At 38.1% G+C, this 239,561-nt stretch overlaps 9 protein-coding genes and 1 long non-coding RNA gene across 17 annotated transcripts; 4 read left to right on the forward strand and 6 right to left on the reverse strand.

Annotated features, from left to right (window-relative positions):
* Positions 1–27,310: 27,310 nt before the first annotated feature.
* Positions 27,311–32,189, reverse strand: dmrt2a (doublesex and mab-3 related transcription factor 2a). The gene is made up of 4 exons (XM_038298289.1): positions 32,041–32,189; positions 30,963–31,383; positions 28,870–28,969; positions 27,311–28,646 (listed from the first exon to the last, which is right to left on the reverse strand). The coding sequence occupies exons 2-4, from the start codon at positions 31,335–31,337 to the stop codon at positions 27,556–27,558; spliced, it is 1,566 nt and encodes a 521-aa protein (XP_038154217.1). The 5' UTR covers positions 31,338–31,383; positions 32,041–32,189; the 3' UTR covers positions 27,311–27,555.
* An 11,199-nt stretch (positions 32,190–43,388) lies between these two features.
* dmrt3a (doublesex and mab-3 related transcription factor 3a) lies at positions 43,389–46,492 on the reverse strand. Of its 2 annotated transcripts, none has more exons than XM_038298255.1 (2): positions 45,838–46,492; positions 43,389–44,603 (listed from the first exon to the last, which is right to left on the reverse strand). In XM_038298255.1, exons 1-2 carry the CDS (start codon positions 46,427–46,429, stop codon positions 43,591–43,593), a joined length of 1,605 nt encoding a protein of 534 aa, XP_038154183.1. In that variant the 5' UTR covers positions 46,430–46,492; the 3' UTR covers positions 43,389–43,590. The 2 variants fall into 2 exon arrangements, with proteins under 2 accessions (XP_038154183.1, XP_038154184.1); XM_038298256.1 differs by having other exon boundaries at positions 45,847–46,491.
* Positions 46,493–60,066: 13,574 nt separating this feature from the next.
* Positions 60,067–97,142, reverse strand: dmrt1 (doublesex and mab-3 related transcription factor 1). Its single transcript, XM_038298257.1, has 5 exons — positions 96,927–97,142; positions 95,134–95,311; positions 88,690–88,847; positions 77,925–78,099; positions 60,067–60,669 (listed from the first exon to the last, which is right to left on the reverse strand). Exons 1-5 carry the CDS (start codon positions 97,134–97,136, stop codon positions 60,596–60,598), a joined length of 795 nt encoding a protein of 264 aa, XP_038154185.1. The 5' UTR covers positions 97,137–97,142; the 3' UTR covers positions 60,067–60,595.
* A 3,910-nt stretch (positions 97,143–101,052) lies between these two features.
* LOC119791908 (cilia- and flagella-associated protein 157-like) lies at positions 101,053–108,284 on the forward strand. Its single transcript, XM_038298286.1, has 9 exons — positions 101,053–101,267; positions 101,942–102,213; positions 102,529–102,688; positions 102,930–103,191; positions 103,270–103,391; positions 103,837–103,987; positions 104,580–104,725; positions 105,175–105,330; positions 105,522–108,284. The coding sequence occupies exons 1-9, from the start codon at positions 101,125–101,127 to the stop codon at positions 105,622–105,624; spliced, it is 1,515 nt and encodes a 504-aa protein (XP_038154214.1). The 5' UTR covers positions 101,053–101,124; the 3' UTR covers positions 105,625–108,284.
* Positions 105,896–183,569, reverse strand: kank1a (KN motif and ankyrin repeat domains 1a). 5 transcript variants are annotated; one of them, XM_038298280.1, is made up of 12 exons: positions 183,328–183,569; positions 138,014–138,060; positions 117,940–120,537; positions 115,280–115,417; positions 114,197–114,305; positions 113,754–113,972; positions 113,209–113,296; positions 111,954–112,173; positions 110,721–110,863; positions 108,818–109,018; positions 106,771–106,869; positions 105,896–106,691 (listed from the first exon to the last, which is right to left on the reverse strand). In XM_038298280.1, the coding sequence occupies exons 1-12, from the start codon at positions 183,552–183,554 to the stop codon at positions 106,629–106,631; spliced, it is 4,152 nt and encodes a 1,383-aa protein (XP_038154208.1). In that variant the 5' UTR covers positions 183,555–183,569; the 3' UTR covers positions 105,896–106,628. The 5 variants fall into 5 exon arrangements, with proteins under 5 accessions (XP_038154208.1, XP_038154209.1, XP_038154213.1 ...); XM_038298281.1 differs by lacking the exon at positions 138,014–138,060 and adding an exon at positions 136,738–136,868 and having other exon boundaries at positions 183,328–183,461; XM_038298285.1 differs by lacking the exon at positions 183,328–183,569 and adding an exon at positions 138,467–138,597.
* Positions 165,790–166,925, forward strand: LOC119791909. Its single transcript, XR_005281913.1, has 3 exons — positions 165,790–166,070; positions 166,596–166,744; positions 166,898–166,925. It is a non-coding gene; the product is annotated as an uncharacterized LOC119791909 (long non-coding RNA).
* Positions 183,570–189,914: 6,345 nt separating the features above from the next.
* LOC119791916 (fructose-1,6-bisphosphatase 1-like) lies at positions 189,915–198,305 on the forward strand. Its single transcript, XM_038298299.1, has 7 exons — positions 189,915–190,181; positions 191,189–191,351; positions 193,526–193,618; positions 194,655–194,795; positions 194,897–195,034; positions 195,107–195,226; positions 197,674–198,305. The coding sequence occupies exons 1-7, from the start codon at positions 190,012–190,014 to the stop codon at positions 197,863–197,865; spliced, it is 1,017 nt and encodes a 338-aa protein (XP_038154227.1). The 5' UTR covers positions 189,915–190,011; the 3' UTR covers positions 197,866–198,305.
* Positions 198,306–201,653: 3,348 nt separating this feature from the next.
* Positions 201,654–222,951, forward strand: fbp2 (fructose-1,6-bisphosphatase 2). The gene is made up of 7 exons (XM_038298293.1): positions 201,654–201,944; positions 208,623–208,785; positions 210,869–210,961; positions 211,548–211,688; positions 213,416–213,553; positions 219,399–219,518; positions 222,537–222,951. The coding sequence occupies exons 1-7, from the start codon at positions 201,772–201,774 to the stop codon at positions 222,720–222,722; spliced, it is 1,014 nt and encodes a 337-aa protein (XP_038154221.1). The 5' UTR covers positions 201,654–201,771; the 3' UTR covers positions 222,723–222,951.
* A 1,767-nt stretch (positions 222,952–224,718) lies between these two features.
* Positions 224,719–231,604, reverse strand: LOC119791915 (procathepsin L-like). Of its 3 annotated transcripts, XM_038298298.1 has the most exons (8): positions 231,540–231,604; positions 230,606–230,743; positions 229,852–229,974; positions 228,560–228,712; positions 226,294–226,518; positions 225,957–226,122; positions 225,320–225,437; positions 224,719–224,981 (listed from the first exon to the last, which is right to left on the reverse strand). In XM_038298298.1, exons 2-8 carry the CDS (start codon positions 230,723–230,725, stop codon positions 224,882–224,884), a joined length of 1,005 nt encoding a protein of 334 aa, XP_038154226.1. In that variant the 5' UTR covers positions 230,726–230,743; positions 231,540–231,604; the 3' UTR covers positions 224,719–224,881. The 3 variants fall into 3 exon arrangements, with proteins under 3 accessions (XP_038154226.1, XP_038154225.1, XP_038154224.1); XM_038298297.1 differs by lacking the exons at positions 230,606–230,743; positions 231,540–231,604 and having other exon boundaries at positions 225,987–226,122; positions 229,852–229,977; XM_038298296.1 differs by lacking the exons at positions 230,606–230,743; positions 231,540–231,604 and having other exon boundaries at positions 229,852–229,977.
* Positions 231,605–232,715: 1,111 nt separating this feature from the next.
* LOC119791914 (procathepsin L-like) lies at positions 232,716–237,721 on the reverse strand. The gene is made up of 8 exons (XM_038298294.1): positions 237,605–237,721; positions 236,252–236,386; positions 235,615–235,737; positions 235,094–235,246; positions 234,116–234,340; positions 233,853–234,018; positions 233,657–233,774; positions 232,716–232,899 (listed from the first exon to the last, which is right to left on the reverse strand). Exons 2-8 carry the CDS (start codon positions 236,372–236,374, stop codon positions 232,800–232,802), a joined length of 1,008 nt encoding a protein of 335 aa, XP_038154222.1. The 5' UTR covers positions 236,375–236,386; positions 237,605–237,721; the 3' UTR covers positions 232,716–232,799.
* Positions 237,722–239,561: the final 1,840 nt, after the last annotated feature.

A 239,561-nucleotide genomic window follows, 5' to 3' on the forward strand; every position in this document is an offset into this window, starting at 1 on the left:
AGCTGTACCTAAGGCCTTGCTTTTCTCATCATTTGGGTCAGTTTTTAGGAAGTGAATGGCTTTGCAATTCTCCCTGGCACAATATTTTAACTTTGCCCCCTTTTCCTAACAATACCACAAGATAGTCTGATGTAATGTAAAGAAACGCTCGAACTGGACCTTTAAAAAGCCCTAACCTCAGTGTAAACCTTCTGTCATTGTGGCTAATTCCTGAGGTGGTTACTTAGCAGTAACAATAAAAGAATGTGAGCAGACCCACTTTAAATGAAGCCATCAGTGATGCATGAAAAGAAGACGGAAGAGAAAGGGCTTTTATGATTTCCTTTGAAAAATTGATTCCAATTTATAAGGTCCTGTAAGGGTGTCGTATACAGTTCCCTCTCTTAATACTAAATCTTTCAGCCAGAAGCTTTTAAAACTTCAAATGCAGCTAAGATCATCTTACATGTGACATGCTATAGCCTATATAGCTTTCCTTTCTATTCTGGCAGGCATCTCAGACCTGTGTTTCATGGATGAGAGGTGTTTCTTTTTTAGGGTAGAAATCAGAGGAGCGGTTCTTAGTGAAAAATAAAAAAATAACTATCTGGCTTTTCCATCAGTCCTGGGACAACCCTCTGGAATAAACCTCATTTTCACTTTATTACGATTGTAACTCCACAAGATGAAAACCAAATGTGAAATAATTAGGCAGCTCTATTAATTAATAAGCTCTATGACCAACCTTGAGAATGTTAAATTTTATTTATAAAGAGGATATAAAATTGAATATGAGAGCGGAGGTTGGTTGAGGACACAAATGCAGAGATGAGGGAGGCAGATATGAGTTCTTGTAGGTTTCAATTTAATTCAGTTTATTTATATAGTGCCAGTTCACAACACACGTCATCTCAAGGCACTTTACAGTTTAATCAGATCATACAGTCGAATTGATTCAAAGTTTTCTATCTACTGTAAGGAAAACCAGTTGATTGCATCGACTCATTGACTCTTCAGCAATCCCTTACTTTAATGAAGTAAACGGCAACAGAAACAAAATCCAAGAATCGAACCCCAAAAAAGCAGGAGATGTCAGGAGAAAACACTCATGGGGAGCGAGGTAACAAAAAGGAACCAGCACTGAAGAACTGCACAGGGAGAGTATATATGGGACACAGAACAAAGACTGGGGTAATCAGATGATATGGAGCGACTCTGAGTGGAAGTGACTAGCAGGGAGCTAGGGGAAAGGAGACAGGCCAAGGGGACAACAGAGAGTAATTCAAGACTGCTTAAATATAACACAAACTGGAAAAAGAGCCAAAGATCAACAAAACAGAATTACTTTCATAACTGAAAACTCAAAGTCCAAAAGGGCAGAATCATAAAAATAAAGGCTTACCAATGTGTGGTAAGAATTTGCCTGGTTACCAATTAATTCAGTTTTTTCCTGTACTTGCACATTAAATGTGTCAGATCAACATCAACAATAATTGATCAGATATACACTGCAATTTTTTCAGTTATTACTTTATTAAGGGTTCATAATTTTCATTAATCTCTATCATTTTTCTACAAAACATACAGTTGAGGGATGGTGTAAACTGTAATTTTCAAAATGACCTTTTTATGCACCTTTTTTTACTTTACTTGCACAATTACATTGCTAATTACATTGATATTGATTTCAATTCAATTCAATTCAGTTTATTTATATAGCGCCAAATTCACAACACATGTCATCTCAAGGCACTTTACAGTTCAACCAGATCACACAGTCAAATTGATACTGTTTGTTATTGTTGATATTTAGTTGTTTTGTTTTGCTATCTATCTTAAAAATGTTTTAAGGGGCCTGTGAACAACACCCACTTTCTCAGATCAGGCCTCACATGAGGCAGAACGAGATGATTCCAGTTTAAAGTTCAGAGGAAGTGGCTTTTTTAGTAGTGAACACAGGGCTGCACATTTGGACATAATGTCTAAGTCATGAAAATCTTCTTTTGGTGTTAAGAGGTTTCTGTTAAGCCTTTAAAATGTGTTTGACACTTTATCATTACTACACTGGCTAACAGTAAAGAACAGGTAAAGAAAAGAGTTTTTATATATTTCATAACAAAGTAATACTTCATGGTGATAAAGGTATTACTTCATGATATATATGCCTACAGTTGAATTTGAAATGTCTTAAAAAGCATAATATTGGACATTTGAAATAGCATGTTTACAAATAATTACTGAAATAAAAACTAGTAATTTAAACTTACAAATCCTTATAAGTTTAGAGGGTTCTTTGTCCTGGCTACAAAAAACAGGCATGGGAAAAAACGTACTTTTTTTTTTACACTTTTAGATGGGAGACAGTTACAAAATTAGTATGTTTTGTATACTTGAAATTTTAAAGTGTTGAAAATTGTGAACTACTCCTAAGGGGAAAATGTTTTGAAGCCAAATTAAAGCAATGTGAAACCAGAGTTTTGCCTCATGCATATTTGGAGAATGATCAAGGATGTCTGGGATTTTACTCATTTGCATGAGCAGCAGGGAACAGTCAAATAGTTCTGTCAAGACTAAGACGGACGATTGCTTAGAATTTAGACAAAAATTTTAGGACATTATTTTTTGTACACTTAGAATAAAAGTTTTAACATCAAAGAGTGTTTTAAAAAAGTGATTTTTGAATAAGAAGTTCCAACATTTTTATTATTTTAGTATCACAAGCCCTAAATGAACTAATTCACTGTACTTGTAATCATTCTGAACTAAGGACATGTTTAGTAATAAGACAGGTGTGTACTCAGTAAGAGCAAGACTGCAGGAAAATATTTGCTTTTTTTTTTTTAAGCAATGGTTCAAAAGAAGCAATTATTAAAGAAGTGATGCATTGGTGAGGTAAAAAGTCTTAGCTTTTACATTTTAGATGTTATATAGTAGGTTTACTTAAACCTAAGACAAATTGTAAGATAAACTAATTGGAAGTAGGTCATATTAATTTAATACTGACACTCCAGCCATTAAATTGCAATTCTCTTCACAATGGAAGTATTGCATACATTGGTTTAGAAAAATTATTTTTATGTTAGCTGCTAATTGGAGCAGTGGGTAGCAACGTTACCTTGCTGCAAGAAAGTTCTGGATTTTATCTTCAGGTAACACAGAGTACATGTCAGACTTAATAATATTACTTTAGCGATAGTTTCAAGGTGTTGCTTTATTGTATGTCTTTCGGTTGTGCTGTTCTTTTTTCATCTCGTTACAGGTGATAAAGCAGACTGAAAATGTTTTGTCATTATCTCCTTTCTATCTCTTCTTACTTTCATCTTTTCTCTTTTTTTCTCTTTTCCTTTTTCTTCTTCTGTTTTTCTGCTCTATTTACATTGCAGTGTCCATATAAACTGTAAAACTCTGCATAATTATAATAAAGCAATTTATATGCATGAAACAAGTGGAGCAGTATGGCAATAGCCCTACTTCTCCACTTGTGAAAGTAAAATCTGTTGGGCTCTTTTTGGCATCAAGACAATTATTCTTATTGCTACATTGCCAGACAGGACACTGTAAAAAAAAAAGAAAAAAAAAAAGAAACTTCTGGATTTTATTCCTAGCCCTTTCTGCATGGAGTGTGCATGTTCTCCACATGCACGTGTGGGTTCTCTCTGGGTACTCCGGCTTCCTCCCACAGTCCAAAAACATTACTGCTAGTTTAATTGGCTTCTCTAAATTGTCCTTAGGTGTGAGTGTGTGCGTGAATGGTTGTTTTTCCTCTGTGTTTCCCTGCGAAAGACTGGCAACCGGTCCAAAGTGTACCGCACCTTATGCCCATTGACTACCAGAGATAGGCACCAGCCTCACCATGACCCTGATGGAATAATTGGGAGAAGATTGATGGAAGTTATATTGTCTAAACAGGAGTCAAAGGCAGAGAATAATCCCACTCTTGCCTTTGATATAAATAGTTCAGATGTAAAAAAAAAAAAAAAAAAAAAAAAAAACGTTTTTCAGGCTCAAAAGCTTGTCTTAAAATATCTTTTTGAATCAAGATGTTTAAACAGGAAGCAAAACGCAAAACTAACATATCCCAGTATCCAGTCCAAATGCTGTCAGAGTGATATGATATCCAGGCAATCACAGTGGATTTGTGTAGGGGCATCAACCTCAGAGGAGGACATTTAGGATTTCTCTTTAGTTTTACTTGGAGGTTTAGTTCACACGTCCATCTGATTGGAGGAGCTTCGTCAACGACTTTCCCGCTTCAGAATAAAACTCCTTCAAAATGTCAAAATTTTTCATCATGCATGTGGCACATTGCATCATTACATCAAAATGGATTCCCAGTTTGACTGTTTGAGAAAAAAAAAGCCTCATGATGTGAAAGCCACAATATTTGGTGAAAGTCACAATATTTGGTGAAAGTCACAATATTTGGTGGAAGTCACAATATTTGGGGGAAGCAAAGGTTCTCATACGCAACATCGTCACAGTGGCACTAAGTAAATCAAAAGGAAATGACAGACCATGTCAGAAATCAATGGTCAGAAAAATTAAGATAAGACTATGTCTATGATCGATGTTCCGTGAACACAGATGAACAGTGAGTTGCGACGGGGGGTGGCAGATATATGTCAGGAGAGTTGGTGCCATGTTAGTTTGCTGGTGACCATGACACCTAGCTGAGCTCTACCTTAAAGCATCTTCATGCCTAAGATTAGTCCAAAATCCTTATCTATGTCCAACAACAACAGACATGCAGTATTAGAAAAGATTGTGGGAGAAGAAACTGTTTCTCACAGACTTTATTATAGAACACATTGATGAAATCAAGCACATTTTAACACACGTTTAATCTAGTTTAATGACTACATTTGAACATTATTTTACCAAATATTTTAAGAAATTTACAGGGGAAGTTTAGCCTCCATATTATTTGAGAAATCATCACTGACAGACTATTAGGAAGAGGGAAGAGAGCCAAGAATGATGTTGCCAGATGATGTTGAGTGTGCCAGAAAGTGCACCACCGGGGCCGAGTGCAAGTGCAGAGATGAGGCAAAGCTGGAGTCAAGCGTGAGCACAACTGGCAGAAAAGAGTTTTTCATAGTTTATTGTGCACTAGGCGTGTATTGAACAATCAGATTAAGATGTAAACACTGCAAACCTGCCTTAATGCACAATCAAACTGGTAACTGTGCAATGCAGTTTGAGGCACAGCAAACATTGGGAGCACCTCTTAACGATGCAGCATATCCCCCCTTAGTAAAAGGTAATTCCTGTTTACTTTCATCCACTATGGCCTACAGTATTGTACCCCCTAAACACCAGACGTCACTTAGATGTTGGTTTTTAGGCAAAATCTGGTTGGTCCATCAGAGTCTTGATTTAGTCCAGAAATAGTTGTTGACTATGGGGCTTTGTTTTGGTTGGTCTGATTTTGTCCCACTTTAGTCCAATAATAAACATTGAAAAGAAGTTGAAAACTTCAATGAAATGTGGATGTCGTTTGTGTTGAAGATCAGAACAGAGGAGCCACTGACACCTATTCTGTTGGCTGTAAAGAAGATTTTTGGGGACCTCTGGAAGCCTTTCATTAATATTTTCAAAATATTAGCAGCAGGAACAAATAATTTTGCGGCATGGAACAGCAAAAACATAGCATGTGGTTTTTACACCATTTTTGTTTAAACTAGAAACATTTTTGGGGGAGGGTTTTACTCAGGTAGAATGTAGACATAGGTGTCTGAAACGTGTGTACTCAGCCCTGCTCACAGTCCCACTTAACACACAGTCTGCTCAATGTGGTTGTCCTAAGAGATGTGCACTTTTTAGGCATAACACGTTGCCTTCCCTCCAACAAATCAAATTATCTCAAAGAAAAAAAAGTAAAAAATAAGGAAACAAAACAATTAAAGCTATGCTTTCACTTGGGGTTACTGCTATAATTAATATTTAGTTATTTCACTGTATATTGAAGAATAGGGGAGCACAAGCCACACTCTCTGACTAATGAAATCTAAAAATAAATATTTTATCAGAAACATACCTAAAACTTTTTTTTTGTATATAACCATTTCAGAGAAATTCATCACACTTAGCACTGATAGTGCAAGACAGATATCTACATGACATGCACACAGTCTCCAGGGTTCAGTTGGAGCATTTCTGCAGAAAAGTGCATTTGACAGAGTCTTGGTGGAATGAGGTTAAGTTGTGGGCCACTTCAGAAAGAATCATGCTGGTCTCATTGTTATACGTGCAAGCAGCTATACTGTACATGAATTAGATTCAAGATATCCATGCTTCTGTAACTCAACACAAACAGAAAATGTGCTACTGCAAACAAATATCAATACCATTACTGCTCAGTCTTAATCCAGATAAATCTTTCTGGTTCCACAGCACGGCTCTTTATTCCATTGAAGGGGACTTCCCTGATGCTGGCCAGATCGGATTTGGTCATTTATTCATATAAACTCCTTGAAGCCTGCAGCTGTTCTAAGTATGCTGTAGAAGCGGAACATGGCGACAGAGCTCAGCTCACCTGGGGCTCAGGAACCTAGGGGAGCAGGCATTGGTAGGTAAGGCATATAACAAAGCAAATCTAAAGGAAGAAATCAGAGCTCCTACTTCTCATGGAGCCAAGATGCAAACGTTTATTAAACATTTCAGGTCTCGTATAACTTGAGGAACATTAAAAGTATTAAAACTACAACAGGTGCAAAGAAAACAGTCTACAGAACAGATCTGGGATTACTCAGGAACATTAAGTATCCAAACCTTTTGCAAATAATCCTTCATAAAGCAGATTTTCTCATGGGACAGCTTGGATTTTGTTTTTTGTGCCTCTGTGGTTTAAACAAAAACTGGATGAAGTGAATTCAGAGTGGAGTACTGCTTCTTTGAGCAAAAACTAGAAGCTAAACAATATATCCTTAAAATCCTTAAAACATTAGCTTGTCTTAGATGTTGAAATTTGCTTGCATGCACCATGCAGATTTGTGCATGCTTTTCAGCAGGCAGTTTGACAGGAATTCATAAAATATAAAATTGTATCGCAAATCACATGTCATTTGCTGGTTTGACCAGCAGGGCCAGACCTGATGTCTTATTTTCAAAAGGGTGGCAGGGCTCTATCTCAAGGACTAAAAAGAGCGGAGGAGGAATGAATAATTAGAGTAAGTAATTATATGAGTAAGAGGCACTCTGGACACTACCCCTATCTTCCCCTTTGTTTGTTTGGACTGGAAAGAAACCCTTGGGACAGAACAGGACTAGAGAAGGCTAAAAAAAAAAAGATTTTAAGAACGTAAAATGGTTGTGACTGCACATAATGATTACAAATTGTACCTTAACCAGATCAAGTGGAAGATTTATTTGCACCGGGAGCTAACCCTATAAAAGTATCTCCCTAAGATCCAACAGAAGGACAGTTTAAAATATGTTTCCAGTATGTTTGAAGAGTTTGATACGTATTTTTTCCAGGTAGCCTGGGCATTAACTCATTACTTTATGACTTAAATTTTACTTTCAGCCAAACGGACGTGAATTTGTTTCATCTGATATTATTTTTTTAACCTTTTTCCACCCATAAACTTTAAGGGCTTTGACAAGGTCTCACGCCAAGGTTATCAGTATCCTTGTTATTTCTAACACCCTGAATGGAACCAATAACCATTCCAGGAAATGTGGCATGAATACTGGGTTTTTTGTTCCCTTTTTAAGCAGGGCTGTAAATCTGCAAGTCAAAAACAAAGATTGGCCGAAATGTTCGCAGCTGAAGACCACATGTTCAAAAACATACTTCTGGGACCTAAGATAAAGGTGAAATAAAGGTATAAATCAAGGTGGAAAAAAAAGATCCTTCTGATAAAGTTATTTTATTCTTTTAAGTTAGGTAAATGTACTTAGATAAATGTAACGGTACGTTTGATTAATGTTTATCCAAATTTCAACAATTGTAAAATGTAGCTCTCAGTTGTAGCTCTCAGTTTAAGAGTGCTTCTACTCAAGAAAACCAGCACTGAATAGTAGGACTTTTATTTGTTCTGCTGTATGAATTTCCTCATTATACATTGTTAAAAGCAGGAAACAAAGTATCTTGTTTCTGCACTGTGATGATTAGTTGATGCATCAGTTAGATGATTTGTAGGTGCAGCATAAAGGTTAAACAACTTTTCTTTGGCTTTGTCTCATTGGGTTCACATGGAAGTGTAAGAAAAAACCAAGCTCTTTAACTCTAAAACGATGCACTGCCTCTTTCAACAGCTGTATCGCCTTGCGTTTCAGATGCTTGTCAAAAAAAAATCCCTGTTCGACCAAGTGACAAGGTAAGGTATAAACATGCATCCCCTGTCCCTTAAAAAAGAAGAATCAAATCAAAAAAAGTAATTTAACCTGCAGATTCTGACGCTCAGGCCTTGTTAATGAGGCTAGTTTTAGACAAAAAGAAGCTTTTGAATCAGGAGGTTTCACCTTCATGTCAGTGTAGAGAGTATGAAACTGTTTTGTCTTCAGGGTGGAACAGATCAACTACAAGTCTTTGCTACTCACCTTCAAGTCTATGTTTCTGAAGCGAATGAAGATTGTAGCAAGTCACTATCTCTGTAGAGTGAATGGTACACTGCACCTGCCCTTGGCCCTGATGGTGGCAGCAGCATTCCAAATGGTGACTGAGAATGTGTCACCATTTGGTAGAGTTGAGTAGAAGTGACTTTTTTCACTCCCTTTGGTAGGGTGAACTTTTTCAGCTGTCATAGGTATTGCATCATCTGCTATCCCTCCTTGGTGAGGGAAAAAATGCCCATCTAAGCTTGAGTTCCTGAGCAATGATGGTACCCAGGAAGCAGAATGCCATCTTGACAATAAGAGAGTCACACAGGATGATGGCGGTTGGTGTGTGGGGATGAGCTAATTATAAAGTTCATGACTATCTCCACTGATTTCAAAGCATTGACCGGTGCCAATTGCACACTCCCTCAAATCTTGTGACATCTGTGGCATTGTGCTGTGAGATAAAACTGTACTTTTGTGGCCTTTTATTGTGGGAACTCAAAGACACACCTATGCACTAATTATGATGTCTAATCAGCATCTTGATATGATTCCTTGATATGAGGTGGGATGAATTATCTCAACAAAGGATAACTGCACACTATCACAGATTTAGACTGGCATGTGAACAATATTTGAGGAAGATGGTTATATTTTGTATGTGGATCTTTGAGTTAACCTCATAAAAAATGGAAGCAAACCAAGTGTTGCATTTATATTTCTGTTGGGTGTAAGTCTATTAGTAAGTCTTTTAAACCAGATAACCATTAGAGCTAAAACATTGATTAAACATTTACTTAACCTTTGGTTGGCTAGTGCAGACTTCCAGTAGTTTTTTCCTTCAGTTTTTGGTGAAGTATGTCACAGCATTGACAGAATGGACTTTGTTTTTGTTCTTGCCACTTTGGGTAAACTTTGGTTCTCACAGAGTATGTGCATACTTTCACCATGTAGTGAAAACGCCAAGAAGAAAACTTTAAAATGGTGGCAGGTTCATCAGGTTATCCCAGTGGATAGTTGCTTAAGAGAGATCATTGAGTGAGAAATATCGACATTTTATTACTAAAAGATGTTCTTATACTACTACAAAAAGAGAGTTTAAAGTTTAGAGAGTTGAAGAGAGTTTAAGAGTTTAGGAATGGAGTTTCTATACATCCATCCATCCATTTTCGAACAAGCTTAATCTCAAGTGGGGTCGTGAGGGGTTCTGGGGCAGATCTCCAGCTGTCAATGGGTGAGAGGTGGGGTACACCCTGGACAGGTCGCCAGTCCATCACAGGAGTTTCTATACATTGTAAGAAAATGTCATGTAAACACTGTGATCTAGTAGGGAGATGAATACATCCACAGTGGCTGAGGTTGACCTTGTGAAAGCCCTGAGGAGTGTGAGATGCAAAATCTCGAAGGTGTTTTGCTTCTTGTCCTAGGGGGAGTTGAAGATGGCACTGGAGTTTTGGAGATTCAGGAAGGGAAGCAATAGCAGTGGTGCAAAGAAAGGTCCAAGTCCCAGATCCAAAGGGGACAAGCCACTAGATTTATCTGAGGGGACTGAAAGGTTAGGTCTCCAGAGAACTCAGGGAAATAATGAGGAAGAGCACTAGAAGAAAAACAAAAAAGGGGGGAAAAAATAAAGCCCCATTTACACTACCCTCTGAAAACCGATCTGTGATGAGTTCGGACCCAGCTTGGATCACCATGCTGAGCATGGTTCTTTCTGACCGTTTACACATCACGCTACTCTAGAGGGAAACAAGCAAATCAACATGGCAGCGCTCGTAAAATTCAGGAAGTTTGGTTGTACTGTAATTGAGATATTTTGTTGTTTGAATCAGGCAAAGAAGGCAGCCTTTGGTGAATTTACTTGACAGAGTCGGCTTTTGGAAAGTGGATACGACAAACGATAGTCTAATCAGGGCTTACAGCCACAGGAAACAACGACAGACGTTGAGGTTCATCACACTGCTCAGCAGAATCATCACTGGAAATCGTATCGCACAGTAGGTAAGTTAGTATTTTAATGAATGTCAAAAATTTCATGATCACAGAGGCTAACGGAGATGACGCGGTCTGCTCATGCGGTCTTTGTTATCTGAGAACCGGGCTAGAAATGATCCGCGTTGAGCCATACTGATGAACTAGTGCCAGTTTAGCGCAGTTCGGTTGTGTCTGGCACAGTCCTGTTCAGTTTTGCGTGCCATTTACACTGAAAAGTTATCTCGGTTACCGTGCTCGGACTGATTTCGGCACTGTATCAAAAAGATAGTGTAAATGGGGCTTAAGAGGATGCAAACTGGCCATGATGAAAGAAAAAGAAAGTCTGGCATTATAAGGGAATTCACTCCTCTTTCAACTCTTCTTGAAGAACTCCAGTTGCACCTGCTGGTCACACCTTGCAATCAGAAGAGGTGAGACACATAAATCTTAACATAGCCTTGTGGATATGACAAGATATTTTTCAGTTAGATCAAGAGATGATTACCTTCAACTATAAGGCTAACTAAGCACCTTGTGTAAAGGTTAACATATCAGATAGTTGTATAAAAAAAACAACACTTTTAAATCTTTCCTTTTTGTAAGCAGATTCTGCCTTATTTTAAAGTCAGATATAGAAAAGCCTAACAGCACCATGATGCGCAGGTTCATCAGATAAGATGGATTTTTGTAGCTGAAGTGTTAAAGTCAGACGTCCACAGCAGAAGCCTGTCTGCTCAGTTAGTTGACATAAAACCCACATGTCACAGCATAAAACAGCTTGTTCAAACACCTGTGCAGATAAGAAATGGATGCCGGTTTCTTCACACTGTATTGTGCAGGAAACAAAATGTGTTGATATGAAAACAGAGAGAATAGCACAGAGGTTGTTGACTAAACAGTCCCAAAGTGTCACAGTCGCAACAGGTTTTGCCAGACCAACTTCAAGGTTAAATCTTCAGGGGTCAGCATTGGTCATCATACTTAAACATTCAGTATAAAAAAAAATTGTTTGTCAGTTGCAGTAATTTCCATAGTAAATAAATTGTTTCCCTTCAAGCTAAACATATTCTATGCTTGGAAGGTCAAATCATAAACAAACTTTTGTTGCATATTACCAACTTTTTTGTTGATTAACCACAAAAAAGAAAAGAAATACAGTTTTTTAATAATCTACAACACCTGCTTGACATTTCATCAACTCAAGTTAATACCTTTATTGCTACCACATGGTGGTATTAAAGAAGGAAGGAGCTAGAACCATCCTTGATCACAAAATTGAATATGAAATCTCTCAGAAATCAATTTACTTGGAAAGTTGTTGAGAATGCAGTATTATATGTTTCACTGACACCTGGTTGCAAGACTACATCAACATCTCATTTGTAAGTCTTGTAAGTTTGTACGTCTCCTGGCTTCTAGATGGCATGAACAGACCACTACTGTGTGATTAAATAGCATATCTTGTCCACAATAAATATTAATGTAAATGTGTTTTGGTCTCTGGAGCCGATATATAAACATAATAGGTTTAGGTTTATGTCAATACCATTTCCAGAGGGATTTCCCCTTTTCTATCTCAGTAGTTTGAAACTCCCTCAATCAGCTGATGCTGTTTGTGTGAAGTTGTCAGCTCAAGTGGGATCTGGTGAACTTTAAGTGCCTTGAGATGACATGTGTTGTGAATTGGCACTATATAAATAAACTGAATTGAAATTGAAAGTTAGAGACGCAGCCCTCCAAATCAAATGTTTTGATATCGACAGATTTTAAACATTCATCCTTTCCTGTACTATTTTCATGTTTTAACAATCACTTAAGTGCTGCACCAAGAAAGTATAAACATTTTGGATATTTCTGTCTTGCTGCTCTGTATTTTTGGAAAGGCCGTCCAATTCTAACTTTTTTGCTGTGTGTATGAGCTTATTGTGTAAAGGCAACCTATGGTCCAAAGAACAAAAGATGCACTGTAAGCCATAATGGAAGATCAATAGCATCATCTTTGCCACCTAGGAATCTCAGTGATTTAGAGGCTAGTTAGCATTATCCTAACCATGTTCTTATGTATATAGTCTAATTGCTTTGAAAATTTTATTTAAACTTATCCAAAGAAATATTCAACAGCGACAAATAAAAAAAGGAAATGAAAACATTTCTAATTAGTTACAAAGCTAATATCAAGCAGGAAGCAGTGGCTGTACATTTAATGCTCTTGGTTTCAATTTTTGGTGAATTTAAGAAATTTAAAGCTACAGTGTGTAATTTTCAGTGACATCTAACGTCCAGACTGCAGACCGCAGCAACATGAACATCTCCCCCCCACCGCTTCTCCCCCCCAACAGTACGGCGAACGTTACGGGACAAAATGTCTGCATCACCTACCTTCTCAAGTGATGAGGTTTGTTTACATAGATAATTTTACAGATAGTATTTCATTAGTCTGTGTAGGGTATAGATTTCATGTAGACTTAAGATAATAAATATACCCGTTATTTTTTCTACATCGTTGTGACATTTTGGCGATCTCGCAATCGCTAGTTTGTTGGCTCTGCGCTGCCGTAGCGCAAAGATGTCTGCCTCCATGGCTGCGAGACCCGCTCCTATGTAATTATAAATAACGAATTCTAAGGCAACGCAAATATTAAGGTTAAGAGGCTGAGCTCGTAGATGATGATAAATAACATAGTTATGTATAATATATTACATTTCTCACTGTATATCCCTGTAATTATTACACACTGTAGCTTTAAAAACCAAGATGTTTATTGGAATTAAGTTTTTTTCATGAAAAGAAAGAGGGCGATATGACCCGTATAGAAACATATCAGAGTTGTGCACCAAAAAATTTATTTTTACAAGCCCTTCTTTATTTAAACAGAATACTTAATCATGTTTTGGGAACAAACATTTCCTAGCATGTACAATTTACACCAAAGCAGCTGCACAAACCAGTGACCTTTTAGCTTTTCTTTTACTTACTAAAATAAGTTTATACAGTCAATCCACTTTCTTTTTATTTTTTACAGTTTGGACAATTGCATTTGAATATAACAGACAGAAAAGCATCTAGAAAAATATCCTCTGGAAAGACGAGATTAGCCGTAATCCATTTTATCACGTTTGGGAATTGCTTGACAAAACATGTAGATACAAAGACCTCATACCAACCATCAAGCAGTAGTCAATATTAATATTGGTAGTTAATATTAGCATTAAGCAAATATTAAGCCATCTGCTGAAATGCTTGAGCTTTTCAGAACCAAAAGGTCATTAAAAGACAAGTGCCCAAAAAGGAAGCAAATCTACAGCAGAATAACAAAATAAGCTCTTCCTTCAACCTCGAAAAGCTGCCTTGTAATTTGATAAGGTTCTGCTCTTAATATTAATCCAAAAAAATATCTATTTCTGCTGCATTTGTTGTCTCCGTTAATTCTAAAACATGCTTTCTAAGTAAAATATCATACATTTTTGAATTACTGACATCTTTATTGACCTATCGTTTAGAAAACCAAAAGTACAAACCATACTCTAAACATAGAAATTTGGTTTGCTTGTGTGGTGGCCATTTATAGGGTATTTTTATTTGAGTACACTCTAAAAGGCTCATGCAAATCAAACGTTTTTAGTGTTAACCTTGGCATTTGCGGTGTTTACTCGAGTTACCATAAGCCAGGTGCAGTGGTCATTTATCACTGCAGGAATACACTGCACCATCTGCACTGTCCTCTACGCACTCTTTGAGTAACAACAGCCCCAACTGATCCCTTTCTCCATTCACACAGCAGTCACACTGTGATCCAAATAAAATCAGAAGAATGACAAAGGGGGCAAAGACAACAAACCTGATAGAAACAACATGTAATAGTACGTGTGCACAGTACAATGTGAATGCACATTGCAGAGGTTTGAGTTATTTTCTTTGAGCTAGAGAGCAGCACAAAGCATTTTTCCATAACATTTACATGAATGTTTAGACTAGCAAATTCTCTGCTGAAGCCAAGCAGGTGGAGAAGATGGAGGTTTTTGTTTAAGTGACAAACTAAAAAAAGTCTTCATACTTTTTAACTGATCAGTAAATAAAGAATGATGACAGGAAAGAAAGAAAGAAAGAAAGAAAGAAAGAAAGAAAGAAAGAAAGAAAGAAAGAAAGAAAGAAAGAAAGAAAGAAAGAAAGAAAGAAAGAAAGAAAGAAAGAAAGAAAGAAAGAAAGAAAGAAAGAAAGAAAGAAAGAAAGAAAGAAAGAAAGAAAGAAAGAAAGAAAGAAAGAAAGAAAGAAAGAATTAGGGGAATAGGGAACATAGCTGATTAAAAAACTACTCCACTGTCACAAGATTAAACAACTGGCAAATCAAAATTTTTGCAACTATTTGCATAGACTTGCAAATGCGGCTATCATCTGGATTTGAAGTGGCTGAATTTGCCTTCAGCCTGGATCCTTACGTGAATGTTTCAAAATTATTCCAGGGAAGACGAAGGAAGCTTTCAAGTATCTATGACTTGCAAATTGACTTCCTTGGAAACAAATAGTCCAAACAAAACAAAGGCCCAGTAGATGCCTAGTGAATGCAATAAGTCAACACACAGCTGTTAAAATGTCAGGTTTTTCTGGAACAGAAAACAAAACTAAGTAAAATCTCTCCCCACCTTTTTCTGCATTTAATTTTGCTACTATCCTGGATTATTTAATTGAAAAAACAAAAAAAACAATAGTCTGCCCATGTTCAGCATTCAGTCTGTTTATGAAAATTATTCTGCTCAGAGGCAGATTTTGATATGGCAGCAAATGATAAATGACAGCACTAGCACTGTAAGAAGGTACAGTTGTGAACAAATACATTGCTTTTTATTGTCATCACACTGTCACAAGTACAGAGCAACGAAATTCACTCTCTGCATTTAACCTATCCCCTTGGGAAGCAGTGGACAGCCATTGTGCAGCACCCTGGGAGCAGTGTGGGGTTGAGGGTATTGCTCAGGGATTTAACTCAGAACCTTTGGATTCGTAATGCTCTAACCACTAACAATCCCCTACTTGCTCAGTGCAAAGTAAGAATTGGCAGAAGGGATTTTTTTTTTTTTTTTTGAAAAAATGTCTGACCACATAAAGGCCTCATTATGTTTATACCATGATAGTTTATAAGGAAAACATAACCAGCAATAACTGATTAAATGTAAAGGGAGAATGGTATTGTAAAAATGGGGCATACTTTATAAATAGTGAAAAGAAAAAGACAGCAACTGATCAAGGCGGCAGCCAAGAATGTAAAACAACACCGAAGGGCTTTGATTTTCATGGTTATAACTGAAACATTTTTATGTTCTGCACTAAGGGCCAGAATTAAGGACAAAAATATTTTCTCTTAAAAAAAAGTTAGAATATCTTGACTTAATGAATTTTATATCTGAAACCAGTTTAAAGGGTGTTATTGTATTATGAAAAACAAGCCTCATAAGAAAATTTCAACATTTGGATAAAAACCATAACATGAAAGATTTTGGGAGGATAATATGTCAGGTAAAATTGTTGGATGATATTAAATAAATTAAGGGAGGTGGTGCCCTGGTGGGTTCAGCATTGCGCTTGGGTTCCAGAGGTTCTGAGTTCAAGCCCTAATCTCAAGGACTGCCACTCTGGCTCCCTAAGCAAGATCCTTAACCCCACACTGCTCCCCGGGTGCCACACAGTGGCAGCCCACTGCTACTCAAGGGGATGGGTTAAATGCAGAGAGTTAAATTCGTTGTTTTGTACTTGTGACAGTGTAATGGCAATAAAGATGAATTCCATTCTATTCTGTTCTTCTTCTAAAATACAGGTAAAATAAGACAGATTATAAATTGAAAATTAAACCTTGCTGCAACTTAAATCTGGAAGGTTCTCAACTGCAACCAGTCACGTCATCATGAGCCTCTGCCATAGCCTATCAGCACTGCTCCACACCTTTATATTAGCCAGTCACCATTTAAGATGTCCTTTCAACTGAACCGTGTCTCTCCTCCGGCTCTTCATCTCACTCCCTACCGCTGCCCTCATTCTCCAGCCTCCATTCCACCTTCAGTTTCAGACTCTGTGCATTCAGTAGCAGTATATTCTCTTTATTTGAGCGCCAAAGACTTATTTCCTTAATTTTGATTAAACTTCCTAATCTCTGTTTTTTTTTCAAAGTGTTTCTTTAGGTCTTTGCACACTTATTTAGTCAGGTTGTGGCATCTTTTTTTATTTTTTTCAGGTTTCTCACAAAGGATCTTTTTTTTTTTGTTAAACTGGATATAAAGAGGATATTTTTAAACCATTGTTACACTCTTCAAAATGCAATTCAAAAAGCCCTTGGGAGATGCCACCTGGGTGTATATTAGATTACATAAACATGTTTATGCTGCTGTGCAAGTTCAACAAACCATATTAATGAATCAGAATTAGATTTTTTCCCCTTGTGTTTCACTGTAGGTTTTGAAGCCCCAACATGTAAAAACTGCAACTATCTACATTTATACAAGTAAAAAAAAAAATCACAGAATTTTTTTTAAACTTCACATCCAAGGGTTAAATTATTTAATCCTTTTCTTTTTTGTTATAACATTTGAAAAATTATGCTGTAAAAAAGAGCTTTGAAGGATCAGTTTCTGCCCTTGCAGCAAAACCACAATTTTATTTGGTAATATTTCAAATTATACATTCGAAGTATTACTTTGAATGACTTTCCAGGATGTTCCCATCAACAGTGAACCACCAATGACCCGCCTTTTACTCCGAATGGCCCCACAACGCCTGTCAGCCCCTACAAAATGGTAATTAAGTGGGAGCTGCTTGTCAAAAAGCTGCAGTGGTACACATTTCTTATTGGATTACAAGGTGCTGAGAAGGAATGCAGGGACCGAGCGTTGCTCCGCTCCCTGCTGCTGGTAGAGGCTGAAAGAAACAACATTTGTGGTAAAAATGAATGGAGATTCTACCCGTCCCTTCACGGCCACTAACTGCCAATGCAAAATACAGCATGTGCCATTTATTTCCAGAGTCAAAACAACCCACCATGCGATTTTCTCCTGTGAATGTTTGTGTTTGACTTTGTGGTTCTTAATAGATTCTTAATGTGCAAAGGATTGTAGCGTATCAGACGAGCTGAAAGTTAGTGGCGTGACAACGGTAACAGTGGGATGGATGGCTTGGATTAACACCTGGAGAAGGGTTCGTAGGAGTGTGTTTTGGGTTGAGACAACTCTGGTGGTGATAAAGCAATAAACTAAACACATAGTCAGTGGAAGGGCAGCCAAATGCTATGTGGGCAGCAGGTCAGGAGAAGAATAGAGCTGTTGTATCAAAGCAGGGAAAGTCCACATCACGTCATTTTATCTTCATTTATCCCGATTTGTGTTTCATATATTTACAGCTCCATTGCCTGACTGAAAGGTCTCTGCATGTTTCCTTGACTGGACAATAAATTCAGGATCATTGTCGTTTCACGTAATAGTAGATTCCACTATTCGGTTTCCCTTTGGTTGGAAAAGGTAAGACACTACTGTACTAAACCAGAGGCTGGAACTTAAAGAAAATTAAAAAAGGGAATGAAAGAGTGGAAAAACTAAAATGTTTTGTGCATAGATAAAGAAATATAAAAAATCTATTCACTGCAGAAACTTAACTGATTAGTGAAACTGTCTGTTTAATCTATAGATTACATATGTGTGTCATGTAATCTAAGAAGAGTGTGTGTCATCAATTTTGTATTAAATACTTTAGACATATTACAAGCAGGTTAAGCATCCCTGAAAAAAAGATGAAAACATGCACATGGGGATGTGACATGATGTGTTACATAAGGTGCACCTTGCACTAGAATGGACTGTGTCGTGTCTAAGGGGGATTGCTTTTGCAAATATGGGAAATAGTGTTTTCTGGATTTAATTTTCCCAAACCATTTTCTAAATAGAAATTGGACAAATGATTCATTGCTTGTTTGGCTGGGATCTGTGGCAATGCATCTAGCCCTTTTCTCGACTCATGTAATATAAGTTGAAATAGATCACGCAGACGGCCAGTAGGGGAGCTAGACTTCCAGCTTCTTAACATTAAATACATATTAGTACATATTAGGCACAAAGGGGATACATTTTTGTGTTTTTAATTTGCCATTCATAAAAATTTAACAAAATAAACAGTTTTAATTTTCCTTTATGAAATGGAACAGGGTATTTTTTCTTTTGTGCTTATAAAAATGAACTTAGTAACCTTTACTTAAATTTTGGTTAGGTCATTTTACTTTTATTTGAGTAACAATTTGCACTGGTAACTTATCTTATATTTGAGTAGAATTTGTATCTAAGTCGCTATAGTTTTTTTTAAGTTACTGCATTTGAGAAAGGCCCTGCCCCTCTTCTAGCTCCGCCCCAGCAGACAGCATCAGTAATCAGCTGTACTGTCTTCCCCACCAGTCTATTTTTACATGCTCCCATACTACATTGTCAATTTAGCAGCTGAAGAAAGAGTTTAGATTGTGTGAACTTCCTGAGAATGAAGAAAGGCTGCTCGGCCTTCTTCACCAGGTGGGAGGTGCTCTCAGTCCAGGAGAGGCTGGAGGAGATGTGAATGTTCTGGATCTTTTCCACGACCATTACCCTCTGTATGCAAAAAGGAGTGAGTTCAGTCCATCTGGCCTTCCTGCAATCGACAATAACAAGCTCGGTCTTGTGGTGTTCAGGAGGAGGTTGTCCTGGAGCAACACTGTATCAGATAGTGAACCTTTCTCTCTATTGTCTAATCAATGTTTGAAATAATACATGTTTCTTCTCGCCATGTTTTTGTGTTGTGGTTGGGCGAGCATTCATGTGTAAAAAGGCTGGAAAGAACAGAGCTGAGAACACAACCCTGTGGTGTACCAGTGTTAAGATGAGGGTTTCCCTATCATCACCTGGGTGACAACTGGTGGCTTTGGTGACTTCCAATCCAGTAGCAAAGCAGTGTTGATCATCCAAGGTTTTGGAGCTTCAGAGCCTCCTAGTCAGGAAGGTCTTGTGTTGAACACTGAGGTGAAGGTGTTAGTATGCATAGCCTAAGCAAGGTGAAGCTATACCTTTTCATATTTGGGGTTCATGGTTAACAGGATGTTCGTGAAAGAAATCCTTAAAACCACTTTGAAAGTTACAGGAAGAGCAAACTCTCCTTAAATCGATTTCAGAGACTTGTAGATGGCCACAAGAAGCATTTCACTGTAGTTTGTTCAGCCAAAAATGGGAAATACAAACTATTTAAGAGGTAGGGCGTTTAAGCTATTCCTCAGAATACGTAATTAAATATTTTTGGTTTAATAGGTTAACATGGTCAAACTTTAATTTCTATATTGATATATGATTAAATAAGGACTATCAATATTCAATTCTATTTGGTCCACTTCTTTTCATGTTTGTATACTAATAGCCATGCTAGCAGTTGCTTTTAACATAGATAACATTGGTTATCTGTGCCATCTTCATCAACTGTTTACTCTTAGCATCATAACTTGGTTCACAGTTGAAGATAAAAGCCAAAAAAAGGAATTAAGGTACATGTTAGAAAACCTTTTCATAAGTTTAATGTGTTTAGTTTCAGTAAATAACTAAATTGTGTGTTGTAAAAACAAAACTGTACAGGGCTAATTGTTGTTAAACAGTGTTTACCTGCTGGTTCAGCGTTTGAACTCTGTTGTGCTGCGATATTGCATAAGAAAAAATGATTACAGATCCGGTAATAAGCAGCTGTGTAAAGACAAAATTAAGTCTTTTGAAAAATTGAACAAAACTCCTTCCTAAACAACAAAGAATGAAGACGTGCAAAAAAACAAACAAACCTTAAGACCATTATGAACCCAAAATTGAAAAAAGGTAACTCTCTCAGATATCAGACTATCAAATTTATAAACATGATGGTAATAAAACTAATTAACTATATGTATTCCTTTTTACCAACATTACAAAATAAAAATGAATAGAGTTAAATAGCATAGATAATATTCTATAAGACAACAGTTATGTTGACATGAAAACCTCTCATTGTATCTGACACATAAATGACGTTGCATTTTGCTGGAATCAACACACCAGATAATGGCATTGTTCTTTAAGTGCTGACAAAGTGACATTAAACACTTTTTAATGTGTACAAACAACAAACACAGTCAGTGACTTTGCTTTGTTGTCTGTCTTTGTCTTGAAACAGAAGCTACGTAAAACCTGAGACTGATTTCCCATACTGTGTGTGCTTGTGTGTTTTGTGAGTGCATGTTTATCTTTTCTTAACCTCACAGCATGAAGGTAAGTTACTCAAGTCTCTAAATGGCAAATAACACCTGCATGCCCTAAACAAATTGCTACTGTGTGAACTACAACTGTAGAAGAGAGAAAGGGGTGAGGAGAAGAGGTGAGTCAACAATCCAGTTCCCTCTGCTGACATGTTAAATCTCACACTTTGGGAATAAGGCAGGAGTAAGACCTTCAGCTGGTACTTATCAGTGGCAGTTAGTGGAGACAAACACTGTTACCTTCTGCTCTGCAGCCAACTGTTGTTGCAGGAGTCATAAACCTCCCAAGGTCATAATTTTGCTTCAGTGTATCTGAAGATTTGATACTTTAGGGCAGTAAATGTAACTTAGCTGATGCCCCTTCCTGCTTTTAATGGAAAGCTACAACTACAATCGACATTCAGTTACATTTTGTTAATTAAAAAGATGTTTAAGAGAAATAGATGATTTGATAATAAAGAAAAATAACTTGAAGAACTGCTCAATTGTATTTTGAATTCCTTAGGTGTTAAGGTTCTTTTGTATCTGTGTTTTCATAATTTCCTTGTGGTTTATATGAATCCGTGAGTTTTTGTGATATTTGTTAATTCCTTTAGGATTATATTTTACTTATTTCGTCTGTTTTTTCACTATGTATATTTAGTTCAGTGCTTTAAGTTAATATTTGCCTTTATTAACTGTTTCTTTGTGTCCCAGCATGAATTCACACCTGCCTTGTTAGATCCACATTTCCTTGCTTGGTCCAGATCTTTTGTGTGCATGTGATACATTCAGGTGGGCCCAGTCCAGACTAGTGGGACCAAGACCCATTTTTTGGGATGCTTTCAGGGTGCAAATCAGCCCTGCTAATTGACCTCTGATTTATTCGCTCAGGAGATTTGGCTTGTTTTGGTAGGTGTTAAAGCGCAATTGAATCCTTATGTAGACCAAAAGAGCTAACTGAGGTTTGCCTTACAATGTAGAACTCAGCTGTGCTAAAGTGAACTCTGGGTGGTTTGAAAGCACATGTGAATTCCACCAAATGAGGGGCTGCTCCAAAAGCAGAAAGCAGCAGAAAATAGTAAGATAACTGCAAAATTGCTACCAAGTCAAACTGCATTTACCAGATTATGAGATGTGAAAATGACTTCAGTCTGTTTCCAAATGGACTCTGGTGTTGTTTGCCCATGGTGATGATGATGTTTGTTCAAGCCATGATCGGAAAAGACTATACAAAACATGAACATCTTTTTGGGCTTAAAGGTATAGAGGATGATCTTTTGTTTCTGAGTGGATCATCTGAATAAGTGGTCCTCCTAATTAGCAATCGTTCTAGTGGTATGTTTACGTAAGAGCTATCTTTTTCTGCCCATGTGCACTTTCAGGCGTCGATATGTGGTGAACTATGGTTTCAACCAGTCATTGAAGCTCACCTTTATAACCTTTATAACCACGGTTCTATGAAAATGGCTGAGGGTTGTAAGAGAAAAAGTTTCTATGAAGAGCATCAGAAGAAAAGAAAGGCCTCAGAAGAGGCAGATATATCCCGGAATGCTTTGCACAAAGAGCTCTCCTCGCAAAGCATTATGGGATTATCTGTCACAGCGGCCCGCTGTCGCAGTGGAGGAGAAGTTATGTGACCAACAATGAGCAAACAATAGTGATCATCTGTCCAAATGGTCAGTTAACTGAATGCACTGTAAAGTCTACCATATAGTCCCCGCTCCACATAGTGATTGAGGGATTTAGGAGTTAGGGCGGAAATTCAGGCACAGAAAGTTTGGATAAGCTATGAGAACAGCAACTTTTAAACAGAGCGTGCATGAGCAGAAATGGGCTCCTGCATGCACGTTATATAGGCGTTGCCTCTCGGGAGCAGGTTTTTAAAAAATGTTTTAAAAAATCCTCCACTATACCTTTAACAAGCCAACATAGTGTAGAATGTAGAGAAAGTGAGGGCCACAAAATCTAGTTTGACTTGTTCAACACATTCGTAGACTTTATTAAAATAAATTGAAACAATGTCATAAAAATCTGTTTTGAATATATCACTTATAAGTAGGGTTGGGAATTGATAAGATTTTCACAATTCCGATTGCATTATCGATTCTGTGAAAGGATTTGATTCCTTATCCATTCTCTTATCGATTCTGTGAAGAAATTAACTTGGTAAGTGCACGGTGACATTCGTCTACCTTTGCCTGGGACATTCTATTCCTGCCTGCCTCTGTGAAAACAGAAGGTGTGAACGGGAGCTGCCAGCCTCTGAGCCAGCCAGGCTACCCGTCTCATCATAGTCATCTAAATCTAATGGAGAAGGCATCCGTTTAATGAAAAAGCATTAAGGTACAATTTCGGTAAAATAAACTAATCTCTCCCTGATTTGAATAAACGAGCATCACCTTTCTCTCGCTCCCTGAAGAGAGGTAGGAAATTGGTTTATTTCCAGAAGTGGCGTATAATTTAATAGGAACCACATTAAGCAGAGCCAGTGATATAAAACTAGCTACTTACTACCACTACTACTTCCATGCTGGTCGTAACTTTAGCTTCTGTCCGGAAGCATCAAAAACACGGCATTCGTTAAAATGTATGCCATGTTGTGTGCGCATGTTGGATGTATTTCCTACCGCGGATTTATTGCCACTTTGCAATGATTGCAATGCGCCTTGTTGCCATCTTTCTCTTCTTTAAAATGAAGCCAATCTTTTGATCACTTTGACCGCTTTTGTTTTGCTTTTCTAGACTTACTTCTGGTCCCGTTGTACTTGTTGTTGTACTTGTGACATAAGTCGTGCTGCCCAGCGCTAGGCTCTGGTCCTGCCTGGAACCATTAAGAGAATCGCTAAGCGAGCTGCCAAACGGTGCCATGGAATCGGAACACACAGAACCGGTTCTGAACAGGAACCGGTTATCGATTCCCATCCCTACTTATAAGACAATTAATAACAGATTTCTTCCATTTAAAGGTTCATGTTCTGTCATCCGCTGGTCACTTCTGTTGAATAGGAAAAGGATCTTAACCCTCCTGTTGTCCTCGGGTCAAAATGACCCACCACTGTGTTAAAATCCCCCCAAAAATCCACTAAATGTTATTTTTTTAACTTGAGATTTAAAGACTTTTCCTAGATTGGCCAAGACCATAGAAAAAGTTAATTGTTGCTTTTATTCACATTTCCATGTAAGCTGTACAAAAAAAGGTACAAAGATGGTCTTCGGGTCAAAATGACCCATGAGGCAAATAGAGTTGAAATCAAGGTCACAGAGTTATTTACAAACCACAGAATGTTACTAAGTTTTAGTTGTGTCTCAGACTCAGACTAATCAATAGCAGAAGTAAACAAGGCAAAAAAGGTGGTGTTCTCGCAGACTTCAGAAGACCACCTGTTATTTCCAGAGGTTAAAAAACAGGATAACAGCACCCTGAAGTGTGTCTGTGCCGAAGCCATGAGTGTGCATTACAACACTGAAGAGGCGATAGAGGTGATTTTCTTACATGTCCAGCAAGACCACTCTGATTCAGAAGAGGAAGTAGAGGATGTATCCGAAGAAGAAGATGGAGAGCAATAAAACCCAGAGCATAATGAATTATCTTCAGAAGACAAAAACCCTGAAGCTGAAAGTGAGACTTGGCAAAATAACATGGTCTTCAGCAGCATATGACCAACACGGCAGGCATGAAGAACAAAACATTGTAAAGATGACCCCAGGACCCACAAGGTATGCCGTTTCTCATGCCCATGATATTGTTTCTACATTCTACCTCCAAATCTGGAGGGTTTTCTCAAATATGGAGACAGCTAGAAAAAGATGGATGAGATTGATCTCCAGGCCTATTTAGGGCTGCTAATCCTAGCAGGTGTATACAGGTCCCGAGGTGAGGCTGCAGCTAGTCTATGGAATGCAGAGAGTGGAAGCCACAATGCCACTCAGACTTTTTCAGACAGCAGCTCCTGAAGAGGAAGATTTCCATGGTTGGTACAGTTCGAAAGAACAAGCCTGAGCTCCCACCTGCACTGCTTGTGTCAAAGGAGAGAGAGGTCTTCTCCTCAAAGTTTGCCTTTAGCCCACCACCATTCTAGTTTCCTACCTCCCAAGGAAAAACAAGAATGTAGTTCTTCTGAGCACACTGCACAAAGACGGCAACATTAGTGATCGTGAGGACAGGAAGCCAATCATCATCCTGGAATAGAACCGCAACAAAGGCGGTGTGGACAACCTAGATAAGGTTATTGGAACATATACCTGCAGAAGATTGACTGCGTTGGCCCCTAGTCATCTTCCACAACATTATCGATGTGTCCTCCTACAATGCCTTTGTGATTAGGAGAGAGATCAATCCAACCTGGATGTCTCGTAAGCACAACAAGAGGAGGGTGTTCCTGGAGCAGCTAGGAAAGGCACTTGTAACTCCACTTATTGAAAGAAGGAAGCATGTACCCCACACAGAAGCCTCAACAGCAGTTGTGAAAGCTATTCAGAGTGCAGCAGCTCATGATCAACCTGAGGATCCATCTACCACAGCCACTTCCCCAGCTAGGGCAAGTAAGAGGAAGAGATGTCAGTTCTGTCCTCAAAAGAAGGACTATAAAACATACTGGTGTAAGAAATAATATCTGCAGAGGCTGTGCACTTGCATACTGCCTTACATGTGCTAATTAGTTGAATGGGTGATGTTATTTTTCATATTTTAGCATTGTACATTCTTTTCAATTGTACAGTGGAAAAAAATAAAAGAAAATGAGTAATTGAGATGAATAAAAATGCATTCGAAACTCCTTTTTGCACATCTTTTTTCTTTTCTTAAAGTATAGAAAATACAAGTGGGGAGGGAAAACTAAAGTTTTCACACATTTTGTGGTGAATTACAATATACAAGATGAAATTTGGTGTTTAAAATTAAATTAAGCTGCTTATATTGGGGGTTTAGTGAAGACGGGTCATTTTGACCCGGAGGACACAGGGTGTATACAGAAAATGAGGACAACAGGAGTGGCTTTGTCAACAAAATATTGGTAACTAAAAAGGTAAAAGTGAAAGTGTACTGCACCAAACAAAGCAGTCCCCTTTTAGTCAAGAACAAATAATCAGACCAAATAACTTTCTTGATATAAATATGTTCTTAGTTCAGCTCTCTATAATTAGTCTTTTTTTTTTTTTTTTTTTTTTACTTATGTATCCCAATTGCTTTCAATATTTTTTTAGACTTACACCCTACTATGTGTACAGTACCACTGCTACCTCATGCTGATGTTAGTATATTAGCAAACATTTGCTATTATATGCAAAAATCCATAATCCAACGTTAGCAGATTAGCTATGGTTTGCAATTTGGGCTAAATGTCTACGTGTATAGGACTATTTCCCCATTTAGGAATTGGGAATATTTCTGTGTCTCTTTATGAGCCCACATTATGGCTGCAAAATAAAAAAAAGTGTCCATCTATGCAAAGAATCATCTTGTTGATATAGATATGAAAAGATGGCCTCCTATCCTTCACCAGTCAACACTTTAAATAGAATCAACTAAAACTGCTTTAAGTGACGTCACAATACTTCTGACACTAAAAGATGTTATCAGGAGGTAAAATCTTTAAAAAAGTCACTCATACCTAATCTCCCCTGTCATGGTTTCTCTCAGCTGGCTTAAGAGTTAACACAACAGAGAAAAAGCTGCAGAAAAACCCAGCTCTCATGAAAGAGTCACGCTGGTGAAATGCGAACATTCATGGCAGAAACAAGAGATTAGTGACGTTTTTTTTTTAAGCCTTCTGACTTGTTCATTGTTGCACGGATCAGTGTTCACCAGCTCAAGTGAAACCTGTGTTTGGAGCTGTCTTTCAACGAACTGAGAGGGAGAGGCCATAACTGAAGAAGGAATGAGCGCAGACACACATCTTGAGCAGATGAGGTGATGCTGCCCTGCAGATTTATGGCTCCGTGTCACATTTCAAACCCCTGAAGAGCGGTTAATCCACATCCACTCCATGTTGCCTTAATAATCTGCGTGTTGTTTGTGAATAAAAGCGATCCGTATAACACCCCATTAATGATTTCAGCATGGCTACATTATTAGCTGCTGGTGTTGTAGGATCTTAATTTCCTGTGACAACTTAATGAATCACATTTAAAACGCTTCTGCTTTTTGTTTCCTACATAAAGAAAGACGGTTCATTCTCTGCTGGGATTCTTTCAATAATCCTGTTGAAACTATATAATAAAATGCAAAATTCTTGATTTTAAAAATTAAAAGGTCTATAATCAGTCTACCTTTATTTCCAGTTAAGCAGGTCATCTGGACATTTTCAGACCAGTTCATTGAGTTTCACTTTTAATTCAATAATTTTATTCATCTTTATACTTAGTTTTACATCACATAGTTTATCTGAAGGACAATTATGTAGGAAACATTTATTTTGATTGAATAACTGTTGTAATTTTATTGTTTAACACTTGGTTTTATTCATATTGAATGCCCTTGGCAAAATTACGTTAGAGATCCTTAATATTCACACCAAACAAAAGGAAGTTAAAATCATTAGAAGGAAAATTCAAATTCAATCTTGAGATCTTTTTCACAGTATTATAGTTTATTGAAATTAGAAACTATACACATTGGATAATGCTTAAATACTCTACACAATAACATTAATAAAACATGCACATGTAAAATATAATATCCTGTACATTTATATTACAAGGAGAAACATATTTCACACTGATTGATTTTTATGTCTTTGTATTGCAGTGCCTGCGTTTTTTCATTTGAGCCTGAAAACATATCGTAGTGCAAGAAAAGGGATCCTGATCACAGTTAATGGAATGCTCGGCTCACGGCCGGTGTGGGTCGCTTCAGTATGGCTTCCACGGAAAAGGAAAGGGACTCGCGAGACGCCATCTTGTTCCCCACAGGTTTGGTCGAAAAGTCCTTTCCGTATCTCTCTGTGGCCTTTCCAGCCTGAATGTCTTTGTTATTCCCCTCCCTGAACTTTCGGGCAGCTTCTTCAAGGAGCTCCTTGCAGTACGGAGCTCTGATCTCCTGCCCAGATCCGCCGCTGCTTTTCTCAGCCAGCGAGTGCTGGATGAGGTTGTGGAAGGAGTCGAGTTTCATGGAAAGTTTAGCATTGTCCTTGCTCAGCTTTGAGTTGTGGGAATGATTGCTGTTGGGGAAGGAGTGTCCAAAGCTCCTCTTCGGAGGAGAGAAGGCTGAGCACTCCTTCGGCCCCGCTTGGGAGACACTAGGAGGTTTGGGATCTGGCCGATGGAGGACCAATGAGTCCTGCTGGGCAGCTGCTCGGGATCCCTCCAGTTTAGCAGCCAGTGCAGCCGCGGCCTCTTGCTCCGGCGGCTGGCTCTCAGCAGGCATCACTTTGGGCTCCCACACGGCGCCTGGCTTCATATTTTGCACCGTTGTGGCATTAAACAGGCACTGCTGGTAGAGTAAAGCGTCACCCAGGTTGGCTGCGCCACGGGGCCACATCATGAAGCTGCCTCTTGATGGGTGGAGTGGGTAATGGCGGTAGGTGGTGGCCACGCTGACGTTGGAGGAGATTAACTCGACGTTGGCCGAGCTGCTGGGATACTGCGCTGGCAAATCCAGACAGCTGGAGCCGAGGAAGCCACAGCGCTCTTTGGGCTGGTGCTCGACCTGAGCTGCTGGAGAAAAGGCCGTCTTGTAGGAGCTGTACTCGGCGGCATGGTGGACCATGCCGCCGGGGAAGAGGAGCGGGCCGGGGGCCGCCTGGCTGTTTTCCATCAACTCTCGCTCTTTGTACTCGCGCTCAAGCATGATGGTCTCCAGCTCTTTGTCGGCGAAAGCCCTCCTCTTCCTCATTCGGTCGCTCAGTGGTGGAGGAAGGGAGGCGTTGGCTGCCAAGAATGACTCAGGCTGTACTGGACGGTATCCTGTGGAAAAACAAAAAAGCATCAAACCACGTTAGCTTTTTAAAAGAAACTGAAACTGTTGATAGGTCAAATTATTAGACTGTAGAATAAAGCTGGGCTCATGTTGCAGCAGAGGAGAAACTTTACTAACAAGGGTCAGGCTGCTCAAGGAAAGGCCCCCCGAGAATAAAGAGGGACTCAGAAACAAACTGTGCAAAGAAAGCATTTCATTCTGATGCCTTACCTTCAAGGATGCTTTTGGCGAGCATGGTAGAGGGCCGAATGTGCCGCTGATAAATCCTTCTCTCCGCTGGAATTTGTTTCCCAGAAATCCCTTTCTTATCCTAACACACAGGGAAAAGAAAAGAAAACACCATGAAATCCTGCTGTCAGGATGTTTTTCTTTATTCTTAAGCAATAACTGATTAGTTGCAGATGACCTCAGATTGTGTGTTTGGACAATTTAAACCGAGCTCTACGATAACATAAAGGAAATATAAGATTTTAGCACATTTTTCTAAGGCTTTTAATAAGATCAGAAGGTAAATCAGACAGAACAAGACTAACCCTAAGGTGTATATTTTGCATTTTATTTGCTTTTAAAGATGATCCAACATTCTAATAATCACAATAAAAATATTTAAAAGACAGCTTTATTAATCTTTTATTTAAACATCTAAAGGTAAAAAAATCTAAATAAAATGAAAAAAACATCAAATAAAATTATACAATTTAAAGCAGCTTGAAGAATTTAAAGCAAATACAGACAAAATATATGTGTCACTGATATTAAAGAGGTTTCTAAGCGGCATAAGTGCATATTTAATGTGACAAATAAATAAAGGTGGGTAGTTTAATAGGAATTAAAATCAAGTGAATTAGGACCATTTCTTTGACTGATTTGACTGAATACCAGACTGAGATTAGCATCATTCTGACCCACGATTATCAGATAACCTCCAAAGCAAACCTACATTTAATTCTTGGAATTATGGGAGAAAATTAAACATGTTATTGATAAACTTATAAAAAGCATAACAATCCCTTGTTCTCAGATGTTCAATCTGTTCTAGAGTTAACAAGCACCCTTAAAATTCTCACCATCAGGGTTAATTTGCTTCAAGAGGATCTGAACTAATAGAACATTTTTGTGTACTTGTTTTCTTTTCAAATAAGGTGCAACTCTGAAATATTCTATAAGCTATTCAGATGTATTTAAGCAATTTCATGCCACTACCCTAAAACAATTAAAAGACAAGAAAAGCTAAAGCCTTAAACACAAAGGCAAATATATTTTTTAAATTAAATCAACAAAGATGGATTTTTTTAAGGCTAAGGAAACACTTCAAATGTCTTTGACAAATGAAAAAAGAATAATGAATGAGCTGATGTAATACCAAGGTAGGGGTGTGTAGGGCTTTACACACCTGCAGGAAGACAAATCGCTTTTCTAACTGATTTGTTGAGATTTTCACACAAGTTGGTTTCAGCAGAAAGTTTTGTTCTTTTTTTGGTTCTGTTTTTTTGCAGTGATGCAAAGACAGCACACATTTTAATACTTCACTATATTAATGTAATATTTCACCCCGTGAAAAAGTAACGGCTATGTAAACAAATTCATTAGGCAAATGCAATAAATTCATAGAAATGGTTGAAATTTAGAGTAACTGGAAATCAAAAGAACAGGAAAATGAGATAAAAGTGTCAAATATTTTAAGTAGGTTTTGTGCTATGATTAACTGAGCCGTTTCTTCTCTAGCATGCAGAATGCATGGAACATCAAATATAAACCAGGTATTGCATGCAAGCTGTCCTTTTTTATGTCATTGGTCTACTTGTTTTTGCTGCAGTCACATCAGAATTCACCCACAGTGGGACAATAAACTCTTTCAGAGTGTGACATGGTGCATAAGTTACCTGATTCCTAAATGAAAGCGAAAATCGAGATATTTGCAAGAGTTTTAAAGGTGGTTGGGTCAGATTGGTGGTGAAAAAACCAAATTCAAATGCAGGGTTTAAGCGAATATTATGACTATCCCTTAGTTTATTATACCTTAATTTTAAATGAAAATAATTGAAGTGAATACTTACAGGTTTTTCAGCTATTTTAGACGGAAGGAGCTCCAAAGCCACAGAAGTAGATTTTGTAGGTCTATTATGTGGAAAGCTTCTTTGTGAAGGACTGAGAATGTTTCCTTATGCAAACTCTGAGACTAGATTTGACTGTGTTTACTCAACCCTGAGTATCCCTGACTGAACTTATCTCCTTCCTTGAAATGCAATCAAAGGAAACAGGAGGATGTTAATAAAGCAGCTTTTGCTGATAATCTGGCCTACCTCGGTGGCCTGCTGCCTCCTCAGGGCTACCTGCGCCGCCATCACCCGCTGCCTCTCCACCACCAGCAGGCAGTTGGCGCACTGGCAGTCCCTCCACCGGCAGAAACGCTTGTGGCCTTTCAGGCAGGACACCACTCCGTGGTTGCGGCAGCGAGCGCATTTCGGAGTGCGGCTCAGCTTCCTCTGGTCGCCCGAGCTCAGGCCGCTGGGGCCGGGCTTCCCGTAGCTCTTCCCTCCGTCCCCGTCGTCCTCTGAGGCGGCAGCGCCGAGCGGCGCGGAGCCAGGCCGGCTGCAGCAGGAGGAGGAATCCTCCGGCAGGTCGTCGCTTTCAGCCTCCAGGCTCTCCACGTCGATTTCAAACTCGCAACCCGACATGTCTGCCTTTAGTCGTTTCCCACAGCTTTAAACGCAGGTTTTTGTTCTGTAAAATAAACAAAGTGATTCTTTAATATCTTTAGCCTACATCTCAAATTATGATAATCAATCTTTTTTTTTAATAGTAATATTCATCCAAGTCTAATGTAAATGCCATCTGGGTGACAATATTATTTTCTGTTAAAAATATAGAAATAGTAGCATTGTTATAACCATAAAAAAATTAAACATCAGTAGGATTCCAGATGGCATAAAGTTAATCCATTAGTGAGATTATTAATTTAATATAATTATGCAAAATTAATTTAACAAATTGGACAAACTGATATTTAATTCTGAGAATACAATTTCGTAAGCTACAGAATATTTTTTCTAAAACTGTTTTTTCTTTTTTTTTTTTCTTTTTTACTATTTATTACTAAGGACAGCTTTATTAATCTTTTAATTTATAACTTCCCGGTCAATTAATCCCTATAAGTTTCAAACCTTAAATAAACAGTTAGTAATACAAATAAAACCGCAACACACACCATATGTAAAGCTTATTAGCATTCTCAAAAAAAGAAAAAAACTACTCAGCCGAAAGTTTTATCATCCTTTCGTAACTAAAACATTATTCTTAAGGTCTACTTTGGACAAAAGTCAATGCGGTCGATATCTAGACTGTTTAAAACCCTGCTAAAAGAAAAGCGGTTGTGCTCACCTCCAGCGGTCCGGGGTTCTGATGAAGGCCACGCGCCGCCCAGGCTCCAGCTTTGAAGGCCAATTAGTCGTTAATTGAGCGGATAAATGAGGGTCGATGCAAGAACACGTCCAACTTTGCTCTGACGCAGGCACTCAGGATGGACGCTCATATGAACCGCTCGGGGCTGAGTTTCCTGCACTCTGATTGGCTGTTTCCAAACCCCTCTCGACCAATAGGATTGCGCATCAGCCTTTATTTGGGCGGGCAGTCCTACTAAAGGCTGGACACGGGAACAGCGAGCTGTAGTTTCAATTAAAGCAATGATTTAGAGTAAAAAGTAATCACAAGAAAAACATTTTTAAAAAGTGGATTTCTTCATTGTTTCACAGTGTTGCTATACAGAACACGAATTAATCATTGTTGCATATATTTTTTCCCCAATTTATTTTATAGAAAAAGAAGATATTTAAACAGGGGAAATATAATTTGGCTCTATATGTGTGTTAGCTGTCCTCTATTGTATAGGGGGTTGATTAAACATTGTCTTTTTAGCTTATTGTAGCTAATGAAATAGGAAAAATTGCATTTTGTGCTTTATAGTTATTCTACATTATTTTGACACTACATCAGTGATTTTATTTTTCCCTATAAAATGCTTTTTGTCACTCAGATTTGAAAGACAATATTCTGCTTAGATCACTTTTTGGATTGAAACTAAGGATGAAAATATGAATTAAAAAGTAATTATTAAAGTATAAAAGTGTTATTACTGAATTAGGAAAAAACAACTAGAAACTATAGAGGCAGATATAGTTTTATTGCAGCTCAATCAGTTACAATTTATTTAATGCTCAGTTTTGTGGGTTTTTCTGTATTATCCAAATATAGAAAACAAATTCTCTTCATGTTTCTCTTGATTTATAGCATGTCATTCTATATATTTAATTATAGCATGTTATAATTAACTGCTTTGATAAAGACCATAGACATTTGTTTTCATATTTATAAATTGACTGAACTTAGATAAGTGCTTTTCCTCCCCTGCTTTACACTAGGACCACACCGACCCATTTGCCTTTACACACGTGGATCAGTAGACTACTTGTGGGTTAAGTGCCTTGCCCATGGGCACATGTGACAGGGGAAAGCTGAAATTTAAATCATGAATTTCCTAGAGAAGCTGCTGTTTAATGGGAGCAGGATCACAGTCACTCTAAGTTTCAATATAGGGTGGATCTGCTGCCAACAAACCTTCAAAGAACATTTTTTTGTCACAATTAAAAACACGATTTCTTAAATCTGAAAATGGGTTTTAAAAGCTCTTTAATTTTTGATTAATCAATACATATTAGTCTGAATTAATGTGTTATCTTTCATTGAAAAAAAACAGTACAGTTCCATACTGATATAAAATATTTAAAATCTCGTTCATTGCCAGTTTAACTGTCCATAGGTCAACCCGAGGAGAAAAACAATAAAAACAAATAGAGGTAAAGTTGTATGTTGAAAGCCCTCATGTTAATATCCAGGATGTAAACTGGAGAACTCAAACCAAAACACCAGTTACAACACACTCTGCAAAACAAGCTTCATGTACAGTTTCCAAAACAATATTTTTGGTAATAACTGTGTTCTCAAAGGTCATTAAACAGTTAATTATTTCTAACCTCCTATCACCACCACTGTATGACAGTTTTCTTTTGTTTTTATGAAAATCAAACTCTTGTTCTCTAATTTATTGCATTATCCATATAAAAAACTTACATTACAGGTTAATAAAACTTATATAAAACTGATTTGTGATTTTTAGACATCACTAGCCGTGAACATTCTACTCACCTTGGCATTTATGCTAATTGAATAATAGTAATAATAAATTGCATTGAGTCATTTATTTTAGCATTGCTTCAAATGAGATTTTCATAGAAACAAAGAATGAGTTAAAACAAAAAAACATTCAGCTAAATCGATCAACATATGCGTGCAGATGTCTGCTATTTTGTTCTTGTGCAACAAAAGAAATACTGCAGACAAAGAGCTTTAACAAACAGATATATTAATCATTCAGAGGATAATATGTATGTGTTGAGTTTTCTAAGTGGGTCAGAACCGTCCTGTTTACCAAAAGATCTGCCCTAATTTACAGCTACAAATCCCCAATCCTCCCAGCTTTATTTCCCCTCTTACCTTTATTATAAGGTTTGGTCTTCATTTGCAACATACCCAAAATAATATCCCTCTCTCTTTGGTACTGATTTCTAAATCCACTTTTTTGATAAGTATTAATATTAAGGCTGAATATTCCTGCTATTTTTTCCCAGTAATATTGTTCTTTGATTCCCCAAAAGATGCATTTTGTGTTTTTAATTATTTCTTCACAGAAAACCCAAAGTAGGTGCAGGGAGGGATCTCAATGGGCGTTTCTTCTTAAAAAGAAAAACCCATGTTGGTGGATTATTAGATATATAATATAAGGGGCAATTTTTAATGCCTAAGATGATAAATTATGGAATTTTTGTATTATTTAAAGGGGAATAGGTGTTATAATTTCTATACTTTTTAGCCCTTATGTTTTGTGTGTTTAAATGATATATTAATTTTGAATTGTGCAGTAAGGTAGTTTCTGAGGCACTCTGCAGTGAGGAACACTGATTAGAAGGTATCCTGGTTGAAATGCTGGATCAGTCCAGTGACAGAGCAGGTAAAAAGGTGACCTGCGTCCTGCGAGTTGTTGAAGTTTGTCCTCCTGGTAGGCACTACAGAGGGCGATTATACTGTTTTCACAACAATCACACAAAGGATCTAAAAGAAAAAAAAGCCTACATCAGCAAAGAGAGGAGTTACTTACTGTAAATAATAGTGGAATAAAAGCCAACCTGTGACAGTCCCACCTTAAACTCCATTGGTTTCTATCTCAAACTCCCAAACGCATTATAATCAATCTAATCCAGACATATCAACATATTTAACTGAGAGCCACAAATGTTGGACAAATTGTCTTTAGCTCCTGTATCACCGGGTGTGACCTGAGACTCCTAAAGACAAAGGAATGTCTCTTTGTTTGCATTTTGCTGACTTTAAGTCAGACTCACTGACAGATAACAGAAGAGAAGCCGTATTTACCCAGAGTCGACTGACTACTGTGGGAACGGAGCGAAAGATGAAACATGACAGGGCCGCCAACCTTTTGTCCGCAATGGGAAATTAATGGCCGATGTGAAGTGAAAAAGGAGAACATGGAGGCATTTTGAGATTGGGTCACAGAGGAACTGCCATTTAAAAAATGAAAGTGTTTTCTGTTTTTTCTTCACCGTAAAGATTTCACTTTGGCCTCTTATATTTAGAAATTATAATGAATTAAATTTTTATATATAAATAATGTATGTCTTAATAAAAAATATTTTTATTGTATCATTTTGGAAATTATTTTCATATTTTACAGATATTAATTAAGTGCTTTTATAATGTGCTATTTCATTGTCTATCCCCTGGCTTCACTCTCTGGATGCCTGGGCTTGATGTTTAAAGGAAAAGCAATCTCCTCTCTCCTAAACAGCATTGCTTGTCATGTTTTCCTCCTTTTTTTTTATCTCCAGATGATGACTCCTAACTGATCCTCCATGTGCTGAAGGTGAAGACGTCAGGCTTGCAGGTGCAGCTTTATTTGCCTTTTCTCCTTAATTTACTGCAGAGGTTATGAGCGGCCCACCCTGCGCTGCCGTTTCCACACCAGGAATGCTTTGATGTTGAAGAGCAGGCTGGACGGTGGGAGAAGAAGATCCTAGCAGAGCTGGGGCGTCCAGGTGAAATGTGTTGTCTGTGTCAGACCCTGTAGGGCGTGTGGGGGTCTTTTTTTAAGGGTCTCTTTAAGGTATTCCAAACATCCGTTATATAGTTCCAGGTTTCAGACACTTATTCCAACAGGTTCCATTGGATCACATGGTCATTTCAGGTGTTTTTTTCATTTTTTTAGATGGGTCCAGGAGTCCTTCCATTAAAAGGAACATCTGCATTCCTGAAGACTTTTTTAGTGGGGATTGTAAAAGAAGCTAAGAAAAGGTTGCAGAAAAACTTAAAGTTGTGTTAGCTTTTTGTTGTTTGATATTCTAAGGAATTCAGTCTTATCGATTGTTATAATTAATGTTTAAATTTTGCTAGTATTTAATTTATTTATTTTTTTTTTTTAGATAGCATTTGGTTTTTAATAAAGGTGTTCCTCAAAGGGAAAATGTTCCATTGGTCCAACAAATATCAAATATCCAGTAGAAATATATATATATATATATTTGACTGAAATTCCATCATAGATTAATTTAAAATATATATTTTGTACACATCTTTTAAAGCACTAAAATCAAAATGGTTGGGGGAAAAAAATTTGAGTTTATTCTGTGGATTCCTGTGGAGCCCATTGAACATGGACGGCTCTACACAGGGGCCCAAGGGTGCCAGTGCCCCTGTAGAAATTCTACGTCTTGACCTGTTATGGCGCCTTTACTGAGGACAAAAAAATTGTACATTGCACAGAATCCATAACTTAAAAACATTTTTTGTTTTGTTTTTTATTAAAGGTTTACATTTTGCCCTCGTGACCGCAGCAGGGATATGCTTGACAGAAAATGGATGGATGCATGTTTTATATTTACAAAATAATTTACAATAAGTTAGAAACTAAGCTGTTGCACTTTTAGCTTCAGGTGTATTGGAATAGGATCACAATGAGATCTGCTTAATCAGGTTCTACAGAGCTCTGAGTGGCTTGTTGGCTCTCTTGATATATTAAACTATGATATATTGCCTTGTTTTGTTTTTATTCCTTTTCTATGTGGCCCAATGAAAAAACACTGGCCCCACCCTAACTCCCCCCCTGCAAAATTTGTCTAGCACAGCCACTTCCATAGAGTAAATTAACTGAAAGACTATAAACTTCTTATGACAGAGAATCTGCCCCGGCATTAAGCATGACCAGTAGGGGGCGGCCAAGAGCAATTTCATTCACCCATCTCATTAAAAAGCTTAAAGCTTCTCATTTGTGGATATGTTTATAAACAATGTGATAAACCTACAACACCCCAAAATTTATGAATATCACATTTTAGAATTTATTTTTTAAGTTAAAATTCTTTTGGGGGAGATTTTTTAGAGCTGAAGAATATTTTTATTGTTTTATAAACACATAGAAGAAAATACTTGTAGCTTAATGTTGTAATTTGATGTTTAATCATGTTTGCAGCCCGTGTCTGTGCTTTAGTCACATTTCATGAACAATCTATCTGCAAATCAATAAACAGATGATAACTGGACCCTCTATCCTAACTTCATTTATATATAAAAACAAATGTTTTAAAACTTATAGGTGCCCCAATTCACATTCTGCTTTAAATAGGGCTGAAACAATAAATCAGATTAATCGTGATTAATCAATTATTGAAATAATCGTCAAATAATTTAGTAATTTATTTATCTTCAACTGGAGTGTAGAGACTAAAACATAACAATAGCTGAGGGAGCAACCCACCATGAGTAGCAATTATACCAAAGTTATAAAAACAATGTGCAAAAATTTTCCATTTAAGCTAAATGTCTTTTTTTATCCGTCAATATGCTCTATCCAGAACTCCTCTTGTGGAAAAGTTTAGTTTCACCTGGTTTAATTTCACAAAAAGTCGTCTTTAAGAAACCTGTTGCTATCGGATAATTAATCAAAAAAATAATAAACAGATTATTCAGTTTGCAAAATAATCATTAGTTGCAGCCCTACTTTAGACTATAAATAATATTCCCTCAGCACAGAAGGCTTTTTTTGCTGAAACCTTTTACAGACACTTTATAGCATAAATTTACAAAGAACTATCAAGTAAAAGCATTTAGAGGTTTGATCGGAGAGGCTTTAAAGGCGATCCTCAAGTAGCTCTAATTAAATATCTGATTTTGTGACGTTTCTAAAGAGCCTTAGAGCTTGGAGGTAATTTTAGGAGTTTGGAGAAATGCTGGATGCTTCATGATAAAACTTTCTGTCTTGTTTTACTTAATTTGAATAAGATTTCTTTAGTCTACAGAGCTACATTTATTCTATGTTTGTCCAAAGGCTACTGTGAAGTTTTCAACAGTTTTTTTTTTTTTCTTATTTCAGTAATTGAGATAAGGAAGATGGATGAGTTTTAGGATATACACAGTAGCAAGACACTTCTGAGGGTTTGGGATTTTGTTCGGATTGATTGAATAGTTTACATGAAATGTACAAAGGTTGCTTTTTATATGCACTTTCTAATGTAATGTAAAGGCATATTCTATTCATTGTTGAAAAAAATATACAGAAAGAAGAACAGATTAAAGCTAAAACTAAAGGGTGTAGAAATATCTGAATTGATCCCAGACTTAAGTGAAGTTTTCTGGGTTCCTTGAACAAAATCCATGGTAGTTTCTGAAGACAGGGAACCATTGAGTAGTTTCCCGGGGTTCTGGGATGGATTCCAGATTCCCGGGGTTTCTGGCATGTAAGAACTTTAAAAGGAGTTGGCAGAAAAATTCTTTGAGGAATTCTTTGGGGATATTCCAGTCTGTGAATTTCCTTTTGGTTCAAAGTATTTTACTCTCAAACTCTTCTGTCTTGATCTCATTATTTTCCTAAAATGCAATTGTGAGCCCATCTGATATCCGCTTAAGTACATCCTATGCCAGTTTAGAATAAAGGCTTTATCTGCATCTATGAAACAAACGTCTTATTTTACTATTTCCTTTCATTCCTTCTCGATTTTTAGCTATAAGCATTTGTCTAAACAAATGAAAACCTAATTTAACAGTTTTTGTGTATTTGGAGTCTGTTTTTGAAAAGAGAGGGACCCGCTGATGACCAAATCATTAGAGAGCCTTTCTCACATGCTGCTTGTTGTCATTTTGGGTCCTGGTTGAAACAACAGCATCTTGTTGGAACTGTCCTGCTGAGCAGGCTGTAAACTGTAACAGGAGCTGTGGATAGACAGAGAGGCGGTGCAGGATCACTGTTATGTTAATTAGTCTCTGATGGACAGACAACACATGCAGTTGAATGAAAAACCAGGCGGGACAACTTTTGTCTCCGTTTCTAAAGGAGCTCTGACACCTCGACCTCTCCTGGCCAACGTGCAACAAACAGGAGGACGTGTCGTACAGCTGTCAGAAAACTCACACACAGGATCTGTTGAGGTGGTTTCCCAATCCAACATCTGTATTCTTAGAATAGGTTATTCTTTTAAGCATTTTTTAAACTTTAATGTTTTTCTTTTATCGAACCCAAGATTTCCTTTTAAATAGAATCGTTGTTTATCCACATGCATTTTTTTTTTGGTGCAGTTAATCTCTTCTCATTGGTTCTTCTCTCTTGGAAATCCCCAACATAGAGGATACATGAAAAGGTTAAAGGAAAAGTCCGCTCATACTTAGAATTAAAACATCTTAAAGTACTTTAAATATGAAATTATTAAATACTGTTCAATAAGTGATGAGTGTTTTTAATTAAGAGTAATTTTCATTTGAATGTGCTTTACCAGAGACAACCATGTTTGTCAAAGAACACTACTGCCACCTACCGGTCTGTGACGTCACGGTGCGGTATCGGCTGTTGATCAAGTCCCAGTGCTGCATCTGGTGTTTGTCACAATGCGCTATTATCCAAGTCATCTTGAAAACATTCTTCTTCGAAATGTTGACTAATTCACCGATGGGAAATCCTCTCTCTTCGAGTTTGCAATCCAATGACGAACCTGTCCTTGGAAGATGATGAATAGGGAAGGTGAAATAACACTTTTTTTTCACTTTTACCCGAATTATTACAACATCCAACTGCCCCATGCACATGGGAATTGTCAGTTTAACTATAGCTCTCACAAATTTCAATGGTGAAGTCCTCTCGAAATCTAAAATAATTGTTACTGATTGAGGATGTGTATAATAGTTCCCATTGATTTTGCTTGTAAAGCGAGGAGAATGGCCTTCGGCTTACCGCACCGTGACTTCACTGCTGGAAGATGTCAGGAATGAGGTGTTACCATATTTCGGCCAAAATGGCCATTCCTGGACTCAGTGATCGCAATGAAAATTTATATTTTTAGTTTTTACTGATTAATGCTAAATTCATTAAATCACCGCTAACTTATTAGTTTTAGGTATAGATAATGATTCATTGATCATTCCTTGCTGACTGGACTTTTCCTTTAACCTCTAAACATCCCCCTTGCCCATTTTGCATACCAAAATGGAAAAGCAAATTACTTAGGAACTGTAAGCCCAAATTACATGTGTGATACATTATTTGAGAGCTAATACCTTCTAGTTTCTCAATATATGAAGAGAATTAGGTGAGTAAAACACAGCCCAAGCTGCATCAATTCAAACATGACTTAAAGTTGTTTTTTTTTATTCTAGAAAATAATAGGTATTTTTTAACAGTAGTAATAAAGACATGCTTGAGAATATGCATGTGTCATTGTATTACATTTGTTCTACATCATGTCAACCACAAATGCACTAAATTGTGTGTTTGTACTACAGAAATTAGAGAGGAAATTTAAAGTCCACAGTTCCTCCACTAGATGGCAGTCACAGCAAGATGATTATAACTGATTCCATTAGAAGAGACATGTTTAAAATCAGAAAAGCTTTTCTTTCTTTCTTTCTTTCTTTCTTTCTTTCTTTCTTTCTTTCTTTCTTTCTTTCTTTCTTTCTTTCTTTCTTTCTTTCTTTCTTTCTTTCTTTCTTTCTTTCTTTCTTTCTTTCTTTCTGTCATCAGATATTGCTAAGCATGAGCATTAATAGATCAAGGTACTGATTTCAATCTTTAACTTTGATCTGTCCCCCCCTTAAAGACTTTCAGTCTCTAAATTAAGACTTGTTTTGTCTGGAGAACTATTCAAAAATCCAATTATACAGCCTGAGTAAACACAGAGGTTAGATTTAAAATGATGATTAAATCTATTTTCAGACATGGCTATCATTAACCTTTTCATGGAAAGATGACAAGCAAAAGAGGCCTGATCAGTGGGTAGGAATGATCTGCATCAGCCTCAGGGAAACCTGCTCCTCTCCTCCTGTTCAGCCTTGGCGATGCTGTTGAATGACTTACTGGTCACAGCCTGTAATGAAAGAGATGAATCAACACACACAACCTGCACACAGCTCTGTGGATATGTCCGTCCATGAAGTTGTTTCACATCTGCTCTTGAACTACCTCAGATTGGGGCATTATATGTTGCTTTTGAGATATTTTAAAATTACTTCATGTAGTCAGGCATGATGTAATTAGGTGAATTCTTCATGTATCTGACTGTAATCAAGTCTGAATAAATTAAACTCATCTGTCTTGGATAATTTAAATGAATCATTGATTTAAATTGTATTTTAAATATATATTTTAACCAGTCCCAGGTATCTGTGTTTACATTTTACCTCAATGAATGAAATCTTGTTTTACTTTTTGGTTTTATCTCAGCTTATCTTTGTCTGGTAATAATTCCTAAAAGAATCACTGATTTGGATCCAACTGAGTGTCACGAAAAACATCATAAATCCAGTAGGTTTTTGTTTTTTTTACTTGGTAGCCAAAATCATTTAAGATAATTTAAATTGTTTATATCTACTGAGTAAATATGAATATGTCCCCCTATTTTAGAAAGTATTGTTTCTTTAAATGAATTTTGAAATGTGTGGAAAAAGACATGAAAGATAAAGTTCATCTGTAGGAGCGACTAGAAGAGCATAATAGCCAAAGATTTTCAGTGTTTAGGAAAGTGTGTTTTAGATCTAAAGAAAAACATCTGCCTTAACCAGCAGCAAGTTGGAGTTTTCAATATAACCACTAGATGGCAGCATTGACAAGTTTAAAAAAACTCCAGGTAGACATTATTTACCAATGCACATTTACAAAATGTACACTAAGGTTAAAAATTAAACATAAAAAATCGGAAGTAAACTGGACAAACAGATCTATGACTCAAAATGAAGGTTTTATCATTATTAAGCATCACAATTGTTTCTGCAGAGGAAATAAATCCAGTGATTGAACTACACACTGTTAACACTCAGAACAAATGTCCTTGAATAAGTTTTTTTTTTTTTTTTTTCAGTTAAAAAAACTCAGAAGGATGCATATATAACAAATGTCGGTGTTCCATTTATTTCATTATAGGAACAGCCCTGAGGGAGGAAATGGATAAAGGGTTTATTAAACTGAAGACATACATGTAATATTTATAGAAATGTCAGATAAAATGGTAACGGACCTTTTTAAGGACGTGAAGGGAACTAGCAGGACACAGATTATCACCTGTAAAATAAATCTCCATCTGACTGCAGCAATTGGACCATTTTAGACTTAATTGGGAATCAACTATTTAAGAAAGTCTGCATCATTCCTTAACATCGACCTATGGAGATAAAGTTTAAAAATCTGACTCAGAACCTGCCTTCATTTACCTGCAATTAATAATCCAAGTAATAAACTGCTTCATGAATGCAGAGCATCATAACTTGCTGCAGTGAAAACTCCTAGAATCAGTTTTGCCGCCTTGCAGTAAGAAGGTTCTGGGTTAAATTCCCGGCCCGGGGTCTTTCTGCATGGAGTTTGCATGTTCTCCCTGAGCATGCGTGGGTTCTCTCCGGGTACTCCGGCTTCTTCCCACAGTCCAAAAACATGAATGTTAGGTTAATTGGCTTCTCTTAATTCTCCTTAGGTGTGAGTGTGTGCGTAAATGGTTGTTTGTCTCTGTGTTGCCCTGCGATGGACTGGCGACCTGTCCTGGGTGTACTCCGCCTCTCACCCAAAGACAGCTGGAGATAGGCACCAGCACCCCTCAGGACCCCAGCAGGGAGAAGAATGATGGAAACTATAATGTGTATTCAACAAAATAAAATAAAAAATGATGAATAGAAAAAGGAATTAGAAATGTTCAGGTCTATAACTGGCAGGGATTAAAAAATTTTTTTTAATGTTTAGCGAAGTTACACCCTTTTACTGGACAGACCTTATTTTTATTTGTTCTATTCGTGATGACTTTCCATACTAATTATAAAATAATACATTTTATTAGACAGAGATCCCAATGCTAATATGAATGTTCTCATATATTTAATCCATTAACAGACAATTTTGCTGTAACCCATTTGTGGGATAAATTCTCATACAGATTTAACAGTGCATTGAATAGCTAAATGTTACTTAGATTAAAGTGAAAATGAATTCAAACTTAATTAGGGGAAATTTCATCGTTGGATTTAAACTGCAGCAGTTCAGACGAATAAAAGCTGCATATTTTAGGAAACAATAAACACAACCAAAGGAGTCCCAACACAAATGCAGGGACTGTAATTCAGCGCTAGAGAAACCAAGCTATATTTGGGCAACAGGTTTATTTGGCATATTGGACATGCAGAGTTGATCCTTACATTAGATAAACATGCTCACAGAAAAAAGAAAAAAAGCCCAGTCTGGTACATTCATCCATTTTTGGCCAAGTCGCTGACATCTTGTCCACGTTGCTCAGTTTAAGCAACACAATATCTCCCATGTTGGTTGTGCAGCATCCAGCTCCTGTTTTAGGAGGATGAGTTCAGGATGCTGGAGTCTGCGGAGTCAGAGCGTTTTTCGTACTCCTCCTCCGGGGAGTAGAGGCCCGCTTTGGGTCCGAGCGCGCAGCTCTCCTCCTGGATGCTGATGCGCTGCTCCTCTGGGGCTCTGGAGGGGATGATCGGAGAGCTCCGGAACACCGAGGCCCCGGGGCCCGCGGGGGCCGCCGGGCCGAAGGGGGAGACGTACTGTGCGGCGGAGCGGAGCTGGTACTGCTGCTGCAGGGCCACGGTGTTCCACAGGGTCACGTCGTTGTGCATGAAGGGGCCGCTCTGGCTGCGCGTCAGCGAGCTGCGCAGCATGAGCGGGTAGCGCGCGGGCTGCGGGAAGGACGGATGCTGCAGGGGGACGCCCAGCGCGCCCGACGCGGAGTCCGAACCGAACCGAAGGGAGTCCGGGACTCGGAAGGCGGAACCGACCGACCACTTAGCGGAGGAGGACACCGGGTGGTAGGAGCCCAGCGTGTGCTCGAACAGGTGTCCGTTTGAAGGCAGAACCAGGCCCTCCGGAACCGGGTGAGGCTCTGTCTGGGGGGGCGCGCTTCCGTCCGGACTCCTGCTGGACAGCAGAACCTCGATGGCTCCCACCAGATCCCCCCCACAGCCCCGCAGGATCAGCTCCAGCACCGGGGGCTTGTGCGTGGGGAAGATCTTCTTGAGGACCTCCAGCGGAGGCCTGTTGGCCCTGAGGCTGAACGGCAGGCTGATGGAGCCGGAGAGGCCCTCAATCAGCAGGCTCTGGTCCCCGGAGCTGGAGGGCTGTCTCTCGGGACTCTCGGCTCTGACCTCCTTCTCAGCGCTGCCGGCTTTAGGGAGGCTGTAGCGGCTCTCCTCCTGCTGGGGGCCGATCTCTGCGGGCTCCGGGGTGTAGCAGGAGTTTGGTTTGGAGCCCTCAGGAGAGCTGACCGGTTCCTGCTCCTTCTCACTGGAGCTGCCTGTGTTCTCCCCTCCTGAAGCCTCATCTGGACCCTCATCTGCAGCTTCTGTCAAAAAAAAAAAACACACAAAAAAAAACATTCAAGACTCATAAAAACAGCAAAAATCCAGCTGGCCACTGATATGAGTGCGCATGTCCAAAAAAGAGAAAGGAAAAAAATCTTAGTATTGAGAACGATTTCATTTGCAACAGGTGATTTTACCCACAATGATATTTAATCACCAGTTTGTTCAATTTAATCTGTATATGAATATATAGATTTTTTATTTTAATATCAAATCTATTTTTATTTATAATGCATTTAATTCAAGCTGCTTATGATCCAATAAATTATTTTCTCAGATGTAAAAAAAAAAAATGCATTTTTTTATATCCAGAAAGTGTTTTATTTAGGGGGAAGCTGGTTCTGAGAGGAATCAGCTGAGAACAAAAGTGGTGAAAAGTCTGAATAAACAGAGAATGAAAATACCAGAGGAGGGAACGAATAAACTCTCTACAGCAGAGTTATTTTTAAATATTACAGTAATCAGATTGATCACAGCTCCAGGGTCACCATCAGATAAAATGTTACCAAGCAACATCAGATCTGAGTCAAAAGGCTGACAGCAGGTTTCCTCAGAGAGGCAAAGATTTGTCAGAAGATACAGAGATAGACCAGAACTAACTGCATCTGTTTCCTCCCGTTCTGCCTTTAAAAAAAATGAAAATGACAAAGTGAGGTTAGATCTGATTTGATCTGTTGCTTTTTCATTTATATGTTTATATTACCCACAATCTGAACTCATGCTTTTATTATTAAGAATATATTTCCTTGATGGCCTCTGTCAATTGCTGCATTTTAAATAAATTGTATAAGCTTTTAAAACTATAATTTTGAAGTAAATAAATGTTAAAATCCATTTTAAAAAACAGGATTTTATTTTATTTTTTAATTAGGGTGGAAAACGCTTCCACATGTTTGATATTTCATCACTTGGTAAAATGTTTTCTGGTGAAATAAACAGATTTTAACAGGTTTTTATTTTATTTTATTATTGGTCCAGGAAAAGTCTCATGCTTTCCCCTTGTTTTTAAATGTAAAGGCTTTCAAAATCTGTCAGGAAAAAAAAAGTAAAATCAACAATAATTGTAAATTGTCTAGAAGTGAAATAAATCTAATTAGTTTTATTATTATTATTATTATTATAGAGAAAGGTGATCATAGTGTTTTATGTTGTTGTTTTTCTTGTATAACATCAACATTATAAAGTAAACTCTTTGTCCAGCTTCTGTGCTCCTACCTCTCCTACCTGAGCGTGTTTGCTCCCCGGCCTGCAGAGGCTCTGAGCCGCTCCACCTCAGCTCCAGCTCCTCCGTCCTTGACGGGCCCCCCTGGTTCCCCTCGGCCGCTCCGCTCATGCCGATGCCCGGCAGCGCTCTGAGGGACTCCGGGATGAGGCTCTCCAGGCTCTCGTTCGCCTGCTGCCTCCGGAGCGCCACCTGCGCCGCCATGACGCGCTGCCTCTCGATGATAAGGATGCATTTCTCACAGGTGCAATCCTTGAAGCGACAGTAGCGCTTGTGTCCCTTGAGCCAAGACAGGACTCCGTGGTTTCGGCACCGGGCGCACTTGGGTGTCCTCTGCAGCGGGGCCCTCGGCTGGGACACCGGGGCCCCCATGTACAGATAGGGGGATCCGTAACCGTTCATTCTGTGCGACGCAGCGAGTTTTCCTGGACGCGCAAAAACATGTGCGGCGGGATGGTGGAGATGAGTGAAAGAGATGGAAGGAGCTGCTCTCCTGCACGCAAGACAGGATGAAGACAAGAGGTGTTGGCTTGTAGCGGTGGATCCACTTTTCCTGCGCCTGACAGCGCAGATATGCATCACCATGACATGCTCTTATGGAGACGAGTAACCAAACGCTGTCAGTCACGTCAAAGCGGCTGCACGCTGCAAAAAATATCCATGTGAGGCAGAAAGTGGAGCTTCCCTGTGAGATTTCCACGCCTTTAAACTCTGCCACATATTAACAGCAGGACTCCAAGTGTTTAGTCTGAGGGCTCCAACACTGAAGGATTTCACTCCCAACTACACTGGAAAAAAATGGAAATCTAAGTCATTTTTCTTAAAATAAGTGCATTTGTTCTTGGATTGAGGAGGTAAAAGAGACATTTTGCCAATGGAACAAGACATTCTACACTTAAAATAAGAAAACACAATTGCATCGTCTTATTTCAAGTGCATTTTATCCAATTATTCTCTTTTAATAGTAAAAATACTCATTCCATAGGCAAACTTTTTCATTTACCTACAAAAATTGAGGGTAAATATGCTTAATTTAGGAAATGTTCATGTTTTCCAGTTTATAAGACCTGATGGAAAAAATGACTGAAAGCATACTGTTCTTAATTTGTTTTAATTATTTTCCACATCCGTCTTAATTTTTACCCACTGTGTAACATGTTAATAACTAAAACACAACAGAACAAAAGTGCTTAAAATAAGAGCTGAATTGAAAGATTAAGGCTCTGTTTTAAACTTTATTTATAGACAATGCTGTTCCTCGTTTCATAATGGAACATCATTTATTTATTCAGATAATCATGCAAATTGTGGAAAAAAAACACTTAACTTTACCCTTTGATTGGTACCCAAGAGAAAATGTCAACAGCAAAATTATTTTTAGATTGTTCATTGTTTATTTTGCTACAATGAACAAATCAATTGGTGGAACTGAAGACTATACTCTCAAACATTGCAGATTGCAGAGCCATATTCCACATAAAAAAAAAAAAGGGTTTTTTAAGTCTATTTCACATTTTATTTATGATGAAATTAGAACTTTGACAAAAATACCACAACTATCAATAAGGATAATTAATATTCTACTGAGTTCTGCATTATTCTGGAAAAAAAAATGTTAGGAAACATATATGGAAGCTCTTTTATATATAAATAGTACTTCCTCTGTTGCCTGCAGGCTGGAATAAAAAAAAATGAATCCAAAGAAAAGTGAGAGTGCGCATGCGCCGCCATTCGCACCTTTTTACACAATCGTGCATAACTTAGATGATTAGCTCTCCTCATGTATAAAAGGCCCTTTGGGAACTATGTCGAGGACGCTGATATGTCCCCTCCGCCGGACTAATAGAGGGCATTGAAACATAACACCGGACAAAGCCGGGGCCCATTTCTGGCCATAAAAAAAGGTTTATTCAAGCAAATAATGGGATCCGAGCGGCGCTCCTGGTATAGAATAAGAGCCCGGTAAACTTCACCGCATGGAGCCCGTCTCCAGGGCTATTAAGCTTTTAATTGGAACATAGCAGAGGAAATTTCAAGGTGACTAGAGTGGCTTTGCAGTTTGTGCCGGCCGAGTAGATCTGTGGGAGTTAAAGTAGGCTGCGGGCCTAATAAAACTATTCATGTTGGGAAAACAAACCGGAATAAAAGTTTACATTGCATTGATGTGCTTCCTTTGTCTTAATTTGATGCACTGCGAGTTCTGCATGCATGAAGACTGTCCTCATGTTTTATGCTCTGTGCAATTATTCAAAAAGTGTAAGGGAGTTTTGATCCACTGCTGCACCTGAAAAAAACACAATGGGAATTAGATCAGATCCAATGGAAAGCATCATTTTCAATCCGTTCAGCTTTCAAAGCAAATAAAATATACATTTAGATATTATAATCAACAGAACATCACTTTGGAAAAGGCCTGTCTATATCTTTAGTGATGAGTTGATCAATAAACAATTGCAGTTCCCTACTTAAATCAAATAGACTTTCATAAATCATATAACACTAAAATGTATGTATCTAATAACTGATATGCACTTAAAAAAAAAAGTGAGTAATATCAGTTGCATTTTTTCTTAAGTGCAATTAGCACCCTTAACTTCTGCAGATGAAGGCCTAAAGTCTGATTAACAGTTTTTAGTGCAGCTTGTTTTTCTACACTGGTCTATTTGCTTAAACAAACTGATATATTAAGCAGGCCTAAGGTGTAAGCAAACCGAGTTGCAGCTGATTGGCCATAATAATCCTTAGGCAACTATAATTGCTCACATTCTAACACACATTAGATCTAATATTTGTGTTATCTATTAAAAAGAGAATACACCTACACCATTAAAGGATTTAAGTCCACATAGGTTAAAAGACTTAAATAGCTTATAATCAAACTACACTATATGATTGATGTGTTACCATAGTTACAGTCTGATGTCACAGGTTTTAAATCTTTTGTCTAAAATCAGTTTGTTCCCATTTCACCAAATAATGACAATTTATTAATGACTATTCTTAAGCTCAGATAAACAATTTTAGCCCATTTCCAGATTCCACCAAATCTATCTCAGAACAGTCATTGGATTAGAAAAAAATAGAACTTTTCTCATAAATCCATAACATAATGTTCACCTCTATTGCTGTTGGTTAGAAATAGAAACCTGTTTGTTTTTTTCCTGTGGCTTAAATCACCATGATATTTTATAATGCATCATTTAAGCTTTTAACAGTTATATTTTATGCACTGAATACTTAATTTCCATCCACAATCTGCTAAAGGTAGATTAATAACACTTTACTAAATATATTTATAATAGCATTTTCTCAGCATGGACCTTTATGCTCTGAAAAAAAAAATAACAGAAAGAGCTTAAAACCTGTTATCTTTATGGTTCAGAATGAATTAAACAAAATGCATTTTAAGTAAAAAAATCTTAATCCACATTTAAAACTTTTGTGCTCTAGAGGAATTTTGCTTTTATTTTAATATTTCCAGTTGAGATGGATAAGCAACAGCTAGTCAGTGTCAGAAGTAAATTATCTGTATATTGAGAGGCTTTCTTAGATAGAATAAAATAGAATAGAATTCAATTTTATTGTCATTACACTGTCACAAGTACCAAGCAACGAAATGTAGTTTGCATCTATTCAGAAGTGCTATAGAGGATGTGGTCATTATTCTGAAGCCAACATGCACAGATTGTTGTGAGCTATTAACATCCTATAATAAGTCAGCAGTGTTACTGGCTAGCTCATTTACTGCCTTCCATTCACTCCTCCCTACATGACATGAAAACCGTTAATAAGACCTGAGTCTCAGAGTAGGAGTCCAAATCATGTCTGATGTCTTTTATTTTTGCTACTTATTATGTGCAGCTAAAGTCGCCTTCTTTGTTTTGTATAAAAAACTCCACTGATAATAATGGTGATGTTCATTCATCATGGAGACAGGAACCAGTTCCCCCTTTTAATATTAAAGCACATGTTATGAAGACATGCAGAAAAAAACTCAACCCTGCTCTTCATTTTCCATCTTTCTGTAAACTTTGAACTAAGATAATTTACAGCACTGAGGGATGTCCCCCTATTATTTTGTTTACAGGCTTTATATTCCTTAAAACCTTTAATGTGGCTGAATAAAAACAAGCCTGTGGATCAGGACGTCTTTCTCTGGTATTAAAATTAGTTTGATGATCTAAAACGAAATTTACTGCACGTAAAAAAAAAAAAACAGTTTTAAATGAACGACACTTGCACAAGTCTTTCATAGAAAGAAGTATATTACAAAATTGGTTACTACTAAGAAGTATATCACTAAATTGGGTTCAAACTGGGGCGCCTTGTCGGTTTTCGCATGCAGCAGGTCCTGCACTCTCTGGTGATGTTTATTCCTGAAGAAGATGATGGAGCACCATAGATATTAGCCTCATTCCTGGACTATAACCTCATGGTGTTATTGCTAAATATATTGGTATGTGCACAGTGTTCAACTGCTTCACTTGTACAATTTGGATCTAACAGCACCAATAAGTATAGGTAGCCCTTGGATGAACTTTTGGACACAAAAATAGAAAGATTCCTTTGAACAGTCAGGTGTGCTCGATGATGGAGGAGAGAAAGCCTCAAAACCTGCATCCTCTGCTGCTGATAACATCAGATCAATTGTATATGTAACTACAGCAGCATCATCTGTAATCTTTAAATCTCACATTTAACCTTAGTAAATGTAATCAAGGGGGCAGGAGGTTGTCTTACATCATAAGGATCTCTTTTCCACATCGTATCATGAACTCTGAAATGTCAGAAAACCCAGTATGGAGGAAACTGCCAGCAAACTGTTTTGTTCTTTTTCCTTTAGCCTTTTTTTTTTGTCATTTTCCTTATTTGTTGACAGATAAAGCCCAGATGAACAGTTCACATTCAATATTATATAAGATAAGATAGAACAGGAAACCTTTTGTTTTGGAGTTATTCTTCTAATGCTCTGTTTCCCTTATCCAGTTTGTAGAGTTAATTTTTTATATTTCGTCACTGTCTTTGATTTTGAATAATGTCTATTTCTCCAACTTTTCTTCCACTTGTGTTTGCTGTAGTCTCATGCAATAGGTACATTTTTCCATTGTGCAGATTTTTCGATTATTCCAATCTACTGTTCATGGCAGTGGAGGTCCTCCTTTCCCCATTTCCTTCTAATAGCTGCCTTACTAGCAATATCAATGCCATCTTGATCAGATTCCTATCCTGCTCATAGGAATGTCACATCCTAATATTTTTTTAGTTTGATGCAGCTTCCCAAAACTGAAGTATTTTAGGATAGTTCCAAAATAAGTGTGGTGTGTGTTCACAATTTCAAAACAGCAAGTCAAGTCTCTCTCCTTATACTGATTCTATATACTGTAAGTTTATCATAGGATGTTTCAGCAGGGTTATGATTCTGAACATGAAGCCCAATCCACACAGAAATGCTTCAATGGATAAGCAATGGACCTTTTTGCTGTCTGATATTTCCATCTCCATCTAAGATTTCAGTCCTGAGATCTAACAGGGAAGGATCCACGTATCTGGAGAACCAGACTTTTACAAACAGGAACAGTCAGATAACTTTATCTTTATTTGGATGCTTAAAATAGAAGAAAAAAAAAACGCTGACTTATTGGCCTATGTTTGGTTATTAGACAGCAGAGGTGCAATTAAGAGTAGCTGGCTGATGGAGATTTAAAGGACAAAAGAAAATATCAATATATGTCAATGTTTGAGTTACTGAATAAAATAATATTTGCTCCTGCCACTTAAATGCACTTTATTAAGTATATTACTTAGAAATTGAACCCTAACCCTAAAACTATAACATAGATAAAAAATATAATTTCCTCAAAGGAATTTCAACTTTTTTTTTTTTTAGCTGCTTTCTTGGTTTGAAATGAAATGCATGTATTTACCTGACATATTTAACTTAAAGGAGATCGCTACCAATCCCCTCCCAGCCAGTAGGTGGCGCGCATGCTCTCGTTCTAAGCTTCAACTGTAACGTTTAACCAACCTGCCCAGAAGGAGAGCTGTTGCCTCCATGTGGCTTCTGGGCCCGTTTGCTCCAAAGCTGATGTTCACCCACATTTTCCTTTTTTTCTGCAGCTCGAACCAGAGAAATCAAACACAATGAAGAAGATATTTCTCTGCTCTATCATAACCGTAATGGCAGTGCTCGACCTCGGTTTCTCCTGCCTTCTACCAACCATTCCTGTTCTAGAATCGTTTCTGTTGACGCTGGCATCATAACCAGAAATAAATATTTATGCATTTTGGACCCGTCAAAATGTATAGAACAAAGATTAATTTTATTGAGCACATTTGTTTGATGATCATTTTAATGTCAAAACTTCTAGCTGTGACCTTTACAACCAAAATAGTTTAAAAGGATCCATCTACAGACTTCTGCTTCATCTTTATGCTACAAGAATAATTCTCTAATTTGTGCTTTGGCACCAGTATGAATACTAATTCACTGTTTTATTCTCTTTTAATGACTGGAGGTCAGCTCAGTAGCTGAATTATCTGGTGGCCCCTCATCCCGGACCTCCTCCAGAAGGGCCCCCTGAGCTGACCTCTGCTGAGCGTGCTCATTATGAGGTGCTGATTGGGGGCGTTGCTGCCCCTCTGAAGTCCTGTCCTAGAGGGGCTGATTTAAGCTTCCCCTGGGGAAGGAGGGACGCAGGGCTCATTCAGAGGAACTGGGTTGACATCTGAGTTAGAGGGAAATCAGTCAGCCATCACAGCTCAGGCTGCTATGCTATCTGTTCAGTTATCAGGATATAATTTCTGTTAAAAATGTTTAGGATTTATTTCTGTTTGGAGCAAACTTATCCTCATCTGGGACCTCCCACTTAACTTTGGTTTGTGCCTAAATTACAGCAAATCATGAAAAACTCTGAAGTTCAAGAAGACGACACTTTCTGTTCAGAAGAGAACTCTGAGGGGAAAAAAGTACAAAATAAACTATATTTGAATTATTAATTTTAAACTTCAGAAGACCCTTTGAAGAGATTGTGTGGCACTTTTAATAAAACAGCCCATTCAGAAATGGGAAAAGGTGAAATAATCCTGTTTGTTTAGAAAGTGCTGTGAGCACTAAATGAAGAAATCAGATCATTTAAGTGTTTTTTTAAAAACAGGAGTTGTGCAGATTTTAATGCAAATGTCTGTTTCTATCAGTGGAGAAACGGGAAAAAAAGAACACTAATATTTTTATTTAATGGTTTAAATATGAAGAATTACTTGTCTTTTCTTTATTAATATTAATACAGCAGAGAGGAAGAAAAGATTCATTCTGAAGGGAACTAAATCAACCCTTGATGCAAACAATTAAAACATTGTTTTTTATAAACATTTCTCTGGATGTTTTATTTTTCAAAGCAATCAACACCACTAGTTAATACATTAATTTCATTATTTAATAATAGTAAAAGAAAATACAATAAAATCAAAGTTTAAACAAAATAATTTTTGTACATACATCTATCTTTTTTCAAGTTATTCTTTGTTAAGCTTATATAGTTGTGCTTGAAAGTTTAAATACCCTTTCATTAAAGACAGAAAAAAATCAGTAAAATAAATTGAAATTGAAAAAAGTAATAATAAATAAAAATGATAAAAAATAAAAATCCTGAAAGTGTTTTTGATTTTTTTTTATACCTTAAAGTATAGCTCCTCAACTTAAAGCTATTGTGGAGGATTTTCACAATATTTTTTCAAAAACCCGCCCTCCCCACTTAAAAAGAAAAGCACATGCACAACCCTGTACTCGCTCCCAAGAGGAAACGCCTATTAAACACGTGCGAGAGCGTGCACAAGCCCATTTCTCCTCGTGCACGCTCTGTTTAAAAGTTGCTGTTCTCATAGTTCATACAAGCGTACTGTGCCCGAATGTCTGCCCTAACCCCTAAATCACTATATAGGGCGGGGACTATATGGTGAACTTTATAGTAAACTCAGTTAACTGACTGTTCGGACAGATGATCAGTGCTTTTTGCTACCTGTTCGTCACGTAACTCCCCCTCCACAGCGCGGTGGCTACGCCATCTTTGTTATAAGTCGCCGCTGGCGGGTAGCAACAGTAGGCTGCTGTGACAGCAAAGCCCATGATGCTTTGCACAGAGCGCTCACCGCACAAAGCATTCCAGGATAAATCTGCCTCTTCTGAGGCTTTTCCTTTCTTCTCACACACTTCGTAGACATTTTTTCTCTTACGACCCTCTGCTTTTTTCAAATAACCTCGTGAGAAAGGTGAGCTTCAATGACACTGAGTGTAGCTCACCACAGATATACGCCTGAGAGTGAGCATGCGCTGAAAAAGATATCTAATGGGATGGGCAGATAGGACAGCCTTATGTAACATGTCACCAGAATGACTGACAATTAGGAGGACCACTTATTCAGATGATCCACCCGGAAGTGAGCGACACTTTGAGGCAACAATCATTGAAATCAGGTGTTTTCTGTAGCGTTCAGGAAAGGTTCAGCACCTGTTGACAGGTATGTTGGTTCACTGTTCATGAGCAAGGCACTTTCATTTTTCCGGGACAGTTTGTTATTTAGACTTTTTTTTTTTTTTACATGATAACTAAAAATCAGTATTTTATTTTACTAAATTATCATTTAGTAAATTTGTATTTATTACTTTTTCAGTTTTGTGTTATTTAAATTACAGGTGTGAATTTGTCATTTTCTTTAATGGGGGTGTTTAATCTTTGAAGCACAACTGTATACGCTAACTTTGTTTTACTTTACAAGAAGCTAGAGGCAAGTTGAGTCCTTTTTAATAACCGAGTTACCTTTCTTTGGTACATTTTAAACACCCATAGATGTACATAATCTTTAATCCTTCCTGAAATAATCTCTTCTATCTCCATAACTAAATATTCTGGAGATAGTGTCCAGATAATAGAAATAATTATCCACCTTATCAGGTGATAAAAATGCAGCTCTGTAATCAAGAGGATCCACCTAAAATCAGTTCTTGTTAGCTTTTAGATTTAAATTTTACTTGATTTAATAAAATGTGATTGTTAACCATAAATCATAGCCATGTAAAATTGATTAACTTAAGTTGATTAAACTTAAAAAAAATATACAAAACTGGTAAGAGGAAACACAAAAAAACCGAAGCAGGGTTTGTTTACTTCTTCCCTTCCAAACAGTAACTCATCCTGATAAAATTATCTAGAGTCTGTGCATATTGACAGCATATTCTGGTGAGTGTCTTTAAAATCATGAGTGTCATACCTTAAAACAGAACCTTTAGGAACCACGTTGTTGGTCCTAAAAAAACTCGAAGAAGTACTGAAGGCTTAACTGTGTTCAAACATTTCCTGCAACTTGCAGGCAACACCTTTAAAACTACCTCTCGGTATTTCTACTTAACTTTCAAAAAAGCAGTGAGAAGAATCTTCAAAACAAAAAACATTTTTGTTATTTTATTTAAAACGAGTGAAAGCTCTGCCAAAGTTTGACATAATTAACACTAATGGATATATTGACATAATTTATTGCAAAAAAAACAAAAAACAATCCAACAAGATTTTACACCTGACTGTCCTCTAATGGAAAGTTCTGTGCATACATTAAACTTTCTATTTTCTAAATTTAGTGAGATTACAAACAACGGTTTACTCCTCACTGATCCATCCGAAGCTCCTTAAACATTTCCTCCTTCACCTCTGAGCTTTACAGACTTCCTGTCTGTTACGAGCCGCCATCACTCCACCCAGCACTGTCACTGCCGGATCTGAGGAGATTTTATCTATTATGGGAGGGCGTGATTCATGGAGGCCCAGGCAGCTCAAGGAAAAGCGACCCTGTGACACTTTCTTCCCGCCGCTGTACACGGGCCGGCAGCTACAGAAGGACAAGTCAGTGGCAGCCGTGATAAAATGGCCTTCCTTAACTAAACTCGTAAACCACGCGGCGATAAAACTCAATCTTCTGTAAAATCCAATTAAGTCATTATCTGACTGATTGTATCTTTAATTGAAAACAGAAGTGACAGTAAATTTCAGTGATATATCAGGATCAATCGATACTGCCGTGCAATCTCAAGAGGTGATTTATAATGTCAAAGCCTTATAGGTAACTCCACATTCTTCTCTCTAAAACCACTGGTGGATGAAATTAAGAGTAAGTGCGTTTCATAAAAAAACAAGACGGTCAGGTTATTGATTACAGCAGATGGGGCAGAATCCAATGAATGCTCCAACACCGAGCTGGAAAAGAAAATACAAGTAATTTTCTTTGTCTGTTTTATATTGTTCCCAGAACGACTTCACATTTACACTCCATCACTTTACAGCACTTTTATTCTACTAAAACTTGTAGCGACATAAACATCAAAAGCGTTTGTGGCTGCCTTATTCAAAGGGAAGCACCAGTAAACACTTTGGAAATGAATCCGAATAAATTTGGATTGGAAAAACAGAGATCCAGTCACATTAGTTTTTTAAAAGCAATACAACTGAACCATTTTTGAAAATTTGTTCTTCAACATTTACACAATTAAAAAGTTCAAGAGTCTTTTAATTAAATACCTTAATTCTGTTTCAATGTGCCTATTTTGCTCAGATAGGCGTTTTTTGGGGTTTTCCATTAAGGAACTATAGGACTTGGTACCAGCTCCTTTTGGTACCTCTTTAGCTTTGGTTCCAAACAAGCCAAGTCCTGCTGAGAATGTCAAATGAAAGCATATCTTTGATTGGCTTCAGGGTGATGTCACAGCAGCATCCTTACAATGATAAAACATTTTATACTTTCTGTTTAGTCTTGTCTCCTGCAGCCTTGTGCTTTACAAAAAGCCATGTATTTAGCAGTGGGTTAACCTTTCCACTTTTTCCAGGCCCTCCTAGCAGTGATGACCTCACCACCTTTGAAGTGGTACTCAACTGTGATACGAAACTATCTAAAACACTACCTGCATGCCATCTGTCCATTCTACATAAATATAGCATTCTCTGTCCTGCAATCAGAAATGTAAACCTATAGTTTGCTAAACTCTTCTGGACTTTATCTGGAACCAACTGATTTCATCAGATGAGACCAAGGGCCTGTTTACATAATGTTTTTTTTTTTTTTTTTTTAAGAAAATAGAATAATTTAGTTTTGTTTCTACTGTTGTTTACATGAAAACAGAGCATGCTTTCTTTAAGAATCTGAGTCTAAAGGTGTATTCAGACTGAACGCGGTGTCCGCAGTGATTTCTGCGATCCCCATGGGGAGGTCGCCGCTGTGCATTTTGGGTGCTCTGTTTTTTCCCTGTGGAACGTAACATAAAATAGGAGGAGCTTAAGCTGTGTGAAGCTGACACTCCAACAATGAAAACACTGAATGGTTAGTGTAGGTAATTTCAAAAAAAATGATAGGAATACATAAATAAACGATCATGCGTGTTACTTTCTTAAAGATTATTTTCAGGCCATCCAATGTGGTCTACTTTTTTCAGTGCTACTTTAGTACAGATGTGTGCAGGTAAAACTGTTTTTTGTGCTGCTTTGGTTTTTAGGATATAACCATTTCTAATTTCAATCTGCTCGTTTCCGAATATAAAGGTTTTGCATAACATAATATGGCCGTTCTGTGCTGGCACTGAATATAATGTGGGCAATATTCAGTAGTTCACCAGCCTTCCAGATCCGTCATTTTGGACCTACCGGTACCACTGGCAACTCAACAGCATTTCCTGTAAAGGTCTCACTTTAACTTTTGTTACAGGTGAAAAGTAACATTACAGAACGCTGCTTAAATATGAAACACTTTTGAATTGGCCTTGGGAAACCACCAATTTTTGGAAAAGCCTTAATCTCTGAAAAAGTAGATCCCTTGGGTTCTTCAAGAGCTGCGTATGGATGATGGTCAGATTTAGTTGTGGCAGAGGACAGCAGCTGTGTGTGAGCTGGAGGTCATGGCGCTGTCACACCTTGACGATTTAGCCAGCGTATGCAGACGTCCCGGAATCTTCTAAAACGCTGGCATATGTTGAACTTTCTATGTATTTTTTTGACATAAAAATGTCACCAGTCAGTGTCCTGAGGGGGCAGCAATGTGCCCGGAGGCACCCGAACTGCACAAAGAACACAAGAAGATTTCACTAAATTTAGCAGCCATAGCATTAAACTAGCTGCTGTATATCGGCTGCAAAAGAAAAAACAACAAATCTACTGATTCTGCTTGCAGTCGCAGCAGATTCAGCATCATGTCTGTATGTCTACTAGGAAGGTGGTTGGTTGTGGCCGTGGGCATGAACGCAGGTAGGATCCATCCCACTCTCCTTCACGCTCCGTATGATGGGGGAGATACAGGTTGGATAAGCTACACTACTTAACGTGTATCAACGATCACATAATTTACCTGTAACTTATTTCCCACATATGAGCATACATTTCTATGAGCAAAATTTCTTGACGTACTTGCAGTATGTCAACATGTGCCAGCGTTTTTGCCCAATTTTTCTACATCAAAATATGTTGGCTAAATCGTGTTACCGCGCCATAAGGGAGGACAACCAACAGTCAAGGCTAAAATAAAATGGATTTTTTAAAGCCACCTAAAAATCTCTTCAGACCATTCCTTATTTCCTCCTTTGTCAACATTATTTCCTCTGTATATAATTTTTAAGTAAAAAAAGCTTTGCCTCGGTTGTACTTCTTTAGTCTGCATCACAACCAGTCCCTGATTGGTTGCCTGCAATGCGATTTCCCCAGAAAAGTTACGATCTTTTAAGCAATTCGCTCTCCACGTGGTGCCGATGTTTGACAACACCTCATTTCTTTCATGTAGCACGCGGTGAGGGCAGGGCACGACTCTACCATCACTGTGAGGGATTTACTGCTGGCTGTTGCACCACTCTTGCCTGCGTGATTTGCATAGATTTACTATGTAAGTCCACCTCTCTTTCTGCGGACACCGCATTCAGTGTACATTTTATAGCATGAAGATGAAGAATTAAATCAATTACTGTACATGCGTTCAACATGATGGCTGCCCAATGGTTTAAATACCAGAGGACCCACATTTGAGTATAAGTGTCTGATTGCTAAGCAGTAACTAGTAACTAGTACTCTAGCAACAGTTCCCCAACATTTTCTGTTCATCTATCTAGAATGTGTTGCACATTTTGTTGAGTTCTAAATACCTACTGTGGCAAGGAAATTACTTTATCTTTATCCACCATGTCTGTGGGGAATGTAAATAAAACATTGTCCTTCACAGAAATGGGAACTAACGTCCTGTTTTAACGGCTTGTATAAAGAAAACAAATAAGGTTTTCACATATAAACACATCCAGGTCAGGCACATCATGGTCTTTGTTATGTAGAAGGGAGGATCTTTGGTACTGTGGGCACACTTCTCTTCCAAAGATACCTGGTGAGAGTATATGGCCTCATAAAGTCATTAAAATGGCAGAAAATTGTTGAATTTCAGCTGTAAAGCTAAAACTAACCAAAACAACTCCCAAAAAAGAAAGTGCTGGATAAATAAAATCCACCATATTCACGCTATCAGATCGACACCATCAAAATCCAGATATGTAATAGAGAGAGAATGTGAGCAGTCGGCTCCTCTCGTATACTTCAACCATTTTAAATTATATAGATCACTAAAAGCTGCGGTAGGAACTGATTTTTTTAATTATTTTTTTTTAAGTTTCAACATTAATTAACTTCCAAAGTAAAAGATTGTTCCAGAGTGTACATTTTATGCCTCTATATTATTAATAAAGTTGCAAATATTGTTCATTGATTTGTTTCTCCCTAAAAAAAATTATTTTCTGAAGAATTCAGCTTTCAGAGACTAAAATCCTGAAATGTTTCCCCATAAATGCCGTGTTGCTGAAGGATGCTTCTCCTCACCCAACAAGGTCGTCCCAAAGTGGGTAAAAAATTGTAAACAATAACCCGCGTGTGCAGAAAGCACGTCTGCTGTGAAGGGTTAAGTATACAATACACATGCAAATCCAGGGGAATAAACGACACCATAAATAAGAAGCTGGTGCTCATCATACGTCTAGGGAGGGAAGGGAAATGTGATTTATGTCTAACCTGCTTCCCTCTGCATTTTTTTTTTTTATCTCCCAGCAAACAATCTGCAATAAACTTTAACCCGCAGGCAAACACTTTCCAACAAAAAAACAAACAAAGACAGTGGTTGCAGTTTGTCACACTGCTGTTTTTATTAATGTTAAAATGATCAAAAGAAATTATAAAGATATCAGAAAATTAGATTAATTTGCATCACAGCATCGTTACTACATGTAATTATAAATGTATTAGTAAAAAACAGAATTTCAGAAATGAAGATTAAACAGGAAAATCAAAGGACTTTATCATTCAGATTCTGGGTTTAGGATGCAATATGGTACTCACTAACAGAGGAAGAGCGAGTTATTTCAGGGTTTATCTACAATATATTAAATGTGTTTTTAATTGTTTTAAACATACATTCCACCTTATGTTTGAGTATAATTTTGTAAGTGCAAGAGGGGCTGTGTAAACTTTCTAAGGTACTGTTCTCTGAGTATCTTTATTTTGTCTTGTTTAAATTCAGTAAAATTCAATACAAAAAACAGAAAGATGCAGCCATAGGACTAAAAGCAACTAAAACTACTTGTATAAACATGAACAGAAATGATGCCTGAACTGAAGCAGGAACAACAAAAGATCAGCAATAAGAACTGAACTGTTAAAACGGTTGCTCCAGAAGATGAAAGCTGACCACCTTCGTCTTTTAGTTGCTGGCGTCAACGTTGATGTTGGCCGTCTGGCTGCTGGTCTCACACTCGTAATTGGTGGGAGGAAAGGCTGCAGGGATGAAACATTTTTTTCTTAGATTTCCAGTCAGAATTTATTTATATAGCTTCCACATAAGTTTCATTTAACCATTTGTATTTATTACAGCCTTAGTATTTGTGATTATTGCAATAATTTCAGCCATTTAAAAGTATAAATTCAAGGATGGCTGTGTGGCATTTATTCACTTTTTTAAAAATGAACATCATAGAACATGCCATAATGTTCTTTAATGGCTTAAAGGTCAATTTTCAATTTTTTTTTATCTGTAGTCCCTAAGGATCCCCTATAGAATACATATAAAAACTAAAATGTGAAAACTGAACACATGGCTTCTTTGGGTTCAAAATCAAACACTCCATCATGATGTGCGTTCAGTCACAACACTTTAATACCAAAGAAGAACTCGAAATTTCCCTAAATCCAAAGAAGGTTTATATTTCTGCCACTGCAGAAAAAAAAAAAAAAAAAAAACAACAATCATGGAGGTACATTAGTTTTGACTGATCGGAGAGCCCAAAATGGACTGTCATTACTGCATGCATTACTGCTTTCCATAATTAAGCTGAAGAATCAGCAACTCATGCTGATGCTGTCACAACGGGGTGGAGATTTTTAAGGACCCAAATGCAGATATCAGGAGGTTTAATGAGTAACTGAGGCAAAATCCAAAAATGCAAATAAAGAATTTACCAGAAAAGATCAAGGGAAACTTTACGTGGGGAGTCAGAGATGAGGAAGCAACAAACAACAACAAGGAACCAGCACTAAGTGACTGCAGAGGTGGAGTATATAAGGGGAACAGAACAAAGGATGGACTAATGAGCTCAATAAGGAGCAGGTAAGCAAGCCAAGGGGAAAGGAAACAAGCACAAGGGGGCTACAGAGAGTAACTAAAGGCTGCTTGAATATAATGGAAAATAAACCAAAGATCAACAAAACAGAACAACTGATAACTGACAACTAAAAACTCAAGAGTCCCAAACCATAACAGATGCAGCTGTTCCCATTTTCCAGGATGAAAGGGGGAGAAAATCAACGAGCTGCCCAGCGCTGCTCCACCTCGACCACATCTACTGTAAACCTGATTGTTAAAAGTAATTAATTAAACTAAATAATTAGAGTAAAAACTCTTGATTGTTAAAAGTAATTCGTTAAACTAAATAATTAGAGTAAAAACTATGCTAACTTAAATGTGTATAGTTAATGAAACATATTCTTTCTTTCCGACTACATTTAACTCAATTCTATGGATTATTCTGAATCAGTTGTGTATTAATTTAACATAACTTAAATAACTCAGTAAGAAACTTAAATGAAATTTAATTCTAATTTTTGTGATCTACTGCATCGATTCTTGAAGGCAAGAATCGATTATTAAAAAAATAAAAAATTAACTAATAAAGTACATTAATGGTTGGCGCACATCAGCCAAACCAAGTGTAATACAACTTCCAGTCCAGCAGATGTCGCTGCGGATGAGTTGACGCCCGCTGCCTTTTGTCACAAGCATTTCCGGCCGTGGAATACTGCGACGAGTCATATGAAATAAAACATGGAGGACACTATGAAAATTCGCCCCGTGGCTCCACCACATTTCAAGTCAGATGCTTGGATGCATTTTGGCTTTAAAAACAAAGAAGGTAAAAACGAAATTGATATGATGCACGTAATTTGCAAAAGGGGAAATGTCATACATTTGAATATTTTCGTTTCATTGGTTTAAACGACCACTGAGGCCATGTAAACGGCACTGATTATCCTTATTTTGTTATTTTAAGTTTGATGAATCCTAAGATCTTTTTTGTCAGTGTGTCCACGCCAGTAATAGTAATATTTCTGTCCAGTATTTGTTTTCATTGCAACACCTCCAAAAGTCGTTTCAATAAATACAGCTATGTATGAATTCAGTTGCTTTCAGTTATGTATCAATTGAAGACACTATCCAGATCATACCCAGCCAGTCAGCCACTGGTAAGGGCTGTATCTTTTTTTTTACAGTGTTCAGTGAAAATATCGGAATGCATCGCAATATTTCAAGAATCATGATGCATCGCGATAGAATCGCATCGTGGTATGTGAATCGTGATTCGAATCGAATCGTGACTTCTTTGCCAATACCCACCCCTACTTCTATTCAAATCAGCCCTTTATTTCAAATATTTTTGCCGATGTATTCATAGCCACTGAGACAATTTGAGAGCAAAAAGGTTTTCAAAAAAGGATTAAACCGATTTCCAGATTCATTAAGACTTGAACTACTGAACAAATCCTTGTTGGTGAACATCAGAGACTCAGTACTGTCCTGTGTGCAGACTACACTAAATGCAAACAGGACTTAATAGGGATAAATAACGAGATATCAACTTTTTATGACCTGACATGTAATTTAAATTTTTATGTTGGTTACTTCAATCTACTTCAATCTTGCAAACCTGTATGATGCCTTTGATTTTTTTTTAGATTAAACCATCCTCTTCCCATTTTGATGTTCTCATTTAGAGAGAACTTTATATCTGTAAATAAATATACTCTATCAAAGTACATTTATATACATGTTTAAGCCAGAATGATTTGACATTTAAATATGATTTCCCAACGACCTTAACGCTACTTATTAATTTTGGTACTTATAAACGTTTTCGCAATGGTTCATTAAGTATGTTTTAGTGAAGCAGTAATGATCAGATCTTGCTCTCTTTTCCTTCTACATAACAATCCATTCTTCTAGCTTTTTTTATTTTTACTTTTGGAGTATAACTCCAAAGGTAAAACTTTTTAAGATGGCACCAGACAGAGGGTTTATCAATTTAGCAGACGCACACTCAGATACAGTACAAATGTAACTTCTTTTTTAACTTGGCATCGCCATCCGGTGGCTTCTCTGTCAACTGTCCAATTCTTTTAAAATATTTGTTAAGATTAAGGAGGGCATACACTGTACGATAATTTAAATAGTTGTACTCAGCTACAGCTCAAATTGTACGACGAAACCGAAGAGTTTAAAAGTTCACAGCTCATGATGTACTATGTACTTACACTGTACAGTACAATGCTTGAATTTCAACTGTGATTCCTAATCGGGAGGTGGTCGTGAGAGGCTGATTGCCCCTCGTTACCCCCTGTATACTACACAACGCACGACACATGATGAGGCTGAAACTCGGCCCGATCGAAAAAATTCTTTTATGACTGGCGCATTGGCCTGAAAAGGGCAAGAAATTGTACAGTGTATGCCCAGCTAAAGTCGAGTAATTGAAAATTTGTGGAAAGATTAGTTTTAGAAAATTAGTTGTTAGTGGCAGCGTTACAGTGTTTGTTAGTTTGTACAGTTTTTGTCACATTTTTGTTGGTAGTACTGTTAACCGTTTCTTTTTTAAATAATTGTCGTCATTACATGGGCTGCTTAGCGGCGCCGTGGTGCAGCAAGAAGGTTCCCAGCCTGGGGTCTGTTTGCATGTTCTGAGCATGGAAGGTTTCTCTCCGGGTACTCCGGCTTCTTCCCACAGTCCAAAAACATGACTGTTATGTTAATTGGATTCTCTAAATTCCCCTTAGGTGAGAGTGTGTGTGCATGGTTGTTTGTCATGTCATGTTCTCTGTGTTGCCCTGAGATAAACTGCCGACCTGTCCACGGTGTACCCCGCCTCTCGCCCGTAGACAGCTGGAGATAGGTGCCAGTGCCCCTCGCAACCCAGCTGACATGAGCGTGACGGAAAAGTGTATAGATGGATGTTGTCATTGCAAAGACAGCAGATGAAAGAGAACCTTGCAACAAAGAAAAATGTTTAGAACTTAATGTTTCTTAGCTTCCCTGTGTCACTGAATATTAAATCTAATCTTTTAGCTTTATTCTTTAAGAATACCTGCCAGAAGATACAGATTAAATTCATTCAAATGTAGAAGATGTTCAAGAGTCTCACCACCTCCCCTCACAGAAGTGGGAAGGAGAAGAGGAGTAATTTTTCTCCTCATTAAATTCCTGATTGGTTTTGGACTCCAATTTTTGCTCGTCTGCAGTTTGTCACCAGTTCAGAACTGACAGCTCGATCGTTAATACTAATGTCTGTGTAGCTTTCATTCCTCAGCGGTCTATTTGTACAGCAATAACAGCAGAGTGGCGAGGAGGGCGGCTGTGAATTAGCATGCTTGCTGTTAATTCTGCCTCTGTTCATCAGCAGGAAATCTACGACCTAATTAAAGGTTGAAACGAAGTGGACGTGTTAGTTTTAGCGGGATGTTAAATCACGACACATGTGCTTGCATCGTTTGGCTATCCTCTGATCTGCTGTGTAATTAGTGTCAGACCACTGAAACAGCAGAAATCCTTGTTCTTAATTAGCAGTTAAAGACCTGTTGTGTTATAAATGTACTAGTGGCTATCATTGTCAGCCCATCGTTAGTCATTGTAGCTGCATGTATAAATGTAACTCAACTTTGTCAGGGCTATACCTAACTTTTTCAGGTACAAAGATGCTGTAAAGCTGCATGACACTAATCATACCACCCCTTTTTCCCCGCCGGGGACATTTTTCTACCTAACCACAGATGATTAAAAGTCATTTTCTATAATTCATTGAGTCTATTGTAAATATGTGTTGTTATATGAGACAAATAATGTCTACCAACATGACATTTCTTATTTATTTTAGTGTTAATCAGTTTTAATCAGAGTTAAGATGTGTACAATTAAAATAAAACCCAAATGTTATGAGTTCTAAATCTCACAAAAGAATTCCGAAGACTATTTGTATCGAGGTAAAATGAACCTGAGAAAGTTTTGTTTCTTAAATGAACTTTTGCCCTTTTCACAGTCACTCAGCACAATATATATAAGATTTCTAAACTATTAAAATGTCTTTGTGTGACTAACAAAAGGAAGCTTTTTTAACCTCCCACTTGTCTTGCAGAGAAAAAGGAGGGAGGGTTTCAATAAAGGTGCAATCATTTCTGGCACTGCCATAAAAAGAGGAGGGGGAACAAAAGCCCAGATGTGAGAGGAGATGGTAATTCAGTTTGATCCAGTGAGGATAAGCTCTCCCTGTGGCTTCCATACTCCACTCTCATCACCCGCACTGATCTAAGGAGATAACTCTTAAGTAAACACTCACACACAGAAAGCACACATCAGAAAATCTGCCTCTGCACAATATTTTAGTTTGGTAAACATTAATTGATGCACGGTTTGAGTCTTTTCAAGTAGCCTTTATTTTAATGAAATTTGAGCTTTAAAACCATCTATGTGCATTAGAGTGAACATAATCTAGGTTAAGTTTTAGTTGCAAGATGCCTGCAGCAGATGTCTGACTGTAGGTGAGTGTTCTGAGCCAAAGAGCCCCTGTGGATGAGAGAAAAATTATACTAAATAATGAAAAATAAAAGGAATCATTCCCCTCTTGTTTCCAGCATCAAGGATTACCTGTCTGAATGTGTCAGAGGTGTTCAGGGCCAGCTGCATTTAGGGGGGCTGTTATGGAGAGGGGAAAAAATTCATAGAAGGAATGAAGAGTTGCCTGTCACATGACAAGGTTGCCCCGGGATTAAATGGCAACCGTTAAAATGATACGAGTTGTGTCTAAAAAAAAAAAAAAAGAAGGCCCTGGACCGTTTGACAGTCGGGCCCATGTGTGTCCAAGTGCGGACCACCCTTGTAAAGATGGAGGCTCTCTTCTTTGGGAACGTCACGGGTGTCTGGCTGCTGATCATCCGATTGGACCGGCAGCAGGACTTAATGGCCCAGAAAACTCAGCTGAGGAGCAGACAGGCGAGCAGACTTTAGGCACACACTGATGTTCACAGCGCTGACCTTCACCCTGCGGTTTGAAATCACTAATCAAACCTGACTTTTTCACATGACTTCAAGTTTAGCAGTATAAAGACAAACTGGTGCCTTCAGCCATTCCTCTGTGACCATGGAGCCAAGTTTATATAGCAAAAGTATTCAAAGTGCTAGAAAAGGAATCAGGGTTTTATATAAGATGAATTTTAACCTGAAAGAGCTTTATAGGCACCTGCCTCTCAATTTCCTCATAATAAGCCCCTTTAATCATTGTCGATTAAAAAAGCTGAATTTTTCCAGTGTTTGGGGTCTGTTAGGATTAAAACAATTATTTATGTTTTCTAAACGCAAACATAAAAGAAGTAATCTTTTCTATAATGTGTGCTTCTGGTTAAGGTTATGAACTGATTCTGCTTCAGGAGAGCAGAATTCATGGATTACAGATTCTGGTAGAGGGTCATTAAGCAGCCTCAGACCATCACAATCAGGGCCGTAACCAGGATTTTTGAAATATCAAGGTCAAATATTGTGATAAATCTTACTTGACAAAAAACATCCTAATATGGTGACTTTTTAAAATATATTTTGGAAATGTGAATGAAGAGAGTAAAATCACAAGCCCATCAAGGAGGTGAATAGGAACATGTTTTGTATAACAATTCCAAAACTCACAAAATTAGAGTGAGTGAGTGAGTGAGTGAGTGAGTGAGTGAGTGAGTGAGTGAGTGTTCATCAATAGTTTTGAAATGGCTTTAGCAGAAATCTTTATTCTTCATAATGCACCATGAGCAAGACATAACCTCAACAACAATGTTGTTAGCTGTACACGGGCTGTTTGATTATATTATTTTGTTCCGTTTTAAAATAGCCGAAGCAGAAATCTTTATTCTTCATAATGCACCATGAGGAACACAACTAACTAACCTCAAAAACAACGTTGTACATGGGCTGTTTAATTAGGCCTAGGCTACATTATTTTTCCCCATGTGCATCAATAGTTTTGAAATAGCCAAAGAAAAATGTTGTATTCTTCATAATGCAACTTCAGCAACACAACTAGGCTACCTCAAGAAAAATGAAGTACTATTTCATTCTATTATTTTTCCCCGTGTGCATCAATAGTTTTAAGTAGGCTCCAACTGTAAAATGAAATCCTAGTGAAAGTTGCTCGAAATGCTTGCTGAGGACGATGAGCATCCTATTCCTAGCCATTAGGGATGGGATGATTTATGAAAACCGTCCAAACCGTTCGGTTCGACTGTCTCGGTTCGATTCGCGTGTGTTCCGTTCGGTTCATGCGCTGCTCCTTTTTCTCATAGGCAAAGCGTTTACACTCCAGAGCAGAAGGTGGCGGTACTGCGACCAAAGCCAACCACCAGTAGTAAAGAAGAAGAAGAAGCGAAGCAGCTTAGCCGGGTGTAGCAGGGAAAAAAATCAGTTGTTGTGGAGAATTGTGTCGGACTGGTGAGTGGGAAAGAACAGGAGTTTGAAGACGCGCCAGCAGCACTTTATAGGTCTGCTGTATGGGACCACTTTGCATTTAGAGTGACCTACGATGACGGCGGAAAGAAAGTTGTGGATAAAAGTGCAACAGTGTGCAAGCATTGTGCAACACGTTTTGTTTATGCTAACAGCAACATGACCAACATGTCATGCTAACCCCGAAATCCCTCATACTCCGTCAGTAACCCCCGCTCCGCCCCGCTGTGCTCCAGACCGGCTGCTCAAAGCAAAGCCTACAGCCCCCACTGAGGCTCCCGTTCGCTCCCCTCTGAGTCCCTTGGAGATGGTAGAGAGCATGCGCAAGATCATTAAATTAAAAGCAGCAAAACATACAGAAATGATCCAGGGTTTCCGCGGATCATTTAAAATAATTATAATCCATTATTTTTTGGGGGATTTTTCATTAATTTCATAAATTTTTTATGGGATTTCGGTGTAACAATCAACATATACCGAATCGAACCAAACTGAAAACCGTGACCACGAAACCGTGAATCGAACCGAACCGTGGATTTTGTGAACCGTTCCACCCCTACTAGCCATGCTTTGAATGATATATGTACTGACGAAATGAACTGACCTCCTTTCTCTTTCTTTTCCCCTGATCGGTTTGGCTTTTCAAATCTGAGTTTAGTTTGTTTCAGCGTAGATTTCTTTATCTTGCCTACATTTCCAGATTCCACCACTAAAAACTAGTAGCTAGCCTATTCTATCTCGTGTTGTTCAGAGTGTCGGCGGCTGCGTTATATGATAGAATGCGATGTCGGATGCAATTTCTGCTCAATTTTAAAATAACGTCATTTTTTAAGGTGATTGTGGATTTTATTTCTTTTTTTTAAACAAATGAGAATGCATGCTGATCTTTACACCAATCAAAGTTAGAACAATTTTCATCATATAGTTTGACATTTCTCTGAATAAAAAAAAAGTAATAATAATAATAATAAAGGAAATTTTGCAAAAGGGAAAATACCGAGGACATGACCTCTGTGTTTTTCAATGCTGGTAACGGGGCTGAACACAATAACATCATGATTTCTGAAATGCTGCGTTAGCTTCACACCAGATAAAACGGCCTAAACGACTTCTGCAAAAGTTCAACTTTTTTCTCGTCAGTCCCCTGAATGTCCCAATTTTCCCTTTTTTCACTAAAGTGAGATGTTCTTTTTAATCAGCAGTTGTTAAGGAGTTAAAAGTAACTTTTTTTTGTCCCGTGTTTTCTTACTAGTCTTACTAGTCAAAACCTCTGACTAATGTTTTGTCTAATGTAGTCAGAAGTTACTGTGCTGTTTCTGCAGATGTGATGTCAAGCGCCTCCATGTTAATGCGTCTGAAGTGGCAAACAATCAAAGCTAGTGTTGCACCGATACCCGTATCGGACGGGGCACCGATCCAGCACTAAAATGGTGGTATCGGTATTGGCGAATACCACCAAATAGGGCACCAATACCATTTTGAGAGCCAAAAGTTTATTCAACTATTGTCACCCATTCTAGGTAGGCATAAAAAGTTCTACTGGATTCACTTTGTATTAGTCTTTTTCCTGCTTCACAAAGGTAGGCAGCAGCTTGACAAAGCCATGATGGAAATTATTTTAGATCCAAGTAATATGCAGTTCTTCATATATACACACACATATCATTTTCAAAAAGATGGTCAGGTATCCAGTATCGGGGCCAAAAAATGGCATTGGCACAACACTAATTAAAGCATTATATTAAAGGTGGATTTTGTGGATTTTCCGAAGCCAACGGCAACCAGCTCAACTCAGACACCAATGGCAACTCCAGGCGAGGTGAACTCGCTGTGAGGTGAACTTAATCCAAAATAAGGAAAACACATGTCCAGGGGTAACTAAGGTGTTTAAATAAATAGTCATCACAAACATGATTCTTTTTGCGGTAATTTAGGTGCCCTGGTGTCAATGTTTGGAATCGAACTCAAGAACTTTCTGGTACCACAATTTTTAATGGTAAATATTTGCTTTGATTTTTTTGTCATCAACTTACATATCAGAACTCTGTCAGCTAATGCATGAGCTACCTCTAATTTTAAGCCACATAAAACATTGTAATCAGTGAACTAAACAGAGCCAATAAAAGCGTTTACATTACCATTATCATGGACTATTCATTTTACTGGCCGTTGTTAAATCTTTCATAAATTTTTCCCTCTCATCTCGGAAACTGAAAGCCATTGAGACAATTGCTCAAAGGAATGGAGCCTTTTGAAGCAATTAAGATGTTTAAAGAAACACTTAAAGGCTCATTATTGGTTTGCTATAGAGCTGATGTTAGTGGAGTGCCAAAACAATTTGACAGAAGGCATTAAGCGTTAAGGTCAAAGGCTAATTAAGCAGAGAGGACCCTTTGCTCCTGTATTGTTAACCAATCTGTTCCTACAGAGGATGACCGTGAGAGGAGCCTGACACTGCCTTCGTCTCCCAGCTAAATCTCCATTTCGGCTACTGTGCCCCATCAGCTCGCAAAATGGCATGTCAGTCTATCGTGGGGCTTTCTGACGTGATCCATCGAAGAGTTATGGATATGCAATAACGAGCTGAGGCGGACGATCAATATTTGCGTGACTTTTCTATCATTGCATTTTAAACAAGAGATTAATTGTGAGTCGACAGCGTAAGAAAAATGCCAAAGTAAAGGACACAGGGAGAGTGAAATATATTGCTATGGAAAAGGAGGACACTTCTCGCTGGTGCTAAAACTGCCAAACATGTTTATCTAAGTCCTTCAACTGTTTCAGAGAGCTGCCACGGAAACATCATTCATCAATAGACACTGGACGGCTGCTCAGAGTGCATGAGCGCCCTTTGGTAAAACGTTACTAACTCTGCTTTATAAGAAAATACTGAGAAAACAAAATCTCCTGAGAAATAGATGTAAAATTTGTTTCACCTATGCTTAAACGTTAGCAGGCATGAACATAGAATTTTGTTTTTTTAAACAAAAGAAATCACTGGTAAATGTCTTTAAGTCTTTAACTCATGAAAAATATCTAAAGCTGTTTTTTGTTTTTTTTGTTTTCCAAAACAAAACAATTACTTTCCATATGTTTTTAAACTTAATATAGTTTATGTGTTTAACTTTAACCCAGAAAAGCTCAAAAAAAGAGAAAAAATTTCTGTAATAACATCATTACAACTCCCAGGAACAACGAAGGATCTGCTAATGGGAGATGATATCATCCCACAATTTTAAGGTAAAATGCTGATCAAAGATTTCCTTTCATTTAAATATTCAATACTCTTCCAAAAAACGTATTCAAAAACATTATTCTACCTTTTTTATCAATTATATCACCTTGTGTCAAGTAGGGCTGAAGCAATTAATCAGATTAATTGGGAATAATAGATTATTGAAATAATCGTCAACTAATCGATTAATCATTAACTGAAGTATAGAGACAATAAACCACGTCTTTTTGCATTTAAAATAAAACGTTTTTGCCTGTCAATATGCTCTATCCAGAACTCCTCAAGTGAAAAAGTTTTAGTTTCACCTGGTTTAATTTCGTAAAAAATCTTTTTTAAGTAACCTTTGGCTATCTGATTATTAATAAATTGATTGTAAAAATAATCGAAAGATTAATTGATTTGCAAAATAACTGTTAGTTACAGCCCTAATGTCAAGTATAATTGAAATTATATTATAGTATGTCAAAGAATGGTTAGATAAATTCAAGCAAATTTTAATTAAATTGCAAAACAAACTACAACATGCGGTTAAACTCTTATTACATAAAAGCTCATTAATAAAACTAAAGATAAAGAGGGGCAATTACGTAAATTTTTTTGCTGATGTCTCAGTTTTATTTTTTATTTCAGGAGATCCAAGTTTAAGGGACCCTAGTCCCGTCTTATGAAAAAAACTAAATATGGCTTATATCAGTCACTGGTCGCACATTCTTATCAAATAATGAGACAACTAAGGGAGAAGGAGGTGAAGATTCAACAGCAGTCGACAGCACCCCGTTTCATTTGATTTCATTTCAAGCCAGCAGGACAGTGTGTGTATATCTGTGTGTGAGAGAGGGTCAGCAAGAGAAATAGACAGTGAGGATAAGAGGACATAAACTACACAGCCCTGGCCATTTAATGTCTCCACAGCCCCAGGCTTGTGTTAATAGTGGTGTTGTACAGCACATTACTATAGTGCTTGTTCCCTAAGCAGACAATTATACTGGTATTTAGCCGATCCACAGCCCCAGAGGCTATCAGGGCACTTAGCAGCACAATCAGCAAGGGAGGAGGATTTGACAGGTCTCACAGGAGGTTTATTCTGTAATCAAGGACCAGGGGAGCCCTTAAATGGGAGCTACAAGGCCTCCAAGGGCTTTTAGTTAAAGCTTGCTCACTCATAGAATGGACTTAACTAAAGTTTCTACTACAAATTGATCGGCGATCAGACTGATATAGAAAGGAAATTATTTACTGTTGTTTTGAAGCAGTATTCTGTTAATAAGCTTAAGTCATTTTTTAAACAGCTAGCAACAGAGTAAATGTGATGTGTTCACTAAGTTTTATTATATAAATTTACATAAAACAGTATGAAACTAAGAGCACTTCATAATTAAAATACCCTTCTGCTTAAAGACGTCATTATTTATACAGGACGAGTATGAGCATCAATGTACTACTCACTGCTAGCTTGTATATTTATTCTATAAAGACAAGTTCAAGTCAAAAATCATTGTCCTTTTTGAGTTAAACAAATCTATCTAATTATATCATTTAACAGAGAGGATTCAAAATAAATTGGCTTTAATTGTTTTAACATACTGGTGGTATATTTGTTTTTTTTAAGGCTAGCATATCGGGCGCTCTCTGGACTGGGACTGACATGTCTTATTGACCACATCTGTGTCCACGCCACCCTACAGATCTAACATTCATAAAATACTGTATATTAGTGGACCTATAGGGACAGAGCCTTTTCTTCCAGCATTAGATATTATGAGAATGTTCATCCTCAACTTTTCTAATTGCTTTCTGGTGTCTCCTTTCTTCACCCTGTTTTTTAAAGATCATAGATTTTGGTGTTTGGGATCAGCTTTTATTATGCCTCTTAATTGTGAAGGTGAAGAAAACCTGCTGCCTCATAGTCATGCAGTCCTTTAAAAAAGTTATTATAAAACTTTTTCTGTAGTAGTCATTTTAGTTTCTCCTCTGGTAATAAATCAATAGTGTACATGTACTTTAAGTTTGTGATGTTTTGATTCATTCAGCAATGAAGGAAATGAACTCTGGCAACATGATAAGAAACAGCGCTTACTTTAAAAAAAAAAAAGGTCACCCCTTTGCTGTCAGCTACATATTAGATTGGTTTTAATAAATCTGAAAGAGTGAGGCCATTGCGGCATCTCAGAAATGAAGGCGGAGGTTTGTGGTACTAAATGATTGTGAGAGAGTGAATGAATGAAAAGTAATCTGATCTGAGGTAAAACCCATTTTAAACGCGAAACAAAGAAACCTACTGATGGCAGTTTTTCAGTTGTGGTCGTTTTTGTTTTTTTTCCTCCATACTTATTCTTCAGGGGAGGCTGACAACCTGAAACGACAGACTTTATACGCAGTAACTCACTTTGGTGTACAGTAGAATATAGATTGAAGTGAGAAAAATCAATAGAATATCATCTAGAAAGATAGTAATGGATTTCTAACTTAATGGGCTCACACAGGTCTATTGATTAGCAGGGTGAAAATCTGCAATACCTCAACAATCTGATTTGCATTTAAATTACAGTACGCAGTGTGCTGACACCAATATAACAACAGAGACAAACGTATAGTCTGAACAGCGGCGCTCAATCAAGAGGTCTGACTGTAGTGTAGTTTTTAAAAAGTAAGAAAGGAAAAGTTGCTGTGATGAGATCTTACAAACTTTTAAATTCTGCTGTCGGGACAAGGACAAAAAAAAGTCCCCAATAAGAGTGAAGCCATCATAACTCTTGTTGGGCAGCTCATCTGAGCCTCCCTGGTAGGATCCTGAGGAAGCGCAGCGGCTGTTTGTGGAGAAACACTGTGGATGTCTCTGTGTATGTGTATATTTGAACTGAGTGGGTGTGTGTAGGGGGGGGGGGGGGGGGGGCGATGTGAGATGAGATGTTGAGAGGGTGGGGAGGCAGGGAGTTTGATGGACTGCATTGTCACCTCCAGGCCGAAGATTTACAGTGGCGGGGCTGCTGACGAGCGCGGGGCAGTAAACAGGCCGGCCGGGGGCGTATTTCACAGCGAACTGGCTTTTATGAAGAACAGCGGGATGGCTCTACCCACAGCTCCGCCCGGACCGCCGTGACGGATGGAGAAAGACGCATGACAAGCTTCATCATTGTTTGTAAATCTTAACTGTTCCCGCTCACTAACTCCAGAAGGCAATTTTGCGGAGACAGCGAGGCCTGCAAGGGGGGGGAGGACGAGGAGTAGGTGAGGAGAGGAGGGGAAAGGACAGCGTGGCACTGTTGAAGGTTATTTGGATGTCTGTGTTTGGCCAAATGATTAGCCTCATCCTGGGAGGGAGATAAATCTGCCAGGGGGCTGTTGGAAGGAAGGAAGGAAGGAAGGAAGGAAGGAAGGAAGGAAGGAAGGAAGGAAGGAAGGAAGGAAGGAAGGAAGGAAGGAAGGAAGGAAGGAAGGAAGGAAGGAAGGAAGGAAGGAAGGAAGGAAGGAAGGAAGGAAGGAAGGAAGGAAGGAAGGAAGGAAGGAAGGAAATACCCAATCAATTCAGTTACCCTCATATAATCCAGCTTGTAGTTGGATTATTTTTCCCACTGGATTATCCCCCATTTAATCCTAGCTAACACATAAAGGTTACTTTATACAATAATAATTTATAGCTATTTTACAAAATATGTTAGTTCTGCTGATAGTAAAAAGTCAGTTTTAACAGATGCCAATTTTATTTGCACACAGAACATTGAAGTTTATAATATTCAGACATGTATTTTTTTTAATAAACAGCAAAATAATAATTTAGGTGAACAAAAATACAGTTTGGAACCAATCTGTTTAGAGTTGTGTAGGAAAAATCCAAACTAAAGGCATTGTTAAAGCACAAAAAAAAATAGTTTCCAGCTGAGCACAGAGAAGCTGTAACGTCTGGAGATGAATAAATGACAGATGGATGAACATTCGGGATCAAACAGTGATGATGAAGAAGCTTCAGTTTCATCAAGATTCAATAAATTAAGATGAAAGCAAACAAAATTACAAGAAGTTGAGGAGCTGAATGAAATATAACACTCTTATTTTAATTGCAGCTCTAATAGAGAATCTCAATGAGTGACACACCTGTGAACCTTTTCATTAATTTCTAACTGTTGTGGTTTTTACTGTTTCATTTTGTAAAAAGGAATGAAAATCAATAGACAGGTGCCAAAACAGACAACCATGAAACCGAGACCCAAAAGATGGAAAGAATCCTGCAACCTATGTTCATAAACTAGGAGGAAGCTCCTCATGTCAGCTCCAGCTCTACAGGGATGATGGCTGCTGCATGGTAGAACTTTAAAAAGAAGGTAATCCATGACTCCTTAACAGCAAACACTGACTCTTGTTAAATGAAATTAAAATAATTTCTGCTCTGCATTAACTATAAGTGGGACCACCCGCTGAGGTTGTTTTATTCTGGTAATGGGGCATGGCGATTCACGATGGGGGGCTGACGTGGGACCCTCACAGCAGAGGGACAGCTGAAGGTGATAAACAAACATCTCTACGAGGAAAGATGTGGGGGTCTCAAGCTTTGGGATGCTGGTGTTGTCATCACTTCCTTTCAGTGAGAATAAAAAGAACAAGAAAAAAGACCTCTAACGCTCTTTCTCTGTCCCTTTCATGTGAGAAACAATAAAGAATCTGTCTATAAACACTAGTTAAACAACTAAACTAGATTTTGATTTGTAGCATAAAACAGATGGGTGTGAAAAACTTTAGAAATTCACTAAGCAAAATCACCTACAGTGACATAAATGGGAACTAGAGGAACCAGTAATAATGGACATTAGGGAGCCAAATTTTAAAACACGACTTAAGACTTAATTTAATTCGCTGGGTTTTAACACTGGCAGGATTTAGCCTGTGACCTTGTTTTATTCCGCTTAAACAAATTCATATTATTGCCTTAATTTATATTTTTATGCTGTATTTTATTTCTTTATTGTGTTTTATTTATTTATTTTTTGTAGCTATGACAGCACTTTTTTTTTCAGTTGTAGCTATTTTAAAGTATAGATGAAGATGATGATGACTTTTGAGGAATTTAAATCAGGCTAAATATTCTCTATTCAGAGGGAGACCTCTGAAGCTATCATATAAAAAAAAGACGGGGTGCCAATTAGTTTTCAGCTTCCAGTGAACCCGTCCAGCCTTTTGCCTGCATGACAACCAGCAGGGAACAAGATAAGTTTCCTAGACAGCTTTAGATCGAAAAATCTTCTAAAAAGGCTTTTTTTTCCTTTAAATTAAGTTCAAGACTCGACTTTTATCTAAATAGATGAAAACAGAAACCTACTATTCAAGTTAAGAACAGTAAAAAAAAAACTGAGCAGAAAACTTTTTGGCATAAAACCAAAGCAGAGTTTGTTGGAGAAAACATACTGTAGGTATGCAGGGAAATGGGGTAAAACTACTTACTAATAAACAGTTTAAATAACAAAATAGTGTCTTTAAACTCTTGAAATGACTTCAGTAGCTCACTAAGAAAGTCAATTTCACATCCCCTAGAGGACACATTTTTAGTTCCTTATATTGTTGAATTAGAGTTGGATGAAGACCATTCTTCTGTTCTACTTGTTTCCTTACTTTGAAAAATCAACCTAAAGATGAAAAAACAAAGAAATGCAAAGTCTGTAGTATTACAAAAATAAAAGTTATGATAGATTTTTATAGAGAATTGGACAATCCATGTTTAAAACATGCCACTTCTTTAATAGGTACAGATGTGATTGAAAGCAACAATTGGAGAAAAAAAAAAAAAAATCACCACCAAACTTTTAAAAGGATAATGTTTGTTGGGTGAGTTATTATGTGCAGCTCCAGAAAGTCTGAGTGCAGGGAGCACACATTGCATTACCATGTGATATTACAGTTAACAGATAGAGGCTTCAAGAAGGAAGATCTGGGGTTTATAGCAGGTTATGTTTGGCTAGAGAGTTTGTGACCATAAGAGAATAAAGAGCAGCTTATGTAGATTTCTCAGTAACCTGTTAATGATAATCTTCCCCTTAAAGCACTAGTTAAACACATTTACTAAATACATTTATTTCACCAAACCTCCTTTTCTTAAACACACAAACAAACAAATCTTTAATATCAAATTCCCTTTTTGCTGCCACTTAGTTCTCCCTCATCACGGATCGTACTCTTATTACGTACTTATCTGCATTCTTTAGATATTTCTTTTTTTTTTAAACACACCCTTTACTGGACATGTTAAGCAAAGCACCTAATCTGATTCACCCACATTCTAAGGTAATAAAAAAATGAAGGCATAAACTCCAGGCAGGCAGCCGTGCTCTGACGGGCTTCGTAAAGGAAAGTGCCAGAAACCTACTGCTGCAGAAATAAGAGATCAAATCTACTTCATCTGTATACACGATGAAAAGAAATAAAGCAGCATTGTTTGGGATTTCTGAAACAGGCCTGCACTGGTTATAGTTTACTATAATTTCTAATTCCCAATTATTTAATTAAATCACCCACACAGATCAGTTTTTTTTTTTTTTTTTTACATTTCTTTTGTTTTTCAAGCTTTAAGACACCATTTAGCAGATTAAAAGCTCAGTCTTTGAGATTCTTTGATGAGATCCAGCCTACATAGAAAGTAGTGGATTTGCACTTAGGTTTAGTATAAGTGAAAAATAAATTTGATGGCACTCGTGAACCGAATGCAATCCTCCCTTGGATGTTCTGTTGATAAATTCTGGGTAAAAGTTTATGGGGCCTTATAAGAGTGTGTGTCAGAGTGTTACTCACAGGCTGCCGTGGTCTCAGAGCAGCTGTTGTTGTCCTCCACGCTGACGAAGGGAGGCACACAGGTGGTGGAGCCCAGACCCTGGGTCAGGTAGGGGGCTCCAGGGTAGTAGGAATGCATCCGGTACTGAGGGGACATACTGTGGCCAGGGAGGCGGCCGTCCCCATGAGGCATCTGCTTTACACAAAAAAAAAAGTAATTCAATGTAGAATTAGGGAAACTATTGCTTCGTTTATGTTCTAAGAGTTTTACATAGATATAATTACAGGTGCTGGTCATAAAATTAGAATATCATGAAAAAGTAGATTGATTTCAGTAATTCCATTTAAAAAGTGAAACTTGTATATTATATTCATACATTACATACAAACTCATATATTTCAGATGTTTATTTTGTTTAATTTTGATGATTACAAATGACAACAAATGAAAATCTCAAATTCATCATATCAGAAAATTAGAATATTGTGAAAAGGTTCAAAATTGATGGCCCCTGGTGCCACACTCTAATCAGCTAATTAACTCAAACCACCTGCAAAAGCCTTTAAATGGTCTTTCAGTCTAGTTCTATAGGCTACACAATCATGGGGAAGACTGCTGACTTGACAGTTGTCCAAAAGACGACCATCGACACCTTGCACAAGGAGGGCAAGACACAAAAGGTCATCGCTAAAGAGGCTGGCTGTTCACAGAGCTCAGTGTCCAAGCACATTAATAGAGAGGCGAAGGGAAGGAAAAGATGTGGTCGAAAAAAGTGTACAAGCAAGAGAGATAACCGCACCCTGGAGAGGATTGTGAAACAAAACCCATTCAAAAATGTGGGGGAGATTCACAAAGAGTGGACTGCAGCTGGAGTGAGTGCTTCAAGAACCACCACACACAGACGTATGAAAGACATGGGTTTCTGCTGTCGCATTCCTTGTGTCAAGCCACTCTTGAACCACAGACAGCGTCAGAAGCGTCTTGCCTGGGCTAAAGAGAAACAGGACTGGACTGCTGGTGAGTGGTCCAAAGTCATGTTCTCTGATGAAAGTAAATTTTGCATTTCCTTTGGAAATCAAGGTCCCAGAGTCTGGAGGAAAAGAAGAGAGGCACTTCATCCACGTTGCTTGAAGTCCAGTGTAAAGTTTCCACAGTCAGCGATGGTTTGGGGTGCCATGTCATCTGCTGGTGTTGGTCCATTGTGTTTTCTGAGGTCCAGGGTCAACGCAGCCACATACCAGGAAGTTTTAGAGCACTTCATGCTTCCTGCAGCTGACCAACTTTTTGGAGATGCAGATTTCATTTTCCAACAGGACTTGGCACCTGCACACAGTGCCAAAGCTACCAGTACCTGGTTGAAGGACCATGGTATCCCTGTTCTTAATTGGCCAGCAAACTCTCCTGACCTTAACCCCATAGAAAATCTATGGGGTATTGTGAAGAAGAAGATGCAATACACCAGACCCAACAATTCAGAAGAGCTAAAAGCCACTATTAGAGCAACCTGGGCTATCATAACACCTGAGCAGTGCCACAGACTGATCGACTCCATGCCACGCCGCATTGCTGCAGTAATACAGGCCAAATGAGGCCCAACTAAATACTGAGTGCTGTACATGCTCATACTTTTCATGTTCATACTTTTCAGTTGGCCAACATTTCTATAAATCCTTTGTTTTTATTGGTCTTCAGTAATATTCTAATTTTCTGATATGATGAATTCGAGATTTTCATTTGTTGTCATTTGTAATCATCAAAATTAAACAAAATAAACATCTGAAATATATGAGTTTGTATGTAATGTATGAATATAATATACAAGTTTCACTTTTTAAATGGAATTACTGACATCAATCTACTTTTTCATGATATTCTAATTTTATGACCAGCACCTGTAGATATGCTGTTTATTTTGCTCTATATTTGGAAACTTGCTAAGTTTTTCTTCCAAGTGCAGTGCTTTTCGAAGCAATACTATTATAGTACTGTTGTACTATAACATCACCAAAAGTGTCAGTTTTTTTTAGTTCATCAAAAAGCATAAAAAAGGAAAATATTCTCCATTTGAAGGTGAAAAAACATACTTTATAGGAAATAATCATGGCTCCTTATTGAGGAAAATAAAGGTGATAGAAAACTACTATTTTATTACAGCTCTTTAAAGTAAATCGGGACTAGCTAAGGCTAGCGAGGCAAAGATACTCAAAATGTACAAAATAATGAATCTTAAACTTTGGTGTACGACCAGCGGAGACAAGGGTTTTCCTGAATAGGAATGTTTGAAACAAACTTTTTACATAATAAATAAAAAGAATAAAATACAAAGTGACCTTAATGAAGAGGAGATGAGCCCAGAATAGCTAAAGGTACCTCAAGCTTAATAATCTTTACTTCCAGCTGGCTAACACACAAGAACAGTGAAGAATAATTTAGAAAAATAAAGAAAAACTGAAATGAGAACAAGTGCAGTTTTCTACTGTTTCTGTTTTTATCACATCTAATATAGTCAGATTCAAAGTAACTGCAATCAGTGTTAGCAACACAAGCTAATAGAAGTCTGATTTTTAAGCATTTTGACACTAAAGAACAAATAAAAGGAGCAAATAAACTTTTTAAATGCAGTGCAGCCATGTTAGAACACACAAAACTGAAAATGTTTAGCTATTATTTTAGTATTGGTTTTAAATGACAGTTTTACTGTAATATACTGTAGTATTTAGAAAATGTATAGTTTATGTTTTGTAATGAGGTACTTCTAAAGAAAATAAGGGACAAGTTAACTTAAAAAAGCTTATTATTTATCTATTAAAAAACACAAAATAGAAACAAAAAAAAACAAGATTTAAACATACCAACATATTAAGAAAATCTGATAACTTTCATTTTGAAGATGTCTGTGGCTACATGAACAATTTTGATCAGGAAGAAATTCCTTTCTGTTATAAAGGAGAACATTTTTTTCTCTCTGTCTGTCCGTCCCCACACAAATTATGCTGTTGCTTACCAAAAGGTTCTGTTGGTCAGAAGAAGAAAAACGCAACTAAAATGTTACAAAACACAGATAGCACCAAAAAAAAGTTGAACAAACGTTTTTATGTAAAAAGTTGCAGCAGAAAGCTGCATTCCTTTCAGGAACTGCCACAGGTCAAACACAGATAACATGTATTACAACAATTATTAAATGAAAGAAAAAAAAATTAAAGCCAGTTTTATTCCTACAGGACATCTACATGCATACCAAGTCATTTATCCCAGGAATAATATTACTGCACAACCCAGAAATGTAAGGACATCAGAAAGAAAACAAAACAGATGATGATTAATTCTAGGAATGATGTGCAACATATGCTGGATTTCTCCAGTCGCTCAGAAACTTTAAAACAAGCTGTCTTCTCAGCAGCAAGGCCGTCTCACTCCGGGTTTTCAATTTCATTTTTATGGAATTTGATTTCTGTCAGTCTGTAATATGTCACCCGTATTGTCCACCTCATCAGTTCTCCGACAGCTTTATAAACTGTTATTTAAACGACACTCTGCTCTCGTATTGGGCTGTGAAAAATACAACAGAGATTGGAATGGAGTCTTCAAACTGCACCAAGCTTATCGCTCTCAGGACGCCCAACAAAACTCTTAACAAAACCTGACCACAAAAATCTTTTGTATTTTTCTGGATCCAACCCAGTGTCTGATGCAGATCCACATGGATGAAACTTCCTCCAGGACCTATATGCTATATTGGTGCTGATGTAATAACAAGTCATTTATGTTCAATCCCACACAAAACATCCTTAGATTAACAGGATTAATTGAGCAGGTTGTTTTAATGAAAAAACCTCCTATCCTACGCTGTATCTCTACAATTATCACAATCCCAAACAAATACTACTAATATACGACCAGTTATTGGAGCAAAACAGATTTGCAAAAAAAGATAAACACCATCTGATACGGAGGTTAATAATATGTAATGCATTCCTGTATAAAATATTTAATATATTACATAATTAGGATGTTTTATTCTTGTTTAATTAGGTCTATGTTCTTTGGCTGCGGGATTAGAGATCAGACAGGATCTTCACCTGCTGGTTTCTGATGCTCATCTTCGGAAATTAGAGCAGATAAAGGAGCGATAAGTTAAATGTCATTATTTTAGATAAAAAGAACCTAAAACATAGTTAAGTGAAGAACTAAAGGTATCTTTTCAGATGAACTATGCTGATATGTCTCACATTATATCCGTGTATTGTCCTCCAGCCTCTTGTTTTCATAGATGAAAGATTTTCACCTGAAGATGATCAGGACTCATCATTGCTACAGAAAAAAACTTCTTTAAAAAAAGAATATTTGGATTTCTTACTTCATATATGTTATTTTTTTAAATATATCTAAATGAAAATCGATTAGATTTTTAAAAACACACAAGCAAAGCTAAAAAGGCTGCGATTTAGTGATCTAGCCCTAAAGCAGCATGCAGATCAGTCATCAGCAAAACACTTCCTACTTTATTGCATGTTTTCCATGTTCCTATAAAATGCTTAGAGAAAGCTTGGTTGATCAGAGTTATTAAAATGTTTGAATTATTGCACACATTTAAATTCTCATGATAAAATTAATTCATTTGTCTCACTGGCATGAGGACAGAAAGCAATGTGCAGCGCATGTTCCCACCAATAAAGGTTTCCATACACATAAAACCCTTCTTATAAACTAATTGTTGACTTGGGGGGGGATTTCCTACCACCTTGAAAGTGCCTGTCTTCTTATCTGGCACCATCTTCTGTCTGGAAGCTCTGTCCCACCCTTATTTTACATCATCCACCTGCATGACAACCAGGCACCGAGAGCACGGAGTGCAGTAGTTAGATGGCCTTACAGTGATAACAAGCACATGGTTTCCTCTGGGGCTGGGTGTTAGAAAGGGATAAGCTCAGAGCTCAAGTTTACTTCCTAAATAAAACTACAAAGACTGGATTATCTATATAGATTTTAATTTACAGATCTACTCAATGTAGTGCATAACTGAAGCAGATGGGAAATTATTCATGGCTTTAACAGTTACTATTACATAAAAAGCTGATAAGTGTGACATTGTATCTTTTTCTACAGATAACATTTTTCTTTCCATCATAGTTCAGGCTCAGCTTGACAACAGGGAGAATATATCTGGATATCATTCATAATTTTAATAATTAAGCATTATCATTTTATTTACTGCAGTTAAGGTCTGGACTAGGGCTGCAACTAACGATTATTTTAAAAATCGATGAATCGGACGATTATTTTTTCGATTAATCGATGAATCGGACAAAAAATATTTTTTATATTAACCTCTTTATTCCAAAATAAACATTATAGACAGAACAAACAAGCACACAAGTACAGGTTGCTCATTAACTGTACTGGTGCAATATGAAAAATAAATGTTTGTGTTAAAACTACGCAAACTTACATGAGAAATGTAGCTGTACATCCACAAAATATAGGGTACTTTGTTTCATAAAGCGCAAAAAAAGACATTTTTGTTTTTAAAAGCCTCTAAGGGGTTCAAACAATAGGCCCCCCCATTTCAACAAATGAGTTTTTTTTAGACTAGAAGAGGGCTGCCTTTTAAGACAGGAAAGTATAGCAGTTAAAGGTGGTACTTGAGAAAATACTGAACCATAGAGATAAAAATAGCCCTGTGATTCAAATTATAAATTGTATTTGGAATAAAAATGAGAGAACTAGGGGTGCTAAAAAACACATCCTCCAAAGACAGATATTTACATGGGAATGTGGCAAATATAATTAATTGACATATTACTGATCTTGCTGGATTTTATTCTGCTTTACTTCCATAAATTGCAGGATCATCTTTACTTTATCTTTGCCAGAAGATTTAAACTTTAAAAGTCTTGCCCTCATAATTCGCAAGTTAATTTATTTATAAAGTAAATATAAACGCTGCTTAAGCTAATTCAAATGAAATTAAAAGTAAAATAAGTAGCCAACCTTATCACTGTCTGTAACCTACTAACACGGTAAGGAAAGCATCAGATGAGCTACCTGAGAAACTAACGTTACGTTTCCCCTCTTTAAAACCAAACAAACATGGTGGTTCCGTGCCATGTTAATTTCTTTTGAAAAAAGTTGCATGTTATCACTTTTTTCGCTTTACAAAGCGCAGGCTATTTTAATTATTGTGATCAATTTGCGCCGTCAATCCCGGTGCATGCGCGCTTCATTTGCAGTCTGGACGCTGAGGCTCTGACTGAGAGGGACTCCTGCGGGAAAACGCGGTTGGGGTGGGGGAGGCGCCCCACGGCAGAGTAGGAACGATGCATGCTTTCACGTAAGAGTCTCCAAAAGCCGCCAGTGACACCGAAAAAAGTCGCCAGATTTGTCGCTAGTCGCTTTTTTGAAAAATAGTCGCTGGGGAGGTCTGAAAAGTCGCGGAGTTGGCAACACTGCACCTGCGGCGCTGACTCGCTCTGCCGTATTTTTTTTTCTTCCTCTTTCAGTCAAGAGGCAGTGATGACGGCGCGGCAGATGACGCAATAATCGCGCGACACAACTAATCGATGATGAAATTCGTTGCCAACGCTTTTAAAAGTCGATTTTTATCGATTTTATCGATTCGTTGTTGCAGCCCTAGTCTGGACATAAGCTCCATCCATCTTCCAACTTCAAATCTGACCTAGTTACCGATGACTTTTGAAGATAATCATCCCGATAGCAGAATAGTGCCACCACCAAGTTTCGAAAATGGTGTATTTAGGGTGCAGTATATATTCCTATGGGAATCAGAGTGGTAGAAGGAAATGTTTTGGTAGTTCTGCATCATATTTTGATTATTTAGGTGTTCTGTGTGGTATATTTAAAGCTTAGGACACCTATTTCTAACTTTACCCGTCTTAACACTTTTTCCTAACTTTATTCCCGACCTATCTGGTGTATCTGGGTCTTCATGATGCAGTTTCTTCAAAATCTAAAACACTTCTGAGAACCTAAAGCAGGCAGATTACACCTAGATTAAAATCAGACAAAGGTAGATCCCAATTTAAAGATGTGCTAATTCAACCAGGCCCTTAATTCACCTTAGCCTCCTGGGTGTCCTATTAGATCATTGAGGGACATTGCCTCTCATTCAATTTCATGCACTACACTGGGTTTGTCCGTTCAGGTCCACAGATGATCAAATACAATTAATTAATAGGGAAAAAAATAGTAATTCTTGAGTTTATTTAGCCTTTTAAAGAGTTTTTACAGCCAAGCTGCCTGTAGATTAGTATCCCACACAAACTGAAGAATCATATTGTAGAGGTCAGAATTGGAACGACATCCAGCTGTGATGTTACATTTTTAAGACTGATTTTTTGCTGAGAAATGTCCTATTAACGTGTTTTTAAGGTAAGTTGAAAACAATAACTAATAACTAAACTAACTAATTTAGAACTTATGTTTAGGCTAGAAGACAGTTTTAGATACCAGACCACTAGTTGGTGCAGGAAACAGCAGTGAACGCCACGTCCACTCAGCCTTCTGTGTCTCGCTCGCTGACTTAAAGCTGTTAGCTCGCAATGAAAGCATCAGCGTTGTGTTTGCATTTATTATGCAAACTCTTGTGTTCAAATTTTTTTTTTAAACGAACTAAACACCGGTGAAAAAATCTCAGTAAGTTCAAGATGTATGAATACGTTTGTAATTACATAACAATTAAAGTAATTAAACAGACGTATCTAGCAATGCAGCTCCTGAATGGATGAAATGTAGATAATACGTGTTTTTTTTTTGTTTTGTTTTATGTCCTCAAAAAACTGAAACTTTATAAATTTAGAGAAGATATAAATGTCTAACAGCATTGTATGCTCTGCACAAGAAACTGTTTTCTCCAAATAAAAAGATAAACTCTTAACTACTCTGTCAGGGATAACACCTGAGGTATGATTTACTAAAGCTGAAATATAGTGAAATAAATTGTCTCTTTTTAGACAAGTAAAAAAAAAAAAAGAAGTGTTAAAGTAAATGTCCATCTTTTTCCTGCCTGCTGTGTGTTTACGGTACTAATATAATGCAAAAATAATAAAAACTGAAATTACTAGTGGCCCCTATATTTAGAGAATCGTGGCCCGTAACCCCTTCAAACTGACAAAAAAAAATCATAAATCACAAAGGAGGATGGCTAAATTATGCTAAAGTGTGCTAACTGATTAGCATTAATGTGCTCACTTTCTTCCCTAAGCGCTGAGGCATGGCGGTTTGTTCTTCTGCCGACAGACAATACCATTAACCTTTGCAATTCAGCCTCTGCAGGGTGGCAGAGGCACTGACCCCTAAACTAGATGTTGCTACTGAGGGAAACTGAAGGGAGTTGAGGAGAGTCTGAAAAAATGATCTTCATAAAAATAAAACAAAATGCAAACCACGTCATCAGGGATTGGGGGAAGAGTTATAGTTAGAATCTAGTTCATGCATAATATCATCTCCTTTGACACAATAGAGATACATTTCAGCATAAATCAAGAGGATGCGCAGACGGGTAAAGGAGGGAGGGAGCCATAGTGTTCGCTATAAGATGCTCTTTCTGAGGACAGGTTCAAATAAATACCTCACAGCAAATATGTTAACCAGAAACTTGGAAAACCGATTTAAAATTCAGGTTTCTAAGCTTTAAAATCAAGTATGAACAATATTTTTTAAATACTTTTCCTATAACTGTGTGATTTAGGTTTGCTCTTATTTATACTATTATTTATTGGCCTATTCTTTATTATCAATCTGCTAAAAAAAAACTTTAATTTTTTAACCCTTGAAATTCTGCAGTTTTTTTGTTGTCTAAAAAGAGGCATCAGACAACACACAAGCACTCTAAGAGGTCGTTGTTCACCATACTGACCCAGCTTGTTAAAAAAATGAAGCAACAAGCTACAGCCAAAAAATAAATAAATAAATAATACTTTTAACAGTCTAAAAGATTTAAGGTTTACTCTGCTGTGACATGCATAAAGCAGCACATTTATGCTGGCAATGCTAAATATCTAATTTTGTCAAAAAATGTATTCTAAAATGAAACCCTCCTTAATTTTGTGTTTATGGTTCAGGCAAGCTATGCAATAATGTTTTGTTTCATCACTGTTTTTTTATTCTATGTAGCGTGTATAATAAAGGTTCTACTATATGAAATGTATTCATTTATTTATTGATACTACAAAGCATGGAAAAAAACAAAACATTTAAAGAAAAATAAAGATACGCATTTTTCTGGTTTCTCTGGTTCCATTTAAAGTCAATAACAGGATAACCAGCTCTGGGGATACAGATGAAATGGGCCCTGAAAGCTGCGTACGCTGACCTCCACAGAAAGGTTGTGATTTATATAAAAAAAAATAAAAAAACATTTCCTTACCATCACATTCCTCTTTCTTGATGATTAACGGGTTCAATCATAACACAGATCAATATATAAATGCAACAAAGTGTGAGGAATTAACATAAACTGCAGTAAACGCAGAAAAACGTCCAAACCACCTGTTCGTGAGGTTGGGCGATGGATGATAACTATGACTTTGGAAATAGGAGGATAAGAAGGTGAACACATTTTCTAGGGATTGTGGAACGGTGCTGACAAAACACAGTTAAATATAACCCTTAAAATAAGTAGTTGTAAATTCAATTTAACTAGATTGAAAAGATTTAAATTGTTTTTAAAGTTCATCTCCTGAACAGAATAAACTAGCTTCACATCTCCAGTTCTCATTTATAGATTTTTAGTTTTTCTGAGAAACAATTTGAAAATGTAAAGAAATAACCAATATATCTGTTTTTTAGCAGGGATAGCTTAGTTATAGTGAAGCATGAAAAGTGAACAGAGGGACTATTTTTGCCTTTGAATACTTTATTTTAAAGAAGAGGTTTTTTGGATTCATTTCTTCACAAGAAGTCGAGGGAAGCTTATCGGAGTCCGGTGGGTCAGAGCTGAATCAGCTTGAGCCGTTTGGCTTAAGAGGCAGCAGAGGACAGGAAGAGAACCTGAACGCTACACTGGAAAAAATCTAAATCTAGATAAGTCATTTTTTCTTAAAATAAGTGTATTTTTTCTTAGATTGAGGAGGTAAAAGATACATCTTACCAATGGAACAAGTCTTATTTCAAGTGCAGAGTAAAAATCCTCATTCCATTGGCAAACTATCTCCTTTACCTTCTCAAATTAAGGGTAAATACACTTAATTTAAGAAATCTGTACTTAATTCTAGATAATTTTTCCAGTGCAAGCTATGCTGATTAACAGCTGTGCCTGCGACACAGGCATGTACCAGCATGTAGCATTTAAACCACCCAACTAGAAATATCTTACATGAAATAAAACCCAGTAACATGAAAAATAGCACCATATAAGCCCAGTTTATAAGGTATAAATACAAAGAATAAGTTAATTTTGGAGTCAGATACACTCTAAATAACTTCAGATCAGAGAATAAGACCATTATACCCCTCCACACCCCCAAATTAGCCCTCCTAAGGTCTTCAGATCAAGTTCTTTTTCTTTTGTCTTCATATTTGTTCTTCTCTTGTTAATACTGGATACACATCTCTAATATTCATATACACTCATGGTTAGAGGTTCCAATGAAGGTTAAAGGACTCTACTTTACACATGAGAATCCTCTTCTGGCTCCAGATCACCAATAGTGACCATGTAATACTGAGGTACCCAGCTGTGACTGTGTGGGGCTAAATATCCCCCTACTAAGCCTTTAATGATGGGTTAGGTCTTAGAGTCAAGCTGGAGGGGTTACTATGGGTTACCTGGTACTGTTGATAGTTGTAAAGATTGCCATAATATGTGGGGAAGCGCGAAGGCTGGTAGACGTTGTAGTAAGGAGTTTCCAGAAGGAGGTCAGGCGCTCCGTCGGTATGAGGCCGAACAGCAGCTGAGGAGCTGGAAGGTGGTGAAGAGACACCTCCTGGAAAAAGAAACAACAAATAAACTGTATTGTTCGAGGCCATTCTTTCTATATAAAATATTGCTTCGCTTTAAGTGAACTTATTAGGATCCATCTAAAAAATCCTCAAAGGTTAAATAAATGTTTGTGCATTTATGTGCAGAGCTTCTGCTCATCCTGTCCAATTTAAAATTAAACGGCGCCATCTTCTGGTGGCCGTCATGTTTAGTTTTATATCTGAAAAAACAAGAAAACTTAAAATTGAGTTGCATCGTTTTTTATGCCACTCAGTTTTACATTCATATGCAAAGAAACAGCAATCTGTGAACAGCTAGTTTATTAAGTATTTCATCTGCAAAGTCTCCCTTCCTCTGTGGAGGACACCTGTCATACCAGCTATCTGAAACTGAATTTCATTAATAATAAAGTTTATTCATCAAAATTACAATACACAGCTGAACTACATCCCTCTCTTTTTCACATGAATGACTTCTCAATTATATTCCAATGTATCTATATGGACCTGTATGATAAAAAATGGATACTTATTCTAGGATGAAAAGTACAAGATAATTACTGGCTATCTGGTGTACTCTGCTTATCAGCAAGGCCACATTCTTCCCAGGAAGACCCTGTTCTTCTGGTTTTTACACAAGAGACAAAGTGCATCACTGTGTCCAAAGATATGACATCTTTTGTCCCAGCATGTCTTTTCATCACTGAGTGCTTGACTCCTTTCCCAGCATAAATTCTCACTGTTTTGAGGACAGAAAAGGGAGGAATTGAATGGCCTTGACAGTGATGATCAGCCCATATCACAAGTTACCACACTAATGATCAAAAACGGCTTTCTGTTTTACCTTAATAAATAAATTTTTAAATATTTATAGATCTTAATTTGTTTTACAACTTTTACACTGTTTTCTAGGCACAGTTAGGGATGTGGATCGAAACCCGGTTCCATCAAGGACCCGGTTCCACTTTTTTCAAAACCCGAAAATCAATAACGTTTGGGCTTATCGATACCACTATCGAGTCTGGTCGTTTTTTTTTTTTTCTCCCGGAGGTCCTGTAACATAATTGTGTGTCCCTCGAGTCGCGTCACAGCATTTAAATCTAATCAATCCAATCACTGCAGCATGTCCACCAATGTTTTGGAATTAAATTGTAAGCAAACAGATATTAAAAGTAAAACAAGTGAAGTCTGGCACTTAACTTTGCTCGCGACTTGAGAATGGCTGAACGGAAAAGACTCCTCCTCCTCCTGCTGCTGCCGCCGCACCATCATCATTCACTCAGAGTACCACTGGTAAGCGCGCACACAGACTTTGTAGCCTGTCCGGTCAGTTAAAAACAGTAATTGTGAAATCCGTCTTGTAATCGGAAGCATACAAGCTAGTTAGCTTGAAAAGTAAATAAAGTTTCAGACGCGCTGCGTGATGATGTGTTCAGATTGGCTCAGTAAAACGACAATTAGGTTATCATGATGCGTTCAAGTGTAACGTAAAGAAAACGGGAAATTTAGTTTTTGGCGAGAAACATGAGTAATACAGTTGTATATTGCTCTAATTATTTTAGAATATATAATTAAACTACTGATGCCAACATTTATTAAAAATTACATTTAATTTAAAATACAATTATTTATTTGTTAAATATTTTCCTAATCACTAAAAACATGATGAAAAGTGACAGTAGACAATACATCAACCAACAATTGTGAAAATATATTCTAGTTAGTTTTATGTCATTTCGAAGTGGCCTATTACATTAGCCATGTTTACTGAAGGCTAGAAACGTTTTTGTTATGCTCACTTGTTAAGCAATAAAAGCAATACCAGTTCTGTTAAAAACATTTTGTTGCATCGTCTTTCCACCAAATAACAGAAAAGTATCGATAGTGGTATCGATAAAGACTCGGATCGATAAGGAGTATCGATAAAGGTATCGATATCAATAAATATTAACGATCCCCATCCCTAGGTACAGTGCACAGTCCTCCTGCACAAATATGTTAGTGAATCAAACTGAAAATTAACTAAGTGATGTTTGCTTTTAAATTACACATGTGTTGAATTGTAGTTCTTCATTGTAGTTTATTTTTTAAAGTAGGCTAATCAGGCTTTTAGCTAGGAATATTTCATAACGTTTACACCTTGGTGAATCACATCTTCAGGCTTTGTGCAGCATATTCTTCCCTGGAAGATGTTGAAATTTAGACTACCTGAAACGCTATTTCCTGCATTTTGAAGTGGAATGCAGCTAACTTTTTGTCTTTGCTACAAAACTACATTTGTCCTGGTTAATGGAAGTGTTTGACCAGAGGTGGAAATTTCATACGGAAGACATGAGATCATTTTTAGGTACAATATTATGTTTCATTAGTGAATTTCTCCGCTGTGAGAGCAATAAAGCTCATCTAATTCATACGTTAACACAATCACAAAGTGTAATGTTCTGCTCACACTGCGATTTGAGCTGCAAAAAAACGTCTGATGCTTTATTTTTTATGCTTGTCCATATTAAGGTCAGATAAGCCTCAAATGCATCTTTGATGCTCCTGAAGCGCGTCCCGTAAAGTGCATACAGATGCATCTAATGCTTCTGCTGCTCCTGCGTTCAATAATAATAATAATAATAATACATTTTATTTGAAAGCGCCTTATCAAAACACCCAAGGACACTGTACAGGCAGATAAAATATTAAAAACAGGCAGCTAAAAAGTACAAGCATAAGGATGCCACAGAAAACAAAACAGCAGGAAGTAAAATAAAGCCAAAGGAGGAAAACAATATTGGAGTGATGCATATGAACTAGATGGGATAAGACTGTCTGAACAGGAAAGTTCTGAGTCTGGATTTGAAAAGAGGGAAGGAGTCCAGAGTACGGAGATCCGGAGGGAGGGAGTTCCAGAGGTGGGGAGCAGAGCGACTAAATGCCCGGTTTCCCAATGTGACAAGACGGGCCGAGGGAACGGAGAGCTGGAAGGTGTGGGAGGATCGTAGGGAGCGGGTGGGGGTTTTAACGTGAAGGAGATCTGAGATGTAAGATGGAGCCAAGCTGTGGAGGGCCTTGAATGTAGTTAGCACAGAGCGGCTTTGCTATATTTGCTGTGATAAGTGGGTAAAAAGTAGTTCTGATACAGGGTTTCTACAACATAAGACAATTTAATTTCAAGACTTTCTAAGACTTTTTTCATCCCTTGAAATAAAACTTTAAAACCAACTTCAGAATAAACACAAGAAAACCTGGTTGCGACAAATTTAACCTGAGGCTTATTTTAACATAAACCATTACTTTCTGGCCCAGTATGAATGTTTACAATTTTGAAAAACTTTCCATATAGGAACAAAGCAAAAAAAAACCCCACTATTAACAGATACATTTTTAATGACTAATGAATGGAATTCACAAACTTTGTTTTGATCCCTACTCAAAGTCCATAATAGCTCTGTTTTCCAAAGTCCATAATAGCTCTGTTTTCATTGTAGGCGAACCACCAAACATTATCTGGAGATTTGGTGCTACTGGTGCTCTTTCTGACGTCGGAAATGCTGTAGAGGCCTTGCAGAGACAAGGGTGCAACAGAACTGAGAAATACCTGCTGCTTCTCTGTAACTTGATTTTGGTGCTTTTTTTTCGCCATTCCACGTTGAATTTACACTTCCCCACATTGTCCAGATAAAAAGTTATTGGCGCATCACCCCAAGGTCTGCAACATTGTTTTTATTGGTTCTGCAGTCAGGATGGAAATAATAATGGTTAAAGCTAAGCCGTTCAGTAAATGTCAAAAAATTATTGTGAATTATTAAAATTTTTGATATGAATTACAAAAATAAAATCCTATTTATGACTTGGTGACAATTTTTAGACCTATGAAAGACTGATTTAAGTACCAATTAAGGCCTTATTTTTATACTGAACAATTCAATGCCCTTTAAGACTTTTTAATGATCCGCAGGAACCCTGTTATATGTTTTTTGATGTGAGAAAGTCAACCTCAAAACATTATCTGTGCAGTCTGTTCATCAAGACTCCGATCCTGCCTAAAAATATTTAGCTGTGGGTTGAGCGCCGGTCCCCACATACCGGCTGTGCGCTGTCACTGGGAATCTAGCAACAGCTGCCTCAGGTAGGATCACGTGTACTACTACCTGTTCTACTTTTTTGGGATGACTATGACCTGGATGACTAGGAATCTTTATCAGCATAAAATTAAACATATTTTGCCAGCAGGTTAACATTTTAAGTTAATTTAGACATTAATAAACAGTTTCAGTGAAGTGATTTTAACTCTGCATCAGCAGTGCTGTGTCTGTCTTCCTGCAGTTTACAGATCAGCTTCTCTGATTGGTTGATGTTGCACGTCAAGCAGCAAAAAATCTAATTTTCCAACTCCAGCATCTGCTGCTTGTGAATTTTTGAACATTTGAGCAAAGTTTAGCTAAAAGCCTAATGAGGAAGAATTTGACAGTGAAGGATAATAGAGCATGATATACATTAGGGATGGAACGGTTCACAAAATCCACGGTTAGGTTCACGGTTTCGTGGTCACGGTTTTTGGTTCGGTATATGTTGATTGTTACATTGAAATCCCATAAAAAATTAATGAAATTAATGAAAAAAAAAATTAAAAAAAATTAATGAATTGTAATTATTTTTAATGATCCGCGGAAACCCTGGATCATTTCCGTATGTTTTGCTGCTTTGAATTTAATCATCTCGCGCATGCTCTCTACCATCTCCAAGGAACTCAGAGGGGAGCGAACGGGAGCCTCAGTGGAGGCTGTAGGCTTTGCTTTGTGCAGGCGGTCTGGAGCGTAGCGGGGCGGAGCGCTGACGGAGTATGTGGGATTTCGGGGTTAGCATGACATGTTGGTCATGTTGCTGTTAGCGTAAACAAAACATGTTGCACAATGTTGCACATTTATCCACAACTTTCTTTCCGCCGTCATCGTAGGTCACTCTAAATGCAAAGCGGTCTCATACAGCAGACCTATGAAGTGCTGCTGGCGCGTCTTCAAACTCCTGTTCTTTCCCACTCAATTCTCCACAACAATTTTTTTCTGCTACACCCGGCTACGCTGCTTCGCTTCTTCCTCTTCTTGTTTACTACTGGTGGTTGGCTTTGGTCGCAGTACCGCCACCTTCTGCTCTGGAGTGTAAACGCTTCGCCTATGAGAAAAAGGAGCAGCGCATGAACAAAACGAAACACACGCGAACTGAACCGAGACAGTCGAACCAAACGGTTCGGACGATTTTCATAAACCGTTCCATCCCTAATATACATACTACTAGGGCTGCAACTAACGATTATTTTGCAAATCGATTAATCTCTGGATTATTTTTTCAATTAATGGATTAATAATCAGATAGCCAAAGATATTTTAAAGAAGATTTTTTTACAAAATAAAACCAGGTGAAACTACACCTTTTCCACTTGAGGAGTTCTGGATAGAGCATATTGACAGACAGAAATGTTTTAGTTTTTTTTATCTGAAATGTAAAATGTTTAGACATTTTTTTATAAGTTTGATATAATTACTGCTCTATTTAGGTCACTCTGTCAGCTAAAGTTATATTTTACAGTCTCTGTACTTCAGTTAACAATTAATTGATTACTAAATTAGTTGACGATTATTTCAATAATCAATTAATCTTGATTAATCCGATTAATTGTTTCAGCCCTAGATACTAGATATTTCCCATTAGAGAGAGAAAAAAACGAATGCTTTTCAAGACATTTCAGCCTTGTATAAATAACCGCTATTAGTCATTTTTGCACAAACATATTAAAGACAGAGCTTTTTTGAGGGATATTATTCTAATTAAAGTGCTTTGAATGTTTCTATGATTTAAAATAACTTGAGAGAATTAAGACAATATAAGGAAACTGACAAAGGTCACCTTTCAGATCGGTTTAAGAACCTATTATTGATCTGAAGACGTTACAGTTCTCACTCTACACTCCAATCTTATGAAATATTACAGGAGAAACCCAAATTATGTCCTACAGTCACAAAAAAATCCAGTTTAAACGTTTTCCCCCAATGAATACATTTACTAAGTGTGAGGTTTTGCAAAATCTCAGGCCTCCTACATGCTTCCTATGGGCTGCAGGAAGTTTGCTGGGAACAGCAGGTGATAAAAGATTTGCATTTGCAATGAAGTGCCCACAAATCTTTTACCTTTTTTTGTAAAATATAGGCTACTTTCCATTTCTCACATAAGTGGTTAACAATTTGAGTGGCCTTTATATTAAAGAAGCTACAGGAAGGGATCCTTTTTGGGACAGCAGCGATTCACCTGACACAGCCAGAGGGGAGGGGCCGATGTTGAAGGGGGAGCTGGAGGATCGGCCTTCCACAGAGAACAGACAATCGGCAGCCGCTTCGTTTTTCATCATAACATCAGAGCCATATAAAGCCACAGGAATGCTTATTCCCATTTCCTCTTCTTGGGCCTGTTGTCTCCTTAGTGCGACCTTTAGGGAGAGGAAAACTTTATTATAATGGGTCTGGATTAAAACAAATATCCCCTTTATTACATTTACAAAATTAAAAAATACAAAATGATATTTTGGGACCGTGATTAAGACTAACTAGTTTTTAATGCTCCCTTCTAATAAGTTAGCAAACAGTACTTTGTAATCGATTGAGATTTATTTTCCCCTAAATAATTTCATACACTGATCACCTTCAATCTAAAGATGTAGCACACGTTTTTTATGTTTATAAAGGTGTTATCTTTTACAACAGTTTTACAAACAGAAAAATCCATAATATCAGTTTTCAACTCCAAATCTGTTTTTTTGTGTCATTAAAAAAAAGTCCACTTCAGAGAACAGAAACCAACCAACTATTAAAAACTGCAAATAGTTATCTCAGCTCATTTTTTAAATTTTTTTAATACTATTTGTTTAAAACAACAGAATTTACAGATTAAAACTGTCAGAAACATTTGTCCTCAATTGTTTTTCTCGGATACATAAAAATGTTTCGAAATGTAAGAATAAAATCAGCATTATTGTGAAAAATACAAACTAATGCAGAACTAAATTCATTACTATATTACAATAAAATAACGTCATATCTACCCTTTTTTACCAAGTAGTAAACGAACTGTTAAACTATAAAGGCTAAATAGAGTCATATCTGTTCCCAGTGGACACTGCAGCTGTTGATTTCAGTAGCTGATCAAATTCTAGGAGTTTGTCTTATTAAAAAGGAAAAAAAAAAAAAACATAATCCAGTGTTTTTTGCTTTTTTTTGTTTTGTTTTCTAAGTCGGGGATGGTTTATCTGTTTTATGTAATTGTATTTCTTGGTTTTAAAATTGATTAAAAATGAACAGAGCTGGATTATAATCATTCATGAAAGTTTTCTTGTGTTATTTTCATATAATAATATCTGAGGAAAATTCATGAATAAATAAACTTTAACAAGATAAATAATTACCAACATATCTGTAAGGAAAGTTTTCAGTCAATTATTCAATAATTTGCACTTTTCCCCTGACAAAGTACCTTATGTGCTAATTAAACAGTTTGATTAAAAACAACATTTATTGTGACTTTAGAAGTTATGTTTTAGATTATTTTAACTACAAGAAACTGAATTGAATCACTTTAAACGTTTGGCTCTGTCAAAATATCTGATATTTCATTTTTATTTTGAAAATATCAATGCAGAATAGCGAAAGTAACAATTTAAACATAGCCACGAATTACAGAAAAGACTGGATAAGCATGTTACAAAGTTTCCAGATAAGTTCTTTGAGAATACACAAAATAAATGTTTTATTATTAGTTTTAATCACTTTCAGCTTTTGTTTTCTGGGTATAATGTAGCAGAAATTCAAATTTAGCTCTATAGAAACTTAGCTAGCTTAGCATTTTCTTTTATCTTCGTTTTTCGTTTTTTTTTTTTCGTTTTTTTGGTGGCGGGACATTTTTGTTTAATATAAAAAAATGATACAAGTTAGAGTAACTTCTTTTAGGAGATTATATCATTCATTCATTTTTTTTCTCTGCTGAGTTTCCATGCCTGCAGGGCGGGAGTTAGGTGTTTTAGGGGCTGTTAGGGTGAAGGTGAAGCTTACCTGGGCCGCCATGACACGCTGCCTCTCAGCAATCAGTTTGCATTTGGGACACTGGCAGTCCTTCCAGTCGCAGAAGCGTTTGTGTCCTTTTAGAGCAGAGAAGAAACCGTGATTTCTGCAGCGAGAACATTTCGGCTTCCTGGGAGATTTGTGGCCTCTAGGCGGAGATGTGGGGTTTGGTCCCTCCTTGGTCTGCCTCTCCTTCCCCATGGCTGCCTGCTGATGGTGGCAGAAGATGGAGTCACTTTTATACTCTGAGGCCAGCCCCTCCCAGACACCGCATCCTTATCAGGAGAGAAGCTGTGAGGCATCCCTCCCTGAACTCAGCTAGAAATTAAAAAGGTTTTGTTTCAAAAACTTAAAATGTCATGAACAGGGGCGGACCTAGATGGGTGGCCATGCCCCCCCCCCACCACCACCACCACCATTTTTTCACCCCCATAATACTGACAGTGGCAGCAGTAATACTCTCAATATTCAAAACATTTTAATTTTTCATAAATTAACAATTACTTGACAACAAAAACGCTGTGGTTAATTATGAACATACTGTAAATCCTCTAATATAGGACAGGGCCTTTATTACTCTCAGGTACATCTAGGTCCAGGCCATTATTGGAAGGAGGCCAGAATTAGAGGCAGGCCTCTATTTCTATTTGACCAAAACAGACTACCAGTGGAATGAATAAAAACAAGATTTTATGTCTCTTTGAACCTATAAAATACTAGGTTAATTTATTGAAAAAGTATAGTTACCATAACGGTATACAGAACATTATTCAGACATCTTCCAGCAGCTTCAATTTTTCTGCACGGCAATAGAAAAAAAAAACAATAATAAGGGAAACTGTTGCAGGCTAAGTGGAGGTAGGCTACCAGTATCATATATTTCAAGGGAAATTCAGAACAACGTAGGCCAGCGAAAATCTGTCATTTTAACGCTTCCTGGTTAACGCCAGACCTACCGGTAATCACATGTGTCTGTCAGAAGATTGTGTGGCTGCTTATACTCCTGCAGCAGTGTGTCGCAGTGACCTTGACGCAGACATTTTTGATTTATGTTTAATATTGAATCATGGTCCGCGCTTTAGATTGTGGGTGTAGATACGGCCGGGGCGGTGAGGAAGTGGGGGCGAGTAGTCCGACAGCTGAGGGACATGACAGCGAAAAAGAACGGATATCCAGGTGGAAAAACGGTCCCAGAGTTCTAGTGCACCTCGCTCTTCTAGCTGGTCAACCTTCACGAGTTGTTTTCCGCAATTTCGGTCATAAAAACAAAACAAGCCTACCTCCTGTCTGCTGCACTGTCTGCGCTAAGGATGGGACTTCCCATGCTAATGGCTTGAATCCATTAACAAACATTGACCCCGCCCGGTGGTACTTGCCCAGGAACATTGTTGGTTCTAATTATAGCCCCGGCTTGTATAAGAGTCCGGCCACTATTTACCTCCATTGTCTTATTTTAAGTGCATGTTATTTAATTATCTTATTCTAAGAGTAGAAATACTAATTCCATTGGCAAAACATCTTATTTACAGATTCAAATTAAATTTAAGACATGATTTACTTATTTCCTGATCATTTTTTACAGTGTAATTGGAGATTTAAAAAAATAAATCAGAAATTCCTTATCAAGCATTTTAAAAAATAATAAAATTATCTTACCTTGTATTTTCACTCATATTTAACTCAAAACTTTTGTGGAAACTGTGAAAGCAATTTTCTAAAAAAATCTCTATTATGAGATAAGATACTATCTCATTATTATGAGATACATAAGTAATAATGTACTTACAAGTTTTACATCATAATGTAAATGCCGTAAAAAATCTAAGTACTTCAAACTTAAATATTCAAACTTACTCACAAACTTTGAGTTAATCGGTTTCCACAAATGTTGCGTGTATTCTGAACTTATTTGGGTTTACAGTAGGGTCCCAGAAATGCTAAATAGAGAGGGTAAAGCAAAACAGAAAATGCAAAAACAAAAGGGATTTGAATTTTTTATCTAAAAAGGACATGGAAGTGGACAAAGGTAAATGTTTGATATATATTTATAATCAGATCTGTGGTTTGTGTATCCATTTGGAAATAGAGTTTAAAATACATTTTCAAATCACAGTATTTAATAATCAATTAATCCACACAATTTACAATTCCTCTGAATCATGTGATTTAAAAAGTGCAATTACAAAACACCTGTCCCATTGTCTGATTTAATGACTTCAACATTTGTACTGAAAAATATCTATAAAATAGCCTTTTTATTTCACGCTTCACGACTTAAACATAGTTTGGTGAGCATCCACGTTACAAGGACCGAACCTAGGAAACAGCTGAATTGTTATACTGAAGATGGATTTTGTGGATACTTAGAAGCAAACAGCATCTAGCCCAACCCAAACACAATGGCAACTCCACCTAAAAAAAATAAAACTTTGTCAAGTATAAGCACGAGCTACAAGAATGAGCAAAAGAAAGCTGCACTCCTGTGTTTTGGCAACAGGTTGAAGTATCGTTAGAAAACTCCGTAATGCATGTTTTAATGTTACATTTGAAATGTCTTGTTTTTTTTTTGTTTTTTTCTTTTTCAGTGACTCTTCTGGTTTTCCATAGAAAGGTGTTTTTTTCTCTCTCTCTCTTATCTGAAACACTTGTCACATATGTCACAAAACGCATATATGGAAACTGTATACACAGGCCCTAATAACATGACAATAAATGACTATTTTGAGCAAGGATGTACAATAAAAGGAAAAAGGAAATACCTATCTGAGAGCAAAACTGTATGGTTATTAATAATAAGTCAACCTGGAGAGACCTGGAGGTTGAATTAAGGTTTTTATTGACATGGAGCCCCAAAGAACAATTATTTGACTTTCTTTTGCATTTATAATGATTTCTATATAGATTTAGTTGCAAAACACAATTTAATGTTAAAATTGTGCATTTCTACATTAATATATCTTTAACCATGTAGAAATCATTACTTATACATGAAAGAGATATTGATCTCTAGGCCAGATTGACACAGACGAGGAAGGTGCAGTCAAAATTTCTAAGATAAAATTATCTCTAGATATTTTTCAAAAAAAGTTGATATTTTACAATTTCTTTGACTTAATTGTGTCTGTTTTTCTAAAATTGAATCAATTATTTTTACTTATTAAAGCTTTGTATTTGTTTCTTATTGTTCTTGCAGTACAGCAGTGGTGGCAGCAGGGGGTGGTATACATACCCCTGGTAAAATCATACTGTAGCACCCCCAGGAAAAAATTTGATTAATATCATTTTCATCAGCTCATATTGTTGAACAAGTGACTGTTATAATATTCTTCTCACAAACACAACCAGTTCCAATTAAACTTGTTAATGTATATGAACAAAAAATAAACTTTAATGCATAAAGCTATGCCATACAAGTGAATCTGATACCTTTTCCATAGCTGCTCTCATTGTGAATTTTTAAGAAAACATAAGTTATTTTGTAATCTGTTTCTCTCACTGAAAAGATTTTCAATCCAATGACTTTAATAAACAATTACCTTTCTTTCTATAAGGTATTGTAGCAAAAGTCTTTTTTTTTCTCATTATGATCTGGAGGCTCTACATTTGGAAGTTAACTAAAATACGGGATGGGAATCTTTGGTCCAGATTGGGTTGTTTTTAGACAGGTGCCAACAGGAAACCAGTGCGCCTGTAAAATGGCCACTGTGCTGAAGATATGACACTAAAACTGTTTTATGTTATGCACTAAAATTGTAACCGATTTCTCCCTTGGACTGATTGGGTTTGTTATTAATATTCATTTTTTATTATTATTAAAAATGTTTATATACTTTTTTTATATACATTTTTATTTCTTATTTTTCTTTTTACAGGTTTACAATTCTAACGACGGAATATTAGGGCCAGGCTAAAGATTTTTATCGAGAATAAAGTCGTAATATTATGAGAATAAAGCTGAAAAATAACGAGAATGACGTCATTACACCACAACCCGTTTCGGAAAGAAAGCTTCGATAACAATAAGAAATTGTCAGACAAAAAATTATTCTCAAACCCCTCTTTTCTTCCTAAATATGTCTACCATGTCTGGGAGAACGCTAAATTTACGAGGGGTCCCGGAAGGCAGCGTTGCCAAGGCGACGCTGGAGTTTGGGAGCCCAGCCGAGGGATTCGAGTAAAACTAATCACGATGCCTAGAAAGAAAGAGAGAAAAAGCGACAAAAACAAGAAAAAACTGAACCTCGCGAGTCCTTTAACCAAAGCTGTCATCGACGATAAAGAAAAGAGTTTATATCAGAAGCAAATTGGATTTTTGAACGAGAAACTAGAAAGGTAACGTCCATGTTTTCTTACTTGAAGGTGAAATGGTAGCCATTTTTTAAATCAGTACATAAAGAAGTTTTCCTTGTAGATGGATTTTACGCCTTGACATTTTATTTGAGTTTGGCATATTTAAAAAAGGAACTTTCAAGTGGTTTCAACAAATTTCCCTTTTAATTCAAAGCTCCTTTTTTTAAATTAAATCAAAGCTCATAAATCTATAACCATGCTTCTATTATTTCTTTATATTAATCATCCATTGCAGGTCACTTGTTTAAACCTTTATCACCCTTCAAACATTTTGTTTTTCCTGCCTGAGATGTAAAGTTAATCAGTAGTTTTGTAAATAAGATGTGCTGCTGTAAACAAAAAAGGGCAAACTCTATAAAAACACAGTGAACAAAGTATATATAATGGCCTCACCTTTTTATTTCATTTTTAAATTTTCTAAAGTAAAACCGATTGTTTGATACCTGTATAAATAGCTGATTCCATCTCTTAAATATGGTGGAAAATAAAAACAATGCGTAAACATTAAAGAACAGGGTAGATGTTTGCTGTAAAAAAGCAGATATAACTAAAAGATGTTAAAATGTGTTAAATAAAAGCAAATAAATCTGATAATGAGGCCTAAAATCTCTGCAGTCTCCTATAAGTTCACTTTTCTCCCCATCTTTGTCCTCCAGGTTTCAGATCAAATGTGCTGAACTGGAGAAGCAGAACAAATTGCTAATTTCTCAGTACAGCTCACTGGACACGGAGAAGAAGGATGTTACAGAGTACCTGAAACGCACACTTTCTGAAAATCAGGACGAGGCTGATGATCTCCTGCAGCGTCTGGAGGCTCAACGTCAGGCTGCTGTCCAGGAGAAACAGTCCTTGCAGCTGAAACACGACAAACTGAGGCAGGAACTAGACGCCCAAATTAATGAACTTAATGAAAAAAACGCAGTGCTCGGTGAGACATTTTACTTCAAGATTACAAAATATCTTTGTAGTGTGGGCAGGAAGAATAACCCGTTCTTCTATAATTCCCCCTCCATGTCTACAAGATAATTCAGGGTCAGGATCTGTTCGGATGTTGAAACTGTTGCAACATCTGTTGTAGGTCTCTAGAGAACTTTTAATATTAGAGCTGAGGGCAAAAATGGCATTGAAATGATATAGATTAAAATGTCTCTCTCTCAAAAAGCAAAGGATCGTCAACGAATTGTTAGAATAGGAACCAATATCTGACACAAGGTCCTAACTCTTCCTCTTCCTTTCCTGACAGTAAAGAAACTTGTTGATCTGGAAGAGTTTCAGAGGCAAAAGGATGAACTGATGACAAAGCTTCAAAATCTAGAGAAGCAGCTGGAATGCCAACAAGAAAAACACAAGGATGAGATCCACAGCCTGGAGATGAAGGATCTGCTGGAAAAGAGGAAGTTAAGGTCATGATAGAGGGGGTTATTTCTCAATCTCTAAAGCCTCAAAGTCCTTTAGAGTAACATGGTTGTGTCTCGTAGTGGTTTTGACAACATATCCATCTTTTACTTTAGAATCATATGCTACTTTTGGTTAAATAATCACATAAAACAAGAACATAGGATTTATGATTATATTAAAGATTTTAGAGGGATTTTATCATCTGACATGTTTTTCCTTTTCTGGTTCTTTATTTCCTGAAAAAAGGTTGGAGATGGAAAGTGAAGTAGCAGCTATGTCATCCAAGGTCCAGCATCTAGTGGAACAGAAGCTTCCGGAGAAGATCAGGTCTGTGCTTCAGGAGAACACTGAGCTGAAGACTCGTCTCAGCAAGCTGTCAGAGGCGACCGAGTCCCTGCTGGAGGAGAACACGTCTCTGAGGGAACGCCGCAGACTGCTCAGCGTCGACAACGACATCCTGGAGCAAACTGTCCGTGAGACGTCTCGGATCAGCTGCGTCTGCAGGAAGGTGAGAGGCTTTCCTGCAGTGTCCCATCGTCTGGTTTCAAAATAAAATCCTGAGCAGACCCGGTGATCTCTCCATCAGGAGGTGCAGCAGCTTAGGGAAAAGTTTCAGCAGCTTCAGGAGGATGTCAGTGAAAAGCAGCAGCAACTGGAGCAGCTTCAAACTGAGCACACACGAGTCCTGGCCGACATGGAGGCACTCAGGTCCTGATTTAGCTTATTTGTGGAGTAAATTTTAGCCAACAATGGAAGAAGTGTTTTTCTTTGGATTTGACTCTATTAAATTTCTTTATGGAAAAAAAAAGCTTAGGCATTTCCTAATTAAAGCCCTTTATGGCAGAGAGATCATAAATGATTTGATCTTTAATGTAACCTTCAGATAAAAGTAGCAAACGAGGTGAAATAAAAAAGCAAATGAAAAAAACAGACATCAGAACTGATTAACCGGTCAGAAGGGAGCTGCATATCTAAGCAACATAACTCACAATAGTCTGTTATAGAGAAATCATTAGCCCAAAGAAATAAAAATATAGATTCAAATATCATTAGTTTGATCACTTTATGATTAGACTGTAAACTGATCATTACACTGATTAAAAATAGCAAAAGGTTCTGCTGTAACAGAACCTAAATCATGGTGTGTTTCCAGACTGGACCGGGCCTCTCTGTCCGCAGAGTGGAGCAGTAGCCGGATGGAAAGAAATCAGCTGGAGGTGAAGCTGAAAGACGAGAGGAGGAGGAAGAACAGGATGAGGAGCATCATGCAGGACGCAGCAAACAGTCTCCTACAGGTGCTGAAGGTAAAACTAGAAAAATAAAAACTCACTCTAAATTTACAGATTTCCTTCTCCAACACCCAGGAATATTCATCAAACCTCCTGCTGAGGTTAAAAACTATAACAAAAGTTTCATAGAAGAAAGTTCAAAATGATTATAAATAAATTATGATGGAACCCAGATATAAAGGATTGAAGTCAGACAATTAGTATATTAAATGAGAACATTAATAGTGAAATTTATTCCGATCAGTATTCATTTATGGGAAGTGCTTTTATTAGGAAATGGGAACCAAGAAACTGATTTTGTCTTTATCTAAAATCTAAATGTTGATCTTCATTTTATGTATTAAATGATCAAACTGAATAATAGCTTCTTTGTGATCCTCTAAGTAATCTCTTCTACACCAACCAGGTCCTCAAGGACCACAGTTCTTAATTTAGGCGTTTTCCTGCATCAACCTGAGTTAAATGCATCTTTGGACAACTTCCTGGTCAAATCTAAATCCACCAGCAGTATGAATTATTTAGGGCTTAAGTGTCCAGGTGCCTGCAAACATCCGGTTTGACGTTCCTTCACAGCATGAGGTTCTGATGAAGGGTTTGTTCCCATCAGGAGGCTCCAACACAACAGCAGGACGTGGACGCTGTCCCCCCGTGGAAGAGGACACTGCAGAACCTGCAGGAGCTGCTGAACCGACAATCAATCAGAGCTCTGTCTGCACAGAGAGAGCTGCAGAAATCTGACCCAGATTCAACACGGTAACAGTTCCCCTCTTTATGCTGCTCAGCATTCATGCTACGGTCTGAAACCTCCGGTGAGGGAGCAGAGATTGTTTTAGTTCCGAAACCATGCAGGGATACTAAAGGAGCTAAAGCATTGCAATGCGAGTCAAAATCCATAGGAGCATGTCTAGTATAGAGTGGTATCTCTATGGGGGACCAAACACCAAGATTTCTTGACATAAGACATTCTCCGTCCAAAACCAGCTTCAAGAAGCGGTTTCTTCTCCCCCTAGTTGCTTCTTTATCTCTTAAAATGCATGAAAACTAGATTTAATCTCATAGTGAAACTATGGATGGACTCGTGGCAGAAAACATTAAATTTTGCTTTATGTGGGAGTGGCTTTTAATACAGAACAGTAGAATGGCTGAAAGTTATTTCAAGTGAACCATGTCCATCTTGATCATCCCCATTTGTATCTGAACAGAGCAGAGCGCCTGGATCCAGGTCGGAGTTTTCTGTCCCAGCCGTCCCGTCAGAAAGCTCGTGATTCCCGCCTCCTTCCTCAACCCGCAGTGAAACCCAGAGACTCCCTCTGTAGGACAGGAGCCGCATCGAGCAGCAGCCTCTCATCTCTGCCCAGGTTGGTTAAAATTTAAGAAAAGGAGTCAGATTGTTGCAAGGAAAACCGCTTTGTTTCCTTTTTTTTTTTTTTTTTTTTGGAATTTACTTTGATGTTTTAAGGCTTTATCGCCACTTCTATCACATCTTTAAAGAGGACTGATAAGATATTGTGAAAATGATGCAGACCTTTAATTTTCCTCTCTGACTCAGGAAACCCATGATTCTGAGGAGCTCCAGATCGGCCACCATTTCTCTTTCATCTTTGGGATCTCTGACCTACAGCCTTTCACCAAATCCAACTTTCTTCAAATGAATCCCGAGAACACCAGCAAAGAATGGATAATAGGAGAAAAATACATTTAGGAAGCGAGGCGAATCCTTTGCAGAGGGACACACTGTTAATTGCCATCATAACATTCAAACACAGAAAACTATTTAAAGCTGCTGATATTGCTGATCATATAATAGCTGATCATCTCCTTGCTCTGTCTCATCATGACCATCTCTTCCTAAAAACAGTTTCCACCCTGTTACAACTCAGTAACAGGGTCAGCCCCTAATAATCCAATAATTCAAACAAAACATACAGATTTCAACACTTTAATTATCAATAATCATAGTTAAAGGCAACGTTTCAGGCACTTCAATTTCCATGTGAAGATGAAAGTCAGCACCTTGACGAACACTAGAGGGCACAGCTTATATTAAACCAGACAGACAGAAACCGGACACACCTAGACTCTATGACCACTGTATGTACAATGAAATACATATATCTGTATTAAAAACTATACTCTGATAAATATATAACTTCATGGATTGTTGAGGAGTAATAGAAGGTATTCAAAATACTGTAGTTTTTTTCTTTTTTAAATAGTTAGAGACTTTAAAAAAAGTAAAATTTGTCCAGTCCAGGTTACATTGGAATACTAAAGGATTCACCAATGTGAGTTTATGGGGGTTATTTGGGACTGGGGTGGTGAGGTGAGCTCTATATACAGGAAATAGTCCCCCTCTTATAAGGCAGGGTGGATTTGATGATTATCTGCGAGCTTATATAAGAAATAAAAATGAAGCCAAAAAGAGGCTGATGATAAATGAGACATTTCAGGCACAATCTGATGGATCTGAGGCACCTGATGGTTACATTCATATTCAAAGGGCACTTTGGGCTCATCAAGGCGGATAAGAAGATGCATACATAAAAAAAAAAAAAATCCAGGAATATCATTGGTTGGTTGTCAACATTGAGGAAGGACGCGTCGTTCTTGTGTGAGCCAATAGCAGCGCAGCGTTGGTGGGATCAGGAGGGAGTCTCTAGTCCAACATTCCCCTCCGAGTCGGACTTGGTGAAGTTTTCCTTCCAAGTCTAGGCGTTCCCTGCGAGAGTCATGAACATAAAACGTGAGGCATGAATAAACCTACGCTGCATTGCTGAACGGTGGAGACAGAGACTTACAGGAGACTGGGCTTTGGAGAAGTTAACATGTGCATAAAGCAACACAGCGATGTCCTTGTGTCCTGCTTCCAGGGCGATGGAGAGAGCGTTACTGCCATCCTAAAGGTGAAGGAAGTCAGTGAGACATAGATTATAACCAAGCAAAAGAGAAGTCTGTATAAATCAGTTGGCTATTCTACAGGCTGATGAAAATATCAACTAAGAAATAAAAATGTAGATTAACTACAATGAAGAACTGGACAAACACAGTGTTATAACCCTGGTAGATAACTACTTCGTGCATTGAGAATTCAAGAGTAGTGCACCCAGGGCCCAATAGGAATGATAAATTCTCATTTTTTGGGTTTTGGTTATTTATTTATATGATCCAATGGCTGTGAAGAACCCAACAGAGCTCCTGGAACCATTGACCACAATGTGGGATCTTGGTTTATCTCTAACTGTTGCCTTATAATATATATAAAGATTTTTTTTTCTTCCCACAGAAAGTCTTATTTTTTCCTTTAGAATCATCAGAACATAAATACAGAAGGAAGTCTAAAAATGGAAGCATTACCATGCTTTCTTTTTTCCAATTTTTCATCCATGATAATAAATTATAAAAGTCAACTTTGCGTTAGCTGTAAGCTAATTAGCATATTTATCATAGCCAAGTCAGATCCTGTCAGAGGATTAAAAACAGATCAGAAGGTCCCTCTTGGAAATGACAACTCATGTCTCAATTAAACATTTATCAGTTAAGTTTTAATAATAACTTCAAGTTTTATTGTATAATGAATAAATGAATAATTGAGGTAACATCTTCCATTAATGTACAGTTCCACTCCTGAATAACTTTGAAAATAAACTTCCCGTTTTAACGCCTAAAGTTTTTTTCCATTAGATCTTATTTTAAATAAAATGTTTCCAGATTTGGGGTTTTGGGTCATTTAAGAGAAACCCAAGTCAGGAAATGTAAGCTTATTTAAAATCTTAAGCTGCAGGCCTGTTTCACAGGCTTAAAGAGACATTTTGTACATTTTTACTGAAAAATACCTTCGAAACAGTCTTTTTATTTGATCCTTTACAACTAAAAAATTGTTCGATGAGCAGACTGACACCTCATTAGTTCAGCGCCAGCCTTCAGCCCATTTTCCTGAATTAACTTTGGGTTGGACAGACGCCGTTTCTGCGAATGTTCAGCCACCAAGTCATCCATTTGTTCTGGCCAGTCACTGAACCAGGTGATTCCAATCTAGACAGTGAGTTAACTAGTGCAGATAAGACTCATGGAGATGACTTTTTGACTCCACATCTCCCACCTCTGAGATTTACTGCTAGAACACTTCATTACTACAAAGAAATTAACAATCAAGCACAAATTCACTTCCTTTGTGCATAAATTCCATTTCTGGATCTGCAGTTTGGTGATATTTAAATTACCACTTTTGGTTGTAATCAATAAACCAAAGCGGTTGTCGTTATGTAACGTTTTCCAGTCCAAGGACCCCCAAACTAATGGCGATATGGAGCGGGGACCCCCTAATTATATATATTGTGTTATATCAAACTGGTCCTATAGTCACTCTATTACAGATGGAGTAATGTAACGAAAGTAATTTCTTCCTGGGATTATTAAAGTATTTCTGATTCTGATTCCTGGTTGATGGGACAGGTGTTGTGAATTAATTGGTGCCCAGCTTGAAAGAGCTCCTGTGTGTCTCTGAATGTGTGCATTGATGACTGAAATACATCTTCTGCCTCCATTTATCTGTTTACTAAAGTGTGTTGAATTCATGTTAATGCAGATTTAAAGATATTTCAATTAGTGGAAAAAATTGCAGGGGGAGTTTAAAAAACAAATTCTAATCAAAACTTTTGCGACCCCCGTGCAGTACCTCCGTGGACCCCCTAGGGGTTGCGGACCCGCTATTGAAGACCTCTGCTCTAAAGCCTCCCAAACAAAATCAATGGATCACTAGTTTTCAGCTCATCCTCTGCCTTACAGCTCTGTATCAGATCAGGTTATTTAAAAAGTATTTATTTTAATATGTGATGTTAAACTCACGCTGTCGCTGAGAGTGGCATCACAGCCCGTTTGGCCCAGCAGCAGTTTGAGGATCTCAACATGGCCATGTTCGCTGGCGCACATCAGTGCCGTGGAGCCCTCGTCGTCCTGGATGTTAACGTCGGCTCCGTGGGCCAGCAAGGCCCGAACCATGTCCATCCTGCCATGACTGACGGCCAGCATCAGCCCCGTCTGACCCGCCTGGAGGAGACCAAGCAGGTTTTATGACTTCCCTGCCGATACTACAGGCTAACCCCCACCCAAAAAAGATTTTAAAACTTTTGAGCAAATTATTGAAAATAACACCCTCACTTAAAAATGCTCTTAATATAGAAAAAAACTTTTAGAACAGAAATAAAAGTGGAGGAGGTCGTTTAGTGATGCTAGCTGCTAGTGTATCCAAGAGGTTTAGGGGATTGGTAGTCTGGGTGTTGAAGGGGGATCACAAGAGGCATTTAGATCAGGAGTGAATTTTGTTCCATTATTGTTGCAAGTAAAAACATGTTTTACTAGTGGTAATAAAATAAAGAAAAAGGAATCCAGACATGTAACTTTAAAAAAACGTCTTAATGAAAAAAGATTGAGAGCAACTCTGCTGTTTTCTTAGATTTTATTTTTTCAATATTTATTTTTACAAATTTCTTTTTACAAATTTTACATTTTCAAATTGTATTTTTTATTTATTCTTTTCAAATTAACCCTTTTCATATAGGGTTTAAAAAATGTCATTCTATCCAAAATGTGTTTAACAGATCATTTTTATTACAAGCTGAAAACAAATGTTTCATTGTGGCCAATAAAAGTATTCTTGACCCATGCAGATGAACAGAAATACACCTGTTCTCCTCACTCTGGAGGAATAGCTGAAAAAAGCTGATTATTTTAAAATTTCAATTTACAAAGCATGTTCTTTGCTTGCCACAGTAATGGAACAAAATTCACTCTATAGTTAGATCAGGGGAACAAAAGATGACGTTAATCTCCTGGAAGAAGTCTATCGACGGACAGGTATGGTGAACGGCACAAAGGAAGACCGTCAATCAGAGATGTCTGCAAAATATCTCCATATCACTGCCAGCCTGAAGCTGAACTGCTCCCCAAAAACTGAGTCGTTCAAAACCTTCCAGGAGGGATCTACTCATTATGTCAGCAATGCCTGAACCCATCAGAACCATCCAGGCAAGTGTTTTTATATCAGAATAATTAAAACATTTTCAGCTCTCCAGTATGTAGGTTGCTCCAGTTCAAGGTCTAAACGTGTCACACTAAAGGAGAAGTGAGCTTCTGATGACATTTGTCATTTTTAAAGCCCTTTCCTTGCAGATGCATTCTGGTGGGCTTTGACCAGTAGTCAGCACATGCTTCAATCTGAGTAGGTCAGTTTTCTTCATTTATTGAATTTTCAAAACATGCTGAGAGAAAGCTTGTATGTAGCTCACCAATCCTTCCACATTCAATGTCAGTGAGCTGTTTGGATTTAGCAATCAGGTGGTTTGACAGGACTTGTCTGATATCATAAAAAGGTATCCACATTTTTGTTTTTTCGAGGCACCAATCTTAAACCTATCAGCTTAAGAGCAGCTCATGTAAGTTAAGCTGTTTTTTAAAATAAAATTCCTACAAAATAAAAAAAATAAAAAATCATGAAGCTCTGCTTAGAACCAGCTGAGGATCCAAATGTGCAGAATGCCATTTCTTGTCTTTTTTAAAATTCCCTAAACTTTTGATCATGCAAACAGTGTAAAGACCACTAGGGGTCACTATAGTACAAACGTTCCCAGAACACATGAAGAAAACAGAAAAAACATAAAGATGCTGAAGAGGAACAAGACCAATTTTAAACCAAGCTATGTTACTCCACATTAACTTTCCCCATCATGCTCTGCAGGCCACTGTGACCCACCTGACTGGCACGGGCGTTCACGTCTCCCTTGCTGAAAAGCTCCTCCACGATGCACATGTCCTTTGGCGTCTCCACGGCAGCCAGCGCGGCGAGCATGATGGGCGTGTACCCGGCCTTATTCTGCTGGTTCACGTTGCAAACGTCTGAAACACAAACACAGAGTTTAAATCTCACTGTGGGAGCTAAGCCCCCCCCCCCCCCCCCCCTCCTGCTCCACGCTGATTGGGCTCCTTCCTGTAACTGACTCCTCCGCAATAACAGTCCAGATTTATCAGGCTTCAGGCAGTCTCTTCCTTAAGCTGCCTGTAAGACGCCTGTAAACACGATTCATTATCTTGATAGCTGGTATCACAAGGACCAAAACAGCAGTGACTGCGAGGGCAGGGTGGGGTGGATGTGCTGTCAGAGACTCAGTCCAAAAAAAGGACGAGGAGATAGAAGTCGATTAGAGAAGAAAGTGTCTGAGACCTTATCCCAGTCCATTAGAGCTTTAAAAACGCTGCAGCACTGGAACAGGTCGAGTGTAAACAGTTCAAGTTCTTTCTAGATTTACGTTTTGAACACATGCTAAGAAAAAGCAGCTTTTTATCGTTTTATCGCGTTTAATGTTTCAGATGAGAACCAAACTTTTAATATCAAAGATAAACCAGATGCAAAACACATCATTTAAATTATGATGAATCTATTTAAAGAATAATGCATGATAAGCTGGGGCCGTCCTTAGCGACACCAGCTGGTTATCAGCAGCTTTGTGTATCTGCCAGAAAGCATGAGTAGCCTGTTTAAGATCATGGCACAGCATCTGATTTTAGTCCAGACTTTGACTAGGCCACTCCAAAGTGTTAATTTTTCGCTTTTCTGAGCCATTCAGAGGTGAACTTACTGGTGTGTCTTTTTGTTGTTTTCCAGACGCTGGAGTTCAAGCTTTTAAACAGATGGCTGAATGTTCTGGAATTTCTTATAAAGAGTAAAATCAATGTTTTGATCACTTATAGGTGATGGGTTCTTTTCTTATCTGGACAAGTCAACTTGGAGAGTTTCACTGTTTAAACACTATTTCTTAAGGTACTGAGTTATCAGTGATGTTTCTGATTTAAGTTGTTGAAGGCCAGCTTCATGTGGTCTGGTCCTACTAAGAGGATTTCTTGACTCTAAGGCTCTGGCAGCAATCAGACCTGGCTTTGGCGGGTCAAACTGAACACAGAACAAAAAAAGTGTGTTTTTAGCCCTCACCTGCATCTAGCAGCTTCTTCACCACCTGGAAGTTGGAATGAGACACGCTATAGTGCAGCGCCGTGTTGCCATTGCCGTCGGCCATGTTGACGATGTGGCGCAGCACGTCTGGTGAGACTGCTTCAAAAGCCCGCAGGTAGTCCTCCACCATCCCGGCAACCGCTGCCTTCTGGCTGGATGCTCTGAACCACTCGTGCTGCACAGTGTTCAGGCTGGCTCTCTATGGAGGCAGGCCAGAGTCATTAACCAGCTTAGACTCACATCAACAAACAAGCAGACCTATCAGTGATATCAAGGCAGTGGGGTCTGCAAAAACAGTGGGGTCTGCAAAAACAACAACAATCAACTCAGGGAGTACATGCCACAACTAATTACCATAAAAAACAAAACAAAGCAAGGCTTTTTTCTCCCCAAACACCCTGCTGCTGTTTGGGGAGCACCTGGCTGTAATTGAGACTTGATGACCCCAAGATGACACTCTTTGCTGCAGCTGAACTTTTTCACCTCCCTTCCTGTCCTGCTCACTTTGCAAAGTGGTTAAATAAACATGGGTCCTCATCTAGCCTAGTGGCTGAAATGTAGACTCATAAATAACTAATATAAAGTTCCAAGATCAATAACAACAGAAGTAAGAAACTAAAAATATACCAGGGAACATCTATAAAAATGGTGTTTCCGTTAAAAATAGCATTTCTAAGCAGAGAAGGTTGTTTTCCCTCCTCTTAAATGAAAATGCAGATTACTAAATGTTTTAATGAGGGAGTTTGTTTAGAAAAGCATTTCAATGAGGTTCTAATAAATTTAGAAGATGGACAAATATTCACATATGGACAAAGAGGGGGCAACAATAAATATCCATTAATTAAGGTCAAAATAGTGTAAAAATATATGGATAAAGACCCGACAGCCACACAGAGTAGATGGATTTTATACTTTAGAACAGGATCTAATAATGTGTAACATGTAAACATCCCACAGTGCATCCTTTATAAGTGATAAATATTAAACTAGTTTTACAGTTGCTACTTTTCTTTAGGATATTTCTGTATATCTATGATATTTAAACCAGTTAAAATATTAATGTTTTTAACATTTATCTTTGAAGCAAATTTTAGTTTTGGCTTTTTTATCTTGAGATTCTGTTAAGATATAATAAAACATTATTTTTCCCTCTAAAGGTGTATACAGCCAATGAAAAAAAAAGTAAAAAGTGATTCATTTACTGATTAAAAGCCGATAAAATGGATCTCCTCACCAGATCTTTGCTGCTCACAGCCTTCGAGTCGTTTAGGTGAGTGTTGAGAACGTCACACGCAGCCAACATCTTCTCACTCAGCTCATACCTTTACATTAAAAAACAAACAAAATATATTAGTTAAAAATACCTAAATACCTATCCATGCATGTACATTTACCGTATAATTATGACAGCATTCCTATAACACAGCACAGATCCAAACCTGATGGCAAAATTATTATAGTTTGACTTCACCAGTACGAAAGCAGAGCATGTTTTCATGAAACATCTGATATGTAGGAACCTATAATCCCAAACAGCTTAAGTCTAACATATCTGCAATAAGTCTGTTGTAGAAAGTAAAGGACATAAACCTTGAAAAATTGTTAAACTGTATCAAACCACGAAATAAAAAAAGAAATTTGCACATTTGATCACAAATATTGGCTGATTTCAGGCTCTGGCGACTTTCAAAGTATGTTAAACTAGAAAACTTTTCTAGACTCTCTTTAGGAAGGTCTGTATCATCTCCTCTAGGATTCACAAGTCTCTTTATGACTAACCTCTCCCTCTTCTCGTTCTCTGAACCTTCCTCCTCCTCCTTATCCACATCCTCGGCCCCCTTATTTTGAAACTCCTCCCCGATTCTTCTTCCTCTCACTTCCTTGTACTCATCCTTCTTTCCTCCGTAGTCCTTCTCCTCGTCCTCATCTTCCTCATCCTCCGACCCAGAGGAGCTGCTGTCCTCTGAGCTGGACTCGTCGCTTGATGTAGTTTCATATCTAAACCACAAGGGGGCGAAAACAGGGTAAGAAGGCAGCAGACCTTCAGAAGCTGCAGCTCAGATTTCCTCAGTACATTTTGCATGCGAGTGGTCGGGTGGGTGTTAACAAGGCTCTAAGAGGGGAGAGCATCAGAGCAGCAGCTGAGTAAACCTAAAATCGGCAGCATCTTTACCCCCATGTGGGAACAATCAAAACAAAAACAATTCAAACGTTACGCTTACCCTCCGTTTACGCCAACAAACTGCAGGTTCTTCTTGGTACCGTTGGCGTCAGCTCGGCCATCTTTCTTCTTCATGATGGATTTCAGGTTATTCTGGCTGCATGGCTGACCTGCAGGGAAAACACGCGACGAGGACACAATCCTTTAAAAACCAAATATCCATTCATTTTATCTCAAACTGAAATGCATTGTTTTTGCTTTGATAACTTTCTTATTTTTCATATGTCTTTTAAAAACCTCGGCTGCTATTTAAAAAAAAAAAACTAACAGGTGCCATTTTTCTTAAGAGGGTTTGAGAGCCATGAAGTGTCCAGAGAGACTTGGAGACTCCTCAAAGCCAGAAGCATCTCAGTCATTTTAGGCGCAGGCCTGAGGAAAACCAAAATACCAGCAGAGAGCCAGAACACTCCGCACATCTGCCAGGACCCGCCGCCATGAAGGGGCCTCTTTACTGCTGCAGGGGACGGCAAAGAAGCTGCAAGTGTGTGTGGAGCGTCAAGTCGCAACATGTATGCAGTGGGTGTGTGTGTGTGGGGGGGGGTTCAATAGCAACAGAGTCATACAACATGTTTCCCATGTTTTGACAGGTGGGAGTGTGAGCGGAGCTCCTCGGGTGATATTTTCTTCCTCCCACCTTCTGCCACTTGGTGAGGGATTCTAGATCTGTTCCTAATCAGGCGATCATAGGATACCGTGCTACCAGATAAGATCATAGTTGTTTCCAGGCTTTCCACTGTTTTTTTTCTTCTTCCCCAGACTGTGTGGAAGGATGGATATTCAGATGACTGGCTGGTTAAGGTTAGTCTAAGTGTCCTTCCTAATTCTAAAGGAGCCTGAATTATAAATGCAAAAACTAAAAAGAAAATAAAAATAGACTCCTCTCTAATGACAGGGATAAAGATTCTATAAAACAACCACCTAAAACCATCAGGTTCCAACTGTAACCTGAAACCATACTATGGTCTCATTTATTTTCACACACACAGTCATTTTGCTGTTTGAATCTTCATCAAAAATGTGTGCCATGCTAATTACTGTATAACAAGTCATGATTAAACACTCAGAAACATAAAGGCTTCAGTACCATGCAGTGCCGTAGACATCTGCAGATCCATGCGGCTCTTCTGCTCTGCTGCACTGATCTGCTGCTGTGCATGCATGTTCTCTGGATGATCTGCAGTTTCCATCGCGACGTCTGGTGAGGTGAGCTGCAGAGAGCTCTCTGAACAACAGAGAAACAGTAACTGTTAACAGAATGAAGGTTCCTCTTGAGTGGGCAGAGAGTCTTCAACTGGTTTGCAGGAGGTTTATATAAATATCTGAAGAAATACAGTTTTGTGTTCGTTTTATAACATAAATCAATGTAGAAAACATCTAACAGCTGTTTAAAAAAAGGAAACATTAAAAAAAAAATTTAATTGTCAAGAAAACTGCTGTGAATAGAGCCCGGATAGTAAAACCATTTTAACAAACTGTTACGTGTCCAGTGCTGTTAATCCTACTGAGTTGCTTTAGAGGGAGCTGCTTAGTCATTGAGTGCTCCACAAAAGGCCAGAAACACCAGACAATGGGCCCACATTCATTTGCTGGTCAGCATGAATGCTTGTTACATAATTCACAAGGAGCAGGGAATCCTCATCAACAGGGAGGTGTTAGCCAAGGTAGCACAGCTCATAAAAAACTAAACAAAATCACCAACAACAATTTAGAGCGGGATTGGAGCGAAGCTGCAGCTCTGGACAGAAATGAGCTCACTGCTGGTTCCTGTCCAGACAGCATTTCTTCTTGGGTCAGGGATAACTTTGTTCTGTCTGATCCTATCAGGATTATCTTTAGACTGCGTTTGAACGCTAAAGTATACGACCCAGCCTCCACCAGCTGAGCAGAAAGATGGAGGCTTCAGATAATACTAGCTCATAGCTTGGGAGAATGTTTCCTGGTGCATTTATTAACCTAGAGCTGTTCTAAAAAATGTAAAGATGGACGAGCTAAAGCAAACACCCAGAGTCCAACATCCTCGGCTGAAGGCAGACCTTGTACCATAGTTTTAGGGTCAACCTTAAACACCACTGGGCCTTGGAAAAACTGCAATCTTTTTCTTCAGTTCCTTTAGTGATGGATCAACACAAAGCTTTGCAAAAATGGCAGGCATCCATATTGAGCTCCAATGAGGCAACATTTCGCTGCAGGTTGTTGGGTGTTTGTACTAAACCAGCTGTGCACATCTGGACATAGGCGTTCATGCTATTTTTTTTGTGCAAAAAAAAAATAAAAAGCAACAGCTATGTCATCCTGGTGTTCCTTTCCGTTTCAACAGGGTCAAAGGTTTTCATCCAAACCAGAGGTTCTGAACTGGTTTAGAGCCTTTAAATGCAACAACTTAAGCCTGTTAAGCATGTTCCTGATACATTGGCTGTTGATGTAGATTCTGTTGAGTTACAGCATGGATTTTCCACCCATAGCTGGAGGTCACTGGCCTGAAGTGATCCATCACACCCCTGGCTGTATGAAGGTGAACCTCAGACTCTGTCTGAAGCCGGGTTAACACTCTACTCTGTCCCCAATCCTATCCGTCCTCCCATCAGCTTCATTGCACCTGCTAAAGAGAAGATTTCCCTTAGCATGATGCTGCCACCACCATGTAGTGATGTGGCTTTTCACCACATGGTGTTTTGCATGCAGTCCAGAAGGTTTTGTTTTGGTCCCATCTGACCAGAAAACCTTTGTCCACATGTTTGCTTCCTTTCCTTAAGTTTCCTTAAGATATAAAAGTCCAACATATTTATCCCTTTGACAGGTTCTCTACCCGAGCCGGGGGACTAAACAGCTCTTCCAGAATTAAAATGGCTGCTTTTCTTAAAGTCCATTAGTTCAGGTTAACAGATGCGTTCTAATTTTGCAGTGATTCTGTTTTACCACCAATTGCTGTAAACTTCTCTGGCTGCTGTGTCTGTTGGTCGTTATGTTGCTGCCGTTTATTCTCCAACATTCTCAAACAAACCTCAGAAGCTGTCAGAGAACAGCTGCAGTTATTCTGGGAACCAATTACACACAGCTGGACTTCTGTAGGAAATAATTTGTACTAGACTTTATTCTGGTGTTCTGGTAAGTGGGGAAGGAATGAAAATATGCGGGCCACACTTTTCAGATTTCTGTTTGTAAACATTTTGAAATCATGGATCTGTCTCCTACTTTTTGTTGATGAATTACTAAAGATCCCAATAAGATACTAAAGAGGTTAAATGAGTTAAGCTGTAAAAAGTTTAAAGCGTGTGAATATTTTCCATCTGCTTCCATATTGTGTTAGCTCAATGTTTATCATAGATATGTGAAGGTTTTAGGGTTAGAGTTTTAAATAACTGAAGTTAAAACAAAGCGATCCTGTAACGTTTAAGACTCAGATTTGTTTAGGTATAACCTTAGCCAAAGCTTTTTTTATTGGTTCCTGGTGGACATTTATGGAATTGAAATACTAATAGAGAAGGCTTGTAAAAGTTTTATTGTTCTGAGACACACGAGAATGTATTTAGATCTTCATCAGGCCGGTTTTTCAGCCCTTTTCTTCTTTAGTAACATTTTGGGTGTGTGTGTGTGTGTGTGTTTTCAGTTGTCTGCCCTTGAAACTATGCTTTAATTGCCTGGCATGACTCTGAGCCAATCATCACTCAAACCACATGTTGCTGAAGCTCACCCAGAGGGACAGGAATGTTATGTTTGCATATTGGAAGCGAGGAACATGCTCACCTGTGCTGGAGTTTGAGTGCAGCCTCAGGATGTTCTCGCCGCTCCCGTACTTCATCACAGAGTTGATGGACGAAAGCGTGCTGACCAGTTGGCTGTTGATGGATCCGAACTGGGACTGGGGCTGGCCGAAAGCATCCGCCAGCTCACTGTAGTTCTCTGCCAGCAGCATCTGCTGCTCCTGCAGCAGCTTCTGGACCCTTTCTATGTAATGGTCCAGACCGACGCCACCCTGTGGCTCTGGTGTTGCAGCCTCTGTCTTCCCTGCTTTGCTTGCGGAAGAGTCGGGGGGCTGAGAAGGACCAACTGCAATGTTTCGGGTTTTTAGGCCAATTAGGAAATTGTCGTGGATGCTGACCGGGCCCACCCCACATTCTTTGGTTTTAGTTGGGTTTGGTTTACTGGGAAGTGACCCCACGTCGTTGCCAGTTCCAACAGCCACTGAACGTGTTTTAGCTGTGGTCAGAACATCTCGGACGAGTCCCTCCCCCGCAGCTACAGTCCTGGTTTCCGCTGCTGCCGTGTTGGTGTGCTTATCACAGGTGGTCAGCTCCATCCCGGTGAAGGAGTCTATCACCTCGGCTGTTTTCGTGTTTGTGGACTTACTCTCATACTCCGCATCGGTACCAGTCTGTTGACACGTAGATTCTGGACACGCCATAACGGCAGAGTCCACCTTACCAACGAGATCTGGGTCGGTTCCTTGAGAGACCAACGTCTTCACAGGAGTGATGCTGACATCCACAGAACAATCGCCGCAGCCGATCGATCTGGACTGTTTGGTTGGTTCTGTCGTGGTTCTATAGCGGTCTGGTCTCTCCACCGACTCCTCTGTGTTTACTCCTACCTCACAAACACTCTGCTCCGCCCCCACCAGCTGATGACATGTTTCTACCCGCCTCCCAACGCACTGGTCACTCACCTCCACCCGCTGGTGCACCACCCACTGGTCCATGGGTGTTTCCGGTCCTGTGGCAATGCTCTGCATGCTGGGCTGACAGGACACCCCCACTGTGTGGGTCTGCAGAACCTTATCTGCAGCTGTTTGGTCTGATTCCAGATGTTCACCCACTGCCTGACTGCGCATCTGGACTTTGGCTTCCACGCCTGCATTGTACATCTCTGGCTTCACCATTAACCCTTTATCTGCCTTCTTCTTGTTTGACCCTCCGGCTGCCTGGAGCTCAAGTTTCAGCTTCCCCATCTCCATTTGGTGAGTCGTTTCTTTAAGCTGGACCTCCAGGCGGTAGATCTTTTCCTTCAGAGCTTCGATGGTTTGCTGCTGGAGCTCGATTTCTCTGTCAGCTTCACTGGTCACGCCCAGCATGGCCTCAGTCACAACAATTCCGGTGCTCCGCATCTCCAGCCGCTCCGTCACCATCCCCGCATCACGGAAACAACTCTCTGTTTGCAGTTTTCTCAGAGGGAAGGAAAGATTGTTCATGTTTTCATCTGTAACCACCCCAATGGACTTTTGGCAGACCTGGTTTGGAGGTTGAACTTCCGCCACATGATGCTCCTTGGTCGTCTTCTCCAGAGCTTGAACCTCAGCAGCCAGACGCCTGAACTCCTCCAGCCGCTGGGTGTTCTGCTCCTGGACCTCTGGCTCTACGATCTGCAGCTCAGTTTCCTTTTGAACAGATCCAGAGCTCTCCATTTGGTCGGCGCTGCCCACACTGTAGGAACGCTTGCGGAAGCCACAGAGACCTTGGTTTTTTGTCTGAGCGGCTAGTTGTCTTTTCTCCTCCTGCAGAACAGCGATCTTCACCTGTAGGATAGGAATGGTTTTCACTTGCTCCTCCAGCTCTTTCAGCCTCTTCAGGGCCACGACCATCTGCTCTCTGATCTGCTGCAGGTGTAACGGGCTGACGTTGGTCACCGGTGTGGCCACGCCTGAGCTCATGGGACTGTGGCGAATGGAACTGCCTCTGGACTGTGAGTAATAAGGGTTATATTCTCCATTAGACAGGCCATTAATGGGTAGAGGCTGGTGGGTACTGGGGGAGATCTGGCTCGGGGCGACTGAACTGGAGTAAGATGACAGCGAGCTGCTGGAGCCCATGCCTCCAAAGCTGGCCAGTCGACGGCGAGGAATCAGAGGCTCATTGTGGATGAGCAGCCGCTCCTGTTCGAGCCGCCGCCGGGTCTCCATGAGCGTCTTTTCCACTAGGGGGTTGTGACGAGGAGCAAACCTGGGTGAAGGTGGTGGAAGGAGCTGCTTCTGTTCTGCCAAGACTGAGTACGACTGGCCCACAGGGGCTTCAACGGTCGCCCTGGGGAGGGGGGGGTTCAACAGCGTGGCGTCCTGGTGCCTTGAGGGAAAAAAGACCGGGGACTGTTTCCCATCGCTGTTGGAGGAGGACAGGGAATCTGTGGAGGTCCATTCAGGCCGAGTGCCGACCCCGGCAGTGCTGCCCCGAGGCGTTGCCAGAGGTTTGGCAACTTTGGGTTTCCTCTGGATGCTCAGCTTCTTGATGGTGTGCCCCCGCTCAATGTCGTCGACATATTTGAGGAAATCCAGGTCTAACTGGTAACCGTAAGGAGTTTCAACGTAGTAAGGGTCCTTCTCATCTCCAGTGCTCGGGCATGTTTGTGCTCTTTCTGAAAGAGATGACGACACAGAAAACATTTATCCATCTGGATTTGAAACAAAAAAAAAAAAACATTTATGTTTTAACAGCTGACTTAGCTTACTCCCCCGGTTTATTACTTTGCATGTTTGGCATTTTGTGACAGACTTTTTTCAGGATAAATAAGAGTGGTCTGCTACAAGTCTTTTTACACTAAGCAGTATTTATTTCTTACCAATAAGATGACATTTTATTCTCACCTGACATGAAATGAGCAACTTTCAAAATATTTTGCTCTGAATAAGTTTCACACAAAAAAGATTTTAAAATGCTAATACATAAAACAGGAGGGATGAGTCAGAGTTCATTTGGTTTTAGTTTGGGGTCTTAATGTGCTACAGCTCATCTGCATCAATTTGCAGAAATCTAAATTAGAGCCAAAACAAATATAAATGAGGTGTTATACAAAGTTTGACCTGCGATAGACTGGCGACCTGTCCAGGGTGTAGTCCGCTTCTCGCCCATTGACAGCTGGAGATAGACACCAGCACCCCTCATGACCTCAGCAAGGATAAGTGTGATAGAAAATGGATGGATGGAAGCTATACAAAGTTTTCCCAAAATATATAATGATAAACCAACCTTCACATTCAGTGTAAGCACTTTTATGGTCATTAAATAAAAAACAAACAAACATATCAACATGGTTTAGGTGCAAAGTGAGAAACTGTTTAAAGGTATAAAAGCCCAAAACAGCCATGTGTTGTTACCTTTGATGTTTGCAAAGGGAATATTTATTGAATCTCTACCTAAAAAACAGCAAATAAGCAAAGGTTGTTCAATCGTTTACATTTTCTGAGATGCACAGATTGTTTTGGGTGTAAAAGAAAATTATCTGGCTGGTAACACTCATAATCTGACAGCAAGTACAAACATGCCTCCTACATCTGCTGGGAAAGCATAAGTGATCAGTTTAGCAGACAACGCTTAACCTCAGCTCAAAACACCGCTGAAATCTCCACAGATAACAGTTAATGCGCTTGTTTACAACGCACACAAAAAGGCACAGTGTCAACATTTTCTGGTTCAAAATCCACCCTGCTGTCAACAGTTCAGTTTTTTTCTGGACAAGATGACCTACACTGAGCACACTCACTGAGGAGCTAAGAACAAGCTGCAGATCAATCAGAGCAGGTCAAATCAAAGTCCAAACTCCAACACAGCCAGCTAAAAAATGCCTCCTTTGACATGTGAGTCAAGCAGCTTTCCTGGCTGCTGTATACTGACTGAACACAGCGTCTTGTTCTTGGTATGCCTGGAACTCTCCCCAACTAAAGAAAACACAGGCTGGAAATAAACAGCCCTGCTCTTTCTCCCAGTACACCCAGGTCCAACACCTTCTCCTCAATCTTTTCCCTACGGCTAAAACAGAGGAGGAGAGATTACAGGATTTAATCCTGCTGCTGGGCTGTTAAAGGCTTCGCTCACCTCAGGCCAACACCGCTCTATTCTTCTGGTTTAATCAACAGACAGAGCTCAGATCAGGCAGTTTCTCTTCACTGTTCACGTTCTCAATCCGTTCTCCACAAGAGAAGGAAAAAAAGTTGGTGTAAAGTCAGTGCAGTGTGGCTCTGCAGCACCATTGGACGGCTGTTTCCTCCAATCCTGCGAGGCTCTGAGCTGGCGGCTTCCCTTCCCAAATAAGAGTCCAGTCCTTCAGTGGAGGGGAGGGGACCTCTCCACAATAACAGTCTGTTCTCTACACAAACAGTTCCACTAATGTATATGTCAAGCCTTATACTCTAACTAATGCTCTTATTTACCAAACAACATTGCTCTAATTCATGTTGGGGTGTACAAACACTTTAATTCGGGTCACATGATTAGCCTTTTTCTATACATTATAATTTGATCTCAGCGTATCCGATTAACGAAGATCTTTTAATGTCTAGTTGTAACGAAGTGAACCGCAAACATCTGTTTTGTACAGAAAACAGACAAAGCTTTTTGCTTCAAAACAGCAGAAAATTCACTTTTAAAAATTAAATTATTGTCTTGATTATTGGATCCTGTTGAGGTTTAAACGAGAATATAACAGCTTGTCAGAGTGTAAGGATCCGATCAGGTTTCCTTAATTAGGGGTAACTGGACAAAAAGCAGCCACTGTCAATGCTCTAAACTTTTTATGTATTACAGAAAGCTCTACCTCATGTTCATTAACACACATTTGTATTGTTTTACATGTCTTATTTATCAACAACATAAGATTGGGACATTAAAAGGGTGTATTTTGGCTTTATGGCACTTGGCAGTTATATATATATATATATATATATATACATACACACACACACATTAAAAGTACATTCAGTGATTGGCCAGAAAAGGATTATTTGAGTCATGAAACAGCACTATGATGAAATCGGGTTCTGAACTTTGGACTGTGGTGCAGGACCATAGCTTCCGTGCTTCTGAAGCAGTACTTTTTAGAATCTATGACTCTTGGAAAACTTCTATACCTTAAAACACACAGAAGCAGTCATTCTAGGATTTCTATTTAATCCCTAATAATGACTCAGACGTCCCACCCCCTGGGAAGGTCGCCCCACTCAAGCGTTCAAAGCAGTCCCCTGTCTAGGTGGAAACGCTCGAACCCTGACCATGGTCAGGCCGTGGCCCAGGGTTCGAAACACATTTTTTGACTCACCGGCCAAGTGGACCTAAGATAAATTTTTTTACTGACCAAGCATATTTTTAAAATAAAGAAATATAACTCTATTACATAAAGTTATAATTTAGAATTTCATTAAAATTTATTCAAAAAAGTGCAAATGCAAAATACTTTTACTAGATAAAGTGGTCATGCAGTGAGAAAAATAAGTGTTTGAACACTCTGCTGCTTTGCTTGTTCTCCCACTTAAAAATCAAAGACATTTTATCCCAGCGCTGCGTGTTCCGAGCCTGTACCATCATCAATGACATAACGTAACATTATCAATGACCCCTCACACCCCCAACATGGACCCTGCTGCCCTCTGGGAAGAGGCTTCACAGCTTTTGATGCAGGTCCAGCAGATTCTGCAACAGTTTCTTCCCCACTACCATCAGACTACTAAACTGTTGAAAAACTCTAAAATCATGTCACAGACTCTGCATCACACTGATAACACCAAACTTAAAATACTGCATATTTTCACCATATATATTAATACTGTGAACTTCCATATCAATGCATTTTTCGCACCATGGTTTTTCCTCCCACACTCTTTACACTTGATCACTGCTGCACTTTATGGAATGGAAATGTTCATTTACTGTCTGGAAAGCTGTACTAAACGGAATTTCTTGTATACACTCTGTGTATACAAAATTACAATAAAGGTTGTCCAAGTCTAAATCAGGCATCCCCAAAGTCGGTCCTCGAGGGCCGCTGTCCTGCAGGTTTTAGAGGTTTCTCTGCTTTAGCACAGCTGATTCTGATGATTGCAGTTCAGCAAAAGCCTCTTAATCAATTATCAATGTAAATCAACTGTGCTGGAGCAGGGAAACCTCTAAAACCCGCAGGACAGCGGCCCTCGAGGGCCGACTTTGGGGGTGCCTGGTCTAAATCATGGAGGGGTCTAAAATTGCCATAGGAATCCAGAAATCACTTTTTTTTTTCTTTTTTTTCTTTTAAGAATTATGATTCTGGATTTTTTTTTTTATCCATCTATTAAACCTTTATAACTAAAAACAAAAACAGGAGGACCCCCTTATAATTTTCCCAATACTTCCTAAACACACTATGAACCAAACAAAATTAAAAGAAAACCCACAGAGGTTTGTGGTTGTAACGCTGTCAGACCCACAAAAGCTAAGTGTGTAAAAATACTTCTGCCAGGGACTGTGGTTGGGCTTTTCCAGACATTTTAGTTTCATGACAAATAAAACAATAGAACAAACTCATAGGTTGTTGGTCATTTCATATTTGTTTGTTTCACACTGACCATCCATCATGTTGTACAAACCCTGCAGACATTTTATACCCACCTTTGACAACAGATAACCTAAAACAACTTGATTTATAATTAACTAAAATCAGAAGGAGCCCAAATTATTTTGCTTTGAATAGAAGAATAACTTCTAACATCTAACTGGATTTTACTGAACAAAGCAGAGGCCTAACAATAACAAACAGGAAATAAGCCATTCAGATCTTCAGAGAATAATACACCTTAAGTTAATAAAATATCCATGAATAGATTTAGTTTGCAGTCTTTAATATTACAACTTCTTGTTTAAAGTTCTAAGAGAAAGCCCTTTTTTGCTGCCTGGCCCTTTAAAGGCAGAAACCATGGTCTGTTTGTTTTGCTGAATCAATGATCCCCTGTGAGGCTGCAGGCACTTTTTACTGTTGACTGCTCTGGAGGACTCCCCTCACTGCAGTGTGGAGGGGGGGGGGGCTCTCATTTTTCAGTCTCAGAGGAGCGAAGGGCAGCTAACATGGTACCAAGAGAGACCTCGAACAGCTGAGCGATGACCTCATCACCAGGGGACAACTGGCGATCCTCGTGCAGAGACTGAGGAGACCTCTGGACTCTGCTGCAGTCATAAACAGCTGTTCTGTTGTCCGCTTACCAGGGATGGACTGCAGCAGGACAATTTTCTCACCATTTCCATGTTCTCATTTAAAGAACTGCACTTTGAAAGTGAAAACTAACATTATCGGATACAAATAAAGCAAAAATATTTTCACCATTTCCAGAACTTCGAATGGCTCAGTCTAAAACTAGACTGTTTGCTCAAGGCATCAGGCTTCCTGAAACTGCTCGCAATAAACTATTCCCAAACCGAGCTCCACCAGTGTGACTAAACACTGGAAGTATTTAAGGAACTCCAAAACAACACCCCCACCTAAATCTAGCATCAACTCTGCAGAACTTTACAGCATACATACCAAGAGGGTTAAGATTTCCTATTTTACTGATTTTCTTCTGAATGTCTGTGAACTTTAACTGAAAATAAAATAATTGAACTGTAGAACCCCCATCCCACCACCACCAAATAAAGAACAACCTTCAGTCTATTTAGCTCTGGGTTATTCTGGGTTTGAAGTTGTGGGATTAAAACATGCCTTTGACAGATGATTGGCAGCCCAGAACCAATCAGAAACCACATGCTAACTGGTCACAGTTATTTTATTGCCCGGTTTTTCCCCCTTTGTCACCAAACAGCCCCACATATGCCTGTATTTGAGCTATTTCATTTCCCTACATGTGATGAACATTAAACTCCTGTAAAACGTCCAAGCTTTTCCAGGATGTGGCAACCAGAATCATTTCTTAGCAGTAGTTGTTTAAAAAACTGTTTTAAGTCAGATGTTTCTCCTTTCTCCTGTTTGGTAACTTGTAGCTGAAACTCAGCCCTTCTGAGTGGGTTTCAGGTTGATCTTAAGGTAAAAATATACAAGCAGGCCTCTGTTTACTTTGCGGTACTTAATGTTTAAGTTTAGAACTAACAAAAGCTTTTTAACATCCAAGCCACCCAGGGACAGGGAAAAAAATATGCTACTGCTCCAAACCTTTCCTTTCTTGTTTCACTGGAGAAGAATTGTAGCTGTCTGTAGTCTAAATCCCCTTTGATTCTTTTAAACTATGTCTCCATATCATTGTAACAGGAATCTGTATGAGACTTTTACTGTATGATACCATTGGGGAAAATGACCACAGATTCAACATATTTCAAAACGTTGAGCTTCTCCATTGATGTCAAACATTCAAAGCCCTTTACCCAAGAACAGTAGCGCCCAAAGAGAGACTGATATTGGTTGGACTCCTACCACTATTAAATTATGGTACAGATATGGTACTGTTTTAGTTTAATAAATGCTCCATTGTTGTAGTTCTTTAAGCAAATAAAATGTTTTAAAGTCTACATACTCCGTTAAAGATTATATGCATTCTAAAATAGTTGACAATTATCAATAATCATGAGTAATCAACAAAACAAAGAGTTGTTCTGATCTTGCACAGCATTGTGTAACTTTGGGGCGCTAGACCTGCAAATTCAAGATTTATCACCCCTGAAGGCCACTGCTAACATTGCACTGACACAAAATTAAACAGTCTCCATTCATGTTTTGAAATCAGGTAGACAAGTTTGGAACAACAGATTGAGAACTCAACATGTAATTTGTAAACATAGGGCCACATTCAACCCTCTAGATTTAAACCCTACATCAGAGAATCAAAAATATCTCTAAACAGGTAAGGTTCATAAGGGTCATCCGTTTTGTTGGCCAACATCCATTTGTAGCTTTGTGATCTCTCATGTTTAGAGGGAGCCTAGACTGCCTAAAAGTGGCTCTGGGTCACATGACTCATTAAATGACATATATACATTAACCTCTAGTGAAGATAATACTCAGGTCAAAAGTTATGCAGCGTTGATCTAAGGGAAGATTGTGCTAAGTCAATGTTTTGTGGGGTGTTGTAGGGGAGGCTGCAAACTAATGTATGTCTTTGACCCCTGAGTCAGAACAGAAACTAAAGAAGTGGAACCTCCTGAACAACCATTAAGGGTGCAGGAATTTTTTTTTGAAAAAATTTGAAAGCTGAGTTATAAGTTTATTTATGTAGCACCTTTTTAATAAATTTGACATGTTCGTTAGTTATATGCAAATTAAATGAATGAAGTGCGCCATCTTTGTTATTGGTCGCCGCTGTCCGGTAGTAATAGCGCTGACCTGTCAGCGGCAATCTGTTGCTTTGACAGCACATCCTATAATGCTTTGCGAGGAGAGCTCTCTTCGCAAGGCATTCCGGGATATATGGGATCATCTAGTGACAAGGGATGATCACTATTTTTCAAGGTGCATTGCGGGAAATTTCGAGTTCACTACTTTTTCCATCCACTAGATGTTCGGACTCTAATGTAAAATGGCATAGCTACTATATAGTGCCCTATATAGTGATTAGGGCGTACACTCGGACCCAGCCTTTGTTTGATCAGACACAAAGTGTTAAAGTTCAGATTGCTGATCATGTAGCATAACTGGGGGTTCATCCAGGATACTGTAAGTGGTTCAAGGCTTAAGCTGCTATTTATAGTAATCTTTTCTTTTTGCATGGTGCAGTTTGACCTTAAACGGTTCCATAAATGTCTCTGTATGAATCAACAATAAAAGTACAGTGAAGATGGCCAAAGTAAGATTAATGGTGATCTCTCCAATTCTTATCCAGAGCAGTCTATTAGAAATAAACTAAAGGATCTGGATTGTGTTGATGCTGGATGTTATTGTGTTCTCCTTAAATTCTAGGATTTCCATTGCAGTTGTCTGCTTTGTCTCCCTGTGATTTGCTGCCAAGTCTTGGCCTTTTCGTCTCTAAAGGAGAAAAGCTAAATGTTTTCCTTCAGAACCAGTATATTTATTCACTCCTTGTGTTGCCTAGCTGAGTCCGTTTGTTACATAAATGCAGCACAAAGGGAGTGAGGTCAAGACTGTCAATCATTTAGATTCTAGTTTAGACTGAACATACTTGATTGACATCCGTTTAGACTTCAGGAATGTGATGGCCGTTTCTAATTGCTCTCCTTTACTGCAAACACAGAAATAGCCTTTGCTTCCGTACTTAGAATAACTCCAGATATTAAGCTGTGTAATAAACACCCTGGTAAATTAACAGATTACGCCAGTTTAGTCATACCTCTTAACATATCAATACAGTTAGTGATTTTTCTTTTGCGTACGGAAAAATGTAGCTTTTATTACAAAGCATAGAAGTGATCTTTCATATTTGCAACAATAATATCCCCAAGAACCAACCCCTTAAATCTCCTACCTTTAACTCAGTAAAACCATGACTTCTTTACTTCAGTGGGATCTTAAGACACCGCCAGGCTGGTATTTCCTGCCTATGCCTCTAAGCCTAATTACTTACAAAATAAAGAGTGAGTGTTTGATCAACGACTCTTGCTGCAGAATGTCAAACAGGACACATCAGTCCTCATTTGAAATCAGGAAACAACTGGATAGTTTTAAATGCAGCACAAAGAATTGCTTTAAAGCTGGAACAAACAGCTGCGATCTTGTAGGAAGTCACTGGTCTGAGCCAAAAGCCACAGCCAAATTCAAAAACTTAATGCTGTACGTGATGAAGCAGACTGGGAGGAAATTTCTGGGCTTCCTCTTGACACAGCCATGCAGCTATTGAACAGCTCTTATTTTCTCATACTGTAGATAGTCAAGAAAAAGAGACTCTGGGCTCCTTGTGGAGTAGTCTTTGATCTAATAAAGCAGCTTGTATTTATACAGTTTGTTGTAAGTCATTAAATAAAAGCCAAGAGTAAATTAAGTGAAAACAACATTTGTTTTAAACATATTTTGCCCCTTTATCTGTACAGTGTTGCCATAAACAATTAGGTGAATCAGTCAGACTTTATGTCAGCTTTCAAATGTTACCAAGAGTTCTTTCTTGATTCTGGAAATCCAGCTGTTTCAGGTTTGTGGCATCCATCACTCTCACAGAGTCTGCTGGTATTTCTTCTGGTTCTAGAGAGGATTCTGTGATTATGACTAACAAGTCGTTGGAATGTGATGGGGTGCATTTGGCTACCCTGTGTTCTTCTTAAGTTGGCACCAATGACAACAGAAGTGAAAAAAAGCAGACCTGCATTTCTATTTCCATTTAAACCTTATTAAGTGAAAAGCAAGGGTTTTCATCCATCCCTCAATGAGTTTCTGCCTAGAACTTCCCACTGCTCAAGGGGGAATCCAAAAAAATTCTCAGCTGCAGTAGGAAGCCTGGTTCTACCCAGGGGCGGATCTAGAAAAATATTTATGGGGTGGCAAGAGGGGGACAGGAATTTTTTAGGGGTGGCAACATATGGCATTTGTTTACACTGAATTTTATCACAGTTTGGTGAGAATAGTATGTACAGTACTAGTGTTTCATGTGAAACAGTTCATATTAATAATACATCGTACAATGTGATCTCACTTAATAGGAGATAGAAGAATGATAACACTACTTCTAGAGGGGCCTTATGACAGGAAAGGTATTAAGGTAAGACACAGGTGCTGAGTCGCAGATGTGCGAGATTGACTGTCAGAGAGGCAGCTTTGCAGCATTTGCACAAGAAGAAACGATAGAAAAAGTTACCTATCAGAGATCTATGGACTGAGCTGTACTAAAGTGAGCATACTGTAACTACACAGTAAAAATAAAAGGGTCAAGGCACCCGAACAAGGTACCAGACATCTATGTAATGTTTACTCTGAACACACATTTACCCCATTTGTTCCTCAGTAACTTGACATACAGCAGTTAAGGCAACATGAAAGGGACATTTCATGCATGTAAATATGCTGTAGATAGAGCTGCATATGGAGGACCAACTCCACCATATTTAAATATAAATACAGAAATAAATAAATGCTCAATAAATAAATAAGCATACAAATTGCCACCAAAAATACAATCAACAAATAAATGTAATTAGAAATTATATTATAATTGGCAGGCAGAAATGTTAAAAGGGCAGGCAGAAAGAAATAGCGGCAAAGAAATAACTAGGGTAAAAAAATACAAAGGAAGAATAAAACAGACAAAATTATGATAACATGCACATAAATAAATACTTAAAAATATAAGCAATTAAAAAATGAAGTTGAAGATAATAAATGACAAAAAAATAAAAAAGGTAAATATTAAAAAGGCAAAGAAATAAAGAAGCCAATTAAAAGAGTTATATACCTTTATGACTAGCTGTATAATTTAATTTCTACTTACATGTATTTGTTGTTTGTATTTTTGGTTGCAATTAATTGTATGCTTATTTATTTATTAAGCATTTATTTATTTCTGTATTTATTTTTAAATATGGCAGAGTTGGTCCTCCATACTGCTGTATCAACAAATCAACAAAAATGCGGGTTCTGTATGTTACATCAAAATCTCCACAAATCTGAAAAGAAGCAACATAAAAATACATTTTGCTTGTGAGTAGGTTCATACAGGTCATTTCTGGATAGTTTCATATTATATATACAAAAAAAGAAACAACAACACTGCTTCATATTAAGCAGGATTCACACCAGTATCACATTTTTAACTTTTAACACTTTTGGTTTTATTAAAGGAAATATCAGATTTTCTCAGGTGCCAAAACAAAATGTAGCAGCTCTGTAAAGGCTCACCAGAGAGCATAACATAAAGTTAACATGACTATAACAGCTGAATGCGGCGATTTCCATGTTGCTCAGCAAAACTTTTCACAACTTTATTTAGATCCAATGCCTTTGTGCGTTTTGATTTGAGTAAAATCAAACTTGATAGTCTCTTTTCTGTCATAGTTGACCGCAAATATGTCTTTATGAGGCTGAGACGTCAGGCCTAACTAACGTCATAGATAGAGAAATAACTTTCTGCAACCTGATTTTTATCATCTCAAAATCAGCATTGCAGCTATGCTAGCAACATTGTGCTTTCATTATGATTTCATTTCTCGATAGATAGTTAATCAGTTTTTACCTGTTTCATCCTGTGTCTCCTCTCCCCATCACCCCTGGCTCCCTCGCTTTGCCCCATTCGGTTTTCAAAACAATCAGTCTCAGTCGCTCTCGCGTCATCTCGTGCTGCATTCACTGCAGTCCGACATTGGAAATTAGCGGTCGTAATTCTCAAATGATTCATAATTTATAAGCCTCGCCACCCCTACCGTCAACTGGGGTGGCAGCAGGGGTGGCAAGGCTGTCATTTAGGGTGGCATTTGCCACCCTATGCCACCCCAGTAGATCCGCCTATGGTTCTACCAGAGGGTTTCAGGTCTTTTCCCAGCTATAATACACACCTGGAAGAAAGCGCAAATGTGAGGCCGCAAAAGGATCCTTCTAAAATTTAAATTAGATGCATCCTGTCATCTATTGAGTAACAGCAGCTTTACTCAGAGCCTAGTTCAGGACAAAGCCATTTTAGTCTTGGACCAAATGTCAAGCTGCGTTCACAGCTAAAGTGTTTTGGACGTCAAAAATGCTAAAATGACAAAATTTGGATTCTGGGTTAAACGCTGGTCAAGTTGCTTTGAGGCTTGGCGCTCTGGCTGTTCGGTGCCCTGGTTTTTTATCTGCTCTGTTCTGTACCTTCAAGCTATAGAGCAGCTTGGCTTTATTTACTTTAATGATTTGGAAAAATAGTTTTAGCCTACATAACAATTCATTCTACCAGCTTTTTTTTAAGCCTTTGGAGTTTAAATGCTTGATATTTAGTAATTTCATTTTTCATATAACAGCTTGCAGTTAGTGTCTGTGTCTGAACTCAAGTGTGGAACGCCAGGACACACGGACGCCAGAAAACTCGGATACTCCGCTCCTGGTATTTAGATGTGCTGCTGGACCTCTCAACGCGATTTGCATGTAAATCAGATGTGTTGACGCCAAAAAGATGTCTGAAAGTACCTTTACTTTCAGAGGAAAGGGTTGGAAGGCTATTGACCATTAAATGGTGAACTTTTATTTTTCAATTCAGGTCCCTTGGAGCCATATGCATGCCTAAGAGGTTTTAAGTAACTTAAATGGAGGTAAATTAACTGTAACTCATCTTCCTGAAGAATTGAAACCTTTCATTAACAACCTGGGTAAAGATACACCTTCAAATTTAGTAAATGTAACTGGAGCAGTGAGCCACGAAGCCTTTGAAATGAGCCAATCAGAGGAGGGCATTTATTTTATAAAGGGGAGCTAATTCATTAGCTTTGGAGATACAGTGGCACTTAGCCTGATGTCTAATGGCAATTTCCAACTATGGAAACCAGATCTTCATCTTTGCTTATCGTTATCTGGTGAAGTTCTCAGTTTTATTGTAGATGTCTGCTTTAGACCCAAACAATGAAGTGATTAAAACACAGATAGACACAGCCACACTTGAAACAACCTCCAGCTTTGTCCATTCATCAGCTCTGCGGGATAAAGAGATCTGTCAACAACAGTAAATAAAACAATTACCCTGTTTAGTTAAAGCACACAGAGCACGGCACCCTTTGGCACACATTATTATAACCGCACAGCAGTAACATAAATGCACAAGAGGAAAAAGGCTGAATGGTGCGGTGGGGGAGTTGGTAAGTGGCAGCTGGGTCTTTTATAGCTACAGAAATAAAACTGCTTCACTGAGTTTAAATGAGCTGCAGGACGTCACCCTGCCGGCCCAACAGAAATGACATCCTCAGGATCCAGCTCTTCATGGTCTCTCATTAAACCACCATACAAAAAAAAAAAAAAAAAAATCCAAGAAAACCTATAGTGTCTCTATTGATCATCTAAAGTACAATATATTTTTATTTCTTTCAGATTAAGAGAGAAATGAAACATTACTGTAAGTTAGGAGCTGTTTTCACCTGGATCACCTTATTTTGTAGCAGAGAAAAAAGTTATGAGAGCTTCTGAAAGGTCACACACTACACTATATAATATTATACAAAAATGCTTCAGACTCTGTTTAATTGGATTTCGTTTTATTGCTTTTCTGCATGTGCAGTCAATGGGGAGTTGGGGCGCCCTGCTTGGTGCTGAGAATAGGAAGAATGCCAAGAATGGCATCCAAGTAGTCCTTAACAATCGCTATGTTGCAATGATGACTGGGAATAAATACGGTATATTGTTGAGCTCAGTTTAAAACCTGGGTAATTAGGCCAGAATAACTTTGACTACATCTCAAGCTAAGTTTATCATACTGACCTGTTCCACAGATGAAAAAGAAATAATGTAAACTTAAACAAATAACTGTACAGAAGACATTTTTCAGATTACTGGATTATTGCTGCAACTGCTATTGTTTACTAACGGATGTGTTATCTGTTGGCTTTAGTTTAATTGAGTAATAATAAGGAATAAGGTTTCAATAAGAAACCTTTTTTATTTCATACATCATTTGAACCAGGTGAGAGTTCTGGATAGAGGATATTTACAGAAAAAGAAGAAGTTTTTTAGTAGCTAATTCTCAGATTGGAATTTTCTCGCAGCATCTTTTGCAGTCGCACTTTAAGTCATTAAAAATGCTAAATAAGTAACTCAATAACTGATTAAATTAAATCTGATTGTTTGAACATTTATCTGGACCTTTACCTCTTTTACAAAAGCATCTTCACAAAGACGCCATTTTCACCCGCAGCAGGTGACCACCGAAAGCCTTTTTCTACTGATATAAGGTTGGTAGTGTAAAAGCATAGCTTAGCCTTTCCCTCTTGCTTTGTAGAAAGGCTACTAATAAAACTAGATTTTTTTGTTTTTTCTTTTGATAAAATCAGCATGATTTCGACTCCTGAGGGTACAACTGTGCACACACCGACACGGAGGATGGAGTTAAAAGTTTCCTGAAAGGATCGGTCCAGCGTGTTGCACATTCCTGCAGAGATTTAGAAGCAAGGCTCGCCTCTTTATCTCCCTGGCTTGGGTCAGCAGGAATGTGAGCCATCTGCAGGTGTGTGTGTTCAGAGCAGAACCTTGGCTGACAGCAGTTATTTCACAGTAAGGTGGAGGAATCTGCTCTTCATCCCACACACAGTCAAGAACGACTTTGGTTTGCTGATATTTAACATTCCTGTCAATATGTGAGACATTCTTCATAAAGCTAGAATATACAAACTATACTGGTTAAATAATTTGACTTGTATATATTAAGCAAGTATTAAACAAGTATTAATTGCCTAGTGTTACTGTAACACTTCCTTTTACTTTTCTGAAAAATCTTTCAGTAAAAATTCTAGTTGCCCTACACATACAGTATTCAAATGCTAAAAACATTATCAGCTGATTCTTCTGCCTTTAAGAAGACAAATATCTAATTTGTAAATATCTACAGTAGATAAAAAAAATGAAGTTGGATGATGTTAATTTCCTCTGTAGTTAATGGCAAGTAAAAAAGGTAAAAAAAAAAAAAAGAAAAAAAAGCATGTTAACTTCATGGTATGAATTTAGAATGAAAGAAAAAAAAAAGAAATAAAGTTTGCTTGAAAATCTGTTATTTTCTGATGGAGATTAGGGTATGAATCATGTCTGACTAACCCTAAAAGGTAAGTAGAGAGCTGAGTAGGTAGAAATGTAGAGTAAAGATGCACCAATTACACAGTTATTTGGGCAAATTAGGTCTGTAGTGAATCAATGTGTATCCTTCTGCTTATCAACCTCTGCAAAGCCTTTTGTTTTACATCTTCCTGTAAAGAGGTGCTTTACATTCTATAATTCAATCTCTACAACTGCAGTTTGATTGACTGAATTTACCAGCTGCTAAAATATTAAAGGGATTCCAATAACAATTTAACCAAATCCTCTTGGTCCATCTCCATCACACAGAATATTCAGAGAGCCAAAAAAATTAGGGCCAATATATTTGAATATTACGCAAAACCAAGAGCGTAATGGTGCCTCCTAATAGAGGGTAAATCACACAAAAAAAAATCACTGCTATAAAAGCTGGATATTCATGACTTGTGGAATGCAACTGGAGACAGAACTTCAATAAACGTCACACAGGACAAGAGCCTCTGCATTCCCTTTGAGAAATTGGTCTTGGTCCTGGACTGGCTGAACAGGGGCCTAATTGCAAGTTATCTTTTCAAGTGAGTATTTGCTGCATTTATTCCTTATCAAGGTCTCAGAGCCTGAAGAGGAGAGACCCATAGAATCTAAGCTTTTTGACGCCTGGTGTAAAATTTCCCACTCGCAGTGGATTTGCAGAGCCATGCATCTTCTGGTGTTGGTCCAAAGTTACTGCAACCATCTACTGATGTATTTCAGAGCCCTTCAATGTTTTCGTCTGCTGACAACAAGCTTCATGGAGAGGACTGCGTACCTTCAGCAATCGTGAAAGCATTGATTGGCCAGGAACAGGTGTGACCCTAAACGCCACAGAGTAGTGCAAACCGTGCCCAATCGCACTAAGGCAGTAATTCATGCAGAAAGCCACAGTCAAGTAGAAAGTGCATAAACTCTACATACTTTCTGTAAAAAGTGGAATAAATGTAGGGTTTTAATTCGCTCCAAAACCTTTCAGCATCACTATCAGAAAGAAATACTTAAAAATTTTACTCTTTACGTAGTTATTCGACATAAGCTTCACCTTATTAAACTGAATTTCTGACATAAGTGAAATTCCCACAACTTTCTGAAGCACCTGTACCACCAAGAGACTGAAGTTGGAGTCTCTATCTAACAGTGATGATTTTTATTTTTTCACTAAAGCATCTTTCCCACTAAAAATAGCAGCTTAATGCGTGTTTTCCAAACATGGGTCGACCCACTTACAACTGGGTAAAAGCTGGGTCTAACCCCTAGCTGTCTGGTGATACAATCAAGCTGGGTGAGCTTGATTTCTGTCGCACCAATGTGACAGAAATCATGAAAGTAAACAATGGAGAGCAACATGTAAGCCAGGGCGCAGTAAATGGGCTTTTTGTTTCGCTCTGTTTTCCGTCGAGTCTCTCTAACTAGTGCTGCACCATCTTTATTGAAAGCAAACAGTTGTTTTAGAATGTTAGATCAGGCATGGCTGGCGCAATATATTGACGTCCGTACTTTGTGGGCACAAATTAATGGGTCAACCCACAGCTTGCTTATCAGAGCCGAGGCAAGGTTAGTGCGGGTCGTTCGCCAAGTCGTTTGATCCGGGTAGACACGCGTCAGTGAGCTGTTGCCACTGCCACTAAAAGCTGATTGTTTCTTGGTTTAAACTGTTTTTTTCAGCCAGTGGGAAAGGGTATAAGAGGGAGCATATCTCATACCTGTGATTCATCTAACAGCGCCTGCCCCCACATGGCTCACTGGGAGCTACAGCTCTTTTGGGGGCTTGTTGTCGAGACTAAAGCAAAACTAATGCTGATGTATTATTTTTATTTGTGACTGCTTCAGCTGGGATTAGGGGTGAAAGCTCATACTTGCAGTGATGTGGAAACACAGAAGTCTAATTAGTAGCTATGAACTACAACCTTCCTGCAGCTGCACGCCTTCAGTTCTTTTAAGAGGTTCTTTTAAAGCACATTTTTTTTCTTGTTAACAAATGTGGCCACAGTTGTGTCCTAATATAGGTCCCCCTCCTCGGTTTGCTTTGTGTTATCATATTAACCCTGTCATAAAAGGATATCAGCACAGGTTATGCATGCATCAGTTTAAAATAGGGAACTTCTTCCACACCGTGGATACCGTTTGTAATATGAAAAAAAAAAAAAGACAAACCGATGTAAGAAATAAAAGCTGGTTTACCTGGACCATTGCCGTTTAAGTGCACCGTTTGCGCCATGGCTGCAGCTGTGTGCTCTCAGTCCCACAACAAAGACCCTCTGCAGTCATGCAATGGGCATGCATCAAGTCCAGACAACCATGCAACCTGCAAACTGAGACAAAAACACACATTAAGTTACTTGTAGAGATAAGGAAGCAGAGAAGCTGGCAGCATATTTCTAGGGTTTGATAAAGTTTTATTTTATTTTGGGATCACCTCCAGGTTATATTCAGTTTGGTTCAATAGCAGTGAGGACTGTATCAAAGGTCTTCTGCAAAGCTTCTCTGGTCATCTTTTGGGTTTAAGGTTTTCAGAAAAAACACAATATTTAAAAACTCGTCATGCTAGCAGGCATGTTTATAACACAAACAAAGCTAATATAAGATAGTGTTAACGTGTCTGTAACCAGCGTTTAGCAGGTTTTGTCAACCTTTGGTATCATGTGCACATCAACACTGATGGACATGAGAATTCCTGAATCCTGAATGCTTTAGGTGTAAAATATGATGGAATATCAGTGGGTGTCAGTAGTTATGATGATCTATCAGATTGAAGCTGTGTGAAAATAAAGTGGCTCTTTCAGTCACTTTGAATGTAAACCTGCCCACCGCTGCAGGTCAAGTTTCCTTGTTTACAGTAGGCATCCAAATAAAGCAGTCCCACTCCGTGGACGGGCCAAGTCTGTAGGTCACTCAATAATAGATCCGATGCAGACACATAAACCCACCATTACAGAGTGCACCAACCGGGTCCAACACCCAAATAGACTGAAGTCGTATTCCTGACCTGCTGCTTTGTCGCTCACATTACAAATAGAAAACTCTAAATTATAATAAGAAAACTAGTTCAATCCTCTTAATGTTACTTTGTTCTGAAAGAACAGGCAAAGAGCAAAGCTTATTGCATCAAATAAAAAGAAAATCTGAAGAACCTTAATCACATGGTCGTATTTGACCAAGTTTTGACTTCGTAAACATAAACGGGACGCCTCATGTCTTTGTAGAGCTGATTATGACTCTAACCCAAGCTGTTAGAAGCTGGAACACACCAGAATGGAAAGCGGGGCTTCAGATCTCGTAGATAGGAGTCAATATTGGCAAAAATATGAATATAAAAAGTGCTAAAAGCGAGATTTACACCAGGATTGCTTATCATTTGTAAAATTTGCTCAGGACTAAAATGAGAGGTCCATCAGAAAGACACAATCCTACAGATTCCATGCTGGTGTAAAGCACACACAAACAGGTTGACACTGACCAAACATCTCCCCCGTGTCCTGTTCCATGAGCTGCCAGAATGCAAACCTGAAAAAAGGACGAAGGAAATCCTCAGATTCAGGGTGGATAAAATTGTTTGGTTTTTTTTTTACAAAAAACATCAATACACGGAGACACACTGTTAAGAGTTTGTAGACTAACCAAACTATTATATTGTCATTAATAAGCTGCAAACAAATCCCACTTTTAGTTAGAGATAGTCAGGAGAACCTCAAAAAACTGAATAAAAGCAATGAAATTTACCACAAGCATTAATAAGATGCCGTTAGGATTAGAGTTCTAATTTCCCGTGGGTGGACTGCAACACTGCAGTTTTAAAGGATGCAAAGCACAGAGTAGGAAATGTGGAACAGGCCCTTAGCTTTGATACGATCCAGTTAATATCAACCAACACTGAGATCTGCTGTTCTAACAACCAGCTGAAGCCCCTTACCTTTAAGTCTCATCCTAACTTCCTGCCAGGGCACGCAGGTAGCAAACACCGCTGAGGCTGCAGCCGTCTGCTTGTGGCCAGCAGCCCTCTGAGACGGACGGATAGATTTCACAGCTAAGATTAGAAAACTTCCTCAGATGACAGCCAAACGATCTGCCTCCTATAAGAGGAAGCATTTTAGTGCTAGTGAATCCCCCCCACAAAAAAAAAAAAATTGTCAAACACTATATTTACTTATAAGTATACTTGTATATAACTACAATAATTTTGAGTAGGGTTGCATGATTTTGCCAAACATGTTTCTTTGCAGTAAGCGCAAGCATGTAGATGTTTCACTTGATGGTTTCAGTTTCTCGTGACCTTCAAAGCTTGCTTTCCCACAGTCAATTGTTGCAGGATTACACTGTAACCTTTGTGTAAAAAAAAAGGTTTAAATTTTACTATCATGTATGGATCTGCATGCTAGCTGCAACTGGCTCCTCCATTCTGTCGTGGCAAACCCACTTTAAGCGTATCACCACCAACCAACTCAAATGTAGTGCGACTAAAATTGAGCTCGTCTGCGATTAGAAAATTGTGTTGTTACATGAAAGAGATCTTACTGAACAGCAGCAACAATATCACAACAAGAGGCCTTAATATTACAGCCATAGGAGAGACCCCTGAAGCAGTGCTGAATGATTGCAGACATCACTGTTTTTAGGAAAAAAATAACATAAAAAATAACTGTGCTATCTGGCTTTATACTTTGAGATTGGAATAATTCAGAAGGTCTTAAATTGATAAAAGCATGAAACAAATAGTTGCACTTCCCTTTAAAAATAAATAGCAACCCAAAAACAGGGGAAAGTAAAGAGTAGTACTGGTCCTAAGCTTTGAAAGCACAGTAAAATCAGTCCTTAGGATTAAATGTCTGCAGTTTTAAAGTTAAAGGCATAAAATGAGGAGCTAAAGCCTTAAAATTAAAATAACTGCATCCAAAACTCAAAAAGTTTGAGGTGAAAGAAAAAAAGATTTGGCCGATTATCCAAATGGACCATTGTGTAGATTTTTGCTCTTTAACTGGTCCAAGCTCGTGTGGCTCCCTGTTGCTCCATATTTTCTGTAACTGTTACTAAAAAGCAAAGCCTTTATGCTGATCTAAAGCATTAAGAGGGTATGAGACCTTTGAGACAAGGAAAAACAAGGAAGAACAACAGATCTAGGGCGTGCAGGTGGGGCAGTGTTTAGTGCGTACAACCCATGTACGAAGGCCTTAGTCTTCGATGCGGCCAACCCAGGTTCGAATCCTTTGCGGCATGTTTCTCCCCCTCTCTCATACCCCCTTTCCTGTCAGCCTACTGTCAGAAAAACGAGCCACTAGTGCCATAAAAACTCAAAAAAGAACAACAGATCTAAATTATTCCAAGAATTTAAGACCAACCTGAGCAGTGACACCAGCTGAAACAAACCAGAACAACTGGTTTCACTGGCCGTCAGCTGCTATACAAAAAGGAAACAAGAACATTAAATCCAGCTTGCGAAGATATGACGGGCGTGTTCTTCTGAGGCTATGGTTCCTCTTCCCTCAGAGGCGGCTCCTCGCTTCAAAAACACCTGGTTTGATGATTTAATGAGCTATGAGATGACAGGCAAGAAAAACAAGCAGAGCTAGTATGATATGTGGTAGTTTCTCCTCCACAACTAAAAAACTTTGGCTTTACTAAACCTTTTTGTGCGATTTAAATTCAATCCGGACAGTCAACATTTAGATAAAAAAAACAATCACAAACTGAGCAAACACCATACGGACCACTGAATTTTTTCCACTGAGGAAAAGAGGGCAGTTTTGTATGCAGTAAAAACTAATGAAGCCAACACCCAGTGATGAATATTCAGCAGGACTGTTTTTCCCTAATAAAATCTGAAGCTGTAGCTATAATGAAGGGAAAAAGCTCAAATTAAAACCGGTTCAGTTTAGGCTGTTTAACAATGCTAAAAAAAAAAAAGGGAACACTCACATAACACGTCCTATATCTGAATCAATAAAAATATTCTCACTGAATACTTTGTTCTCTACAAAGTTGAATTTGCTGACAATAAGAATCGCACAAAAACATCAAGAGAAATCCCATTTATTAACCAATGAAGGCCTGGATTTGGAGTCGCACACAAAAATAAGTGGAAAAACACTACAGGATGATCCAACTTTGAGGTTATGTCCCTTTATAGGGCAAGTTACGGTTTTTGATCACTTGCATATCCTTACTAATGGAGTCCCTCAGGTCCCTCTGTGAGGTCTAGAAGCACAAAATCTATATCCAGCCATTTTAACCCAAATTAAGTTTGTAAAAAAAGTTAACAAGTCAAGAATAAAGGTAAAAAGCTAATCGAAAAGTTAAAAAGTAAAGTTAAAAATGTAATAATCCTAGTTAACAATTATATTTAGGTTTATAACCTAAAAAATGTAAGTACCAGTATCAGCATTAATGCCACTAAGGTTATGTTGCACCAAAAAAAATGTGTTTCTTTCTCTGAGTGTTTTTCATGAATGTCTTATAGAGGCACTTTTGTTATTGTTCTTAATATATTCAGGCAAGTTGCTGTTTCTTGTTATTATATTGACAATTTTTGCCATAAAAATATCCATAATTTTTTAATGTTACAAAGGTAATAAGGTCTTGTCCTGATTCTAATAACACTATTGGCTTGAAATATTGATTTGTTTTATTATAGAGTATTTCACTGAGTGCCAAAATGAGGACTGAAACATCCTCTAACTCCTGGACAGTCTGTAGCACAACCTGAAGTTGGTGGATGGATCGAGACATGATGTCCCAGATGTGCTCCATCGCATTCAGGTCTGGGGTCTGGAGAACGGGCGGGCCAGTCCATAACTTAATGCCTTCATCTTGCAGGCCCTTCTATGGCCTCCTCCATGTTTTCTGGTGTACTGGCCCTGTCTCCTGGTATTGCTTCCAGCCTCTGGGAGATACGCTAACAGACACAGCATTTATATTGTGGAAAGAACCGAGAACTGGTCAGGAGGTCAGACACCTCTGCTATGTTTTCCACCGACCCCAGCTTGTCCTGCATCAGTGACCATATTCCCTCCTTCTAGCTGGTGTCAGTCAGGGTCAAAGAATCCACCTGGGCGCTCTTATCTTCAAAGCAGTCTTCTTTCTATCAGCAGCTGATGTTGATACTCTAGTTTCAGGGCTAGTACTACAGCCTTACATCCAAATCTAAACAGATGCAAAAGCAGAGATAATTTCCATTCAATTATCTAGATGCGTAACAAATTAAAACGTCATAAAATGTCTCAGATTTTCATCTTATCCTTAACATTTGTGCAGCATTCTTGATTCTTGTAAACTCTGCTAAATTCTTGAGAATATTTGAAAGAATCAAGCAAAATCTGAGCATTCAGATTCAGCATGCAGATCCAGCATTCATCTTTCCTATCCATGACAATAAATCGATACTTGATCATAAAAAGAAAAGGACACAACAAAAAGAAAATTTGGAAAACTTTCCTGAATCAGAAAACTGTTAAATTCTTGGCATTTCATATAATTTATTTTCTGTGTGGAAAAGCAGAATAAAAGGTATGAAATTTGCTCTTAGAAAGGATATTTTTATTCATACTAACTACCAGGTTGCTGATAGGGTGCATTTTGATTTAAAACCTTTCCTCTGAACAGAGGAACAGAACCAGAGGTGCCTTCCTCTTTTCTGCAGTCCATACTAGGCTGTTATATTCATTCCCTACCTTTAGACTAACAACATGCGAATCCTTGCAAAGATACTCATAAAACCTTTACTCTGGATTCTACATCAGATCTTATGATAGAATCATGCATAGTAGTTAGGTCACAGGTGTCAAAGTCGTTCCAGAAAGGGCTGTGTGGCTGCTGGTTTTCTTTCCACCCAAGCAGTAGCACACCAGACTCCATTCATCCCATCAAGTCATCAGGTTATGCCCGTCCACACGAAGTCAAAACGAACACGAAACGCTGATATTTTCCAAAACGTTTGCCGTAAAGACGGAGACGTAAAATAAATGTGAGCGTCCACACGAATGCATGAAAACGCTGCAAAATGTATGCAAGGCCTGTAAGTGGCGCTGTGGTGCCAAAGCAAAAATAAGCGACGAAATGTTGGGCATGGCACTAATATTTATACATGGTTGCCCTGCGGGTCCATTTTCGTGGTTAAGTCAAATTCAGGTGCTGAACTATGTCGTCGATATTGCTCTGTTCTTCCTGGAGATATTCCAGAAGAAGAAGATTCTGTTGTAAGCCCGACAGCAGGGTGAGTAGCATTAGCAGCAACGGCGCCATTGTTGTTGTGATGTGTCGCGCATGCGTGTTTAGAGGCGACGCTATGACGCATGCGTGTAAAAAAAAATATGCGGTTAGAGCGTAAAGATGGAAACGCGAAAACGGCATTTCGAAATCTTCCCACTCTGAAGGCTGAATAAAAAAAAGATCGTTTACAGACCCCCGAAACGCCGGCTTCGTGTGGATGAGAGGCTGGTTTGGTGAAAAATGTGTGCGTTTAGGCCAGGGTTCGTCTTCGTGTGGACGGGGCCTAAGACTAGACTCACCTTGATGAGATGAATGGAGTCTGGTGTGCTACTGCTTGGGTGGAAAGAAAACCAGCAGCCACACGGCCCTTTCTGGAACGACTTTGACACCCCTGAGTTAGGTGGACGGATACATTTTGGGGTCTCTAACAGTTCACAGACCGTCTAATAGAAAACTCTGGACCGACTGGACTTTGATTGGACCACTCCAGCATCAATATGCTCTGAACTTTGACAAACTTTAAATTCAGGATTACTCTGTGCCCTTCATTTCTGCTATAACAGAGTGCCCACAGCATAATACTGCCACCATCATGTTTCTACAGTAGGTAATCTGCTCAAAGTAACACATGCCATATAGTGTTTTACCAGAGGTTTTACATTTAAACATAGAAATTCCAGTTTTCCATTTTGCCAAGTCTGCGGAAGACCAACATTTACTTCACCTTAGACTCAGGTGCCATAGAAACATCCAAACAGATGATATGCATTTCGTGAAGTTTTTCATCCAGCTCTTCTTCTTGTACCATTTTCAACACTAGGCTGTTTTTGACTGCTCAAAAAATAGATCTGATATTAGATTTTGAAATAAGCAGTTCCCCAACTGTACTCACCCATCAAGGTAGCATAAAGCCAGTTGCTTCTTTCTTTCAAATCAACTTTTACGCAGCACATTCCACTGCAGCAATTATTGAAAGACGCCAGAAATGTATACACTTTGAGAAACCGCTTCACCTTGCGTACGAAAACAAATGAAAACCATACCTTCACTGCAATGAGCCTCATACCAAAACACTTCAGAGCTCTTGAAAGTGCTTTGAAAAACAGTTTGGCAGTTCATACAGTCAGAAGATGAGTCAGCCTTCAGCCGTGCTTCAGCTGTGTAATCACAGATCAAGTTATTCTGGTGCTTTCACTTTGAGCTTCCTGCTATTCTCTCTCTGCTGCAGCCACAGGCCTCGTGCAACATCATATTAAAGTCCAAGAAAACTAGAGGACAACTTTAAATATGGAAATCTACCACAGCATCTCTGTCATCATGTCTTCAACTCATATTCTTTATCTGTGCTCCAATGAGTTACAGAAAGTCTAAACAAAGGCAGAGTGTTTGTATCAGCATGAAAATATTGGAGATTTTAGATGCCGGCCGAAATAACCCAATATTCCTTTTTTAGTCTGTATAGAACAGATATCAGGACACCCCTAATTAAGTGATAAGTACTTAACTGAAAGAGGGGACAATGGCTAGATATAAGCTCTTAAATGTGATTCTTAGAGTTATCTTTGTTACTATTTTCATCAAAAACAACTTTATGTTTAGCTGTGCTCGACATAAATAAACAATCAACCAGACAAGTAGGCCTGACCCTCCATCAAGCCGTTTTCTCCAGGCGTCTACTACAAGAGGGGCTAACCCGGAACTACATCAGCCAACCATCTAAAGCTACTATAGCCCCATTTACACTACCCTTGAAAAACCGATCCAGGCCGAGACCGGTCCGAGCTTGGATCGGTAACCAGGCCAAGCTCAGTTTTGACGACCGTTCACACGTCACACTTATCTCGGTTATCTCGACTCCTTGACTCCTCGCCTCCTAGTGACGATGTGAGGTATTACTGCTAGGATTGAAGAAGGGACTCAAGCAGCTGGTGGCGGTAATGCACCAAACGCTGTTTGTCAACCGCCGTAAAACCCAAGAAGAAGAAGACGAAGGAGGAGGGAATCAAGCAAATCAAAATGGCGGCGCCCGTCACATTCAGAAAGTTATGCTTGATTATTATTGCTGTACTTCCGTGTTTGCGGTGGGTCAGGCGAAGACAGCAACCTTGCGCGGATGTACTTGAGAAAGTCGGCTTTTGGGAAGCCGACTTTCTGGAATGGAGTGTGAATCGGCATGTTCAGCCAGTCGGCGATGACGCGTTCTGCTCATGCGCTCTTGTCATCAGAGAACCGAGCCAGGAAAAAACCGAGCCGAACCCACCTCGGGAACTGGTCTGCAGTTAGCGCGGTCCGGTTATGTCTATCTCGGTTCAGTTCAGGTTGTTTCCGTTCACACACGACAAGTTATCTCAGTTACTGAGCTCGGACCGGTCTCGGCTCAGTTTTTTAAGGGTAGTGTAAACGGGGTATATGACACCCCCCCCCCCCAGCTGACAAAAAAACATTAACATGGATTCTGCTGCTAAAGTTAGACTTTCAGCAAATAAAATGAAACCTTCACGTTTAACTGTGGAGTGTAGAGACAGTCGAACAGTAATAACAACCTGCTGACATTTAAACCGGCTTTCCATAAGTAAGCCCAGGGTGGGAGAATAGATTTCAGATAGGTGTCTTTGATTTGTGTCCCACTATTTAAAGAATGTTCTTTATCTGGTTCTGTGTTTTATCCTGACAGCTGCTCCCCACAGGCTTGTTGTCACCGAAAAGAATTTGGAGCAAGATTTATGAACGGGAACAAAACGGCATCAACAACTTGCTCTCTCTGCACAGAGAAAACTTATAAATCGATTTTATTTACATTTTATGAAACAAAAACACTAGAAAAGCAACACATTTTTTTTTATCAAAACTGCTTCATTAAAAGAGGAACACCTTAATCAGTTGTTCTCTTTAGCTACTTAGAAATATTCAAACTGTAACAAAGGTAAAAAATAGGTGAATAACTTGCACACTTTTTGAGGGAGACTTGAATCAATCCAAGATGTAAATAACAAAACATTTAATGCCATTTGCTTCTTCTTTAGGCGATGATCAGTTCTTGGGAATGTTTTAAAATCCCCACCATTATTAAATGGGTAGTTAACTACAGCACAAATCTACTGAACAGGACCGTCCTGAGGCCAGATTTAAGAGGTTGTTCTCTCAGAGAAATACATAACTCTTTCCAACCGTTCCCTGTCTGATGTTTCCTCCTATTGAAGAACAGTGCCCTCTGGAGGATATAGATTGTTTTATTCAACCAAAAATTAAAAATATGGATGCGATTAATATTTTATAAACCCTGAGAATGTGTTTTGGACCTCTAGAACATAGCCTGCTTCTGATCAACATGGTTTCTTAAAGTGTAGGAACAAGGTGTGTCTGAAATGTGGACTGATTTAACCAGTAATATGCTGGGAAAGCATAATATGCATTTAATTAAAAACTGATTTCTTTCTGAACTAACTCATTTAATACAACAGCTACCCTCTGTTTTCTTTTTCCCTCTTTCATAGAGGGACTCTCATGTCCACCCCCCCCAACCTCTTCTGCATGCTCCCGTCTGTGCGACCCCGCACTCGACCAAAGACAGGCTGGAGCCAATTATTTGTTTAGCTCTTGAGTGGAGTCACAAAGGCGTACAGGAGCTATGGGCTGGTGAACACCAACTACTCCACCTGACGGGGGTGTGTGGATGGGGGGGTTCTTCTCAGTGGGAACTCAGATTAAAAGGACCTCAGAAGGTTGTTATAATGAATAGTCTGCAACCAAAAGAGGATTGTGTTGGTTAATTTAAAAGTTGCATGGCCTTTGAAATATTGACTAAAATGTGCTCTTGATCCACAAATGTGTTTGTTGCATGTAGTATTCCTGCTTAATGTCCAGCAGCATTGTAGGAAAACAATCATGAAGTGAAAAGACTGTCAAAAACCGGGTTTCTGAGTTAATCAGAACCACTTTACCATCCTGCTGTCAGAAAGCACAGTAGCTATAATGTAGTTCTATGTTGTCAGAGTGCCAGGACTAAAAGTTTATCATTTCTATACGTTCATTAAAAGCGTGCACAGATGTGAGGTGGAACCATCTCTCAATCATTTCACCGGGATGGGTAATGCATTTTTTCAGACTTCATGCAGCATTAAGGGGACCTGTTGACCTAACAATTACAGTAACTATATGTCAAATGTGTTTGGGACTGAATTGTTATGAAAACATTAAACCTATGCATTGTAATAACAGGAAGACAACACAAAGTAAGACCATTTGTTTAAGTGAATGACAGCATAACCCAACTTATCCATCACTCACATTAGGGAATCCATAGTACAGTTAATTTATCAATATACACTGATTTTAAATGGTTTCTCTGCTCCACTTCAGATTAATTAACTGAATTGAACAAGGGTCAGTCCATTTCCAGAGAAACAATCCAAACATCCAGCAGATCAAACTTTAAAAACCTTTTAAAAACACTGGTATTCTTGGACAGGAAACACTGAGCTTCCATTGATCGGTCTGTATCAACAGCATGACCCGGACCCTCCTAAAGTTTCCTGTTGTCTACCCAAAAGAAGTATTGTAGGACAGCCCCCTCCCTTTCTGAGGTGGTCCCATGTTTGCTTTTGTGCCAAGTGAGCTGACCTAAAACACAGGGGCCGATAAGATCCACCGCTCCGTCCTCCCCTACCTTTCTCCAGCAGCATGACAAAAAAGGACAAGCTAATTAAACTGACAGCTGCATGAAAACCTGAGGAAAAACATTCACTGAAAACATGTTTCATTAAAAACTTTGAAATTTTATCTGTGTCCCACACAAACATCCCGTTACCGGATGATAGGTATTCCAGGAATGTTATGGGGAACCCGCAAACCTTGTCTGAATTGATGAGACTTTTGTTGTTGTTCAGCCCACCCCCAAACATTCGCACTGCTGGTTCATTTATGTTGGTAATGAGTCACAGAGTGTTGGATTACAGCCAGGGAGAGCCGGACATGCTGTGGGAATGGTGGCGGGTTTCACGAACATGTATAGACTCTGCTCACGGCGCCCTCTGAGAACCATAATGACCAAAACACACGGAAGACATTGTTCTGCAGCAGCTCATCACGCAAGCCTGTAACCTAATAATTCAATCATGACGTTAACACCTGAGGTTAACCCAAAAAAAAAACAACCTGAAAAAGTAAAAGGTTTAAAGATAAAATGATAGCATATATTTATACTTAACATGCTAAAAGATATACTGTATATTAGGGTGACCAAACGTCCGTATTTCACGTCCTGTCCCGGGCGTCCCGGGTTTTTTTTAGAAAGTGAGGAAATGTCCTGATTTTTCAAATTACCTTAATTGGACCATTAAATTTACAGGCACTAGGGCACTGCGCACGACGCTGCGTGTGACGTAATCCCTGAGCCGCTTCAGTGCGGGCAGCCCTGTTCATAATAAGAGGCTCTGTTCGAAAACCTGGGCTGCATCCTCCAAGGACGCGGTCTACCTAGACTGGATCCTTCGAAGTCCTTGAAAATAAGGAGGCCGGAAGAGTTTTGGCTGTAAATTCGAACAGGTCCACCCTTCGGCGGGTTTTACCGCCGTATGCTCTGTTGCTTAGCAACCGTGAAAGTTGACACACAAAGCAGGAAAAGAATGAATACCGAGGTTTTCAAAACTGTTTATTTATTTATTTTTTAAAAAGGTAAAGTGAACAAAGACTACACTCACAAGAATCCAGAGTGGAATAAAGATTCCAACCACCGGGAGCAGGAACAAATAAAATCAAATGTAATGATAGAAACCTTAGTCAGTTAAATAACCTGCTGCTGTCATTCTGCACATCTCTAATGTTGCTGCTATTTTCAAATATCCATCACTGTAAAAATGTCCATAGCTGCATATTGGTTATTAATTCTCCAGTTTTATATTGATAAAACACTTTACAGAATTGTATTTTTTATATTTTAACTCTTCCCTATTATGTTATTCTTATACATTTTTTCTAATGGTCCACATTTGTGTGACCATTTTTAATAATCTTTCTGCTGCTGTAAATTTGCCCATTGTGGAACAATAAAGGGATTTTCTATTCTATAAAAGGGTTAGAAATATATAAGTAAATCTAAACAATGTATGTAAAAAATATATCTACAAAATCTCTAATATTCAACAACAAAAAATACTTAGTTAAGCATATTGTGCAAAACAGCAATAAAAAAATTAAATAGTTCCCACTCTGTAGATCTATTAGAATCTGTCCTTAAATTACAGCCAAACCCATTTACACAGTAACAGATTAAAAGCTTTAGATAAACCAAACATTACCGCCACATATCTGCCTCTATAACCATTAAAACCACTATTTTCATTCATTTCAGACGCAACTATTCACAGAGTTGTATTATATTAAACTGAACTTCCAATTTTCACCACTGTTCGGCGCAAAGTAACATTTCCTCTGATCACGGAGCAAATCCTGATGATGATACATTATTTCTTTCATTGTGCTATTTATTCATTACAGGAATTGTTAAGCATTTTTAATGAATACATTTTGAATAAAATTATCGTTTGTTATTGGAGTTATTGCTGTTGAATCTTACTGAAAAGCATTTTTAATAAATCAACTGTAAATATAATGTTATTGTAGGATTACGTAGGCCTATGTTAAGTGAGTGCATGGGAACAAAGATCCCAAACCCGTACTAACCCCCTTTCCCGCCCCCGCTCCAAGGTGTCCTGGTTTTCCGAAATGAAAATATGGTCACCCTAGTCACTAATAAATACAGTACAAAGAACATATGACATTTAGCGTTAACATTCAATATTTAATATTGAACATGTAAAAGAAGATAAGATAAATATAGAGTATAGACATTACAATACAAGCAATAAAAACAGCAGCAATAGTATATTCCAGGCTGAGGTAGTGCAGGTAACCCCTTGCTCACACTGGCTCCGGTGCGGTTACCGAGCCGACGGAGACCGCAACTCCCGCACACCCCCTCTCACACCGCCCTTTTGACTATGGTGCGGTGCGGCTCTGGCAACAGGTCCGGAGATTTAATTCACGAGAACAGAAGTTCACTTGAGTTCACGTAACTTCACGCGATAACACGGCCCAAATAAGGATATTTGCGAGAGCTTGTTGCGGAGGGCTCCGGCACGCCGCAAGGATAGCTTACTTGCTGAATTTTCTGCAGCGCCGGAGTGTCTCGGTAACCGCAGCCGGACAGCTCAGCAGGCGGTGAGAGAGGTTTACATCTTTTTAATGACTTGGAATCACTGCAGCGCCGCACCCACCGCACCGGTAAGACCGGAGTCGGTGTGAGCCTGGGGTCAGGTGCAGTCTCTGGTACAGTCTGTGTGTGTGTAATGTGTGGCCATGTCTTTAATACCTGGTGGGGACAATTTCCTAGGAATATGCTACATTTTGGGGACTCATAGGTACTTGTGGGGACCAACAACTGGTACCCATAAGGAAAGTTTCTCTTCTTGGGGTGGGGGTTAGGTTTAGGACTAAGGTGTGAATTGAGTTTAGGTTAGGTTTAGGGATAGGTATGTGTCGGTAATGGTTAGGGTTAGGGCAAGGGTCATGGTTAGGCCATATAAATTAGTGGGAAATTAATGGAAGTCAATGGAAGGTCCCCACAAGGATATTATGACACAACGTGTGTGTGTGTGTGTGTGTGTGTGTGTGTGTGTGTGTGTGTGTGTCTGTGGGTGGGTGGGTGTGAACCTAATTAAAATGCGGAATTGTATGATGTCATCAGGGTAGAATGGCAGAATTCTTTAGAAGCCAGTCAGAATAGGTCATTGTATCACAACAGCTTTGCAGTTCCATGGTACAGACCTTTTCACGTGCAGATTTTTTTCGCAGCTTAAAGCAACTTTCAGCTTTGTTTTAAAACACTGTTGAACATTTACATCAAGTTCTGAGTTCAGTTCTTATTGCTTTGCGAAAAAAGTGCTTATCTTAGTATTTAAACAATTGTACAATGACATCCAACCAGACTATGGAGATCCAGAAGGAGAATCTTTCAGCAAGTCAAACCTCAGAAAGCATCAAAGAATTTACTTTTCCTGCTTCTGAGCCACAAACCCCGAGTGATCAAATGGTTTCACAGCAGGTCACCGATAAACAAGGGGAGCAAAAGCCATCTATTAGGCGCAACAAAAAGAAAAAAGTACCATTCAAAGTTTGGATAGAAACATACGAACTTAAAGTACAAAGTCTTTGTGGGGAAAAAGTTGAAAAGGAAGATGTTTCAACGTTGGGAAAAACTCAAGTGGAGGCTTCAACAAAAGAAAATATGAACACCTCTCCTCCACCTGTCACCGAAAAAGAAGCCAGCGAGATGTTCAACATTAATCTTGAGCTAAGTAAGAAACTCAAACACCAGGAGCAGCCTGTCTCAGAACAAAGACACCTGCAGAAGCAAATGGTTTCCAACGAAACTCAGACAGATTTACAGGAAAGCCCAAAGCTGAAATCAGTCCATGCTCAAGATGTTTTAACACAAAGTGAGACAGATGTACTGGAAATCAGTTTTGAATCACCTGTCCATCAGATGATTTCAACACAAACAGGAACAGATGTATTGGTAAATTGTGAAAAGGAAGAGGTCTCGGAAACACAACACAGTAGGGATCAGCAATGGACCAGTCTATCTAAACAGTCTGAAAGTGAGATCAGAAAAGAAGCATTATTTGAAGGGGAAAACGTACAAGAAACCTCCTCTGACCAAAAAACCAATGACAGTCAAAAAGCGACTGAGGAAAATGTTGAACAGCAACAAGTTTTAACACTGCAAATAGTTGAGGTCCAGACAGATTCCTCAAGAAATGATAATTCTATAAATGAAACCATGATTTCTGAACCACAGCTGGTCACTCAAGAAAAAGGAGTCTCTAAAACACAAAAAAATCAGGTCCGAAAGAGGGACAAGAAAAAGCAACCTAAGATAGCCAAACGTAAGTACAGGAAAAAAGCAGCAATGCTGAGAAAGGCAGCCGCCCAGCAAGAAACCGTCAATGACCAAAAGGTTTCTGAAGAACGTGTTGAACAGCAGGAAGTTTCAAAACCTGAAATGGTTGAGGATCAGACATCCTCCTCAACAAATGAGAGTCATACAAATGAAACATTGGTGTCTCTACCACAGATGGTTGCTGAGCACGAAAAGATCTCTGAAGCACAAGAAATAAATGAGCAGCATGTGGAGCCAAAACTATCAAAGAAAGCCAAACGTAAGAACAGGATAAGGGCAGCATTGCTGAGAAAGGCAGCCGCCCAGCAAGAAACCGTCAATGACCAAAAGGTTTCTGAAGAACGTGTTGAACAGCAGGAAGTTTCAAAACCTGAAATGGTTGAGGATCAGACAGCCTCCTCAACAAATGAGAGTCATACAAATAAAACTGTGATGTTTCCACCAACAATGGTCCCCCAAGAGGAAAAGATCCCTGAAACACAAGAAAATGACGTCCAACAGGACAAGACTCTGACACAGAACATTCTGGCAGTAACAGAAACAGAGTTATCTCAGACAGCTTTCGAGCATAACGAGACAAAACTTTGCCATGTTTCAGAAACAAAAAATGATACGGAGCAGGCAAATTCTGCTGAAAGTGAGAGCTGTCAAAAGGAGAATCAAATCCAAAAAGCTAAGACACCACCACCCAAATCACCAAGAATCCATACATACCAACCAACATCCATCAAGAAATGTGAGGCATTGGAATCAGAAGAATCTATGGATGAGAAGCCAGAAACGAAGACTGCTCTTGAGCTTCAAACTGTCAACGATGTAACAGTTCCTAGAGAAGTGGTGGTAGATAAAAGTAAAGCTGTCTCAGTATCAAACCCAGCAACATCCCTTCCAGCTAATATACCACCACCCAAACCACCAAGAATCTTTACAAACCAACCAACATCCATCAAGAAATGTGAGGGATTGGAATCAGAAGAATCTTTGGATGAGAAGCCAGAAACAAAGACTGCTCTTGAGCTTCAAACTGTCAACAATGTAACAGTTCCTAGAGAAGTGGTGGTAGATGAAAGTAAAGCTGTCGCAATATCAAACCGAGCAACATCGCTTCCAGCTAATATACCATCACCCAAACCACCAAGAATCTTTACATACCAACCAATCATCATCCCCGAACCACCTCAGGGATTAGATACAGAGGCAGAAAATGAGTTGCCATTGCAGGACAGTAGTTCTGAAGAATTAGAGGTCCCAATCAAAAAGGTTTCATTGTGGAGGCGATTTAAAAAAGCTCTTACTCCATCACATAAGCGCCTATACAAAGATGGCAGGAGGAAAAAACAGACTGGATGGACCATTAGCGCGGACTCTGATGATTTAGAGTACCAGTGGTGGTGGGCTTGCATCACGTGGGGTTAGGAAGATAGTCGGCGGTGGAGGGGGACGTGGGGGTTTAATGGTGGGTGGTGGTGGGGGGTTTCAGAAAAATAGGATTTTTTTTTTCAGTTGAATTTAAAAAGCAAGGGCTGCACGGGGGGAAATGTCTTCCCGTGTATGCGTGGGTTCACTCCGGGTGCCCCGGCTTCCCCCACATAGTAAAAAAAAAAGACATGTTTGACAATGGTAAACATGTTAATTGGCCTCTCTGAACTCCCCTTGGGTCTAAGGACTTGGAGAGGTTTCTGAATCCAAATATCCCTTATTATAAACTAAACCAAGACAGTTCATTTAGTTCCTCTGTGAGAAGCTAGAGGTGTTTCAGCACCAACAAAGTGATGTAGTCCTCCTTGGCTCCTCTGCAGGGTGTTCAAGACACGACACCCTGATGAGGAAGCAATTCCTCCTTGAACTGCCACCTTAACATGGTGGAGGGGTTTCAGTGCTGGAATGATCCCAGTGGCTATGTTAGCGTCTCTGGGTGACAGGCCAGACTAAGAGCGGTTTAAAACTAGAGCTGAAAATATTTTTTCAACCAATATAGATCAATATGTTATGCCAGCTTTCCAGAAGATTATGAATATATAAAATAAATAGAACTGGGAGTTATAGTTAATTAATAGGCCATTCAAATCAAGGGTAAAACTCATTATTTATTATGAGTTGAATGATTATAACTGTAATTTGCTTACTTACGAGGGTTTTAGCCCCTTTCCAAGAAGTTTGGACTACTGTATCCGGCTGTTAAAAATACAGTTATCTTTCACCAATTTAGTAATTTAGGCTACGGCTCTTAGCAAATGTATGAACCACCAACTAAATAAATGTGTTTCTGTTCATTTGGATGCTACTGAAAGAAGAGGGAATCCAGCCTGCGTGATAAACTGGGTTAAAATACAATGGAACCTTTATTAGCTACAATCACACAGTATTATACCGAATAATTACACTGTAAAGTTTTATAAGTTGACCTTACTTAAAAAACATATGCAAACTTTCTGCCTCAAAAAATGTAATTAAAGTCAACTTAGATGAATTACATTGGATTGATTTAATTACTGTGAGTTTGCAGGACTTAAATTATCTTATATGATAAGATTATAGTAACTTGTTTATTTTGAGTTTGCAGTACTCAAATTATCTTATATGATTAGATTATAGTAACTTGTTTATTTGGAGTCTGAAGTACTTAAATTATCTCAAATGACTGGATTATAACTTAATTATTTTAAGTTTATAGTTCTCAAATGATCTTAAATTGATTAGAGTAACTTGTTTATTTTGAGGATGGAGTACTCAGTTTAACCTGAATGAATTAGATTACAGCAGCTGTGAGTTTTCAGAACTGATAGCTTAATTCACTTTAGTGTTGTTCACCCATAATATCCAGGTCAACCTTATGTAATCTAACTTTGTGAAACACACTTAGCCATTGCACTCAAAGAGCAGGGGAAGGATTATTGTAGAAAGTAAACACATGGGACAGATTTTGGTGTTGATGAAGCTAGTTTAGCTGGCTGAGGTCATAATAAAATAAAGCATATTGGGGACCACGTGATGCACGCTGCAGAATAGTCATGTGTTTTTTGTCTCCTGTCTGGGTCGAAGTAAATCTACAATTTAAGACAACAACCCACCGTGTGAACTGAAACAATAGTTGTGGTAAACGCCAACATGTCTCTAGATGATTTTTTTGTGCCTGCTGCATCGAGTAAAAAGAAGAAAGGAGGTCGGAAAGTTGGGGCTAATGCTAGCATACAGTATTACGTCCTACATCTTTATTGGATTATTTTCCAGTTATGCTCTGTTGCTTAGCAACCGTGAAAGTTGACACACAAACCAGGAAAAGAATGAATACTGAGGTTTTCAAAACTGTTTGTTTATTTATTTATTTTTTAAAAAGTTAAAGTGAACAAAGACTACACTCACAAGAATCCAGAGTGGAATAAAGATTCCAACCACCGGGAGCAGGAACAAATAAAATCAAATGTAATGATAGAAACCTTAGTCAGTTAAATAACCTGCTGCTGTCATTCTGCACATCTCTGATGTTGCTGCTATTTTCAAATATCCATCACTGTAAAAATGTCCATAGCTGCATATTGGTTATTAATTCTCCAGTTTTACATTGATAAAACACTTTACAGAATTGTATTTTTTATATTTTAACTCTTCCCTATTATGTTATTCTTATACATTTTCTTATGTCCTCATTTGTGTGACCATTTTTAATAACCTTTCTGCTGCTGTAAATTTGCCCATTGTGGAACAATAAAGGGATTTTCTATTCTATAAAAGGGTTAGAAATATATAAGTAAATCTAAACAATGTATGTACAAAATATATCTACAAAATCTCTAATATTCAACAACAAAAAATAGTTAAGCATATTGTGCAAAACAGCAATAAAAAAATTAAATAGTTCCCACTCTGCAGATCTATTAGAATCTGTCCTTAAATTACAGCCAAACCCATTTACACAGTAACAGATTAAAAGCTTTAGATAAACAAAACATTACCACCACATATCTGCCTCTATAACTATTAAAACCACTATTTTCATTCATTTCAGACGGAACTATTCACAGAGTTGTATTATATTAAACTGAACTTCCAATTTTCACCACTGTTCGGCGCAAAGTAACATTTCCTCTGATCACGGAGCAAATCCCGATGATGAGACATTATTTCTTTCATTCTGCTATTTATTCATTACAGGAATTGTTAAGCATTTTTAATGAATACATTTTGAATAAAATTATCGTTTGTTATTGGAGTTATTGCTGTTGACTTTTACTGAAAAGCATTTTTAATAAATCAACTGTAAATATAATGTTATTGTAGGATTACGTAGGCCTATGTTAAGTGAGTGCATGGGAACAAAGATCCCAAACCCGTACTAACCACCCCACCCAAACCCCCCGCCCCGCCATCCCCGCCCCCGCTCCAAGGTGTCCTGGTTTTCCGAAATGAAAATATGGTCACCCTACTGTATAAACCATCAGAGAATGCAACCTCAGAGTAAATGTTATAATTAAGGTGACTTAAAGGGACCCTGCAATCTACCATTTCACTAATTTCTATGTCAGTAGCTCACTTTCGTTGCAAACAAAGACTTTCACTTGCAAACAAGACCTTAATAAGACCATGTGACCGGAGATACAATATTGTGCATGTGCGCCATGAGTAAACAAGGAAGAAAGGGAAAAAGCAAGTCAGCATTTCTCCAGCCGAGGTTAGGAAAGAGGAAAATCCCAAGAACAAAAGTTAAAAAAAGAGCAAATATAACCAACAACTTTGATCCCGAAAGTCATAAAAAGTACTTCTCAGTTGATGAATGGAAATGTAAAGAGTTACCAGCAGATGGCAACAGCCAACAACGATGTTCATGTCATTTTCATGTCCACTGGGTGCAAAGAGTATTAGGTAAACATCATTAGAAGGGAAGGTTTGATATGAATTTATTTGAAGGGAATACATATTTTATACCCGTTTTGTTTTTGTTTTTTTGTTTTTTTAAATAGACAGTTTTGACTAGGCCCCTTTAAGAGCTGTTATGCTCCACATTTGGAGGAGGGATGGGGCTGGAGGGGTAGGCCTTGTGTCCCAGGTTTGTCATGGTCCATGTCCAGGAAACAAAACGACACCTGCTAGACCCAGAGGCTCCCAACCAAAAGGAGAGTATAAAACACGCTTTAAATGATGACATGTTTACCGTTGACAATGCTATCGGAGTCCCATCACCGTTCGGCTTCTTGGTGCAGGTGTGTGTTTGCTTGTTTTTTGTTCTTTGTTGTTTTAAAATTATCTCAAAGCTAAGGTGACAAATGACTGAAATTATAAAAATTATAAAGAAAAAGACTTATAAATTGTAAAAGATTAAAAAAAACAAAAAAACAACTACACTCACCGGCCACTTTATTAGGTACCCCATGCTAGTAACGGGTTGGACCCCCTTTTGCCTTCAGAACTGCCTCAATTCTTCGTGGCATAGATTCAACAAGGTGCTGGAAGTATTCCTCAGGGAGTTTGGTCCATATTGACATGATGGCATCACACAGTTGCCGCAGATTTGTCGGCTGCACATCCATGATGCGAATCTCCCGTTCCACCACATCCCAAGGATGCTCTATTGGATTGAGATCTGGTGACTGTGGAGGCCATTTGAGTACAGTGAACTCATTGTCATGTTCAAGAAACCAGTCTGAGATGATTCCAGCTTTATGACATGGCGCATTATCCTGCTGAAAGTAGCCATCAGAAGTTGGGTACATTGTGGTCATAAAGGGATGGACATGGTCAGCAACAATACTCAGGTAGGCTGTGGCGTTGCAACGATGTTCAATTGGTACCAAGGGGCCCAAAGAGTGCCAAGAAAATATTCCCCACACCATGACACCACCACCACCAGCCTGAACCGTTGATACAAGGCAGGATGGATCCATGCTTTCATGTTGTAGACGCCAAATTCTGACCCTACCATCCGAATGTCAGCAGAAATCGAGACTCATCAGACCAGGCAACGTTTTTCCAATCTTCTATTGTCCAATTTCGATGAGCTTGTGCAAATTGTAGCCTCAGTTTCCTGTTCTTAGCTGAAAGGAGTGGCACCCGGTGTGGTCTTCTGCTGCTGTAGCCCATCTGCCTCAAAGTTCGACGTACTGTGCGTTCAGAGATGCTCTTCTGCCCACCTTGGTTGTAACGGGTGGTTATTTGAGTCACTTTTGCCCTTCTATCAGCTCGAACCAGTCTGGCCATTCTCCTCTGACCTCTGGCATCAACAAGGCATTTCCGCCCACAGAACTGCCGCTCACTGGATGTTTTTTCTTTTTCGGACCATTCTCTGTAAACCCTAGAGATGGTTGTGTGTGAAAATCCCAGTAGATCAGCAGTTTCTGAAATACTCAGACCAGCCCTTCTGGCACCAACAATCATGCCACGTTCAAAGTCACTCAAATCACCTTTCTCCCCCATACTGATGCTCGGTTTGAACTGCAGGAGATTGTCTTGACCATGTCTACATGCCTAAATGCACTGAGTTGCCGCCATGTGATTGGCTGCTTAGAAATTAAGTGTTAACGAGCAGTTGGACAGGTGTACCTAATAAAGTGGCCGGTGAGTGTAAAAAAACTTAGGTATAGTGGAGAATCTTCTTTTGGAAAGTAAGCTTGTATAAGTGAAGCAAAGAGCAACTTTTAAACAGAGCGTGCACAAGGAGAAATGGGCTTGTGCACGGTTTTGCACACGCTTAATAGCCGTTCCCTCCTGAGAGGGTTGTGCATGTGCATTTTTTTTATTTTTTCAAAGTGGAGAGGGCTGGTCTTTCCAAAAGTTTGCGAAAATCCGTCAATACAGCTTTAAGTCATACGTGCGACCTCTACAGTAGAGTTCAGAGATTATAAAGTGTAAGTTTGTCTGCAGTCATTAGTGGTAAAAGCATGTGATTAAGGCCCCGTCCACACGAAGTCAAAACGAACACGAAACGCTAATATTTTCCAAAACGTTTGCCGTAAAGACGGAGACGTAAAATAAATGTGAGCGTCCACACGAATGCATGAAAACGCTGCAAAATGTATGCCAGGCCTGTAAGTGGCGCTGTGGTGCCAAAGCAAAAATAAGCGACGAAATGTAGGGCATGCGCACTAATATTTATACATGGTTGCCCTGCGGGTCTATTTTCGTGGTTAAGTCAAATTCAGGTGCTGAACTATGTCGTCGATATTGCTCTATTCTTCCTGGAGATATTCCAGAAGAAGAAGATTCTGTTGTAAGCCCGACCAGCCCGACAGCAGGGTGAGTAGCATTAGCAGCAACGGCGCCATTGTTGTTGTGATGTGTCGCGCTTGCGTGTTTAGAGGCGACGCTATGACGCATGCGTGTAAAAAAAAAAATGCGGTTAGGGTGTAAAGATGGAAACACGAAAACGGCGTTTCAGAATCTTCCCACTCTGAAGGGTGAATAAAAAAAAGATCGTTTACAGACCCCCGAAACGCCGGCTTCGTGTGGATGAGAGGCTGGTTTGGTGAAAAATTTGTGCGTTTAGGCCAGGGTTCGTCTTCGTGTGGACGGGGCCTAAAAGTAAAGTTATTTTGACAGTATTTGTGTGTAGGTGGATGCATGTGTGTGAGAACAACTTAGTATGTTAGCACAAAGGTCAAAGTGTGTGAGAAAAATGGTGCCTCCTTGGAAGTCTTTTAGAACCAACGTATTTTAAGTGTGAGGTGTGTGTAGTGTAAACACTCTTTGTATGGTTTATTAATATATGTGTAAACTGGTTCATTTTCCTCATATATTTACATGATAAACAGGTCTGATTAACAACCTGTCAAGAGAATACAGATGGAAATTTGTATGTTTATCTTATAACCTGGTGCCCCCCTGCATATTTCCAGTTTTTTAGGTCCATATAATGTTGCATACTGCTCATGTACAAATACAATCATCATCATCATCATTATACCTTTTTCCCGTAAAAATTCTGGAGAGGTGGCGAAACGTCTTCAAATCCTGGAAACCAAGTCCAGTGGATATTGTTTGAATTTTTACGGAATGACTATGACCTGGATGACTGAGGACCTTCAATCAGCATCATCATTATACTGCCTCTCCAAGGAAAAATCAAATAGAATTTTCAGACTTCCTTTTCCATTTTGATTTTCACAGCATAAATATAACAGGGACGGATTAAACCGAATTAAAGGGGAATTTAGAGGTAGACATAGCGAGGTAATTAGATATTAAAATATTATATAATTACAATGTACCTAGTTCTGCAATACGGCGTAGAGACCTCGCAATATAAACTGAACTGAGACATAATAAGATATAATATTTATAAAAAATTATCTTTGAGCCAAAATAATTACAACTTTTTTTCCACCACTTGATTTGGATCAACTCTTATTAAGCCAGGCTATAAAACCTTCTTTCTACTTTTGAAAAATTGGACTTTTAGGTTTGGTTCAACATTTTCTACAATCTCCTCTCCTTCTAACCAAAAACAGAACAAAGGTTTTATTGTTTAAATATATAAAAGATTTCCACATCAGACCCACCACAGATGGAACAATGTCACATTCCCCCTCCTTTCCACCACAAGCCTGACCAATTTTTTTGCCAATAAAACCAACTTCTCTTTATTGCCACTTTATTTGCTACTGCTCCGCATTAAAAACGTACATTTGAATGTAATTTAAAATATATTCATGTCCATCTGCCGAGCACTACATGCCCAGCTGGCCTAGAGATGGCCCTCTTTTGTGATGCCCTCAGCTGGCCTCATTGTTTATCAAGCCCAGGTCAGGACCGTCCCGCTTACAAGTGGTGACATCATTGATTCAGCCTGATTAACAGGCTTCAGCGTCACTTATCATCAGGGGTATCAAGCTCTGTAATCTAGGAGAACTGTGTCATCCCTTCAGTTCCTGGGTTCTCTGCGATAACAATTTACAGAGATTGAGTTTGTTTAGCCATGACTGCTTCTGAAAAAGGAAAGATTTTAAAAAGAACTCCCATGAAAGGCCAGGAGAGCTGAATGAAGCTCTCAAATCCTCAATTTAGTCCTCGTTAATTCAGTTTCCCTCTAACTCTTTCCATTGAATTAAACCACTTGGTTTTTATCCAGGAGGAAAAAAAAAAAAGAGTAACTCAAGAATGATCTTCAGAAAAGAAAGAAGACAAGCGAGGAAGGAAGGGAGGGAGGCAGAGTGGGGACTAATCCCATTTACCAAATGATTTGTTCCACCCCGAGAGGGGGAGATAAAAAGTGTGCAGGGGGAGGAAAGGGAGGCTTTTTTTTTTGACAGAATGAGGCCCAAACCTCCCAAAAATCATCCTTTTTTTTTTCCTCTCCATTTTTCATCCCACTGTTTGCTCCCAAGGATCTTCAACTTTCTACTTGATAACATTTCTGAACCTATAATTCTCGTTTAATTAAATAAAAACAATTAGCACTAAACCACAAAGCTAAAAAGGGCTATATAAACACTCCAATGGGAGGGGTATCTCAATGTCACTTCGTTTTTTTTTTTTCTTTTATTAATAGCTAATCAGTGTCATCTTATGATTTTATCAATTTGTTTTAAACTGCTAACAAAAGCAAGCATGATATAGATGTCATATAGTTACAAATTAAAATCAGCTCCAGTGCATTTTGGCTTCACGTTTAGGAGAAAGTAGATGTGCAATTATTACTGGAGAGGAAGCAATGATAACGGTGGGGCCGAGTAACGACTTCCGTGTTATCCTCCCCATTGTCTTGGCCTGGGATCTCAGCCTCAGGGTCATAGGCTATGGAAACAGTAGCATGCCTTCAAAGGTAGAATTCAACACATTGTACTGTTCTGTCAGTGCGGGGGTGAAGGGAGGAGCAGTCTTGCTGGTGGGAGTCATCTAGTTCTACAATAGCCGCAGCATTCCACTGGAAACACTGTGGCATTATGGCTGGCCTCGGTTCGCCGGGAGAATCTCCACTTCCACCAAAACAAGGGATTAGCTCCCGCGGTATTCTGGGTATTTTCTGCATCATCTTTTGAAAATGACTCGATGCGGGAAGGAAAAAGAAAAACTATTTTTACAGTCTTGTCAGGATGAATCATCATTGTTATTCCTACGTGTGGAGAGTCATGTTTAGTCAGATAAAAGTGTTAATTGGAATTGCTGAGCCAAATTCTCCTTAGAAATCATATTTTGCTTCATAGCAAATGCAGATTAAAAGAAGTTAAAGTTGTAAGAGACAAATAAATTATAGAGTTGATACATAAGTTGAAGATCAGCTCTCAGTGTTCTTGTTTTAAATTAATGAAGAATTTCATTTGACAGTGATAAAACTAAAAGTGTACCATGATGAAAAATGTATTCCCATTTTTACAGATTTATTTATTTATTTTTTTTGCTTTTATATAAATTTTAATGCTTCACTAATTTGGACAGACAAAAATAATTATGGTAAATACAAAAGCCTTAATCATTTGTTAATCCATCCAGAGAGATCAGGACGTATGTGCAATAAAATCTTGGAAATTACGTTTTTTTTTCCTCCCCTGACTAGGCCACTCTTAATTTTTAAAGCTATTTAGAGAATACTTTGGTTTTGTTGTTTGGATCATCATCATGCTTGATAAACCCAGTGTGCTGAAGCTTTATCTAATGAACTCATGGCTGGATGGGCTTTACATTTGCTGTGGAAAAATGGAGCAGTGCTCCCCTCTGCTCTGACTGCAGGGCTGGGCTCAATGATATGTCCAAAGCTTAAATCACAATATATTTCTTAATTTTTTTCCCATGTGACAGAATTCTGATATTGATATAAACAATAGGAAAAAACTGCAAAGAAAGCCCAAAACAGAATCCTGTTTAAACATTTGAACCTTATTATGCAAAGCTCCTCCAATATAAAATTTTAGAAATTAGTATTGGAGCCAAATGCTTGATTTATGATTGAATATTTATTTCTAGTTTACTATTTTTGTCTGGTTTTGGTATGATACATATGAACATGAAATATTTTGGTTTGAAGTATAAGTTGACTGACTTAATTATGAAATTATGAACTTGTTTAGTTGTGTTTTGCTGCCGTTTCATAATTTACGCTGTTTCTCGCCTCCGCCCCTTCATTATGGACAGGTGACTGCAGCACCTGGATTATATTGGAGTTGGCTATTGGGGCCAGGTGACCTCTTGAATTCAGTCAGCAAAGCCATACAGTTTTTGAACGCTTTTGATTATTGTTGTTGTTTTTTTTTTGAGTGGCAAAAAAGGAACGAAATGAGATGATATGATCTGCCTGTCACGTCATGTTGCGGTAGAAAATCTAAGTTTGTTTTGATTTTGAAAAATAAAGCGTCTTGATCAAGAGGAAAGAAAGTTTGCTGATTGCATGGTCACATTAAACAACATCTGGCAGATCTGAAGTGAGTCTAACTTGGATGCTTCTGAACCAAGAGCCAAACGCATCTTTATTGGAAAGATTGTGCTATTAATTAGTGTTTGGAAAAAATGGCTTCTTGCCTCTTTCTCCATAATCTCCTTTATTTTTTCATTACCGACTTTCTTATGTTCAAGAAGACAAACTCACCCAAGCATGAAAAACTGTGTTCACAATAAGTTATAATAAATTAGCAAAATAACTCGCTCTAAAAATACAAACTAATGGTCCACAATTAATTAAAAAAAAATTTACGATTTCTCCCCCATTCCCCCAGTCATACTTCTTTGCTCTAATCTTGACTTACATTTGTGTTTTCTTATCCATCTTTTTTTTTTTTTTTTTTCTAAAAAGGCTTTTTTTTTGCACTTCTCATCTTAACTGAAAACCAAACAGATTCCCTCTTTTTAATTTTTTAAAACCTGGCCAAAGCTAGCATTTGCCCCATTTACATTATCCCTCTGAAACCAATCCATGCAGTCCTGACCGAGCTTGGATCAGTTAACCGTGCCAAGCTTGGTTCCTTACGATCATTTATACATCACATCAGCACGGATCGTCGCCTCCTAGTGATGATCTACGGTAATACTGCTACGATTGAAGGAGGGAATCAAGCAAATCCAAATGGCAGCTCCTGTAACATTCAGGAAGTGATGTTTGGTTATACTTCTGATATTTTATTGTTTGCGGAGAGCCAGTTGAAGAAGGCAGCCTTTGGTGAATTTACTTGACAGAGTCGGCTTTTGGGAAGTATGTAGAGTTGAGAAGATTTCGATTGTTGTTTACACTTGTTCTTTTTTATGGCGTTTGGCAAGCAACATACTGATGTGCATCACTGCCAACTATTGAAAGCTGACTGTAAGGAGATGACGCAGCCTGCTCATGCGCACGTTATCAGAGAACCAAGCTACAACTGAACCGTGTCGAGCCCTACTGTTGAACTAGTACTAGATTTGGCATATTTGGTTGCGTCTGGCATGGTTCGGTTCCATTCACACTCAACAGTTATGTCGGTTACCATGCTCAGACCGCTCTTTGCACGGTTTCAAAAGGGTAGTGCAAATGGGGCTTTTGACAGCACTAACGTTTGAACCGCACCTTTAGTTCAGCAGGGACTCAAAGCATCAATTCCCATAATTTCACAGGATGTCTCCCTGTCGGTGGGGAAACACTCGCAGTCTCGACTTCTTTAAAAGCTGTGCCGAGCTGTTCTCCCGACTGCAACTTTAAGCTGTACAACCAGCTGTTGCTTTGTGAACCACATGATTTCTACACCGTCTAGCAGCTACAATAGTTTTCTCATGCATCAAATGCTAAAATGGGAGATATGTGCGGGGATGGTGTCCGCCAAGTACAATTAGTTCAAAACAAAACAACCTGCATTGAAGCATCAGCTGACCGTCTATAGCTGCAGAGCCAAAGCGTTGTCCGTGGTGTCGCTCATCAATTTGCTGTGGTTCCTGCTGAGTGGCTCGAACTGCCTGAGCACAGAACGTCAGTCAGTGACAAACCCTGTAACCGCAAACTGAAGAGTACATTGAAATAGTGAAATTGTGTTCAAATGTATCATGATATATATTGATATTTAATTTAATTATTGTCCCACCCTAATGCAGGACTACCAGTTAGCTTTATTCACTATCAAGCTGTGCAACAAGACAAACGGGAGCCATAGGTGTTGCTTTTTCAAAACACATTTTAAAAGAATTTTAACACTTTATGATATGTAAATATATTTTGAACTAGGGCTGGGCGATATAGAAAAAAAGCTTATCGATAAAAAAAAAAAAAAAATGCATATTGATCGATATCGATAATTATTGAAAAGATTTGAAACCATATTTTATGTGCAGCTCTGCCTGGACATTTTATGATATTGCTAAATGATTTAATTATAATAAAGAACACAAAAGCAGACTTCGAGTTAAATCTTTATTTAACCAACTTTTTTAACCATAACAGAATTGTTTTAAAGAAAAATAACTTAAGAGACCTGAGTTATGTTATTAAATAATGACAAAGAATAAACTAAAGTGACCAGAAAAGTGACCAAAATAAATATAACAAATGAACCTGGTTCAGCTTAGTTTCCTGCTTTAACCCGAGTTATTACTTTGAAGTTTCTGTATGAAGGTAAATATGTGCCAAAATGAACGAACTTGTGAATTTAATGTGAAAACTTGAGAATGCAATGTGAGAATTTGTACCACAAAAATCTGAACTTGTATGCCAAAATGTTCTGCTGTAAAGAAAAACCGCACACACACAAACTGAATTTGAAGTTGCACTAAAAGACATATCAGGCAAGAACATGTAAAAAAAAATTACACTTGTCAGTCCAATCTTCACCTGAAGAGGATTTTCACTCAAATCTGATTTAAATGTGAATGCACAAAAAAACTATTTACTGGTGTGTTCATATAGTTTTACACAAATAAAATTACAGCTGACAAATGATTATTGATAGTTTATTTGTAATTATTATTTTTTTGCATATGTTAATCTTGCATTACAACCTCAATTTAGCCATTACAGCTTCTTGAATCTGCTGCTTCAAGAACACAAACGCGCTCTCGCGAGACACAGCACGTTGACTCCGCGCTTTGACTTTTGTCACATTCCTTGCGAGATATTTGTGCCAAAACGAACTTGTGTTTGAAGATGTGAGAGCAAATGTGGGGGGGAAGGGGGGTGGGGGGGTGTTCTATAGGCCAACCAATCACAGGCTGCGTCTCAATTCGCAGGCTGCGTACTTGGCAGGACGCCTTTGGAGCACTTCCTGGTTACGACACGACGTCATCACGTTTACCCCAAAAACAGCGCCAAACAAAATCCGACAGTTCGAGAAATACGGAAAGAAACAACAAAAACAAAAAAATATATATGGAATTTTTTTTAAATTTTCTTGTTATTGGAGGAGGAGAGTCGCTTTGACGGCTTCGGCGGCAGCAAAACCTGCGACGGATTTTTCTCAGGCTGGCAGTGCGCAGTGGAGAGGTAAGATCTACCTGCTATTATTCTAACCCACAGGGGAGTGCTAATGATCAGAATATACCAGTTATTAAATAAACGCTTGTCAGCAGATTGATGAATATGTTTAAATATCAAATTTTATATTTATTTTTAAGTTTGTAATTTATTTGTTTGTAACTTTAGTAATTTGAATTGAATACTTAAATGTGTACAAACCCTGTAAATAACTGACTTGAATAACTACTTTCACCATTACTAATGTTTTGTTGAGAAGCCAAACTGTTGAGAAATAAATCATTTTTTGTCTAAATTGTTATCCCCTTACTGCCTGATTTTATTTGCAATTACTGTATATATATATATATATATATATATATATATATATATATATATAAATAAACATAATACAGGAAAAAAATAAAAATATAAAAACGAAAAAATAAGTTAAATAGTGGATCTAGATTAAGTAAAATTTAATTTCTAATAAATCATGTAATAAAGATAGATGACTGAATAAAAATAAATATTTTTGTCTATTTTTTTCTACAGGTCAAAACGGCATGTGCTGACATGCACAACATCTGCCTGGGAGCTGGTGATATCACGGCCCCAGAGGACGACATGCCAGTGGATGAGGAGGGGAGAACGTGTTGGAGGCAGTCAGTGGTGCTCCATGGAGGGACCAGCTGTCTGCCAAGGTGTCTGCCCCTGGAGGAGGGTCTACCCGACCACCATTACATTTAGATTGTCACATTTTAGCACATTTTAATCACATTTTAGCTGTTATTTCAGGGTAATGAAAACAGTTTTAGTAAAGTCATTATTTTCTTCGTCATTTTAAACTTTTTTAGTAACATGGCAGCCGTCAATTGGGGCAGCGATTGTGATTGGTTGGGAGGAAGTAGTGAGGAAGTAGTGACTAGCATAAACCTAGATGATAGGCTACAATGAGAAGGAAGGAAAACTGTGTTTATTTATCGAACTTTTATCGACTCTCTTTTTTTCTATTGTGCCACACGTCTATCGATCGATATATATCGTTATTGAATTATCGCCCAGCCCTATTTTGAACTCATATGATTGGAATAAGTCTGTACATTAAACATACAGTATAGAAAGTACACGATATGCTATATCATGGTTTTAAATTTTTTTATTCAGTCTAAAGGTGTGCAGCTTTTATTTTGCTGGGGTGGTGTACAACAATCTAAATGTAATCACTGAGGTATAATAAAGTTCAGATCTGACATTTCTTCATACCTTACTCTGAAATGACCATAGTCTTAATGCTAAAGAAGCAAAAAAAAAAAAAACTGGAGAAAAGGCTACAGTAGATGTTTTAACAGTTTAAGAGATTTGAAAACAGTTAAACAACAAATTACTATTTAAAATTAAATCCCCATTAAAACATACTTCTTTAGAACAACAGCCATTTTATGAGTGTCCAAATGTTAATTGGATGAAAAAGTAGTGGACTCAAAATTTCCCACAATGCACCTTGAAAAGTAGTGTGCATCCAAGATCACGAGATGAGCGGATATATTCCAGAATGCTCTGCAGCAGCTCTCCTCCCAAAGCATCATGGGATCTGCTTTGGGGATGAGAAACAACAAAGAAGGTGCAGGCACCATGTGGGGAGATGGAGTCATATGACCAACGGGGAGAAAAAAGTAATAGTCATCTGTCCGAACGGCCAGTTAACCGAGTTCACTATAGAGATCATTATATAGTCCTCGCTCTATATAGTGATTTAGGGGGCAGACTTTCGGATACAGCCTATGTCTGGCCCCTGAAGGTAAAACCAGCCTATACCATTCATGGTCCATGTATAAAATTTTGTTCTGCCTTGTAAACCGTTTTCAGACTAAATTAATTACAAAATCACAAAGCTTCAATAAAACAGTCGGCTCCCTCACTGCAGGCGCTGTCCTTAAACAAATATTGACTTGAGTGGTGGCCTGAGCTCTGCTATTATTTCAGCTTCACTGGAGGGATGGGAACAATCAGAGTCTGCCAGTGGAGAGCTCTGGTGGCAGATGTCACTGAATATGCAAGGTATCTGAACAGACCAGGAAGAGAGGAAGGTTGTACCAACAATGAGGCGATAAACTGCTACCAGTGGTTCGCCAAGAAATCAGCTGGTGACCAATTTCACGCCTGGCTGAGATGGAAAACGATAATTCAAACTCTTCCCCAAACTGAATTTGCAGTTCAGAAATAAGAGCGGTGCATTAATAGATAGTAGAGCTATCAAAAAAACTACAAGTCAGTGTGAAGTTTGGAAACGACAGAAAGACTCAAACTCAGCCATGTTTAGTAAGGGTAGGAAGTTTTAAGGGCAGAAGCATGAAAGGATTTTCATAAAGGGAAGACATTTCCACGGAGACTAGGGGTGTAAATCACATCCATCATGGCGATTCGATTCAGTATCGATTTCCTGACCCAACGATTCGATTATTTTCGATACTTAAGAATACACCACGATTCGATTCGATTCTAATCGATTAATCGGTTAATTTTTTTTTTAATTATTATTATTATTATTTTTTTTTTTTTTACACCTTACAGGCTAAACACAGTTTCAAGTTTGAAATAAATCAATGAAAGCTGTAATATCATTATGCATTTTCTTTAGAAACAACAGCAAATAACAGAAGTAGAAAAGTTGCATTAAAAAATACTGCACAATATCAGTGTAATGAGTTCAATGCAATACCTCGGCTCCAGAGAAACTGTCCAACATATTTTTTTAGAATGTAATAAATATATTCAGGAAAGAGAGATGTTGTGTAGAGAGTTAGACAGGAATAAAAATAAACTAGATATAAGGGAATTGTTTCAAAGGTCATCTGGGGATGTAGTTTTTGGTAGTATTTTAATTTTCTAAGAAGAGCGGGTATTTTAGGGAGAATATAATAGTTTGTCTGGTCCATACTCCATTCTGGAAGGTGGCGGTAATGCACCTATAAGTTGTTTTCCAACCGCCATTAAAAAAAAGAAGAAGAAGAAGGCTCCAGAGTGTTGACGTCACCGCCCCTTGAGAGACGCTCCGCTGCTCCTCTCCCAGATTGTAGCTGACCGCAAACAGTGCACCAGACAGGAGGCCGGCTTGTTTTGTTTTTATGACCGAAATTGCGGAAAACAACTCGTGAAGTTTGACCCGCTAGAAGAGCGAGGTGCGCGAGAACGCTGGGAGCCTTTTTCCAGCTGAATCTCCGCTCTTTTTGCCCCATTGTCCCTCCGTCGTCGGACAAAACTCGCCCCCTCATCGCCTCGGCCATATCTAGATCCACAGCGTGTAGCCCAGACCACGCTTCAATACTGAGCATAATTTAAAAATGTCTGTGTGAAGCTTGCTGCAACAAACTGCTGTAAGAGTATAACCAGGAAGTGCGGTAGGAGGGCAAAATAGGTTTAGCTGCACCGCAGCACGGGAGGGAGAATTACGCCCAGGAGCAAATGGATAAAAATAGACCGGAGGGAAAAAAAAAAACATTAATCGATTATCTTGCGGACGTGTCGATGCATCGGATCGTCGGCTTTTGGATCGATGCATCGATACAAAACGATTATTATTTACACCCCTAACGGAGACGTGTCCCCCTTTTGATTCAGAAATCTATGACAGGAATTTAGACTTCAGTAAGTGAATATAATACATCATGTGTTTTCTAACCTCAGTAAAACATTGAAACACTCATTTAAAAAGGCAGAGAAAATCTAAAATTCAAACTTTGCAACCACTTTATTTTATTTCATAAATATCAACGTTTTACTACAGAGGTTTGTAACGCCTAGGGGTGGGTATTGCCAAAGAAGTCACGATTCGATTCGAATCACGATTCACAGGCCACGATGCGATTCTATCACGATGCATCGCGATACTTGAATTATTGCGATGCATTGCAATATTTTCTCCTCCATGTTTTGTTTTTTAATGACTCGGCACAGTATCCCACGGCCGGAAATGCTTGTGACACAAGGCAGCGTGCGTCAACACATTTCCAGCGACATCTACTGGACTGGAAGTGGTATTGCACTTGTTTTTGGCTGATGTTCGCCAACCATTCATGCAATTTTATTTATTCATTTTTTTAAATTAATAATCGATTCTTGACATCAAGAATCGATGCAGTAGATCACGAAAATTAGAATCACGATGCATCATCATCACGATTATTTTACATACCCCTAGTAACGCCTACCATCCGATTTTTCACCAACACGGCTAAGGCTGCTTAAAAATTAATGGTTTATAAAACAAATCACTCAATTATACAATCAAATAAGTAAAAACTTATTTTGAAGTGATCATGTAGTTAACCTTATGCTGCACTGAAAACCGGTCGAGCATGAATCCCAACTCTCTAAAGGAAGGAAGGAGGAAGGAAGGAAGCAATAGTTTGACTTTTAATTCCATCTCTTGTTCCTATAGAGCCAGCCTTCTTCAGTAGTTTGTTAAGCTACTTTAAGTCATTTTTTCTGATGCTGCGACCCCAGAAGATGATGGAGGAAGAGATCAGACTCTGAACAACAGACTGATAGAAGATATAAAGCATCTTGCTGCAAAAACAAAAGGCCTATGCTATATAAAGTATAATCTGGTCTGTCTGTTCTCGCTGAGGACCTCACAGTTGCATTTATGGTCAATTTAAGGGTTTATACTCCATCACATTCACTTATTCTCTCATCATCTCAACAGTTTAACTTGTTTCTGTGTCTTCTAAAATCTACAATTGTATTTATGTTTAACCATATTGAAAAGATTGTGTTTTTACGGTTTGAAAAGACCGATAGACGCACGCCGGCACTACCATCCATGTTTAATTCCGGGGGAAAAAGGAGCACGCTGGCCTGTGACGTCATCACGTCCTCTACTGCGCATGCTGGACACTTGCGTTGTAAGACTGCAGTTCACACAGGAGATCGCATACAAGTCGCATATATTTGGAAATGTGAACGGCAATGCAAAAAAAAATCGGATTTCGCAAAAAAATCGGAATGGAGCATCTAGGCCTGCAGTGTGAACGTAGCCTTATTCACAGGACTAGGGCCCCAAGATACTTAAACTTCTCCACTTGATGAAGGAACTCCCCCAAACAGGAAAGGGACAAGCCACCTTTTTCTGGTTGAGAACCATGGCCTCAGACTTGGAGGGGCTAATCATCATCCTGGCCACTTCACTCTTGGCTACAAAGTGCCACAGTGCATGCTATAGGTCTTTACGGGAGAGAATAAGAACCACATCATCTGCCAGTCCCAAATCAGGCCCCCTCCTTTGGTCATGAAATCTGGATCATGATTAAAACAACCGCTGAAATAAGCTTTCTTGCCAGGTGGCTGGGCACTCCCTTAGAGGTGGGCGAGGATCTCGTAATCCGGGAGAGGCTCAGAGTCGAGCCTCTTGTCCTCCACATTGAGAGGAGTCAGCTGAGGAGTCTTGTACATCTTTGTATGATGCCCCCGTAGGCCTCCCTCCGCAGGTGTTCCAGGCATGTCCTACCAGGTAGAGGCAGAGGGGACGACCAACAACACGCTGGAGGGACTATGTCTCTCAGCTGGTGCTGGGGACGTCTTGGGCTTCCCCCAGGCAGAGCTGAAGCAGATGTCTGCAGAGAGGGAAGTCTGGAAGTCTCTGCTGATGCTGCCCAGATGAAGCAGAAGATGATTGTTTCCACATTGTTATAAAATGGTCCACCAGCTCCTAAAACTATGCATAAAGTGATGACTCAGTAACTCAGATTTTCTAAAATTGTTTTATTTAATGTAAATATCTTACTCTTAAACCTATTACGTTTTTAGTTAACATGCTTTTTAAACTTAACCCTGACTACCTCCTGGATCAATCCTTCGTAACAGAACACAGGCTGGTTTAGGGGACCTGTGGACAGAGTTACCATGACGATCCGTCTTTCACTTTGTGGAAACTGAAACCGGAGAGGACGCCGGGCCATTACCAGTCCACAACAGCTCTCTGATGATGGCCGCTGTCATAGAGCCAGACACTACAGATAGTGAACATCAGCCCAAAAGGTCTTCACACCTCACAAACAAAACCAAGAAGAAGTTTCCACCCATTAAGACTTTGATCACTCCATATACAATCCGTCATCTGTGGGCTGATGACATTTCCCAAGAGTATTTTTTCCACCATAATTAGTGTGTGATGATGAACTGCAGCCTCTCCATGTGGTGTGCAGACAGCAGGGCTTCATGCAAACAGAAGCTTTTACCAGAGCAGACAAGATCAATGGTGTCACCAGGGAGTCAATCTCTGTGGTAAACAAATCTCCCCTAACCACAGGAGGAAATAATTTACTGCTGCAGTTCAATGAGGAACGCCTGGACCTCTTTGGGACAATGCTTGCTGGGAGAGTCAAAAACACCTTAGTGCCCAAACCATTTTCCTTCTCAATGCTTGATAACCTCTAAATTCATCAGGAGCGGCTTTTGGCCGTTAAATTAAAAACCAACAAACTAAGGCAAAAGTGTGAATTCTCAAATTTAACCAGAAGTCCAGTGTTGTACCATAAGGTTTGGCTGTGGATCAGACTCCCATTCCTTTTCTTGTCAGCTCTGTAGTGGCATGTGGCTTTTGGAAAGGATTGCTGCCATCTGTTGAAGACATCAAAGTCTGTGGTTCCAGAGTTTCAGCTAATTACTTCCAAGAGAATGTTAAATGTGTGCAGAATGACTTCCTCACTCAGCAGCTTCCAGATTAAAGTAACAGACCGCGCCAAAAAGAGGCAGGACAGTCTCTATTAGACAGTGTGTGGATGGTCTATGTTTGTCAGTTTGAGTTTTCTATAGAAAACACAAATTATTCATTGCCACAAAAAACAAAATAAATAAATAAAACACTTGATTTGGAATGATTTTGGGTGTTAGAGCCAAGTTCATGTTCTTGATTACATTAAATCAATCAAAGAACCTTAAGGAACCTTTACAGATTTCTGAAAGTGATTTGATTTGCAAAACATGGTCTAAAACATAATAAAGTACAAAGTTATAAATTGATTGGAGATGTAGTTTGGGTTCATTGACCCATAATAATCATAAACTTAAGTTTAGTATAGATAGGACTATAAAATAATATAACCTTTTGAAGAATACATTTTTGAAGTCTTAATTTCTTAAAAATAAAACATTTAAGAATAAAACCCTGTTTAATAATAATAATAAAAAAACAACTGAATCATCTTTATTAATCCTGAGACATCTGCATACATCTGTCAATCTAGATGTTATGAAAATACAGTATCTAACTACATAAGAAAAGAGCTGCATTTTCTTTGACATCAGTTATCTTCTATTGATAAGGTTTGTTGGAGAAATATCTTATCTGCAGCCAAAACAGGATAGAAAAACTCATCAGGAGAGCTAGCTCTGACCTTGGATTCCCTGTAGAAATAATACAGGTGTACAGATTGAGGCCTCTAGCAAATATAGCATCACTATCAGTCTTTGTCTTTCATTTCATTCAGATGTTGCTAAGCTGAATAGCTTCTTTAGTGACAGACCAGTGCACCCTATATGTGCAAATGAGTGTTACTGTAGATCCTTCCTCCCCACAGCTTTCATACTTTATAACAATCACTTCCTCAAACAAGCGTAATGTTTTTACATCCATGCTTTTATTTGCACAATTTCTAGTTCAGTTTGTCCTCAACAGTCAGGGGTTTTTTTCCCCCTCAAACACAGTTAAAGAGGCGCATTTTGTGGATTCACATCATTGGATTTATTTCACACTTAAAATAATTTGACAAGTCTTTCTTTACAAGCTTTTCCTTTATTTTACATTCTAATTTTTGATTAAGATTTTCCATTAATTTCCTCAATACAGTGGAGTTATGCAGAGCATTAATCCAAAAATAAGTCTTCATATCAGACCAGAAATTACGTCCATATAGTCCTTAGCGACAGTGTGATGTCACACACAGATATTGTGATGACACTACTGCAGCAGTTAAGTTAGTCGGCAATAAAGTTCTCAGTAGGATGATTAAAAGGTATTCATGATTAAAATATTGAGTCAAAACTAGATTACTAGTATAGATCTAACTGCTATCACTGATAAACTATCTAGAACATCAAGTTCAATCTACATTGAGTGATTGTATATCTTCCTGTTATTTCAAGTGATAACAGTTCAATGCAAGATTGTGATTAAACCTAAACACTTAGACCAAGAAGTTGTCTTTGGTAAACACCGCCCCTCCCTAAAACCCAACACAGTTCAAACTCACCTCCCTCGGATCTAAAAAGTCCCAAAGCTTTCCGAAAGCATCCAACTCTGCAGCAACCTTTGAAAGCCGACCAATATCCTGGGAGGAATGAGGGATTAACGAGGGGGACGTCACCGAGCGTTTCCTGACACGCCGGGGCTGCAGTCAAAACTCACAAAAACGCACACAGTAACCTGACAATACCAGCGTGTGAGAGAGGGAGGCAGTAACATGAGGAGACTGGTAACTATGGGCCGCATGGCTCAGAGGTTTTCTGTGCTGTAAACAGTCGCTTCCATGTCCAGAGGATAGATAAAACAGCCCTGATATAACAAGGAGGAGGGTTCTGATTAAGCTGAACTGTGCAGAAAAGTAAGCAATAGGGACTACATATAGAAGCTTAACCCACAGTTAACCAACCGAGATAAAAAAAAAAAAAAAAAAACATACAGATTAAAACAAACTTATCTTAATGAAAACTGTGAGTTAAAGAAAAAAAAAAGGAAAGAAATAAAAACACACACACACACGCAAAGCAAAGTTTTTAATTTTGGTAACCTGGCATAAGTCAGATGGACATTGCATAGAATTGAAATTGAACTACAGGTATCAATCTGGAAAGCGTCCTGTAGAACATGTTCGCAAAAGGGGGGAAATTCAGTACAATTCTTCCAGATGATTTGGCATCTGCCTCCAATGTCAAGCTTTCAACCAATCACAACAGCAGTAGCGGCTGTGAAATGTCACATTCTTTATTTGTTTGCCTGGTAACAGAGTTAACCGATAAAATCGAACTCTTGCCAAATCCGGTCAGGAGAAACACACGCACAATAATTTTTCCAAACAAAAAAATTGAGGGTGTTCTAGCTAAAACCGATGGAGCCATGTTAGTTTTGCTTCAGTCTTCCACCATTGGTTGAAGTGTCATCCACGTCACTTCATTTCATTGGTCGAAAACATTTATGTATCAAGGCTAATGCATCTGTTGGTTTCTGGTAGGATGCATTTTTGGAGTTTGTTCATTCACAGATCTCATGTTGATTCATCTTGCTTGCAAGGTAAGTAGTTTTGCATAAAAAAATAAACAAAATTTTTCTTTGATTGTTTTTTTATAACTTCAATCATTTGCAGATCAAGGGAAACCAACTACATTTTTATTTCTTTAATCCAATCCTTGAAAAGTCAGTTAAGGGAAAAACCCTCATGAACTGTGCTTGGATATTTTCATCACAACAAAACACAATCAACGTAAAGAATATTCTTCGTTTTGCTTATCGAATTACAGCTGGATTCCCCCCAGAACTGCAATTTTCTATTTTTTCTTTAGCTGTTAACATCCAAACATCACTAATGAAAAGGAAACAGTTAGCAAATGAGAGAAAAGATAAAGAGCAGCTAAATTTACAGCTCTCATTTGTCACATTTTCTCACTAAGTTGGAAACTGCTGGTTGAAGAGTCTGGTAGAACTCTCATTTGTTGGGAGGTGTGGCCATACTGTGTTGGTCCACGGAAGCCCTTTACTCCATCTAAACTGGCTTTAAAATCTCCTCTTTAAAGAAAAGAGAAATAAATAGAAGTACCATCAGTCTTTACTTCAAAACCACTCCTAGCACGATGAATATGATGGTAGCCTAGATGTGCAATATCTCTTGAATATAGCACATCAGTTTTACAAGAAAAAGTATCAGATCCGATATAGATGTTACCTTTTTAGGCTGTGCTCACTTACTGCATTATTGGTGCTGTCAAGGACCCACATCAGAAAAAATATATTATAATAATATTCTGAAAATACCTTCGATTTTAGGAGTTTCCAACATCATCCCTGCATCAGAAATAAACTGGACCAAAACATTAAAAATGACCAGCACTGGCATTTAGACTAGAGACAGACCGACACATTAGCCGGCGCACATTTTGGGATATAAGCATTTTCCTTCTATCTGTATTGGCTGATAAAATCATGTATTCACTGATTCCTGCATTTAGCAGTCATGACCTGAGATCATGTGAAGGGCAATAATTACTTCTCCCACTATTTTCTATCCATTATGGTTTAAATTAAGACTTCTGTAATTTTTGGTGTCTTCATATCCTTCTATCATGTAAATAGAGAAAGAAAAAGCAATATCTGCTTTATAAATTGACCGTAAATTCAACAAAGTAAAAAACTCAGCAGCATGTATCGGTGCTAGGATAAACTGAATATCCAGACTTTAAATAACATGTATTTTTCTATCTCCATCATTGGGATGAAAGGGACCAAAAACATTATTCTGTTCATTCCCTTAAGGATGATTTATAGAAATAACTTATACTGTGATTAAAGTATGTTAAACAGTCAATGAGTATGTATGTGTGTGGTCTGTAACCACGTGCACACACTCATCAGCATCTTAGAGACATCACTGCATCTACTACTACTGATAGACGTTTATATTTTGTTGTGAAAAAATTTCCCAATTTAAGATTTTTTTATTGATTTAACAATAAATTTAAATAAATTATGTCCAAAAGTCCTTAAACTGACAAGATTGTTGGGATTGTTAATTCTACTATTCGCTCCAATGTTGATTCCATGAAAAAAAAAGTGATTATTAATATCAATACATTGAAGAACGTGATTAAATACAGTTACTCTGTGCGGTTTAGCAAAGATCTTTTTTAATAGCACTGGTGTGCTGAAGAAGACTGCTACTGAACATGAAAATCTAAACATGCACGGAGAGTTATGCAAAATTCAAGTAAGGAGGAGAGGATTTAGATCCAGAAACATATCAGGGAAATGTTATAGTTCAGAGCAATATTGGCTTAAACTAACAAAAACAGAGGGTAGAGTTCAAGGTCCACAGGTGTGAAAGCAACCTGTCAGAAAGAAACTGTTAAAGATATCTGTTGTTGAGCAGTTTGTACAACCATCAGCAGTCACCAAAAACTATTTGGTTTGAAAGTCAAACAGACCCTGTGTTTACAGAGCTCCATAGGATACAGAATTACAAGTAGATTGCAAATAAATCAGTCAGAAATTATCACACATAGAGCAAGATATGGTTGAAGGCTTTGAAATGGGCAACCTTAGAGTCAAAAGTCAGACACTTCTAGAAATCCCCTCCATAATCCATCATAAACATGCCAGCTGTCTGGAGCTGCTTAGCTCTCCCAAAGCAGAAAAAGTTGGGCCTACAATGAAAGCTGGGGAAAAAAGGTGCCTTTCTAAGGAATGCTTAAACATGACAAGCAGCAAAGTCTGAGCATGCCTGCATACCTGGAGGATTATCACTGTAGCACTTCGGCTCTAGATTGTCTCCACATCAACCCTGTTCTGTTTAACATGTATAAGAAACAAGCTGGATTTTTCTGAAAGCAGTGACATTTCAGGCGCCACGTCTGTCACTCACATCATGATGAGTGAGATATTTCCAATAACTGACATCCTCTGACCAGACAACTGCTGCACATAAACAGGGGGACTGTTTTGCTGGGTCTTATTGGTTTGTTTCAACCATATTTTGGTGTATTTTCTGGCTGAAGGCTGTCCAACACCTCTCTAAACCCACAAAAAACAACAACAACAAAAGTAACTTTAAGGCACAGCCTAACCACAGGCTTCAGATTAGTTCATTCATACCAGTTAGTGATGCATGATGTATCGGCATTAAAGTCAGCATCAGCTCATCTTGAAAGGGTAGGAAAAATACATAAAAGATCAACAACAAAAAAAATCCAAACAGCCTAATTTTTTAGTAGGGATGCACATATTTAAAAAGCCTGACATACCGATTCAGATTTTGACCAATGCCATGTTTTTTTGTTTTCATAATAGACACCATTAATTGCTAAGATCACAATCTGATATTTCGCAAAAATGTATTACTAAATTATTTGATGAACATTTCAATAATCTATTAAGCATGATTAGTCCGATTAATTGTTTCATTCCTGAAACCAATTACAGTTTGGACAGCAACTGACTTTTTAAACCTTTACAGAGGTATACAAGCAGGGTTGGGTGTGTTTTCATTCCTTCAACCTCAATCTCTGTATAAATGTTACCATAAATTATTGCATTATTTTCAACCAGTAAATAAATATAAAACCTATGAACTCTAATATGATCTTATGATTTTTTTACTATGGAGTTGCTTGTAGATTTATTGTTTAAAACTTCATTAATACACATATACGCTCATCTGTTTGAGGCTGCAGGTACTTATGCTGTATAAAATAATTGCATCATATTATGTACCCGAATCTGGCTGTGGTGCGGTTCTAGGCTCACTGAGGTGGAGGGAAAAGCAGTGTGGCAGGAAAACAGAGTTTATATCCTCAGCATCATTTACTGCACCCTAGATCCGCTCGACTAGACATGGAAGTAATGATGTTTTACTTTGGTGAACAGAGAAACAGACAGATTTCATACTCCACTGCTCAGTTAATGGGTTTTATTATATTAAACAGATACAAATTAACTAAAATAAACAATCAATGAACCTACACGAAAAATAATGTATAACTTTGGCAGCTCTACATTAAAGGGCTTCTCCTTCTATCCTGAATGTGTAGGAAATGAGGCGGGTATCTGAGGAAGAAGAAGAGGAAGAAAATATTTTTTAAAAAGGCTCTGCTCTCCCTGCAGAAGGTGCGCTATGAATTAAGGAAAAAAAATTAAATTCCCTTAGGGAGCTTACTTCTCAACACCGGTGCAGCAGGTCGAGGATGAGGATCTCATCCTGAGTCCTGCAGTTTTTAAAATAATGTGGACCATGCACCTTACTTTGCATAATAAGATCCCATTGCCTGTGTTGTACGTAGCCAATTGGTCATTTATTTAAAGCTAAGCCTCACTTTCAAAAGCTGCAGCACAAACAGAAGGCTGTGCACAGACTGCGGCGATTCCTCTTCTCTGATATCAGCCCGCTTCTACCTCTGGTTGGTGGACTGGGCATTGAAACTACAAATTGAAAAGAAAAATTTTTAATTATTCTGGGAGAACTGAAAGGTTAGAACCAGTTCCGATTTATTATCGATGCTCTGTCCTATATATAAGATATGTGGATAAGATCAGTTTCACATCCAAGTATCGGCCGATCACTAATAGATAACAGACAGACGGTCAAGATTTATAGAGAAAGTTTGGCCTTTATGGCAGAGCAGAGAGAAGGTGAGAAGAAACTAGCTTTTTACCTCATTTTATACACCAACCTCATATTGAAACAATGTGGTGGGAGGGTTATCCTGGGGAGATCGATTTCTTCAGCAGGGATGCAGCAATCGGTCAAAGTTGATGGGAAGATTTTACTGAAAACAAGGTGAATCTGATGGAAAACCTTTAAGAGACAGAAGTTCACCTTCCATCAAGACAGCAACCCTAAATGTACACGCAGATCTGGAATGGGCTGGATAGAACCAGATATTCTCATGTTTTAAAACAGCTTAATCAAAGTTACAGCCTAAATTTAAAAGAACAACCTTCACCGTTAACAGACATCTCATCAGTCAGACTAAAGTTAAAATAAAACTGATCACAAAGATTATGTGCAAATTTGGTGGAGATGGATGCATAAAACACAGCAGTTGCACTTAAAGAATGAAAAGGTGAAAAAATGTGGAGCATCCTTTGTATTTTTGCACTGCAGGGAAATTGAAAAAATTACCAAGTTTCTTTAGAAAGGTTCCAAAAAGTCTAAGGAGGGATTCACCTTCTTCAGTAATCACTCTGTTGGATAACTGAGTACCTTGAAGTTTACTGTTTGACCACACAGTCCTCTCTGCCACTCCCCCTACTCTGCTGAAGTGTCAAAACAATCCCTCCCAGTCATCCTCATCAAGCAGTGTCTCTTTATGTTCTCATCCTAGTGTGTAATTACCTTCATTCACAGATATCATCCCATTATATCCAACTCAAGTCATGAAAGCACAGCCTCTGCTACGCATGGTCTCTTTGACACTTAAAATCATAAATAAATAGTAAGAGCTGCTAAAATGACTCATGACTCTACAGGAATATCACTCAACCGTTATAATCGTCCTCATTATATAGAAATAAAGAAAACACAATCAGCTAGAGAACGCATTAATGAGAGAAAGAGATTAACATACCAGCAAACAAAACATCTTTGTGAAACCTACTTGAAGGTTTAAGCAGGGTTAATCCGAGCACCTACCTTCAACTCGTTCATGTTCACCGCAACAGTTTTCCTCTTCGCACAAGCTGCAGCACGCAGGAATGAATCAGACAGCAGCTCGAATCACACAGAGGTAAGAATGACCTTCCTGGTCACAAATAACACAAATTTACTCTTCCTTATTTTAGAAGGCCAAGGATGATATGTTTAACATTAACAACCTGCCAGCTTCTGTAGAGTAAATAACCAGCATTAAAGTTAAAGAAAAAAATTAAATAAAAATGAGAAAATGGTTGTGCACCCAGCTGCTGGTTGGCCAGTCACGTCTGTTCACCGCACAAGATTAAATAGTCCACATTATATTTGTAATAAAAGACAAATCCACTTAACAGATTGCTCTAATTTGTACCTCGGCCCGCTGTGACTCCTGTAAGCTTGTAAGTCCAGAAGAAAAACTGACTCAACAGATTTTCTACACAGTTTCTGCCAGAGCTTTGATCACTCCAGTAATGACTTCCTCTCACATTTTGCAAACTGTGTGGTGCCTTACTGGCAGCTATCCCAGGTTACAGGAAATCTCTTAGGAGGATTCCCAGAGGCTTGACTTCTCCTTTTTTTTTTTTGCTTTTGTTTCATCCAGAAAGTTCTCCATTTTACATCTACTTTCTCCAGAATTTAATATTTCAGGTTTTTAAAGTTCAATTTAGGAGGCTACTTTTGGCCATTTCCCAGTCAGCATTATATACTCTGTAGAGGATCCCTACATCACAAAATAACAGGGCAGTCCCTGAGACTAATGTAGGCTTTTCGTCCCACACTTTCAAACCCCAAACAGCTGTAACAACTCCCTTCACCTCCATTCTAACCAGTACGAGTGCTTCCGTAGGTTACACTGCTGTGAAACTCTAAAAGAAAAAGACACAAGGACATTTGGTTGAAAGAAATACATGCTTAAGTTGCAAGAAATAGCAAAAGCAGGATTATTTATGGCACAGAAATGCACAAAAAAAGGAAAAAAAATACATCAGAGGAATGTGCAGATGTTTGAAAAAAAACGGAATCAGAGACTTGTGTAAAATAAGAAATTAGTCCACTGTGCGGATTCTTTAAAAACCAAACACCCACGCAATGAAAAGCAGAGTAACAAAGAGCTGTGTGGAATGGAAGTCTTTTCGTCTAAACCACAAACTGGAGGAATGGGAGACTAATCACAGGGAGATGATGGGGGGTGGTGGCAGGGTCACATCTGAGTGGGAAGATCCCGCTTTGATGTCGTGGACCAGAGGGTCGTCTCACTGAAGTGTTAAATGAAAGACCCAATGAGACACGTGTCCAAAGAGGCTTAGAGCGACCCGAAGATTTGGACTGGAGACGGCGCCAAGCCTGATGTACTAACCGGCACCTGGCTGTGGACCAGAAAAGGGCCAAAGAGAAATGCTATGCGTTCTTACATTTGGCTGCTTATCAACTTAATGTGTCAGAAATCTCAGAGCGTTTTAGCTCTTTGAGCATGAAACCCTACAAATTCTCAAATATTTAAGAGTAGATCCGTCACCATGAGTAGATTTAACCTCAGACAGCAGGTCAATTTAACACAAAAATAAGTGGGTGATAATGAATAAAATGTGACCGCCCCAACTAAAGCTCCTTTTATGTTGAGGGAATGCTTTGTTTGGCCTCTGAGATAAAGGCATTGCTGTAGATCTGGGCTTCATGTTCCCTGGTGTAGAGAAATGTGTTTGGGAAGATATCAAAAGTGCCACATGGGAAGCTGGGGAATCCCTTTATCCTGCTTTCAAAACATTTATACTCTTCACCGTAACAATTCAGAGATCATCCCTGAAGAAAAAGTGGAAAGGCCTCAGAGCTGGACAGAAAGCGAGTAGCCCTTTGGTTGACCCCGGTCGTCCACCAGAACAATAGGGACCACCATCAAGGTCTGCAGTGCATCACAACCACTCAGTCAGAGAGAGAGAGACCCAGCAGTAAGTAGGATAACCAGATATGAACAGCAGCAGCTTCATTTACACCCATAAGCAACATTTTAAAGTCGATGACAGTCCCTTTCAGCGTCCCATAAAGGGGCTTTTGTAAGAGGGTCAATCCCTGCACTGTATAAAAGAATGTGAGGAGGAGGCAGAGAAAATGAGCACGTCGAAAGAAAAATGACATTTTGGCATTCTCAGGCTTCAGGTGAGAATTGATTTCTGCCCAAAAAACGTACACAATAAAAAAAAAATAAGTGAGAAGCATAAAAAATTAGGATTAAAGATTACACAATTACATTACTGAGTGCCATTTGTATTCTAGGAGCAGAAATACAGATAACTAACTTCTATTTAAAAATCTAATAAATATAAGCTGGTTTGTTGCAGAAGCACATAAATTGCATATATATTGAAAATGATTTACCCATTGTTTCTTTTGAAAATATGCAAACAACACAATGCAGATTATTCTTTTTTTATTTCTGCTACCTTTTTGAAAATGGTAATATAAATTGGCAACTTCCAGCTTTCATTTCATAGTAGCCTAATTTGGAAAATAATCAAAAAGCAGGAAAAAAAAATCGGTCATGATCTGTATTGGCAGGACAGGAAATCAGAAGAAAAAAATAAAAACGCCATTCTCGAGTTCAAAGCCCAGCCCGTCCTGTAGTGGAAAAAACTAAGAAAAATATTTGCATGACACCTGCAGAGAAGACTGTCTAATCGGACATGAGCAAGTGCGACAAACGCCATCTGACTTTAACCATAATCCTGCTGAACCAGCAGCGCTTCATTAGATCGGCTCATCCTGTCTGCTCATTGCACCACTTTGACCATAAAACAACTTAAAAGTTACTAAACCGAACAACCCACAGACTAAAGCAGGGAAATCTTGCTGCTTAGTTATTGTGCAGTCTAAAATTACAATCGCCTGAAACTCACCAGACGCCAAGTGCCTCCCAGTCTGCAGCTCCTCTTCTTCTTTGGACTTGATTAAACTCCTCTTCCCTGCTGTCCTCGAGGCGCAGCTCTACAAATGATGAACTTTCAGGGTGACACGGTAACTTCCCACCAACCCGAGCAGGGTTAAAGTTTACCTCTGTCGCATAGAGCACGTCCCGTCTGCAGCACCGCGAGCAGCTTCTTTGTACTGTGCGCTCTGCGCTCATGCGCACTGGCTGCGCGCGCGGAGTGAAGGTCAGTCAGTCAGTAACGCAGGTGTAGCTTACCTTCAGAACGCTTGGCCTACTTTACTGACTGGGCTTTAAATATCTTGGTGCATTGGAGTTGGCTTAAACATTACCTGTTACCTAAACGCATCACTGAATATAGGCCTGTGCTGTATTAACAATTAAAGGTAAAAATTTTTTTAAAATGAAACAATTAAAGGTACAAAAATGATGTCTAATTAACTCTTTTTTAAGTAGCTGAATAAAAATAAAAACTAAAGACAGAAAGGTGTTTGCCTACTTTGGTTAAGAGCATAGTCTATACATTGGCTTACCTGTCAATGTGTCTCCTCCGCATCTTAATATAGTTTTTATGATATTAAACTTGTTGCGATTTTTGGCGGATTGATATCAGTGTTTCTTTTTATTTCCCAGACAGAAACGTCACTTTGCACTACTGTACATATCTTTCTTCCATCACTCCTGAAAAAAAGTGAAAAAGACTACGCACATATAAACATACTTGAAGAAGATTTGAAAATATACATCTTTAATCCAAACTATTGAATCAACAGATAGGCCAGCTGGAGCAGTCAGCGTCCTGAGGTAAACTGGATCTAGAACGCCATCTTGTGTTGATTTTATATATTTTTTCTGTTAATAAAGTTAAACCGTTTGAAAACCAAATTAACTAAATCTTGTGTTATAATTATACTATTTATCAACTTATTTCCCCAAGAGTTTACGTTTTAAGTTATTATGAATTACCATGTTTAAAAGCAAAGCAAAAACAACAGAAAAAAAAAAATTATTTTCTCGTGCTTACTTTCAGAACAGATACTTTCTTCAATTCATTGAATATGGAGTTTGTAGGATTAAACTGAAATGGAAACAGTTGATATAATTGTGTTTTAACAGACATGATTTTGGATTGTGGCCTTAGAAGTACCCTAAGAGAGCTCAGGCATGCAGAGATATCCAAGACCGCAACACAAACCAAGGACCTTCATGCTGCAAGGATGCATTGCCACTGCCACTGCTCATATACCAAAATTATGTTTTCTAAAACTTCAAAAAATTATCAACAGTTTTCAATGGTTTGTAAATGTTTGCTAGATGACTCCATCCATCCTGTCTCTGACAAGCTTTATCCTGAGTGGGGTCGTGAGGGGTCTCCAGCTGTCTATGGGCGAGAGGTGGGGTCCACCTTGGACAGGTCGCCAGTCCATTGCACGGCAACACAGAGACAAACAGGACAAACAACCATTCACACACACACACACTCACACCTAAGGAGAATTTAGAGAAGCCATTTAACCTAACAGTCATGTTTTTGGACTGTGAGAGGAAGCCAGAGTACATGGAGAGAACCCACGCATGTTCAGGGAGAACATGCAAACTCCATGCAGAAAGAGTGCTAGATGACTCAATTTGCTGAATAATATTTTCCGCTTAAAGAAGTTATACATCTAATTCATCTTAAAAAATCAGTTAGAAATCAACCTTTCTCAGGGTCCACAGACGACAACAATGAGTTTGTTCCTCAGCCACAATTGCAATTTGGGCTTCTAAAATATATTTAAGTATGTTCTGCACAAAGCAGATACCATTCTTGTATTTTGTAATTAATGTCTTAAAAATAAAAGAACATTTAAAACACAACTTCTATATGTGTCTGAATGTGTTTATAAATGGTTGAATGACAGATCATTGGATGAAGCTCTTTTGAGTCATTGGACTTGGTAAAGCCCTTAACCATTTTACGATATATATCTTAATTTAATTCAGTTCATTTATAATGTGGCAATTCACAACAAATGTCAACTTAAGTCACTTTACAGAGACAATTCAACCAGATCATACAGTCAGATTGATTCAATGTTTCCTATCTAAGGAAAACCAGCTCATTGCATCGACTCATTGACTTGAAGGAAATCCCTCACACTAAGCATGCTTGCAACGACATTGGAGAGGAAAACTCCATTTTACCAGGAAACAACCTCCTGCATAACCAGGCTCAGTGTGAGCGGCCATCTGCAGAGACCAACTGGGGTTCAAGGAGACAGAGGCAGAGATACAAAAGGCAACTGTCAATCAGCTCTTCAGATTGCCCCGACCAGGACTACACAGAAACAGGACTACACTGAAAAACAGGCCAAGCTCCATCATCTACAAACAAAGGTGCAGCAGCACAGCTGATATTTCTCTATGGGATGGCCTCACAGCCAAACAGGAACAGACCAGAGGAAGCTATTATGATGAGAAAAACAAACATTACAAAATGGGAGAATAGGGATAGAATTTAGCAGAATGATGAGAAGAGGTAAGTATTTCCTCATGCAGCCTAAGCCTTTAGCAGCATAACTATAGAGATACGGTCATTTTGAATGGCTGCTACTGTATCATTAAAATAAACAAACTGAAATCCGACAGATAAATAAGATTTAAACAAGCCGTGTTCTGGTTCCTTGATAAAATAAAATGTTAAAATCTTTCTAAAAGGATATTATAATCAACTGTATCAAATGCAGCACTGAGATCTAACAGGACAAGTACAGATAAAAGTCCATTATCTGAGGCCATGAAAATATCATTAGTGACTTTCACCAGAGCTGTTTCAGTGCTATGATGAGCTCTAAAGCCAGACTGAAACTCTTCAAAATGTTCATCATGGTGTAAGTGATCGCAAACTTGTTTGGCAACTACTTTCTCAAGAATTTTTCGATAAGAAAGGAAGATTGGATATAGGTCTATAATTGACCCAGTCATCTGGGTCAAGAGACAGTGTCTTAAGTAAAAGTTTCATAACAGCTACTAAAAGCCTGATGTACATATTCCTCTAACAGATAGATTGAGGTGGAAATCAGAGGGAATAATTCCTTAAATAACTTGATCTGAGCTGGGTCTAGCATACAAGTTAAAGACTTAGATAAAGATAAAAGTTTTGCTAACTCTAAAAATTCAACTGGATCGTAACAGTTTAAACGTGGTTCAGATTTTATAGTCACCTCGGATGTTGCCTCACCTTCTGGAAATGAACCAATCATATTTAGATGGTGCCAATGGCCTTATTTTTAATGGAATATATCTTATTTAAGAATCCCACATAGAATCCCACACATCGAAAAGAAATCTAGGATTATTCCTATTCTCCTCTATCAATAAAGTAAAATATGCTGCTCTTGTTTAAAAAAGTTTTTTTTTATACGGTATTAAACTTTTTCCAGTAGGCACATAGTGCGCCAAAAGTATGCACTTCTGAATTAGTTTCCTTCCTTAGTTAAATGAAATTTTTTCAAGTCACTACATTGCCTAACGCAGCACACAGCGAGCTAGTGACCACATCAACATAATCTTACATTTGTGAAGGGGAATATATTAAATGGTTGCCCTTAGCAGTATTGTTTAGAATAGATAAAAGTGGAAAAGATTATTTTAAATTTCTTACTGTATTATCTGATAATGATCTGCTAAAGTGAAACCTCCTTTTTGGGGAGGAGAACTCTGTTCTATTAAGCTTTCCTCCTTTTTGTTCCTTTTCCTGCTGTCTTTTTGATGTAATTTTTTTCTTGATCTTCTTCCATCTCATATTTTCTGCCATTCTTTCTCCACTTTTGGATTGATACCCCTTATCTATGGTTTAAATATATATACTCTAAAGTTCTTCCATTAGTTTGGGGGAATTGCAAACCTTTTTGTTACAAAGCACCAGGAGAGAAAAGTAATTAGTTACATTTACTCATGTAACTATAACTGAATACAATTTGTCTGTACTTTGAACTTTTTTCTAGCAGTTTGCCAAAGCTGAATTTCACTTTAGTAGGTTTTAAGCATTTTACTCAGATATGCAATATGTCTATTACTAAATGTAAATTAAAAACTAAGTGAAATATTAAAAAAGAAACACCAAAAGCAGAAGCAGTGATCCATCTGCTGGGTTAGTAATCACAACATCTGGTTGTGCTGACAACAACCTTTCTTGTAGTTCAAGCTAAACTGGTTCCTTTTGTTTTTATGTGGTGTAAACCCAGTTTGAATAAAGAGATTAAACTATCTGGATTTAAAAACTCAATATCAATCAAGAAAGTGGAGGTAGCTCCTCTTAGGGCACTTTACAGATTCAATTCAATCAAATCATACAGACAGATTGGTTAAATGTTTTCTCTCTAAGGAAAAGCAGCTGATTGCATCAAGTCATCGACTTTGTGGAATTTTCCCTCCTCAATGAGCATGTAGTGATGGTGGACAGTCAGCCACGTTGTGTTGGTGACTTTGCAATACTCCCTTACACTAAGCAGCATGCATGGATACAGCATCAGAGGAGAGGGAAAAACTCCCTTTTAACAGACAGAAATCTCCAGTAGAACCAGAGTCCGTGTGAGCGACCTTAAACTGAGGCCGACTTGGGTTGAAGGAGACAGAAACAGACATACAAGAAGAACATGGAAGCTCTGATCCATAAATAATTTCAGTTCTAGAGAAGATTGTGATAAACCAGCTCCAGGTCTAAGGCAGTTTTCATGTCAAAAGGATGATAGAGAGCAGATACAGTCAGTCACAGTAATAGCTGAACCCATACTGTAGCTATGGCTCAGTCTGAATACCTCAAATCGGTAAGTGCACTTAAGCAAAAGCGGAAGTGCCTCCACGGTTCACATAATAGGGGTGTCCCAATGGTGCTGGCAGTTAGGAAAGAGGTAGGGTCAGGAAGCAGGATGGTCTCTAGGCAAGGCAACATAAGGCAAGGCAAGGCAAGGCAAAGAACGTTTATTCATATAGCACAATTCAGTACAAAGACATTTCAAAGTGCTTTACATAAATTGTGCTTTACATTTTAGTACCAATGCAGATCACAAAGTGACCACATAATGTCCATAGCCACTAGGAGCTATATGTTTCCCCACAATTCTTTGCATAACAGATCATATAGGCACAGCCACCCTGTGCCAGATACATCTTTTATTCACATGTACTTGGTGTAAAACAGGCTAACGTACACACCTTCATATGTTTTGGGTTTATTACTAGAGAGTTTAATCTTTTAGCCACATCTGTGTAACTTTTCTTTTCCGTAGTTATTTTCCTGAAGGCTATAGCTAAATTTTGACCAGTATCATCCACATGCTTGTCTGCTTGAACTCTACAAGGTTTAATGCTATCTGGATTCAACACAGCACTCTGGAGCGCCTTTTCTACTCTGGATAGGGTTCTTAATGTTTACCTGATTAAAGGAGAAAGAATAGCAGCTAGGAACAGGTGTTATGAGCTACAATTTAAGGTGTTGAGATGGAGCCTTTCTCTGGGAGAGAAACAGTACATTAAAAACAAACAAACAAACAAAAAGGCCCAACTTTATCATCTATGGTTAAAGTTGTTGATTGCATTAGCCCAGCTACCTTCCTCCAGGGTGGCACCCCAGCTAAACAGAAAAACCCAATGATGACCCATTACTTAATGGTTTTATTTCTTCATTTTGCAGATGTTGAAATCTTTTGAATTCAAAACTCCTGGGTACTGCATAGAGTTTAGAATGTGTCTGTCTTGCCTTGGTTGAACAATCTACTGATTTAACAGTAGAGCCCCTTTGTAGTTGTGCTGACAAAAAAACAACATAATCCTATGTTACATTAGTACAAATTGAAAACATTTCCATCTGGGGTAACACACACAACATAATGGAAACAGAACGTCACACTAACAATAAAACACAGTGGTGTGGGTGTGATGGTGGGGGACCACGTTCTTGCTTCAATACCTGAACAATGGTCCAAAGCCAATCAACAAGGGGTTTGCAAAACAAATGACTGAACAAAGGTTATGTTATTGCATATTCATGGTCTAGGCTTAAGATCAAGTGGGCAATCACAGTCAAAGATCCCTTTGTGTGGATGAACTAAAACAGTTTTGCAAATAGGAATGGGTTGAAAGTCTTTTAACCCAAGACTTATTGACATTTAAGGCAAACGTTTTGCAGCATGTAGTGGTTTGGGGTTAAAGGACAGTTTGTTTGGATATCCTATTGTATATTCTATATGAAATCATCATTTAAAACCTACATTTTATATTTACTTCGATTTTTCATGGCTGATTTTGCATTTTGTTGGATATGTCTCATGCAGGAGTGACAGAAAAGCAGACATTTGAGGGGAAAACCATTTCCATGCATGTGTTTTAGATAAACCTGCTGCACAACTTGTCTTGCGAAAAGTTTCTTGCCAAAGAACTTGATCAGTTTCTATTGTTGTAGTCACAGCCTTGCATTGATAGTATTATCGGTTCTTTCTTTACTTCCAAAACGGTTGCACAATGCAGGCTTGTGTTTCCACCGGGGCCACACCTCTCATGCAGCCCTGGATTGGCCCCTCATCTGCAGAGTTCCGCCTCGCTGCGCCTTTATTAATCCTGCCGCGTTTCCTCCAACTTCTACTCCCAGACAACAGAAAGATATTGTGGCATCATGTCTGACCGGGGAACCTTCGACACCAACGTGGTCACCATGACCCGCTTCGTGATGCAGGAGGGCAGGAAGGCGAAGGGCACGGGAGAGATGACCACGCTGCTGAACTCGCTGTGCACGGCGGTGAAGGCCATCTCCAGCGCTGTGCGCAAAGCTGGGATCGCCCATCTGTGAGTTATCAACCCATCATCGAGGGGAATATAACATTTTTAAGCTGTTGTGTCCTCTTGTTTGATACATAAATATCAACATTTTATCTCCATGCACATGCTGAGCAGGATGTTCAGGTTTTTTTGCGCAACAATCAGGAAGCGCATACCTGATAACCCCCCAAAACACTCTAAAGTTTTGTTTTTGTTTAGAAAGTTTCCTTTTATCTGTATGATTTCACAGCCGTATGACCCTTTGCAAAATCTCAAACCATTGTAGTTGTTGCTGCATTTTTTTTATTCAATCACGAGCTTGAAATGCAACGTCAAGCATCAGTTGCATTTTTTTTTTCCTGCAGCCAAAGCCTTATCTGTTTACTACATCAGGGCCAACTCAAGCCTCCATTGGGCCTCTGAGCACAATTCAATTCTGGAGCCCCTTATTTTTACCAACAACAGTACAAAACTATTAGAAACTCATTGCAGCCCTGTTAGTGCTCTTAACAGTATTATTTGTATGCTACACAAAAACTAGTATGCAATTTATTTACAGTTTGGTTACAACTGCAAACAACAATGAACAAAAATAACCTATAATACAATAAAAAACAAATAAAAAAGCTTTGATAATAAAAACTATCAATTTAATTGTATAAAAACAGACAAGATACAAAATAGAATATCAACCATGTTCTAAGATAATGGAAACCAATATATTTTCATGTGTGAGTAATGATCTCTGCATGATTCAAGATATAATAATGTCATCAAGTTGTGCTTTTATTACTATAATGATATATACATCATTATACAAGCATGAGAAAACAAAACAAGCAATTGCTCTTTGAGATACTGAGAGCCCCCACTTTGCCCTGGTTCCTTAAGCAGTGTCTTATTTGGCCAATGCCCTGGTTAGACCAGCACTACATGTTATATGGAATAAAAAACCACTTGCTAAGTTGCAGTAAAATATTTGAAATGACTATATATTTAAGTAAAATTTTTTGTTTCTTTGTTGTAATTCTCAGTTATGGCATAGCAGGCAACACCAACGTGACGGGTGATCAGGTGAAGAAGCTGGACATCTTATCCAATGACCTGGTTATTAACATGTTGAAATCATCTTTTACTTCCTGCGTTTTGGTGTCTGAAGAGAACGAAAAGGTTATCGTTGTGGATTCGGAGCAACAGGTGAGACAGGAGCAGAGCGAGCTTATTGGATGTTAACCTTGAGTAAAATCACCACATCTTAACCGCTAAACAATGTTCAGAACAAAAATATAAACATAATATCTATGTTATTTAAATCACTGATGCAGTATTGAGTATTATTTCAAATGTTTACAGGTGCTGGTCATAAAATTAGAATATCATGAAAAAGTAGATTGATTTCAGTAATTCCATTTAAAAAGTGAAACTTGTATATTATATTCATACATTACATACAAACTCATATATTTCAGATGTTTATTTTGTTTAATTTTGATGATTACAAATGACAACAAATGAAAATCTCAAATTCATCATATCAGAAAATTAGAATATTACTGAAGACCAATAAAAACAAAGGATTTATAGAAATGTTGGCCAACTGAAAAGTATGAACATGAAAAGTATGAGCATGTACAGCACTCAGTATTTAGTTGGGCCTCCTTTGGCCTGTATTACTGCAGCAATGCGGCGTGGCATGGAGTCGATCAGTCTGTGGCACTGCTCAGGTGTTATGATAGCCCAGGTTGCTCTAATAGTGGCTTTTAGCTCTTCTGAATTGTTGGGTCTGGTGTATTGCATCTTCTTCTTCACAATACCCCATAGATTTTCTATGGGGTTAAGGTCAGGAGAGTTTGCTGGCCAATTAAGAACAGGGATACCATGGTCCTTCAACCAGGTACTGGTAGCTTTGGCACTGTGTGCAGGTGCCAAGTCCTGTTGGAAAATGAAATCTGCATCTCCAAAAAGTTGGTCAGCTGCAGGAAGCATGAAGTGCTCTAAAACTTCCTGGTATGTGGCTGCGTTGACCCTGGACCTCAGAAAACACAATGGACCAACACCAGCAGATGACATGGCACCCCAAACCATCACTGACTGTGGAAACTTTACACTGGACTTCAAGCAACGTGGATGAAGTGCCTCTCTTCTTTTCCTCCAGACTCTGGGACCTTGATTTCCAAAGGAAATGCAAAATTTACTTTCATCAGAGAACATGACTTTGGACCACTCACCAGCAGTCCAGTCCTGTTTCTCTTTAGCCCAGGCAAGACGCTTCTGATGCTGTCTGTGGTTCAAGAGTGGCTTGACACAAGGAATGCGACAGCAGAAACCCATGTCTTTCATACGTCTGTGTGTGGTGGTTCTTGAAGCACTCACTCCAGCTGCAGTCCACTCTTTGTGAATCTCCCCCACATTTTTGAATGGGTTTTGTTTCACAATCCTCTCCAGGGTGCGGTTATCTCTCTTGCTTGTACACTTTTTTCGACCACATCTTTTCCTTCCCTTCGCCTCTCTATTAATGTGCTTGGACACTGAGCTCTGTGAACAGCCAGCCTCTTTAGCGATGACCTTTTGTGTCTTGCCCTCCTTGTGCAAGGTGTCGATGGTCGTCTTTTGGACAACTGTCAAGTCAGCAGTCTTCCCCATGATTGTGTAGCCTATAGAACTAGACTGAAAGACCATTTAAAGGCTTTTGCAGGTGGTTTGAGTTAATTAGCTGATTAGAGTGTGGCACCAGGGGCCATCAATTTTGAACCTTTTCACAATATTCTAATTTTCTGATATGATGAATTTGAGATTTTCATTTGTTGTCATTTGTAATCATCAAAATTAAACAAAATAAACATCTGAAATATATGAGTTTGTATGTAATGTATGAATATAATATACAAGTTTCACTTTTTAAATGGAATTACTGAAATCAATCTACTTTTTCATGATATTCTAATTTTATGACCAGCACCTGTATATATGCTGTGGTAGTTGTCAGCACTGTGGGAGGTCCCGGGTTAGATACCAACCAGGGCTTTTTCTTTCTACATGGGTTAGCATGTGTTTCCCTGGGTTCTCATCCAGAATCCCTTCCAGTCTTTAAACTTGACTTTTTGGATCGGTTTTGCCTTTAAATTTCATCAGTGTGCACAGGGCTTCGTCTTTGTGTTGCCCTGTGAAGGAAAAAAAACATACGAATGACATGATGGAATATATTATGAGTTTGAAGCCTTTTCTTATCATGCCTATATGACAGATGCTACTTGTAAAAAGATGTAATAAATCCTGGGATCGGCCTGGTGACGCTAATTATTAAGGTTAAAGAAAAACATTTGAAATCTGCACAATAATCCTGCCACTAATTTTATTATTTTGTTTTTTAGGGAAAATACATTGTCTGTTTTGATCCTCTGGACGGCTCCTCCAACATCGACTGTCTTGTTTCAATTGGAACCATATTTGCTATTTATAAAAAGGTAATAACATCCTTCATTGATAAACTTTTTATCTTACTTATAAACTGAAATTAAAGTACATTAGCTTATTATAAAAAAAAGCTATTATTTAATAACCTTAATCTTAGGTCTTATAGAGATAAAATATGTCGAGATTTACCTTGTTGGGGCTTGAATTTCTTTTAGTTTTATGATGTATTCTTTCTTCCTACAATTATTTTCATACACCGTTTTCCTAAAGGGGACTTATGGTTGATTCTTCTAGATATCACTTAAAAAAAAAAAAAAAAAAATATATATATATATATATATATATATATATATATATATATATATATATTTCCTTCTATTCCCAAGAAATGGTTAAGTTAAATTGTATATTTTGTATTGTACTGTTGAAGGCTTAGATTGTACAAAATATGCAGTAGTATTGATAAATATCATTTATACGTAAAATCATTATTGCATAGTAGATAATCTGGTAAATTTATCAGAAGTCTCTCAAATTGTTACTATTTGCAAAAATATAAAGTGTTAAAAATTGGAAATTCTTTTTCAAGTCTAATGAATAAGAAACTAAATTACAGATGTCAAATTCCAGCAGTATTTTTAATTTAAAAACTGAGGAGATCAATATTACTAGTTTAGTTTGATGAAAAGCTCATGAATATAGTAAAAAATAAAGACAAAAACGTGTCATATTATAAATTACTTGGATACACAGACTGGCAAAACCTTTTGCAACAAAAAAACAAACCAAAGTTGAACAAAAATAAATTATCATAATAAATGTTCAGAGATCCCAAACGCTTGAAAGATTTTTAGTGTTAAATCACATCACTGTTTAATGCTCAATGCCAGCTCTGTTATACTGTATTAATGTCTGTGGAAATGTACCACATGCTGTAGTGGAGGAAAATAACACATTTCTATTTAAATTTTTGAATTATTTACTAAGTAAAACTTAAGTTATTTTATAGTTAATTATAGATACACATATTAACCAGAACCAGTCGAACCAGTAACATTTATAAAAAAAATCTGATTCGTCCATCAGACCACAGAAGATGAGCCTTCTGAGAAGGACGCTCTACAGCCAGGCAGGAACCTGGTGGCGGCGGGCTACGCCCTCTACGGAAGCGCCACCATGATCGTCCTCTCCACCGGCCAAGGAGTCAACTGCTTCATGCTGGACCCAGTCAGTACTCCCCAATTACCTTTTATGTCATATAGAAGTAGATTTTTTTTATTAATTTAATTAATTGTCCATTCACATGTATTTTTCTTTTTGCTAAATAGGCCATAGGTGAATTCATCCTTGTTGAGCGAGACGTAAAGATCAAGAATCGAGGCAAAATTTACAGCCTGAATGAAGGTTATGCAAAGTATTTCGACCCAGCTGTCACAGAATACCTGCAGAAGAAGAAGTTCCCTGAGGTAACACTGATGATGTTTTAGAAGATTTACATATTTTATTCTTGCTCCTGTAAACACTGTCTGCCCTTCTAGGATGGTAGTGAGCCTTATGGAGCGCGTTACATTGGATCCATGGTGGCAGACGTCCACAGAACGCTGATGTACGGAGGAATCTTTTTATATCCTGGAAATGTGAAAAGCCCCAAGGGAAAGGTAAGGTCCAGCTGCCGCTGTCGTCTAATATTAAACATAAAATAATAAACTGGGCCTCAACAAATACGGCACCTATTGTAAAGAATTTTCTACAATTCCAACCTTGAAATTGTACTTGCCAGTATTGAATACTGGAATAATAAAAGTATCACTGCAGTTTTGCAGGAGGTCTGAAGGGTTTTAGTTTTCTTGAGTCCTCACCAAGCTGTATTTTACTGAGTTTCAATTTATTTAAAAAATATCAAATTTTTACTCCCTTGCTTGAGCATGAACACATGAACACACACCAGACCTACCTATATAACGTGGTTTCTTTCTCTTTTTTAGCAGGGGCTAATATAAATTATTCTGCTTTCTTGAAACTTAAAAAAAGCAGAATGTTTCTAAGTATTCAGATCAGATAAAAATTGTTTCTTATAGCGTTTAAGTTTTTTTTATATATATATATATAAACTTATTTATTTATTCAGATATTTATATAGAAACATTTGCTGTTTTAAAGCAACACCTTTCTTGGTGTATTTTTTTCCCCTTAGAATAAATGTGCTAAAACTAACAGTTGAAAGGGGTGGAAACGCGTACATAAAAAATCTGTATATCATTTAGTGAAATCCAGCTTTATTAACAGAATAAGACAGTGATGTTTTTAGATACGTTTTCTTTATTCTGTAAAACGCTTTAACAAGGAATTTAATCCTAAAAATCACTTCTTTTCAAACTTGTTACAGTCTTTTTTTTCATTTTTCAAACTAAATCTTTTGCTTGTTCCTTGTCATTTCGTGAAGCTTTATAAAAACAAACACACCATTTCAGTGTTTTCTCACCTTCCTTGAACTGCATTTAAACTAAAGTGACATCCCATTCTTAATCCGTGGGATCAGATTGACATTAATCCACCCTTTTTAGCAAAGGAAAGCTTTATAAAATCTCTAAGGAACTCATTTATAGTGATTTTTTTTTAACCAATTCTCCCAGAAGGGCATTTTTGAAGTCATACACTGATGTTGGATTAAAGGGCCTGAATCTGTGCAGTCCAATCTATTTTCTAAATATCTACATCTTTGTGGACCTTGCATTTTGCACTGAAACATATTAGGTTAGATGAGGAAGTAACCATCTTCAAGCATTTCCCAGACTGTTATGAACATATTGATTTCCAAAATGTATTTATATTAAGAAGATTTCAGGGAAAATAAAAAAAGAGAAAACACCCACAGCTGTCTATATCAGTAAAGCACCTTTTTCATTTAATGGTCCATATGGTTCCTTTACTGATGATATCAGAGCAAAATAAAAGGCTACACCAGAGATCAGCTCAAAGTGCAACTGCTTAAGAGGAATTTATCCTGACTCTGACTTAAACAACATGCCAGTAAGCCGACCGCTCTGTTACAACCTTATTTCTTCACTTCTCACATCCTTCTTCATTTTGATTGAAGTAAACCTCCAGTAGAGGATGTTAAACATCTCAGAAATTATACATCTCTCAAGCTGATAGTTCCTGCATTTTAATCCTTATGGGGAATAATTTTACACAGTTTTCATTAATACTTAACATGAAATACTGCTACTTTTTCTAAAAATAACTGAATTAATATAGTATTTGTAGGTTAAACTCGATGCAAAACATCTGTGCGTTTTCTAACCTTTGGGATGAATACCAAAGAGGCTTTAAAAAACCACAGATAGAAAGGATAAATCTCGTTGGTAACCTTAAATTGAAGTAAAATAAAAAGCTATTGGGAAAAAAATCTATGTAAAACAATTCCACTTAAAAAAAAAAAAAAGATTGTAATACAAATTAGTGTATAAAAACACCACAGGGACTTAAAAAAAGAGATACCTGCCCTCAGCATCATGAATCCTCCACTGTGCTTAACAATGGGCATGTGATGCTTTGTCACATTTATCTTTTCTTTCCCAGACACATCCTGAAAATCAGCTTGTGAAAAACTCATACAGCACACAGTCACTTTTAGCTCAGCAAATAAATATTTTTATGTTTGTAATGTTTGGCCAGGAAATACCTTTTCTTGACATGCTTTGCAGTTTGAAAGGATCCATTTTAGATACTCTGATCATCTTTGCTGTAGTTTTCTTACAGTTAGACTCAGAGCCTTAACTCTTTCCAGCCTGTTCACCGTGGCAACAGAAAACATGTCCTGATCCAGCTTTGTGGCTAAATTAAGTGCCTTTATTGTCACATCGACTTTATACACCTGTTAAAGAAAGTATAGAAAAAAACATCATTGCATATACTTTGAAGTTTTTAAGGTATAAAATGATTGTTCCACTTATAATGTATCAATGCATTTTAAAAGTTATGCACCTGTTGTAGAAATATTTAGTGTTTTTTTTTTCAAATGTTTTACTAGCTAACACCAAAGAGGAACCATTGATAGTTTAACACCAGCTCAGGAAACTAAACTTCCCCCTCTTACTTAAAGCTCCGGCTGCTGTACGAGTGCAACCCCATGGCTTTCATCATGGAGCAGGCGGGCGGCATGGCCTCCACAGGCTTTGAGAACATCTTGGACATCCAGCCTGAAAGCATCCATCAGCGCGCTCCTGTGGCCATGGGCTCCCCCGAAGACGTCCTGGAGTACATCGCCCTCTGCAAGAAGCACGCGTCGAAGTGAGGCGGAGACTGACTCGACTCGCTCTCCAAGTACTCCCACTTCCAGCAAAGACAACTTTTGGTGCTCTCAGGGGCTTATAAGGATTTAAAAGGGTTTGGATGATGATGTGTTTTTGAAGGATTGTTGTGACCAAAAGAACAAGAGAGATTTTCTCTGTGAAAACAGGTTTTACTCACAGCAGTGAAGTAGATGATATTTGAATTGTTCATAAACCATTTTAAAAATCAACATTGTGCCAAAAAACAGATTTAAATACATTTGAGTGATTCTATCACAAATAATTTGTTCTCCAGTTCATAAAACTGTGCCTTAAGGAGACCAAATATGCCTTTAATTTATATATGCAAAAGACCAAATATAATTTATTCAAAAAATGTGATGCTTTTATCATGTAACATAACTAATGTTTGGAAAAAAATATATTAAATACACCAAAAAGATTTTTTCTGTTTTTCTTTTTTTTGTTTTTTTTTGCTTAATAAAATTAGTGATGTTTTTTAAGACTTCAAGACTGTCATAAAATGTAACATAACGTTTACAAAAGGCAGGGAGCAGAGCAAGTGATCCGGAAATATAAAGATTACACAAGCATGGGGCCTGATGCTGTGCAAACGAAGTGGGCCTTAAGACAAACACGAACACGGATAGGCTGGGTATTAAATTCGCCTTTAAAAAGAAAGTAATGTTTCTCTAAGGTCTGTGGTTGTATGTCTGATGACATACTGAGACTGATATTTTATCAGAATTTAAAATGATTCAAATCAATCCTAAGTGTACGGAAATACTGAACGGATTCCACTCAGTCATTAAGCCAGATGAAGCTGTAATAGAAAAGCTATGTTTGAAAAACAAAGTGATACTGCGAGTGACTGTGCAAAAAAAAAAAAATTATAATAATCAGAGAAGCACAGGGAAATATGAAGAGAAAATTGAAACAGATTTATCTACTACAAAATGATGAACCCTAAACATAAGTCTGGGCCCAAAAATGAAATTGAGGTAAAGAAAAAACAAACTTGCAACTGAAGTATTAATTGACCTAACAAACTGACAAACAAGGGGAACATATATACCGGTACTGGCTGATGAGGCCATTTTGACACAAGAGGGAACATTTACCTAAACAAAACGACAACAAAAAGAGCAGATTAATCTATACAATAAAAAAAAAATCAGCAAACAGAGAAAATATTTTAAGTAATTGCAGCTGGGAATCCTGCTTCACTGGTCCAGCCAAGCCCACATAGCAGCCTCACGGGAACTGGCAACTCAAAAGAAAAGAATAAGTTCAAAATAAATTATACAAGAAAAATGTGGCAAAACCAGTCAACCAAATGTAGTAAATCATAATTAAAAAGAATCAAAAACAATATGGTAAACAAATAAAAAGTGATGCATTTAAATCAATTTTGTATGGCTGCACATCCTGCCATCACATCACCTGAAGTCCCACCACAGCATCACCAACAACTTCAGTTGCTGATGAAGATTCTCAGTCATCCAGGTCATAGTCATTCCGTAAAAGTTCAAAAAATATCCACTGGACTTGGTTTCCAAGATTTGAAGACGTTTCGCTACCTCCCTAGAAAGGTTTCTCAATTAAAATGTCTGGATCCGCAGTGAGTTTTAGTCTTATATAGACAAAGCCTTGAATCGAGGAATGCTCTGATCTTTATATTGGAGAAACCAAACAACCTCTCCACAGACGCATGGCCCAACACAGAAGAGCGGCCTCCTCTGGACAAGACTCTGCAGTACAACTACACCTTGTGGACAAAGGACATTCTTTTGAGGACCAGAATGCTCACATTCTGGATAAAGAAAATAGGTGGTTTGAGAGGGGCGTGAAGGAAGCCATCTATGTTAAGAGAGAAAAAACAACTTTAAACAGAGGTGGTGGACTCCAAAAACATACAATTCAATCATAGACATGATCCCTTCCAGATATCACCACAACCCCCACCTCATCACAGAGGAACGAAGCACCTACCCGCTCCAGCCGGTGAACAATACCTCCTTAACGACCGACCCTTAACGATCATAGACAGGTTTCAGGCATTACAGAAGACAATCCCCCCCTTAACGGCAATCCCCCCCTTCAACGACCGACCTTCAGAATCATAGACAGGTTTCAGATATTACAGGCTAACAATGGAACCAAACAACCCACTCATCAGTTCCCATTTGCATGTTTCCAAGCGATACAAGGCGATACAAGACTCAAACTCACTGCAGATCCAGACATTTGAATTGAGAAAGCTTCCTGGAGAGGTGGCGAAACGTCTTCAAATCTTTTACGGAACAACTTCAGTTCTAGACTTTAACTAGGCTGAAGTAACTCCTGGATTTCTTCAGTTTGCTGCTTTGTTTGGGCTCTTTATACGGTTCAGTCAGTTCTGGGTTCTGTTTGGTTTTCTCCAAACATGGTGAGTTGCATTATTGCCAAACATCAGCTTATGAATAATCTTTCTTAGCGCAAAACAGTAGATTTTAATTGTTCAGTAATGCCGTAAAACCCTTCTGTGATTGATAGGTAGTAATTGTTGCTTCTTTTATGTCATTGCAGATGTTGTTCTGTCTTCATGTTGTGTTAATTTATAACACAAAATAAATGCTGAAGACTGGAAACGACTACAACATTAACAGAGGGGGGCTCTGATCTGATGATCAGCTTTTTAATAAGGCACAGCTCTGCAAAAATAATTTGCAACGGAACGGCAACTTAAAAAATGCATTTTTAAAATATCAGAGGGACTTCATTTTTTGGTCTCTGCAGATCTACATATGCAAAGGTAGAGGTAAGCACATTTCCAGCCTGCAACAAGGGTGAATAAGAGAGCATGGAAACAATGAAATCCTGGATCTAAGTCCGGTGCTTGTAGTTGCACCAGAAAATCTAAATAAACTCACAATTTTAGTCACCTAAAACACAACCTACATCATACATTGCTCTCTGTTTTTCACATAGATTTATCATCTGGGCTTCCTTTGATAAATAATGATGGTTTGGGATCTGTTTTCTAATGTTTGATAAATTAGGTTAGACTGAAGTATCTTCAAATCCTGTAGGAGAACAAATTGTTATGTCCTGATGAGTTAAAACCCTGAAAATAAGCAGGGTGTACTTTTTTAGCCAATACTGACATAATGTAACTGTGCAATGTTACAGAGTAAAGCAGGAAGCCAAAACGCAGCAAAAACTGGACATAACTGAATGTTATAAGTTGGAAACACAACAAAACTCACCCATCATGATAAAGATGTTTATTTAAAAACAAACGGTTGCATAAAATTTTTATAAATGTTAAATGATACTTTATCCTGCAGAGTTGCCCTTTAACCTAAAAGGCTCATCTGACCTTTAGTTAAAAGGTCAGATGGAGTTCTTCATGCAGTGTGACATTTAAAACTCAAAGGAGCTGCTGTTCCTGGGTGTTTGTGGAATCTTGAACAAGCAGACCACAAAAAAGTTCAAGTTAACAATCCTTTAGATGGTGTATAAACTGATGGCTCAAAAGGAATATTCAAACTGTGGGTTTAAGGTGACATTTAAGGAGCAAAATTCTAATAAAAAAAATTTTCTGGAAACATTACTGGTCCATTACTGCCCAATGAACATATATCTTTCAGATCATTTGCATACTACCAAACCAAATAAATCCAGCTCATGTGCTGCATAAAGCCCTGCATGTCTCTGCAGCCGACACCTGACACCAATATCTCCAAATACTCACTCAGTCTACGCTCGGCTGCTCTCACAAATAGATCCCCTGACTCGCCCTTGTGGCCCTAAGAATGAAAAGGACGTGGTGGGTAATGAGAGGGTTCACTCGCAGCCCCTTCCTCTGAAGGCTAAACATCTAAACTCACTGCCTGCAAGGAAGGCTTGGAGAACCAGAACCCAGCATGTCGGACCAGTCAGCGTTTGACACAGACGTTTGGACCCTGACCCGGTTCATCATCGAGACGGGTCGGCAGGCCCAAGGAGCCACTGGGGAGATGACCCAGCTCCTCACTGCCATGCTGACCGCAATCAAAGCCATTTCCTCTGCTGTGCGTAAGGCGGGCCTGGCCCACCTGTAAGTACTCACCGACCCAAAACTACGATCCCTCAGTTTGGGGTGATCTTTGCATGTCTTGTCTTGGTTGCATCAAACATGTGGTGCTCACCAATGAGATTGAGACACTAATCAGCTAAGGTAGGGCTGGGCGATATGGAAAAAATACTATATCACGATATGGATTATTTTATATCACGATAACGATATATATCACGATATACCACAACTGATGTTGCATTTTATGTTTTCATAGTCCGTCAGATGGACAGGGTTGAAAAAAATCTTTCATCGCCTATTTTTTACCCATCATCTTGTTTCCTAATATGAGAATCCCAACCCCAAACCAAGAACACCAGTTATGCAATTTGCGGCCATGACAGTGAACAGTATAGAATCTTGGCTATTGCGCTGCAGTAATTAATCATTTAATATTCATTTGTTATTGACATTTTATAAAATTCCAAGGCCAGTTTTTTCTCTTGTCTTTCAATTACCTTGTTTTCCACTAGGAGGCGCCTCGCCTATTTAAGAAGAAATGTGTCTGCACTGGTAATACATTAATTAAAATGCCCACATGTTCTACTGGATAGGAGTGTCAGTGTAGTTAAAAATGTGATCCATCATACGACCTGTACCACAATTATGGGTGTTTCAGTTGTTCTCTTTATTTTTCAGCAGTCACAAGAGAAACGTGCTGCACAGTTTAAAAACATGGAACACAACAGTACTACAGGTGCTGGTCATAAAATTAGAATATCATGAAAAAGTAGATTGATTTCAGTAATTCCATTTAAAAAGTGAAACTTGTATATTATATTCATACATTACATACAAACTCATATATTTCAGATGTTTATTTTGTTTAATTTTGATGATTACAAATGACAACAAATGAAAATCTCAAATTCATCATATCAGAAAATTAGAATATTGTGAAAAGGTTCAAAATTGATGGCCCCTGGTGCCACACTCTAATCAGCTAATTAACTCAAACCACCTGCAAAAGCCTTTAAATGGTCTTTCAGTCTAGTTCTATAGGCTACACAATCATGGGGAAGACTGCTGACTTGACAGTTGTCCAAAAGACGACCATCGACACCTTGCACAAGGAGGGCAAGACACAAAAGGTCATCGCTAAAGAGGCTGGCTGTTCACAGAGCTCAGTGTCCAAGCACATTAATAGAGAGGCGAAGGGAAGGAAAAGATGTGGTCGAAAAAAGTGTACAAGCAAGAGAGATAACCGCACCCTGGAGAGGATTGTGAAACAAAACCCCTTCAAAAATGTGGGGGAGATTCACAAAGAGTGGACTGCAGCTGGAGTGAGTGCTTCAAGACCCACCACACACAGACGTATGAAAGACATGGGTTTCTGCTGTCGCATTCCTTGTGTTAAGCCACTCTTGAACCACAGACAGCGTCAGAAGCGTCTAAAGAGAAACAGGACTGGACTGCTGGTGAGTGGTCCAAAGTCATGTTCTCTGATGAAAGTAAATTTTGCATTTCCTTTGGAAATCAAGGTCCCAGAGTCTGGAGGAAAAGAAGAGAGGCACTTCATCCACGTTGCTTGAAGTCCAGTGTAAAGTTTCCACAGTCAGTGATGGTTTGGGGTGCCATGTCATCTGCTGGTGTTGGTCCATTGTGTTTTCTGAGGTCCAGGGTCAACGCAGCCACATACCAGGAAGTTTTAGAGCACTTCATGCTTCCTGCAGCTGACCAACTTTTTGGAGATGCAGATTTCATTTTCCAACAGGACTTGGCACCTGCACACAGTGCCAAAGCTACCAGTACCTGGTTGAAGGACCATGGTATCCCTGTTCTTAATTGGCCAGCAAACTCTCCTGACCTTAACCCCATAGAAAATCTATGGGGTATATTGAAGAAGAAGATGCAATACACCAGACCCAACAATTCAGAAGAGCTAAAAGCCACTATTAGAGCAACCTGGGCTATCATAACACCTGAGCAGTGCCACAGACTGATCGACTCCATGCCACGCCGCATTGCTGCAGTAATACAGGCCAAAGGAGGCCCAACTAAATACTGAGTGCTGTACATGCTCATACTTTTCATGTTCATACTTTTCAGTTGGCCAACATTTCTATAAATCCTTTGTTTTTATTGGTCTTCAGTAATATTCTAATTTTCTGATATGATGAATTTGAGATTTTCATTTGTTGTCATTTGTAATCATCAAAATTAAACAAAATAAACATCTGAAATATATGAGTTTGTATGTAATGTATGAATATAATATACAAGTTTCACTTTTTAAATGGAATTACTGAAATCAATCTACTTTTTCATGATATTCTAATTTTATGACCAGCACCTGTATACAACAAACTATAACAAACAGTACACACTAATACACACAGTATGATTTACTCTAAAGGGGAAAAAGTGAATGCTACAGCACCTTTGTGTGTAAACACAACACTCACAGGTGCAGTAGCCTTCACTTTTCCCCCCTTCAGAATAAATTATAATATCAGTGAGGTCCAGTAATGGATGCGTATGCTGTAAAAGCACACAGTTCATTGGTGTAAGCATATTAGTAAAACCAATAATAGTAAAACTAGCGAACGTACAAAAGTGCATAGCAATGTCAGGCTCATACCTTGGGCGAGCATCACTCCGGTGTGGTCCTCAGGAAAGTACACGGTCTGTAGACACCGAGCGCGGAGGGTCCAGTCCGTGATAAGGATGGTGAGACTCATATAAGGCTGTGTTGCTCTACTCATCCACATGTCCGTAGTCAACGCATAATGCGTCGCACCACTGCGTACCTCTCTCTCCACTTCAGCCCGACAACTAGCATATAAGCCAGGCAGCTCCGCTTTAACGGTAAAATCTTCTTGGGTGTCCATCATTAATTTTTTTTCAAGCCAGAAAGAAATTTCACGGGCTCTCTCCATCAGTAATGTCGCAAACGTATGGTGCAAAGCCGCGTGACGTAAAGCAGTGTAGTGTCGCAAAACCACGTTCTCTACACATTATCTTTTTATTCTCTTTTTTTTTTCGTTATATACACTTAGAGTTTGCATAGCAAAAACGCAAAATGTTATATTAACAGATTATATTAAAATGTATATTAGCAGTAATAATAATAATAAAGAAGTTTATCACGATAGAAAAAATAGAGGAGAAAGGTCACGATAGACATGTTTCTCTCGTCCTCACGATATATATCGCCATATCGCCCAGCTCTAAGCTAAGGTACATTTTTAGATTCTGCACCACTTTGGTTCATGTCCAGTTTTAATAAGTTGCTGCTTAAATCTGGACCTAAACAATATGCTGTGTGTCAAAAAAGGTTTTTTTAAATGCACATTTGGATTTATGAACCTCCAACAACATCTTTCAATGGCCTTTTCAAAAATAACCCCAAATAACAAAATTCTAGAGGACATAAAAATCAATACTAACATGCTGATAAAAAACAACACGGTGAAGTCATTTGTGTTATATCCATCTTCTGTTTGTTGGTTTAGTTGATATATTTTAAAACTCTGTTTATTTGCTGGGTCATTAGTCTCCGTTAGTAAATTTTGTGATTAAAGTATTTCTGATTCTGATTCTAAAAGCTGGACCAAACAGACTGGTCCACACCTAAAAAATAAGTGCTTAAATGTAACACAAAAAGAGCAATTTTTTAACCTAGTACATCTAGATTGAGGCCTTCCCTCAAATGCTAACTCTGTTTTCAAGAGTTTCTGCTAATTCATTAAAAGTAAAATGCAGTACAGTTTGAACACATTGGGTTTTGGAATTGATGTTCTGGATTGTTTTTTTTTTGCTCACATCCTGAATCTGGTCCACATTAATCTCCCAAGTTTAGTTTTCAAAAGGCATTCATTCAAATTTAAAAACGGAGCCTCTAGTTTCTGTTTGGAATATTTTCTGTCAACTTTAGATTTGGTTAGGTTAAGAAAATCAGAACAATGGACTATATACCTAATTCCACTTTTTCCTGAACTTCTGGCAGATCCTTTGTTTTCTGTCTTTCATTACTGGACAAACTGATTAACACAGGTGTGGCTGGCCTAACGCGTCAGGGTTACCAAGGTCACACACCTGGATTAATCAGCTTACTGGCAGTGGAGTTATGCATAAAGTATATAAGACAGTCTGATCATTGACTGGACAATGCTACAATTAGATTAATTAAAACCAGGCTTTTGTTAAAAAGAAAAAATATGGATAATCCTGAAAAAAAACCACAACATTTTGGCACTTATTATATGTAAAAATAATAATAATAATAATAAAATAAAGTGTAATGTTTCAAATTCACTTTCAGATCTCTGAAGCTTTTCTGGAGAAAACTCTGATGTGATCATTTAATTCTTATTTGCAATTCAAACCATCTTCGAAGACATTCAGTTGAAGAAAGCAGTTGAGTCTTTAATATCCCTTTGAACCCTTTATTTGTTAGAAAACTTTTTTTTTTTTTTTTTGTGAGCTGCTGAGCTCCTTACAACAGCAGGCCCAAAACCCACAATTATTGAAATGTTGTGATTTTAACTACGGATTACCCTATTCTGTAGATAAATTAATTAAAACACATGTTTGTGATTTCTACCACCACCATACTCGCCCATCCCTCCATAAAAAGTCAAGTTTGACTTTGGCTGGGTATATAGACCACCTCAGATTAGCTTCAGTGGCTGAAAAAAGCTGCAAAATGAGCATTTCCTCAGCTGCTGATTCAGAATCTGTGACCTGGACACTGACCTCACTCAGTGTCATAAGGTGAGGGCCGGCTGTACAACAGCCTCACAGAGATGATAGGGTTTCATTTTAGGGGCCAAATGTTTGACATTTCATTCCTGAGTAGATTCAGGAGACGTGTCAGATTGTTCTCCTAGTCATATGTTTAAGCAGTTCTGTTGTAATGCTGTGGAGCTGTGATGTTGGTTTTAATTTCCCCTCTAAGCAGAGTAAAGATAGTGCTGCTTTGCTGTGAGCAGAACAGGAACCTCTGTTTGGTTTTGATTCATTTGGGTTTTCTTATCTCAGAGAAATGAAATATTAAATCTAACAAAGGACAGAATGGAAAGATTTGAGCAACATTGTAGTTGCTCAAAGTTGACGCAATAACCAGTTCTTTGTTTGGGGACTTAACAGAGATTTCCCAGGTTTGCATGATGGTGGTGGAAGTCCTTCAGGAGTTTTAAGAGGGTGTTTTGCATGAATTAAAGATTAAATTACCCCAGAAGTATGATGCTAATGAAAAGTAGTTTTATTGAATCCCCATCATGTTTTTTCAAAAACATGAAAAGGATCTTATCGTAATAAAAAATGTGGAGCTTTGGGATGTATTTGCTCTAGCTGGTAGATTTTTTCCCCACAGTGCTCTAGATGATACTTCCTTTTCATTTTCAGTTGTTTCCTTCTTATTCAGAGATTTTAAGAAGACAACTGGTTAGAAAAGGCAATTTTATCTATTGTTAAGTTGTTTTATTCATAATCCCTCTTTCACATTACAAAAGGAATAATTACAGGACATAATAAAAGAGAAATAAAAGGTTAGAAGGATAAATAACATTATTTGGAAGCCATGAAATACTAATGATAAGCTAAGGAAACTCAAGCCAAATACCTTACTTGATACAAAGGTCCTCCATTCACTCCCTTTTGCTGCAAACCGTATAAATATAAATTCTTTCACTGCTTTCACAGAAAAACCAGTTTACCAAAGAACCAGAAATACCAGCTAGATGTCCACACACATGCTGGTTTTTGTGAAAATACTTCAGTACAGAAACAAATACTTCAGTGAGCCTAAGAGAACAGAAAATACATTTCCTCTTTCTTTTTCTTTTTTTTACAGTGTCCTGTCTGGCAATGTGGCAATAAGAATAATGTCTTGATGCCAAAAAGAGCACAACAGATTTTACTTTTACAAGTGGAGCAGTATGGCTATCGCCATAGTGTTCCGCTTGTTTTATGAGTATAAATCGCTTTATTATAGTTATGAAGGGAGTTTTACAGATTATATGGATCATGCAATGTAAATAGAACAGAAGAAGAAAAACAGAAGAAAAAGGAGAAAAGATTAAACAAAAAGAGGAGATAGAAGGGAGATAATGATAAAACAGACCCTAAAGAGGGTAAAAAATAAGTGAAGGATAACAGTTATCAGCCTCTGTGTCAGGCCTTCTCTGTATTCATTTCCTGCTTCTTAGTGTACACCCAGCTATTCATTTCCTGTTACTAGTTTTTTAATTCTATTCTGTTGACCTCAAACAGTTGATTGATGCTTTTAGACTGACCTTATAGAAAATGAGTCACAAACCAGTCAAAGTCCGAAGAAAAACATTGAAAGAAGCTCACAAGCTGAGCAGATCATTTACACTAACAGTAATGGGAATGTGTGTTTTTCGTACAATGAAGAAGTCAAATTTACTACTCCACAGTCGCTATAAGCATGCTTGGAGTGAGGGATTGATATCGAGTCAATGAATCAAAGCAATCTGCTGGTTTTCCTCAGATAGAAAACTTTTAATCAATCTAGTGAATTATCAGATCCTGGTTGATAATTCAACCAGGATCTGGTTGAATTATCTCTGTAAAGTGCCTTGAGATGACTCGTGTTCTGAATTGGCGCTATAGAAATAAACTGAATTGAATTTAATAAACATGGTTGGCGTCTAAATGTCTAAACTTAATTATCTGCTGGTTTGATATGTTAAGGCAAGGCATGGCCGGCTCTGTGAATGTGACTGGAGATGATGTGAAGAAGCTGGACGTGCTGTCCAACGACATGGTCATCAACATGCTCCGCGCGTCCTACGGCACCTGCTGCATGGTGTCCGAGGAGAACAAGGAGCTCATCATCACTCCCAAGGACAAAAGGGTAACACAAGTTCGTTTTTAACTGTTTTGGTTTCCGTGAACCTTCTTTTTACAGCCATGTTTGTATTTTTCCTACTTGTCTCACAATGTATACATTTTAACTGCAAAAATAAGTGAGGACAGAATCCTTTAAAATTTTTCTATAAATCCAATTTAAGAATTCAGTTTCTGCATATTCAGTGAGTTATGGCCTGGTTACTTTTGAGTAAACTGTTGAATTTAAAATGTCCACAGAAAGCTGTTGCCCTCTAAGAAACATGAAGGCCAATCTTGAAGATGGTTCGAGAGAAAGACTTCTGGAATAATGATTGTGGGACTAAATCTGTATTTCTTAGGATTTATTTTATGTTTCCCTGCTACCTATATTATTTGCTACCTTTGTTTGTGCTTTAGGTTCTCAGTTCAATGCAAAAACAAATCTAAAAATGAGGAAAATCTTCTCAAATAAGTGTATTTCACCTTAATCTGAGAAGGTGAATAAGATCTACCAATGGAATTAATATTTTCTAACTTGAATAATGCACTTGAAATAAAATAATGTAGATGTTTTTTTTCTTATTTGAAAGGTAAATAATCTTATTCCATTGGCACATTGTTTTAATTATTCACTCTAATCAAGGGGAATATACACTTATCTCTAGAAAAGTTTACTTTTTTGTATTTGCTGTGTTCATTCCAGTTTTCCATGTACGTTTAACTTTTTTTAATTAGAGTTCTTTTCTGTTTCTTTCCTGTTTATTGGTCTTCTCCCCTCAGCTTCATCTGCCTTAATCAGACTCAGTTGTTCCTCATTCACTTGAATACTTTCAGTTGTTAACCATGCCTTTCTCCATACTTCCTTCCTTTACTTAAGCTCTCATGTTGCCATTGTTCTTTACTGGGTTCTAAGTTACTCTGGTCCATAATTAGTGAAATTTAACACTTCCAAGTTAAAGTAATAGTACAATCACTCCCGGGGAAAAATGTAAAGCACTACTGGCCACACTTGCCTCAGTAGATCAGTGAAACTTACTCTGAATTATGGAAAGCAGGAAATCCTAAAAGAAATGTCTTTGCTTTCAGATTATGAGGTTAAGCTCAAGCACACTTTGGTCATGTGACAGAAACTTGACGCTTACTAGCAAATTCAAGAGATAGGTAAGGCTTTGGAGAGTACTCAAAGTTTAAAATCCAACCTGATCAAGATGACAAAGTAAAACTTTAAAGATTTTTTCCCCCCTAATTTATCATTTGAAAACCAGATGTATATTTGTGATGATCTGAAACATTTAACAGAAACCAAAATGTTTGAGAAGAGAAATCCTTCCATTGCTTTAATGCTTTTAAATGTGTTTAGGTTTATTTCTGTTTCTCAATCACACCAAAGTAACAAATAAATTTTAACCCTTTGACTAGTGCTGCATGTGTCCATGTGTCCTTGTTTGTTTGCTCTGGGGGTAAAATGTTTCCACATGTATTGGATCTAGAGTCTCATCACTTAAGTCATCTAATGGGGTATATTTAAGAATGTATATATTTGTTTTATTTTGAATGGTCTATCATATAATGTTAAATTGTAAATCACCAATCTTTTCTTATGTCATAATAATAATAATAAACGTTAGATAAAGGACACTGAGGAACATTTTCAGGGAAGGACAGAGGCTTTTTAAAATCTCTTTAGTCAAACCAAATGTTTATTGTTTCTGCAAAGGTTGACTCTGCCTCAAGCAGAGGAGTTTGAGTATCCTGCTGGATTAAGTGGGGGATGGAGATATGCTGATGGGGTCTGTGGTGGTGAAAGAGCTAACCTGAATGGTGAAGCTCTGGATATGCTGGTCCATCCACATTCCATTCCTAACCTTTTGACAGGACATGTGTGTTATGACTACAAGTACTAGATTGTGGACACAAGCAGAAATGAGTTTTCTATGTTGGCTGTGGGGAGGACGTCCGGGACGATCCCTTTGGTTTTTTTCAGCACATTTCCCCTCAGAACAAGACTCCATCATAGAGTTTATATTGGTTGGATTTGAATGCAGGCATGTTTGTAGGATTTATTTCAATATGATATAAACACGGATGTTTTCTTTATTTGAACTCAGGGAAAGTATGTGGTTTGCTTTGACCCTCTGGACGGCTCCAGTAACATCGACTGCTTGGCCTCTATTGGCACCATATTCGCCATCTACAAACGGGTGAGACTGACATCTAAGAATCCTTTCAAAGTAGATTGATTCCACAAAAATGAACTTCCAAAGTTCTTCTTAGCTGCAGTAACAAGCTGTGGTCACCAGAGGGTGGTACAGTTACATTTTCCTACATTAGGAGCCTAATCAGTCTATTCTGCAGCAGTTATGGTAATACAGGGTGTCTGTTTTAAGTTGGAAATTAAAATATTGTATAAGTAATTAGAAATACAAGACCTTTTTGGGTTTATTTATTATAACTTAAATGTTTTTATTTTGTATCAATTCAATTGGACATAAATAAATATATAGCTTTTAGATTGGAAATTTTAATTATAACTGAGTCCTTTAACCTTTAACAGCTTTATAAAAACAGATGTAATAACAGCTTGATGCTTTTCAATGGCCAGAAATGAACTAATAATATTTTTCAAAACAAAAATGCAAACCAGTAGAAAATGTAAAAGCAAGAATTTATTTTTAAATGTTTAAAATAGGAAACCTTTATTATTCGATTGTAGTAGACTAATAAACATTATGAACTGGCCAGCTCTCAGTAAGCAGTTTTTCTCTATATTGTTGTTTTAATATGCAGACATCAGAGGGGGAGCCCACAGAGCAGGACGCCCTGCAGAAAGGGACCAACATTGTGTGTGCCGGCTACGCCCTGTACGGCAGTGCCACCCTGGTGGCCCTCAGTACCGGCACCGGCCTCAACTTCTTCATGCTGGACCCTGTAAGTCTTCCCCAAAATTCTACTTTGAAAGAACAATGTTTAACTTTATATATAAACTTTATTTTAGATTACAGTCCTTCTAGTGGTGCAGGAAACAGGATGCATTGAGATCATCATGCTCTGGCATCACCTTACCTCATGATTCAAATTGTGGCATACATCATTTTTCACCAGAAAAACAAGGCTGCCATTGCATTTCTAGGGTATGATCAAATAGATCAACAATAGATATACGTACAGATATATATTTGCATAGATATACGTACAGATATATATACAGAAGAGCTATATGTGTATATATTTTATCTCTTTTTATTGTTATTTTATATCTTTATTATATTGTATAGTTGGATGTGTGTATGTATATATATATATATATATATATATATATATATATATATATATATATATATATATATATATATATATATATATATATATATATATATATATATATAAAACTGTAACTGGAGCGTGTAACAAAAGTAATTTCCCTCTGGGATTATTAAAGTATTTCTGATTTTGATTCTGATTCAACACTAGATTATACACCAATGGTTACAAATTACTCCTGACACTTTTACAAAACTACTTCTCATTAATCATATCGTTTAATGTAAAACTCTGCAGACTCTCTGTCTACGCTGCTGAATGTTTAGGTGTGTCACATGCTGAAATGAAAATTTTAACTGACGGCATGACTTACTTTCTATTAAATGTGTTTATTCATTTATTTGACCAATCGGGGGCAGTATCAGAACACCCATAGTTATTACAGAAGGCTTAGTTCATACTTAAATAGGAAAGTTATGAAAGGAGAAGGCAATGCTGAACTTAACATACCTTATCACATGCTGCACAAACAGAGATTCCAGATTCTTGATCATCATTTTTCTGCACCCTTCAGAACAGGATTGCGTGATTAGTCATACTTTGTGACAGTATTTAATGTACCACAAAATGACACTCATTTCCCAATGTGTAGATCCCAGTCACACCAGCTTTTATCCCACAGTAACCAACATAATAAATGCAGTTTAAGTATTTAAGCGAAATTATAAATATTTACTTTCCTGGTTAATGTATTTTTCCCCTCTCAATTTTGTTAAGTTAGATGATCTTTTGACCCACTTTTTTTTAATCAGCAATTTTTTTTCACTTTATCTTGTCTTCTTCCTCCACCTCGAGGATTTCCTATCTTGTGTTACTTTCCATCTTTAACAGTCTCAGCTTGCAGTGGTCACTGTGTCAATTTTGATTAATTTGAATTGTATTAACTACAGTTTTATATTAATAAAAATGACTTCTAAAATCATTTTTTTTTGGCTTTGCTGAAAACAAAAAAGAAATGTATATTTTTGTTAATTGTTGGAAACCCATGTACGTCTTGGAAGGTGCTATATTCAGGACATTTTCTTTTCGATTTTCTTCTCACTCTCAGAGGTGCTTTCTAATTTTCTTCATTTATTCTATTTAACAAGAAATATAAATAACATTACACAGCCAGAGCTCCCATTGTTTGCTATGACTCACTTTTTTGCTTGTGCTAAATTTAAATAGCGTTCTTTTTAGCCAATATACAGATTTACAGCTGCTCAATTTGTATTTTTATGCTTTAAACTTCAAACTAAACCTATCTACCATTTTATATTAACACATCATTAAAGTTACGGTACCTATTTTCTTCTGAGGATCTGATATCTGAATATTTTTTTCCTGTCTAAAAGGCCATCGGTGAATTCATCCTAATTGAGAGGAATGTGAGGATCAAGCAGAAGGGAAAGATCTACAGTTTGAACGAAGGCTACGCCAAATACTTTCATCCCTCCATCAACGAGTACCTCAAACACAAGAAGTATCCTGAGGTGAGAGCTTTTTGCTCAAATCTACGACTAGCAGAAGCTTGTGTGAGTCTCTCTGAGCCAGAAACATGAGATGCATCTGTACAACGTTTTCTTTTTTGCACAAAGCTAAAAAATGGAAGGAAGACTCGCTGACAAACAGAAGCATCTTTTTTGCTGGTTCAGAAATAATATTCAGCCCTGAGACATGAGTTTAAAAAAGACGCTCATCATGTGAGTCCTGATGAAGCACTTGATCTGCATGAATAGGTTTACAGAAAGCTGATTGCAGAAGCATGACAAAAAGTTTTTAAAAAGTTGAATAAAATTTGTATTTTCTTAGCAACGATTGCACAGTTTCATACTTTTTAATGTAACAATATGTATTCAAATTCCTAATATAGCTATATATGTTAGGGCCTAAAATCAGTCATTTATTGATATATACCAAACATTTTGCACATGTGTAAAGATGGGAAAGTTGCCCTATGCAGCCAGGTGGCAAAAACCAAAACCAAGCAAACAGAGATTAGATCCCGACTGTAGCGTGTGAAGATCAGCTGATGAAGCAGTGTGATGTTTGGTAAGACGGGAAGAAGGAAAGGCAGCGGTGTCAGCTCAAAGCAGGAAACCTGCTGTACGTCAGGAAACTGCAGGCGGTCATCCGGAAACTCTGATGTCCAGTGCTGCACACTCAGCACTCCTTCAGCACCGTTACACACATGATGACTGACTCTGTCATTGGCATCCCTCTGATCACTGATGAATTACTGTGGTAAACCTCAAATCCTCTTTTTTTTTTATTGCTTATTTCCTCAGCCGTGACATTTCATCCTACAGTCACAGCTAAAGACAGTAGTCTACATTCTTTCATTGGACACCCACCTCACTTTGCTGGACTGCTAATACAAAGATTCACTCTTAATCCACAGTTTTTTTTTCTTTTATCTCTTTATACTAATTAATATTTCCTCAGCGTTTTTTCATTGCTCCGTTTTGAATGTCATTTAGTTAGTAGGAGAACAGATGTAATGAAAAAGTATTTAATGGTGCCGCTGACAAACACAATGGAGCAATGTTGGAAAAAAAACATTTTGTCAGAGAAAATTAACAACTTACTTCAGATGATCAAAAAATCAAATGTATTGATGATATTTTTGATGGTAAACGTTAACAAGTTTCCATCACCTTTAGGAGTATATCTTTGTGTAAAGCAACACAAATGGACCATACAAGTTCATTTGCGTACATTTCAGTGACAAGACGACATAAAGGAAAACAGGAGAAAAGCAAACAAAAAGGCTGATCTCAGCAGCATAATAATAGAAACTAATGATTGTTCTGATATTTTAAATATAACAGTCAAAGGTGCCTATAAATATCTGGTTTCTGGGAATGCAAACACGACTGCGAGCAGATGATATAACCTGGGAGATTAGTTAGGAATAAAATGTTTAATGTACAAGTATTTTGGTTCTGAGCCATTCACTGATTTATAGACTCTGAGATACAGAGAGGCACACGGATTAGCTCTTGGCCAAAATCTCATATTTAACGTAAAACTTAGTCGCATAACTGCTTTATGGACACTAAATGGTTCACTGTCTGAAAAAGGAACATTTTAACATATTAAACATGCAGTTTTGTAGCTTATTGGTAGTTTCTAACATAAACCTACATGGTGTGACGTTGTTTACAGTATCGTAAAGATGATTATTAGCTTTTTGGGTTGAATCGGACCTAAAGTTTAAGTTCACCATAGCAACATGCTTTAATATCACTGACCCCTTCCAGAGCCCACTGGAGGTGTCCCTGTGTGGAGCCACCTTTATCAGCAATAAGTTCCAGTTTGAATTTGACACCATGTACAACTTTAAGCTCACTGTTTTTTTTTATTCATGTAACTTCAGTTCCTTGATGCTTTTCAAATATCCTAATTGTTTGTAAAACTCTCTTAAGGTCCCACTAAAACATTTCTGTTCCGCTGATGCTTAGGTTTAGCATCTCTTCTTCTGTGTTTCTGTTGACACTTCTCTGCTGTTTTTGGGATCATTGAGCTGCTGAAGACCCAGTTTGAACCAAACTTCATTTTTCAGACTAACATCCTGACAATTGACTTTAGTTTAGTTTGGTACATAAAGAAAGGTATTTCCCACTCAACAACTAATATGCTGTAGTTGTTTTTTACCAAAGATATCACATCCAGTGGCGGCTGGTGAAAAATATTTTTGGTGGGGCTGATATAGCCTAGTGTATGTCTCCAACTAATCCGGAATAAGAATTCAAATAAACAATTGGACAATACATACAATTTAACAGTAATGATTTAATTTACTATATAATAACAGTAACAGTGATGATTTGGGTCACTGTGACGGGGTTCTTTGGCCTCCAAGAATCCAGTCTCAGTCGGGTTACCGGTGTTGGTGATTTATTGAGCTCAAAAACTCAAAACAGGGTGCAAAAGAAACTAAACATGTACAAGATACTCTGGGCCTCAGCCTCCCTCCAGTTACCAGCAATGTAACAAAGAAACAGAAAACAAAAATTGCCGCTTTTCTTCCCACAGCCCTCATTAAATAGTTTAAGCCCCTCACATCAGGCTCTCTTATTTCTGATTTCTTCTCATTAATCAGTTTTGTCCATATATTACCTCCACAAACAATTGATGTACAAAAACAAATAATTTTTACAACTTAATTCTTTTACACAGATTCATTGACTTATTCAATTACACCAAACTGGGTTTGAACCCAGCAAAGACGCAGCCAGACTGAAGATGACAAGTCCCCGTAGCATAAACACGTACACACACACACCCCCCACACACCCACACACACACACACACACACACACACACGGCTAACCCCACTGAAATATTAAGTGTGCCCCCTCAATATGCCAGCAGGTAACCAGGAACAGCTTGTGTGTTTTAAGTTCATGGAGCTACTGGTCTCAGCGCGAGTGTATTGGTCCTCACAAACGCAGTATAACAGGAATGTGTGTGTGGCGCGCAAAGTTAGAGAGGTTGTTTTAAGCGACGAGGTGGATTCGTCACAGTCACAATAACCATGACAGGAAATGTTCATATCCTACAACAGGGATGTTCTTCTGGCAAACGGGTAGATAAATAAGGATCTCACCGAATTTGGTGGAAGCTGCATCTCGGTCGTTACATTCGCCATCTTCCCTCTAATGGGCCTTTCAGACAGGCTGCGACGACCGCACTGCTGCGCTGTGAAACCCATTCTTTTCAATGGCTTGCGCCGCGCCAGGGCGGTTTATCGCTGCGTCGAGCAAAGCGCAAGCACAGCGCAGCGCAGCGCTTCGCGAGCTCGCGCGCAGGCCAGGTCAAACTTTGACCGCGGCGCGCCGTGACGAATGCACGCGTGGCCAATAGAAACCATCGGCTTGAAAGACCAGGAAGCAAAATGGAGGAAAAGCTTATACTGTGTGTGTCTGAATTCCCCGAACTATATGACACAAGTTTGCAATTTCTTTCACAAGCGGGAACTCCCCAAGCTGCTCTCTGGACCTGAGTGTTTCGTGCACCCACAGCCTCTTCTTTCTTGCTGCTCTTTTTCTTCGAACTAGCAGGGCTAGTGCTAGCGCTTGCTTCTTAGCACGGGTCAGATACATATTTGCTGCTGACCAAAAGCTGGAACAACAAACAAATGACTAGACCCGGCAACCCAACCGGCGCAGCGCAGCGCAGCGCAAATGCGCTGAACCCCGCGGCCAGCGCAGCGCAAATCGCTTCCTATCTGAAAGGCCCATTACTGTCTGCACCTGCGCTTGGGTTCAGAAGCCTGTTAAAGCGCAGTATTTTCAGCGCCCCAAGACCATAAAGTTCTGAGACGCTGATTGGCTATTAAATTCACCTAGCAATAGTACATGATTGACAGATTCTCTGCAAATGTGGGTCAGTCTGATCAGCGCCCCCAGAACAGAGACGGTAGGAGTCTGTCTGTGGAAATCCACAAATTAATGACAGTAGATAGGGAAATGTAGTTTATATAATTTGTTTTGCTTATAGGTACACAGTCTAGAGAGTAAAACTGACATTTATGAGTTAATTTCTAAAAATATATTTTACGTTTCTCTCTTCTTATCAGGGAGGGCGGTGCCCCAGCGCCCCCTATGGGCCGGCCGCCACTGATCACATCTCTACTGAGCTCTCTGAAGGTCTGTGTTCCAGAAGTTATGTCGTTCGTTTAGATTAAATACTACAAATCTAAGGCATTAGGCTGAAATGTCATTCCTCTTATTTTAGACGTATTAAAGGTTTCACTGCTTTTGCTATTTCAGTTTGCAGAAGTACGTTTTTGTAAAGCTTTTGCGGCTAAAAAAGGAAAACATTGTGCCACCGTTTTATCCTGGAACACTTGTGATCATAACAATGACACAGCAGAAGGAAACAGTAACTGCAGGCTTTTCTCACTGCAGCACGCAACGACTCAAATCACGAGGTTAAAGAGTAACGTAAACATGGCTCAACGCTTCAGAGGATTAACCTGAAGGCAGTTTTACAGCATTTTTTCCTTTCTGTTCTTTAACAGCCATCCTTTTATTTATTATGTTTGAAAACCAGTTGGAAAATAATTGCTCGGTTTAGAAGAAGCTACATAGATTAACACATAGAGATTCATTTATTTTGTCTGGAAAAATTCATCATTATTCGAGGAAAACAGAAAAAGTCATATCATGAACACTCTGGTTTTTAGAGATAAAAGAACATTTTATCTGAACTTCATCCTACTTTTAATAGATTCAACATAAGAAATGATTTGTGTTTTTTAAATAAGTTTAACCCTAAAAAAGTCTCCCAAATTCCATTCATCTACAATTTTTTTTTTTGATGATTTATGTGTCGTTTTCTTTGAATGTGTTTTTAAGTTTTGTGTGCATTAACGTGTGCATTGAGTAAACCTGTCCAAACACACCCTCCCCTAAGATGAGTGGGAGGTGAGTCAACAAGCTTGTGACTCTGAGCATGAAAAACAACTGCCAGAAACATAGCTGCAGGATTGTTTTTTTTTTTTTCTTTGTAGCTGCAAAGCTTTCGGTTTGTGGAATCTGTGGGGTAAACAACCCTATAGCCACAATTTCCAAAAAGGTCCTAAAGATGTCTGTTTGCTTCATGTATTTCTCATATTTACAGCTTGTGGACTCTGACCCAGCTGAGTGTTTCCTAAGCAGCAGATTTGCCGGTTATCGATTATCCTTTATGATTAACGCAGATCCATTGAAGTAGGTTACAGTAAAATAGGTCAAAACTCAGAGAGAAGAAAAAAAAAGTTAGTGGAGTATTTAGTACATGTGGTGCTTATAGGTATAGCAAAATGGTCTGAAAATCCCAAGCATTGATATTTACAAAATAAATACAAATATTTTAACCAGCTTTTCATCTGATTTTGTAGTTTATTTTATAAAGAAATGTGTTGAGCAGCAGAACTGTAAGATTTTAGCCCAGAGTAATTCACAACATCTTCCTACATGCAAGTTTGGCTGCATAAAAACAAAAAATATGTCATTAAGTTTGAGATGCAAATGCAAATAACATTTCAAATAAATAACACTGATTTAGTCTTTAGGCAATATTAAATGGATAGATAAAATAAAATGCCTTCTAACTGGTTATAACAGAATCAACATTTCTTTAAAAGGTCTACTATAAAAAAAAAAAAAAAAAATTTAAAATGTGGAATTTAAACCTTGAGAAAGCGTGATAAACTGTAAACCAGTTTTGGATTCTGATTTAAGATAAGCAGAATTGTATAACCTTACAATCCTGACTGTGCAATTTTTTTTTTTTTTTTTTTTTCACAAATAATGAGATCATTTAATTGACTGCTTCTATGTCGCACAGGATGGCAGCTCACCTTATGGGGCCCGTTATGTGGGCTCTATGGTCTCAGACGTTCACCGCACCATCGCCTATGGAGGGATCTTTATGTATCCTGCAAATGAGAAGAGCCCAAAAGGAAAGGTAATCTCACATTTATTACCCAAAAAAGGTTTCTTCTCCAATGATCTATCTTAAAATATTATAATGCAATCTCTGTCATTTCATATTTTCAAATTTAAAAACAAATGATATTTAATATCAAGAATTTTAATAGTCTGGAGGTTAATTTGTCAAAATGGGATTTATTCCACATTAATTTCTTAAGAAGCTCAGAAATAAAAGAGGTTTAAGCTAACATTAAACTTTGAAATGAAGCCCCAAGTTTGGATGGATTCTAGCTTTTTAGACCTGATGCATATGTTATCTATAAAAGATTTGCATACAGCTGAAAAACGGGTCAAACAAGAACGGTATCAAACTATAGAGCTATACATGCCGGATCTTTCTGGTGCCCAGAGATAGATAGTATTTTTTTTTTCTTAAAGTACAACTACTGTTTTTCAACCTAAAAATGTAACAAATCTCTTGTAGTATACATTCAAACTTTTTGTTTCAAAGAGCCATGTTTCTTCTGCAGATCTAAACTACTTTTGTCTAACTTGACCAAAGGTGGAAACTGCTCTTCAATTTTGTACATTAAACCTCAAATAATTTCAAACTGAACTTTTCTCTTTTTGAGGGTCCAAAACTCTTTTGAATCTACTATGATTTCCTCATTCTCTTTTAGAGAAAAAAAATCAAACTGCCTCAATGACAATATAGCTCAGTTAGTTTATAAAAAAAATCACAATACAATTTCTGTGATTTAAGTTTCTAGTCTTATATTCTTGGAGCAGCTGTGCACATACCGGTATTGTACGGCTCATGTGATGAAATGTATAAATAAATAGTTCTAGAATATGTGAAATCATGTCTAAATGCGACAAACCAACTTGTTTGTGAGTTGAAAAAGACAGAGTTAGTTCAAAACACATACAGTACTCGTGTTACCATAGAACTGGTTAAAAAAGTTCTTTCACTTTAAACAATAGCATATAAGCTGTAACTGTAAAGCCGTTTCTTCTTCACTTGACAGAAAAAGGCATTCGAGTGGTTGTGTAACCCAAGGTTGGAGCTGTTTTTCCTCCACAGATATATGAGGTTTATTTATGTTAGAGAGCTGCAGTAAAGATAATTGACAACCTTTTACCTTCTTCATTCCTGCCAGCTTATCTGCCCGGACTTGTTTGTCCTTTAGATACTGTAACCGACTCTAACATCTACATATGCAGTTACGTTTTCAAATGGCTCTGACATTTTCTTTGTTAGGCACTAATATGAGTATTATTGATTTATCTGGTGGGTTTGAATTGGATATAAAAAAGGTCAAACTTTAAAATGTAAATATCAAGTTTAAGGGAATCAGAATTGTTAGTTTATTAAAATGTAAAACCGCAAAGTTTGTCATTTATATCAATCTTTACTAATTGACGTTTGTGTTACCATACTTATAATCAGATGCTACAAATTATTTGTGTTTGAGTTCATTTTGTTTGCAAATACATCTCAGTAAATAATAGAAAATTATCTAGGATTCTTTTAAAGCTAAGCCGATTAGCTCGGCTACAGCTCGCAGAAAATGTTTGTTTTTTACAGGAGGGGGCCCAAAAATATGTAGGTTGAATAGAGCCTTGTTCCAACATTATTTAATTATAATGTTTTCTGATCACTAAAAGCTTCTGTGAATTCAGGAGACGACACATTTACAATCAGATCTGAAAATACATATGATGTATGGAAAGAAATAAACAATAAAACTTCAATCGAGCCAGATTTAGCTTCTGTCTGAGCTGAGTAGCTGCTTTTGTTACTATATAATCCAAGCTAAATGCAGAGTGAAAAATGTTCCAGTAACAACATCAACACTGAAGAGTTAATGTTTTAAGTGCATCACTTGAAAACATCTATGTAATAATTGGGCAAAACTGATGCATGCAAGAATTTTTGCTGACTGACACACCAATTATTTCTGCTGGATAGATAACTAAAACCATCCATCAAACTTAAATAATTGGTGGGATTCGATTTGGAAACTTTTCAGTATGATGGTTTACCACATCTAAATTAATATCTAAATTTTCTTGTCTTTCATCGAACATTTCTGCTTTAAACATACAGGATTTTCATAATGATTAATGAGAAATAAAATCGGAAAATAATATACCATGTCTGTTTACTAAACTGCTCAAACTCATGACATTTTAATTTTAAGAGTCACATGATGAAAAGCCATTTGAACACATTCCTTGCATATCTAAATATGTTATATTTTTATAGCAGTTTTTTAAATTCCCTTCTGCCAAAGTACAACATAGAAATGATCAGACAGAATCATTTGTTTTCTTATATCTAAAGCTGACCTCTTATTCCTAGATGTATGAACGCAAACACTGGGATTATTAATGTACTTGGAAGCTCCTGTTGCTCTGGTGTCACCATCAGTCCCCAAAGCACGAGCAAACCATATGAATTAGTAATATGCTCAGGAAAAAGTTGAATCTCCTTCAGTCTGTAGAAGTTTAAAGATCAGTCCAATAACTGATCATAAGACATTTGCATACGTGTGGTTTTGCTATTTTGATTTTTCTAATTAATTTTCAATGATAATTCATAGATGTAGTTTTTTTCTTTTTATCCCACTAGCTGCTTTCATAACTTTTTCAGTCTTTTAAATTTAGCAAATAGATATCGCATCATTTTTAGTCATCAGCATACAGGTAAATGTTGTTGAAGCAAAATAACTATAGAAATAGAACTTTATTGATCTCACAATGGATAAATTCACTCTCTGCATTTAATCCATCCCCTTGGGGAGCAGTGGGCTGCCATTGTGCGGTGCCTGGGGAGCAGTGTGGGGTTAAGGGTCTTGCTCAGGAACCCAGAGTGCAGGCTGTGTGGATTGGACCGTGTACTTGCAATCTTCTCAGAGCTCAAGCGCACTGCTCTAACCTATAGGCTAACACTCCCCACAACAGTAGCTACGTCATTGTTTTGTGAAAAGTTTGATCAGTTGTTAAGATGTCTTTCTCTCCATGCCTTTAAAAAACTGTCCTCCCATAGCTGCGGCTGCTGTATGAATGCAACCCCATCGCCTTCCTCATTGAGCAGGCGGGTGGCCTCGCCACCACAGGCACTCAGAGGATTCTGGAAATTCAGCCAGAATCTCTCCACCAGCGGGTGCCCTTCGTTGTCGGCTCGCCAGATGACGTCAACGAGTACCTGTCATTTGTCAAGAAGTTCTCATAAAAGCTGCAGCCGAGAAATGTGTGTGAGATAATGTTGAATGTTATGTTTTTCACTACCCCAGATATTTTGTTATCAGCTGAAAAATATTTTATTTTATTGATAATAAATAAATAAATGTCTTCTAATAGATAAACACAATAAAGACTGAATAGTAGAAATTGTGAGTTACTAAGTCCATTGTCCAATCCTAAGACCTCTAAAAATAAAAAACATGTAACTCAAAGGAAAAGGCTGGTTGTATTTTTTTTTCTCTGCCATACTGTAGGTTGAACCAAATATATTATACACACATTGTAGAAACCATGTGATCTATGACCATTCTGACAAACATCTCTGCCGTTAGAAAATAGCGGTAAAGTCAGTAACTGTTATAATAGAGACAAAATGTGTGTTTTGATTCGGCATGCTTAAGATTAGCAGGATTGTTTAAAAGATGTTTAAAAGCCTGTGTTGATTAGGCTCTCCACGAATCTATTTATGGTAGGATTCTTCAAAACAGTTTTCGACATACAGTACTGTCAGATAGTGTGTTTTCACTTAATGTCAGTTTGAAAGTGAATTAAAAGTGGTCAAAAATAACAATCATGCCATAAGTTGTTTGATAGTACTGATGTTGAGGATTTTTTCTTGTTTGCAGAAGTGAATGATGGAAACTGGAGGCAGCATAATTTGTTGGAGGATTTATTGATAATTAAAGATTACATTTACTGAACACCACACAACAAGGAGCAAGAATGGAAAAAGAGGGATTACATTGGAATGATCCACACAATAAGGCTATGTTCACACTGCAGGCCTTGTTGCCTACTCTGATTTTTTTGTGAAATCCGACTTTTTGCGTTGCCGTTCATATTTCCAAATATATGCGACTTGTATGTGATCTCCTGTGTGAACTGCAGTCATACAACGCAAGTGTCCTGCATGCACAGTAGAGGACGCAATTCAGGCCACATCACAGGCCAGCATGCTCTGTGTTTATGGAAGTAAACATGGATGGTAGTGCCAGATTGTAGTATATTGTCTGCCATGGTTGTTGTTTTTCTTGTCGCTTCTTTATAGCAAGACCCAGAACAGTGACCTTTGTTGGGTATTAACAGCGTTCAGGTCGGATGAATGCGACCTGGCCGTTCAGACACAGGTCCCATTTGAAAAGGTCAGATTCGTATCGGATTCAGGGCCACATAGCCAAGTGGCCTGGGTTGCATTGGAAATAATCGGATCAGGATAGTTCAGACAGCCATGAAAGAAATCTGATACAGGTCGCATATGGGCCAAAAAATCAGATTTGGGTCACTTCAGGCTGCAGTGTGAATGTAGCCTAAGAGTTAATGAGCATAAATGCTGAGGGACGAGTGGAGAATGACACTGAATGCAGGTGAGTTCTCAGAAGATAATGAAGAGCGAGGCTGTAGGTAAGGAGAATAATTAACACAGCTGAAATATCTAAGAGAAATAAACTAAAATAGACAGCAAAAAGAATGTAATAAAAGAATGAGAAACTAACAGGAAGGAAGTAAATTATAAACCAATGGCAAAAAACCCAAACATCAGGAAAAAGATTAAAACCAGCGACATAAAACCAAATGTCAAGCTTTTGGCCTGTTTGATAATTTTAACATATTTTACCTGAAAAATTGCTGGTTTAAATAAATTCAGTAGGAAAAAAAAATTAAAACCCAGATTAGAGCTATTCCAGCTATAAAAGCAGCATTGAGAAAAACTATGATCAGCAAAGAAAGCACACTCTTGTGTTTAAACCCAGCTAGCACCTCATGCTGGCATGTCCTCGCACCAAACGTATGCTTCTCAAAATAAAATGCTACCGAATGTACAGGTGATAGAAGCGCATAACTCAAACTCAGGCTCTCACCGTTTTACCTAAAATACATCCAATGTCTTACTGAAGCCTGTAGCTGTAGAGAAATCAAACCAAACAGCCTTCTAATTTACAAGCTGTGATTACTGAGCTGCTGCCACATTTTATTGTAAGAAGAATAGTTTAAGATGTTTTAAGCCCCATGACTATGCTTATCTATACAGTATTTGCATAAAAGCCTATTTTCACTGGTCATAAAACTTTGGAAATGCTCATATTAACGCAGAAGTCAGGATAAAGCTGATTTCCATTTCTCCACTGCATGATATTGGAGTAAAACATCTCAGACCAGAGGATAGCTGGCATGGGATGCAATGCCACAGTTGTTCTTTCTGTCTTTAGCCATGTAGATGTAGCCATTGTTTCCCCACCCTGAGCCCCAGCTGTCAAAAAAACAAAATCTAGATCAGATCTGACTTAAAAAAAGAAGAAAATAAACAGTATAAGTTGGTTCTATTTAAATATGTTTAAACTAAACTTGAAATATTTCTGGACTTTAAACTGTATTGATTTGAAAAATAAAAATAAATAAATTCATAAAAGTAAAACAATAAAAAGATTGTAAAAATACTTAAAAAACTACTATTAAATAACAACATTGAGGTAATTACATTAGGTAGCTGATATTAAATTCTGAACTCTTAAATAAAATAACAACTGAACATTAGAAAATGATAATATCATAAAAATCCAGCAAAATCAATGACATCTAAGATCTTACCTGTTTTTGACAATCCAGTAGTTTTCAACAGAATCACGGGTTTTTTGGAAACCATAACCAACAACCACCACACCATGGTTATGCTTGGAGGTGCTGCAAAGCTTTTCATAGTAGACGCCTAAAACACAAACAATAATATGGGATATTCAAAGGTTTTAATGCAGTTCTAATTGTGCTGCCACTGAAAAGACTCAGGCTGAGCTGAAAATTATGTTAATTTCTTATATATCTATATTATACATTCTCAATCACAGGTTTATTTATTTTTTTGCATGTCTGAGTACTGATTGACTTGTACCTATTAAGAAACCCTTTTAACATAACCCACCTGACAAGACGAAGTAGGCAAAAACTGTATTTGATATGCCTTTCATTTTGAAAAGAAGACTAAGACATTGTTTTAAAGACTCAGTGGCTGTTATTGCAAATACTTGATGGTCTTTGTGGCCTAGAGTGAGACAGCCCACTGTCATGTTGAGGGACTATACCATAATCAAAGCAATTTATCATTAGGGAACTGATTTTCAATGTACTTGTAAAAAAATTTTTTTGACGATCTGAAACATTTCAGAGTAACAAAAGACGGAGACAGAATGAATCACTTATGAGGCAGATGACATTTTATTTAAAGACTAACCTGATTGGTAAAACTGAAAAGAAGACTGACTAGCATCAATGGTAACAGAAACTGGCCCAACAGCAGCCACGGCCTCCATCAGGGATCGTTCACTGCCTCTGGAAATATCAATAATCCCTGTGACGTTGACAGAGTTGTACCTGGGGTCATACTGGCAGATCTGGTCCTTAAAACCCATGAAAAACAAAGGAGATCCAGATGGTACTGTTAAAAAAATATGTTAAACTGACATAGAAATACATACAAATGAATAATTTCCAATTCTATTTGACTCTGCATTTGTGTGAACATTCGCAGGATATTCCTCTAGTTTTTTTTCAGCTGAAAAGACACGTACTTTACCAACATACGGGTAGGATTCCTCTGAGTCTAGACCCCCATTGGACTTAACATACTGGAAAGCCATGTCCATCCAACCACCATCACAGCCCCTGTTGCCTTGGGGTCTGGAGCAGTCCATCAGGTTCTGCTCACTCAGTGACACAAGTCGACCTGTTTTCCTGAACTGTTGGCCCTCCAGAGACCCAATGGCACCAAAAGCCCAACAGGAGCCACAGTGACCCTGAAGGGGAGAAGAGGAGCTTTTTAAGGCAAAAGAGACATACAGAGACAGTTAGCTGAGATTAATGCAATCTGATAACATGAGGTGAAACAACATAACATAACAGCTTTTATGAAGGTGAAGCAGACAAAATGCTCTAACAAATCTCTTTTTACGGCTGCTTTTCTAATCTAAAGTAAGGTAAAAAAACATCCTGTTTTTAAATGTCCCCAATAGCTGCAGATCTGTTTCTATAGACATAATAAAGAGTAGACTCTGCTTTGGCTTCTGCAATACATGAAATATGGCTGCCATCTTGGAGCTGTCCCTGTAACTACTTGGCTAAATCAAAACAGTGGAAGATGCTACAGCATTGTGCATGTTTTTGTTAAAACCAATGGGCTATTCACATAAAGGTTTATTAGATATCTTTTTAGAGAACATATAAACACACCATAGTATGTATGTTCTTATTAGTATATCACTTTATTTATGTACACTAGCAAATTGCCAGCTAATGTTATGTTATATATAATATTTGGTGCAGGTTTTCAACCTGCAATTAACACTATCTTTAAAAAAAGAGTGTTGTTCAATGAGTCTCAGCTCATTTAAAACATTTATTAGCTTTTGTTAGTTTGTTATACAAATAGTTGGTTATTTGAATAGTACATGCATGCATACATGCATACATGTGTAGTAGGCTGTGTGCTTTGCCTAAAACATATAAATCATGTAAGAATTTTCTTAGTGTTCCATTAAGGATATTTAAAAGCACTGAGCGTCTTTATACACATAGCTATGATTGGTGTATTTAGAAGGATTGCAGCACAAAAAGTTTGAAAAGTTTATTGTTCGGCCAGTTATGATTGATTAAAAGTTTTGATACTTCATTGAGCATCCCATAAAAATGACTCTTCTTGAGTGAGTGGCCTTCCTGAGTTTCCATTCATATGGAGTTGTCTACTCTTTGTATACGTCTGTGTGCTGGACCTTATAACAAGTTCAGTCCTATGAACTTTCTATCTTATTTCTGCAGAGGTCTCAAGTAACAAAGTACAAATACTTTGTTACTGTACTTAAGTACACTTTTTTGGTATCTATACTTTACTCCATTACTTATTTTCTTCCTACTTCTGACTTCTACTCATTAAATTTTCACACAAGTATCTGTATTTTCTATTCTTTACATTTTTAAAACAAATGTTAGTCATTACTCTTGGCTTTGGTTTAACTTTTATAAATATTTATTTCACGTCATGTGCGCCATCCAATGCAGATCATTGGCGGCATCCACATCTAGTGAAAACTAGTGGAATTGGATGAGTCATATAATGCAAACACTCATTGGTTAGCTAAAGGAAATCATCAGAAGCAAGCAGATGTTCTTCAAACTGCAAACAGGAATTGTCTATGCCATGCTACAATGTTGGATTCATAAAAAGATGTTGAATGTCTGAAACGTCGGACACAGGCGAAAGCGTATCGGCAGATGGTGACGGAGACCAACCAGACCTCCCTCATCCTTGGCCCTATCTCAAAGAATTTTTCGAAATGGTCGAAAAATTTAGCTTTCAATGGTTACTTTATACTTTTATACTTTAAGTAGTTTTTGGAGCACATACTTTTTCACTTTTACTTGAGTAAAGAGGTCGAGTTTATACTTCAACTTTTAACAGAGTGTTTTTAAAATGTAGTATCTATACTTCTACTTAAGTAACAAATGTATGAACCTTTGACATCACTGCATTTATGTAGCTTTGCATTCACAGCATAGAGGCTGTATGTCTGTACTTGTAGCTTCAAAATAAATCTGGAGTCACATGAAAATTGCAACTATTGATAAAAATTTCAGTTTTTTTATTAAGATGGAGACTTCTGTAACTGTAAAATATGGAGGAACCACACCAGTGCATTTCAGGGTACTGTCTTCATTATGACAGTAATAAGGTCACAAGCTTGAATGCCTCCCTCCATGTCATGTCTCTCTCCATGCATTTTGGCGGTATGTGAAATCATGCCAGAAACAACACTCGCTGAGAGAAAGTCTCTCTCTGATTACCTGATTTTTGACATGAGTGACGTAGCCTTTTTCCCTCCAGTCCACAGCATTAGGGACTTCCAGGAAGTTGGGCTTCACAAATAGAGACTTCTTAAGCTTTCCCTCAGTTTGGGGTTGGTAGCTATTCATGACCTGAACAAACTCTTCATTGGTCTGAAGAAAGAAGGTTCACAGAAGAAAAAAGGTTATTTTCAGCCCCTTTTGTTGTGTTTCCAACATCTTGCTTTGTGGCCTCTTCTTCCATTATCTTTTTAACTTTTAGTTATTTCTAAAGGTATCCACCATAATTTTAGAAATGTACAAAAAGACATAATTTCTTTACTTTATGTTTAACACATTACGATATAAATCTATTTAACGAGCTGATGGCCACATGCTACAGCCTGCTGGATATGTTATATCAGTACATAACATGGTACATACCAAGATGGTCATCTGGTGGGTAAATTATGTTCTGTTTACATGTAGAACTAACATTTGGGCCCAAAGAGAGAGTTTCACATATAGAGCAGTGGTATTAGAGGGCATTTCCCGGAAAGTCTAGAGCAGGGGTGTCAAAGTGGTTCCAGAAAGGGCCGTGTGGCTGCTGGTTTTCTTTCCACCCAAGCAGTAGCACACCAGACTCCATTCATCCCATCAAGTCATCAGGTTAAGACTAGACTCACCTTGATGAGATGAATTGAGTCTGGTGTGCAACTGCTTGGGTGGAAAGAAAACCAGCAGCCACACGGCCCTTTCTGGAACCACTTTGACACCTGTGGTCCAGAGGGTAGTGTCAACAGTAGGCGTAGGTCAACAGACCCAACTTTTACTTGACAGGATTTGAAAGAACTAACTTTATGTGTTTGATGCAGTGTTCCTTTCTCAACTGTAAAGTTGTGGTTTGGAATCCGGCTCTAAAACCTGTCACATGGTGCTGTTCTCTTGTCGGTGAACTGCCAGTTATCTGGATGACATATTTTGGTGAACTTCCAACTATACCTCCGACAAACTGTGTAACCTATCCTTAATCATACCACTTCTGATCGTCACTAAGCTCCATCGTATATAACACCCTTCAGAGTGCCACCTATACGCATGCAAAACAACACCATCGTCAAAGTATGCATCCAAAGCCAGGTCAGGCTATGTCACCTGTGAACCACATTACCATGACCCCCTTTAAACTGTCCCCCATAACCAGTTCAAAATATTTCACCTATACCACTGTCATGTATGTGTCTCATGTTTTTTTTGGCGTATGCAGTTTTAAGTAAATGATCATCTCTAAATGTTGATTCTTCTTTTCTCACCATGTCTCCAAATTGGTTCATGCCCTGGCGGTGGCTGTGTTTCCCCATGGAGTGCTCCAGGTTGTGGAACTGAATCTTCTTCAAGTTCTTCTCCCACACCATTCGCCTAAAGATCTCATCCTTCTGATCAAAAATGTAAACATTCTGAACGTTATTAGTAAGCTTTTTACTAAAATACATACATTAAGAGGATTCTTTTTTAGTTGTTTTTTTGCAACTATTCAACACATATACAATGAAATTTGTTTTTGTTTAAGTATTAATGTAACTTTAAACATAGCTGTAAGCCTAACCACTAATTGTAGCCAAAAATTTACTTTCAAAAGTAAAAATCTTTTTTTGACTTCTTTTTGTGATGATTACATCTGTTCAAACATCAGGGTAAACTGAGTAAATACAGAATGCAGCTTTTAAAAGTTTTAAGCCAAACTAAAATAACTTCATAAGCAGATAATAATTTACAGATAATAAGATATATATATATATATATATATGTATATATATGTATATATATATATATATATATATATATATATAATTTATTTTATTTCTTTGTTTGTTCAAAGACATTTTGATAAGGATAAAAAAGTCAAACAAAAAGCAAAGAACAGATATAAATATTTAATCTGTTAATAACTACTTTTGCTTTAGTCAGGTGGATTTTACCATTTAACATAAAAAGCAGGTTGTATTTGAGTTGTTTTACAGTGCATTCACTGCTTTAGAAAGAAGTTACAAAAGCGAAGAACTACACCTGATCATAGGTTTTATTGTAAATGCTCTTCCACAGCTCCCAGTGCTCATCCAGCTGTGGGTTCCAACTGCTGACTGGGAGGACTGCACTCATACACATCACCACAACTACAGCCTGCATTGCTGTAGATTCCTATTCCTAAAACAAGAGCAGGCAACATGTCAGGGCTTACATTTCAAAATATTTAGATACGTGCAGGCAAGGAGCTCGCATATGATAGCCTCAGATTGAGTACAGAAAGGTATGAATGCAATCCTTTATGTTCTGTTTCTCAACCATGAGGGCTGCCATAGTTTCTATATCTGGTGTAGTCCTGCCAGGTAGCAAGAAAGCAAGAAAACAAGGCGATCATTTCTATATGTATTTTGACGGAACTGAAACATAAGTTAGACAGACGGTTAAAATAAACCCTTGATCCTTTGTAGGAGTTTTATACAGGTATGATATCAAAAGAACATTATTGCTGATTGACTGAACAAAGAAATTGTGACTGCAGAACACCCAGAGCGCACAAAGTTTTTCAGCATTTGTAAGCAATGTTAAACGCTGCCTTTGTACAGAACTGAAATAAATGAAAGTCTTCTGTTTTTACTCACAAATGTCTAAACAACAAACTCCAAATTAAATGAATAATAAGATTTATTTATAAAGGTGTGCTATTCCACTTGCTGTATGAGAAGAACTGAACTTGATTAAATTTTTCTCACTTACGTTAAGAAGTTTGGTTATCTTAGGCACTCAATAAAAAAAAAATAGATCTGTTATAGACCCAATTTAAAGCTTTGCTTAGTTCTGTGAATGTATAAATTGAATAGAATTTTTTTTTTTCCCGATACTAGTAAACAAAAAACCCAAACATATTATTCTGGTTAAATAACTAACAACTAGTATTCAATAAAAAAAAAAAAAAAAACATCAAATTTTTAAAACTCACTTTATGGTCTGTTTCCGAAGAAGTAAAGCAGCAGATGTAATCCCCTGTCTGTCCTTTGAAAGAAATGTCTTATATGACGGCTGTGGCTGCATAGACTGTAAGGTCTGGAGCTTTCTGATGGGTCAGCTTTTTGGATGGACTCAGGTGATTTGATATCATCATGAAATAATGTCATCCTCTCCCATAAAAGGGGCTGAAAAAGGAGATTTTTTTTTTTTTTTTTATTGAAAGACTTTAGGGATGTTTGTAGCATCTTCCTGCATCTATTTAAGACATCAGGACTGAAACAGAGCAGAGCAATATACACACATAGTCATGGATATGTGACCCATATGTGAATGTCTGGCAAACATGCTTTGCCTTATGTTGGTACTTTTTGAAAATACTGTCACTTTATTTGATGTCATGTAAAAAATTATTTGAAAAAGAAACAAATCACACCCCTTGGCCTTCTTTACACCTTTATGAGACATACCAATGCAATTTAGGGCATGATTGTGAAAAGGAATAAAGGTTTTTGAAGGTCTAAACGAGAAACAAGAAAAACACATGAAGTTGTCTGTTAAACTGCATGAAGAAGTCCTTTTTAAAGTTACCAGCTTGAGCGACATCTCTTATTATTATTTGTGGGTTTTTTCCATTCTGTTCAATATTTTAAATGTCTTTTAACGCATATAAAGTTAAAAAAATTGTTTGCTGGTGGTAAAAAGAGCCATAATCTAATTTCTGTACTTGTAAAAATGTGAGGCCAAGGCTTGTATGACCGCAGTACAACATTTTAAGAAGCTTTATGGTCTTAAAAAAACGATGATAGGACCATTTACTCTACTGGTTAAAAGAGAGAAACTGAAAAGAAACTGATGCGCTATTTAAACCCACTGGAATCATATTACTTTATGATGGTGTCCATTGCACACAACTGTATTAATAAAAACAATAAATCAATAAGAAACATCAGTCTGTTTAAATTTTGATTTAAAACTTTAATTGGTTATAGTAAAAATAGGAACAAATCATTGAAAAAAAAATCATGCTTATATTTATTAAATGACAAATCGAACAATGGAAATAAAAAAAAACAGCAGGGATAAAATAATAATAATATAAACCCAACTGCTTTTAGAAACCAAGCTTTAAGCTACTCTTGATTATACAGGTATATAACTTTCATTCTTCTTTTTTCCCTGAGGCCAGGAACAATCTAAGGAGCTGCTGAATTATGGGTAAATAGTGCGGCTTCTTCAATGTCAAGATGCTTTTTCAAACCCGTGGGTAACTTGCTGCTGTGGCGATTCCACAGTTGTTGTATCTGTCTTTAGCCATGTAGATATAGCCGTTGTTTCCCCAGCCTACCCCCCAGCTGCAACGAGACAAATCCACAGAATGAAAAACTTTTGTTCCTGCTCTCCATCTGTCTTTCAGGGAAGATCACTTTACATCACAGTTTTAACATTTAAATAACAAAAAACAGGAAAAATGTGCTGTTGAAAACTTTTTAGAAAACAAAAATTGTTGTTTCAGGAGAAATATTAGAATTTGTAAATTAAGTAGACATGAACATTACGCGGAAAATAGAACAAATGTGGTTATCAAGGTGTACTCTCCCTTTCACTCAACCATTCATCCCTTCTTTTCATTTCCCTTATCCCTAGTTCATTTCTTAATTATTCATTAGTAGCTTCCCTTCTTTTATTCTAATCTAATCCTTTGTCTCTCTTACCTAAAGTCTTTCCTTATCCTTACCTTTGGCCTCCTTATCTCTACCATCCTCATTCTTTCTACTCTCCTCCCTCATCTCTGCTAACCTTTTAGGTCAATATTTAAACAATATTGTTTATTTATTATTCGTTATCCCTTCATTCCTCATCCTTACCTTCCTCAATGAACATGTTTTATCCTTAATGAAACATCTATTACACCATTACTACTTATTGCCTCCTTCATCTCTCATCTCTACAACTCATCTGCTTTTGCCTCTTTCCTCATATATCATCAGCAAGCTTTGTATTTGGAAATTGATGAGTCAGAACCCCCATTGATAAGTCATGCGTCATAATATCCATAATAAAGGGGAAAAAAAGAGGCTATCAAATGTGTTACTTTTCCTTTTATTTTACCTGTTTTTGACAATCCAGTAGTTTTGATCACTGAAGAAAGTTTCTTGTGTGTCATAACCGACCACCAGCACACCGTGGTTCAGCCTCTGGCTGCTGCAGTCTTCTTCATAGTAGATGCCTAAAACACATCCAATCATTTTATTCTGGAAACAAAATGAAAGAAATACCTTTTTAATAGTTTTAGTTTACCACCTACCTGACTGGTAAAACTGGAAAGAAAAGTGACCGGCATCAATAGCAACAGAAATTGGTCCCACAGAGGCCACTGCGTTCATCAGAGCTGACTCACTCCCACTGGGAATGTCTGTATATCCTGTGAGGTTGATGGAGTTGTAACTTGGATTATAGCGGCAGGGCATGTCCTAAAAGCACATTGCAGGTGAGTTGTGTTAAAATTTTCAATCAAAGGCAGTTTTGCATCCTTTAGACTTTGACTTCTCTAACTCTTAAGATACGTACAATTCCCATGTATGGGTAGGATGCTTCAGAGTCCAGACCCCGGTTGTCTATAACGTACTGAAAGGCACTGTCCATCCAACCACCATCGCAGCCATAGTTCCCCTCTGCTCCAGAACAGTCCACTAGGTTCTGCTCACTCAGCGATACTAGTTTACCAGTCTTTCTGTAGAGCTGGCCCTCCATTGCCCCTGTGGCACTAAAGGCCCAGCAGGAGCCACAATTACCCTAAAGACAACAAAGATAAGGACAAACACAAAGTAGTGCATCATTTTAAAGTGGAAGAAAAGATAATAGGGTTTGCAAAATTTTTCCAAACAGAAAACTGACAAGTGACGCCTGGATTTATATTCAGCCATTCTGACTCGACACATTGCTGAAAATCTTTAGATGCTATTGAAGCGACATGGAGATGATTGGCAGAAGGATATAAAACATCAATAACCTTTTCTTTTGCAAAACAGCTCATGCTTTTTCACAGCATGTAGAGCATCTTGTCAAGGAGACAACATTTATCACTGGTATAGACATGTTGGTATAGGTATAATGTGTGATCTAGTTTTGGCTGTGGCAGCTGTCTTTGATAGTTTCCACTGTCCTCCTCGATATTATTTTAACAAAACCTTAAGCTCAAGACCTGCTAAATAGAATACTTTCAGACTCTAATAAAGACCCACTAATATTTATGATCTCTTGATCCTGTTCATATCATTTTAACCAAGCCTGTACATTTTGTTTACTTCATCTTGGTCTCTTTTAGAACAGGATGAACTGGTTTCAGTGATGGTATATACGTTAAAGGGGGAGGGAGAAAGCAATACACTGTGACGGTCCAGGATGGATTTTAATGATAAACAAATGAAAAACAAAATGACTGCTTTAAATAGGTTTTTAACCAATGTGGAAAAAAATAGGCTTTGTTTCTGCCAGACTGACTTTAGACAAAATTCATCAGATGAAATAAATCAAAAATCTTTTTACCTGGTCTTTAATAGGTGTAACATAGCCCTCCTTTCTCCAGTCCACAGCAGCAGGAGCTTTCATAAAGCTGGGCTTCAGGAAAAAGGACCCATTTACTTTGTTTCCTGCTTTGGGTTTGTAGCCGTTCATCATCTTCCTAAACTCCTCGTTAGTCTGTGAGCAAAACATTTAATCAAAGCAGTTTATCAGGTCTCTTTCACACTTATTATCTTTAGATGAACAAACAAATAGACTGTATTCTGGAGATCCTCAAGGATTTGTGTTTGGATCCCTAATTTTATGACTTTTTCAATGGATGATTGTTTTGAGGCGGATGTTGCAAAGTTTTTCCTTGTTGTTCAGATTTGTATCATAGTCCTGTTTCATAATAAATTTCCAGAACGTCAGTTTTTATTCAAATTTTTTGAGGAATGTCCAGTTGACTGATTTTGTTCATACAGAAGTATAAATGGTATGATTTGTTTTAACGGAGCTATGAGATTAATCTTGTTATAATTGTCATATTAAAAATGTTACCTCACCATGTCTCCAAAGTGATTCATCCCCAGGGTGTAGGTGTGTTTGCCCATGGAGGACTCCAGGTTGTGCAGAGTGATCATCTTCAGGTTCTTCTCCCACACCATCCGCCTGTAACCTTCATCTTTCTGCATAAAAGTAAAAAAAAATGTTCTAAACTGTGGTTTTTAATCAACAATATACTCTCTGTCTCATGTTTCCATGAAGACCTACATGCAGTTAGGGACTTGTTAAACAATGTGTATATGCTACAAAAAAAAAAAGATCATTAGATTAGAAAGTAGTTGAATCTATTTTCTTCCTTGAAATGAAATTTAACTGCACGAGACCTAAACCATGAATCTCTCCTCTTAATTAAAAGTTTTAATAATAGAAAGTAATAGGCTATAAAATAACACACAAGTGTACACAAGTGACATATGTTTGTCGGAATTGCATGATTATATTTTCTTTTTTTATTTGTTTATACATATTTTCTTCAGAAAAACAGCTTTCTTAAATTATTTTTAATTAGCAAAGTAATTAAGGTATGCATTTTTTTATACTAAGATCCATAATTTTCCATACTCTCCAGTTTTGGAAAACAAAGCCTTTCTGGGTTAAACCTGTTCTTAGATGTCAATAAATTAAACAGAGCATCACCTCATTGTAGACTTTATGGTGGTGGTTCTTCCAGAGCTCCCACTCCTGATCCAGCATTGGGTCCTGACTCTGGCTCGACAAGACTGCACCCATACACAGCAACAAAACATGCAGAGACAGCATTGTTGCAGCTTCCTTAGGGAAAGATAATATAAATACAATTAAAACATCTTCTGGCACCAGTTTAGCAGCTGTTATAGCTAATGCAACGATCCCTATAGTTTAAATGACCGAAGCAGTTTCCAATTATTTACAAAAATGTATGAACAAAACGAAATAGGTCTTCTCAGTGTAACAGGCACATTATTTAACAACAGCACATTTTACCACGTATTAAAAATACAAATTAATATACGGATAAATTGCTAAGAGTAAAAAAAAAAAAGCTTGAATCTAAAAAATGAATTTAAAGAAATGTAAACTTGGTAATTTGTCTATTAACGGGATTTCTACCTCTGCAGATTATCAGCGTCAAGGGTTAAAAAAAAGAACAGAACAAAGACGTGAATCATGTGGACCAGGTATGTACTGAACGCATCATGAATCAACAATCTTTATTATTATGAAAAAATGCAGACTCCCCTTTTTTGACTGCGCACATAACTGCATAACAAAATTGTTCAAATAAGACTCCCTGAGACAGAAGCTTTGGAAAATATCCCATTCAAAAACACTTTATTAACTGAAAAAGGGAAGTTAAATGTTGTAACTTGTTTCTGTTGTAAACTGTTGTAAAAGCTGATTGCTATATAAAAAACACTTCGAAGAAAAAGTTTAACAGAAAAGTCACAAATATTTGTAGAACATTACTAGGAAAGAAACTGGTTCTTATTTCTGGTTTGGATGTAATGTTTTTTTAAGCCTTTTCCTAATGAAAGTGGAAAAAGTTGCCTGGATTGTTGGGATCTTTGGCAATGCTCTTGGCTTAATTCTGGACTTTTGTGGCACGATCTTGTAGACTGCATCCCATAACCACCTATGCTGTGTATACCACTTGTGCTAAGTCCCATACCACCGTCACACTCAGACACGGGATGCTTTGTATACTAATGAAGAAGTTTAAGAGCAGCTGAGAAGACCATTGGGCCTGTTTCACTTTCCTAAGAAGAAAAAGCCGTCGTTGCGGCTACTTCACCAGGTGGTAAACTGTTAGGTTTTTAAGAAAATAACAAAACATGGAAAGCATACATAAAAGATTATTCCATTTCTAAAAGCATAAAGTACAACAGCCTGGGAGAGGTGTTATGTTTTCCACTTTGGTAAATCTTTTTTACAGTTTCAGTTTCCGCTGAATAAATGTATTTACAGATGATTCAAAGGTAAACAAATATCTGGTCAAAAATAAATACTTACTTTGTTTCTAAAGATGATTAAGGAAAGAAGAATCTGCTGTCTTGTCAGGGTGAATAAGCGCTATGAATTCCTAGGTACCCGCCAGAGGAGTGACGAGATACTGGATTTTTCTGTTGTTTTACAGATGATTCCAGGTAGGAAGGACAGCACACGAACATACCCCCCTCCGTCTGAATAGGTGCTGAAAGATAGGAAATGTTCCATGCAACCAACATGAAGCCTTACAGACACTGTTTTTTCAGAAGCTTTATTTTACTTACCAATAACTGACTTTTTTTTGTAAAGGCCCTATATAATATGTTTTCAAATAATCTCAGTCAACTTCAGACACACAAACCATGAAATAGCGCCTTTAGCACTACAGATAATCATTTGTTATGACATATTAGTTCTGTTTCATTCGTTACTGACTGACAGTGGCAGTAAGCAAAGTGGATATGTCTCCTCGCCTTCTGCGAAGGTCAAGATTAAATGTAAACAAAATCACGCATGTGACACAGCTCTTTCTAAAGAGCACATGGAATGCTATGTTTAGTTTCTTTGATCTTCTTGCTGCTGGCGTGCTGCGATCAACCTTGATCACTCCTGTATGTCTGGGTTTTCGGCGCTTATTGGTTATTGCAGGGCTAATAGAAATAAGCACATGTTTGGTGTGTCATCCTGCCTCTGACTTGTTAGTGATGGGTTGTGGTGGTGTGTCCGGCTTAGGATAGTTAATCTACTTCTGGTTTTGACGCTACTCATTGCTGGTGCTTTCTTCCTCCTGTGTGAGACTGGGTGGGGAAAAGGGGATGGCTGTGGGTTGCTGGGGAGTGGTTGAGTTGCTGGGTTCTGACTGTGTTCTGTGTTCGCGCAGCTCTAGCTTGGTTTGCCTCCCGGGTGCTTGTACAGTAAATCCGAAAGAGGTCTTCAGCATAAGTGTATGAGTGGGCACATTATAATTACTACAGTAGAAGCCTCAAATTGTTCCGCTTTATTGAAGTCCTCAATCATTTTGCCTAGTGCCTACTGCATTTCCAGTGTCTGATTGGGATACTGGTTTGCACTTTGTGTGGGATTCACCTCCAGGTGGAGGGTGGCGTTGATAACATGGGACATCTCAGGAAAGCTCTGACAGACCCATGCATGAACTGTGGCATTTTACCGTGGTCTTTTTGAGAGGACATGCTACCTATTTATCAGCAGCAAAGCTGCCATCCTCAGTTATGCCCCAACCGTGTTCTGGGAGGTGAGGGGATGAGCCGGCTAAGGAGCGCAATAGTCGAAGGAGGAACAGACTACAGCTGTAAGGCCCATCTCAGCAGAAAGTGGACTCTTTGAGGGCTAAGGTGTAACAGTTCCAGGCTTTACTCAAGGCTGCAGACCCCACTCCTGTCCCTCAGGCAACAGCCTGGGAATCAGGGGAAGGCCTAGAGGAGGATGGAATCTCTGTGAGGGCCTTAATTTCGACTTTCTGTCCCTTGGGAACAACGGGGACCCCTGCCCTCACCCTCAAGGTCGGGAGATGGATGCACTGAGTTTGGAAGAAAATAATAGAAATGAGGGAATAGAATTCCCTCAGGAGTTCAGTTAGCTTTGACCCAGAGAAGCAACCTTGCCAGGTGTTTGCAATTATTTTGGTAGTCCTGGCCAGGGCCTGGACAATGCACCAGCAGCCTGTCCCATGAGTAACCCCTTTTCTGCAGGGCTCGAACAGCCCCTACATTTGAGGTCCCACTATCACTGGGTGAAGAAGAGGCAGCGCCCCCCAGGGCAGGCTGCAGAATGTGACCTGAGGCTTCAGGCCGAGAGGTTTTCTATTGGGACACCCACTATTGTTACTGAAAACTCTAAGTTTTCAAAACCTGAAATTTAGGGAAATTGAGCTTTCCGTTTCCCAAAGAGAGTTTTCTCAACCTCTGTTTCAGGTGCTTTAGTAACATTTTACCCAGAGCTAACCTGGTTGGGAACAGGTTTT

The sequence above is a fragment of the Cyprinodon tularosa genome, unplaced genomic scaffold (genome assembly GCF_016077235.1).
Source record: "Cyprinodon tularosa strain WSP-4 unplaced genomic scaffold, ASM1607723v1 ctg404, whole genome shotgun sequence".
Taxonomy (NCBI): domain Eukaryota; kingdom Metazoa; phylum Chordata; class Actinopteri; order Cyprinodontiformes; family Cyprinodontidae; genus Cyprinodon; species Cyprinodon tularosa.

Bases quoted from the DNA above. Each gene is read 5' to 3' on its own strand.
- dmrt1 (XM_038298257.1), bottom strand. From the start codon at position 97,136: ATGGGGAAGGAGAGGCAGACCAAGGAGGGACCAAACCCCACATCTCCG. The intron at 88,848-95,133 runs GTGAATCGCTGC...TTCTTTTTCCAG, and splicing joins CTCCCCTCTGGCTGTGTCAG to GAGGTGTCTCTTCACCACCT. The intron at 60,670-77,924 runs GTGAGTAACACT...TCATCCCTGCAG, and splicing joins CTCTGAGACCACGGCAGCCT to CCTTTCCTCCCACCAATTAC.
- LOC119791908 (XM_038298286.1), top strand. From the start codon at position 101,125: ATGCCTAGAAAGAAAGAGAGAAAAAGCGACAAAAACAAGAAAAAACTG. The intron at 102,214-102,528 runs GTGAGACATTTT...CTTTCCTGACAG, and splicing joins TGAAAAAAACGCAGTGCTCG to TAAAGAAACTTGTTGATCTG. The intron at 105,331-105,521 runs GTTGGTTAAAAT...TCTCTGACTCAG, and splicing joins AGCCTCTCATCTCTGCCCAG to GAAACCCATGATTCTGAGGA.
- LOC119791915 (XM_038298298.1), bottom strand. From the start codon at position 230,725: ATGCAGGCTGTAGTTGTGGTGATGTGTATGAGTGCAGTCCTCCCAGTC. The intron at 229,975-230,605 runs GTGTAGTTCTTC...ATTTTTGATCAG, and splicing joins ACAATAAAACCTATGATCAG to AAGGATGAGATCTTTAGGCG. The intron at 226,519-228,559 runs GTAATCAGAGAG...TCTCCCCTTCAG, and splicing joins TCACTCATGTCAAAAATCAG to GGTCACTGTGGCTCCTGTTG.
- LOC119791914 (XM_038298294.1), bottom strand. From the start codon at position 236,374: ATGCTGTCTCTGCATGTTTTGTTGCTGTGTATGGGTGCAGTCTTGTCG. The intron at 235,738-236,251 runs GTGATGCTCTGT...ACTTTTATGCAG, and splicing joins ACCATAAAGTCTACAATGAG to AAAGATGAAGGTTACAGGCG. The intron at 234,341-235,093 runs GTAAAAAGATTT...TGTTGTCTTTAG, and splicing joins TTACACCTATTAAAGACCAG to GGTAATTGTGGCTCCTGCTG.
- kank1a (XM_038298280.1), bottom strand. From the start codon at position 183,554: ATGAGCGCAGAGCGCACAGTACAAAGAAGCTGCTCGCGGTGCTGCAGA. The intron at 120,538-138,013 runs GTCAGTGTCAAC...CATCTCTTTCAG, and splicing joins GGACACGGGGGAGATGTTTG to AAAGAGCACAAACATGCCCG. The intron at 106,692-106,770 runs GTAAGTCTCTGT...TGACTCTCGCAG, and splicing joins TCTCCAAAGCCCAGTCTCCT to GGAACGCCTAGACTTGGAAG.
- dmrt2a (XM_038298289.1), bottom strand. From the start codon at position 31,337: ATGTCGGGTTGCGAGTTTGAAATCGACGTGGAGAGCCTGGAGGCTGAA. The intron at 28,970-30,962 runs GTAGGCCAGATT...CCTGTGTGTTAG, and splicing joins GGAGGCAGCAGGCCACCGAG to GATAAGAAAGGGATTTCTGG. The intron at 28,647-28,869 runs GTAAGGCATCAG...GTTTTTCCACAG, and splicing joins CGCCAAAAGCATCCTTGAAG to GATACCGTCCAGTACAGCCT.
- LOC119791916 (XM_038298299.1), top strand. From the start codon at position 190,012: ATGTCTGACCGGGGAACCTTCGACACCAACGTGGTCACCATGACCCGC. The intron at 193,619-194,654 runs GTAATAACATCC...TTCGTCCATCAG, and splicing joins TATTTGCTATTTATAAAAAG to ACCACAGAAGATGAGCCTTC. The intron at 195,035-195,106 runs GTAACACTGATG...CTGCCCTTCTAG, and splicing joins AGAAGAAGAAGTTCCCTGAG to GATGGTAGTGAGCCTTATGG.
- fbp2 (XM_038298293.1), top strand. From the start codon at position 201,772: ATGTCGGACCAGTCAGCGTTTGACACAGACGTTTGGACCCTGACCCGG. The intron at 208,786-210,868 runs GTAACACAAGTT...ATTTGAACTCAG, and splicing joins TCACTCCCAAGGACAAAAGG to GGAAAGTATGTGGTTTGCTT. The intron at 219,519-222,536 runs GTAATCTCACAT...GTCCTCCCATAG, and splicing joins AGAAGAGCCCAAAAGGAAAG to CTGCGGCTGCTGTATGAATG.
- dmrt3a (XM_038298255.1), bottom strand. From the start codon at position 46,429: ATGGTGATGCATATCTGCGCTGTCAGGCGCAGGAAAAGTGGATCCACC. The intron at 44,604-45,837 runs GTAGGAGCACAG...TTTTTTTGACAG, and splicing joins AACACGCTCAGGTAGGAGAG to AAGCTGCAGATGAGGGTCCA.